The sequence below is a fragment of the Bos taurus genome, chromosome 14, assembly GCF_002263795.3.
Source record: "Bos taurus isolate L1 Dominette 01449 registration number 42190680 breed Hereford chromosome 14, ARS-UCD2.0, whole genome shotgun sequence".
Lineage (NCBI taxonomy): Eukaryota > Metazoa > Chordata > Mammalia > Artiodactyla > Bovidae > Bos > Bos taurus.
Window position 1 is genome coordinate 81,488,986 of NC_037341.1, and position 243,793 is coordinate 81,732,778.

Sequence of the window (243,793 nt, forward strand, 5' to 3'; positions counted from 1 at the left end):
CCCTGCATCGGCGGGTAGGTTCCTACCCACTGCACCATGAGGGAAGTCCCGAACCATCTTTTAATCAAAGAAAACTCCTGGAGAAAGTGTCAACCCAAACGAGGGAATACACTGAGAAAGAGGAAGGTATACTCTCCAGGAAACAGGGACCCAACCTTGGAGAGAGGAAGGAGGAAATCCAAGCTGGGCAGGAAATCAAGACCAGGATGACAACTGGGCGGGTCTGAAGGGAAGCCTGCTGGAGAAGAAGGGACGTTTTAAAGCACTTTTACCTGATGTCCGTGACTTTCAGAACGCTGCATGGAGATGCTATTGGAGGAGGCTGGAAAGAGTTACAGAAAGGAAAAGGCAGATAAAACAAAGGAAAAATCAAGACAATTACTAACTTCAGAGAAAACCTAAATGTAGAAGGGAAAAGGATCGCAATACATTATGATGCTTTTATAAGAATACTCGCATAGTGTAGGAATGAAAACATTGCAAATGGAGTTAACCAAAAGGTGTCATCCAGTCCTCTTGGGAAGATGAGAAGAGGGGATGATGGCAGCCTGAAAAAGCTACATCCTCTTCTACTGTAATAGGAAATATGGAAATAACGGCTAACACTGCTTATTAAACACACAGCGGTGTATGTGCCAGATTGAGAAATCCAGAGATTTGAAAATGTCAGGAAGAAAACTGCTAAAAGAGTCAAAAGTGATTACCTCTGGCGAGCAAGACAATATTTTTTGTAACAAGTTTTTAGTATTATTTAAAATTCCCAGGTGGCTCAATGGAAAAGAATCTGCCTGCCAATGCAGGAGATGCAAGACATTCAATCCCTGGGTGTGGAACATCCCCTGGAGTAGGAAATGGCAACCCATTCCGGTATTCTTGCTTGGAAAATCCCACAGACAGACGAGCCTGGTGGGCTACAGTCCTTGGGGTTGCAAAGAGTAGGACACGAGTAAACACATACACACGCAGATTTTAAAATTGCACATATAAGTTATTTTAGTAAAATTATATTTAAAATATTAAGTGTCCACGTGGGCTTTCTCAATGACTCCACGACTTAGTATCCAAATGACTCTCAGTAAAGCTTCTCCTTCCATGGTGTTATTATTTTAGATAATATTGAATCTAGTAGTATCTGCCCCTGATTCTTTCTGGGGATTTGATTCCCTAGGTCTCCATTTCTTCATGTGTAAAGTGATGTAATTACCGTGTGTGTGTGCGTGCGCGTGTGTATGTGTGTCCGTGTGTGCATGCGTGTGTATGTGCGTGTGCGCGCCCGTGCGTGCGCATGCGTCTATGTGTGTGCGCATGTGTGTGTGTGCATGTGTGTGCGCACGTGTGTCCGTGTGTGTGTGCTTGTGTGTGTGCACGCGCGTGTGTGTGCATGTGTGTGTGCACGTGCGTGTGTGTGCATGCGTATGTGTGCGCGCGCGCGCGTGTGTGTGCGTGAGTGTGTGTGAGTGTGCACGTGCGTGCGTGTGCGCGTATGTGTGTGTCCGTGTGTATGTGCTTGTGTGTGTGCATGCATGTGTGTGTGCGTGTGCGTGTGTGTGCACACGTGTGTGATCTCTCGTGCCTGCTCCAGTCCTGTTATGCTGTGAATTATGAGTAGGACCTACTATACAGCATGCGCACACTGCCAGGTTGTTGTCACACATGAGAAGCTTGGGTGCTTTTAAAGTCCCGACTTTAGAGAGCGAGGAACGTCTCAGTCACTGGTACAAGACCGTGAAGGGTGACTGTGAGAAGGGGCTTACCAGAGCCACGAAGGACACTACGATTTGACCTCTGCGATGAGTCTTACCTTGCAGAGCTGACGTATTTAAAACGGGATGGTGTTGTTGAGCTTCCCTGGTAGCTCAGACGGTAAAATTGTCTGCTTGCAATGTTGGAGACCCGGGTTCAATCCCTGGGTCGGGAAGCTCCGCTGGGGAAGGAAACAGCAACCCCCTCCAGTACTCTTGCCTGGAGAATCCCATGGATGGAGGAATCTTGTAGGCTACAGCCCATGGGGTCACAAAGAGTTGGACACGACTGAGCGACTTCGCTTTTGCTTTCAATGTACTTGAATACCTTTTGTAAAGTGAAAATCCGGTACAAGCACAGGCTGTGTGTCTGGTATTGTTTGGAAAGGGGTCGATGCACTCTAGTGGGAGAAGCTCTGACCTGGGAGTGAAGATGTTTGAATTCCAGGGCCGACTTTGCTAGTAATCCTCTGGGTAAGATAGACAAGCTCTCATGTCTTTTATCTCAGGTTCGAGTTTGGTAAAATGAAGATTGACTTGGAGTTCTTCAGTTAGCAGTTAAAGAAATCAGATTTCGCAAAACTAGGGTAGCTCACAGAACTGAGACAAAAGCTTCAGGAAGGACAGGAGCCAAAGATAGTGTGGAGTTCTGGGCAGGGCTGATCTTCAGATGGTGGAACAACGGAAGACCCAGGCAGAGCCCAACAGGAAGGGGAGCTAACTGCCACCCAGGAACCTAGCCGTGCGTGGGGCCCGACAAGGTGTCTCAACCCGTCCGGGCTACTGGGATGAAATTCCGTAGTCTGAGTAGCTCACAAAGGACAGAACACGTTTCTCACAGTGTTGGAACGTGTTTCTCCAGCACGGAAGAGGGAAGGCTCACCTGAGGTTCCGGTGAGAAGGGTTAGGGATCTCTCCAGGCAAGACCCACAATCCCATTCACGATTCATGATAAACCCTTGTGAGGGAAGCAACCCTCAAGGCCCCACCTCCGAAACTGATCACCACTGGGAGGATTTCAACGTATGGCTTTTAGGGAGACACAGACATTCAGACTATAGAACAAGGGTCACGTCTTCAGCTGCTGAATCAAAGGGAACTCTGGGGCAGTGACCCCAGAGGGGGTGGCGGAGAGAATACACAGGGCTGTGTGTGCTCCGTCACTCAGTCATGTCTCTCTGTGACCCCGTGGACTGCAGCCCGCCAGGATCCTCTGTCCATGGGATTTCCCAGGGAAGAATACTGGAGTGGGTAGCCTTTCCCTCCTCCAGGGGATCTTCCCCACCCAGGGATGAAACCCAGGTCTCTGATGTCTCCTGCCATGCATGCATGCATGCACGCTAAATCGCTTCAGTCGTGTCCGACTCTGTGCGACCCCACAGACAGCAGCCCACCAGGCTCCTCTATCCCTGGGATTCTCCAGGCAAGAATACTGGAGTGGGTTGCCATTTCCTTCTCCACATCCAGTATGGGGGAGGGGGCAAATCGTCCCCTCCTGCTCTGCAGGTGATTCTTTACCACCGAGCCGCCTAGGAAGTCTCACGGTTGTGGGGAGGCCAACGGACAGGAAAGAATTTCAGCATTTTAACAGCCAGTACAGCTGTACTGATGTGTTTCTGCTGATGTCTAGATATAAGGAGCTATTTATTGTTACTTAAGGTCAGTTTTCATTCCAATCCCAAAGAAAGGCAATGCTAAAGAATGCTCAAACTACCGCACAATTGCACTCATCTCACACGCTAGTAAAGTAATGCTCAAAATTCTCCAAGCCAGGCTTCAGTAGTATGTGAACCGTGAACTTCCAGATGTTCAAGCTGGTTTTAGAAAAGGCAGAGGAACCAGAGATCAAATTGCCAACATCCACTGGATCATGGAAAAAGCAAGAGAGTTCCAGAAAAACATCTATTTCTGCTTTATTGACTATGCCAAAGCCTTTGACTGTGTGGAAATAAACTGTGGAAAATTCTGAAAGAGATGGGAATACCAGACCACCTGACCTGCCTCTTGAGAAACCTCTATGCAGGTCAGGAAGCAACAGTTAGAACTGGACATGAAACAACAGACTGGTTCCAAATAGGAAAAGGAGTTCGTCAAGGCTGTGTATTGTCACCCTGCTTATTTAACTTATACGCAGAGTACATCATGAGAAATGCTGGGCTGGAAGAAGCACAAGCTGGAATCAAGATTGCCAGGAGAAATATCAATAACCTCAGATATGCAGATGACACCACCCTTATGGCTGAAAGTGAAGAGGAACTAAAAAGCCTCTTGATGAAAGTGAAAGTGGAGAGTGAAAAAGTTGGCTTAAAACTCAACATTCAGAAAACGAAGATCATGGCGTCTGGTCCCATTACTTCATGGGAAATATAAGGGGAAACAGTGGCTGACTATTTTTCTGGGCTCCAAAATCACTGCAGAGGGTGACTGCAGCCATGAAATTAAAAGACGCTTACTCCTTGGAAGGAAAGTTATGATCAACCTAGATAGCATAATAAAAAGCAGAGGCATTACTTTGCCAACAAAGGTCTGTCTAGTCAAGGCTATGGTTTTTCCAGTGGTCATGTGTGGATGTGAGAGTTGGACTGTGAAGAAAGCTGAGCGCCGAAGAATTGATGCTTTTGAACTGTGGTGTTGGAGAAGTCTCTTGAGAGTCCCTTGGACTGCAAGGAGATCCAACCAGTCCATTCTGAAGGAGATCAGCCCTGGGATTTCTTTGGAAGGAATGATGCTAAAGCTGAATCTCCAGTACTTTGGCCACCTCATGCGAAGAGTTGACTCATTGGAAAAGACTCTGATGCTGGGAGGGATTGGGGGCAAGAGGAGAAGGGGACGACAGAGGATGAGATGGCTGGATGGCATCACTGACTCAATGGACGTGAGTCTGAGTGAACTCCGGGATTTGGTGATGGACAGGGAGGCCTGGCCTGCTGCGATTCATGGGGTCCTGAAGAGTCAGACACAACTGAGTGACTGAACTGAACTGCAGGTCTCATGCTAGAATGCATTGAGAAAAATTTAGCACTTTTGATTTATTTATTTTCTAACTGAAGGCTAACTGCTTTACAGAAGTGTGCTGGTTTCTGCCGAACGTCACCGTGAGTCAGCCGCAGGTACACTGTGTCCCCTCCCTCCTGACCCCCTCCCCCTCCCCTTAGCACTCCTTTCTTTCCTCCTTGTCCCGTCGCTTTGTACTCACGTCTGAGGGGACAGCAGGTGGTTGGCCTGGTTTTCAGGTCTCGCCCACCTCGGCTGGAGGAGAGCAGAGCTCTGAAAGACAGCCCCCCGCAGCTGCGTCCAGTGGAGTGGAGGCAATTTCCTAAAAGACATCAGAGATCCGTTCCTCCGTGGTGAGATGCGAAGTGTTTAACAGCTGGTATTGCAGGGACATGAGGAAGCATGGCAGCCCACTCCCGTGGTCTTGTGTGGACTCCCATGGACAGAGGAGCTTGGCGGGCCACAGTCCACGGGGTCGCAAAGAGTCGGACACGACTGAGCGACTCAGCACAGCACAGCACACTGCAGGGACGTCCATCAGCGAGAGGGTCCATCAGCCCTTGGCCAGGAGGCAGGGTGCTGAAGGCTCTCTGCAGTGCTCTTGCAAGACCAGGGCAAATACTCGGAGTCCCAGGGGTGGGATATCAGCACAGAGGGTGGAGTGCAGGGTGGGGGACACGAGGCCCGGAGCCATGGCTATTGTTTATAGCGTGTTATCTATATTATCAGCTTGTACTTGCTACTGGCTGAGTATGATCCTTCTGTAACCAAAATAAGGGGGAATGGATGGGCTGGGGGAAAAAACCATTACAGAGGGGTTGGAGTAGAACCGCCCGGAGTGAATGGCTTGCGAGTATAGGAGGAGATGCAAGGTGGTCATTTGGGTTTTCACCATGACTCGGCGATGGGAGGATGCTCCTGGAATCTGGTGCTGGAGTTAGGAGTAATAAATGTTCTGCAATCTCTGGGGCAGTCAAGCTGACCTATCCAAAATGTCAAAGCGCCTCTATTGAGAAACACTGCAGGACTCACCCATAGGGGCTGCTGATGAGAGGAGCCCCGAGTGTGCTGGACAGGAGGGAGACAGTGTGAGTTTGAGTGAGACAGTCACCACTTGTCATTTAGGGAATTGGGTTCATAAACGCGCCTGTCATTTAATCTGCATGACTACTGCCTGAGAGATAATTAATGACTCCCTTCTTATACACAAGGAGTTAGGCTCATAGAGGCAAAATAACTTCACCAAAGTGAAACAAGCAAGGGGCAGAGTCTCTTCAATTTAGGTCTGAGTTCAGAGTCTCCCTGCAGGGAGGGTTTCAGGGGACAGGGGAGAAAGGGGTAACAGGGTGTGTGTGGAGTCGTTTCAGAGAAGTCACAGTCACGACACCAGCCCAGGATGAGATTCTAAAAAGAGTTTAGAATCAATGACTGTGGAAGCTGGAATTTTTGGATGTCTTTGAAAAGGTCTCAGCTATTCATGTGTTCTTTCAGAGGCATTTTTGTCTTCTTTAGACTGAGAGAGGAGACACTAGTGGGGTCTTCTGGGCTTATTTCTCTGAGTTTTCAGTATTCTTCCAGGTTCCGAGAAAAGACCTTAAGATAAATGTTGAATAAGCGCTCCTTTGAAAGGGCTGGAAACTCACACACGGCCGCAATTAAGTGGAAAACGGATTAAAACCAGCCATTCTGATTCAAGAGTAACTGAAATTTATGTAGTTACATTGAAGGTGAAATAAATGCAAATCAAAAGGTTAAAAGATGAAAGAAAGACGAGTTAGAATTTTTTAAAATAACCTAATACATCATTACAAAACAAAGTACCTTATATAAGATTTTTATGAAACTATTCTGCTCCTCTGCATGGATTTTTGCACATATATTTTGCCTTTTAAAATCATCAGAGAATTCCTCATTTCCTATAATTTTGAAATTATCTATAATTCCATCATAAGCACCTTTCCTCCCCCTTTGCCTCAGACTTTATGCCAACACCCCACTACCTCCCCCAAGGGAATTACAGGTAAAGGGAAACTCACACCAACGACCTATATCTTGGTAAGAATGAAGGACCCAGAGCAGACGTTATTAGTGAAAAAGGGGGACGGGTATGGAAGCTGCAGGCACTGCTCAGGGCAGGGCGGGGAGAGACGATGTTCTGACTCAGGTGGATTAGGTGCGGGATTGCCGCAGTTCCGGGTCCCGTGCGTTCGTCCGTCTGTCTTTCCAGCCCCGCTCTGTCGCGACCCCCGGCGCAGGCAGCAGGTGGCGCCCGCAGCCCCGCCGCGGAGCGGACCGGACCTAGGGTTCAGACCAGACCTGGTTTCGATAAAAATGTGCGCTGCGATCCGGGTTTAGCCAAGGAGCCAAGCGGCGCGGCGGCCAGGCCCCGCCGGGTTTGCAGAAGGACCGACAGACGCAGGGCGGCCGTGCGGGCTGGGGCCCCTTTGCGCTCCAACCGCAGGGCCGGCGGGGGGCGGGGGGTGGGCGCCGAGGGGGTGCAGATACGGCAGACTCGGGGGGCGCGGGGAGGCGCCGAGGGGGTGCGGATACGGTAGACTAGCGGGGCGCGCGGCGGGGGGCGGGAGAGGGCTGGGAAACCCGCAGGCCCTCCTGGAAGTGAGGTGCGTGGTCGCAGCCCCTTCCCTGTCTCGGGGGCGGGCTCCGGGCATTTCACAGCACCGGCCCCTTGCTGCCTTGGCCGTCACCTGCCTTTCCAGTTTTCCTAGGCGAGAGCGTGCTTTTCTCACCGAAGGGGCGTCTTGATGGATTCCCGGTGTGTAACCCTCTCCCGACATGTGCGCGCACCAGCTGCGGGAGGGGTGTGAGGCTCTTGGTTCGGTTAAAGAATGGGTGATGCTGACGCCTTTCCCGGGGACCCGGCCACGGCCCGGGGTTGGGGTGCGGAGGTGGCCCGGAGACCCGGCGCCTCCAGTGCTTCACGGCCGGGCAGGGCCTCGGGGCGGCCCGGACCAGAACCGCCGCGGGGTTTGGGGGGCTCGGCCCCGGCCTCGGCGCAGACTTCCTCACTCGGGATCTCGGTCAGGGGGGGCCTGCGCCCGGGGGCCCCGCCGACGCCCGTCCCTTCAAACGCACCGAAGCGCCTGGGAGCGCTCCCGGGCGGCGCGCCTGCTCACGTCCGCGCGTCGCTGCCCTAGTTCCTGGAGAGGGAGACGGGGTCCCCTCTTTTGTTTTTTGGGGCCGTGCCGCAGAGCGCGCGCGATCTCAGTTCCCGGGCCAGGGCTGGAACCCGCGTCCCTGGCAGGAGAAGCCTGGAGTCTTAGCACCGGGCGGCCGAGCAGTCCCGGCCGAGGGTCCCCCGGGCGCCCGGACCGGGCTTCTGGGGGCTGAGAAGGCCTGCACGCGGCACCTGCTCACGGACACTGACCTGGCGAGGCCGCCCGCCGGCCTTGGTGCGCGGGGACGGCCCGAGCGGCTCTTCCCTGGCCCCACACTCGCGGCCGCGGCGCTGGGCGGCCCCCGGGCGTGTCCAGGGCGGCGGGAGGAGGGGGGAGTCGTTGGGGACTGGGGGCGCTGCCCGGGGGCCCAGCCTGCCTCCCCCCGCCCCCGTCGCCGCCTCCCGCTTCATAAGCGGCCGCCAGCGCGCCTCCCTCCGCTCTTATCTGATCCCGGGCGCCCCGCAGGAGGGAGCGCCGGAGAGGAGGCGGCTCCCGGCGGGCGAGCGGGGGTGGAGCGGGGGCAGGCCAATTAAAGGGGCGCCGGGCGGGCAGCGCGCGGGAGAACGGACTCGCGGCGGAACTGGGACGGGCCCCGGGCACCGAGAGCCACGCGGCCTGGGCTGGAGTCTCGCGGGCGCAGGTCAGTGCCAACCTCTGCTTCCCTCTCTCGTCGGCCTTGAGAGTCTGTTCCTGAGGGAGGGAAAGCCCAGGCGGCGAGTCCCCTGCGGACGCGGGGCGCCTCCAGGGACCTGCTCTTCGCGCGCCCGCGCTGCCCGCGGCGCTGAGGGACTGGAGGCGCGCCCGCCGCGTCCCGCCCGCTCGCCGGGCAGCGAGGTCTGAGCGCTGCTCGGCGTACGCCGGTGCTGCTCTCTCGAGCCTTCGCCCCGGGGCTGGCGGGCGGCGAGCGATCTGCGGGAAGGAGCGGGTTTGGCTTCCAGACGGTAGATGCCAGCATTTTCAAGCAGAAAGGGCCTCCTAAAGGCTACCGTTATGGTGAGAAAGGGGCTTAGGGATTGCTTTGGAGGACTGTGTGTGTTACAAACAAAAAGCATGGCTCAGCAGGTAGAAAATCCGCCTGCAACGCAGGAGACACGGGCTCGATCCCTGGGCCAGGAAGATCCCTTGGAGAAGGGAATGGCAACCCACTCCAGTATTCTTGCCTGGGAAACCCCATGGACGGAGGAGCCTGGCGGGGCTACAGTCCATGGGGTCGCAGAGTCGGACACGACTGACGGCTAAGCACTCAGCACTCAAGGGTCAGTTGGGAGAACCGTCGATGGAGATCACGGGCTGCAAAACTCACCCAGACACCGGCGGGTGATGAGCTCTGGGCACCAGCTGCTAGTCGAAAAGAGGAGCGAGCCCGCAGCGCCGCAGGGTGTGGGCAGCAGCGGCGGCTCGTCCACGTCTCTGCGTCCGGAAACGCGGCTGCTTCGCGCGCTTTGCTTCGGTGTCCGGACCCAGGAGGTCGCGGCTTTAAGATGCACCGCCAGGCTGCGGCGCTGGAGGGCCTTCTCTTCCCGGGCTTCCCAACCCCTCGCCCCCTTTCACCCCTCGGAGCTGCTCGCTGCCTCAGGCCCTCTAATGCGCGCGGCTGGGGGGAGGCAAACCTCCGCGCCAGCTGGGATTTAGCTGGCCCCGCGCACCGGAGAAGGCAATGGCACCCCACTCCAATACTCTTGCCTGGAAAATCCCATGGACGGAGGAGCCTGGTAGGCTGCAGTCCATGGGGTCGCTAAGAGTCGGACACGACTGAGCGACTTCACTTTCACTTTTCACTTTCCTGCATTGGAGAAGGAAATGGCAACCCACTCCAGTGTTCTTGCCTGGAGAACCCCAGGGACGGGGGAGCCTGGTGGGCTGCCGTCTATGGGGTCACACAGAGTCGGACACGACTGAAGTGACTTAGCAGTAGCAGCAGCGCACCGGCAGCTAAGGATCCCGCCTGCGTTGCGGGAGACCCTGGTTCCATTCCTGGGTGGGGAAGATGCCCTGGAGAAGGGAATAGGCTACCCGCTCCAGTATTCTTGGGCTTCCCCGGTGGCTCAGCTGGTAAAGAATCTGCCCGAAATGCGGGAGACGTGGGTTCGATCCCTGGGTCGGGAAGACGCCCTGGCGGAGGGAACTGCTACCCACTCCAGTATTCCTGCCTGGAGAATCCCATCGACAGAGGAGCTGGCGGGCTACAGTCCACGGGGTCTCACAGGGTCCGACATGACTGAGCGACTAAGCACAGCACAGACAAGACAGGGTTAGCGCCCCGCGGGAGGAGCGGCGTTGTGCCCTGGGGTGACTTCGGTCCTAACAAGGGTCTGAGCGCTGCCTGCCATAATTGCAGCCACGGACACCCTCATCTAGGAGCTGGGGGCTTGCGTCTTGTTCGAGGAGCTCCCGGTGGCGCGGAGCTCGGGGACCCGGAGTCGCCCGTTCTGCTGAGGCTCTGTCCCCAGGGCGGGTGTTCACGGGAGGCTGGCGTGCCGCTCTCGGGAACCTGGACCCCAACCCTCCGCTGACCCCGGAACGCCGTGTGCAGCCGCACTCAGAGCCTCTTTCCCTCTGCGAATTCTGGATTCACTTCTGGAAATTTTGGAGTGTCAGCTGCCTGCAGCAGCAAAAGGGGGTGGTGGAGGGCAAAACCCTAAAAATATGCGGATGTTTGGTGGCTCTGTGGGGGAGCAGAATTGGGAAAGAGTTTCCCTGAAACTCTCCCCCTAAAGACTCCAGAGCTCCTCAGCTACAGAGAGTTAGGGGCCTTCCTGGCTGTCGGGTGTGGTAAGGAGGCCCTAGCACCCAGCACAGAGGCGAAGCTGGATGCATGGTGGGGAGCGAGCTGTGTTTCTGACAAGGGGGTCCGCTCTGCCTGCAGCCATCACTGGGAAGTGTGGTCTGAGAGAGGGAGTCAGTGAATGCGTGGATAACACTTGCACTTTGGGTTGCTTCAAAAGAGCAACTTGCAAGGATTTCCTTTGAACCTGGTCCCAAGGGTGTGGTTACTGTACGACAGACTTCAGGGAAGCATTTTTTAAAAAAGCAACTTAATCGAGTTATAATTCATATACCACACATGTGTGCAATTCAGTGGTTTTTCGTGTATTCATGGAGTTGTACCACTGTCCCCACAACCAATTTTAGAACATTGTATCACTCCAAAAAAAAAAAAATCTGTGCCTATCAGCAGTATAATTCTCATTTTCCCCCAACCAAGCCATAACCGCCCCCCACCCCCCACACCCTTGGCAACTGCTCCTCGACTTTCTGCTGACATTTCATATAAGCGGAAGCAGGCAATGTGTGTGGGCCGGCGTGACTGGCGTCTTTCACCTCCTGAGGTGTTTTCCAGGCTTATCCATTATGCACAGGACGCTCTATCCTAAGCACTGGGTGTCTCTCCCTCTGCCTGAGGGCCCTGAGCCAGGTGAGACCTGGACCTCCACTGCATCCCTGACCTCCTGGGGGTCCCTTTGAAAGGACAGAAGCCTCCCTGGTGGGGCCTCTCAGTGACACCCTGGGAAGGACTCCGTGGAGCCCGTCAGAATTCCTGGAGCAGTTTTGGGCAGGTCCCAAACTTAGGATGGATGGGAGGAGTCCTTTGGCGTGGATCCTGCTGCTAACGGTCCAGCTGTGGATTTCAGAGAGCTCCTGGGGCCTCCTTCCACGCAAATCTTGGGTTTGGGAGTCCACCAAGGCTGGCTTAAAGGATGGAGTGAGCAAATGGGTATGATAGGAAGGGCGCTGGAGCCAGCTTCAGCCCAGCAAAAGTCTCCTTGGGGTACACGCCCTTTGACTCTTAAATCCTTCCTCGAGTCACTTAGTAAAACACAGAGAGCTTTTGCCTGTTTTAAGCTGGGAGTCTGCAGTTCGTGACTCTATGAGCCACATATTTGCTGTCATTTTAATCCAAGCTCAACCAAATGACTGCTGTTTGCCCAGCCTGTGGAGTGTAGCCCAAGGTTCCTTTCAGGGATGAGGGCCTTCCTGTGTGCCTCAGGCTGAGGTGATGGTGTTTGAGCACCTCTGAGCTAACATTATCCGGGATTATGAGATGTGTAGACAGCAAACGGTAAAGGGCCGGGGGAGGGGCGGGGGGCTGGGGGGAGGTGAGAGGAGGAAAACCGAGGGCCAGGCCAGTAATCGGCGTCCTCTTGAGCAGCTTTGCTCCACTGGCGATGGCTGTCAGGGAGGTCTCCGCTTGCGTCTCCTCTCCTGTAACTGAAAAAGCACGCAGTGCGGAGCTCTGCTACTCTTCTCTGTAGAGGGAGCCTTGTGAAGAGCGGGCCTCATCCTGGTCTCCTGGGGACGTGGGTGGGTGTGCGGTGGAGACTGGCGTGTATTTTGAGTTCCTGCCTGGGTCCCTGCCCTGTTCTCGCTCAGAAACACATGCAAGTCTCCGAGTTCCTCGTGGACGAAAATGTTGTCTTTCTTCTAAAGATAAGATCACCGAGATGTAAACTACCAGCCTGGGGTCCCAGAGCCGGCAAGTGGCAGAATCGGGATTAAAGTAATGTCTGCGTGAGACGTGGGCCCTGCCCGTTGCGGGGCGGGGGCGGAGGGGGCGGACAGGGGGCGTGGCCTCCGGGCCCTGTCCCCCCGCGGCGTCTCTGGGCTTCACGGGGTTCTCCTCCAGGAAGCAGGGGGACGGGCCCCTGCAGTGTCGCTTCCAGGCCTGGACTGACCCCGTGCAGACTGCACGGCAGCGCTGGGTTCTCTGCTCTGCTGCTTCCTTCTCTTCACCTTTTCCCCCTTCTTTCTGCTTTCCCTCTTCTCTCTCTCTGCTCTCTGTTTTTTGAGGGGATTCTGACGAGGAAGGCTACAGGAATTTCTGACAACTTTTTAAGTCAGAGCTTAAGAGTCTAGACTTTGCATTTCTTCACGGTAAATTTTTTATTTAATTTTCACCTTATACTTCAAGGTCATTTTTTGAAATCAGTGCTCTTGATGAATTTTTCTGCCAGTGGGCCTTTGTGGGAACTCAAGGCAAGGGTCCCTGACTTCTAATTTTAGGGAGCTGTGTTTGGTTCTCCCTCCCCGCCACACACACACACAGAGGTAAGCTGAGCTATGAAAACTGATTAGAGAGAGGCTAGGCTTTGCTGAGCTTTTCCAAGTGTCACAACTTGTGTCTGTAGCTAGGAGTACTTCTGGGGTGGGGGGTAGGGGTGAGGGGGTCTTCTATTCAATGAAGATTTACTCCTGGATGGCTTTCTGTCTGCTTTTGCAAAGGGGAACATGCTGAACTGATACTAAAAAACCACGTTCTATTGAGGTTTAGAATGGAAAATAAAGATTGCTACTGTAGGAAACCCAGGAGCAGCATCTGGCCAGACTTGGAAGATCAGGGAAGCCTTCCTAAAGGGTGAGATGTCTGTCCTGGATGTGCGGCTAGCCTCTGTGATGCTCGCAGATACAGACTTCAGTTAGAAGCGATTCACATTGCTTTGTCCTTAACAAACAACAACAACAAAAAAAGCCAAGTGATGGAGCATTCCTGAGCCAAGGAACTGTCACTGCAATTTGCCGTGCTCTGGGGATGGCTCTTCTATCATGTAGGATTCACAGCAGTCTAAGTTAAGGCTGGGCAGCTACGTTTCTCAGGATGACCTGCAGTCAGATACCTTGCATTTGGCTTCTCTGGTGGCTCACGGGTGAAGAATCTGCTTGCAATACAGGGACACAGGAGGCGAGGGTTCGATCCCTGGGTCAGGAAGATCCCTTCGAGTAGGAAATGGTAACCCGCTCCATTATTCTTACTGGGAAAATCCCGTGGACAGAGGAGCCTGGCCAGGTTCATGGGGTCACAAAGTATTGGACACATCTGATGCAACTGAGCGTGTGCACACACACACCCACACACACCCACACACCCTTACACACCCACACTCACACACACAGACACCCCCACACACACCTACACCCGTACACACACACCCACACACACGTCCCCCTCACACACCCACACCCCCCCCACACCCACACCCCACACACACACCCACACCCCCCACACACACCCACTCATACCCCCCACATACACACCCACACCAACCCACCCACACACACACCCACACCCACCCGCACACCCACAACCACCCACATACATACACCACACACACACCCACACATACACACCCACACCCCCCCACAGACACCCCCACACCTACACCCCTACACACACACATACCCACACCCACACACACCTCTCCCACACACACCCCACCCACCCACCCACACCCACACACACCCACCCACCCACCCCCACACACACACCCACCCACACACACACACCCACACACACACCCACACACACACACACCCCCACACCCCACACACACCCACACCCCCACATCCCCCCCACACCTCCCCACACACCCACACCCCACACACACACCAACACCCACCCACACACACCCACCCATAGCCCTCACATACACACCCACACCCACCCACCCACACCCACACCCACACTCACCCACACACCCATACCCACCCACATACACACACACCCCACACACACACCCACACACACACCCACCCTCACACCCACACACACCCACACACACACACACCCATACACACACCCACATACACCCACCCCCACACACACACCCCACACACACACACACACACACCCATAGCCCTCACATACACACCCACACCCACACCCACCCACACACCCATACCCACCCACATACACACACACCCAACACACACACACACCCCCACACACACCCATACACACACCCACACACCCCCCCACACACACACCCCATACACACACCCACACACACCCCACACCCCCACACCCCCACATCCCCCCCACCCCCCCCACACACACCCACACACCCCCACACACCCACATACACAAACACACACCCCCCCACACACACACGCCCTCACACCCACACACACACACACCCCCCACACCCTCCCACACACACCCCACACACCCACACCCCCCACACACCCCCACACCCCCCCCACACACCCCCCACACACACACCCACACCCCCCACACACCCACTCATATCCCCCACATACACACCCACCCACACACCCACAACCACCCACATACATACACCACACCCCCACACACACATACACACCCACACACAGACACCCACACACCTACACCCGTACACACACACATACCCACACCCACACACACCTCTCCCACACACACACACGCACCCATCCACACTCACACACACACACCCCACACACCTCCACACCCCCACATCCCCCCACACACACCCACACCCCCCCCACACCAATACCCACCCACCCACACCCACCCATACCCCTCACATACACACCCACACCCACCCACCCACACCCACACCCACACTCACCCACACACCCATACCCACCCACATACACACACACCCCACACACACACCCACCCACACACACACCCTCACACCCACACACACCCACACCCACCCACCCACCCACACACACCCCATGCCCACACACACACACACACACACACACCCCACACCCATACCCACCCACATACACACACACACACACACCCCACACACACACGCCCTCACACCCACACACACACACACACACACCCTGCACCCTCCCACACACACCCCACACACCCCCACACCCCCACACCCCACACACACACCCACATCCCCCCCACACACACCCACACCCCCCCACACACACCCATCCATAGCCCCCACATACACACCCACACCCACCCACATACACACACACACACCCCCCACATACACCCACACACACACACACCCTCACACACACACACACGCTTCCCCCCGACACACACACACACCCCTTTGCATTTGAGCCATTCACTGGGCTGCTCCGATCCTACATAAGGTCTTTCTGGGATTTAGAAGAAAGTCCCTTGGGGGTAGACCTGTTGGGAGGAGAAAGGGTGCTGTTTCTCTGGAGATCACTTTTGCCCAGGAGCTGGAGAGAAGGTCTCTGCCTTTCCAGCGTTCCTCAGCCTCGGCCAGCTGCAGGGCATGCGGTGCGCTGGCTGTGTGCGCCTCAGCCCTGGCCACTCAGTCACTGATCACGCAATCAATATCTATCGATGGGCTGTAATGCGCTCTGAACGTTGTGGAGTATGGGTTGAACTGCCCACCTACATGTCTTCCAGTACCCAAGACTCAGAAAGTAGAGTTACTGGGGCCGTGAAGTTAGCTGGAGAGTCACAATGGGATAAGAAGCAGAGGCCATCTGTTGGAGACTGATCACCCTTCCTAAAGATTTTTCACTTTTATTAATATTTTAAATAAACATTTTAGCCTTGTTAATTTCCACTAATATTTGTTTCAGGTATCTTTGGTTATTATGCTTATCTTTATTAATCCTTTCCTTCAACTTAATTAGGGTTTTATTTGCTCTTCTTTTTCTGTCTCTAAGTGAAAAATTAGATCATTGATTTTTAAATCTTTCTTCTTTCTTATGTGAATATTTATCTCTAATTCTTAGGTTGCATTCCACAGATTTTCATGTGGAAAATCTTATTTTTATTCCCTTTCAACTATTTTTAAAATTTTAAATTTCCATTGTGATTTCTCATTTGACCCATGGATTAATTAGAAGCATGTTGCTTAATTTCCATTTTGAGTTTGTAAAGATATATGATTAATTTCTAATTTAATTCTGTTGTCAGAAAACAAACTCTGCAAACTTTGAGGCTTTTGAAGTTTATGAGCTCTCGTTTTAGGGCCTACTCATTTTACGATGCCTACTTTGTAAGAAAAAAATTTTTTAAAGATGTATCCTGTAGTTATTGGATGCAGTGTTCAATAAATATCAGTTAATAGCTGACAGAGTGGAATTATTATATTAAGTGTATATTCATGTATGATTGCTAAGTTTACTGACTAGTGAAGGTGACAGTCGCTCAGTCGTGTCCGACTCTCTGCAACCCCCTGGACTACACAGCCCATGGAATTCTCCAGGCCAGAACGCTGGGATGGGGAGCCTTTCCCTTCTCCAGGGGATCTTCCAGACCCAGGAATTGAACCAGGGTCTGCTGCACTGCAGGCGGATTCTTTACCAACTGACCTATCAGTTCAGTTCAGTTCAATCTCTCAGTCGTGTCTGACTCTTTGTGACCCCATGGACTGCAGCATGCCAGGCCTCCCTGTCCATCACCAACTCCCGGAGTTTACTCAAACTCGCGTCATCGTCGAGTCGGTGACGCCATCCAGCCATCTCATCCTCTGTCGTCCCCTTCTCCTCCCGCCCTCAGTCTCTCCCAGCATCAGCGTCTTTTCCAATCACTGAGCTCTCAGGGAAGCCCTAATGGACCCTTTACTCTGAATTGTCCAGAACTCGAGGGCGTGGTGGTTGTTTTTGTTTGAGTGTCGTTCACCCTACTTGTGGCTCACTCTTTTCTGAGGCACCCTTTCTCAATTTTAGTCCCTGGCATTCCTGAACTCTTCTGCCCTTTGACACTTTATGCTAATAAGACTGTGGCTTTCCACTTGATTTCTAATCTCAATGCCTGCACAGTGGGGAGTTTGCTCAGAGGAAGAAAGACAGTCACCAAGCTAACAGTAACACAACTAGGGCTTTATTTCTAACTTAGAACTCTTTTCTCCTGTGTCATAAGGCTAACAGAAAAGAGTGATAAACACTGATTTCCTCCAGGGTCTGTTTCTAAGTAGACTTCTTAACCAATCCTGAAAAGCCTTTTGGTTATTCTAGACGTGAGAAGGTGCTCTCTAGTGGTACTTTCACTGGAGAGAAGAAATTAGGAAAACTAGCCACGTCAGCACCCTGAGCTGTAACATCAGCCCTGTTCTTAGTCTTTGCTTTCTTATCTACAAATCTGTAGACCCCGATCATCAGCTGGCTGTAAAGTTCTCCTATGAGATGCATCTGTTGTTATTCAGTGGCTAAGTCGTGGCCAACTCTGCCACCCTGCGAACACAGTGGGCCCGGCTCCTCTGTCCTCTGCTACTCCTGGAGTGCGCTATCTCCAAGAAGTTAAAATGGATATTAGAGTAATAATGTAGAACCCAGAAAAGGGCTTCCCAGGTGGCTCCGTGGTAAAGAATCCACCTGCCAATGCAGGACACAGGGGTTCGATCCCTGGGTCAGGAAATCCCCTGGAGAAGGAAATGGCAGCCCACTCCAGTGTTCTTGCCTGGAGAATCCCACGGACAGAGGAGCCTGGCGGGCTGCAGTCCATGGGGTCACAATGAGCTGGACACGGGTTAGTGACTAAACCACAGAGTCCAGAAAGAGTTCAAACATAAAGGTCATTTTGTTCAGTCCCCTGCCACAAACCCAGGACTCCCTCTACAGCATCTCTCACGGGTGTGACGCAGCCAGCTTCTTTCTCAGACCTGCGAGTAAGTGGGACAAGCGTGTCCTGAGTGCTGGAGAATGTTTCGGTCCAAATCCACGTCTGGGTGGCTCCCTCTGTTGATTCTGGTGCTATTTGCAGAAGCTGCACAAAATAATCTTGGTTTATCTTCCACGTGAAAGCCCTTCAAATATTTGAAGACATCTATTATGTGCTTCTGAGTCTTATTTTTCCTAGGCTTAATTCATGCTTAATCATTCCCATGTCTTTCAAATGTTCTTTGCATGGGCTTGTCAACCAGAACTGCTAAGTCTATGGATTATTCTTAAGTCAAATATTCCAAGTCTTCTTATGGTTGATGATTTTGAACCTGTACAGAGCTGTCATCTGGACAAGGATAAAAAATGGATAGGAATGTTCTTAGAAAAGTTTAAAGTAGTTCAGCCATGCGGATAATGGTGCCTGTGTCCTTATCTGGATCTTCTGTCTTTGTCTAAACCTTTATACCAAGTTCGTCCCACAGCCTTCATGAGATGGGGGAGATAAAGACTTGTTGAGTCTCTTCGTCCTTTAGGATCTACCCAAGCAGTAAATTCATTGATGATTTAACTGCCTTTGCCTTACATTCTTTCAACTTGTTGCTAGCATGCTGCTGGTTAGAACTTTTTGAGAGCCACCTGTGTTTCTAAGTACATGATTTACATCATCACAATCCTATAAGGTAGATGTTTGAGTGCACATTTTACAGATAAAGAAACCAAGTCATGGAGTGGTTACACTACTTAGTCGGGGGCCCCCAGCAAGTCATTGGTGGGTACGTCTTCCTCGTGCCCAGATTTCTACTCACAGCTCCAGTCTGTGTCACCTCTGATGTATTTCGCACTTACTTCATTTAGTTTTGTAAATTTGCTTGTGGTCTTCTTTTTCAATAAAATTATAAGTGAGCTGACACAGGGATCATATAGTAGGAAATTTTGTATCTCCCTTACAGTAGAGTGGCTTGGTGGCTCAGAGGGTAAAGAATCCTCCTGCAATGCAGGAGACCTGGGTTCCATCCCTGGGTCGGGAAGATCCCCTGGAGAAGGGAATGGCAACCCACTCCAGTGCTCTTGCCTGGAGAATGCCGTGGACAGCAGAGCCTGGTGGGCTACAGTCAGGGCTATTACAAAGAGTTGGATGCGACTGAGGGACTAACACGAGCAGAGAGCTTTGGTTATGGTAGGACTCTTGGTAGTGACTGCTGGAGTGAAAATCCTGAAACTACAAACAACAGTCTCTCGCAGGGCCGGGTATCCCAGATGGCTGGCAACCAGTTTATGGTTTTCTTGGATGTCAGCACTGACTGAGTAGAACGTTATCCAGCTTTGCATGTATGTGTGTGTTAAGTCTTTGTGTGTGTGTGCATGTGTGTTTATATGAGTAGTTTACACAAACTTTAGGATAAATATTTTAAGGGATTTTGATAAACTGGCTTGCATAAGGCCTCTGCTCCTTCTTAAACTTAATTGTATAAATGAGATTGGATAAAACAAACATATGAAGTAGAGGACAGGTCAGTTAGTCCTAATGGGGATAGTTTTAAGTTACTGATTGCATAATCGAGTAACAGTGTTTTGAGAAAACTTGTGCTAAACATTATCAACTTTCCCCAAATTGAGTTTATACCTTCTGTAGTAATACAGCTAAATGGCCATTTCTAACATGATGTTGTTAAGCCAAAAAAAATAAATAAATAAAGGCAGCGTTATTTGTTTTGTGCAAGGTTTTAGGCAATGTTTCAGCAAATTAGGCTTTGACATTTTAAAAATATCTCATGGCAGTTTAGCAGAAACTGGAATTTTTTTCTCGCCCCTATTTTACTGTCCAAATGAAAGACTTGGCATAAAACCTTGGGAAAACAAAAATTCCACTTCTCCCAATATGGTATTACTTAATCTCATTTAAAATAAACAATAAGAAAGGAAGAATTTAAAGAAAAGCTATGGCTACAGGTTTTTTCTGTGTAAATAATATGCAAGGAAGGGCTGGTACTGAAGCTGAAACTCCAGTACTTTGGCCACCTGATGAGCTGACTCACTGGACAAGACCCTGATGCTGGGGAACACTGAGGGCAAGAGGAGAGGGGACGACAGAGGATGAGATGGTTGGATGGTGTCACGGACTCAATGAATGTGAATTTGCGCAAACTCTGGGAGATGGTGAAGGACAGGGGAGCCTGGCGTGCTGCAGTCCACGGGGTCGCAGAGAGTCGCACGTGAATTAGTGGCTGAACAACAGCAATAACAAGCAGTTTTCAGAAAGCAGTTGCCAAGACAAGGGCAGCAGCCATTCACTGGTCTGTTACTTGTTCACTGGTTTGTCATTTGTTTGTAGTGTGTGCCACGCAGATCGGCTTCTCACGTGGCATGGTAGGCGCTGCCTCGCATGCCGGGCCTGCACTGGACTGCCGTGCTTCGGTGAGCAGTACTTTGCACTGCAGCTTGGAAAAGGGCCTCCTGTCCTGTGTTAGCGCAGCACTGTGGGATGCCTGAGAAAACCCCCGCTTGGTGCTTACCTCTCGCTTTGCCATGCTCTCGTTGAGCCTTGTGGTTGTAATATTTGGGGAACAAAATCTTAGAATATTTGTTTTGGGTGGAGAGTGATTCCACTGTGCAGTTCTCCTTTGAGGGGCATGGTCTTGGTCCTGATGGAGCTGATGCCTGCTCCTATATGTTCAGACCCCCCATAATCAGGCCTTCTGTCTACAGAAAAGTCACAGCCCTCTGGAGTGTGCGCGTGCCAAGTCGCTTCAGTTGTGTCCAACTCTGTGACCCCGGGGCCTGTAGCCCGCCAGGCTCCTCTGTCCATGGGGTCTCCAGGCAACAATACTGGGTGGGTCGCCACGCCCTCCTCCAGGGGATCTTCCCAACCCAGGGACCTCACCCGGGTCTGCTGCACTGCAGGCAGACTCTTTACCTCTAGCGCTGCCTGGGTAGTCCCACGACCCCTGGGATGACCCACCCAATCTTGTTCTACCTGCCTTGGTAGGGTTAGAGGTCTCCATGACTCGGGGCCTTTCTCCCTGTATTGAGTTTGAATTCTCCATTTGTCCCATTTCTTCTGTGCTCTGACAAATAGCTGGTTCACTAATCTGTAACAAATTAATAATAAACTCATCCAGGCTAAAAAGCCATATATATTATATATAAAATAGCGACTCAATATGTTGCCCATTCCATTAGGAATTTTAAGGGGCTTCCTGTATGTGAATGTCTTAATTTAAAATATTCTTTAGTAATTAGCATTTTGGAAGCCTGGTAGGCTGGTTGGGGGGGATATTTTTTGGACCTCTAAATATAAATGAGTACATTCTTTAATTTTTTTTATTATAGGACCCTAACGTGATTATTTATGTGATTATTAAAGCACGTGTATCTTCCTTTAGTTGCAACATGAAAGAGTTGCATGCTATACTGTCACTGGATATTATAAAAAGTAGTTGCCAAGAAAAATTTTTTATGAATGATTACTTGAAGGAATATAATTATTTCTCTGGATATACTGTGTTACTCTGGAATAAGACCAGATTAAGTTTAAGTGCATGAATCATCTTAAATCATATTGTTTTGAAGGTTCATAGAGTTATCTTTTGCTACAGTCACTGAAATAACTCTTGTGTTAAAAAGGCAATTAAAGCTTGTATGTGGCTGCCCAAGCATATCCAGAGAAAAATTAATGGCCTCAAATAAAGAGTATCGCATTAAGGGCTAAATAAACAAAAAGAACAACAACAACAACAAAAATAAGAGCAAGTACAGAGCTAATATTGCAAGTTAAGAAAAACTATCCTCTAGAAATTGTAATCTGGACAAATATTTAGCTTGTCCGTTTTGGAGAGAAAAGAGAAAGGTAGGAAAACGTCAGTTTGATGCTGAGAGTGGAGCCTTCCCAAGTGGCTCAGCTGTAAAGGATCCGCTTGCAGTGCAGGAAATGTGCTTCAATCCCTGGGTTTGGAAGATCCCTTGGAGAAGGAATTGGCAACCCATTCTAGTATTCTTGCCTAGGAAATCCCATATTCAGAGGAGTTGGTGGGCTACAGTCCGAGGGATCATTAGGAGTCGGACACGACTTAGCCAGTAAACAATAGCAACAGTAAATGGAGCTATAACCAGAAAATACGTTGTCTATTGAGAGATCACACAACTCTGTGCTAATAAATGTGAAAATCAAAATGAAAAGATTAGGGGCAGGATGGGGAGGGAGGTGGGAGGGAGGTTTCAGAGGGAGGGGACATATGTATACTTGTGGCTGATTCGTGTTGATGTTGGCAGAAACCAACACAATGCTGTAAAGCAATTATCCTTCAATTAAAAAATAAATTTAAAATTAAAAAAAATTAGAAGAATAACTTCATGGGAAAATATCCAGACTAGAAAACCAAGAAGTAAATAAGCTAAGTAGATTTATAAATAAGACAAAAGTTGTGTAGGAAATAGCTTCCTAAAGGGAATAGGCTCATATGATTTTTCTCTCTCAAATTATTCTTTGGCTTTTAGAGAGTATGTCATTCTCATGGTACTTAAGCTATTGCAAAACAATGAAAATATAGAAAACTTTCTAACATTTTTAAAAATGAAGCTAGAATGATCTTGACACCAGACCTTTTAAGAAATGAATACTCTCAGTCAATTTTAGTTATTAACATAGATCTAGAAGAAAACAGTTATACAAAATTGACATGATATAAAAGCAATAACACGCAGATAAAAGAAAGATAAGTTAGCTTGGGACGAGGGTTCCCTGAGGGCTCTTTAGACCCTAAAAAGTGTCTGATTAGCAGATGGTAAAGGGACTCTTGGGTAATCCAATGAGTTGCAGAGACAGTCTAGGATTGCAAAAATTCAGGCCTGGGAGCACTGTGAAGGCTTGCTCGCAGACCCAAGACGGACAGAATCTTGGAGGCCCTCGGACACGTCACTGCCCAGGTCTTGCCTCACAGAGACCTGACTCTTCATCTCTAAAGACTTGACTGGTGTCAGTCTTACAGGAACTTTGGAAGAGCAAGCAGCAGCAAAGGGCTGCATTCCACGTGAAGTCGCGGTGCTCCAAGTCCTTCCCATCCCCTAGACCTGCCTCTGTGAGTTATGTGACCCTCCCAGGGGGACCCTGTGTGGGCAACTTACAGCACCTCCTGAGCAGAGCTGGGTTCTGCTGAGAAGCCGCCAAAGAGGTCCCAGTCATCTCCTTCTTCAGTGAGCTGCCGGGTAGAAGGACCACCGACGACCTCACTATGGGAAGGACTCAGGAAGCAGTTGCCTGCCTCAGAGGTGCTGCGCTCTAAGTGTGCAGCTGCCCCCGGCATCCGCGTCAGACCCAGAATCAGTCCGTGTTAGTGAAACAGGGGGGTGACCATGGATTCCCAATCATTCTCTTCATTTACAGCATCTTGTAAAGAATCTTCCTGTTCCTAGTTTATGTTAGAGTGAAATATGCACGCCCTAAGGATCGATTCACGTCCTGACAATACCCACACATGTTGGCTTGTTTGCCTGTCCCAGATGACTACATATGTTTTATGTCCAGCCTTCTCAAAATACCCCTGTGCTCTCTGTTTCTAGGACTGCTGTTACATCCCATGCGGAAAACAAGAAATAAAATGAAGATTTTTCACTGCAAGATGCAGTACTGGGTGTTTCCAGCCTTTTTTGTGATTACTTATCTTTGCACCATTGTCCAGGGTCAAGGTATGGAAAACTTAAATGAGATTCATGGGGCCTGGGAGTCTAGCCATGTTGGTTCTGATGATCATTTTTTATCTTATTTGCCTTACTAGTGCTTCACTGGCTCAGCTGTGCTTTTAGGCAGGTCACGTGTTGGCTTTTTCTCAGTTTTACCAGCTGTTTACGTTGTAGAAATGTGGCACAGCTTTGATGAAGTTACAGGTCACTAGTGGCTGAGCATATTAATTTTGCAGTAGATGGTTAAATAGCTCATTTTTAATATACTTCTGAAATGTCATGCAAACTTAATAACTAAAGTCAAATTTGCAAAATCAGTTCTATTAATAGGGAGCTGTAAGGCATGTGCCTATGTGTCTTGATCATGCCTTGTCTCTTAAAAAGAGTGTCTACAAGATGTTTCTGCCACTTCATACCTGGTCCTTATTTTTGCTCCTTTCTTTAAAACTGAATGCACAATCTAAAGGTTACTAAGGGCCTAACAGACGCTGAATAGATTCTATGCAAGAAAAAAAGAACCCTCTAGCATATCCCATGACAAATTTCCCTCAAATTTTAATTTCTCCTACTTATAGAACAAGTGTTCTCTAAATGCATTTAGTTAAAAAATGAGATAAAAGCTAAGGTCTTTTCTTGTTTGTTTGGGATTTTTGAAGATCACTTGGAAAAATAAGCCAAATAATTTTCTGCTGTTTCAGTATCTTTTGCTGAAGTCGTTTCTTTGAGATAGCTCCTAAACTGTGTTTTGAAAGGGGAAATACTCTTGATGCCCACGTGGCTCCATTTCTATCACTCAGAGATTTCTGGTTGCAAATAAAATAAACTTTCTCTGGCTAATTTAAGCAAAAAGTATATTTACTGGTAGATAATGAAGTGGTTCATACAATAGTTAAATAATCTTTGGAATGTGTAGGAATCCGGGAACATGCTAGATATAGTTTCTAGGAACTAGTGACCATTTCTTTGAGGACATGTTTTTGGAACGAAATGTCAGAGCTGTTTTCCATCCTTCCATGGCTGGACACAAGTTTCAGATTCTTGGGAGAGTCTGCCTGACTGCTTTGAGTTGTGTTCTCCCCCTTGGCCAAGGGAGGATGGCTGACAGATAGCCAAGGCTCCGAGCAGCAGGGAGGGCGAGCTGTTCCTTGGAAGAAAACCAAGGCGCTGTTGGAAATTCAGAAGGGAGGTGACTGTGAGTAGGGAGGAACAGAAGATCTTCACGTTAGCGTTCCTTGGTGAAAGGCAGTGTTTCCATGAGGGACTTCCCTGGTGGTAAAAATTAGTGTTTCAAGAAATTAATGAGACTATTCCATTAGAAATAAACATAGGTTGTCCCTTGTCAAAACAGCAAGATTTCAGTTGAGTTGAGTGGAAGTAAAAGAAAGGAAGGAAGGAAGGGAGGGCAGAAAATCAGTCCTTTAATGAATTGTCATATTCTGAAATGAAATTTCCTAAGTACCTGGTAACAGTGAGGCTTTTTTAGAATGAAATAAACATTCCTTTTCTGCCTTTGAGCTTTGATTTCTATGAGGATGATCGTGGTGAAAATCTTTAAAGAAAAATCTTCCCTCTCAAAAAAAATACAGCACAACAACAACAAATAGCCCTGTACTTTCAGCAACGAGCCTAACCCTGCAGTCAAGCGCTGGGTGCTCCTTAGCCTCCCCTTGCAGCCCCCCTTTGGAATGAAGGTTGTATTTTCACAAATGTTGTACCTGGCCCTGTCTCACACAGAATGCCTGGCGTCAGTGTATGAAAGATGGGTTTGCTGGCTTACTCTGGGTTCTCAGCATGTGCCAGAAATCAAGCTTTACATTTAATTTTTGTCTTTTTTAAGAGGAATAAATTTTAACTGTTGAGTGGAGGTTGGAAGGAGGCTTGGAGGGAGTGGATCTATGTATATATAGCTGACTCACTTTCTTGTATAGCAAAAAGTTTTTCTGTTGTACAGAAACTAGCACAGCATTGCAAACCAATTATACTCCAAGGGAAAAAAAAAAGAGAGAGAGAGAGAAATAACACAGTCCCATCTACAACTGCATCAAAAAGAAAAAAATACCTTGAAATTAAAAAAAAAAAGATTTAACTGACACAGATTGACTTTTGAGTCAAGTTCATGCAAGCATCTATATTTATTACTGGAGTTAAGTACATAAACTTATTGAAGGGGCTCCTGAGTGCTTGCAGAAAGAAAAATCACGGCTCTGGTATTAAATATACTCACGTTTTTGGCCCGTGAGATGAGAACGATGGCTTCTGCACTGCGCTCGCAGTGTTCCCGTCCATCTTTCTGCCCTTGCTTTGGCGGAAGTCCCAGTGCTGTCCAAACGTGGAAGCGGAGCTGTCTTTGAAGCTTGAAGCTGTGACCTCAGGCTGCTTTCTTTCTTTTCTTGCTTTTTTTCCCTAAAGGCAAAAACTTGAAGGAAATGTAAACTTTGTGTCTAACCAAGATTTCCTTTTAATAACTGTGAGACTGTTTATGCATACATAGGCAATAGACGAGTTCTGTTGATAAAAGAAAATGGCAATATTGCTTTTTGCTAGTAGTTGCAATGGGACCGTCATCATATAAACCATTTGTGAATTGTTTCTGAACATTGATGGATTGGGTTGTTGCCTTTGCTTCACTTTTATTTCCTGGGGTGGTTCAATGGCAGATACTGCCATTCTGGGTTCTGGAGCGCCATCCGTGCTCTCTGGGTGTGATCTGGGGTCTGGGTGTGGTCCATGTCACACTCATCACTTCTGGAGGTTCAGAAGGTCTGCTATTGACTAAAAAGATGTTGCAGGCTAGAAGCTCGCCTGGGTAGCACACACTACAAAGATTTCTAAGATTTAACCTAGGAATCCTGAGTGTTCGTTCTTTGCCTTCCTTGAGATGTCAGGCAAGTCGCCTGGGTGCAGACAGATCAGGCGATCCTTCGGGGACTGCCCAGGCGGCAGCCTCCCCTCTGCTTGTGCTTTTCACTCGAGGCTTCCCCGGTGTGCCCGCCCCCTGCCTCCGTGAGTTCATGCCAAACCTCGAAGTAAGCTCGGCCAACCATGTCTACCAACCCACTGGCAAGGTTTGGCTCAGAAACTGCATGTACTGTTTAACATTTTTAAATTCTTATTTTTAATTTTCTTCTGTAAATAATAAGAATCTATCTATATAAAGATTTTTCTCCCCCAGTTCCAGAGGAAGCAAACTAGTATCAGTGTCTCTGTTCATCCAAATTTAGGTTTAGCCAACCTTCTCTTGTAGCTTGGAATAGTAGTTCTTATGATAAATCCATACTTTCCCATAAGCTGGAGAAATGTAGACTCATTCATGTCAAACCGAGAATGGGAAGCTAGTGTGCTTATTGCTCGACTAGCATTCTTTACTGAAATGTAAAGAAAGTGGAAAGAGAACACTGCTGTTGCGATTGTGTTCTTAGGAACTCACTGATTTCAGATGAGTGGAGAGTTGAGGAGTAAATCCCACATTCTTCTAGCTCAGTGAAGGGTGACTTCTTAATATAAATCTTCTCCTGAAGAAAAAGAGCATTTTGTTTGGGGTCAAAGATGGTCACGAGCCAGTATGTGAACCTGGATGAATGTCTTAGTGTCTTCTTGCTCCCCTTATGTATAAAATTGGACAGTAATATATTTTTGTGAGTATTAAATAAGCTTTAGAGATCATCCATTAGATGAAGTGAGGCTGGATGGGAACAAACATTTGTTGTACATATTACAACAGATAATGTCCACTGTTCTCTTTAACAATGTTGCTTATTCTGTGCCACCTTTTCTAAAAACAAGGCTTTGAATGGACAATCACTTGCTCAAGATTATTCATCTAATAAATGACAGAACTGGGAACCAAACCCCACATAATACTACATACCTATTGAAATGAGTATTTCTTTCCTTCCCTGGACTCTGTCGTAAAGTGGGAAAGAAAGACCAGGCATAGAAGTAGGTAATAAGTGCTAACTTTTCTGTCAAGTTAAATTTTCTTTTGTGACAAACTAATTTGTATATTATTCAGTAAAAGTCTTATGAAAGGATTTCTTTTGAAATTCTGGAACACTGATGTAGAGTTCCAAGAACATGTTTTGAAGTTTGAATGACTTACACAAAAAAGCAGTATAGACCTTTTTAGTGAACTATTGGAAAAGATTGATCTTATTATTATAACATGTCTGTAATAGCCTTAAATTATCATATCATAAAAATTACTGAATTAATAAAGTGGAAACCTAAAGGCATAAAACAGATCATAGTCTACCTAGATTACAAAAGTTCATGTGTTCAAAGCAGAAACGTTCATCCTTGTACCATAATAAAATTATTTGCAAGGTCGGCTTCATTAAGTTAGACTAGGATATTACATTCTAACCCTAAGTCAGAGTTGTTTGTCACAAGATCAGTTCAGTTCAGTTCAGTTGCTCAGTCGTGTCCAACTCTTTGCAACCCCATGGACCACAGCACGCCAGACCTCCCTGTCCCTCACCAACTCCCAGAGTCTATCCAAACTCATGTCCATCAAGTCAATGATGCCATCCAGCCATCTCATCCTCTGTCGTCCCCTTCTCCTCCAGCCCTCAATCTTTCCCAGCATCAGGGTCTTTTCCAATGGTCAGCTCTTCGCATCAGGTGGCCAAAGTATTGGAGTTTCAGCTTCAACATCAGTCCTTCCAATGAACACCCAGGACTGATCTCCTTTAGAATGGACTGGTTGGATCTCCTTGCAGTCCAAGGGACTCGCAAGAGTTTTCTCCACCGCCACAGTTCAAAAGCATCAATTCTTTGGTGCTCAGCTTTCTTTATAGTCCAACTCTCACATCCATACATGACCACTGGAAAAAGTACGCAAGATCAGCACTACTTGGCAAATGCTTACCTCTTGAGTCAGAGACAGATGCTCTTGGGTTTGTGTTATTTTGCAAACAGATCAATTCACTAATGGGGTTGTAGAAAGAACGTGAAGTCTTGAGTCTTGAGTATTCTGATTACATTACTTTGGCTTTTCAGTTTAACAATGAAAGCTTAAAAGCTTCAACGTTTAAACAATTTTTGTTTTCCCTTTTCAGTTGCTCCACCCACAAGGTTAAGATACAATGTATTATCTCATGATAGTATCCAGATTTCATGGAAGGCTCCAAGAGGGAAATTTGGTGGATACAAACTTCTTGTGACTCCAGCTTCAGGTAAAAAAATCAACTGTGTTTTCGAGTGTTAGCAACTTCCGGCACACAGGAAACTAAGAAGTATAGTGCCAAGTGTTGCTTTAATCTCATTCAAAAGACTTGTGTTTTATTTAATCTTTTGAGCTTGAGATCTTATCCTCTACTCAAGAAAATAATATTGCCTCAAATCTAAAGCCTAGCTATTGGGCTCACCGTAATTTTCATACCATCAAAAATCCTCCCTACCTCTGTTTCAACGTGGATGAACACTTTTGGTCTATGGACGCTTGAAAGTTACCTCCAATGGCTGTGACCAGCTGAGTAAATTATGATTAATTATGTTGTTCTTTAGTTGCTAAGTTGTGTCCGACTCTTTTGCAACCCCATAGGTTATAGCCTGCCAGTCTCCTCTGTTCATGGAATTTTCCAGGCAAAAATACTGGAGTGGGTTGTCATTTCCTCCTCCAGGGGATCTTCTCCTGCCAGGAATCAAACCTGGGTCTCCTGAGTCTCCTGCATTGGCAGGAAGATTCTTTACCATTGAGCCACCTACAATTAATTAACTTAATAGAATATTATTCAGCAATGATGCATTAAGTTATAAGCTCTAAGTAGACACGGTGGGCATAAATGATGCATTAAAGCAAGAAAAGCAAAAGTTAAACAGACTTACTGATCATGAGGATAAAATAGTTGTGTAAAACTTTTAACAATTACATTTTGGTTGTGTTTTTTCTTTCTCATTTCATGTTTTTGATTTATAATCAACTGAAACAGTACAGGGTGTGTTGGGAATTCCCTGGTGGTTAGGACTTGACGTTCTTGTTGCCAAGGCCAAGGGGTTCAATCCCTGGTCAGGGGACTAAAATCCTGCAAGCCATGCAGTGTGGCCAAAACCCAAAACAAACAGAAATACAGAGCGTGCAGAGGAGCGCTGCTGCTGCTGCACGGGGGTCACGGAGACTTGGTTCAAGCCCTCGTTCCTCCATTCCAGCTGGTCGTTGAGTGTCTCAGCGCCTCAGTTTCCTCCTCCAGGGGACGTGCGACAGTATTGGTGCCCGCCTCATGGGGTTGCCGCGAGGCTTGAAGCTCAGAGCGTGGTCTGGGAACGGCAGCGCCCGTTGCCTGAGAACAAATACAGAACGTGCGGCCCGCAGCCTACCCTTTGCACCGGCGCCTGAGCGTGAGGTTTCCCGCGCACATTCACGGGAAGGACTGGCCGTGCGGACTAAATGAGCCGGTAGACAAAGCACGGCGGTGCCCGGCCGATCCAAGGGCTCAGTAAGCCTTAGCCGTGATTGTAGCAAGAAGCTCCGCAGTGTTCTCTCAGGTCTCCCTTCTTCCCATAAAATCCAATTTCACATAGTCCATACATACTCAGTAATAGCCTGTTTGTGTAACGTGTATGTATTTATATAAATGTAACATTTGCTCCTTCTGTTGGTGATAAAAATGGTCACAGAGAGCTGGACCCCCTTCTGTTGGAGGCCTCATCCCAACTCATTTAAAGAGGAAGACATGCTCTGTTACTTCTAAGTGGGGACATCTTACTCTGTAGTGGATTTAAAATCTCAAAACAGACAGATGACATATTTGGCTTCTTGCTTGGTCACTAAAAAGAAACCTTTCCTTATTAGCACATGTTAGGCACAGACTCCATAGAATGACTCTGGTTCAGAAAACGACACACACTCTCCCCATGTTGACCCTCGGAAGTGACTCAGTCATGGACAGCTTTACTGTATTCTCAAGCCTCCGTTCAGAGTTTTCATTGCAGAACACTGCCCGACTTTTAAATAACTTTGACTTCTAAAATTGCAGTTTGTTTTCTAAAATAAACCATCGTGGGAAATTTAAGAGGCTCTTGAACATTATTGTGATGCTAACGGTCAGTATAAAAGTCCCTTATTTGTCATACCTCTGAGAATTCCCTTTGTCTTGAAAAATAATTAATTTCCCTCCAAGTAATCAGTAGGTTAATTTTTTTTGATTAAGTGCTGGTAACACCAAACTCTTCGGTACTCCAAGCAAGTGTGACTGAAGGATCAGGCCCTTAGAAGTGATGTGGAGGACTTCCCTGGGGGTGCAGTGCGTGGGAATCTGCCTGCCAGCGCAGGGGACACCGGTTCAATCCCTGGGCCAGGAAGATCCCACATGCTGTGGAGCAGCTAAGCCTCTGCACCACGACTGCTGAGCCCGTGTCCTGCAGCTCCTGAAGCCCGCCCGCCCACAGCCTGTGCTCCTCAGCACGATGTGTGCACGCGTGCTAAGTCACTTCAGTCGTGTCTGACTCTTTGTGACCCCATGGACTGTAGCCCACTGGGCTCCTCTGGCCATGGGCTTCTCCAGGCAAGAATACTGGAGTGGGTTGCTATGCCCTCCTTCAGGGGATCTTCCCGACCCAGGGATCAAACTCATGTCTCCCCGAGTTTCTTACGTTTCTTGTGTTGGCAGGCCGGGTTCTTTACCAGTAGTGCCCCCTGGGAAGCCCCCATAACAAGATAAGCCACCGCATCGAGAAGCCTGCTCACCACAGCTAGCTGCTGCTGCTGCTAAGTCGCTTCAGTCGTGTCCGACTCTGTGTGACCCCAGAGACGGCAGCCCACCAGGCTCCTCTGTCCCTGGGATTCTCCAGGCAAGAACACTGGAGTGGGTTCCATTCCTTCTCCAATGCATGAAAGTGAAAAGTGAAAGTGAAGTCGCTCAGTCATGTCCGACTCCTAGCGACCCCATGGACTGCAGCCCACCAGGCTCCTCTGTCCATGGGATTTTCCAGGCAAGAGCACTGGAGTGGGGTGCCAGTGCCTTCTCCCACTACAGCTAGAGGAAGCTGCAAAAGCAGTGAAGACCCAGTGCAGCCAAGAATAAATAAACAAATAAAATTATCTTTTTAAAAAAGAAATGACTTGGGTGGTTTTTCAATCAACTTCAGCCTCACCCCTTGGCCATCTCTGCTGTAGCGTCTCCAAAAGCAGACCTCACTTCCTGCTTAAACACCCCAATGACAAGCAGAAACGGAGGGAGAAAGCAGATAATTTCTGGATGAAAACTGGGTTTATTTTCCGTGGCGACCCAGTGTCCATGCTGCCGTGACCCAAGCCAGGAAGACAGTCTTGACACTCCGGTATCGACTTGATCAAGCCTAAAATAAATAGAGTAAATAAAAGGAGTAATAAGTGAATCTAGACGAAGCATGTCTGTAGCTGTTTCAGCACTAGGAGATGAGCTCTGCATGTTGCTTATACCAGTCTTTCCCAAAGTGCTTTCCAGGATGTTTAGCAGGATGTGATAGCTGTTACATAATCAAATGGTTTAATGGTCAGATAAATTTGAAGAATGCCATTCTAAACAGAGGTAAAGCTTTTTTATTACAGGATTCTCAAAGTCTTTAAACGAGTATACCATATGTCTCTCAGGAATTCTAGAGCACAGAGTTTTTCTAAGGCATTTTTTTCTTTTTCGTGAAACACGTAGTGAAGGATTCATCTGATGCACTTTGTCAAGGATGAGCTTTAAATGATAGGTGTTTCTGAAACCAAGTTTATCCTCTTGGACATAAACGCATGTATAGAGGTGGGTTTGGGCAGGAGACAGGCTCAGCTCTGCCTTACAGTGGTGGGCAGCAGAGGTGACATGATGATCATTTTTCAGACTTAACATAACTAATTTTATTGTATTGAGTGCTAAGTGACTTCAGTCATGTCCGACTCCTTGTGACCCTATGGCCTGTGGCCCGCCAGGCTCCTCTGTCCATGGGATTCTCCAGGCGAGAATACTGGAGGGCGTTGCCACGCTCTCCTCCACGGGATCTTCCCACCCCAGGGACTGAACCCGCGTCTCTTATGTCTCCCGCATTAGCCGACGGGTTCTTTACCACTAGCACCACCTGTGATTAAAATACTGTAGCCTGTGTTATACTTGATTAATTCAGCAAATTTCTGGCCCTTTTGCTGCTACTGCTGGAGGAGCAGTTTTAAGTTAATTTTCCTTTTCTCAGGCAGTAACCACTGCCAGAAATAGAGAAGAATGCATGTCTGGAACTTTGCTGTCAAGTTGATACTGAATCATTAGCGTTTTCAGCAAAACTTAGAGGTCAGTCTGGTTTGATGGAGAGACCATGGGAGTTTGGGATCTTTTCCAGAAAGAAGCTAACTTTTAAGTAGCCAGACGATGAGTGGTTCCTTCAGCATTCTGAGCCAGTGATGCTCAGATTCAGGGTAATTAGATCGCTAATGCTTCAGACATGCTTTGACTCGCTTTAGAGAGGCCGTAGGGAAAGTGACAGTGTTGGAAACTGCGTTCAGCCCGTCCGTATCTTTCCGTTCATTTTCAGGCGGCCTTCTTTCCTTGCAAAGTGTATCTGACACTCAGGGCTGACTGTCTTCTGATCTCAGGCCATGGCTTTCCCTAGTGGATCAAAGCAACAGTGTGTTATGCGAAAGATGTTTGTGAATGTGTTTTCACCTACTTTAGACAACTGTTTAAGCTGTCTAATGCAAAGAGTAAAACTGAAAATGAGGATGGAAATTATACGAAAAATAAGTATTATGCATACTCACCATTATACCCGTTTTTAAATATCTTCACCTTTAAAATCTAGATTTCTGGTTAATGAAATTTCTTAATGGACACAGTTTATGTACTTCTTAGAACTGATTTATCTTTCTGTTTTATTTTAGGTGGAAAAACCAATCAACTGAATCTCCAGAACACTGCAACGAAAGCAATTATTCAAGGTCTTATGCCAGACCAGAATTACACGGTTCAGATTATTGCATACAATAAAGACAAAGAAAGCAAGCCAGCCCAAGGTCAATTCAGAAGTACGTATTTCCAGAATAGAGTGCTGCCATGGGACTCTGTTCCAGGGCTGAGTCTGAGTCTGTTGTAGATATTGTGCCGGGTTAACCCTGGATTGTTCAGATTTGACGAGATCTTAGGAGATCTTCAGTCTAATCTTCCGTGAGTTCCTTCTGTCTCCAATACTCACTGCTGCTTATCCTTTCAGTTTTAGTTTAAAAAATTTTTATTGGAATATAGTTGCTTTATGGTGTTGTGTTAGTTTCTGCTCTGCAGCAAAGTGAATCAGCTGTCTGCATGCATAGACCCCCTCTTTCTTGGAGTTCCTTCCCATCAGGTCACCACAGCACACGGAGTAGAGCTCCCTGTGCTACAGGGTAGGTTCTCACGAGTTATCTATTTTAAATGTGTGTGCGCAATTGCTCAGTTGTGTCCGACTCTTTGCTACCCCATGGACTGTAGCCTGTTAGGCTCCTTGGTCCATGGGATTCTCCAGGCAAGAATACTGGAGTGGGCGGCCATTTCCTGCCCCCGGGGATCTTCCCGATCCAGGGATGGAATCCACATCTCGTGTGTCTCCTGCACTGGCAGGCAGGTTCTTTACCACCGGGCCACCTGGGAAGCCCATTACGTATGTTAATCCCAGTCTCCCAATTCCTCCCACCCTCCTTTCCCCACTTGGTGTCCATATGTTTGTTCTCTGTGTCTCTTCCTGCTTCGCAAATAGGTTCGTTGGTACCATTTTTCTAGATTGCATGCATATGCATTAATACATGGTATTTGTTTTATATTACTTCACTCTGTAACTGTCTCTAGGTCCGTCCACGTCTGTGCAAATGGCACAGTTTCGCTCCTTTGTGGCTGGGTAACACTCCATCCCATGTGTGTGCCACGTCTTCATCCGTTCCTCTGTTGATGGACATTTAGGTTGCTTTCGTGTCCTGGCTACTGTAAATCGTGCTGCAGTGAACAGTGAGGTGATGTATCTTTTGGAGTTACGGTTTTCAGTATGGAAGTGCCTTAAAAAATTAAAAATGGAACTACTGTATGACTTAGCAATCCCACTCCTGGGCAGATATCCGGAGAAAACCATAATTCCTTAAGTGTTGGTTTTTAAATCCTCTCCCTGACACTGTCCCTGAGCCTTATCTAGACATGTCATCTACCCAGTACATAATAGCTACTCAATAAATGCTTTTAGGACTCTGTGAAAGAAGGTGCTGTCTCTGCTGCAGGAGAGGGCTGGAAAGAGAATGGATGGGCGATGTCTTCATATCTGAGTCAGTCTCAGATACTGAGTTGGTCAAAGGAGTTGCATCCGGAGACACTCTAAGCAGAGGGGAACGCTCTGGGGCGGCCCCATCCATGATGGCCCTGTTCCCTTAGGAAACTTGTCCTGATGTTGAATTTAAAAGTTATCCGCAGAGGTCCTGATTCTTTCGCCTTTCAGGAGATGTTCATTCATTCACTAAATTTTTTTTTGTCACTTAAGTGCATGGCCACTAAGTACCAGGCCCTATTCTAGGCACTGGGAACACGACACGTTCCTGCCCCCAGGGACCGTATAGTCTAGGGCCCAGAGATCGCAGTAGCCCCCTCTTCCTGGAGGCATCTTGTCTGATTTGTGGGCAGAGCTTTGTGTATCGTGCACGTGAACAGGAGAGGCTGGTCCTGGTTAACTTCCTGTGTTACTTCACTGTTAAGATCAGTTCAGTTCAGTTCAGTTGCTCAGTTGTGTCCAACGCTTTGCGACCCCGTGAATTGCAGCACGCCAGGCCTCCCTGTCCATCACCAACTCCCGGAGTTTACCCAAACTCATATCCATCGAGTTGGTGATGCCATCCAGCCATCTCATCCTCTGTCGTCCCCTTCTCCTCCTGCCCTCAATCCCTCCCAGCGTAAGAGTCTTTTCCAATGAGTCAACTCTTCTCATGAGGTGGCCAGAGTACTGGAGTTTCAGCTTTAGCATCATTCCTTCCAAAGAAATCCCAGGGCTGATTTCCCCCAGAATGGACTGGTTGGATCTCCTTGCAGTCCAAGGGACTCTCAAGAGTCTTCTCCAACACCACAGTTCAAAAGCATCAATTCTTCGGCGCTCAGCCTTCTTCACAGTCCAACTCTCACATCCATACATGACCACAGGAAAAACCATAGCCTTGACTAGACGAACCTTTGTTGGCAAAGTAATGTTTCTGCTTTAGAATATGCTATCTAGGTTGGTCATAACTTTCCTTCCAAGGAGTAAGCGTCTTTTAATTTCATGGCTGCAGTCACCATCTGCAGTGATTTTGGAGCCCCCCAAAATAGAGTCTGACACTGTTTCCACTGTTTTCCCATCTATTTGCCATGAAGTGATAGGACCAGAGGCCATGATCTTCGTTTTCTGAATGTTGAGCTTTAAGCCAACTTTTTCACTCTCCACTTTCACTTTCTTCAAGAGGCTCTTTAGTTCCTCCTCACTTTCTGCCATAAGGGGGCTGTCATCTGTGTATCTGAGGTTATTGATATTTCTCCTGGCAATCTTAGACTCCTTAAAAAAACCCAACTCAACATTAAGTACAATTTTAAACTTAAAAAATCGACACAATTGTAAAATCATCCCCTGAATGCCCATCAGTGGCTTCAACAATTAACCATTCATGGTCAGTCCTGTCAATCTATACCCCTACAGCCCCCTGTCTCGTATGATTTTGATGTAAATCCCAGACATCGTTTCAGACAACAGCAGCTTACTTTTGAATTTATGTTTTAACTGGAGGATAATCGTTTATGATGCTGTGTTGGTTTCTGCTGTGCAGCGATGTGCATCAGCCGTAAGTACACACACGTCCCCCCGAACCTCCCTCCCATGCCCACCCCGCCCCACCCCTCTGCCTTGTCACGAGCATCAGGTGAAGCTCGCCGGGTCACACACAGCTTCCCCGGCTGTTTTGCGTACGGGGATGCGTATGTTTCGATGCTGTCCCTCAGTCTGTCCTTCCCCTTCTGTGTCCACAAGTCTGCACTCCATGTCTGCAGCACCATGCTTGCTCCTGCAAATAGGTTCAGCAGAAACATTTTCTAGATTCCATATATGTGTTAACGTTCAATATTCTTCTCTTTCTGACTCACTTCACTTTGTACGACAGGTCCTAGGTTCATCCGCCTCACTAAAACTGACTCAAATGTGCTCCTTTTTATGGCTGAGTAAATTCCATCATATATATGTACCGTAACTTCTTTATCCACTCATCTGCCAATGAACATTTAGGTTGCCTGCGTGTCCTAGCTATTGTAAATTGTGCTGCAACGAACACCGGGGTGCACATGTCTTTTTTTTTTTTTCTTCTTTTTTTTTAGATTTTATTTTATTTTTAAACTTTACAATATTGTATTGGTTTTGCCAAATATCAAAATGAATCCGCCACAGGTATACGTGTGCTCCCCATCCTGAACCCTCCTCTCTCCTCCCTCCCCATACCCTCCCTCTGGGTCATCACAGTGCACCAGCCCCAAGCATCCAGTATCCTGCATCGAACCTGGACTGGCGACTCGTTCCATATATGATATTATACGTATTTCAATGCCATTCTCCCAAATCTTCCCACCCTCTCCCTCTCCCACAGAGTCCAAAAGACTGTTCTATACATCAGTGTCTCTTTTGCTGTCTCATATACAGGGTTATTGTTACCATCTTTCTAAATTCCATATATATACGTTAGTATACTGTATTGGTGTTTTTCTTTCTGGCTTACTTCACTCTGTATAATAGACTCCAGTTTCATCCACCTCATTAGAACTGATTCAAATGTATTCTTTTTAATGGCTGAGTAATACTCCATTGTGTATATGTACCACAGCTTTCTTATCCATTCATCTGTTGATGGACATCTAGGTTGCTTCCATGTCCTGGCTATTATAAACAGTGCTTCGATGAACATTGGGGTACACTTGTCTCTTTCAATTCTGGTTTCCTCAGTATGTATACCCAGCAGTGGGATTGCTGGATCATAAGGCAGTTCTATTTCCAGTTTTTAAAGGAATCTCCACACTGTTCTCCATAGTGGCTGTACTAGTTTGCATTCCCACCAACAGTGTAAGAGGGTTCCCTTTTCTCCACACCCTCTCCAGCATTTATTGCTTGTAGACTTTTGGATCGCAGCCATTCTGACTGGCGTGAAATGGAAAAATATGGAACGCTTCACGAATTTGCGTGTCATCCTTGCGCAGGGGCCATGCTAATCTTCTCTGTATCGTTCCAATTTTAGTATATGTGCTGCCGAAGTGAGTACAGCACGTGTCTTTTTGAACTATGGTTTCCTTAGGCTATATGCCCAGTAGTGGGATTGCCAGGTCATATAATAGTTTTATTCCTAGTTTTTTTAAAGAAAGTCTCCATACTGTTCTCCATGGTGGCTGTATCAATTTACATTCCTACCAACCGTGCAAGATGGTCCCCTTTTCTCCACTTCCTCTCCAGCGTTTATTGTTTGTAGACTTTTTGATGAGGGCCATTCTGACCAGTGTGAGGTGATACCTCATTGTAGTTTTGATTTGTGTTTCTCTAATAATGAGCAATGTTCAAATAACAGTAGCTTTTTAAAGGGTTAATCCACAAACCGGGGAGACCGTGGGTTCTAGGACTCTGTGTTCAGCCGTGGATTTTTCTATCCTCCCTTCCTTTTCTTCATTCTCTTCTAAGTAACATTTTATAAGTTGCATTTTGTGATTTTTTTCTTAAAAAAAAACCAAAACTCTATTAACCTGCTACCTCTTGAAACTTCTGAACAAAGACATTCGGCCAATCCACCTGTCAGCAGGACATACAGATGTTTTAAAATGTTACATTCTTTTGAGGTTCACATGTCTGAAAGCTCTGGGAAAGAGTTTCATGTTATTTTCACTATAAAGCAGCCTCTGTCTCATTTTATTGGCACTGTGCTTCAGTCTCTGGCCTCCGACATTCCAACGTGAGTAAGGGAAATAACTTTTCTTAACGTTTGTGAGAAGCAGGAAAAAGGACAAAGAGAAATGATTCATTTCACTTTAGTCTTAAGGTTTAGTGAGATTGATTGCGGCAAATATTCCACTGACTAGCAGCCTAAGAAGCATAAGTAGCCTTAAAAAGCTTTGTTAGCTGCTTCCTCGAACGTTTAAAAGGAAATGCATTTGCTTTCAGCTTGCTTAGCTCTGCTGAAATAATCTTAGTGAAACCATCTACTTGCTTACTTAGATAAATTATATGAAGCATATATATATATATATTTGGGTGGGAGCGTGCTCCCCAGGTGGTGCCGGTGGTAAAGAACCCACCTACCAGTGCAGGAGACATAAGAGTTGCAGGTTTGATCTCTAGGTCGGGAAGATCTCCTGGAGAAGGAAATGGCCACCCACTCCAGTATTCTTACCTGGAAAATCCCATGGACAGAGGAGCCTGACAGGCTGCAGGCCATGGGGTCGCAAAGAGTTGGACACAACTGAAGTGACTTAGCATGCATACAGGCATATATATATTTTTCAGCTCTGTTATTTTTATTGGCAATATAGAGAGCTTAGTTCTTCCCAAATAACATTTTACAGGATGAAATTAAAATAACTTTGTTTGGAAGGCTTCCTTTTCCACTTTGCATTTCAGTTATGTGTTGGCTCCCTGTGAGGGGGAACCAAATGCTGGCCTCCTCCCTGGAATCCTTTCATGCTTGGGTCCAGGAAGGTGAGAGCCCAGAAAAGCCCTGTGGATGTAGGTTTGAAATTAGTGCAGGGATTCAAGTTCTTCATCAGTCAGTCTTCTGATACCCAGGGAAAACAAGTAACAGTCTTTGGATTTTGAAGACAAAGAGGCATGTCTGCACTGTCAGGATTCCCAATCAGGTGCGTGTATTTGGGCCTTTAAGTAGTTAAGCAGTTTAACGACTTCTGCAAATGGGGAGATGATTTGTGCCTGTTACTCTGTGCATTAACTCCATTAGCGCACAGTAGGGGCATGGTGGTGGTGGTGGTGTGAGTAATCCTGCTTCGCTCTCGACAGTCTGTTTTCCAACTCATTTTGCCTCCTCCGTGAGCAGCTTGGTGTGACCCGTGCGTTACATCTTGTGTGTGACCTAAGAACCCAATTCAAAGTGACTTACTGCTGCTTTTTTCCCCTTGTTCATCTGTAGAACGGATTTTGGCCTATTTTGGCAAACGTTTTTTTGGCCACTATTTTTCTCTTTGGAACCAATTTTGCTAATCTCTGCCTGAAAAATCTTGCTCATATTTCAAAGTTTGGCCCAAATGTCACCTTCCTGGTGAAATTTCCCAGTCTCCACTTTTGCAATTATTCTTTCCCAGGCCTATTTCTACTTTAGCACAACTCTCCTCCTATCAGAGTTGCAGACTTCTTTTCTTTTAGGGAATGTAAGCCGTCTGAGGTCATGGCCTATGTGGGGGTGGGGTTGAAGATGTGGATTTGGAAGTCATCCAAGGAGAGGGGAGATAAAATTGTAGGTGGGGTATGCAGAAATATGAGGCAAATGTTGTTTATGATTCTGTTTCAGGAATGGAAGCAGAAAAATGTTCCAAAGAACGAGAATGTAAACGGGGGCTGAGAGGAACATGAAAAAACCCAGGATAAGGCTTTTGTAAAAATTGAGAAAGAAAAGAATTTAAAGGAAGGGGTGTTCCAAAGTGGTTAACCCTTATAAAGAAATCAGAAGATGAGGTCTAAAAAATGGATTTAGAAAATTAGAACATCAGTGGAAATAGAAGGATTAAGGCAACTTGTATTTATTATGATTTTCAATCGCGGAATTTAATCTCAAGTACCAGAAAGCCAAGAAAGGCTTCTAAGGGAAGGAATCATAAAACTAGAGAAACCCGACCTTGGCAGGTAGTAAGTCTGAAGTCTTTTCAGCAGTGGGAAGCCGATAGAAAGAAGAGGAGGAAGAGATGATAAAGGCAGGATTCAAGGGGTAACCCTGGAGAAGGCAGGAAGGATGGTTCAGAGGAAACCACTGTTTACCCCGCAGAGCTCACCTTCCAACAAGTTTGCTGATTCCCATGAAGTGAGTGCAGTAATTAAATGGAATATCTTGCCATGAGGTCACTTCCTCGTTTCACAGGGTATTTTATTTGTGCACATAGAGAGAAGTCAATGGCACCCCACTCCAGTACTCTTGCCTGGAAAATCCCATGGATGGAGGAACCTGGAAGGCTGCAGTCCATGGGGTCGCTGAGGGTCGGACACGACTGAGCGACTTCACTTTCCCTTTTCACTTTCATGCATTGGAGAAGGAAATGGCAACCCACTCCAGTGTTCTTGCCTGGAGAATCCCAGGGATGGGGGAGCCTGGTGGGCTGCTGTCTATGGGGTCACACAGAGTCGGACACGACTGAAGCGACTTAGCAGCAGCATTGCCATTTAGCGGTGACTCAGGGGCTTCCCTGGTGGCTCAGACAATAAAGAATCCGCCTGCAACGTGGGAGAGCTGGGTTCGATCCCTGGGTTGGGAAGATCCCTGGAGACGGGATTCTTGTCTGGAGAATTCCATGGACAGAGGAGCCTGGACTGTAGTCCATAGGGTTGTAAAAAGTCAGACATAGCCAAGCAACTGATACTAACCAACAAATAACTTAAAGCACCAAACCATGGCAGGAAAGCTGCTATGGAGAGAAAAGGAAAGCTGGTGGAGCAGATTGGATCGAATGTATTCAAGGCCCAAGGGTCATCTGGGTCCTGAACTTTTCATAATGGAAGTAATGAACAAGTGCTACTTTTTATTAGTAGGAAATTTTAAGTTTGAAAGAAAATCTTTACTGAGTTCTCCATCTTTTATTGCAGATAGACCAACTTCAAATGAGGATATATGTGGCTAAGACCTTTGTAGAATAGGGGCCACTCACAGGCCTCCCAGAAATCTGAAGACATAACTTAAACCCTATGCCAACACCTTCTGATTTTATAGATATGTTTTAGCTCCTTAGTCTGCTGATCCTTCATTCCCTCATGTCTGAAATGGGGCTAATCTTGAGATTTTATGTTATACACGATTAAATTTGATACATCTGCCCGTAGTGAATACTTGACCGAAGTAAATCTGTAAGTGACTTCTATGCTTTCCCATGACAAGACTGAAAAGAATAGCAGCTGCAATCTTCTAGAATGAGATTCTACCATGTAGCTAATTTCTACTTAAAGCTCTAAATACTTGCAAGGAGTTTAGTAAAAGCTCATTGAATATTTTCTTTTAGGTTTTAACCTAACATGTTGCTGTATTTTTACTTTTCTTCCAGTTAAAGATTTAGAAAAAAGAAAGGAGCCAAAACCCAGAGTCAAAGTTGTGGACAAAGGAGGCGAGAACAAACCATCTGTACCCGAGGAAGGTCAGACCTCACTTCTGTTTGCTTGCTGGGGAGGGTGGGCTGTCCTCAGAGCGCAGGCGCCCTGCGTTCTGGCCCTGCTGCCTCGGAGGAGGCGGATCTCCTGTGAAGCGTCCCTCGGCCTCTCTCCTCCCCTCCCCGCACGGAGCAGCTGTCAGCACTCCCCTCTCCCTTGCGTTCCCGTGTTTAACACACCACTAACTCCTAGTGAAGGCATTTTCTATTGAAATACCGACAGAATCTGTTCATTTCTTTCCATGTCTATTGCCAGTACGCCGCTAAGCTCCCCTTTCTTTGCTGGTGCATAGTATTTAGCAAGATCTCAATTTGCTCTCTGCCCAGAGGTTAGAGCAATCCTCGCAAAACAAACCCAACTCCGTATTTCACCCCCAACCCTGCCGTGGCCCCTCTGCCCCCGCCTCCCCTGCCCACATACCAGGAACCCCTTCCCAGCTTCAGTGGCCTCAGATGCAGGCCAGACCCTAACAGGACCTCCAGGACGCCTCAGTCTCCTGACCTCCTGCCTTCCTCCTTCTTCATCTGACAGCTCACTCTTTAATTTTGAAGCATTTCCACACACTGCAAAAAATACATGCTCCGAAGATTAGTTTCAGGGTTAAAGGATAGGCAAATTTTACATCTTGGATAGAGTCTACCAAACAGACACAGTTTTTTCAATAATTTATTCTTAAAACATACATTCTTTCCAACATTTGAAATTGTTTCAATGTTTTCCTATTTTTCTCCTAATAATTTTTAGATTTATATATATTTTAAGAATAAGTTATTGAAAACATTGTGTCTGTTTGGTGAATCCATCACAAACATACAATTTGCCCATCCGTTAACTCTGCAACTTCATTTTAGAAGTATGTATTTTTTGCAGTGTGTTTGTAAATTTTTAAATATAGCAAGACATATGGGGCTTCCCTGGTGCCTCAGATGGTAAAGAATCTGCCTGCAGTGCAGGAGACCCAGGTTCGATCCCTGGGCTGGGAAGATCCCTGGAGAAGGGAATGCAACCCACTCCAGTACTCTTGCCGGGAGAATCCCATGGACAGAGGAGCCTGGCGGGCTACAGTCCATGGGGTCACAAAGAATCGAATGTGACTGAGAGACTAACCCTTTCACTTTTTTCATGTCAGATATATAAAAAGTATAAAAATAAGTGATAAACAACTTTGTCAAGAAAGCAGGTATAAACAGTAGAGTCGGAGCTCCTTGTACATCCCCGTATGTTCCTTTTCCTCCATTCTAACAGGCTACCAGTGTTTGAATTCAGTGTTTATTATTTCAATATGTGTCTTTATCATTTCATTACATAAATATATGAATCCTGAAACCATCTTTTAATTATGCATTTATATTTTAAATTTTGTATACATGCAATCAAAATATATGTTTGCAGCTTTTTTTCTCCACAGAATATTAGATTTTTTTTGAGTTATCCATGTTGACTTATATACAGGCAATTTATTCATTTTTGTTATATAGAACTCCATTGTATAAATATAACCCAATATATTTAACTCTTATACTCTTGATGTTCCCAATATTTTGCTATTACAAAATTGATGTAAAAATTCTTGTTTATGTCGCCTTTTTCACACGTGATAGAATTTCTCTCGAATACACACCTAGGTCTGGAATTATTCAGTTATGTGCGCATGTCTTCATCTTGTTCATCTTGTCTATGGTGTCTTTATTTTATGTTTTTATAGCTAATATTTGCTTCTTTCCTTATTATATTTTTCTTTTACCACTTCCTGAATTGAATGCTTATCTCATTAATTTTTGATATTTCTCCTTTTTATTGTGTGGATTTTAAAACTACAGATATCCAAGTACTACTTCAGCTGTATCACATAGACTTTGATATGTAGTATTATTTTTATGTAGCTCAGGCTACATAATTTTTGATTTCTACTAGACTTTCTATTTTGACTCAGAGGTTGTTTATAAATATTTAATTTCTAAACATATGGAGTTATTTTAAAAAGATAATGTATTTGCTATTGGTATCTAACAATTGCGTTATGGTAGGAATATTTTTAAAAAGTTTGTTCAGACTTTTTTTTAATTGTTTAAATGTGCTTTTTTTCTTTTCTTTTCTCTCTCTCTGTTTCTTTCTTTTTAACCATTCCCTGTATTCTTGACAATACATTCTCAATGTATTCTTGAGGTGTTTTTTTTTTAAACGTTCCCTATATTCTTCTGAATACATCTGTGTGTTCTTGAGAAAAATTTTAATCTCTGCATCAGAGAGATTTGTCCATTTCTCTTTGTAAATTCTGGCAATTTTGCTCTATATTAGAGGCTAGATTCATGACAAGTTGTTATATTTTCCTAGTGAATCATTCTTTTTTTAAAAGCAGTTTTCTTTATCCTTAGTAATTCAATATTTTATTATAGTGATACCAACTTATTTTGTTTAGTAGTGACATGATTTAGTAATTCTGTATACTTTAACTCTCACCCTATTTGCATCCTAAGGTTCAAAGTGAGTAAATATTTTAAAGAGTATTTAATTGGATTTTAAAAATCATCTCTTACAATCTTTGTATTTTAATTAGTATCCATAGTCCACTTACATTTTGGATTTGCCATTTATTTTATACATTTTGCTACATTTTCCCTTGTATGCCTTACTTAATTAGAATTGATCAACTTAAAGAAAAATATATTTCCCCTTTACTGAACTAGCTGATATTTAATCCTTTTATATTTTTGTATGATTATAGTTAAATTTTTAGCATTCATACAGCCAAAATCTATAACTAAGAAATATATTTACCATTCCCTAACCAGTCCAAGTTTTTATAGTACTTTAATTATCTACCTTCTATATTTTACATAATTATAACAAATATGTTAATTTTGACATTTTTTGCCTTACAAAGGTATTGTATTTATAACAATCATAATTTTAATCGTCTTTATTTGTCCGGCACCCGCGTTTATAAATTTCTTGGCTTGTTACTCCGTCTTGTATCTCAGGTTTTCTCTGCGTGTTCAGTTTCCTTTAGAGAAGATCTGTGGTGGTAAACTTAATTTTATTCACACAAAAATGTCTTCAGCCTGCACCCAATTTTGCAGGCCTAGCTGGGCGCCAGTTTGAGAGTGGTTTCTGATCATTTAGAAGATGTCTCACTGTCTTTTGGCTCTTGTTCACGACAAGTCTATTGACAGTCTAAATGTTCAGGTAATCTCTTTTCTCTACAGACGCTTTTCAGACTTTCTGTTCTTTGTCTTTGGTGTTTGGTTGTTTTATTACAGTAAGTCTAGTTGTAGATTTATTTGTGCTTCCATAATCTGGATTTAAAACTTTCACTAATTCTTTAAATTTTTCAACATTTAGTTCTTCCAATATTCTTTTTCTTAAGTATCTATTTCTTTCTCTTTTCTCTCTTTGTCTCTCTGTATTCAAATTATACTTATCATAGTCTCTTTTGATAATCTATGTCTCTTAACTTTCATATATTCTACCTCTCTCATTTTGTCTATGTCATTTTGGGTAATTTCTTTATCTTTCTAATAGAATACTAATTCTCTTCTTATGTCTTTAAAATCTGTTTTTTAGCTTGTCCTTTTTAATGAGTAATTTTTTTTCTAGAAATTATATTTGATTCTTTAAAAATCTTGCTAGAAATTTATATGGTGATTTGTTTCATTTTAGTGTTTTTTTTTAAGTTATTCTGATGTCCTAATCATGTTTATTTTACATTCTGAACCAAATAATTACATCTAGAGTATTTTAGGAGAAGGCAATGGCACCCCACTCCAGTACTCTTGCCTGGAAAATCCCATGGACGGAGGAGCCTGGTGGGCTGCAGTCCATGCGGTCGCTAAGAGTCGGACACGACTGAGCGGCTTCACTTTCACTTTTCACTTTCATGCATTGGAGAAGGAAATGGCAACCCACTCCAGTGTTCTTGCCTGGAGAATCCCAGGGACGAGGGAGCCTGGTGGGCTGCTGTCTATGGGGTCGCACAGAGTCGGACACCACTGAAGCGACTTAGCAGCAGCAGCAGCAGAGTATTTTAGGGATAAATGTTACTTTTCCTTTCTTTACTGGTTTCCATTCATGGTGCTTTTTTTCTTGTTTGATGTGTCACTTGCTCATTTGTGGGGCTTCTTTGCAGCGTGGTTTAGGAGCGTGCACCTCCAGAGATGTGCTCTTGGTTGCTACCCAATTGGAACCCTTTTCCATTAATTTCTTTGGGGGCGCTCTGGGCTTGTCAGTGGTTACAAGCTCTTCTGGGTAAACCGAGCTTTTTCTTACTTCCGTTTCACCTACTTGTTTTAACGTCCGTTGACGATTCTTGCCTGAGTCGGTGACTGCTGTACCGTTTCTGAAATGACAGTTTTTGTGACTTCATTGTTCAGTCTGCGTTTATTAGGCGGCATTCTACCATAGGGGCGATATTTCCCTTTTTCCATATTTGTTTATTTATGTGATTTTAATGAATGTTTATTGCATGTGGTGAATTGTAATCCATCACTACCATGTGTTTTGATGCTCAGATTATTCCAGAACTGCTTGGTGGGAGCTGTTTCAATTTCCTACGCCCTTTTTCTCTTTCAGCCACACTGCACAGGATGTGGGGTCTTCATTCCCTGAGTAGGGACTGAACCCGTACCCCATGCTAGAAGCCTGGAGTATTAACCACTGCACCTCCCGGGAAGTCCCTTCCCTGCCCTTTTAATATCACCCCTTATTCTCTAAGCTTTTCCTATTTCCTGGCACAAACTTTGCATTCCAGGCTCCTCTTATAGTTTTTCTGCCCTGCCCTGAAATCAACTTCTTTAAGGAGTCCTGGTTTCCTGTTATGGAGAATGGTGTATAGAAACCAAAGTGCGGGTCCTAGGTGTGCTTGGGTTGCCATTGCCTCTGGGTTGTCATTGCTTCTAGACCCTGTTTGCTGAGAGTACACACACACATACACGCACACATACACACATGCACATACACGCGTGCGCACACACACACACACCATTGTCTATCTATCATCTCTTATTGCATCTTGTATCTATCTTATATCCACAACACAGGGTTCATTCTAGCCTTTCCCTTTCCTTATTTATAACTCCTCTTTCAAGAGTGTTGGATAACATGACTCCTAAAATCTTAAATGCATCTACTTATATGCCCAATCATAAAAACAGTTTCAGAATTGCTAATCTATACACACAGCCAAATATTCTATTGACTAGAATTCAATGTTTGCCTTTAGTGTGGGGGATATAATAAAATGCCTGCGTTCAAAAGGGTCTTGTGTTAGTTCTTTCTGTCCCTCTTCACTGTGGTTTTCTATTCATTTTTAATACAGTTAGGTTAATCTGTGAGGACATAAAACATTAACGTGCTCCAAAAGTTTAAAAATGTGCAAAAGCATAACACTCTAAAGAAGTATGACTCCCCCTGTTTCTTTCACCCAGCTTTACTCAGCCCCTTTAAATAACCAAACTCATTAATTTCTAAATTATCTTCCTTGCATTTTTTGGGAAAGGGGATGTTATGTGTAAGTTCTCAGCCGAGTTGTGGCTTAGCATTCTTTGTCAGGCAGTATTTAAAGAATGGCAATCAAAGTGAAATCTGTTTTCCATCTATGGATTAGAGTTTGATCCCAGAATTTAGCTCTAGCTATATATTTGATGTGGAGAAGGCAATGGCAACCCACTCCAGTACTCTTGCCTGGAAAATCCCATGGGCGGAGGAGCCTGGTAGGCTGCAGTCCATGGGATCGCTAAGAGTAGAAAACCACTGACTGACTTCACCTTCACTTTTCACTTTCATGCATTGAAGAAGGAAATGGCAACCCACTCCAGTGTTCTTGCCTGGAGAATCCCAGGGACGGGGGAGCCTGGTGGGCTGCCGTCTATGGGGTCGCCCAGAGTCGGACACGATTGAAGTGACTTAGCAGCAGCAGCAGCAGATACTTGATGAAAGTGAAGAGGAGAGTGAAAAAGTTGGCTTAAAACTCAACATTCAGAAAACGAAGATCATGGCATCTGGTCCCATCACTTCATGGCAAATAGATGGGGAAACAGTGTCGGACTTTATTTTTTGGGGCTCCAAAATCACTGCAGATGGTGATTGCAGCCATGAAATTAAAAGACACTTACTCCTTGGAAGGAAAGTTATGACCAACCTAGATAGCATATTCTAAAGCAGAGGTATTACTTTGCCAGCAAAAGTCTGTCTAGTCAAGGCTAGGGTTTTTCCAGTGGTCATGTATGGATGTGAGAGTTGGACTGTGAAGAAGGTTGAGTGCCGAAGAATTGATGCTTTTGAACTGTGGTATTGGAGAAGACTCTTGAGAGTCCCTTGGACTGCAAGGAGATCCAACCAGTCTGTTGTCAAGGAGATCAGTCCTGGGTGTTCACTGGAAGGACTGATGCTGAAGCTGAAACTCCAGTACTTTGTCTACCTCATGCGAAGAGTTGACTCATTGGAAAAGCCCCTGATGCTGGGAGGGATTGGGGGCAGGAGGAGAAGGGGATGACAGAGGATGAGATGGCTGGATGGCATCACCAACTCGAAGGACATGAGTTTGAGTGAACTTCGGGAGTTGGTGATGGACAGGGAGGCCTGGTGTCCTGTGATTCACAGGGTCGCAAAGAGTCGGACACAACTGAGCGACTGAACTGAACTGCTGCTGCTGCTGCTGCTAAGTCGCTTCAGTCCGACTCTGTGTGACCCCATAGACAGCAGCCCACCAGGCTCCCCCGTCCCTGGGATTCTCCAGGCAAGAACACTGGAGTGGGTTGCCATTTCCTTCTCCAATGCATGAAAGTGAAAAGGGAAAGTGAAATCGCTCAGTCGTGTCCGACTCTTAGTGACCCCATGGACTGCAGCCTACCAGGCTCCTCTGCCCTTGGGATTTTCCAGGCAAGAGTATTGGAGTGGGTTGCCATTGCCTTCTCCCATAGACAAAAGGAGGCTTCCTCTTTTAGTTCCCATGAGGTGTATGCCTGGGCAGTGAGGATTCTGAGGGCACTGATAATTTGAGAAAGCTGTCTTAAGTAAGTTGTACACAATGGTGGGAACCCAGGCCAGAGTCGGGACTCCCAGGAGGTGGTGAGGCTGAGTGTTAATGGAGCCCACTGGAGATTTTAGAAAGGCCTTCCCCTCCCAAGCCTTAATTACATAGAAGTACTCTCATCTGTTGTTCAGTTGTTAAGTCATGTCAGACTCTTTGTGACCCCATGGGCTGGATTGTACCAGGCTCCTCTGTCTTCTACTATCTCCCCAAGTTTACTCAGATTCATGTCCACCAAGTTGGTAATGCTGTCTAACCATCTCATCCTCTGTCGTCCCCTTCTCCTCCCACCTTCAATCTTTCCTAGCATCAGGGTCTTTTCAGATGAGTAAGCTCTTCGCATCAGGTGATCAAAGTACTGGAGTTTCAGCTTCAGCATCAGTCTTCCAATGAATATTCAGGATTGATTTCCTTTAGGATGGACTGGTTTGATCTCCTTGCAGTCCAAGGGACTCTCAAGAGTCTTCTCCAACACCACCATTCAAAAGCATCAATTCTTTGGTGCTTAGCTTTCTTTATGGTCCAACTTTTACTTCCACACATGACTACTGGGAAAACCATAGCTTTAACTATAGGGACTTTTGTCAGCACAGTAATGTCTCTGCTATGACATATATATATGTGTGACTCTCATGTATGTGGTTCCTACTTCTCATAACCTCACATTTGGTCTTTTTCCCTATCTGAACCACGAATGCTCCTAATTAACATTAAATGAGTTAATATGAATAGTATTTCGAACATAGTGCTAATAGTTATTTTCTATTAATGTCAGAATGTATCGTTTCCATAAATTAATACCATCAAAAACCCCCTCTTTTGTGTTAGTGATCTAACAATAAAGGTATGGAAGAGATTTGGTGGCTACCGTCCAGTGCTGAACATTGCGATGAACAGTGGGATTAACTGGCGACCATGGTAGGCAGGACTCTGCCCTCATGAAGCAGCCTGGCCTGGGCTCAGGGTGTGCCTGTGTACCCTCTCCTGGGGACCAGTACACACGCAGTTGCGGCTGAGCATAGCCAGAGCGTGTGATTCCTCTCAACGTGCGTTTTCACTTACTGGAATTGCTTACTTTCTATAATTCGTTTATGATTCTTGGCTTGCAGCTAAGATATCCATTTGAAAGTTTACTAGTTTTTCCAGTAACATCATGGGCCTTAAATCTGCTAAACGTAGCACTTTGAGTTTAGCTTGACCAGGTGGAACTGGTGGAAGTTTAATGTTGGTGATGCAGGAGTCAGAAGACCAGCTAAGGCAGAGGAAGGTGGGTGTGTTTCGTAGGTTAATGCTGGCAGGAGTTTGGCTTTTAAAGAGAAGGGGGAAGGGGTTGAGTTGACTCATAAGCTGGACTTCGGGGCTCGGTCATGGGTTGGGATCCACGCAGGTGAGGGTCTAGCAGGACGCCTGGCCCCTAGAATGTGCTCTGCAATGCTCCTCCTCCTCTCTGTCGTCCTCATTCTCCTCCTTCTCTTCCTCATCATTCTCATATAATTGTTGCCTAGACAGTTGACCAGTGTACCAGAAACTCTAGGGTGAGCTAGAGAGGCTCTGCTCACAAGCACGAGGGGAAGTTTTGGAAGCCCCTATGTCTGGCTTGTGCCCGGAGGGGGCAGATGTTCCCTTGAGAGTTTATAGCCGAGGGTCTGTACCACATGTAGATGAGGTATTCGCATTACACTCTTCACATGTTCTGGGATTCAAGAAGTTAATTTTAAACTTGCTCAAAGCTGGTATGAGTAGAGTGCAAGGAAGCACAGAGTTGCGTTTGAGACGCATATCAGTTCCAGTTCTAACGATTACTGCAGATAAAGCAGTGCCCGAAAGAGTTTATATTCCAAAAGTTAGAAACACTGACGTTAAACCATGAGTATGGGTCAGAAGACAGATGCGGTGGACGCAGAATCCCACGGTTTTCAGTAATGAAATGATTACAGAAACACTGTAAACAACAGTGTTATTGAAGTCATAGAAACGGTCAAGAGAAAGATGAGAGACCATGAAGGCAAGAGGAAGTGAGATTCGAAAAGGGACTGAACAGAACGCGAAGCATTCTGAAAAGCACAGATGACAGGCTGGCCACTCCCGGAATCACGCTGGTGAAACTAAACACCGACGGCAAGATTTCAAAGGGGCTTCCTCAGTGGCCCAGCGGTTAAGAATCTGCCTTACAGTGCAGAGAACACAGGTTTGAGCCCTGATCTGGGATGATTCCACATGCCCCAGAGCAGCTAAGCCCGAGTGCTGCAACAGCTGAACCGGAGTGGACAATCAGAATTTTCTGTAGCACGTGGAAAAAAAGATCCTGCAGGCCGCAACTAAAACCCAATACAGCTACATAAATAAATAGATATTTTTAAAAGGTAAGGTTTAAGAGACAAAAATAGGAAGAAGCTGAAATAAAAAGATTGTTGAAGCCGTTTCTAACTGATGGAGATCTGGTTGTGGGTACTTGTCTGTTCTTCGATTCTTTGGCATATTAAATAAAGCCAGTGTTTTCAATAATTGGACTTCCCTGGTGGCTCAGCAGTAAAGAATCCGCCTTCAATGCAGGAGACCCAAGTTCCATCCTCAGGTGAGGAAGATCCCCTGGAGGAGGAAATGGTTACCCACTCCTGCCTGGAGAATCCCATGGACAGAGGCGCCTAGGGGGCTACAGTCCATGGGGTCGCAGTCGACTGAGTGGCTGACACTTTACTTCAGACAACCTTTGGCTGAGAAACCCCTCTCAGCTCCAGTGTCCTCATTAGAAAAATGATCATGCTAGCTATAACGAGCATACAGACTTGGGAAGGTTAAATGCTATCAGCTTTATAATGTACCTGGAACATAGCAGATACTGGACAAAGGTCAGCTTTTGAACCACCTTGTCCATTAATTTTTTTCTAATATCTTCTTTTCAAAGAGAAAATATTAGCATACAGAATACATCAGAGTGTCTGACATTGTCAATAAGTATTTGTTGAATATTTGGATCTGGCTTGTTTTACAATCAAGGAGAGAGGTTCACAGTCCCTTGGAGAAGATTAAGGAAGACTGTTTTCATGAAAAGAATGTTTTTATCATAAAAAAGCAGAAAGCAGATTTCTTTTTTTTTTTTTGCTTTGCTGTGAAGCATTATAATTCATGTTTTTAGGAACTCAAGAAAGCATGAAATAGAATCAGTCATTCAGAAAATAATCATTGAATACCTGCAAAGTACATTACACCTGTGCATAAAATTATAAGGTTTCCCTGAGGGCAAGGGGCTGAGGTTCTCCTAGCAATAGCGTTCCTGTTTTCCCCAAGTTCCCTTATGCCCAACCAGTCTTTTTCTTCAGATTTATTTTTAATTCAACCACTCTTGACATTTTAAAAGGATTTTTGATACCTTTTCTGTTGTCTTCCAGCAAATTTTATTGTTCTTAACCCATGAATTGTCCAGTGGTAAAATATATATTTTATATATATATAATATATATATATATTATATATATATATGCTGGGAAGACTCTTGAGAGTCCCTTGGACTGCAAGGAGATCCAAGCAGTCCATCCTAAAGTGAATCCATCCTGAATATTCACTGGAAGGACTGAAGCCGAAGCTTCAATACTTTGTGCACCTGATGTGAAGAGCCAACTCACTGAAAAAGACCCTGATGCTGGGAAAGATTGAAGGTGGGAGGAAAAGGGGACGACAGAGGATGAGATGGTTGGGTGGCATCACCGACAAAGAGTCGGACGCGACTTAGCAACTGAACAACAGCAATATACTTTGTAGCTCTTCCTTAAATACACCAGGTTTTCAAATGTCCTCATTTATAAAAGAGCTTGTAGTACATCTTGTGTTAGCTCAGATATTTGACAGCTGTGAGCACTGTTAGAGACTTTGGCAAAGGCTTATCCCGTAGCAGTGCTTGGGCTTGTCTGACTGATACCTTCCTTCTTGTCTGAGAATTTTCTATTAAATATCTCGTTTCTATACCTGCAGGGCTGATGGTGTCAAGTAAAGCAGGTGTTTCAGCCTGAGACATTGTGAAATGTCAGGGTCTGTTTGTTATTGGCGAATTGGAATAACAGGGGTGAATGAGTTATTGCGTGTTCTCAGAAAATCACCTTGAACAACTGAAGTAAACATAAAGCCAAATCACATGATATTATATGCAGAGCTGAAAATGCAGGTGAATGTAATACACCAGTTCCTGAATAGGTTTTGTGTTTAAACAGAGGTGATCAGACAAAATAGCCTCTCTCGGTCAGCATTAAAATTCGAAAGTCAGGAAATAACCAGATCAGTCTTCGTACAAATAAAATTTGAGAACTGATTTTATCTAAAAGTATTTTAAAAGGATCATATATACTTTTGAAGGAAATAAAACCTGTTTTAGGTATCTTGTAGGGAGAGCTTGGAGAGGTTAGATAGGAAGAAATGGCAGAGGGTGCAGAGGATAGTAGTCAGTCAGAGGTCTCAGAGATGAGAATAGTATTGCGGAAAGAAGACTCATTGTATTGGGATGAGGTGAGAAACCAGTATTGACAGGTTGAGCAGAGCTGACACGTGGAGAGCCCGTGAACAGCTCAGGCTTAATTTGGTAGATAGGGAAGGAAAGAAATTAACTTAAAATTTGGAGTTGGAGGGTAACTTTGAGATCCATGTAGTTCAACCCATTGAGAGGACAGGGAAGGCTCTCCAGCCATGCGGTTGAGGGTTGACCAGCATCCACGTCACAGACAGAGCTCTCCCTGTTTCAGAAAGTTCCTTCGTGGGCTTCGCTGGTGGCTCAGTGGTAAAGAATCTGCCTGTCAGTGCAGGAGGCACGGGTTCGATCCCTGGGCCAGGAAGATCCCACATGCCTTGGAGGAGCTAAGCCCGTGCACCGCACCTCCTGGGTCTGTGCCCCGGAGCCCGTGAGCTGCAGCTACTGAAACCGGGCACCTCCAGCCCTTGCTCAGTGACGAGAAGCCCCCCGAGACGAGAAGCCCTGCACCGCAGCTGGAGCCCCGCTCACCGCAACTAGAGAACGGCCTGAGCAGCAGGAAGACCCGGCCACAAATAAAATTTTTAAAAAGGGAAAGTTCTTTCATGAGTTGAAATCTGTCTTCCTGTGGGCATTTAGGACACTCCTAGCCCCCCTCTGTATGGCAGCCCTTCAGATATTTGAAGACAGCCCTTCCAGTTTGTGAGCAGAGGAGAGATGTGATAAGTGTGGTATTTACAGGATTGTCAGTTACTGTTAAGATGCAGAGATCTGAGTGACAGCTGAAGTGTTCACCTGCTGTGGGTCGGGGATGGGGCTTCACACGCCTGCAAACCGTCGTGGCGTGGTTCTCCCCGGGTTGCTCACAGGACCAGCAAGCGTGGCCGTGACCTCGAGCTGTCTCTGCAGGCACAGCCTAGCCACCTTCCCCGCCTCCTCCCATCCTTTCTTCCCTCCTTTCTCTCTTCCTTCCCTTCCTCTCTCCCTCCCTCGTCCCTCTTTGCCCACCCCTCCTCCCTGTTATTTCATTCTTCCTTTGTTTCAAATACTTTTCTTCTGTCATAGTAGTTAAGTAGCACAACAGCTAAATCTCTCAGGCTTTGGAGTCAGTCCTAGATTGAATTCCAGCTTTTTCGTCTGCTCCGCAGGTGATGAAAGGCAAGTTATTTAACCTTTCTAGTTACTTAACCTTTCTTTTTCAATGCAGTGAAAAGAAACACCTGTCTTGTAGGATTAATATCAGGCTTAAATGGAAAAGACATATGCAAATCACCTGAGGAAAGCAGTCACTCAATGGAAGGGCTTTTATTGGAAAAAAAAGGAAGCCATGAAAAGCGTCTGCTGCAATCAGCCAGTCAGTCAATAACTACATGTTCGGGCTCTCCAGAGCAGCAGGGTCAGTGGGATGTGTCTACACACAGAGAATGATTTATCATGAGGAACTGGTTCGCATGCTTGTGGAGTCTGAGGAGTCCTGAGATCTGCGGTCAGCAAGCTGGAGGCCCAGGAGAGCTGGCGGTGTCGGTTCCCATCTGAGACCTTGCAGGCTCGAGACCCAGGAAAGGCTCGTGTCGGTTTTGAGCCTGATGTTCCAATCAAGGCAGTTAGAAGAGGCTCCTTTCTGTTCTATTCAGCTCTCTAGTCAATCGCACAAGGACCGACTACCTTTGGGAAGGCAATCCGCTTTACTCATCTGTGGATTCAAACGTTCATCTCATGCAGAAACACCCTCCCTAACAATCTCCGAATAATATTTGATCCCATATCTGGGCACCCCATGGACCAGTCAAGTTGACACATAAAATTAACCGTCACACTCATGTATTTCTAGGAAATAAGTTCTGCAAAGAGAAATAAAACAGAATAAGGAAAGAGGGTGATGGGGAGTGCTGTTTTAGATAGGGGAGTCGTCTGTCTCAGGTGCTTTGAAAGATGTGTCTCCAGTAAGACTGGCCTAAATGAGCACGTAGCTCACTCTGATTAATGTCAACTCTGAACGCAATTGAAATGAACCCTAGTTCCTCTTCCAGTAGATGGACAACTTATAACATTAATACGACAGGTAACTAGTGACCACTCGTGTTGCATTAAATGAGGACATCTTCCATGGTGCTGGTAGCCTGCTATGATGGAAGAGGCAACCAAACATTGACTATACCCGGGGTCTAGTCCTGGCTTTTCCATTGTAACCACTGAGCTATCCACTTGTCTCTCTGAACTTCAGTTTCATTTTCTGAAAATTAAACACCTTCATGGCTCCCCACTAGAATGTTGTGAGAATCAGAATATGCCAATGTACTGAAAAACTCTCTCTGAGCCACTGAGCTCTTAGTAAATGTGAAATGCTGTTGAGTTCAGTTGCTCAGCCATGTCCAACTCTTTGCAGCCCCATGGAGTGCAGCACACCAGGCTTCCCTGTCCATCACCAACTCCCAGAGCTTACTCAAGCTCACGTCCATCGAGTCGGTGATGCCATCCACTCTGTCGTCCCCTTCTCCTCCCTCCTTCAATCTTTCCCAGCATCAGCTGATTCATTTTCCAATGAGTCAGCTCTTCCCATCAGGTGGCCAAAGTATTGGAGTTTCAGCTTCAACATCAGTCCTTCCAATGAATACCCAGGACTGATTTCCTTTAAGGTGGACTGGTTGGATCTCCTTTAAGGTGGACTGATTGGATCTCCAAGGGACTCTCAAGAGTCTTCTCCAACACCACAGTTCAAAAGCATCAATTCTTCGGCGCTCAGCCTTCTTCACAGTCCAACTCTCACATTCATACATGACCACAGGAAAAACCATAGCCTTGACTAGAAGGACCTTTGTTGACAAAGTAATGTCTCTGCTTTTGAATATGCTGTCTAGGTTGGTCATAACTTTCCTTCCAAGGAGTAAGTGTCTTTTAATTTCATGGCTGTAGTCACTATATGCAGTGATTTTGGAGCCCAAAAAATAAAGTCTGACACTGTTTCCCTATCTATTTGCCATGAAGTGATGGGACCAGACGCCATGATCTTTGTTTTCTGAATGTTGAGCTTTAAACCAACTTTTTCACTCTCCACTTTCACTTTCATCAAGAGGCTTTTTAGTTCCTCTTCACTTTCTGCCATAAGGGTGGTGTCATCTGCATATCTGAGGTTATTGATATTTCTCCCAGCAGTCTTGATTCCAGCTTGTGCTTCATCCAGCCCAGTGTTTCTCATGATGTACTCTGCTGCTGCTGCTGCTAAGTTGCTTCAGTCGTGTCCGACTCTGTGGGACCCCATAGACAGCAGCCCACTAGGCTCCCCCGTCCCTGGGATTCTCCAGGCAAGAACACTGGAGTGGGTTGCCATTTCCTTCTCCAACGCATGAAAGTGAAAAGGGAAAGTGAAGTCGATCAGTCGTGTCCGACTCTTAGTGACCCCATGGACTGCAGCCTATCAGGCTCCTCCATCCATGGGATTTTCCAGGCAAGAGTACTGGAGTGGGGTGCTATCGCCTTCTCTGCATATAAGTTAAATAAGCAGGGTGACAATATACAGCCTTAACATACTCCTTTCCCTATTTGGAACCAGTCTGTTGTTCCATTTCCAGTTCTAACTGTTGCTCCCTAACCTGACTACAGGTTTCTCAGGAGTCAGGTCAGTTGGTCTGGTATTCCCATCTCTTTCAGAATTTTCCACAGTTTATTGTGATCCACACAGTCAAAGGCTTTTGAATAGTCAATAAAGCAGAAGTAGATGTTTTTCTGGAACTGTCTTGCTTTTTCAATGATCCAGTGGATGTTGGCTATTTGATCTCTGGTTCCTCTGCCTTTACTAAATCCAGCTTGAACATCTGGAAGTTCATGGTTCACGTGTTGCTGAAGCCTGGCTTGGAGAATTTTGAACATTACTTGACTAGCGTGTGAGATGAGTGCAGTTGTGCGGTAGTTTGAACATTCTTTGGCCTTGACTTTCATTGGGATTGGAATGAAAACTGACCTTTTCCAGTCCTGTGGCCCCTGCTGAATTTTGCAAATTCACTGGCATATTGAGTGCAGCACTTTCACAGCATCTCAACTGGAATTCCATCACCTCTACTAGCTTTGTTCATAGTGATGCTTCCTGAGGCCCACTTGACTTCACATTCCAGGATGTCTGGCTCTAGGTGAGTGATCACACCATCCTGATTATCTGGGTCATGAAGATCTTTTTTGTGTAGTTCTTCTGTGTATTCTTGCCACCTTTTCTTAATATCTTCTGCTTCTGTTAGGTCCATACCATTTCTGTCCTTTATCGAGCCCATCTTTGCATGAAATCTTCCCTTGGTATCTCTAGTTTTGTTGAAGAGATCCCTAGTCTTTCCCATTCTATTGTTTTCCTCTGTTTCTTTGCATTGATCACTGAGGAAGGCTTTCTTCTCTCTCCTTGCTATTCTTTGGAACTCTGCATTCAGATGCTTATATCTTTCCTTTTCTCCTTTACTTTTCACTTCTCTTCTTTTCACAGCTCTTTGTAAGGCCTCCTCCCTCAGAGAGCAATTTTGCCTTTTTTGCATTTCTTTTTCTTGGGGATGGTCTTGATCCCTGTCTCCTGTACAATGTCATGAACATCCGTCCATAGTTCATCAGGCACTCTATCAGATCTGGTCCCTTAAATCTATTTGTCACTTCCACTTTATAATCGTAAGGGATTTAGGTCATACCTGAATGGTCTAGTGGTTTTTCCTTCTTTCTTCAATTTAAGTTTGAATTTGGCAATAAGGAGTTTATGATCTGAGTCACAGTCAGCTCCCGGTCTTGATTTTGCTGACCATGTAGAGCTTCTCCATCTTTGGCTGCAAAGAATATAATCAATCTGATTTCGGTGTTGACCATCTGGTGATGTCCATGTGTAGAGTCTTCTCTTATGTTGTTGGAAGAGGGTGTTTGCTATGACCAGTGTGTTCTCTTGGCAAAACTCTGTTAAAATGCTATTAACTCTTAAAAAAAAAAAAAAAAAACTAATTTCAAGTCAGTCTTGGAAACAATTCTTGATTTGGAAACTTGAGTTCAACCTTACTGAAGATTTATGTGAAAAATTACTCTGTGACCACAGTTTTCCTTCAGATGTCTTGGTTAATGAATGGCTTAGCCAGATATTTTGCTAATGGCATCAAGAAAAATGATTGAGAGGCACTAAATGAATCAGACCAGTCGTGGTGAAAATGATCATGAGATTTTCTGAGTGCATACTACGATAATGTGAATAAAAATAGCTCCTGCTCCCCTTTCATTTAGCTTTACCTCTGGCATCGGAAAATATTAATATCAAGGAAGACAAGCAAGCATGATACAATCACCCTGATCCCTAAATAACCACAGTCTGGTTTTCCAGTGTGGTAGTTCATCAGAGCAAGAGGAAAGACCACATTTAACTGAGCCATCATGGTCTATTTTTCTAGTGCTCTACTGTATGTTTGAATTGTGTGAACAGAGGAATTCTTTTTAACAAGACCATTCAGCGTGGCTTACATTTATTAGTGTGCTATGTGCCAAGACGTCAGCGAGACAAAGACCATAAAAATATATAGCACAAATCCCTCACTTCTCAAAGAGTTCAGTGTAGTCAGAGAGAGAGAAATGGAAACAAATTACAATAGCCTGGCGTTCTGAATACAACAAACCGTGTGTACTAATGCAGAGGCCGTCAAGAGGAGCAGGTAATGGACCCATCTGAGGACTGCTGCAAGAGCTTCTCGAAGTGGATGAAGTGTAACCTGGGCTTTGAAGGATGAATAGGAGTTTACCTGGCAGGAAAAAGCTGCTTCCGTTAATTCTCCCCTTTCTATTTTGAAGAGTTGGTGAATACCCTTCTCCGTAAAAACATTGTAAATATTTCTATATTAGCCATAACTGGATCTTTAATTTTATGTCATTAGAGCAAAAGGAACACTCTAAAAAGAAATGTTTAAATTTGGTAATTTCATACCATTCTAACTAAAGTGACACTCCCCTCCCTGAGAATTCCACTACTCTTTATATCATTCTGCTTATTTCTATAGATCAGATCAGATCAGTTGCTCAGTCGTGTCCGACTCTTTATGACCCCATGAACCGAAGCACGCCAGGCCTCCCTGTCCATCACCAACTCCTGGAGTTCACTGAGACTCACGTCCATCGAGTCAGTGATGCCATCCAGCCATCTCATCCTCTGTCATCCCTTTCTCCTCTTGCCCCCAATCCCTCCCAGCATCAGAATCTTTTCCAATGAGTCAACTCTTCATATGAGGTGGCCAAAGTACTGGAGTTTCAGCTTTAGCATCAGTCCCTCCAAAGAAATATAAAGCTCTTTTAAAAATATGAAATTATTTTGTTCTGTTAGTCTGTTTTCTCTAACCAAGAATTTAAACTGCTGGAAGGTAGGAATTTAATTGTATTCCTGGTTGCTCAGAATAGGGCTTGGGATATAGTAAAATTTGGGGCTTTCCTGGTGGCTCAGAGGTTAAAGCGTCTGCCTGGAATGCGGGAGACCGGGGTTCGATCCCTGGGTCAGGAAGATCCCCTGGAGAAGGAAATGGCAATCCACTCCAGTACTCTTGCCTGGAGAATCCCATGGAGGGAGGAGCCTGGTAGGCTACAGTCTACAGGGTCACAAAGAGTCGGACACGACTGAGCGACTTCACTCACTCACTCACTCACTCATAGTAAATTTTAAATAAATAAATGTATTTCATAGGGAAATTAGTTAATATGAACTTAATATACATAGGTTTTGTGTAGACTGATTTAATACTAATTCAAACTCCCTGAATTAACTTGTATTCTCAACATAAAATTTTCTTGTGATGTCAGTAACACAGTAAAATCGGTGTACAATTATTGTGAAAGGGACACTTTTTATGTGGGCCTCTTAAGTGCTCATTGGAAAAGACCCTGATGCTGGGAGGGATTGGCGGCAGGAGGAGAAGGGGACGACAGAGGATGAGATGGCTGGATGGCATCACTGACTCGAGGGACGTGAGTCTGAGTGAACTCCGGGAGCTGGTGATGGACAGGGAGGCCTGGCGTGCTGCGATTCATGGGGTTGCAAAGAGTCAGACATGACTGAGCGACTGAACTGAACTAAGTGCTAGTGCATTCATTTGGGAGAGAAGAAAGTTCTGGACAGTGACGCTTGCAAGTGGCACATGCTAGCTGTGGCCGCAGCAGGGGCAGGTGGTGTGGGGACGCAGATTCGTGTTAGAGACTGGCCCCTGCTTTCTAAACTGATGTGACAGGTACGCTACTGAAGTCGGTGTGGTGGTGGTGGCGGTTTAGTAGCCAAGTTGTGTCCAACTCTTGTGACTCCATGGACCACAGCCCGCCTGCCTCCTCTGTCCCTGGGATTCTCCAGGCAAGGGTATTGGAGGGGGTTGCTATTTCCTCCTCCAGGGATCTTCCCAACCCAGGGATTGAACCTGGGTCTCCTGTGTTGCAGGCAGATTCTTTATCATTCGAGCCACTGGGATTCGTGTCTTACCTGGGTTCAGATCAAAGCTTTGCCTCTGCCCTGGGTGGTACTCTGGGCAAATCACACAGCCCATGTATTTCATACTTTCCAGCTGCAAATGGGACTGATAATAATGATGCATGTCTTATAGAGCTCTTGTGGGGACTGAGCAGGTGAGCATCGAGGGCTCACGATGGCCATGACTTCCAGATACAGAATTGTTAGTTTCTTCCGGCCTCATCAGGCACCTCTGCAGGTGTTGAACATAATGGGAATTATTCTTCTGAGTCAAACGATGACATTCAAGGTATTGTTTTTATTTGTGATGTAGCCCTTGAAGCTCAGTCAGTAAAGAATCTGCCGGCAACGCAAGAGACCCAGGTTCGATTCCTGAGTTGGGAAGATCCCCTGGAGGCGGGCATGGCAACCCACTCCAGTATTCTTGCCTGGAGAATCCCATGGACAGAGGAGCCTGGCCGGCTACAGTCCATGGGGTCACAAGAGTCAGACATGATTTAGTGACTAGACCACCAAGCACCGCCACCAGCCCATACATTGGGTGCTTTCCTTCAGTTGTGATCAGCTGTCTACCTTTTTTTTTGGTACTGTCTGTATTTTCAGAATTGCATTTTAGATAAAGTTTACGTTAAGCCAAGAACTGAATTAAAATACAGTTCATTTCCTCTGCTCCTTTGCTTTAATTTTAAATACAATATTGAAGGTAAGAAGAATTTATTTTTATTTAAAATAATAAATTGAACTAATTTCAGTTTGGGGCCATCGTGAATAAAATTGCTGTGAGCATCCGTGTACAGTTTTTTGTGTGTACATTAGTTTTCACTGCTCTGGAATAAGTATCCTTGGGTGTAATTGCTGGGTTGTATGGTAATTTCACGTACTTGTTTCTGTCTTTATTCCTGGCTGCTCTGGGTCGCTCTTGCTCTGCGTGGCTTGCTCTCGCTGCAGGGAGCAGGGGCTCCTCTCCTGGTCCACAGGCCTCCCTTTGCAGGGGCTCTTCTGGTTGCCAAGCGACGACCTCAGGCAGCTGGCTTCAGCAGCTCTGGCACATGAGCTTAGCTGCCCTACAGTGTGTGGAATGGAGAAGGCAATAGCACCCCACTCCAGTACTCTTGCCTGGAGAATACCATGGACGCAGGAGCCTGGTAGGCTGCAGTCCATGGGGTCGCTGAGTGTCGGACGCTACTGGGCAGCTTCACTTTCCCTTTTCACTTTCATGCATTGGAGAAGGAAACGGCAACCCACTCCAGTGTTCTTGCCTGGAGAATCCCAGGGACGGGGGAGCCTGGTGGGCTGCCGTCTATGGGGTCGCACAGAGTCAGACACGACTGAAGCGACTTAGCAGTAGCAGTAGCAGCAGCGTGTGGAATCTTCCCAGACCAGGAATCGAACCCGTGTCTCCTGTAATGGCAGGCATCCTCTTAACCACTGGGCCACCAGGGAGTTTCTAGGTATACTTTTAAAAGAAACTGCCAAACTGTTTTCTGCGTGGTTATACCATTTCACAGTCCTGTGAGCAACGTGTGAGTGGTGCCATTTCTCTACCCACTTGCAGCATTCGTTGTTATCACCGTGTTTTATTTTGGCCGTTTGGATAGGTGTGTATAGCGAAATTTCATGTGATTTTAATCCGTATTTACCTGATAGTTACTGATGCTGAACACATTTTCATGTGCTATTTGCCATCTGAACAAGGTATACAGATGGCATATCTTTGATGAAATATTCGTTCAGATTTTACCCGTTTGCTAATTGGATTGTTTGGTTTTATTTGCTAGTGAGTTTTGAGGTTTCTTTATATAGTCTAGATACTAATCCTTTGTTGAATGTGTGGTTTACAAATATTTCTCCTAGCCTATAGCTTGTCTGTTCATCTTCACATGAGCTTTCACACAGCAAAAGTATTTTATATTGATGGAGTCCAGTTGATCAAATTTTCTTTTTATGTGTTTGTATTTTTGGTATTAATGCTAAGAACTCCTCTTTGAGCCATACATTCCATGACTTTGTCCTAATTTTTTACTAAAAGCTTTATGATTTCACTTTTTTACCTCTAAATTGATGATCTGCTTTGAATTAATTTTGGTATAAAGTATACAGTTTAGGTCAAGTTTTCTTTTTCTTTCTTTTGCATGCATATTAATTGTTCCAACACCATCTGTTGAAGTACTTTTGAACGTTGGTATAAAATCACTATATGATTTTTAAATCACATTTAGATTTAAAATCATATTGTTCAGCATATTGGTATGGGTCTGTTTTTGGCTTTTCTCTTTTTCGCTTATGTATGTGTCTATCTCTCTGAAATACCCACTAGTTAAATATAGCAAGCAGTCTTGATGTCTGGTAAAATGATTCTTTCCACATAATTCTTCATCAAGATTGTCTTAACTATTCTAGGGTCTGTGCCTTCTTATGTAAATTTTAGAATAAGCTTGTCTATGTCTTAAAAAAAGTTTTCTGGAATTTTGATAGGAATGGCATTAAACCTATCGATCAGTTTGGGGTAGCTGGCCTCTCTACCATGTTCAGCCTTCCTGTCCGTGAATATGGTAGACGTCTCCATTGATTTGCATCTTCTTTGGCTTCTTCTATCAATAGCGTAATTTTTACCACACAGGTCTTGCACATGTTGTAAGTATATACCTAAATATTTCATTATCTGTGGAGTAATTATAAATAGTATTAAATTTATCATTTTTGCATCTGAGTGAACACAAATTGTACCTCATTGTGATCTTGATTTTTTTTTATTACCGTGATCACCAGTGTAGTTAAACATTCTCTTTTATCACTTATTAATCTTATGTATATCTCTCCATTCTCTTACATATTTATTCATTTTTTATGTATTCTTCATGTGGATTCTTTTTCAGTTTTTTATATTGCACATATCTTTTCCCACTTGTAGCTTATCTTTTTATATTATTTAAGGTGTTTCTTTGATGAACAGCTTACAAATTTTAATATCACTAGATATGTCAGTCTTCTAATTTCTATTCAACTAATTTTATATCTTATTTTGGAGATATCTACAATTTTTATCTCCAAGTGAAAATAACTAATGAGCTAAATTAACAGAGCATTTTTATTGCAAACAATTTTAAAATGGAAAATACCAGTATTAATATTCCTCTTCCAAATAAGCAGAGAAACTGTTCTCTAAGACCCTATCTACAATGTACCCAAACAATTAAAATTTTTTTTTAGTTAAAAAGGAAAATAATATCTCCAATAGTTTTGGAATAAAAAGAAAACGTTTCATTTCAGGAAAGTTTCCCCATAAAAAGTGAGGGGCATAGATTCTTAAAGCTTATTAAGACTTTAATTTTCCCTGATTATTTGCAAAACACAAACTAATTTCTATCTCATGACTTCTTACATTGTTCAGTTTTAGGATATTTCAGTGTGGTACAGAGGACTGACTCCTAGGTCAGTAGTGATTCTGCATTTGGCTATTAAAGAAGAGAGATTTGGTGCCCAAACTGTAATATATATACCTTGGGTTGAGCTGTATTGTTTGGCTACATAGTCAGCACCTGAGTATTCCTTGGCAAACACATGTTTTCCCCATTTGGTAAAAGGATCTAGGTATTCCACGAAAATGGAAAAATAAACAAACAAACTACAAGCTCCTTTTACTAAATGTGGCCTGTGGATACAGAGCTATATATGAAACTGCTCACCCTAACCATAATAGGTCAACTGTTTGCCCTCCAGGAAAAAACATATCCGATTTATTTATGAAGACTTCTTTATTTTGTTTTTCATTACATATATTATAATTTTTGTCTTATTGTCATTTTAATGTTTCTAAATGTTGACATGGACATACACACACATATACACTCACACAAAATATTCATGATCTGCAGTCCTAATGCGAAAAATCAGCAAAAATAAGAGACATTACTTATATAAGAGCCAACAAATGTCTGTCTAGCCAAGGCTATGGTTTTTCCTGTGGTCATGTATGGATGTGAGAGTTGGACTGTGAAGAAGGCTGAGCGCCAAAGAATTGATGCTTTTGAACTGTAGTGTTGGAGAAGACTCTTGAGAGTCCCTTGGACTGCAAGGAGATCCAATCAGTCCATTCTAGAGGAGATCAGTCCTGGGTGTTCATTGGAAGGACTGATGCTGAAGCTGAAACTCCAATACTTTGGCCACCTGATGCGAAGAGCTGACTCATTGGAAAAGACCCTAATGCTGGGAGGGATTGGGGGCAGGAGGAGAAGGGGACGACAGAGGATGAGATGGCTGGATGGCATCACCAACTCGATGGATATGAGTTTGGGTAAACTCCGGGAGTTGGTGATGGACAGGGAGGCCTGGCATGCTGCAGTCCATGGGGTCACAAGAGTTGGACACGACTGAGTGACTGAACTGAACTGAACTGAAGCCATTCTTTGGGAAACACAAACTATAGTAAGCAAAGCTTCTAAAGATACTGACAGCATTGTGACGTTTTTAAGGATTCTTAAACACATTAAGGTATTCTAGTATTTTCACTTTGTAAGAGGTGGTTTTCACCTCATCCAGTGCAGACTTACCTTATATCAGACAACCGCCATCTTTGTTGCAGACTTCTGTTAGCCCTTTACATCTTGCCCGCAATCTCTGTGGGCATAGACTCACCCTGAGGGCAAAGCTCAGGGTGCTACCAGTCCAGCCACTGGGCATCCTTTTCTCAGTCTGTATTCTGAAGCTTGATTTAAGTAAATGAAGTACTGAAATGAGTTCCAGGGATAAAATCTAATAGTCACATGGACACAATATGCAAAAGGATTTGAATTGGGGAAAGTTCTCGAGCTCTTCCAACTTTCTTCTTGTACAAACCCTTCCTATTTTAGCACAAGCCTGCGTCTTTTTGAGATTACATGGCCCTGACTTTTCCTTGAATCCAGGAAGCCCGTGTTTTTTTCTCTTATCGCTTCCTCTCGCTCAGACTTATCAGAGCAGGAGAGCCGCACTCTGCTTCCTGGCCGCCTTCCCATCCCTGCTGACCCTCCTGCATGGGTGTTGCTGAGATCTTTCCTGGAAAGAATCTGCACACTAAAACCCAAAGCTGGATGCTCTTGCACAGACACTGCTTTTTCAAATATGTAGAAGGCTCGAGTTGCCAGTGTGCTGTGAACCCGCCAGTGTCTGCTAACTATTTCCAGAACATTGGCTCGGTTGCCAGGTATTACCATTTTTTTTTCTCCCCTGGTGAAAATGCATTTAAAAGAAGGGTAATAAAAATATGGTTGCTTTAATAGGAACTTTATTGTATTCTTAGCACCAAGTTACCTGAAAGACATTAAAATAGACTCATTCTTTTAAAAGTTGCAACAGTAACATGGGTGCTTTTTTGGTCTATACTTTGCAGAAGTGAAATTTTTCTGTCAAACACCGGCTATTGCTGATATTGTAATCCTGGTCGATGGCTCATGGAGTATTGGAAGATTCAACTTCAGACTGGTTCGATCTTTTTTGGAAAACCTGGTTACAGCATTTGACGTGGGCTCCGAGAAGACACGAATTGGTGCATCTTTTTTTTTAAATTAACAGCATCGGCTCCTAGTGTGAAACCACCAGGAAGCTTCTTAAGAAATTTCAGATTCTCTACCAAATGTTTTTCAGAATTTTAGGTTTAACTATAGAAATGTTCCCAAAAGGGCAAGTTTGCATCAATAAATATTTATTTCTACTAAATAATGTGACAATGTCACTCAATTAATTATTGAACATATTTCAATTTTTCTGGAAAGCCAAAATCTTCTCTAACAATAATAATTATTTTATTATTAATAATAATTTAAAATAATAATTTAAAAGTTACTATTGGTTTAAGAATTTATCAGGTAAAAGTTTTCTTTTTATTTAAAAAGCAATTGAATCAAGTGAAATGTTTAATCAACAATTGGAAAAAGTTTTATTGTGTGAGATACTTTTGCCAAATTCTTGCTGTGATAAAAAACAACAAAAAAGTTGTAAATCTTTGAGAAATATATCCACTTTATTAGATAAAGTCTCCTAGTTTCACTTCTAAATAGCCCGTAAGGAAACTCTTTTCTTTGGGAATAAAAACAAAATACAAACACTATAGTGTATACAGAAGTCAAAATATAATGTCACACATGAAGCTTGTATGAGGTTGTATAAGCTGGTATCAATATTACCTCAATTAAAAAAATTAAATACATCTAGACCTTTTATCTACAAACATGATCAGACTTTTAAAAAATGCTAAGTTCCTGATTGGGTGCCTACTTCTAGATGTCTGGAAAATGTATACATTCCATCAGCCTCCAGGTATGCTGAAAATTCTTTAAATTGATGTCAGGAACTCACTTTGAAATTTCTCAGGGAGGCAGAGAAAAAAATGTTGCAAAATTTAGCCACCCCACCCCGCCTCAAAAAACACTGGGCCTTCATCATTCTAGTCTCTCGAATGGTCCACTGGGCCTTCGAGTAACCCTTCATTTCTGGGTGGGCTTTCTCGTCCTTCTTTTCCAGGCCTGGCTCAGTACAGTGGTGACCCCAGAATTGAATGGCACTTGAATGCCTTTAACACCAAAGACGAGGTGATCGACGCTGTCCGCAATCTACCATACAAGGGGGGAAATACTCTCACAGGTATGCTTTTGTTTAGTCCACGTTTTTGGCGGCATGTCTTGCCAAAGCAGAGTTGTATTACTTCATTTTGTCACTGTGTATGTCTTAGCATAGTATTTTTAAAGCAAGCTAGCCTTTAAAGTTTTAAATGGCTCTTGTCTCTAACTCACATTAGAAGTCGCATACAGAAACCTCATCCCTTTCGCTCTACAAATGTAACGTCCCAGGAAGGGCTTGGTTGAGCTGGAAGAGTACCCAGCAGTCCTTGACGCTGACAGCCTTAGGAGCCGTCTTAACCCTTTTCAATTCATTTTCCTTTCTTTCTGTACCCGTTTTCTCCTCCAGTCACCCTGTCAATTTAATAAAAACAAAATCCTACCTAAGTTTTAAAGGAAAATAATTTCTTTGTCCTTACTCTGCAGTCAATGGTTATCATGAAAATATTTATGGAGCTTTGGCTCACCAGCTTTTTTGATAAATGAGTCTAGTCAGTCTTTAGCATCTGCAGCTTTGACCAACCAGGGATCAGAAATGTGTGGGGAAAAAATTCCAGAAAGTTCCTAAAAGCAAAGCTTGAATTTATCACATGCTAGTAACTAGTGTTCTTGCCTGGAGAATCCCAGGGATGGGGGAGCCTGGTGGGCTGCCGTCTATGGGGTCAGGCTGAGTCGGACACAACTGAAGCGACTTAGCAGCAGCAGCAGCAGTAACTATTTACATAGCCATTTGTATTGTATTTGTTATTATAAATAATCTAGAGATGGCGCAGAGTATGCATGTAGGTTACATGCAGATACTACGTCATTTTACGTAAGGGACCTGGGCATCTGTGGGTTTGGGTGTTGTGGGGGGTCCTAGAACCAAGCCTTCTGTGGATACCAAGGAACTACTGTAATGTAAGAGCATTTATATTGCAATTATCCATGGCCCAACCCCAAGGGCTTGCCTCGTGTCTCAGCTGGTAAAGAATCTGCCTGCACTGCAGGAGACCTGGGTTCGATACCTGGGTTGGGAAGATCCCCTGGAGGAGGGAAAGGCTACTCACTCCAGTATTCTGGCCTGGAGAATTTGTGGACTGTACAGTCCATGGGGTCACAAAGAGTCAGACACAACTGAGCGACTTTCACTTTCAACCCAAGGCGTTATCACAGGTTTTAACCCTTACATGCTGTTTCCTTCTATAGACCCACAATGTGGATGCTCAGTTTAAACAATAGAGATGCTGTCATTGAATTTTAAATAAACCACTGAAATCCTGATCAGTACTTTGCCAGTTTGAGGCGTAGTCTAACAAGTTTTTTGTTAATACAACAAAACTGTATTAAGCATGAATTGCATAACATTATTCAGCATTTCTTATTTTTGAGGAGTGAAGAATGTCATACTCAAAAGTCAGGAGTTCAATTACCACTTTAGATCTCCCCTTCTACCCCCATAAAGCAGAGAATCTGTGGTTTCTTTAGATTACCATGAACAAAATGAAAAGTGTAGCCATAATATTTGGGACAGTTGCTCCTGTGAGGGTATTCTTGGTTCATTGTAAATTAGAGAGGTTTAGATTTTCTTTTCTTTTTTTTTACTTTTTATTGATTTGTTTTTTTGGCTGTGCCATGTGGCATGTAGGGTCTTAGTTCCCCAACCAGGGATCAAACTCACACCCCCTGCATTGGAAGTCTTAACCAAGGTGTAGATTTCTTGTGTGCAAACCTGTCAGCATTCATTGTCTAGGAATCCATTGTTCTTTATAAATACTAGTTTCTGAAATGATGCAGTATTCATAATTTTTATTACCTGTTTTGGTGGATTTTAGTGTTTCATCAGATTCGTTAAAAAATAGTTCATTGTAAAAATGAAGATAAAAGTTCACATCTAATAAAAGCTCTTCTTTCTCATCTTGTGATTACGTTTTGGAGAATTGAAAGCCTTTTTATTTGAAATGGTTGGCTTGTCTTTATTTTTCCTTGTTTTATCCTAGGTCTTGCTTTGAATTACATTTTTGAAAACAGTTTTAAACCGGAAGCGGGAGCAAGGACTGGAGTGTCCAAAATTGGCATTTTAATCACAGACGGAAAGTCCCAAGATGATATCATTCCACCATCCAGAAACCTTCGTGAATCTGGTGTAGAGCTGTTTGCCATAGGTACGTGTTAATTATGGTCTTGTTTCAACAATGGACATGGACACCCAACCATTAAAGCTGTATATAATGCAGTTCACTGAAAGCCAAGAGACCTGAGCGCTTTCCAGTCTTTTTTTAAACAAATGTATTGCGTTTAGTTGATCTACAAGCTTGTGTTAGTTTCTTGCGTAAAGTGAGTCAGTTACACACGTCATCTATCCACTGTCTTTTAGATTCTTTCCCCATGTAGCTTACTGCAGAGTGTTGAGTAGAGTTCCCTGTATACAGTAGGTCCTTGTTAGTTATCTATTGTATATGTGTATAGACGACTCTCCCGATTTATCCCTTCCCTCTCCACCCCATTGGGTCTACTCATAACCAGTCATGTGATCTGAGTCTGACTCCTCACATTAAAAATGGAAGTGGCGGAACTGAAGGATCTTACTGTGTGAGAATCTCTAGGCTGAGACACCACACATGAAGTGTTGTGAAAAGCATAAAGTGAAAAGGTTAGGTCCATAATTGTTAGCCTTTAATTAGTCAAGACTTTTCTCTTTCGAATCACTTAATAGCTCTCTCTTCTCTGATAGTGCAGAGAGAAAGCAATCAAAGAATTGAGGTCTTGTAGCTAAGAAAGCACAGAGTCGTAGATGTGCAGGATTATTTCTTTGAAAATAACCCTGCGTAGGTGTAGGTATATGGGAAGAATACACATGGCACATGTAGGATAATGCGTAATATTTAGCTGATGCAACTTTGCTCCTGATTAAATTGTTTACATTGTCTTTGGTGATAGGAAGGCCTTCTATTTAGTAGAGACTGAAAAGAAAAAAAAAGAAACAATTCCTCTGACTCATTTCTAGATTTGTCACTCAAAGTGTGGTTCATAGCATGTTTCATTGGAGAAGTATTTGCTTATTTGCTGGATGGCAGGCGTTGTGGTGGGTGATGGAGCATACAGATGAACAAGATAAATCCTTCCAAAACAAATTCCTTCCAAGTCATGATGGCCGTTTCCTCACTTTTCCATGCTCTTTACAACAGTGAAGCTGTTTTGTTTGGAGAGGTGAGAGAGAGAGGCATTTGGGGCTTATTGTCTCTAGAATATTCTTAAATGAATCCAGACTTGGTTTTAACTGAATGCTATGAAAACTATTATTGACATTAAGCTCATTGCTTCAGCATGCATGATGTTATTTTGTTATTGTAGACACAGATCCAACAGTGCATTTTAGAAGCTATTGTAGAAGTCTTTCAGTCAAGGAACATCAGGGAGATTTGATTTAATTTTTATTTTTAATTTTGCTGTACTTTTGTTCAACAACAATCCCTACAGAAGACTTACACTAACAGGGGATTAATTTATGTGTTTACTCTCCATTCTGTGGTCTCGTTAATAACGAATGGATGAGTTAAAGTGAACTCATCCAGTCGTGATTTGGAATTTTTCTCTCTTTTTCTCTGGGAATTACCTGGAAATCAGTAGTGTTCATTTTCTTATAACCTCCTAAAGCAAATCGTTCAGAAACAATTGACTCTTTGTTACTCAGTCTGTTGAAGCTGTCAGATAAATTAAATGGCACACGGCCAGGCATCTAAGAAGTAATTACCGTTGCCTCAGGTAATCTCTCTTCCTTGCTTCCCTCTTACCTCTTTTTAACATCCGTAGATAATTGCAGTGACAAGGATTTTTAAAGAAATGTTCCTTCTCCTGGAGAAGAGAAATCTACATTTACACTCATGAAACCCAACCTTGTGTCTTTTTCATTTTTTTAAAGAATTTTTAAAAATTTATTTTTTATCAATTGACTGTTTTATTTACTTATTTTAAATTTTGGGCAAACCCCGTGGAATATGGGTTCTTATTTCCCCGTCCAGGGATCAAACTCACATCCCTGGCACTGCAAAGCTGGAGGACTGCTGGGGAAGTCTCCCCCTTTTTCTAGATTCAACCGTGATATATGTCGTCTTCTGAGGTGCAGCTTGATAGGGTCATTAAGGGCATACGACTTTGGATCCAGATTGCCTGAGTGGAAGCCTTGCTGTGTATTTACTGGCTGTGTTTCCTCGAGCAAGTGAATTAACCTCTCATCAGCTCACTTATCTGTAAAATGGGAGAAACAGTGATGCCCAACTCACAGGACTGACTGTGAGGATTAAATGTGTCACTATGAGGAAAACACCGCCACGCCTGGGGCATGGGGAGCACACTTTAAGGTTAGCATCCACAGCTGTGACAGACCGAAAATTCCCTGAAGGACAAGGATTTTCTGTCTCGGTTTAAGTAAGCTAATGTTTATAGAAATTTAAGCCTGAGGTTCTGATAGTGTAGAGGACTGGTTTAATTCCTATTGCTTCTGCAACATTTATGAAAGACAGAAGTCAGTTTCATCAATACATCCTCCAAAACTCGGGTCTCCTGCATTGCAGGCAGATTCTTTACTGTCTGAGCCACCGTGGAAGCCCAAGATGGGCTGAAGAAAGTTAAGATTTAGTAATCTGGGGACTTCCTTGGGGGTGCAGTCGATAAGAATCCACCTGCCTGTGCAGGGGACACGGGTTTGATCCCCAGTCGGGGAAGATTCTGCATGCCCCAGAGCACTGAGCCCTGTGCTGCAAATACTGGAGCCCATGTGCCTAGGGCCTGGGCACCAAGTGGAGCCCTACCAGGAGAAGCCCGTGTACCAGATCGGGAGTGGGCTCCTCTGTCCACAACCAGAGAAGCCCGTGTACCAGCTCGAGCGTGGGCTCTGCTCTCCACGGCCAGAGAAAGGCGTGCAGCAACGGAGACCCAGTGCAGCCAAAAATAACTGACTGACTAAATAAGTAGAGCGGTGTGTCCGTGTCCAAATAAAGAAAAAAAGATTTAATCATTTAATCATTTGAAAGGGACTTCGAAGAAACAATCTGCCGGGAGACGTGCCTCTTGCGAGAAAAGGCGCGTTGGTCGGGGTGCGGACTGGCGGGTCGCAGCGTAGAGTACCGTCACTACGAGGCTCCCGGTGACCCTCCGACCCTCCCTGTCGTCCCCAACGCAGGGGTGAAAAACGCGGACGAGAAGGAGCTGCAGGAGATCGCCTCCGAGCCGGACAGCACGCACGTGTACAACGTGGCCGAGTTTGACCTGATGCACACGGTTGTGGAGAGCCTCACGAGGACCGTGTGCTCCAGGGTGGAGGAGCAGGACCGCGAGATCAAAGGTACGCGAGCCTCTGCCCGCCGGGCGTCCCTCGGGGGCGGAGAATGGCCTGTGGTCTCTTCATCCTGGCTTTCCGGCAGCGCTGTGTGCTTCCACGCTCCGGATCGGCAGAGTAGACAGGGGACATACGGGGCGGGGGGCGGCGGGGTTAGGGGGTGGGGGTGAGGTGAGGGGCGGGGGCGGGTACTTAAACCACTGGATAGTTGTTTCCATGCTGCTGCATGTAGGCCATCACGCTTCTTTGTTTTTAATTAAATGTTGGACTTTGAGATAATTAAACATCCACATGAAGTTGTAAGAAACGTATAAAGAGTGTGTGATGTCCTACTGGTTCTCTCAATGGTGACATATTGCAAAGCCGCAGTATGATGTCACAGGCAGGAAATTCACATTGGTCGAGTCAAGATACAGAATGTTCCTGTGGCAGGATCATTTCTACTGTCCTTCTCCAGCTGTATTCCCTCCCTGCCCCAGCCTCTTCCTAACCGCTGGCCAGCATGGGTCTGTTCTCCCTCTCTAAATGCTTGTCATTTTGGAAATGTTAAATAAATGGAATTACATAGTATGTGAACTTTTGGAATTGGTGTTTTTCACTCAGGATGATTTCCTGGAGGCTCATCCAAGCTGCTGCATGTCCATAGCTCTTGTTTTATTGCTGCATCACGTTTCATGTTATGGCTGCACCACAGTTTGCTTAACCATTCACACATCGAAAGACATCTGAATTCTTTCCATTTTTGGCTGTTACAGAAAAAAAAAAAAAAAGCAGCTATGAACATTCCTGTGTAGGTTCTTGTATGAACATAAGTTTTCATTTTTCTGGGATGATGCTCAGGAGTGCAACTGCTTCATCACATTACGTGTTCAGTGTAGTTTAGCCTAAGAGCCTGCCAGACTGTCCTCCGCCGTGGCTGCCGCGTTCAGCGTTCCCGCGAGCACCGCGTAAGTGACCCTGTTTCTATGCTCGTCACTAACGTTGCTGTTACGGTTTTTTATTTTGGCCATTCTGATCGGCATGGAGTGCAATCTCATTGTGGTTTTAATGTTCATTTCCCAAATGGCTAGTGAAGTTGAACATCTTTCCTATGCTTTTTTCCCTATTTTTAAGATTCAAATATTTTTAAAATTTCTTTACCACTTTGTGTTGGTTTCTACCACACAGCAGCGCAAGTCAGCCTCGACTGTGCTCTCACCTCCGCCCTGACCTCCCTCGCCTCCCCACCCTCCAGGCCTCCCAGGGCCCAGATAGGCTTCCGGTGCAGCGGCTCCTCACCTGCCCTGGTCTCCCCCCGGGTGTGTGCCAGGGCTCCAGGTGCTGCAGCTCCTCACCTGACCTGGTCTCACCCCAGGTGTGTGCTGAGGCTCCTGGTGCAGCAGCAGCTCCTCACCTGCCCTGGTCTCCCCCCGAGTGTGTGCTGGGGCCACTGCTCTCTCCAGTCGTCCCAGCCTCTCCCTTGCCCACTGTGTCCACAGATCCGTTCTCCACCTCTGTGTCTCCATTCCATCCCCGCAGATAGGCTCATCAGTATTGTTCTGGATCCTGTGTGCGTGTGTTAACGCATATTTCGTGTGCTATTTTGCCTCTGTATATCCTGAAATGTCTGTTCATATCTTTTGCCCACTTTCTAATTGGACTCATTTTGGGGGTGTGTTTTTTTGTGTTAGCTTTTAACTTTTGAGATTTGAGAATTCTTTATTTTCTAGATAATGATCCGTTGTTAGATATGTGTAGATATGTGGTTTGATAACAATAAGTGTGTTAGTCGCTCATTCATGTCCGACTCTTTGCGACCCTGTGGCCTGTAGCCCTCCAGGCTCCCTGTCCCTGGGGTTCTCCAGGCAGGAATGCTGGAGGGGGCAGCCATTCCCTTCTCCAGGAGATGTTCCTGACTCATGGATCGAACCCAGGTCTCCTGCCTAGCAGGCAGATTCTTTACTGTCTGAGGCACCAGGGAAGCTGATAGTCCATTCTTAGACAGGTGGTTTGTTAATATTTTCTGCCAATTTGTAGCTTACCTTTTCATCTTTTTAACAAGGTCATTTGCTGAACAAAAGCTTTTAATTTTGATGAGGTCCAGTTTATCAATTTTTCATTTTGGGATTAGTGCTTTTGGTGTCAAGTCTAAGAACTCTTTACCTGACCTTAAATCCCAAAGAGTTTCCTTTTTATTATTTTTTCAGAAAGTTTTATATTTCACATTTAAAGTTAATTCTTTGTAAAGGATTTGAAGTTTAGTTTAAGGTTCTAACACTACTTGCTAAAAAGGCTGCATTTCTGCCGCTGAATTAATTACCTTGTGGCTTTGTCAGGTATCGGTTGGGCAGATTCGCATGTGTCTAAATTTGGGTTCTTTATGGTTCCATTTATGTGTCTAACCCTTTTCCAGGATCATACAGTCTTGATTTACTGTGGCTACATAATAAGTCTTGAGATTGAATAGACTGAGTTCTCTCATTTGATTATCCTTTTACAAAATTGTTTTTGCTACTATGCTTCCTTATATTCCATATAAATATTATAGTAATATTTATATAATATACTATATAATTTATACTATAATCTAATATAAATATTAGAATAATTTTTATTCTACAAAATATCTTATTGGGACTTTGATGGAAAGTGCATTAAATCAATTCTCAATTATCAAATACCAACTTGGGAAGAACTGACCTCTTTAATCTGTTGATTCGTTTAGTCCACAAACATGTCAAATCCTTTCACTTGTTTAGATATCCTTTGAGTTCCATCAGCATTTTGTAGTTTTCAGGATATAATTTCTGTACAGATTGTTCCGCTGACTTTTAGTATTTTATTTTGAGAAAGTTTAGTTGTATTTTTAATGTTGGTGGTGTTCACATTTTTATTGCTAGCGTGTGCAGATCTATTTATGTTTTGGTATGCATGTATCCGATAACTTTGTTAGGTCTCTTCTGACACCAGCCTGGAGCGAAAGGGGAGGGTGCCTGGATGCTAGCGCATGGGGTTGGAAGTCCAGCTCTTCTAGTGGTCTCTGTGGATAGCACATGCAGGGTGAGATGGGGGGTTTGTCACTGTCTGTAAGGGACAGTTATCTCCTCCCTCTTTGATCTTTCCCCCATCACCCCGGCTGTGTGATGGGATCAGAGTAAACGTAGGCCCCAGTTACAGTCAGGAAGGGTGGGGTCTTGCTTCCACTTGACCTGGGTTGGCACGGGTGGGATGGGGCCACAGTGGGTGTTTTTCTAGACTAGAGCTGTTGTTGCCTAAAAGCTTTTTGTCTTGGCGGGCTGCTCCTTTCCTGGTCCTTTGCCTAGAGAGAGCAGGCTTCGGTGGATTGTTTTTGTCTGTATTTGTCTGTGTTTCTAGGTGGCTGGATTCCTTAGCTCTGTGTTTGAGATACAGGAGGCGAAAGGCACCTCGGGAAACACCACTGCACCATTCTGTGGGTCCCACGGCCCCTTGCCCATCCACCATCTCCTTCTCAGGAACTTAGGCTTGACTTACAGTTCCCAGAAATGTGAGCTGCACTCGGCGGGGATTGTAGGAAGGAGCCCTGCGCTCTGTCTTCTGGGAGCTCGGCCATCACAGGTCTTGACCCTTGTTCCCTGTGATATCCGTGGGCTGCAGGGTGCATCTGACTCCCAGGGGTGCAATCTGAGCAGGAGACATCCAGACCCTTCTCTGAGAGTCTGGCCCTGCTCCCGCCTGTGCTGTGTCCAGGGCGGGATGACTCAGGCGGCCTGCGCTTCTGTCTCTCTTTCATCATCCCTCTTGCCCTGGACCGGGACTCTTCAGACTAGGCTGAGCAGCCAAGTAGTGGTTCCCTGGGCAAACTTCTCTGAGGCACTTAGCGACACCATTTTTGTCGTTGCTGTTCAGTCACTCAGTCGTGTCCAGCTCTTTTGCGACCCCATGGGCTATAGCCCAGAGGCTCCTCTGTCCATGGGATTCCCCAGACGAGAATACGGGGATGAGTTGCTATTTCCTTCTCCAGCGGATCTTCCTGACCCAGGGATCAAACCTGCATCTCCTGCATTGGCAGAAGGATTCTTTACCACTGAGCAACCAAGGAAGCCCGAGACTGTTTTAGAGCCTAAATTTTCCCACAAAAAATCTCTACATGTGGTTGCTTGTAAGGCGTGCTTAATAAAGTACTTGATCGTAGTTATTGTTTAATAACTATGTTTCTCCCCATTATTATGACTGCTAAAGTCCCTTTAAATAAGTGCCCCTAGCAGATAAGAAATCCTAAATTTCCAGGACTTTGAACTTTACGGGTCCCAAATCTTTTTCAGACCCACTGTTATAACATGTATATAACACTCAAAGTGCTTACAAAATGTGTAGCTCATAGTGGACATTCAGAATATGTTAGTTGCTTTTCCTTCTCTTTTTACTTTAGAATGTTGGCCATTTGTTGAGTTGAAGTCTTCAGTAGAGAGAATAAATCCTCTACTGCTCAAAACACAAGCTCTTGTGTCAAGAAGGTTACATATAAATCTCAGCTCTGATACTTACCAATTGTGAGACTTGGGCAAGTTATCTAACATCATTCTGACTTGGTTTTCTCACCTGAAAAATGGGAACAATAATAGCATTTACTGAGAACTAAATGAGGGAAGACTTCTGAAGATATCAGAAGCGTATCTTTAGATACACAATTCAATGTTGTGTTTTTTTTGTTGTTGTTCTTGTTTTTTGCTATTCGACAGCAGTGTCTTTAAGAAAGTTCCTTAGAGTCAAGGACTATGTCTTATTTAAATTACTTAGAGCCTAGCATAGTGATTGATGCCGAATAGGCGCTTAAATGTTTCAATGAAGAAATGTAGTCCAGGCAGGCCTTGTTTTATTGTGCTTCTCCTTGTTGCACTTTGCAGGTATGTATTAAAAAATACATCCAAAAAATTTCAAAACATTGGAAGTTTGTGGCAACCTTCTGTTGAGCAAGCCTGTTGGTGCCATTTTCCCAAAAGCGGTATTTTTAAATTAAGTGTGTTGTTTTTTAGACGTAATGCTAGCTTCCCAGGGGGCACTAGTGGTAGAGAAGCAGTCTGCCAGTGCAGGAGAGGTCAGAGTCGAGGGTTCGATCCCTGGGTAGGGAAGATCCCCTGGAGGAGGGCGTGGCAACCCACTCTGGTATTCTTGCCTGGAGAATCCCATGGACAGAGGAGCCTGGTGGGCTACAGGTCATCGGATTGCAAAGAGTTGGACACAACTGAAGCAACTTAGCGTGTATGCATACGAAGAGTAAACCTAAGTTTTTTATGTATTGGGAAATAAAAAAATTGTGTGACTTGCTTTCTTACAGTGGCCTGGAACTGAACCCACAGTATCTCTGAGGTATGCCTGTAATGAATTAAAGCCCAAAGCCTAAAGTGAAGTCGCTCAGTCGTGTCCAGCTCTTTGCAACCCCATGGACTGTAGCCTGCCAGGCTCTGCCATCCATGGGATTTCTCAGGCAAAAATACTGGAGTGGGTTGCCGTTTCCTTCTGCAGGGGATCTTCCTGACCCAGGGATTGAACCCGGGTTCCCGGCTTTGCAGGCAGACTCTCTACCAGCTGAGCCCCCAGTACTGAATTAATTTACTAGAGATGAAAATCTTGGAAGCAGCATAAACAATCATTTCTTACTAGTGGAGTTTCTTAGGTTCATAAAATTTAACTTTGGGAAAAAGGTTCATTTTCTGTGTTTTTTGATTTAGCCTCAGCCCTTGCCACCGTGGGGCCGCCTACAGAACTGATGACTTCTGAAGTCACTGCCAGGAGCTTTATGGTTAACTGGACTCATGCCCCCGGAAAAGTGGAAAAATACAGAATCGTGTATTACCCTACCAGGGGTGGCAAACCAGAGGAGGTAAGAAGGAGACAGCATTTTCAAGCCATGTATTCTGAGGCTCTCAGGTTTTGTACAGTAGTCAAGATAAGGCAGAAGTGGATATATAAGCAGATTATTCTGTCACAAGCATTTACAGTTGTTGGACTGAATCCATTTCCATGTGTCCAGGTTTTCTTCTGTCTCAAGCTTATGGTATTTACATCTTCTCCTCTTATTTCCATCAAAGAACCTGCAGAACTGGTCATGTATCCATTTCTAACACAACTTACACTGACTTAGTTTTTTTTGTATTTTAAGAAATGAAGGAGTTCGAAGGCAAAGAGAATCAGTCGTTCATTATCTGGCTAGAGCCCCCTTTGCGATTGATGTTTTCTTTCTACTTTGGGAGTGGTCTGAACTTTCTGCCTTAAGGAAGTCTGTGTGTTCCACATAATGTGGTCACGTAATCCTTCAAGGTTTGGGATTTTCTGGATGTTTGTGGAAATCAGTGCAAATGAGAAGCATCATGAAGTGTCTGTGATGGCCCTTCTCACGAGTTGCCATCACAAGAGAGACCATCTATTGCCAGATGACTGAATGGTTCCCATTTCCTAATCTGTGATATACAAATTCACAGGAAATATGACAAGATGTGATGAAATCTCCCTGTCTCTTTTTTTGACGTTCTCATCTTTTGTTGTTCTAACCTCTGATTGGCCTCAGCGTGTTTCAGTTTTCTTCTGCATTATGGCAGGACTTATGACCTTTAAAGTGTTAGATTCTAGAGATTATGTCATCCAGACTAAGAAAAAAAAACAAACCACAGTGCTTCCAATAGCTCTATCTTTTTCATGACGAATAACCCTCTTATACGCTTCCCAAGACCCCAGGGGAAATATCACATGTCACCTGTTACTAAGTGGGTGTGATTAGGATAGCAGTTAGGTTAGGAATGACACGGTTTTCATTAGGTGTGACCCAGGGAGGGACTCTTGGACATTTTCCATGGAAGGTGAGTCCCATGATGTGAGAATTCAAGGACAACTGACTGCCATGTGGAGAAGGACATGGTGCAGATAAGAACATGTTTAATGAAAAGTTTTTGCTGGAAGTATTTTTGTTTTTTGACTTTCAGTTTGCATTTGAGAAATTCCATTTTCTCATTCCTCGAACTCCTCTTTAAACAGGTGGTGGTGGATGGACGCGTATCTTCCACGGTGCTGAGAAACTTGATGTCTTTAACGGAATATCAGATAGCAGTCTTTGCCATATATGCTCACACGGCTAGTGAAGGCCTCCGGGGAACCGAAACCACACGTGTGTACTGAATTCTGCCCTCTTCTGATTGGCATAGCATTGTTCAGGCGGCCCGGCTGTGCTCGCAGTTTGCAGGTGCCATATGTTGGGAGGGACATTATAGAACTCCGGTGCGTTTAGGAGAGAGAAACCTTAGTGATGAAGGGTGCAAAATACATGTATTCATGTAATAGACAAATATCTAGTGAGTGCCTATTATAAACCAAGCACCGGGCTTCGGTGTATCAGTAGGAGTAGAGAAGAAGCTCTGCAGCTCTCCTGCCCAGCAGAAGACTGGGGAAATATGTTACATCTGTTTTCATTAGGAATATCACTGTAATTAAAACTTATGAATACTAGTCAGTCGTTTCTTACCTGGGAAAGACCATGATCACAGACACATACACACATGCACACACATTCAGAGAATCCTGGGAAAAGATAACCTTGAGAAACTTGATCGCACACTCATTTAGTTATTTCAAACACTGAGTTCCTAGTACATGCCCGTCAGGATGCAGACCTGGTCTGCCTCTGGTAGAACGATAGCAATGTAAACAACTCCAGTAACAAGGTACCAGGCACTGTGACAACCACGTTCCACGTCCAGCACATTATTGGATTTATTCCTGAAAACAATTAGTAAGACAGATTTTAACACTCCTACTTTTTTAAAATTTTTGTATTGGAGTTCAGCCAGTTAACAATGTTGTGATAGCTTCTGGTGGATAGCACAGGGACTCACCACACATACACATGTATCCTGGTTGGTGGTGGTTTTAGTCGCTAAGTTGTGCCCAACTCTTTGCAACCCCATGAACTGTAGCCCGCCGGCTCCTCTGTCCTTGGGGTTTCCCAAGCTAGAACTGGAGTGGGTTGTCATTTCCTTCTCCAGGGGCTCTTCTCAACCCACACATGTATCCATCACCCCCTCAAACTTCCCTCCCATCCAGGCTGCCCTGAGCATTGTAATACTCTTGCTTTGCAGAAATACTTTTGCAGCAATTTCTGCCCTTGAGGAGGTTTTAGTCTAGCAAGGGAGAAAATGCAGACCAAGAACATGCAAACCAACTTGTGCAGTGAAGTGCAGCAGGCATGCCGGTGGGAGCGCGGCAGGGAACTGCGCCTGTGAGCAAAGTCCCGGGTTTGACATTGTGCTGGGAAATCTAGCAGGACCTGCAGTCTAGTTGTAAACAATGTTTCATAGTTATTACTGTCATCTTTTAAGCTGGGAACTTGCAGTTTATCCTTAGTCCCTTTCTCCCTAATTCTCCACTATGGCCAGTCTTATTTCTTGATTCTTCTGTTTGTCTCAAGCCCTGTTGTTCCCGACAATCATGTCTCCTCACTCTCTCTGATTGAGTGAGTGTTGAAGAGTGTTTATTTATTCGTGTATCTGTCCAGCCACCTATTCTGTCCTTTAGGAAGTGACCCAACAGCTAGTGTTGGTGGCTGCTGCAGGTCAGACCCTGTGCTTGGGAATGGGCGTAAAACGGTGGTCAGCAGAGTCTCCCTGCTCTTGACTGGCTCCCAGAGAAATGTGACCATCACTCTAATAAGACATAAGAAACTAAAAAATGTCACTTCTGCTTTTAAACATTCATTGTCTTTACCTTTCCCCAAAGGGCTTATATGGCTATGTGAACAGATTCAAGGATAATGTTGTCATAGTTTCAGGAGGACAGCAAAGGGGCTTGGCGGTGCATACAATGTATCCATTCGCGTAGACTGCCCTCCTGTCCAGGCTCGGATAACACTGAGCGGCTTTCCCTGTGCTGTGCAGGAGGTCCTCATCGGTTATCCTTTTTAAATATAACTGTGTGTACATGTCCATCCCACACTCCCTGACTGCCCTTCCCCTGTCCTTCCCCACTGGTAACCATAAGTTTGTTCTCCAACTCTGTGAACCTTAGAGTCCATATATAAGGGATATCATATGATTAAAAAACCCATCACTTTTACAGCCTGAGCTATAGAGACTTTGAAGTAAGAAAACACACTGATAAACGGCTGACTGTTAACAAATCTCCTCTTGCAGTTTCTTTACCTATAGCTTCCGACCTTGAACTGTACGACGTGACTGAGAACAGTCTGAGGGCGAGATGGAACCCCGTGCCCGGAGCGTCCGGGTACCTGATCCTCTATGCTCCCCTCACGGAGGGCCTGGCCGGGGATGAAAAAGAGGTAACTGCCTGCTGCCTGCTAGAGTCCTAGAATCTTTGGCTTCCTTAGCATTGTTTCTTTTTTTTTAATATAAAAATGTAATGTATACAATTTAGAAAAGTCACGTTAGCCAAAGAAAATAATCACTTGTAAGCCCACCACCTAGAGGTAACCATTGTTAACATTTAGTTAATAGTCTTTTTCAACGCATTTTTAACACAACCAATGGGAATGGTTTTGTAGTTTTCCTTGTAATTTTCCTTTTGCTTGTTTCTGTACCATTAAATCATATTTTATATAGTCAAAGACTCTGATGCTGGGAGGGATTAGGGGCAGGAAGAAAAGGGGACGACAGAGGATGAGATGGCTGGATGGCATCACCGACTCAATGGACGTGAGTTTGAGTGAACTCTGGGAGATGGTGATGGACAGGGAGGCCTGGCATGCTGTGATTCATGGGGTCGCAAAGAGTAGGACACGACTGAGGGACTGAACTGAACTGAAACAACTTCTTACTATCCCATCGTTGGTTTGTACCAGTTCATGTTTAATTAATCTCCTGTTAATTAGGACATTTAGATAATTTGCTATATAAAAGAATTCCCTGGTGGTCCAGTGGTTAGACTTGTGCTTTTACTTCCAGGGTCCAGGTTCAAACCCTGGTTGGGAGATCCTACAAGCCAGGCCAAAAAAAAAAGATAATTTGCTATATAAATATACTTTTGGGACTACTTTTAGCATGTAACTTTGCATGGTCATCTGATTATTTCCCTAGGATAAATTTCTAAAAGTGAAATTTCTTTTTGAGAAGACTATGCAAGTTATTAAGGCTTATAAATTTTATATAATTTGTATTGCTCTATGCAGTTCACAAATGATTGTGATAGCTTTATGTACACTGACTTTGAAAACTTTGTTTTACTAATTTGAGATATTATAGAGAAACATCGGTTTCCCAGTGACTCAGTGATAAAGAATCCGCCTGCCCGTGCAGGAGATGAGGGTTCACTCCCTGGGTGGGGAAGATCCCTTAGAGAAGGACATGACAACCCACGCTGGTGTTCTTGCCTGAAGAATCCCATGGACGGAGGAGCCTGGCAGGCTACAGTCCGTGGGGCGGCGACAGAGTTGGACGTGACTTAGCGACTAAACAATAGAGAAATATATCTCAGGGATGTAGCTTTTTTGCATTTCTTCCATTTTTAACGATGACTCTTTGACCTTTGAATGATAGCTTTTAGTCCTCATTTTTAACTTACAGGGAACAGTCACTACAGTATAGCTATTCAAGGAAGAGAGGGGAGACGGCCGTGAGCTGGAGTGCTGACGGGGCAGGTGGCGTGTATCTGCCAGCGAGTGCAGAACTCGGTTCTCTAACGTCCTCTGAAACCTGCCTCTGGTGACAGAATCCTTTAGGGCCAGGAACATGGTGATTCTAGCATCTAGAACAGAGTATGGGTGACTGTATTCTTCCATTTCTGAGTCTTAGACAGTTTTTGCCCACTTAATTTTTTGATCTGAATTTTTTTGGTGGAAGGGAAACTCAAAAATGGTGCTAAAAAGACACACAACTTCACCAGGAAAGAAAACAATTAAAAAGAGGACTTAGCAGTGCACATTCAGCACACTGCTGTTACTGCCGTGCTTAGTGGCTCAGTCGTGTCCGACTCTTGGCGCCCTCGTGACTGTACCCGCCAGGCTCCTCCGTCCGTGGGGATTTAGCCGAGCTTCTCTTTTCGCTTGTGTTGGGTCTTCACGGCTGCGGGGGCCGCTCTCCGGTGGCGCTGCGCGGGCTCCTCTTGTGGAGGTTCCTGTCGTGGAGCAGGGCTCTCGGCGTTCAGCCTGCCGTCGTTGCGGCGCACCGGCTCCCGAGCCCACGGGCCGTCGTCGTGGCGCGCGGGGTCCCGAGCACGGTTCAGGCGTTGCGGCGCTCAAGCTTAGTCGCCTTGCGGCACGTGCTGTCCTCCTGGATCGGGGCTCTAACTTTCCCTCTGAAGCACCAGCGAGGCCCTCGCCAGTTTTAAGTCTGATAATGCTACTATACGTGAGCGTGTGGGGACACAGAATCACTCGTCTAAACTGGTATGTCAATTGGTACAGCTGCCTTGGAGACTAATCTTAAATATTTCATCAAGCTAGACATACACACTCTTTAAGGTATATACTATAGAGTAACGTCCTTCAAGACTTGTCAAGGCAGGCACTTGGTCAGAACAAAATATTGCAAGCAACTGCCATGTTCATTGACAGCATGGAAAATAACTGCATATTTTTAGAAAAGAATCTCATAAGGGAATTAAATAATGTCAACTCTGTCCCTGTGTTTCAATATGGATAAATCTTGAAACCAAATATTGCCAGAGAAAAAAATTCCAAAAATGTCACGTTGAATGGTCCATTTATGCACATCATTAAACATACAGAAACGTCTATTTTTTTTTTTTATTACTTCTCACCTATGTAGAAGTAAAGAAAAACGTATCAGTGAGATGCACTTCAACATTAGGGCAGAGGTGGTGAACAGAAAGAATGAGAAAGAGTTTGTTTTATGTGACTGTAGTTCTTGTTAAAATAAGATCTGAAGTCAATATGACAAAATGTTGATATTTATTAAATTTGAATGATGGATGCATCAGGGTTTATTATGTTATTTTCTCCACCTTTATGTTATATACACTGAGATATTTTTTAATTAAAGTTTTTAATTTGACCCTACCACTGGCAATTGTGTGAGAGGGGACAGTCTGTGGAGTTATTTTTCTTCTTTCCAAAGCGGAAATAAAACCATCCTTGTCACACAGTTGTCACACAACTGAGAATGTTGGCTTATTTGACTGACCCCCAGAGTTAGACATCTGTGGAGTCGCACAGAGTCGGACACGGCTGAAGCGACGCAGCAGCAGCAGCAGCAGCAGCAGCAGCAGGGTTAGAAATATCATCCCCCAAATCAAAAAGCGAATTGCTGATTTGGGCATCCAGTGGGTTGATCTCTTTGGACTCCTGGGAGGGGCTTGCTGTCCAGGTGGACAGGCCCTCTGAATGGGGGCCTCAGTACTGGTCCAGTTTAATGGGACTTGAAGCAAAAATTGGGCCTCCAGTCAGGACTGGCGAGAATGCAGCCAGCGGTGAAGGATGCCCACTTGGCGTCCAGCTCCCAACAGACCGGCCTGGACCTTACCCTCTTCCTAGAGGACGTTTCTGACTCGTCTCCACCCACGCTCGTCTGGGGACCAAATATCTGACACTGTTATTCTGGCTGCAGCTGCCACTTGTCCAGATGTAAGGAGTTATCCGACAAGAGCACGCACAGTACATGCAGCTTCGTATGGCTTCACAGCATCTGTTTCTAATACAAAATAGCACGAGGCCATGAAAAAAAGGATGACTTGAAACCTGTTTGGTGAAGGGGTTGTGAGGAGATGAAGTCTTGGTCCCTGAGGTCACACCTGTATTCAGTTGTACTCTGATCAGTGTGAAAAAGGCACGTTGGCAAACGATCTGATAATGTGTGTTCTTTACAGGTGAAAATTGGAGAGACCCACACAGATATTGAGCTGAGCGGGTTGTTGCCCAATACGGAATACACAGTCACGGTGTACGCTATGTTTGGAGAAGAAGCCAGTGACCCCGTTACGGGCCAGGAATCGACACGTGAGTGGCCCCGCCATCCGGGTGAAATGCTGTGATAAGAGCCGGAGCCAGCGTGGGGGCCCTGAGCTAGACATGCGGGCTAGGCTGACGCTCCGGGAGCCAACTGTCTGTAACAACTCGTCTAGTTACCTAGGGGAGGAAGGGACGTTCCTTCCCCTTTTGTCATTACTCAGTCACACGGATTCTAGAATTGAACTTGGGCCTCCTCCAGATCAGTGGTCCCCGACCTTTTTGGCACCAGGGATCAGTTTCATGGAAGACAGTTTTTCCGTGGATCAGGAAAAGGGGGTGGTTTCAGGACGGCTGAAGTGTATTACACTTACTGTGTGCTTTATTTCGGATATTACCGCATTGTGATAGCAGCGGGAGAGTCGCACAGCTCCCTGGCGCTCGCCGCTGGCGGCGGGGTTCTGACCGGCCGAGCCTGCAGGCCGTTGACCGGTGAGGTCTCCGTGCGGCCGCCCCGCCGGGCTCACCTGTCCTTGCAGGCGGGCTGGATGCCGTCTCAGCTCCACGTCAGGCCCGCAGGCGTTCGGTTCCCAGAAGGAGAGAAGCTGGACTCCCGCGCGCACGGTCCACGGGAGGGTCTGAGCTCCTCCTGGAGTCGACTGGGCTGCTGGCCTGGCGGAGGCGGGGCACAGGCGGCTGCAGAGAAGGGGACGCCCCGCGGTGGGAGCCCCGCTCTCAGTGACGCCGCAGAGCTGGAGCCGAATGTGGGGGGAAATGTGGGCTTTGGGATCAGAACTTTCAACATGCGAATCCCAGCGAAAGTCACATTGTGGGTGGGTGACAGTGGACAAGTGATGGAGCATTTCTGAGCCTGTAAGGGGAGCAACAGTAATCTCACGGCATGTGGTTGATAGAAGATTAAGTACAGTGATACAGCTGAAAGTAATTAGCGCAGAGTTACTCAATAGTTCTTTCTCCCATATTAAAATTATTATTTTTTTCTAAAAATTTTTGATGTCTTTTGTATCTCAGACTATTATCATTATAATTAGTTTTTTAATTGGGTAAAAATTGTATATAAAAGTGTGAAAGTATTAGTCACTCAGTCATGTGTGACTCTTTGCAATGCCATGGACTGTAGGCCGCCAGGCTCCTCTGTCCATGGGATTCTCTAGGCAAGAATACTGGAGTGGGTTGCCATTTCCTTCTCCGGGGGAATCTTCCCAACCCAGGGATTGAACCTGGGTCTCCTACATTGCAGGTGTATTCTTTAACCATCTGAGCCCCCAGGGAAGCCCCAAAAGTTATACTGGCAAGCCTGATTTCGGTAATATAGTAATAATATTTTTTAGGAATTGTAAATATTTATCTATTTGAAAATATGATAGAGAAAATGCTGCCCTGGCAAGCTCACAATGCTTTGTTGCCTACCATTAAAAATAGGGGTCTCTTTGTGGTGTCTTGAAGAAGACAGGGCAGGGAGATGGGGTGTCTCACATCACTCTGAACCTGGGAGGAAGTGAATAGCATGGAGTCTGCAAGTGCTTCGGTCTTGAAGATTCTACTTGAGAAGCATACAAAGAGATGTGATGATAAGGGAGTTTTCTCCTACAACCGTTTTTTTATTAGCCAAGGCTGTGTTCTCTTCCTCTTCAGAGAAAGACCAATGTAATTAAAACAACAAACAACAAAACTGGCAAAGCCCAAGACAGAAAGAGGAAAAATAAGTCAGAAAGCATCTCATATATCACTTGTGAAAGTCGCTCAGTCGTGTCTGACTCTTTGCGACCCCATGGACTTTATAGTGCATGGAATTCTCCAGGCCAGAATACTGGAGTGGGCAGCCTTTCCCTTCTCCAGGGGGTCTTCACAACTCAGGCATCGAACCTGGGTCTACCTACCACATTGCAGGCAGATTCTTTACCAGCTGAGCCACAAGGGAAGCCCAAGAATGCAGGAGTGAGTAGCCTATCCCTTCTCTAGCGGATCTTCCCGACCCAGGAATCAAACCGGAGTCTCCCTGCACTGCAGGTGGATTCTTTACCCACTGAGCTATCAGGGCAGCCTTAATACATCTCTTGACTTAAGTCCTTTTGAGGACTCTGTTGATTTGGAAGGAAAACTTTCCCAACCACGCATCTCTCTTTTTCACTCAGAATACTTATTTCTTTCTACAGTTTTCCCTCACTATTGAAAAGTAGAGTGTTCCTATGAAACCTTTTGTAAGCTGGAATAACAGAAAGCAAAGAAATAGATTTAGGATACATCTTGCTAATGGATGCACAGAGCAAATCAAGATAAAGCACAGATGCTCAGAAACACAGTTCAAAGCTACGGTTGCCTGATGCTGAGACGCTGAGCATAGTCCCAGGAAGGAGCTTGGCAGGGCCCCTCTTGCTACCTGGGGGCCTGTGGTGCACACTGGCTCGATGATGACTTGCTACAAAGCAAAGGCTGAATGTTGTTTTTGCTTTTTGCATTTTTTTGTAAAAGGAAAAATCCTCCTTAGCTTTCTTTCAGTTAGTGAAGCTTTCGTTTAAGCTTTCATTTAAGGCTACTGAAAGGGCCAAGTGCCTGAAGCAGATTTTCAAAACGCAGATACCTTGTGCTTTTAAAAAGTGTCCATGACTCTTTTCCATTAATAGTTGATTTAAAAAAAGGCCTAAAAAACACTGTCCTGGCTGCCTGAGACTGACGCATCTGCGCATTGCTGCACTGCACTGCCGAGTCTAACTGAACCCTAGACAGTTTAGAGCCAAGTGTGCACGCACGTAGATTCTTACTTGCTTTTGTCTCCTACACGTCCTTTCTGGCTGCTTAGGTAGTGAGAGTCACCAGGTCTCTGGGCTCCTAATTGCCATACAACCAGTCTGCCTTGGATTAATGACAGCGTTGGCCTTTAGGGTGAGGAACCATTGTGCTCTGCGGGACAGCTGACTGTTGTCATGGGTTCTCGCCTTAGGCTAGGCTCTCAAATCTATTGATCGATTGCCTGGGTTATGGATTCCAACTGCTCTCCTGCTTCTACTAACTGTGATCTTGGCCGAGTAACCTCAGATTCATGATCCATGTAATGGGGCTAATTATAACGTTATCCTTGCTGTCTAATGTTAGGATTTAATGTGGTGATGTGTTACATCTCACACCCTTAGAAAGTATGCAGTCAATCTCAACACCTCTGTTTACTATAAACCTGTAAAAGCTCACAAAACTCTCAAAGATTATTGACAAATTCTAACTTGTTGACTCAGAAAGGGATCCTCAAAGAAGTACAAAAAGCCGTGGAATTGGTAGTGAGGATGTACGGAAGTATCAACACCTCTTTATACTGTTAAAGCCACAGTGAAGTGTTTACTTTTATCTAGTCTCACAAAGCCAGTGGGTTTTATCCGGGGCAAGAGTCCTACTCCTTGATTCAAGAGATATTTACTGAAAACTTTACTCTATTGGAGATAAAGATGGGAACAAAGTTAAATCAGATTCTGTAATCCTTTGAGATGACAGTATATTGGAAAAGAGAGAGAACAGACCAATAAATGTGCAGTAAAGACTGAATCAGGGAAGAGACATAGGTAGGACTGAGGCGGAAGGGTTGTTTCATGTAAGGTGATCACGGAAGGCTTCACTGAGAAGGGGAGATACGTTCAGAAAACTGAACCTCAGATGACTCCAGGGTTTTTGACCTGAGCAATGGGAAAAATGGAGTTTTCATTTCCTCAGAAGGACAGGTTGAGAGAGAAGATTGGGAGAGGTGACAGGAATCAGTGATTCAGATTTGGACATGTTGAGTTGGAAATGCTTAATAGACACCCAAGTGGAGAGGACAGATAAGAAACCGTTGCCACATGGAAAATTGTGGATCAGAGGAATAGAGGGACTTCGCCAGGACCAGATAATTTTTGAGTACAATAGCTAAAATTTAATTTCAAGTTTCCTGGTTTTTGATTCATTGGGTTGTTCATTTATATAAGCAGGAAATGATAGCTTTGACTGGAGAAGAAAGACACAGAAAACTCACCTACACTGCGTTTGCTTCTAAGTGTCTGCAATTCATGGCTACTCGTCATTCTCCATCAGGGAAACTTTTTTTCTCTGTTAATTTGTTAATGTTCTCTGTTACAAGTTATTATCTGAGTGAAAATTTTCATATGTCAGTAGTTTAGGAGTCAAAGATGCTGTGTTTTGCGGGTCCTTTTTACATATATGTTATTTAAAATTTCGTTTCTTTTTTATTCCATTTACTGCAAAGTACCCTTAAGCCCACCCAGAAACCTGAGAATCTCCAATATTGGCTCTAACAGTGCTCGGTTAGCCTGGGATGCCACTTCAACAAAGATCAATGGTTATCGAATTATATATAACAACGCTGATGGGACTGAAATCAATGAGGTAAGACTGTGGAATGTGAAGTGTGTTTTTCCAGTGGTTGGGTTTTAGTTTCTTAGGGCTATGAAATCGATCATCCCAAAACACAGTGGCTTGAAACAGTTGCTAGTTATTCATTTTCTCTTGCCATCTTGGTGGGTCAGGAAGTGGATTTGGCTTGAGATAGTAGCCAAACAATGGCTGGAACCAGTGACGTCACAGCGGCTTCCATATCTCTGTCTGGTGCCTGGTCCGGGAAGACTGGACCATCTGGGAGCTGGAACGGCTCTACATTTCAAAGTTGATTGTTTACACGATCCGTTCAGCAAGGGAGCTTTAGGGGAGCCGGACTTTTTAAATGCTGGCTCAGGAGTCCCCAGACATGTCTCCAGAGACACAGAGAGAGTGCTGGATGCCAGCTGTGTCACCTTTGTGAGTTGGCAACAGAAGTCATAGAAATAACACCTCACCTCTGCTAGGAGGAGGATCCACGTCCCTGCATGGTTCAAGGTGGGCGGGAGCACAGAGCCCCCCGAGGGCACGTGGCCTGGGAGACAGATGTTGATGCGGCCATCTTCAGGAAATACAGTCGGCCCCAGGGAGTGCGGGTGAGGAAGTGTGTGCCTTCACAGAAGCAGGAAACTGAAGTGCCAGTGTTTGAAAGACCCTAGTTCAGTTAGCTTGCATTGAAAACCGAATCATTCAAGTTTTGTGTAGGAAGAAACTTTCAACTAATAGAATTTATTGAAACCCATGAAGATACAGTCCTTTGCACTCAGTGACTAATACTCTTCAGAAAGCCTTTCCTTGGAAATACATTTTAGCAGGCTAGATAGCAGTTATTTTTATGTTTTTCCCTTATCTTGGTCCAAGAAGCTAAGACAACAAGGGAAATATGTTGGCTTACATCATTTCTATTTCTTGACCAAGTAAAGCATGTATTTTCATATACAGAGACAAGCTTTTTCCTACAATGAAATCCAAGCAATATTTTGCTGAATGTGCCCTCCTACAGCATATGGAGTAATGAATGGACAAAAACTGCACATTTGCTAACAGTACAGAAATACTGTTCAATATCTTTTATTAAATCCTCATAAATCCTGAGGGCAAATAATTCTGGTGAAGCTGCACTTATTTATGTGCACTTATTATGTGCACTATATTATTATGCACTTATTAAAATGCTTTGCTTTTGAAGATGAGAACCTGGAGTAGTAAAAAGAAAGAAATGAAAAGCGGCGAGCTATCAGTGTCTCTTTGTTATCAGTGACAAGTAAACTGCTTTCCCAAGGGCTGCAAATTCAGCTGTGCAGGAAGCTTACGCGGATCATGTGAATGAGTGCAGAAACTGCTGCGTCTGCAAAGAAATAGTCTCGCCTGTTTTTCCTGAAACACGAGGCTCCCTTAGGTTGTGTATCATGTTCCCATTTGGGGGCCCTGCACGTGGCAGAAATTCTCACCGAGAGACTGATGACCAGTGACAACAGACCGTGGGTGACAGTAACAGGGTGCCTGGTGGGCACCGCGTTGCTGGGGAGTGTGTACATATTCACCAAAACCCCATGGGCAGAGGAGCCTGGTGGGCTGCAGTCCACGGGGTCTCGAAGAGTCGGACACGACTGAGCGATTTTACTTTCCCTCTTCACTTTCATGCATTGGAGAAGGAAATGGCAACCCACTCCAGTGTTCTTGCCTGGAGAATCCCAGGGACGGGGGAGCCTGGTGGGCTGCTGTCTATGGGGTCGCACAGAGTCGGACACGACTGAAGCGACTTAGCAGCAGCAGCAGCAGCATCAAGAGGCAGCCACTGTTAGCTCCTGTAGGGTGTTGCTGCACAGAAATCTGCAGGGGCTGCCAGATCTTGTTCCCCTTGACTATGTGACCAGGGATTTCTTTTTATGTGAAATTTTAAAATGGTGACTCATCAAACAACCAAAATAACATAACCATATTCATTAATATTTGTTCACTTCAAAGCATTCTGATTTGGAAATAATTTTTCATGAACCAAAAATGAACTGTCATATGTGTGAATATATGAACTATATAATTATACATTTTTGTTGAGTGTAATTGACAGGTAATGTTATATTAGCCTCAGGTGTATGACATGATGGCTCAGTATTTGTGAAATGGCCATAAAAGTTCTAGTCAACATACATTTTTCCATTAAAAAATTACAGTTGTGTTCATTGAGAAATACATGTGTTTTTTTTGCAGTGTTTTTCCTTGGGGACTGCCTCTGGTGCTTGCTATTTCTAATTTGTATTGTGCTGGGAAATTAGAAAACTATGTTTGATAGAACTGAATTTAGAATATGAGTAAATAGACCATGCATAAAAATCTGAGAACATCTTTTCTGAATGAAGTGAATAAGTAATGTGTGGCTTTTGTAACATTTCTATGTTGACTGATAGGTTTTTTGGGGTTTTTTTTGGTGTTTGTGTTCTTAATTCTTAGTTTCTATTTATGCATCTGAGACTGAAGGTTGCTGGACAACTGTCTTATATGAGTCAAATACTACTTTACCTAGTTTTGGAATATATGATTTTAAGGGTGAATATCCCCACCATATTTTGCTTTACTGCTATTCATTTAAACTTTTATTTAAAGATAATGCTGCGATTGGATTGTTAGGAAATTCCCAAAATATCTTGGAATGAACTTTAAAACGTCCCAACTAAAACCTGCCTGCTACATGATGTGTGATTGATTGTAGAAGCTTTGTTTTCAACTCAGTCCATATTTTCCTGCTTCACTTCCTCTTCCACCTCCCCTCCTTCGCTTACTTTTCCTTCTCTCTGTCTTTTCTGCATTACCTCTCTCCCTAACTTTCTGGAGTCCAAAGAAGAAAAATAGAACAGAGCATTTAAACAAACGTTGATGGCGATGGTGATGATAATGGTGATGGTGTGGTGATGATGGCAGCTAACACACGTTGAGTGCTTATCCTGAGTCAGGCTCTGAGATTTTTACAGAGAGCACTTTGTGCAATTTTTATAGAAAAAGTGTTGCCAAAGCCTGACCTGTCAAACTGAAGAAGAAGCCGTCTCAGATAGCACGCCCTGCGAACAGCTTTGGGGAAGCGGGCAAGCATGATGGTGCCCTTTCGGTTTTCTAATGAGAGGCCGCAGGCCCTGGACTCTTGGAGACGGGCCCGGTTTCCGACACAGTGACTCAGCAGCAGAGCCCAGAGCAGAGCCCAGTCCCTGGGTCCTCATCAAGGACTCTCTTCATCCCTCCTGGAAAAGGCTGAAGTTTTTAGTTAGACTGAAAAATTATTCTCAGAAATAGTTGTGTAACAATGAGATCATAGTTATTTGTTACCATTTTCCCAAATTCTTCGCCTACATCTTAAAAGTGCTCCAAATAAAAGCAGTTCCAGAACTTAGTCTGAAGCATATTATGAGAACAAGTGGAAATGACTGACACCTCAAAGTTCTCACTTGATGAAATAAAATGATCAACAATCAATGCATGAAGCAGTCTGTTCAGCATCAAATAAAAAGCTTTTAATAAGTAAAACCAGATCTTTTCAATAGATGTATCTGTTGAAAAAAATAGGTAAATGTATATATATATATATATTCAATATATAATGCTGAAATACATATACTTTTACATATATATGTACTTATATAGAAGTATATCAAGACCTAAGTATCCATTCCAGTTAATAGTTTTATGACTCCAGGAAGGTTAATGAAGTCTTTGGGTCTCAGGTTCCTTGTTTGTAAAACAGTCATTATATGCCTAGTGAGAGGGAGGAGGAGGCAAAGTAAAGCAATGAACGTGAGGCCCCCGACATAGTGTGAGTGCCCAGTAAACCTTAGCCAGTATGGTTAAAACAGCAGAAAGCAATAGGTGAGTATAGTTTAGAAGAGCAACTTGAACTCATATTTTAAGTATGGATCTGTCTTTCCTGTGAGTTTAAATAATGGAGCCCAACTGTAACTGGTATTTACAACCAGAGAATTTGGAGTGTGAAGCGCTTATGTTTTAAGTCTTAGGAACTGGCTGACTTTCCCTCGGGCAAGTTCCTTAACTTTTTGGAGTCTCATTTTCCCCATCTTCCGATTAGGAGTGAGATTAGCTACCTTATAAGGCTGTGGTGAGGAGGAAGTACAACCGAGGCACGTACAGCGTGCGGACCAGAGGAAACGCTAAATGCTAAGAATCACCCACAGTATTATCAGGCCTAGATTCAGAAGAGACAATACTTGTTTTCAGTTAACTCTGGCTCTGTAGCCAGTGCCCTGGCTGAAAATGACAGCTCACGATTGTGTAACTTGGGCAGGCTCAGCAGGTCCGCTGGTCTCTGCTCCTTGTGGTGTCAGCTAAGGTAACTCCTGCGTTCATCTGGGAGCCCGGCTGGGCTGGGACTTCCAAGATGACTTCACTCCCATGTCTGGGGTGGCTGAGAAGGTTGGGCTTGGCTGTTCCTCTTTAGCAGCGTGGCGCAGAGTTCCAAAGTCATGAAGAGGGAAGCTCGTTTCCCCAGGGCTGGCAATCTTTCTTTATGATCTGCAGTCAGTTCCTTTGAGATGCCTACAGTCTCTGTGTTAACTGTTTGTTCAGATGAGCCCTTCGTGTAATCTCTTATAAAATGGATTTTTTGTGCCTATGTCTCAATTTCCATTTACTTATTCTATTCACTCAATATATTTATATATAATTATATATATATATATAATTCAATATACAATATTAAAAAAGCTAAACAAGATCCTGCCCTCAAGAGGCTTACACGCTATGTTGGAAATAGTATCTTGTACTTAGGAAATAAAATGATTCCACGCTGGGATTGGCGCCAGGGAGGAAACAAGCATGCTCCCTGTTAGGGAGGCCAGCGGTTAGGACTCTGTGCTGAACTGCAGGGTCCATGCCTGATGCGGAGTGAAGATCCTGCAAGCCACAGAATGTGGTCAAAAACAAGAAAGGAGAAGATATATAAAAAGGATAGTGTTAAAGAATCATCCTACTGAGACCGCTGGAGAGATGAACACCTCCCTACCAGGAGATGAAATATAAGCACAACCCTAATGTTGGTGGCGAAGGGCTTATTTTGAAAACAGCCCAGGAAATAGGGTCCCAGACAGAATGAACTGCATCTGCACAGGTCCTGAGGTGGGAAAACTTGGATAGAAGGTTGTTGTGGCTGATCAGGGATTTCTCTTCTTATGTGAAACTTGCCAATTAAAAAATGTGGGCTCATTGAACAATTTAAATAACACAGCAGCTGTGCTCACCTCCACCTGCATGCTTGTTCATCTGTATAACTCCTGTAGAGGCTATCATACATGACTGGCTCCTCCTCGAAAAGCTGGCTGTAATCATTGTGCACTTTGCATTAGCATTGCAAAACCGTGTGTACTTCACTTACTATAGCTGTAGTGAATGGAAATAATATTGGTTGCAACAACATCTTAAAAATTAACTGATAGGTATTTTACTTAACTGGAAAAGGTCAGTTTTCATTCCAATTCCAAAGAAAGGCAATGCCAAAGAATGTTCAGACTACTGCACAATTGCACTCATCTCACACACTGGCAAAGTAATGCTCAAAATTCTCCAAGCCCAGGCTTCAACAGTACATGAACTGTGAACTTCCAGATGTTCAAGCTGGATTTAGAAAAGGCAGAGGAACCAGAGATCAAACTGCCAACATCCGTTGAATCATTGAAAAAGCAAGAGAGTTCCAGAAAAACATCAACTTCTGCTTTATTGATTACACCAAAGCCTTTGACTGTGTGGATCACAACAAATTGTGGAAAATTCTTCAAGAGATGAGAATATCAGACCACCTTACCTGCCTCCTGAGAAACCTGTATGCAGGTCAAGAAGCAGCAATTAGAACTGGACATGGAACAACAGACTGGTTCTAAATTGGGAAAGGAGTATGTCAAGGCTGTATATTGTCACCCTGCTTATTTAACTTCTATGCAGAGTACATCATGAGAAATGCTGGGCTGTATGAAGCACAAGCTGGAATCAAGATTGCCAGGAGAAATATCAATAACCTCAGATATGCAGTTGGCACTACCCTTATGGCAGAAAGTGAAGAAGAACTAAAGAGCCTCTTGATGAAAGTGAAAGAGGAGAGTGAAAAACTCAACATTCAAAAACCTAAGATTGTGGCATCCAGTGCCATCACTTCATGGGAAATAGATGGGGAAGCAACGGAAACAGTGACAGACTTTATATTTTGGGGCTCCAAAATCACTGCAGATGGTGACCACAGCTATGAATTAAAAGGCACTTGCTTCTTGAAAGAAAAGCTATGACCAATGTAGACAGCATATTAAAAAGCAGAGACATTACTTCTCCAACAAGATCCATCCAGTTAAAGCTATGGTTTTCCAGTGGTCATGTATGGATGTGAGAGTTGGACCACAAAGAAAGCTGAGAACTGAAGAACTGATGCTTTTGAACTGTGGTGTTGGAGAAGACTCTTGAGAGTCCCTTGGACTGCAAGGAGATCCACGCAGTCCATTCTAAAAGAAATCAGTCCTGAATATTCACTGGACGGACTGATGCTGAAGCTGAAACTCCAATACTTTGTCCACCTAATGCGAAGAGCTGACTCATTTGAAAAGACCCTGATGCTGGGAAAGATTGAAGGTGGGAGAAGGGGACGCCAGAAGACGAGATGGCTGGATGGCATCAGCGACGCAATAGACATGGGTTTGAGTAAACTCCAGGAGTTGGTGATGGACAGGGAGGCCTGGTGTGCTGCAGTCTATGGGTCTCAAAGAGTCAGACACAACTGAGCAACTGAACTGAACTGATTTTATTTAAGGATATGAGATCAGAAATGTGAATATATAAATTCACTATCTCTTTTTTTAATGGAAGTAGAGTTGACTTACAGTGTTGTGGCTGCACAGCAAGTTGATTCGGTTACACACGTAGATGGATGGCTTCTTCTTTGTATCTTTTTCCATTGTGGTTTATGATTCAGCATCTCCTTTGTAGCACTTAGACTACTCGTGCCGTCAGCCGGGTGGCCAGCAGCCTGGACCGCATCTGACAGGCTGTTATGACCTCTCTCTTGCAGGTTGAAGTCGACCCTGTTACTACGTTCCCTCTGAAGGGCTTGACGCCCCTCACCGAATACACTGTTACCATTCTCTCCATCTATGACGAGGGCCAGTCCGAACCTCTGACTGGAGTTTTTACCACAGGTCAGTCTTACTATGGTTCGAAAAGTTTCCAGGAGTAGCTGTGTGGAAACCAGAAGCTGGAGAGCTTCTTCAAGGGTGATTTTGAGGAGATTGCGTTTTAGATATTTATGCATTGGCTGCATCAGATCTTGGTTGCGGCATGGGGGTCTTCAGTTGCAGCACACGCAGCCTCAGTTGCTTCCTGTGGGGTCTAGTTCCCTGACCGGGGATGGAACTCTGGCCCCCTGTATGCAGAGCGCAGAGTCTCACTGCGTGGCCGTGAGGGAAGTCCCCCCAAGAGATTGCATTTTAATTTTTATTTAGTTTATACTATTATTACCCAGTGGGTGGTATTAGCCGAGTAGAATGCCTACTGGTTAAGTATTTTCTCTTAAGGCAAAGAGCGACAGACGTCTGAGTTCAAAGGTCTTTGCTAAATAAAAGTCTGCACCGTTTTCTTCCTAATCTCACGCTGTTTCTTTTGTTCTAGTGACATAAAATTTTCACATTTCTTCCACTGATATGTGTGTATATTAATTGAACTTCCAAAATTACAGCTCTTCAACAGGTTTTGTTTGGCCTACAAAAATGACAGGTACATGCCATTTAACCTAATGCATCAGTCTGTAGCCAATTAGGTATTTTCATGCTGCTTGGCAATAGTCATACAAAAATATGGCATATTTTAAATACTAAAATAAAAAATAAAGCACGAATGCACTATTTTTCTTTTCTGTATATACCCTGTAGTCATTCAATAAATGTAACTTTTTTTTTTTGCCTCTTGGTGGAAAAATTCTGTTGTTTGCTTTCCAGGCTTTATTAATTGCACTTGGAAACAAATTTAGTGCTGTACTAAGAGAAGGTAATTTGGAAAGAGATAAGAAATAAAGGGGATTGTGAAATAATGTTCACAGAGAAGAGTTCAGTGATTTTGAAAAATCTCCCAAAGGCTAACTCTAGTTGGAATTCTCATGATATCCTGTCAAAGAGTTTTAAAACCTCTGATTTCAAATAATAAAAATCAATGAGTTACAATTCACTTTGGGTGTAATTAGATGTTATGGTCTTTGTTGCGTATCCCAGAGGCGTGTAAACAGTGTAATAGTGGATGTCTGATAAATGATATTTCAATTTGATGGCAGCCATATGTACAAAATTAGAAGGATGAATGTTCTTCTCTGGATTTAACTTATTACTAAAGAGTGATTCAGGCATGAGAGGTGATAAAGCTAGAAGTGACATTTCTCAGGCTTCTAAGGCATCATTTTATTAATTTCTTCAAAATACTTGGAAAAGTGTAACTTTGTAAAATAACAAATGTGGCACTCTGATTTTTTTATAATTAATGAAAAAAGCCAAATAGAGACTCCAAGAGTTCTGGAAAGTACTAAAAAACTGTAAAAGTCTGCTGTGTCTCCGGTCTCCCTAACTTACACTGTGGGTAAACGCTGGACACAGGAACTCGAGCCCACACTGGACTGATTGGCGCTTGCTTTCCCCGCTTCCACGTGCTTTCCTGAAACAAGGGATTCGCCAGAGCCTTTTCTACCTGGGGCCCCTGGTGGGCTGCTTGAGTTACGGGTCTCTTGCCGTCTCTGTTCCCTAACAGAATCTCCCCGCTTGGCTTACAGAGGAAGTTCCAGCCCAGCAGTACTTGGAAATTGATGAGGTGACGCCAGACAGCTTTCGAGTGAGCTGGCACCCGCTGTCGGCGGACGAGGGGCAGCACAAGCTGATGTGGATCCCAGTCTACGGGGGCAGCACCGAAGAAGTGAGTGGTCTGAGGTCGAAAAGTACTCCAGAGCGTCTTATCTGGCTTCCCTGGTAGCTCAGCGGTAAAGAATCCGCCTGCAGTGCGGGAAACGCGGGGTCGATCCCTGGGTCAGAAATATCCCCCAGAGAAGGAAATGGCAACCCACTCCAGCATTCTTTTCTGGGAAATCCCATGGACCGAGGAGCCTGGTGGCTACAGTCCACAGGGTCACAAAGAGTCGGACACAACTTACTGACTAAATAGCAACAGCAACAATTTTATTAGGAAGCGAATGCCCAGTGCTGGCATTTGAGTTGGTTTTTGTATTAAAATACATTGAGAATCCCAGAAGGACTCAATACTTTGCATGACCTGGAGTTTTATAAATGTCAAATCATATGATTTTTCTAAGATCAAAACGCATTTTTTTTAGGGCTTTAGTTATGAGTGTTACATATTTCCAGTATCTTTGATTTTCATAAATGACACTTAATAAAACTTCTGAAATGCTGCTTTTGCAATATTAATCATTCCTTTGCTGAGAGAATTGAAAGGAAAAAAGGCTCTGGTTTGACTTTAAAATTGAACTCAGTGGCCCTGGAGTTCCTTATGCTTAGTTATTTTTTGCTTACACTTGGGATAGCATCTTTGCTTTTTATTATTTTTTCTTAACTTTCTCTTCTGTTATTCAAGTAAACCTGGTTGCTAAGGACCAAATACCTTTCAGGTTGTCCTTCAAGAAGACCAAGACTCATATGTTATCGAAGGCCTGGAGCCTGGCACTGAGTATGAAGTCTCCCTGCTGGCTGTACTGGACGATGGGAGTGAGAGTGAGGTTGTGACTGCTGTTGGGACCACACGTAAGTCTTAGTCAGGCCACGGTGAACTTCACCAGCTCCCACCATTTATTCTGACACCCTTTTCACCCTCCTGGGTTCCCTGCCCGTCAGCCTTACTCCTGGCTTCAGAAACTTTGTCCCTAGAATCCTTCACACATCTTCACCTTTAATGAAATCAGTGTGCAGAGCACCTTAGACTCTTGGTCTGTCTTCATCTAAAGGCAGGGACCGTATCTGTATTGTGCACCATTACATCCCCAACACTTAACACAATTCGTGGCATATTTTAACTGTGCAATGAATACTTGTTGAATGGAGGAGTGGGTGAATGGATGGAAGAATAAATGGATGGATGGATGGATGAAATAATTTATAACTGAATAAATGAGCAAATCAGATAAATGTAGGGCAGAAGTGTCTAGGAGTTTCTGGAAAATCCCAAGTTGATCTTGGTTCCAAGGATCTTGCACAAAATTCGCTTGCTGATTCATTCATCCCTTCATTTTTTAAATATGAGGTAATAACCACACGTTGTCTTTGATTGGGTTCCCTGGAGCCAGATTCTGAAATAGAAAATTGCATCCAGAAGGTTTGTTGAGAGTGTAGTCGGGAGATGCGTCTGTAAAGAAACAAGGATGAAAGGATAGGGAACAGGGAAAGGCTAAAACCGAGCCCTCAGGATATTGTTAGAAATTCTGCACCTGGCGTGGCCCTTCTGAGTGCTCCCTAATTGAGTCAAAGGGCTGGGTCTTTGTACTCCATGTCATTGGAGGTAGCCCATCCCCTGGCAGAGTCTGCAGTCTCAGACAAGGCAAGTCCCAGGGGTCTGAGCCAGTATTCTAGAAGCTGCTGGATGAGCATGTTGACCTCAATAGCCCTTCTATCCTCTGGTTGCCCAGTGTGGATACAGAAATAGCAGATGCGCTTCTTATTGTCTGCCTTGCTGCTCCTGCTTGGCAGCCCCTTTACAGCTGCTTGATTTCCTTTAATCATCATGATTATGCCCCATTTCAAAGTGGATTTCACATTTTATAGATGTAATTTTCAATATGATGGCAGGTGTCTGTGATTAGAAACTTCTTCAGGTTATAGTTTCCTTGTCTGCCTTTTCTTTGAAAACTCTAAAATGCTATACACAAATATATAGAGTTATCATCATTAGAGAAGTTTAAAGTCATGAATACTTTTTTAGTTGACAGTTTTTGGACAGAACCACCTACGACCGAAGAAGCCCCTACCAGACCTGTGACATCAGGTAAGAGCAAACAGAAGCCCAAGTACCCGTAAGAAGAAGAGTTTGTTCTAAGCAGAAGTTACGTTATCCCAGTTTTATCTGATTTATATTATTGTTAGGAACGGGGCATGCAGGGTCAAATTTCACTCCTGTTAGAACTGTCCACCTCTTATCCTTGAGTGCTGATCGGTCTTCCAGTCTACTCATCGTTCTCTCTGTTTCCTGTCTTCATTTGGATTTCCATCTAATCGTTTAGAGGATGTTAGCGTGAGCAGCCCCAAGCAGTCTCTGCTCTGCTTTTGAGCTCAGTAACTCCTCCTGATGCTGTCTGTTGAGGATTGTTCCCGGGGGTGACTGAGACCTGGCTGTGTACGGTCTTACATCAGTTATTTCCTCTCTCAATCTAACTTCCCCTCCGTCACCATACAGCACCCAACTAGCTGTCGGAGTCAGCTAGATAGAAGCCTGATGAGGTTTATTTCCCGACTTAAAACGTTTCAGTGGATCTCCGTTATCATCCACGTATCCATCGTTCACGGATTCGCTCTTCAATTCACCTTTTTACTGAGCCCTTCCTTACGCTCGCAATCTCTTTCCATAACCCCCGGAATGCTTCCTGGTGAGCGCCTGTTTCTCTTCCTGCCTTCAACCGTAACGGGGTTTTTCGCGCTTTCCCGGTACCCTCCTGTCGTCTAGAGCGCCTCGTCCTGAAGGGGAGGCGCTGCGCTCTGCACCCACACCCCGGTCCCCTCCCGCAGTCTTGCCCAGGAAGGTCCTTCGTCTGCCTCCTCTGGGACGCGTCACTATTTCTGTCGCGTGTTAAGCATTTGTGTCTTAAAGGCCTGACACCGTCTAACATACAGGAAAAGTTCAGTGAGTGAGTGCTGAATGGCAGTAAGTGAATGAAGAGAGGAGTCAGTGGAGGTGGAGAGATTGGAAGGGAGTTAGCACGAGAGGGAGAAGAGGAGATGGGACAAATGAGAGCCGCCGCTGTGGGAGACGAGAGGAGACGGTCAGAGAGCGCAGGTGGAGGCGGAGACCCCAGAGGAGGGTAGCGTCCACGCGGGCTGAGCGCAGATGGAGGCGGAGAGACCCGGAGGAAGGGTAGTGTCCCCACCGGCTGAGCGCAGATGGCGGCGGAGAGACCCCGGAGGAAGGGTAGCGTCCACGCGGGCTGAGCGCAGATGGCGGCGGAGAGACCCCGGAGGAAGGGTAGCGTCCACTCAGGCTGAGCTCAGGTGGAGGCGGACAGACCCCGGAGGAAGGGTAGCGTCCACGCGGACTGAGCGCAGGTGGAGGCGCAGAGACCCAGAGGAAGGGTAGCGTCCACGCGGGCTGAGCGCAGATGGAGGCGCAGAGACCCGGAGGAAGGGTAGTGTCCCCACCGGCTGAGGGCAGATGGCGGCGGAGAGACCCGGAGGAAGGTAGTGTCCACGTGGGCTGAGCGCAGATGGAGGCGGAGAGATCCAGAGGAAGGTAGCATCCCCGCGGGCTGCGTGGATCGAGGCCGCCGCGGTGGGAGACGTGTGCTTTGAGTGACGGGTGTTAACACGAGGAACGGCCCGGGAGCGTTCCTGGGGTCCAGGGTTGAAGACTCTGTCTCCCAGGGCAGGGTGTGGGTTTGAGTCCTGGTTGGAGAACTAAGGCCCACATGCTGCGGCCAACATTGTTTAAGAAATCTAGCAATAAAAAGAGAAACAGGTGAGTGGGTGACAGGTGTGTGTGTCGGATGCTGCCTTGCACACCGAGCTCGGCCATGTGGGACCCTCGCCCTGCTTCTCCCGCGCAGACTGACGAGAGTTCTCACTGTCGTGCCCCGCTCGGGGCTCCCCTTTTCGTTATCGAGACTGAGAGCTGCTCCCCGGTTCCCTTTACCAGTGTACACAAAGCGTGGGGGTTTTGAGGGGTCCACGGACTCACCTTGAAAGCATCTTTTAAACCCATTTTTATTTGCTGTTAATCGGGGTCCTAGCTCCCGGTTAACCACTGAAGCTGAGCAGTTCTTGTTTCGCCTGGGTCTGCATAACAGAGATACAATAAATGATGCTTGTTGCCATGTCCACAGATCACCTCTGTAGCTCATTTTGGAATAAGATGGATAAAAAGTTCTTTAAATCCCTGGTTGTGTCTATTCCAGTTTTCCGCACCGGAATCAGGAACCTGGTGGTAGATGCTGAGACCACTTCTAGCCTGCGGGTAGCCTGGGACATTTCAGACAGCAGTGTACAGCAGTTCAGGGTGACCTACCTGACTGCTCAAGGGGACCCAGCGGAAGAAGTGCTAGGGACGGTGTGTATCAACAGAGCTGATGAGCCCCTCTGCGTCTCCTGACTAACCAGGCCAGCGCGCTGTGAATGCAAGCTTTACGCTCATTTCTTCATCTCTCTGGAAACTAATGTTTTTGTTTGACCCACACTTGATGACTTTTCTCTCTCTGAAACTGACCATCTTTGTAACCTGCTCTAAATAGATAAAGCATCTGAACCTTCTTTACCCCTTTGCTTCTGTTGCCTTGACAACTTGCTAGAGCACAAAAATTGGATCATAAATAGTCCATTATACACTTGTCTCTGTGCATGTGTGTGCATACTTCTGATATATAAACTTTTAATATATAAACATATATATACACACATATATAATTTTTGATGGTGAGAATCTGATTAAAAGGTTCAGCAAAACATAGCTCAAAGGTCTTCTTATGTAGTTGTAGTGTTCCTAATAAAATGCCCTCCATTAACAATTGGTTGTATTTTTCCCTGACACTGACTCTGTTTGAGCAGGTTTATAGTCATTTCTAATGTATTCTTAATCATGAGTGTCTTCATGAGGGATTTAGATTTTTGTGTGTTTTCTTTGTTTCATCTCTGTTTTTTTTTTCTCTGTTGAAAACCTGGGTACCCTCTTTTTTAATTAAGAAATGAAGTGTTTTCGTTTTTAAAATTTAAAAAATCATATAATTTTTAAAGGTTACTTTCCATTTAGTTAGTACACAATATTGGCTACATTCCTGTGTTGTACACTATATCCTTGAGCCTGTCTTAAAAGCATGAGCAACATCATTATCCTTTCTTTCTCTCTTCCTCACTTATAAAGCCTTTGATGGCAAATTATTGTATTTTTATGATACATAAACAATTGTTGGAGCTCCAGATTCTTTCAGGAAAGTCCTTAATTTCGGGCTGATGGATGAATTGCCGTAAAACACAGTGATAACACAGTGGGCAATAAGCAGGTCCACTGTGAATGACCAGAAGGTCCATGGAATTGGTCTGGGGGCAGTTTTGGAAAGTTAATGGACGCTTGAATAAAACAGGTTGAGTTATAAATTCACTCAGATTATAGATTTCAAATGATCCATGATTGGAACATACCAAAAAGCTAAAATTGTGCTTAACCATGGCAACTGAAGACATAATTTGGATGTTTCATTTTTTCCTGTTATTGTCCTCATATTTTAATCTAGTCCCTAAAATGAAGCCCATAAAAACTTCCCAGAGTGAGAGCTTTGTTTTTTGGTTTTTGTTTCTACTCTTTCCAAGAAACACATTAAGCTTCTTGCTAAATATTCCCACTAATTTGGAATGAGTAACAGTTTAATCTTGTGTGTGCACTTGCAAGCCATACAAGGTAAAATAATAATAATATTTACTTTGGATCGTCTCTAGATAATTTTCCCTTTGCTAGTTTCTTTCATTTCACACTGTTTATTTTGAAACACTTGGACACCTAGATGAAGGAAAAAAAGATCAAATGTCTTCAACACATATGTGCCCCAGTTAAACAAACGTGTAATAAAATGAAAAATATTTGATAAAATGTGATGGTAATTATTTACTGTGCAGAAGTGTGTTTGCTATGCAAAAGAAAGTATTTTAGAATTTTTTAACTATCAAGACCCTTTGGTGAATTCCAATGAAATTGAATTTGTGCACTCTTTATTTACAGACATATTTTCTGGGACTCTACTGGGGAGTAATTGAGAATTTATATCTGTGTTTTATGAAACATTACTGCTATATAAATGTAATATATTATTGGAGACAGGAAGTGTGTGCATTTAGATTATAAAACAAAGGTATGTCAGGCACTTGAACTATATTATTAATAGCTCCCACCTACCAAATGAATATCTTAAATATTTTCTTTTTTTAAATTTTTTAAAGTATAATTGATTTACAGTGTTGTGTGGGTTTTTGCTCTGCCGCAGAGTGATTCAGTCACACACACACACACTCTTTTCGTCATGGTTTATCCCCCCTGTGCTGTACAGAGGGACCTTGTTTATCCATCTTGTATGTGACAGCTTACTGTCACATGAGGCTAACTCCAGCCTCAGCTCGACCCCTCCCTCAACCCTGCCCGCTGACAACCACAAGGTCTGTTCTCTGCGTCTGTGAGACTGTTCACGTTAGGTGAGTAAGTCCAGCCAAATGAATGATTAAAATAATGAGGCTGACAGGGAAAGACAGAGGGCTTAAACATGTTACAAATGTGGGAAAGGAAATGTGTCCGGATAGGAGAAACGCCTCTTACCATCTTTCCAAATCTTCTTTAGCTATAAAACCTTATTAAATTTATCCAAGGAAATGCCAAGATAAAGTACCAAAGTTGGAGAATAGTATAGATCTATGGTAAACCAAATTCAAGCTTTAATATATATAAAACAAGGGGAATTAACTTTACTTTTCCAATTGAGGTTAAGTGAAATATTTCTATATTTTCTAAGCATAATCAACTCTACGAAATATTCCCAATAAAAAGCTTTCAAACCCTTAGAAAGTAAAACTCCCTGTCAAATATTTCATAAAGACTGACTTTCAGCTCTGCTAAGAAATGGAGCCATGACAGTGACCTTGCCCTGAGCTTTGTTGGCAGTGGAGGGAGGTCTCACGTGTCTTTATTTGTGAAAGGCTGACCAGGATTCCAGACTTTTCTGGATCCTACCCGAAAAATCTAAAACTGTGCACTGAATTTTAAGTTGCAGGAAATATTCTAGAGCAGGGATAGTCAGAATGTAGATCAGTCTCCTACAAGATAAGCTTGATATTAACATTAAGTTTTTAAAAACATTTATAGCAATTTGACATTGCTGGAATATTCAAGAATATGACCATATGTGTTAGCAATTTTGTTTTATTATATTTTATAAGAATACTGATCTTCAGGGGTTGGAATTAAAACGACAGCACCAACCCCACCTAATCCTTCACCACAGAAAGCATGATAATCACTCTATAGAAACAGAACTTTCTAAGACAGCAGCAAAATGAGACATGGGGAATCCTCTGTCTACAGTGGGAACCTCTTGCTGGATGAGATCCAGTTCTGAAGAGCTTTGAGCAATAATGGAGCTAGACATGGAGTAGCGTATTTGAAAAATTAAAAACGTGACGTTTACTGGTTAGATTTGCATCTCATTTAACCATGAGTGTCTTTTATAGAATTGTTTCATAAACAAAGCCATCATCTGCTATGACCTGTAGCATGTGTTTTTAATGGGTGCCCATCTCTTTAAAATAGTTTTACTGAAGTATAGTTGGTTTACAATGTTGTATTAGTTTCAGCGTACAGCAAAAGGATGTGGTTACACATGTACATATGTCCATTCCTTTTCAGATTCTTTTCCCGTACAGATTGTTACAGAATGCTAAGTAAAGTTCCCTGTGCTATACTGTAGGTCCTTGTGGGTTATCTATTTTATATACAGTAGTGTGTGTATGTTAATCTCAGGTTCCTAATTTGTCTCCCTCACCACGTTTCCCTTTTGGTAACTATAAGTTTGTTTTCAAAATCTGTGAGCCTTTTCGGTTTGTAAATAAGATAATATATATCATTTTTAAAATTAGATTCCACATATGCATGATATCATATGATATTTGTCTTTCTCTGTCTGACTTACTTCACTCAGTGTGATAGATAATCTCTAGGTCCATCCAGACTGTTGCAAATGGGGTCGTTTTCATGGCTGAGTGATGTTCCTTCACGTATACGCACCACGTCTTCTTTATCCATTCCTCCGTCAGTGGCCGTTTAGGCTGCTTCCATGGCCTGGCTGTTGTAAATGGTGCTGCAGTGAGCACTGGGGTACATGTATCTTTTCAAATTGTGGTTTTCTCCGGGTATATGCTCAGGAGTAGGATTGCTGGCAATGGCACCCCACTCCAGTGCTCTTGCCTGGAAAGTCCCATGGACGGAGGAGCCTGGAGAGCTGCAGTCCATGGGGTCGCTAAGAGTCGGGCACGACTGAGCGACTTCACTTTCGCTTTTCGCTTTCATGCATTGGAGAAGGAAATGGCAACCCACTCCAGTGTTCTTGCCTGGAAAATCTCAGGGACAGGGGAGCCTGGTGGGCTGCTGTCTATGGGGTCGCATGGAGTTAGGGTTAGGGCACGACTTAGCAGCGACTTAGCAGCAGCCGCAGCAGCAGGATTGCTGGATCATATGGTAGTTCTATTTTAGTTTGTTAAGGAAGCTCCAGACTGTTCTTCATAGAGAACAAATTTACATCCCATCAACAGTGCAGAAGCGTTCCCTTTGCTCTGCACCCTCTCCAGCATTTATTGTTTATAGATTTATGATGATGTCCATTCTGACCGGCAGTGTGAGGTGATACCTAATTGTCATTTTGATTTGCATTTCTCTAATAATTAGGGATGTTGAGCATCTTTTTATGTGTTTCTTGGCCATCCATATGTCATTTTTGGAGAAATGTCTGTTTAGGTCTTCTGAGTGGGTGCTCATCTTTACCTTGCTTTGCGCAAACAAGCAGAGGCCCAGTAGAAGGGACTTTGCATACCCAAGAGAAGGTTTATGTTTTATTCTTGGGAGTGAGTATCATGAGGACAAAGAGGTTTTCATAGTACAGTCAGCTGGAACAGAGGGCAGTGGTTAAAAAAGGGCTCAGAGCAGATATTCAGGATTTCAATATGGCCTTTTTGTGTGTGGGTGTTCCGTTGCTCAGTTGTGTCCAACTCTTGGCAGTGCTATGGACTGTAGCCTGCCAGGCTCCTCTGTCCATGGGATTCTCCAGGCAAGAATACTGGAATGGGTTGCCATTCCCTTCTCCAGAGGTCTTCCTGACCCAGCGATGGAACTTGCATCTCCTGCATTGCAGGCAGATTCTTTACCACTGAGCCACCTGGGAAGCCCATGGCTTTTTTTTTTTACCCAATAGCTATATGAGTCTCAGTTTCCTCATCTATAAAATGAGAGTAATGATACTTCTTACCTCAAAATGCTGTGGTGAAGAGTGAGTTACTGCAATTGGATACTTAGAGCAGTACTTGGCAGATAATAACAGCTAGCTAAATGAGCACTATTGCTATAAACCCCAGAAACTGCTGCCTGGCAGGTTAAACGAGCCCTGCAGGACGGCCCCACAGCTTCCAGTGCCCTGCAGGCCACATCTGATTGGTCCCAAGTCCGTGTGCTTCTCAGTTTGAGAGGTGACCTTATATAAGGAGCACCAGCATGGGTGGGTAGATAGGCACACAGCTTGGAGTCAAAGCGCAGGCTCTGGGCTCCAGAGGGTTATATAGAAAAGAAATGCCCTAAAGGAAGCTACATGGTGGATGAGACCAGACAGGACAACTGCGATTCTTTTTTAATGTCTTCTTAATGCGGGGTTATCCAACTCCTTCTAGAGTAAAGCAGAGCTCCTTATGTAAAATCTCCCTCCTAGGACTGCATCAGTACCACCCTGGATATTCAATGTCATTCCGTATGAGGAGCAAAATCATATTGCTTTAGTATAAATCACCTAATGCAGACTTCCTCTCTTTATATTAACCCCCTACCCCGGCTGCTTTTAGAGCTTAGCAATGTCTTAGCGACAGCTGCTTGTGAGTTCAACTCGAGGCTTTCTAGGGCTTATTCCATGATGTATAGGTTCCTTCCCTCATCCAGAAGTAGACAGCACGCCCTCTGCCTGCTGGCTTTTTACCCAGTTCTTGAATCCAAAACCAGCTCCAGCTGTCCCAGTCTTGTGACTCCCTGAAACTAGTTTGGGTCAGTTCTTACATCCTAGCATTTTTTTCCAGCCATGATGAAGTCTTTCAAATGGCGAGAAATGTGCCAGCATCTAACTGCTGAAGCCTGGGGAGAATGTTTTGTGGCCTTAGTATTAAGAACATGTGGCTTTTCTGGTCCATATGTTCTTTTAGGGATGGCAGGATTCACTACACGGAACGTGGCACCAGTGTGTGGGTGGTGTCCACCCCACTGCTGGATTTTAGTTTCTGCAGACTTTAGAGTCAGAGGAATGGTGATTTCAGATTGAGGAAGACCTCTCCTTTCAGAAGTAAAAGAAACTGCAACCTTTCTTAGTGTCACTGGTAAATATCTTTTGGCTCGGAAATCTGGGATTTAACGTGTGGTTGTGGTGTTCTTGGCTAGCATCCACCCTGAAATACTGGGATCAGATGATCTCTGAACAGGGAGAAATGGAAGGCTGACTTTTCAAGAGGATATTTAAGTAGAAGCAAATATGCTGTGCAGGCTGTGTTATAGAATGAACACTCCTAAGCCATAAACACCTGCTTTGCAAAGAGGCGATCGTTTTTTCTTCTGGCTGCTTTACAAATGCTGAAAAGATGTTGAGAGAAGGCTGTTCCTGAGTGCTCAAGCTTCACATCTAAGCCTTCTGCTTTAGTGATTAGAAGCTGAGGGCTGCTCTGAGGGGAGCTGCAGAGAGAAGTGCTTTCGCATGGATGTCTTCCTCTTGTCAGCCTCAAGCACATCTCCCTGCTTCTGATTATTTCAAAGTGCCTCAAGTCCTCCTCTTTAGTGGACCAGCCGGAACGAAGTCTGACCAACACCATGGTCCTTTGCTCTTGTCTTCAGATTATGGTGCCTGGAAGCCAGAACACTCTCCTTCTGAAGAATCTGCTCTCTGAGACTGAGTACAAGGTCACAGTGACGCCCATCTATGATGACGGAGAAGGGGTCAGTGTCTCCGCCCCTGGAAAGACCTGTGAGTGAAGCTTCCCCCTGGGGTTGCTCGATGTCCTCTGTAATGCACCCAGCAGCTGCAGCGTAGGGGGTGGAAATGGTCTGGAAGTGTCAGTCGCTCACGTGTGTCCTACTCTTTGCCACCCCATGGACTGTGGCCCACCAGGCTCCTCTGTCCATGGAATTCTCCAGGCGAGAATCCTGGAGTGGGTAGCCTTTCCATTCTCCAGGGGATCTTCCTGACTCAGGGACTTCACCTGGGTCCCCTGCATTGCGGGTGGATTCATTACCATCTGAGCTACCAGGGAAGCCCCAAAACGGGTATAGATCTTATTTAAAAAGCAGAAGTAGAGACACAGACCTCAAGAGGACAAACGCTTGGATTCCAGGGCGAGAAGGCAGGGTGGGATGAGCAGGGAGGCTGGGCGTGACATATGCACACTGCCATGTATACAGCAGGCAACGTGGACCTGCTGCAGAGCTCGGGGCCTCTGCCCAGGCTCCGTGGTGGCCTAAGTGGGGAGGAAATCCAAAGAAAGTGGGGATGTGTGTGTGCTGTGTACACACGGCCGGTCCACTTTGCGTACAGCAGACTGACACAGCAGTGTAAAGCACCTCTCCTCCAATAAAAAAGAAGAGAGAAAGGGATTTGGAGAGAGAAAATCTGCTTGGATTCTGTCTTCACACATTCAAGCTGTGTGACTTCGGGCAAATCGCTTCACTGCTCTTGGGTTCCGTTCTCTTGTCTCTAAAACCTAAGACTTGAATCATAGCTGCATCTCCCTCCTCCAGCGTCTGATCATCCCCAGTGCTGCGAGTCTCTCAGAGGCCCCTCCGGGCCCGTGCACGCCCCTCACCTAACTGCTCACCCAGCACGTCACACCCGCTCACCCGAGCGCACGCCCACGTCTTCCTGCCCTCTTTCCCGGATGCTGTGCTCTCTTCACAGCAGCGGAGAAGCTTTGGAAAATCTAGATGGTCTCATGTCTCCCCTCTGTTCCAAGCCACCTGATGGCTCCCCGTGGTACTCAGCATAAACTCTGAGATCTGTGCAGGGGCCCTTCAGGCCGAGGTGACCTGGACCCTCCTGAGCTCGCCCCCAGCCAGCCCGCCTTCCCTGCCCTTCCTTGGCTTTCTAAAGCTTGGCTCAGCCTTAGAAATTGACGCGAGCCACAGCTGCCAGGCTGAATATCCTTTCCCAGAGGTTTGCATTTCTGACTTCTTGTCATTTTGGTCTCGGCTCGACGCCACCGACTCAGGCTTCTCTGACCACTCGGGCAAAGCACTCCGCGTCTTCTCTCGTGTTATCCTGGGTTTCTGTTTGTCCTGTTTTGGTTTTGGTTCTGTCGCAGCACAGACTTGGGTGTAAAATAGGCTGAAGGATGTCTTGTGCAGCACGAGGAATACAGCCACCGTTTTGTCATAATGTAAATGGAAAATAACCTTTAAAAACTGTATACAATTTGTTTAAATGTTTGATTTGCATAATTTATAAAAGGGTTCCATGATGAACACACATATATACTCAAACAAATAAAAACTTTTAAAGGCTATTACTATGGAAATACCATCTATACAATAAAGTTATTTCAAAGGGTGTTCTTGGAAATAATTTTGAGTGGTCCACTTATTTTAAGCAGTGGTTAACACAACTAAATTCTGTTAGCAACAAAGTAATAATGATAATATCCATCAACATGCATAATAGTTTACAAAGATCCTTCATGCAAATAGCTCTCCTGTTTTGATAAAAAATTGATGAATGATGATTAAAATTTCACAGAATATAGGCAATCTGAAAGTGTGAAAGCGTTAGTCGCTCAGTCGTGTCTGACTCTTTCCGATCCGTGGACTATAGCCTGCCAGGCTCTTCTGTCCATGGGATTCTCCAGGCAAGAATACTGGAGTGTGTTGCCATTACCTACTCCAGGGGAATCTTCCCAACCCAGGAATTGAACCTGGGTCTCCTGTATTGCAGGCAGATTCTCTGCTGTCTGAACCACCAGATATGGTTCAGAACCCCTAATATGAAGATGAAAGCAAAAAAAAAAAGTCTTACCTCTAAGAATTGCTATCACTACTATTAATCTAATCATCCTGGATATGATAGTGTGACAGAGAGACGTGTGACAGAAATGTTTTCATAAACACTTCTCACTTCAATATTGCTTTAAAGTAACTGAAGAAAATGGAGCCAAATTTCATTGAGTGAAGAGCTGCTCTTCAGATAAAAGTGTTTTACCACAAGAGCAATTATCTTCTACTATTTAATACTTAACATTCCCATGGATTCTCTAAGTTTTCTTACTGTTTACTTCAGTGCATTTTCCCTTGTAAGTATTTTTAAGCTGTGGGGAAATCCATTAGACTCTATTAACCAAAAGGTAGGTTGTAAAGATGGAAACCACATTAAACCATTTTTTGCATTTTCCTTCCTGCCCAGTGCCACCCTCTGGTCCCCAAAACTTACGGGTTTCGGAAGAATGGTATAACAGATTGCGCATTGCATGGGACCCCCCGTCTTCCCCAGTTAAGGGCTATAGAATTGTCTACAAACCTGTCAGTGGTAAGTCATGCTTTTTAAAAATATAATCTTCAAAGATAGGTTATTTTTGTTTTTACTTTCCATCACTGGTTTTAAGAAATGGGAAGAGTCTCTTCCCTTTTATGAAAAAAAAAAAAGAAAAATGTGTTGAAGTTACCACCTCACCTAAAAAACAGCTGGTATGTTAATAAGCAGAATATATACTTGGTCTACAATTGACCTTTGCCCACCCCAGACAAGGAGCCAGCCAAAGCAGACTTTGACTCCTTAGCAATAAGAAGCTTCTGTGGCTTGATGGATATATAAGCTCTAAACATTTAGACTCTCCGATTTCTTATTCCTCTTCTACCTCTTACTTCTTGGATTAGTTAGAGAAAGTCCATTTACCAACTTCTCAGTCTCCTCATTCTGGAAACTGTATTAAGGTATTTGTTCTTCAGTCACTAAGTCGTGTCCAACTCTTTGCGACCCCATGGACCGCAGCACGCCAGGCCTCCCTGTTCTTCACTATCTCCTGGAGCTTGCTCAGACTCATGTCCATTGAGTTGATGATGCCATCCAACCATCTCTTCCTCTGTTACCCGCTTCTCCTCCTGCCCTCAGTTTGAAAGCATCAGTTTTTTGGTGCTCAGCCTTCTTTATGGCCCAACTCTCACATCAGTACATGACTACTGGAAAAACCATAACTTTGACTATATGGACCTTTGTCAGCAAAGTGATATCTCTGCCTTTTAATATGGTGTGTAGGTTTGTCATAGCTTTTTAAAAAATATTAATTTATTTATTTTGATTGGAGGCTAATTACAATATTGTAGTGGTTTTTGCCACACACTGACATGAGTCAGCCACGGTACACATAGCATAGCTTTCTGAAAACTGTGGCAAGGTATAAAATTCATCAGGTTGAGGAAAACTTAAAAATCATCCTATGGGTCAATAAAAACCTTTCTGCCCTCGAAAGCACTATGAGTCTCAATTTGTGTAGGACATGCTGCTGCTGCTGCTGCTAAGTCGCTTCAGTCGTGTCCGACTCTGTGCGACCCCAGAGACAGCAGCCCACCAGGCTCCCCGTCCCTGGGATTCTCCAGGCAAGAACACTGGAGTGGGTTGCCATTTCCTTCTCCAATGCATGAAAGTGAAAAGTGAAAGTGAAGTCACTCAGTAAGTGTTCGACTCTTCATGACCCCATGGACTGCAGCCCACCAGGCTCCTGCACCCATGGGATTCTCCAGGCAAGAGTACTGGAGTGGGGTGCCATTGCCTTCTCCTATATATGACATAGCACAGAATATTTTTCCTGATCAATCAAAGATTCCACTGGGTTGGAACAGAGGTGAAAATGTAAAAGCCCAAAGAAGGCAGATGGTCAAGGGCCTGGGAGGAGGAGTGGCATCTGTGTGACCTTAAACAGCAGAAGAGGGGCTATGGAGCCCATACTGATAGCGTATATGGTTGTCCTTATGTGGCGAGGTGTGGCATAGTGTCCATGACAAAGTGGCCGCTAGGGCAACTTAATGCCTTCAGGGGACAAAGCTGGTGTCTGAGGTGGGCTAACCCAAAATGACTCCTGTTTCATCACGCACCCCAAAGCCCGTGACATCCTGGCGGCTCCACTGTGAAGGCCTCACAGTATGGTGGACGGTGAGGTGAACCAGTTTCTTTGGGTAGCTCTAGGGAAAGAACTATGTTTAAGAAAAGGACTAGATGCCTTGAAGGAGCCCGAGCCTGGGAGTCAGGTGGGTGGGTAAGTCTTGGAGCGTAACGGGGCTAGATCCAAGCCGCACTCTGTGAGTGTCTCCTGGGCAATCTGAAGCACAGTGGAGTATGTACAATCAGTTCAGAAGTGTCTCTCCTTTTCCCTATTCTGTGGCAACTGAAATACACTCTTTCTCCTTTAGTTGCTGGCCCAACCCTGGAAACGTTCGTGGGAGCTAACATTAACACCATCCTCATCACAAACCTGCTCAGCGGAATGGACTACAATGTGAAAATATTCGCGTCCCAGGCCTCGGGTTTCAGCGACGCTCTGACCGGCGTGGTGAAAACACGTAAGGCTGGCCGCTGCCGCGCGTGGTTCTGCACTTTGTTTTTCTCTGTAACTTAAGCCCTGCGGCAGCTCAGCAGTCGGTGTCTCTTTTCTCCAGTGTTGCCCTTTCTGGATGGTGCCTCATGGAAAGAAAGGTGTGCTCCCTACTCAGGGCTGTGGTTCAGAGTCCTAGTTGGCAGGCAGGATGTCAGAAGCCGGCGTTCAAACATATTTGATGGTGGCGGATGGGATTTCCTTCTGGAAAGTCTTTGTTGGTATTTTTCAAATTAGGTGAAATTTTCCATCCAACCCATATAACCTGATGTGGTCAAAGCCGGTCCAAGCTGAGCCAGGGGAAACTTGCCTTTGTCAAAGCCTTTGCCCCTCTCCACCCTCTCACTCCATCCGTTAAAGATACTTGCACCACTCGAAAGCCTTCCTTCTCTGTCTTTTAAGGGCTTGCATGCTGTCTGCACAGCATCTGGGACTTCTCCTTGGCACACATCACTCACAGACACCCGTGGCATAATACAGTGTTTTCCAGACTCCGGCACGTATGTGCCATATTCCTGCTGTTTCTTATGCTTCCACACCATCTGTTTAATATATTTCTTTAAATCAACTTGCAGTTTCTTTTTGTTTTTACTTAAATGCTTTCAAAAACCACATAATAACTCTCAACAGAAAACCAGTCTTTTTAATACACGTTGCTTCCCTGGTGGCTCAACTGGTAAAGGATCCGCTTGCAATGCAGGAGACCCCGGTTCGATTCCTGGGTCGGGAAGATCCCCTGGAGGAGGGAAAGGCTGCCCACTGCAGTATTCTGGCCTGGAGAATTCCATGGATCGTATATTCCATGGGGTCGCAACGAGTTGGACACGATCAAGTGACTTTCACTTTCACTTTAATACACATTAAAGGTAATACATAAATGACCAAAATAAAAATGGTTTGGCTGTCGGATGACTGAAATTACCCCTAGTGTTATCAACAGCACATGGCCCACACTCGAGGATGTTAGTCATGGTATAATCAGAAGTGTAAACCGTAAATCTTCTTATTAGCTAAGGCCTTGAGCAAATAACCTCTCACCTCTCTGAGCCCACATTTTCTCAACCCTAAAATGAAGATATAATATTAATAGTAATAACTGTTTATAGACTGTTTGGGAAGACTAAAGATATAACATACAAAGGATCTACTGTATGGCAAGCACTCGACAAATAACCACTTTTATCATTGTGATGACTGCGCTTTGTGAATTTGGGTCATCTCTCACTCTGGTTGCTAATCAAAAAATTATTCCAACGAAAGGAATTTTGTAAGTATGAGGCACATATTGGACCAAACCCCAGGCCACCTGTGTCTGGCCACCTGTGTTTATATAGGGGCTCAGTTCAGTTCAGCTCCTCAGTCGTGTCTGACTCTTTGCAACCCCATGAATCGCAGCACGCCAGGCCTCCCTGTCCATCACCAACTCCCGGAGTTCACTGAGACTCACGTCACCGAGTCGGTGATGCCATCCAGCCATCTCAGCCTCTGTCCCACCAACTCCCGAGGTTCACTGAGACTCACGTCATTGAGTTGGTGATGCCATCCAGCCGTCTCAGCCTCCATCGTCCCCTGCTCTGCCCTTTCATTAGAGGAAGCTTTCTGAATTCTTCTTTATGGAAATCTTTAAAATTAAATATGGGATCCATTTACTCTCAAAAGAAACAGTGTCTCTCTTCAACAGGACTCGGAAGCCTTTGGCATACAGCTCTGATCTCGGACTTGGCAGTTGAAATGATAGTGTTGTAGGTTCTAGGAAGTGAAAGTGTCAGTTGCTCAGTCGTGTCCGACTCTTTGTGACCCCACGGACTGCAGCCTGCCAGGCTCCTCTGTCCATCTCCAGGCCAGAACACTGGAGTGGGGTGCCATTCCCTTCTCCGGGGCATCTTCCCGGCCCAGGGATGGAGCCGCTGCAGGCGGCTTCTTCACCCTCTGAGCCCCCAGGGAAGCCTCCAGGGATTCCGTGAGCTGTGCCCCCTCGCCGCCCAGCAGCCTTGCTCAAGCCCCGTGAGTCCCCTGTGTGTTGCCCACCTTCATCGCCTCCCGCTAGTTCGTCCTCCTCTTCTCTCCAGATGCCTGTCTGAGCCAGTCCTCCTGTCCCTGATTTTCTTGCTCTCTCTTCTTACTCTCTCTCGTCTCTCTGTCCCCTTTTCTCGGCTCCCCTCCTTCTGTTTCATCCGTCTTCTCTTCTTTAATAAATGTGAGTATTCCAAATGTGTTTTAAAATAATGAAAGTATTGAATTGTTTTATCATCTATCCTTAAGGTAAAAATTAGATTGGCTTGCTTTCTCTCTTTCTCCCAAGAATAATAAAACCCTGTAAAATGGAAAATAAATTGATTCACGGTATTTTAAAAATTTAGTGTGGGTATATAAGTCATTATTGGTTTCCTTTTTTTGAGAGGATTGTTTCATTGCCTTAGGAAAAATGGTCTTCCTTTGCTGATCAACAAAAAGGAACAATGTCATGATGCAAATTGTTACTAGTCCAGATTATTTTTACCATCTTAAAAAATAATTTTAAGCTATTTTTAAATTTTATGAAGTGACTGAAAGAGAAGTACAAGAGAATGATGTGGATGAAGGCAGAGGTCATTAGAAAAAGTAAACATTATTAATTTTCTGCTTTTTCTGCTTGGATCTAAGTGGTAAACACTGAATCCTTAGTCCTCAATTGGAGAAACAGTATTTTTACTGCTTCTTCAAATAAACTCCCTGTGAATGACTTTTGTATATAACTGTGTTTATTCTAAGATGAATAAGAATTCGTGTATTTTTAGTCATTTTTTGTTTTCTGTGTTCAATTTTTCCTTTTTAAATTTTCAGAAATTTGCTCACTCTCATTCAGTCGTGTTTTGAGGGCCAGCCGGTGTGAGCTGCTCCTGTTTGAGTAATTTCTCTTTTGTCCTCTTTGCTCCTCCCTTTTGTTTAAACCATGGCTTTCTTTCAGTAGTTGATGAGTATATATTGTGTTTAACATTTTTGTTATGAAAGTATTATATATTAATTGTGGAATATTTTGAAAGCATAAATTAATGAAGAGGGAGGATTTAAAATCACCCATAATTTCACCATCCATCACAACTGGCTTTTTCCAGACATATATTTTCTTTTTTTTTTTTACAGGGAACAGACAAACCCTATCATACATCACATTCTGCAACTGCTTTTTAAAGTCATAAAATCACTATCCTTTGTGTAACTTGGTGGGTTTCCTACTGCTGGCTGTGGAACCTTGAATTCAGATTCTGCCAGAGTTGACTTCGGACTGGGGGGTGACTGTGGCGCTGTCTGCAGCGTGACCGAGTCGTGTTTCTGTTTCACTGCAGTGTTTCTGGGCGTGACCGACCTTCAGGCAGACGAGGTCCAAACGACCAGCTTGTGTGCCCGCTGGCAGGTGCAGCGCCACGCCACCACCTACAGGGTTGTCCTGGAGTCCCGCCAGGGTGAGTGACCGTCACCCAAGCTTCTGTCATGCGCTCGTGTGCTCTGTGCAAGTTACCGTGGACGACACACGACGAACTTAGACACACGCATTCTGCTTGAGGAGGCAACGTTACGTTGCGAATCCTGCAGGACGTAGAGTCAGGAGGGCTGGTTAAGCCAATTATGTGATCTCTCCAAGTCTCCATTTTCCCATTTACGGATAATAGGTAGAACCGTAGTGTGGATCTTGGGGCATTCTGTGGGGATTGAGCTGAGATAATCTGTGTGAAATATTTGCAGCCGTGCTTTGTGCATATTAAACACCCAGGAAATGCGGCTGCTGTGGTGGTGGGAGCTGCTTAAGAAGGCTGATAACACGCCTTAAACTGCACGGAGCTGTTGTTCGGTCTTTATCTGGGTTTACTTCAGTGTTTCTCTCAGTGATTTTTTTTTTACTTTTGGGGAGAACTGATAAGCAGCAAACTCATTCAGGAGATGAAGTGATGTATCTGTGCTATCCATGGGCAGTACATTAGCATCATGGCTCTCAAGTTCATCTACAGTTTGGGATTTGGCTTCAAAGGTGAAACTCTTAAAATGACTGCTTGTTTTTACTAAAAGTATCAAGAACAATAACAAAAGATGGATTCCCCAAGAATGAATTTCCAGGAACTGTTAATCTTGCTTTGTCATTATCAGCATGAATAATATTCAGAAGATGGGATCAAACAATGAAAATTTCTTTGATCAGATTTGCATTGTCAGTAGGAAAGATCGTGTTGTTGTTTGGGGGGCAGGGACAGAGCCAACATTATAGAATTCCAGATGGCATTTTCTAACCTTTCAAATTTGCTGATAAGGTCATTCATTTTAAACTAATTGATTAGCTCATCGCTGCTGGCAGGCTCTCCTCCAGCCACTGCGGGTGGAGGCCGCTCCCCAGTTGTGTGGGCCTCTTGCGGTGGCGTCTCTCGTGAAGCGCAGACTTGGCACTCTGGCTTCGGGACGTGCAGCGTGGGCTCAGTAGTTGTGGTTCATGGGCTTAGAAGCCCCGCTGCATGAGGAATCTTCCCAGACCAGGGATCAAACCCGTGTGCCCGTCACTGGCAGGTGGATTCTTATCCACAGGACCACCAGGGAGTCCTCGTGATTGTTACTGTTTTTTTATGTCTGGATAAATGATAAATGGTTTCCTCACTTAAAAAAGCAGAAAGGGCTAATTTTTCAGGTGTGGATGGGACTTGTCTTTAGTTAGTAGCACACATCCCTGGCTATAACTACATTTAAAATGCAGAAATCTCACTTTTAATCTAATCCAGGAAGTGGAAAGCATAGTTTAGTAAGGTACTGAGAGTTTAGTAGAGTGCTGGAAATGAGCTAAAAATACAAGATAGAATATTAGAAACACAAGAAGAGATTTCTGCCAACACTGACCAAGGCTTTGTCTCCGCAGGCTTGCTAATAAGCCACTAATTCCTTAATTCCCAGCGTGTGATCCTGTAAAGGTCCCTAAGCATATGGGAGTGGCTTTAATCTGCAGTAAACATTGAATAAGGAAAAGTCAGGACAAATCACTTGGATTTTGTGGTGGTTTTGTGGGATGCTTAACCTGGAATGTTAGGTCCAGGAATCAAAGCAAACTGGAAGTGGTCAAACAGGAGATGGCAAGAGTGAACGTCGACATTCTAGGAATCAGCGAACTGAAATGGACTGGAATGGGTGAATTTAACTCAGATGACCATTATATCTACTACTGTGGTCAGGAATCCCTTAGAAGAAATGGAGTAACCCTCATAGTCAACAAAAGGGTCTAAAATGCTGTTCAGTTCAGTTCAGTTGCTCAGTCGTGTCCGACTCTTTGTGACCTCATGGACTGCAGCACGCCAGGCCTCCCTGTCCATCACCAACTCCTGGAGTTTACATGAGTACTTGAATGAAATTTAAAAAATAACAGAATGATCTCTGTTTGTTTCCAAGGCAAACTATTCAATATCACAGTAATTTGTCTATGCTCTGATCAATAACGCTGAAGAAGCTGAAGTTGAATGGTTCTATGAAGACCTATAAGACCTTCTAGAAACCAACACTGAAAAAAGATATCCTCTTCATTATCAGGTACTGGAATGCAAAAGCAAGCAGTCAAGAGCTACCTGGAGTAACAGGCAAATTTGGCCTTGGAGTACAGAATGAAGCAGGCAAAGACTAATAGAGTTTTGCCAAGAGAATGCACTGGTCATAGCAAACACCCTCATCCAACAACACAAGAGAAGACTCTACACATGGACATCACCAGATGGCCAATACTAAAATCAGATTGATTATATTCTTTGTAGCCAAAGATGGAGAAGCTCTATACAGTCAGCAAAAACAAGACTGGGAGTTGACTGTGGCTCAGATCATGAACTCCTTATTGCCAAGTTCAGACTTAAATTGAAGAAAGTAGGGAAAACAACTAGACCATTCACATATGACCTAAATCAAATCCCTTACGATTATACAGTGGAAGTGACAAATAAATTCAAGGGTTTGATCTGATAGACAGAGTGCTTGATGAACTATGGACAGAGATTCGTGACATTGTACAGGAGGCAGGGATCAAGACCATCCCCAAGAAAAAGAGATGCAAAAAGGCAAGATGGCTGTCTGAAGAGGCGTTATAAATAGCTGCGAAAAGAAGAGATGCTAAAGGCAAAGGAGAGAAGGAAAGATACACCCATTTGAATGCAGAATAGCAAGGAGAGATAAGAAAGCCTTCCTCAGCGATCAATGCAAAGAAATAGAGGAAAACAACAGAATGGGAAAGACTAGAGATCTCGTCAAGAAAATTAGAGATACCAACATTTCATACAAAGATGGGCACAATAAAGACAGAAATGGTATGAACCTAACAGAAGCAGAAGATATTAAGAAATGGCAAGAATACACAGAAGAACTGTACAAAAAAGATCTTGATGACCCAGATAACCACGGTGGAGTTATCACTCACCTAGAGCCAGACATCCTGGAATGCGAAGTCAAGTGGGCCTTAGGAAGCATCACTATGAACAAAACTAGTGGAGGTCATGGAATCCCAGTGGAGCTATTTCAGATGCTGAAAGATGATGGTGTGAAAGTGCTGCACTCAATATGCCAGCAAATTTGGAACACTTGGCAGTAGCCACAGGACTGGAAAGGTCAGTTTTCATTCCAGTTCCAAAGAAAAGCAATGCCAAAGAATCCTCAAACTACCGCACAATTGCACTCATCTCACACACTAGCCAAGTAATTCTCCAAGCAAGGGTTCAACAGTACATGAACCATGAACTTCCAGATGTTCAAGCTGGATTTAGAAAAGGCAGAGGAACCAGAGATCAAATTGCCAACATCCGTTGGATCATTGAAAAAGCAAGAGAGTTCCAAAAAAACATCTACTTTTGCTTTATTGACTATGCCAAAGCCTTTGACTGTGTGGATCACAACAAATTGTGGAAAATTCAAGATGTGGGACTACCAAACCACCTTACCTGCCTCCTGAGGAATCTGTATGCAGGTCAGGAAGCAACAGTTAGAACTGGGCATCGAACAACAGACTGGTTCCAAAAAAGGAAAGGAGCACGTCAAGGCTGTATATTGTCACCCTGCTTATTTAACTTATATGCAGAGTACGTCATGAGAAATGCTGGACTGGAGGAAGCACAAGCTGGAATCAAGATTGCCGGGAGAAATATCAATAATCTCAGATATGCAGATGACACCACCCTTATGGTAGAAAGTGAAGAAGAACTAAAGAACCTCTAGATGAAAGTGAAAGAGGAGAGTGAGAAAGTTAGCTTAAAACTCAACATTCAGAAAACGAAGATCATGGCATCTGGTCCCATCACTTCATGGGAAATAGATGGGGAAACAGTGAAAGACTTTATATTTTTGGGCTCCAAAATCACTGCAGATGGTGATTGCAGCCATGAAATTAAAAGACACTTACTCCTTGGAAGGAAAGCGATGACCAACCTAGACAGCATATTGAAAAGCAGAGACATTACTTTGCCAACAAAGGTCCGTATAGTTAAAGCTATAGTTTTTCCAGTAGTCATGTATGGATGTGAGAGTTGGACTATAAAGAAAGCTGAGCACCGAAGAATTGATGGTTTTGAACTGTGGTGTTGGAGAAGACTCTTGAAAGTCCCTTGGACTTCAAGGAGATCCAACCAGTCAATCCTAAAAGAAGTCAGTCCTGAATATTCACTGGAGGGACTGATGCTGAAGCTGAAACTCCAATATTTTGTCCCCCTGATGCGAAGAACTGACTCTGGAAAAGATCCTAATACTGGGAAAGATTGAAGGCAGGAGGAAAAGAGGGCAACAGAGGATGAGATGGCTGGATGGCATCACCGACTCTATGGACATGAGTTTGAGTAAACTCCGGGAGTTGGTGATGGACAGGGAAGCCTGGCGTGCTGCAGTCCATGGGGTCGCAAAGAGTTGGACACAACTGAGTGACTAAACTGAACTGAAGCAGAATTAGATGAAAGATATGCAGCTGCTTGACAATACCTATAAAATCTTGAGGAGTTATGTTTCATATATCTTTTTAAGACTAGCTGAGTCATACTTTAATATACAACAGTTGACATTTATCACATTTGGTGGTACTTGTTAAGCCTTAGCAACATAGTAACTATAAAAATCACACGTCCAAATTATCCCAGAATATTTTTATCTATGATACCATTTAAGAAGTTGACAGAATGGGACAGAGGCTCCTGTAGATATTCATTAGCTTTCATTGAAAATCATGTTTATACAGATTGACAGAAAGATGTCAAAACTGTCTTTATCAAGAAATTAGTGAAATCCATCAGTGTATTTTTTTATTAAATGCTTTTACAAATAGCGTTGGGATTCTTATCAGATACCGTGACCGATGTGTCTGGTAACACTTATCTGGGCGTTTAAAACCTCAGTAAACTCCCAGGTGGCTCAGTTTAAAGAGTCCTCCTGTGAATTCTGGAGATGCGGGAGATGTGGGCTCGATATCTGGCTTGGAAAGATCCCCTGGAGGAGAAAATGGCAGCTCACGCCAGTGTTCTTGCCTGGAGAATCCCGTGGACAGAGGAGCCTGGCAGGTTACAGACCATGTAGCTGCAAAGAGTCAGACACAAGTGAGTGACTGAGCGTGTGCACACACGCACACACACACACACACACAAGCTCTCGCTGAAGCCAAGTATTTTTACTAGAAATAAGAGTCCCCGCTTCCTTCTTATCTTCCAGTTAAATTAATTTGTATTTCGCCAGGATTATTTTCAGGCTGCCAAAACCCTCTTCATCTGAGCCTCAACAGTCTCAATTCAGCAAGAATGAACAAAACTGTTGTTCAGTTTATTTTTCATCAGCAGTTATAGCTGAGCAATTTATGAGCCCAATTAGCCTACATCTTATTCACTCAGGTGTCCAGCTGCATATTATTAACCAACCAGACAGCAAAAGATTCTAATTGATAGGCAGGGGTGGGGAGTCAATGTGGGGAATATGTTTAAATATTTTAACTTACACAATTTAGGGTAGGGAATAGTCTTTCCATTTTGTTTTTTTTTTAATTTAATTTTTATTGTATACAGGAATACAGTTGATTTATAATGTCATGTTTGTGTTGGGTGTACAGCCACCTGATTAAGTTATACATGTGTCTGTTCTTTGGATTCTTTTCCCACGTGGGTTATTACAGAGTGTTGAGTACTCTAGGTAGGTCCTTGTTGATGATCTGTTGCAAGTATATTACTGTGTATATGTTAATCCCTAGCTCCTAATTCATGCCTTGAAGTCTTTCCACTTTGCACTGGGGAAGAATTAGGTTGAGTTTCTTTATCTCACAGAACGATGTGATCATCATTCCTGATCGCTGCTGTTGGACATGTGATCGGATGCACCTTCCTCCCGGGTGCCTGAGTCCCCGGGCTCCACTGTTTTTCACCTCTGTAACACCTCCCGCTGGCTACATGTGTTGCCTCTGCAGAAATGTCAGTCCGTCCGCTTCAACCAGAGGAGAAATTAGAGAGAAACGGGACCCAGTTTCTCCACATGATAGAGAAGAGCCTTACCGCAGGCTGGCTTATTTCTGAATGCCTCTGCCAAACTCCTGGGCTCCCAGGTGGCGCTAGTAGTGAAGAGCCCGCCTGCCAATGCGGAGCCGGAAGAGATGCATTTTCAGTCCCTGGGCAGGAAGATCCCCTGGAGGAGGGCTTGGCAACCCGCTCCAGCGTTCTTGCCTGGAGAGTCCCATGAAGGCAGGAGCTGGCGGGCTGCAGTCCACGGGGCCGCACAGAGTCAGACAGGACAGAAGCGACTCGGCACACGTGTGTGCACTGCCAAACTCCCACTGTGTGACGGGTGGTTCTTTCTCTCTCTGTGTTTTGAATCCCCCGTGTCTGATCTCATGCACGTTTACTCTGAGATGAAGTCAGTAGATTTGCTTCTGCTCTATCCCGACAGTATCTATCAGTGTTCTTCTCTGAGCCTCCGTTTTCCCAAATGACTTCTTTTGAGGACTTTACCTGTGGTCATACCTATAAATCTCCAAGGAGTTTGTGAATAAAGCAGCAAAGCTGTATCATTCAGGTGTGCTTGCTTTGTTTGTAAATGGTAAAAAGCACAAATAACAGGGACTCGGGTGGCAAGGTCACCCACGCCTCGCGCACCGAGACCTCCCCCAGTGTCTGCCTCAGGCGCGTCGAAGCCGCGGGGTTCAGACGCCCTCGCCGAGGGGAAGCCGGACTGCACCCCCCGCCCTCTCCCCTCCGCCTTCCTTCTCAGCCAGATGGAGAGCCGGCCCGGTCAAGTCCAGATGTACGTCCTCCTAGCTTCAGCTTCACTGTCATAGTTAGAAGGAAGCTCTTCTCTCTCAGTAATTCCCACAGAAGTCCAGGACCTTGGGTCATGTTGGCCCTGTTTGGGGTCGCATCCCCCTGAATCTGTCACTGAGTTCATGGAATACATGCATGGACTCAACGGCGAGTAAGACCTGGCTCTTGCCCAGCCTGTGTCTGGGGAGAGGTGGGCGTTCTTACTCAGGCCTTCCCAAGTCAGAAGACCAGGGTCGGGTTCAACGAAAGAAAGATCAGATGTAAAACAGGCAAAAACAACAGCTGTCCTCTACTCCTGTAAATATTATGACAGTTTTTTCATAGCCAAGAAGAAAAAAAAAAAAAGATTACCAGAAGGATCAAGTTCTCTCTAGAGAGTGAAATCCAATCTGCTTTTGAGTCAAGCTTTAGACTTTCCAAATTAAATTGTAGGCTTTTGGTTAATTGTAGGACAGACCAGAGTTTCAGAGGCTTTGGGCTGGTTTTGAGTACCTCGGAACCCCGTGAGAGCCTCCGTTAGTTCTGCAGACGCTGCCGAGTCCCGTCTCTCTGCCAGCTGTTTTTGAATTGACGTGGCACCTGAGGTGGGATGTAGATATGTACCTCACACTGTATTCCCTCCCTAAGCCCATTAACTTGGTAAATTTCTTTTTAGCCTGATTTTTTCCTAAGTTTCAAAGATGCTCACCTTGTCTTCTGTTTTTAGGTACTGAAATGTCTAGTTCTCTGTCGTCTATTAACCAGAATAGAGAATTGCAGCATTGTGGAGAGCCTACCTTATTAGGGACCCGATCCCAAACAAGAGATCATATGAAACGAAGCCCATTCCCAAGATTCACCTTTTTCAAGTGCTGATTCCATGTTTTGGGGTCACATGATTTGAAAGACCCAGAGAGTGGAAAGCATGTATCATCAAATCCCAATTGAGTTTACTGGATCTGGGACCTTTGCTTGTAGATCTCAGTAACCACTCCTGAGACACTTGGGAGTCAAGTTGGTGGCATGACAGTCACCCAAAGAATGTATTTAGCATGACTTCATGAGAATGAATGCTCAATGACAGATTTTCCCCCTTGTTCCAAAATAAAAAAAACAACAAATTTAACTTCTGGCTTTTGGCACAAGGGGGCAGGAAATTAGTCATCATTTGACCAGTTTAAGTGTTTTCTTTAAGGCAAAGCCGTGAATCATACATGCCAAAAGCAACATGGATACACCCCGATTCGTGTAACCCTCTTCATTAGCCTTGGGAGCAACCTGTTACTGCTTCCCATTAATTCCACAGTGCTTGTTCCAGATTTCCAATGATTTGTGGGTTTTGTTGTGTTATGCAGCCGTGAAACCTGCTGTTGTCAAGGCTCTATAAAGTGCATGGGTATTCAGGAGAAATAGAAGAAACGACAGAAAGTACATTTCTAGAATTAATTCCTGGAGAGTCTCACAAGTTTTTGTGGAGATAGCTAAAGATGATCCATGCATAGGATTTGGGAAATGTTTGTATTACAGGTGGCTCACAGAAGCTTCCGGGAGGCTCCGGAGTGGTTAGGGTCAAAATAAAGCCGCTGTTATAGGGTTCTGAGCCCAGGAACCCAAGGCTAAGTTGGATATCAGCCAAGCAGAAGGCAGGGTTTACTAGTATTTTCTTACTCTTAAGTTCCTTTCACAGCAATTTAAATCTCACAAACACTTTAAATAGTTCCAATTTCATCATTTTGTATAATATCTAATAAAGAAAATATTGAGGTAGACCTATATTGTTTCAAAGAAATATATTACTAAACATTATATTATAAAGTTCACTTTTGAAGTTCTTTAAGATTGACAATTATAAAAGTAAATTTCAGATTCCATTCAACAGATGGCATTACTTTAATTACATTTTTAAAAAATCAGGATTTGTCCATAGATAAAACCTACTTCAGTGATCAGTGCAGAGAAATAGAGGAAAACAATAGAATGGGAAAGACTAGAGCTCTCTTCAAGAAAATTAGAGATACCAAGGGAACATTTCATGCAAACATGGGCTCAATAAAGGACAGAAATGGTATAGACCTAACAGAAGCAGAAGATATTAAGAAGAGGTGGCAAGAATACACAGAAGAACTATACAAAGATCTTCTTGGCCCAGATAACCACAATGGTGTGATCACTCACCAGACATCCTGGAATGCAAAGTCAAGTGGACCTCAGGAAGCATTGCTACGAACAAAGCTAATGGAGGTGATGGAATTCCAGTTGAGCTCTTTCAAATCCTAAAAGATGATGCTGTGAAAGTGCTGCACTCAATATGCCAGCAAATATGGAAACCTCAGCAGTGGCCACAGGACTGGAAAAGGTCAGTTTTCATTCCAATCCCAAAGAAAGGCAATGCCAAAGAATGTTCAAACTACCGCACAATTGCACTGATCTCACACGCTAGTAAAGTAATGCTCAAAATTCTTCAAGCCAGGCTTCAACAGTACATGAGCTGTGATCTTCCAGGTGTTCAAACTGAATTTAGAAAAGGCAGAGGAACCAGAGATCAAATTGCCAACATCTGTTGGAAAGCAAGAGAGTTCCAGAAAAACATCTACTTCAGCTTTATTGACTATGCCAAAGCCTTTGACTGTGTGGATCACAACAAACTGTGGAAAATTCTTCAAGAGATGGGAATACCAGACCACCTGACCTGCTTCCTGAGAAATCTGTATTCTGATCAGGAAGCAACAGTTAGAACCAGTTCCAAATTAGGAAAGGAGTATTTCAAGGCTGTATATTGTCAACCTGCTTATTTAACTTATATGCAGGGTACATCATGAAAAATGCCAGGATGGATGAAGCACAAGCTGGAATCAAGATTGCCAGGAGAAATATCAATAACCTCAGATATGTAGATGACACCACCCTTATGGCAGAAAGTGAAGAGGAACTAAAGAGCCTCATGATGAAAGTGAAAGAGGAGAGTGAAAAAGTTGGCTTAAAGCTCAACATTCAGAAAACTAAGATCATAGCATCCAGTCTCATCACTTCACGGCAAATAGATGGGGAAACAATGGAAATAGTGTCAGACTTTATTTTCCTGGGCTCCAAAATCACTGCATATGGTGACTGCAGCCATTAAATTAAAAGACGCTTACTCCTTGGAAGAAAAGCTATGACCAACTTAGACAACATATTAAAAAGCAGAGGCATTACTTTGTTGACAAAGGTCTGTCTAGTCAAAGCTATGGTTTTTCCAGTAGTCATGTATTGATGTGAGAGTTGGACTATAAAGAAAGCTGAGTGCTGAAAGATTGATGCTTTAAAACTGTGGTGTTGGAGAAGACTCTTGAGAGTCCCTTGGATTGCAAGGAGATCCAACCAGTCCATCCTAAAGGAAATCAGTCCTGAATATTCATTGGAAGGACTGATGCTAAACTTCCAATACTTTCGCCACCTGATATGAAGAACTAACTCACTGGAAAAGACCCTGATGCTGGGAAAGATTGAAGGTGGGAGGAGAAGGGGATGGCAGAGGATGAGATGGTTGGATGGCATCACCAACCAATGGATATGAGTTTGAGTAAGCTCCGGGAGTTGGTGATGGACAGGGAGGCCTGGCGTGCTGCAGTCCATGGGGTCGCAAAGAGTCAGACACGACTTAAGTGACTTAGCACTGCACATGGTACATTAATGGAAATTAAAGCGACATCCTCTGAGACTGGACTTCTGAGTTTGGAATTTACATTTTAGTTCAGCTTCTTAGTGTATGGACTTGGGTAAACTACTAATTTTTCTAGTCTTCAGTTTCTTGTCTTTAAATTGGGGATGGTTATAAGGATCAAATGAATCAATAGTGTAAAGTCCTTGGAGTCGTGCCTGGTGCCCGGTGAGCGCTGAGCAAGCGGTGGCCATTGTTACCTTTGCTATGCTTTCATCATTCAACACCAAGCACAGAGCCTGGTGGTCTTCCCTCGTGGCGCTCGAGGTAAAGAATCTGCCTGTCAGTGCAGGAGACAGCGTAAGAGACACAGGTTCGATCCCTGGCCTGGGAGGGTCCCCTGGAGGAGGTCATGGCAACCCACTCCAGTACTCATGCCTGGAGAATCTCGTGGACAGAGGAGCCTGGTGGGGTCGCAAAGCATCGGCCATGACGAAAATGCTTAGCCCGCACACACAGAGCCTGGTACTAAACTAAGCTCTCAATCATATTGGGAATCCTAAGTTTTAAAAAATAATATATTCACCTCCACACCTGCTCAAAAGATCAGTGCGGATGTGTGCATATAATTATAAACAGGAACAATTCTCTGTTTGTTAAGTCCTCAACAGCCTTTTACTAGTTAATCTCATTTCTGAACATATAAAATTCAATTTTCAATTATTAAAGAAAAACAGTGGATATATGAATTCTTTAAAAAAAGATACAATCACTCAAACAGGTTTAATTCATTCTGGAGCTATCTGAGTAGGCCTTACGTACTGAGTATTTTAGAAGCAAATCATCTGTTGGTGGCTATTTAAAAAAATTCCTGTATGTACGTTTTGTTCATGTATGTTTTGTTTTGATTATAGATACACAAAAGCAAGAATCCACTTTGGGTGGCGGGACAAACAGGCATTGCTTCTATGGACTTCAGCCTGATTCAGAATATAAAATCAGCGTTTACACAAAGCTGCAGGAGATGGAGGGACCCAGCGTGAGTGTAACAGCAAAAACACGTAAGTCAAAGGCCTTCTCTCTTGATCTCTGTGTCTGTGAACAAACAGTATTTTAGGAATACGGTTTTGGTTCAGAAACCTTATTCCATCTATAGAAACGTTAGCCAGTGGCCCTGGATTGTCTGTGATACAGACGCCGCCCTTTGTACGCAGCCCCGGCGTTCCCTGCCTGTGGCCCGCTGACGGCTGGGTGTGGATTTCCATCTCCGCCGTCTGTCACAGGGGACTGTAGGGCCGGCGAAGTGCGGAAGCAACGGCCCTGTTGTGACGCTTCCATTAGGAGCACCTGCGGTGGTGGAGTGTGAGGCGGAGTGTGAGGCCTGGGTCCTGACGCCGAGACAATGCCGCAGCGCCCCAGCCTCGAGGGTGGGGTGGAGCCAGAGCGCGCCAGCTGGCCGCCCGGCCCTGCCTCCTCAAGAGGCTCTGATGCTTTTTCCAAGTTGGCAGGAAATCTGACGCACGCAACGCACGCAAGGGAAAGGCAGAGTATAAAAGGGAAACAAAGCACGTCTACATATTCTGAATGGCAAGGAAGGGGACAACTGCCTAGTACCCTTTTAATCAAGATTCCTGACCTAGAGGCCGTAAGTACTGAAGTGGTTTGAATGGTACTGAATTCTGGGCCATACCTGTGTGTCTCCAACTCAGGGTCTTGAACTTAAACTTGAAATCCTCAAGGACCGGTGTCCGAATAGGTGGCGGAAGATGGGCTTTCTTGATAGCCCCTCTCACATGCGTCTGACATTTAGAAAGTTCTACTACTCAGCTGTGTATGTCTTTCAGTGTCTCTGTACATACAAAAAGATACAGAAGGTGAAAGTGTAGCTAACGGAATCATCTACTTTTCAACACGGGGACTTTATTTCCTAACACTGAAGTAGTCAGCATTTTACATCACGTGTGTATTTTTGAGGTGTAATTTGCATTCCTTAAAATTCACCCCCTGAGTGTACAGCTCAGTGATTTCTGTACATTCCGGGAGTTGTGCAGCCGTCTCTGCAACTCCGCGTTAGGACACTCCCACAGCCTGGAGGTCATTCAGGCCCATTCGCAGTGAGGCCCCCTTCCTGCAGTCAGCTCTAGGCAGCCGACTTTCTCCTCTCCGACGTCTGTGTCTTCTAGACGCTCCGTGCAAATGGAAGTATGCAACAGGCAGTCTCTTGTGTCCGGTGTCCTCCACTTAGCCTGTGTTTCTGAGGTTTATCCGTCTTGGAGAATGGAGCAGTTGTGTCTTGCGTTTTATTGCTCATTAGAATTTGGTTTTTGGGGTAGAGGATTATATAATTTTGAAATTATTAGGGCCTGTTAGGGCTTGAGATTTAAAGTCTAAAAAGCTTGTTTGGGGTCCTTTTTTCCATTGTTGCCTTGGGCAGTTTAACGTCTCTGAGCTGCTGTTTGCTTACAATAAGATTAAACACCTTCTCTCTTCGCTTAGTTTGGTGGTGGTAAAGATCCACTGGAAAGACCCCACTGAGGACTTTGCAACTGCGTTTTATTTCATTGAACAAATATTTTTGGTATCGCTCTTACTTCTTCCCTTTAAATAAAAAATCTTTTGGCCACACCGTGTGGTGTGCAGGGCCTGAGCTGCCCACCAAGGGGTGAGCTTGTGCCCTGCAGTGGCGTTGGGGTCCTAACTCTGGGCCATCAGGGAGGTCCCTCTTGCTGTCTTCCTGAAAGTCAGAAACTACGGCCACGGGGTTAGAGCTACCATCAGACATGTTTTCTCTGGGCCATTTTTTTTTTTTTAAGTTGTAAAGTATTCTCGAAAATTCGAAAGCTCTGACAACGTGGGGCGCACGTATCCTCGTGCAGCTGAACGTATGGAAAGCTAGTAACTTCCGCGTCTTTGGACAGCGTACACACTCTGAAGTTTGTTATTCCTGAATGTTTAGGCAGAGTTCTTTGCTCCCATTCATTACGTGCCTGACCTCTAAAAATATTTGAGTTTGGGGCCCCTGGTCTAGTTCAGCTTCCCTTAACCTTACCCTCACCACTCTTCACGACCAGCCCAGGATTCATTTGGAAAGCTCTGCTTGATGAAATGTTTTCCTTCTGTGGGGACATCTGTCATCACAGAGCTTCTACCCACTGGCTCCAGTTCAACCTCCCGGAGCAAATGCAGATCAAGACTGTTCCCTCTTCTGTGACAGCTTCTCGCAGACTTGAGGACAGGGACCATCTGTGTGCCCGTAGAGGACACAAACGCTCTCACCAGCTCATTGTGGTTCTTCTTACTCGAGACGTTCTTGGGCCAGATGTCCTGACCAAACATGTTAATCTGGCTGCCACAGGCACTCGTTGATTTGGTTCTCAAATTTATTGACTGAACTTGCGATATATCTCAGCTTTTCACATTGAAGAAAATGCACAATTATAAAGACGACCAGCTGCTTCCACAGATTTTAGGCTTTAGAAATATTTTATAGTGCTTTCAAAAATGTTTTGCAATCCTAGTTTTAATACTAAAATGTCTCAAATGTTTTCACTTGTGAAAATTTTTAGCTGCCAAAAATTTGCCTTTAAAATATCAAAGTGATTTCCTCTGCCTATGCTAACGCAACAGAAGGTACAGAGAGCACTGTTGCCTTCCTTCTTTCGCCATCCCATGTTGTTTTGTTTTCTTTTGTATTTTGGCCGTGCTGTGTGGCACATGATATGGTTTCCCGACGAGGGATCAAACCTGGGCCTCTTCAGTGAGAGCGTCGAATCCTAACCACGAGGCCACCAGAGAATGCCACCCTTTTCTTGTTTTCTCTTCCCCCCAAACTCATTTATACCAGCTTGATCTCCTTCAAGAAATTCTGCCTGTTGGACGTAGTTATGTGTGTGTGTATCAGATATATTACTGCATAGGTATATAAAGATCAGATCATATCAGTCACTCAGTCGTGTCCGACTCTTTGCGACCCCATGAATCGCAGCACGCCAGGCCTCCCTGTCCATCACCAACTCCCGGAGTTCACTCAGACTCATGTCCATCGAGTCAGTGATGCCATCCAGCCATCTCATCCTCTGTCGTCCCCTTCTCCTCCTGCCCCCAATCCCTCCCAGCATCAGAGTCTTTTCCAATGAGTCAACTCTTTGCATGAGGTGGCCAAAGTACTGGAGTTTCAGCTTTAGCATCATTTCTTCCAAAGAAATCCCAGGGCTGATCTCCTTCAGAATGGACTGGTTGCATCTCCTTGCAGTCCAAGGGACTCTCAAGAGTCTTCTCCAATACCACATTTCAAAAGCATCAATTCTTCGGCGCTCAGCCTTCTTCACAGTCTAACTCTCACGTCCATACATGACCACAGGAAAAACCATAGCCTTGACTAGACGAACCTTTGTTGGCAAAGTAATGTCTCTGCTTTTGAATATGCTATCTAAAGCATATTTGAACATGCTATATAAAGATAAACCTGTATTAATCAGTTAAATAGAATTTTTTGTTTCACAAATGGGATCATACCATCGTATTCTGCTTCATTTCATATAATAACTAATCTCAAACATTTTTCTGTATCAGTAATACACAGTTACCTCATCCCTTTAAATCTTGAATTGCTTTACTCAAATAATGTTAATTTCTTGGTTCCTGGAATTGGAAGAGACCTTAAAATTCATCTCCTCCAACCTTCCTGCCAGAGAAGGCAATGGCACCCCACTCAGTACTCTTGCCTGGAAAATCCCATGGACGGAGGAGCCTGGTAGGCTGCAGTCCATGGGGTTGCAAAGAGTCGGACATGACTGAGCAACTTCACTTTCACTTTTCACTTGCATGCATTGGAGAAGGAAATGGAAACCCACTTGAGTGTTCTTGCCTGGAGAATCCCAGGGACGGGGGAGCCTGGTGGGCTGCCGTCTATGGGGTTCCACAGAGTCGGACACGAAGCAACTTAGCAGCAGCAGCAGCAGCAGCAGCAACCTTCCTGCCAGAGAAGGCGTTCCCTTTACAACATTCACAGCAAACAGTCTGCCTGAGCTCAAATCCTTCCAACTATTTGGCACTTACTGTCTCCAGAGACTAAACATCCCCCTGATTAGTTGAGAGTTTTCCCTTGTATTATACTGGGATAAGAAAAATAATATTCTCAAGTTTTCTTTAGTGTCAAATAAGAATTAAAAAAAAGAATATGCAAAAAAATAATATTAGGATGTTTAATCCACGTACTGATGCCGTAACGTCCCGGTGCTCTGCCACGTGAATTGGTAGGAAAGTCACAGCTCTTACGTGACTACATCCATGGCCTTTAACCAAACCGCACTTCTGCATTTGACGCAGTTCTCACCCCTCCTCACCCAGGTTAAGTTGATCAGGACACAGCCTCCCAGTGTCCTGCTGCGTGGTTCTCAGAGCTGAGTTTCCCAGGCACAGTCTGACCATGGCCGAGGGCGAACCAGGCTCTCCTGGGGACTACGTCCTGAGAATGCAGGGTAAAAAGGGAGGGAGTGCTATTGAACGTGGATTGATGGTCCATCCTTAGGCAGAATGGAGTAACGTTATGGGTGAAAGCAGCCAGAGACTGATCTGAAATAGGTTGGCAGGGCTCCTGCCTTAAATCAGCGTTGAAACCACTTTGAAGTTGATGCTTTGAGTGCATTGACTCCCGCTGGGAAAACTGAACTGTGGCAAAATGGCATTTCAAGCCTTCGGTCTGAGGCTGAGGAGATGGTTGGAACCAGCTTTCATGGGCTTTGGCTGATTTACAGTGGGCCCTAAATTCACTGCGTTCTCAAAGAAGACAGCTGTCAGAATCATTGACTCCCCTGAAGAGTTATGACTCCATGACCTCCCTCTCTTCACAGATGAGACGGTTAACTGATGTTCTTTCTCTGCTTTTCAGAATCGCTTCCCACTCAACCACCGACATTCCCTCCAACCATCCCGCCAGCAAAAGAAGGTAAAGAAACACAATGTAATCATGATGTGATTTTAGGTTTTGGATTTCTGTTGGATTTGTTTGTTTCTTCATTTAAAAACCAAGATATTAATAAAAGATAGTTTCGCCTTAATACAAGTGCTTGTATCAGACCCTTAGGGGGTACAGATTTGCAATGAGTAGTAAGACAGAGAGATCTAATGTGCAGTGTAATGAATGTAGGCAACAGTATTGTACTATAATTATGTGCTGAGATAGAGGTGCTAAATATTACTACATCAATCAAAGTACAATATATAAATGTAAATTAATATACATTATATACAATGTAAATTATGTATCAGTTCAGTCACTTCAGCCACTCAGTTGTATCTGACTCCTTGCGACCCCATGAATTGCAGCAAGCCAGGCCTCCCTGTCCATCACCAACTCCCGGAGTTCACTCAGACTCATATCCATCGAGTCAATGATGCCATCCAGCCATCTCATCCTCTGTCGTCCCCTTCTCCTCCTGCCCCCAATCCCTCCCAGCATCAGAGTCTTTTCCAATGAGTCAACTCTTCGCATGAGGTGGCCAAAGTACTGGAGTTTCAGCTTTAGCATCATTCCTTCCAAAGAACACCCAGGGCTGATCTCCTTTAGAATGGACTGGTTGGATCTCCTTGTAGTCCAAGGGACTCTCAAGAGTCTTCTCTAAAACCACAATTCAAAAGCATCAGTTCTTCGGCACTCAGCTTTCTTCACAGTCCAACTCTCACATCCATACATGACCACTGGAAAAACCATAGCCTTGACTAGACAGACCTTTGTTGGCAAAGTAATGTCTCTGCTTTTGAATATGCTATCTAGGTTGGTCATAACTCCTTCCAAGGAGTAAGCGTCTTTTAATTTCATGGCTGCAATTGCCATCTGCAGTGATTTGGAGCCCAGAAAAATAAAGTCTGACACTGTTTCTGCTGTTTCCCCATTTATTTCCCATGAATTGATGGGACCAGATTATATAAACAAACGTAAATTATAAATATAAATCAAATTAATATATTGTGCACTTTAAATTTTTGCAGTGTCATTTGTCAAATATACTCAATAAAAAGCCATCTAAAAGTAGAATCCGCACACACAGAGTAGATTTTCAAACAGAATTCTTTCATATTTATTTCATTGAAAATATCAGAATGGTACATGTTTGCCAAGGAAGAGTAGTCCTGTAGCCTGGGGGTGTAGGTTATAATTGTGTAGTTTGTAGGTTATAATTGTGTAGTTGTGTGGGTTATGATTGTGTAGCTGTGTAGGTTGTGATTCTGTAGACCAGGGTTGCAGTGTAAGCTCACCGCAGAAATGCTGCTCCCGGGTGTGTTTTTCTGTCATCACAAAAGTTTGTCTTCACCTCTTACTTGAGCTGTTAAGGTAACTTTCTAAAAAACTTCGAAACATAGTAGTGATGGTTATTTTTTTATCCCATTAGTTCAGTTCAGTTCAGTCACTCAGTCGTGTCTGATTCTTCGAGACCCCATGAATCGCAGCACGCCAGGCCTCCCTGTCCATCACCAACTCCCGGAGTTCACTGAGACTCATGTCCATCGAGTCAGTGATGCCATCCAGCCATCTCATCCTCTGTCGTCCCCTTCTCCTCCTGCCCCCAATCCCTCCCAGCATCAGAGTCTTTTCCAATGAGTCAACTCTTTGCATGAGGTGGCCAAAGTACTGGAGTTTCAGCTTTAGCATCATTCCCTCCAAAGAAATCCCAGGGCTGATCTCCTTCAGAATGGACTGGTTGCATCTCCTTGCAGTCCAAGGGACTCTCAAGAGTCTTCTCCAACACCACAGTTCAAAAGCATCAATTCTTTGGCACTCAGCCTTCTTCACAGTCTAACTCTCACATCCATACATGACCACAGGAAAAACCATAGCCTTGACTAGACAGACCTTTGTTGGCAAAGTAATATCTCTGCTTTTGAATATGCTATCTAGGTTGGTCATAACTTTCCTTCCAAGGAGTAAGCGTCTTTTAATTTCATGGCTGCAGTCACCATCTGCAATGATTTTGGAGCCCAGAAAAATGAAGTCTGACACTGTTTCCACTGTTTCCCCATCTATTTCCCATGAAGTGGTGGGACCGGATGCCATGATCTTCGTTTTCTGAATGTTGAGCTTTAAGCCAACTTCTTCACTCTCCACTTTCACTTTCATCAAGAGGCTTTTTAGTTCCTCCTCACTTTCTGCCATAAGGGTGGTGTCATCTGCATATCTGAGGTTATTGATATTTCTCCCGGCAATCTTGATTCCAGCTTGTGTTTCTTCCAGTCCTGCGTTTCTCATGATGTACTCTGCATATAAGCATACAGTCAACAAAACAAGACCAGGAGCTGACTGTGGCTCAGATCATGAACTCCTTATTACCAAATTCAGACTTAAATTGAAGAAAGTAGGGAAAACCACTAGACCATTCAGGTATGACCTAAATCAAATCCCTTATGATTTATCCCATTAATGAACATTAATTAACCCTACTATTCATTCTCAAAGTGCTTACGCCAAGTACTTGGGATACCGTAACAATCTATGATTGCTGCTCTCTGCTTATTTTCAGTATTGCAAGAGAAATAGGTGTTTACCTAGGTGACTACCAGCCAAGGAAATGAGTTAGTGTAGATTATACTGTAGTAGCCCAGAACTGAGAACAGTTAACACTGCTGCAATTTAATTACTTGTGAAGGAGGAGGAATTTGATTTACATTTTCCTGTAGTTGAATTCTAATCCCTGGGTTGGGGAGACCCCCTGGAGAAGGAAATAGCAACCCACTCCAGTATTCTTTCCCGGAAAATCCCATGGTCAGAGGACACTGGCAGGGTATAGTCCACGGGGTTGCAAGAGTCGGACATGACTTAGCGACTAAACCACCACCACCCATAGTATTGTGGTCAGAAAAGGTGCTTGATACGATTTCAATGTTCTTAAATTTACCAAGGCTTGATTTATGACCCAAGACATGATCTGTTCTGAAGGATGCTCCTCATGCACAGGGAAGGAGACTGTTCTGCTGCTTTTGGATGGTCTGTCCTGTAAACATCAGCTGAGTCCGTCTGGACGAATGCTTCCTTACCAACTTTCTGTCTGGACGATCTGCCCACTGGTGTCAGTGCAGTGTTAAAGTCCCCGTGATTCCTGTGCTACTGTTGATTCCCCTTTTATGGCTGCTAGCATTTGCCTTGTACACTGAGCTGCTCCTGTGCTGGGTGCATGGATGTCTGCAACTGTCATGTCCTCATCTTGGGTAGATTCCTTGAGAATCACCTAGTGCTCTTCCTCATCTCTTGTAACAGTCTTTAAAGTCTATTTTGTCTGATATGAGTATTGCTACTCCAGCTTCCTTTTGGTTTTCATTTGCATGGATTGATTTACATTTTGAAGAGTGAGTTTTACAGGTAAATAATGGAGAGGTGAGTACGTAACGTCATGGGGTGATCTAAGCTCATAATGTGTTTGGGAGCCATAAGTGCTTCAGCGTGAGCCACAGAAAAGAGTGAAGGTAGTGTTACGAGATGGTGAGTGTGCCTGAGCGAGGAGGCTGGGCGTTATCCTATGGGACATGGCTATGAAGGGAGGGTGACCTGCAGAAATCTGTTTGAGAAAGATAACCTTGGTGAAATGGGGAGGAGGGAGAAGAAAGGTGGATCACATAATTGGAATGTTGTTTTAGAAGACTTCTTCCATTTGCCGTGCATTTAATACTTTTATTCATTTGGCTATGCTGGGACTTCACTGCTGGGCGGGCTTTTCTCCAGCTGTGGGAAGTGGGTTCTACTCTCTGGTTGCAGTGTGGGGGTTTCTCTTGTTGTGGAGCACAGGCTCTAGGCACTTGGGCTTCTGCGGTTGTGGCTCCTGGGGTCTAGAACACAGGCTCAATTGTGGTGCATGGGCTTAGTTGCTCCCTGGCAAGTGGGCTCTTCCCGGTCCAGGGATTGAACTCATGCTTCCTGCATTAGCAGATGGATTCTTTACCACTGAGTCACCAGGGACGCCCTGCCCCACATTTTAGAATAGCTATTACATACCAGAGTTACAATGAAAAATAATTGTCCTCACCTTACAAAGGTTTAGCAGACGTTTGGTTCATGTCAAAAGATCCATGATGTTTGGTCCTGTCCAAAGTCATTTGGCATGGACCGAATATGCTCATGGACATTTTGGATAGGACCAAATTTCAAGAACCTGTTGGTGTAGACTGAATGTCTTATTGATGTTCTGGACAAGACCAAATATCCTGCAAAGGACAGGAGCGTAGTCAGAGGTGTCTGATGCTGGAGAGTGTAAGGGTCAAGGAAACAAAGGGGTAATAAGAAACTTTACAAAAATAAAACTCAACATCCTTCCTAGCACACCACGCAAACTCTTCAATGATCAACTGCCGGGGTCCAGCCCCGGTGGATCCAGGGAATTCGAAGCGGGGACGGCGTCGGCGAGGATCAGGAAACAATTGCTTAATTAAACGTTAATTATGGATATAAAGAGTAATAGAATGAGGATAACTCAGTGAGGAAATTCAGTGGAGAAAAGAGGCTGAATAATTCAGCCAGAAGGTAAGAGAAAGAACAACATGGTGAGACCAAGTTTCGGTGAACAAGGCCCGCACTTTATTTTCCAAAGTAGTTTTTATACCTTAAGTTATGCATAGAGGATAATGGGGGAAGGGGTAGAGTCATGCAGCAAGCCAGGCTTTCTTCCTGCAAACTTATCATATGCAAAAGCTTAGGTGATTTGCATCATCTTCTGGCCCGGAGGCCTGTTAACATTTTAAGACCCTTTCTTTAGAAAACTTCTTTTTCTCTAAAGGTGATTGCTCAGGAGCCACCCTCCAAAAGCATTAGATAAAGTTGCATTCCTACAGAGCAAAGGTGTGGTGGGCTATAACAAGAAAAAGAATTAACTCAAGGGTCCCAGGTTACAAACATTAAAGCTACTATTTACACCAATTATATTAATCAATACACTGCCAGGGACACAGCAGGTAAGGGATATGGAAACTTAGCAGCAAACATTGGCCCAACAAGTGAAAATCCCTTCACCAATACAATTTCTAATCAATCTTTTAACTGCTCAAAGGAATCTGTATTTAGACAGTTTAGAACATCTCATGCCTCTCACAGTTGGGAGGCTCTGAGCAATCACATGTGGCCGGAAAAACCTATTCAGGCAGGCTAGAGGATTTCCAAAGGAGTTTGTAGGTTGAAACACTGTCACGCCCAGGAATTATTAACTGGAGCTGTAAGCTAACTCTTTTTTCAGAGAGAGGTAGTGGGGGACAGCCCCCTGTAAAGTCAGAGGTGTAGGTGAAGGCACAAAGCAGAAAGTAGGCAGAGATGCTCGAGAATTTCCAGGGGGACTCCTGAGGCTCGATCCTGCCTTTGCGTATGCCGAGCCTCCTCCCTCATGACCTTTGTCTTGGGTGGAGCTCCTCACGCTGGCTCCCGGCAGTGATAGAATTCCAGTTGAGCTATTCCAGATCCTGAAAGATGATGCTGTGGAAGGTGCTGCACTCAATATGCAATATGCACTCAGTATGCAATATGCCGGCTCCTGGCAATCAACCTACACTGTGGCATCGTTTCCCAGACTGTGTTAGTTAACAGCAAAACTGCATAACTTCAGGTTCCCCATACGTGCCTTATGCAGTCCTGCATCTTCTCATGCTATTTGCTCTACTTGGGATAGTCAAAGCTATGGTTTTTCCAGTGGTCATGTATGGCTGTGAGAGCTGGACTCTAAAGAAAGCTGAGTACTGAAGAATTGATGCTTTTGAACTGTGGTGTTGGAGAAGACTCTTGAGAGTCCCTTGGACTGCAAGGAGATCCAACCAGTCCATCCTAAAGGAAATCAGTCCTGAATATTCATTGGAAGGACTGATGCTAAAGCTGAAACTCCAATACTTTGGCCACCTGATGCAAAAAGCTGACTCATTGGAAAAAGACCCTGATGCTGGGAAAGATGGAAGGCAGGAGGAGAAGGGGGTGACAGAGGATGAGATGGCTGGATGGCATCACCGACTCGATGGATATGAGTTTGGGTAGACGCCGGGAGTTGGTGATGGACAGGGAGGCCTGGCGGGCTGCAGGTCATGGGGTCGCAAAGACTGAGTGACTGAACTGACTGACTGACTGCTTGGGATGCCAGACTCTTCCTTCTTCCATCTTCATATCTAGCTTTTTCGAGTTTAACTGTCTATGTTGATTTTCACTATTGGAGCTAACTGATAAGTTTATTAGACAGTTCTGATACAGACATTACAGGATTCCCTGGGGTCAGAATATTTTTATTTATAGCAGAATATGAGTATCCCTTGGTCAGTATTCGTGAATGCTCATGGGAAACATGATTTGGAAGGGCCATGAGAGTGAGGATTGCTAATGTAGCAACACTGATCTTGGATTAGTAGTTTTCATCATGATGGTTTTAGACAATGGGACTTTTGCAACTTGAACATGTTATTCATTTTAAGTTCTATTTGCCCTGAGTGTATTTAATTAAAAAGCCTATACATGTTTATTATTCAGGTGATACTATTTATAAAACATCCATTTTAAGAAATAGAAAAGAGTACGAAGAAGAAAATTAAAAGCACAATTTCATATCCCAGAGATAGTTCCTTCATGCATTTTGATGCATTTTCTTTTTCTTTTGTTTTATTAAGCACAGTTTTCAATTTGAGTATATTTTCAAATAGATTTTGCTCTCATTTGGAAGGTAAAACCTAATCTGGGTTTCATCTTTCCTAGCAAACATCACCAGGTTTTCTTTTATACGCTTATAATGAGCAGATCTTGTGATCCCTTTCGGCTTTAAATTCAAACCATAAATATGTAAAATTTTGTAAATCGTGGAGCTCAGGAGAACAGCCTCACCAAATCCTTACTGTCCCTGGAGTATTAACTCACTTGGAGATGGTTTATTTTACCATTTAAGTTGTAGTTACCTTTAAGGGACTGTAGTTGTAGTTAATAAAATAAAAATCAAGCCATTTTTTTCTAAAGAAAAGCAAAAGTTTCATTATCTTGCAGAACATTTGTGTGCCAATGGCCCAAGATTAAAAGATTCAGATTATTAAAGATTAAATTGTTTGTTTCATCGTAAAACAGAGTCAACCACCATGATCTCTATTAATCAAGGGGAAAAGAAGCATAGATAATCTGAAACAGGATGCGATACAAGACTTGTAAAATGCTTTCAGTGGAATAGGTTTTTGCTAATCCGTTTTTCGCTTGCTTGTTAGGATTGATGTCAGTATTACTATTGACGAAAGTTTCCCCGAGCTAGCAGTAGTATACATTTCTTGACATCAGGGGGTGTCCAAAGGGCACAGAATTTTTAAGCAAGGCTGAAATTGAAGTTTGCTTATGGCCACAGTCCAAATGGATATCAAGTTTTAGATTAATCTGCTTTCATTGTGAGGCATGCCTTCCTCTTGGAAGCTATATCCTTCTCAGGCTATTAACTTGATAAGCAGAGGGCAGGGTGCAGACTGAGAGCTTGGGTTACCCTTGAATCAGCAGGCACGAGGGTGTTTGCTGATGCCTCTGTCACTGAATCAGTGTAGTTTCACATTTTTCCATCCTCTCGTTTCTATTCTTTGAGGCTGAAATTGATGTTTTTCTTTTTGTCTTTAATTCTGCGTGTTTGATAGAAGCTTTCTTAGTCATGAGCAGGATACTTGAGTATAGGAGAACAATGATGGTCAGAAAACCTAGTGAGCAAGAGTTTGGAATAGGCTGTATACCTTTCTTTCTGGAAGGCACTCTAGTTACCAGAGGGAAGCCATTGTCTGCTTTGTTGGTTTGATGACGACTGTTTTCCCCTTTTCTCTGATTCATTATTCATTCTTGGTCTCCAGTGTGTAGAGCTGCCAAAGCTGACCTGGTGTTTATGGTGGATGGATCCTGGAGTATTGGTGATGAAAATTTCAATAAGATCATTAACTTCCTGTACAGCACTGTCGGAGCTCTGGACAAGATCGGTGCAGATGGAACCCAAGTAAGGCTGACAGATCAGTCGTTAATTCATTCGATGCATTAAATAATTACTCCAGGCTGTTATTATGGCTACTTGTTGGGGAATATGGGTAAAGAACTATACTGATTTGATCCAAGTCTGAATGAGCGACTGGGCAGGTCTGAGTTTAAAATCAGCTCACTGGTGCCCGACGGAGCTGTGCACGGTGCTCATCCTTAAAAGCGAGAGAGCTCAGCAAACCGAGACCTGTCAGAACGGCCGTGTCAGCGTGTGTGTCTCCTGTATACTGGGAGAGAGTAGATACGAGTCTCTGTTCAGGAACATCCAGTATTCTCCTTCTCCTTGCCCTTGAGGACTTTAAAATCTTGAAGGACAGAGGTCATGGCCACAAATGACTGCAGAACAAGCAGGACAGAGAAGACCAATTTATTCATTTGACGAACATTTGTTGAGGGCTTGTTTGGTTAGCACTGTCATCACGGGTACGACAGACTGTCCCTGATTTCATGGAGCTCACATCCTTAACGGCGGGAAGTGGAGGAGGGTGAGAGCCAGACACAAATCAGCAAACACACACATTCACAAGATCAGGACCCGCGCTTGTGAACTGAGGTTTACATTTACTGGTTGATTTTAAACGGAGAGATTGACAAAGGCTTCTTTGAGGACGTGGTTTCCGAACTGAGGTGTGAGCATCTGATCCCGTTTCCCGACGCAGGGGTCGAACCCGGGTCTCCCCCACTGCAGGCAGATTCTTTATCGTCTGAGCCATCAGGGAAGCCCAAGAACACTGGGGTGGGTTGCCATGCCCTCCTCCAGGGGATCTTCCCAGCCCAGGGATGGAACCCGCGTCTCTTACCTCTCCTGCATCCACAGGGAGGTTCCTTATCACTAGCGCCACCTGGGAAGTGTTTATATCATAGTGATTAAGAACAGATTCTGAAGTCGAATTACCCGACTTCAACTGTTGGTTCTGCCAGTGGCCACTCGAGTAATCTTGGATGAGTTACTTGACTTTTCCTCAGTTTCTCAATCTGTAAAATGGTAGAATAGTAGCAATTATTTCATAAGCTTGTTTCATAAAGAAATCCTCGTAAAGAATCCAGCTTCGATTCTCTGAGCTTTGTCAAGGGAGAAGACCTCGGCTGCCGTTTCTCCACCTGTCAGATGAGACGGCAGAAGGCCTTCATGCTTCGGGAAAGATTTTTAACCTACTTCCTGAAAGCACTTAGAGAAAAAAATGCTCGTTAAGGTATCGTCAGATTTGGTATGTAGCTTGTGTGAAATTTTAAACCAAGAAATTGTGGACTGGGTTAAAGAAGAAGTGAAAACTATAATTATAATCCTGTTATAGTGTATGCTGCCTGGCCCAGGGGAAGGCTGGATATGCATAAAAGTAAACACACCTTTTCTCTTCAGGTTGCCATGGTTCAGTTCACTGATGACCCCAGGACAGAATTTAAACTAAACTCTTACAAAACCAAAGAGACTCTTCTTGATGCAATTAAGCATATCTCATACAAAGGGGGAAATACAAAAACAGGTAAGACCCCCAAAAGCCCAGCTAAAACCCAAAGTAATTGTTACTAATTATATAAATGATTTTTTGAAGCATACTAATATAGATTTTTTTTAAAAAAAGACTTTTCATTGATGAAAGAACTTCGTTGCTTCTCTTCCATCTCCAGCAACACAAAAGTGGAAGGAATCAAACCGAACTGTTGCCTTGCTTTGTTTCAGGAAAAGCGATCAAGCATGTCCGAGATAGCTTGTTTACCGCAGAGTCAGGGACCAGAAGAGGCATCCCCAGGGTCATCGTGGTTATAACTGACGGAAGGTCGCAAGATGACGTGAACAAGATCTCCAGAGAGATGCAGTCAGACGGTAAGCTCTGCACAGATAAGTAATAGTAGCTACCAAGGTTTCCTCGGTGGCCGAGTGGTAGAGAATCCGCGTGCCCATCCAAAGATCTGGGTTCAATCCCTGGGTTGGGAAGTTCCCCTGGAGAAGGAAGTGCAAACCACGTCAGTATTCCTTGCCTGGGAAACCTCCTGGACTGAGGAGCCTGGCGGGCTGCAGTCCACGGGGTCGCAAAAGGGTTGACACAACCCAGGACTCAGCAGCAGCAGCAGCGGCACGATGACACTGTTGGCCTTGCGGTGTTCTGAATGTGCATTTATAGGCTGCATCAGCATGGCTACGTGTTTCTAAGTCTGCACAATGTGATTTTAAAAGTACTTTCCAGGTTGCAAATCTCTTATCTCGCTGTGTTTTCTCTAATGCTTGTTACATACAGGATGCTCTATTATGAGAAACTCCATCAATTAAGTGCAGTACAGGGCTTTACTGGCGGTCGAGGGGTTAAGGCTCTCTGCTTCCAATGCAGGGAACACAGGTTCCATTCCGGCCGCAGAGCATGGCCGAGAAAAGAAGGAAAACTAAGTGCCATACTATGAAAAGAACCAGGGGAGGGAACCCGGGCACAGAAACCGTTCAGCCTCAGCTTTCTCGTCTGTCAAATGGAGAACACAAAATGAAGATTACACCCTGTAAGACCGACACGGCACAGACTAGCCTAATAGGAATTTGTCGAACATTGGACTGTGACCCACCTCGGGCTTCTAAGCCTGTTAATGTCTCAGTTTCTACTTCTGAAAAAAAAATAATTGAGATAAAGTTTCTGTTTCAACTGCACTTTATCCCGTAAATACAAAACTCATTATTAATAATATGCAAACATAGCGATGTTACTCAAATCGTAACTATTTTGTCTCAAGCACTAGCTCTCCTAAGCCTCTCTAAAATGGAAACTCTCTCTGAGGAATGATGGGTTAATTACTGTATGGTGAATTATGTGCATGCACATTTCTGATGAACTGTGAAGGGTGAATTATCCACCCCCACTGGGCCTCCTAAATAAACATATTTTAAACATGCAGATATGTCTTGCATTGCATTATTTGTTTTGGTGCAGTTTAAACTCATCAGAAATCTGTTTCCCTTTCCCCACAGGCTACAGCATTTTTGCGGTCGGCGTGGCTGATGCGGATTACTCGGAGCTGGTTAGCATCGGCAGCAAGCCCAGTGCCCGGCACGTCTTCTTTGTGGATGACTTCGACGCCTTTAAGAAAATTGAAGATGAGTTGATTACTTTTGTCTGCGAAACCGCATCAGCAAGTTAGTTCTTTGGAATTTGCCCTTACATTGCTTGAAGGCTGAGATATTTATCCTGGTTAAACGATGAGTCCCATCCTGATCTGAAGGGAAAAAACGACTTGGAGAGCTGTTTGTTTTGTAGACATAGTTCTGTGATTTAGAGTGTGTGGAAGTGAACCTCCACTCTCCCAGGTCCAGAGTTTAGGTTGATAAAGACTTTCTCGGAAAAGATGAGAATCTGCATTTGAAAGAAACTCTCTTAAACATCTGTGGCAGACAGTTTTAAAAAATGTGTTAGGTCTGCTCATCAGGGTAACACACTTGGAGAGAAACTCTTCCCAGTACATGCTCTCAAGTGACCACCATCCATCTTAACAGACCCAGGAGATGAGAAGGAAGCTGGGACTTTGGTTTTAACAGAAGTGAGAGTGTTTCAGTCTTTACTGCTGCTGCTGCTAAGTTGCTTCAGTTGTGTCCGACTCTGTGCAACCCCATAGACGGCAGCCCACCAGGCTCCCCCTTCCCTGGGATTCTCCAGGCAAGAACACTGGAGTGGGTTGCCATTTCCTTAGGAATCCACAAAAAGCCATAGCCACATCTGGTTTGGATTCCTTCTACACTTGACTTCCATAAAGATTATGTTAGCTTCCTGTTTTCAGGACAACGGAAGAATATGTTTGGAAAATATCTAAATTAGGGTTTTATCTTCTTTGTTTTGTCTTCCAGCCTGCCCACTGGTGCATAAGGATGGCATTGACCTTGCAGGTATGCAGAATCAGGAATTTTCCAATACAAAGTATATTAATTAACTCCTTTTTGGGGTCCAGATTTTTTAAATCCTTAATAGACTAATTTTGAAATTTAAAATCCTAATGTGCCTATTTATACTCTCTCTCTCTTTTTAAGGATTTAAGATGATGGAAATGTTTGGTTTGGTTGAAAAGGAGTTTTCTTCGGTGGAAGGGGTCTCCATGGAGCCTGGAACCTTCAATGTGTATCCTTGTTATCAACTTCATAAAGATGCCCTGGTTTCCCAGCCAACCAAGTATGTTTCCACTGCAAGATACTAAAGCCAATTATTGTTTATTATATCTCAGTGCGTAAATGAAATCAACTTGTTAAAATCATAATTTCAGTGATAATTCCCAGCAGAATTTCCCACGGTGCATAGAGCAGATGATATTTAGATTTCTTTAAAAACATCAGACTCACGTATAAGGCTGGTTGAACTTTCCTATCTGTTGATCTGAGAAAAATATAAAGATAGTTAATGCTTGCACATCACTGCCGTGTACCAGTGAGAGTGGTAGTCACACAGTCGTGTCTGACTCTTTTGACCCCACGGACTGAGGCCCGCCAGGCTCCTCTGTCCTTGGGATTCTCCAGGCAAGAACACTGCAGTGGGTTGCCCTGCCTTCTCCGGGGCTATGTACCAGGCATCGTTCTAAATGCTTATATATAGTGGCTCACTCACACCCCCCAAGAACTGTATGAGGTAGAGTCATTCGTTATCTCGATTTTACAAATAGTGAAAGTAAAGCACAGAGGAGCTAAATGACCTGAGTGAGATCGTGCAGTTTGTTGAGGATCATGCCAGGATTTGTACCTGGCAATCAGGCCCTGGAACCCACACCCTGAACCACTTTACTTACTAGAGGCATGAATTCAGGGGGTTTTTATCCTTGAGAAGTCACAAAAGCAACTCCATATAGTTGATGTAAAAATCATATTATCTAGTCACTGCACAGTCTGTGACGTGTGGAGGGGTTCCTAGGACCATTTTCAGCAGTTCTGCAAACTCCAGACGTACTTGAGTTTCAATTCAGGTCAGTCGCTCAGTCGTGTCTGACTCTTTGCGACCCCTTGGACTGCAGCATGACAGGCCTCCCTGTCCATCACCAACTCCCAGAGCTTGCTCAAACTCATGTCCATTGAGTTGGTGATGCCATCCAACCATCTCAACCTCTGTCGTCCCCTTCTCCTGCCTTCAATCTTTCCCAGCATCAGGGTCTTTTCCAATGAGTCAGCTCTTCGCATCAGGTGGCCCAAGTATTGGAGCTTAAGCAACAGTCCTTCCAATGAATATTCAGGGTTGATTTCCTTTAGGATTGACTGATTGGATCTCCTTGCAGTCCAAGGGACTCTCAAGAGTCTTCTCCAATACCACAGTTCAAAAGCATCAATTCTTCAGCGCTCAGCTTTCTTTATAGTCCAACTCTCATGTCAAAAGTAGGAATTCCTGGTTTAAGGGGTCATCTCTCAAGACATCATCTGCTTCTTTACATTCCAAATCAATATTTGTTTTTGTCTCAAAATGCCTTCAGTATTTTAATATGAAACATTTTTCATGTACATACTTTGATATTTTGATACAGTGTGCATATGTGCATGTAAAAGTGGGGGGAGATGATATTCAAGAAGTAAATTCATCTGTCCAGTGTATAGACCAGTTGCTTTTCTGGCATCTTCCAGAATATTCTTTGTTGGATCTGAGCCTATGGCAGTACTGTGTGTGGTTTTAGATAAATCCAACGTCTGACATTACCTTTCCGCATATTCTCTTTTTTCACATTGTCTAGGGGTGAATAGTAAATAGATATTTGAAAGTCATTCCTGGAGGCCTGGCCAAAAGTGAGAACTGCCGTTTCTACAGTCGTCCGCTGCTCCCCTGGACTGGTCATGCTGTCAGCAGTGTCCTTGTCCTCCACCTGGCTAACTCCAGTCCTTGGTTCCCAGCCCCCATCTCTCCCCGTCTGTCTCCAGCCTTCGGCAGAGCTGAGCGCAGCCTCCTCTTGACTTCCCGCCCTCCTTGAGTCTCTGTTTGCCTTGCAGACTGTGCGTCTGCGGCGCTGGCTCCTCTTCCCTTGCAGACTGTGCGTCTGCGGCGCTGGCTCCTCTTCCCTCTACCTCTTGGTGCTGGCGGACCAGCACTTGTGTGCGGCCTCCTTGTTTTTTCTGTCTATTCTTATTTCCTGGCGATCTTTTCAGTATCACGGTGTTGAACGCCGACTATATGCCAAGGACTCCTGAATTTGTATTTATATATTGCCCCTAAGTTTTTTTGGCAACACTGTGCAGCATGTGGGATCTTAGTTCCCTGACCAGGTATTGAACCCACACCCGCTGCAGTGGAAGCTTGGGATCTTAACCGCCAGACCACCAGGGAAGTCCCTACTTCCCCAAATCTAGACCTACCTATTCAATTGCTTCCCAGGTGGCGCTAGTGGTAAAGAACCTGCCTGCCAGTGCAGGAGACGGAAGAGACGTGGGTTCAGTCCCTGGGTTGGGAAGACCCCCTGGAGGAGGGCATGGCAGCCCACTCCAGTGTCCTTGCCTGGAGAGTCCCATGGACAGAGGAGCCTGGCGGGCTACAGTCCATAGGGTGGTAAAGTCCGACACGACTGAAGCGAGTTAGCACGCTTGCAGTTGCTTACTAGACAACATCCCTGCTCCTCTCTTTAGAGCCAGCCTCACCTACAACCTTTTATGTCTCAATGACGACTACATCTGACAAGTTTCTTAGGCAAAGAAGCCAGACTCCTCCCATTCTCTCAGGCCTCACATCCGTCTGCCACGGAGTCCTCTCGTGTGGCTTCTCACCACCCTCGCTGTCGCCGCCCTGATACGAGCCACCAGCACCCGCCTCTTTCCGCCATCACCGCTGCAGCCTCCTGTCCGCCATCACCGCTGCAGCCTCCTGTCTTCCTCCTGCTGCCCCACCTTCCTAGGGTCTCTTCTCTAACAGCAGTCGGGGTGATGGTTTATAAATGTTCACATCAGATCGTGTCACTCCAAAATCTGCCAGCGATTCCCATTCCCCTTGGAGTAAAAGTCAGAGCTCTTGAGTGGCCAAAGGGCCCTACATTTTCTGGATAGCTGTTGCCTCTTTGACTTCACCTCTTGTCTCTTAGTCTATGCTCAAAAAGAATCTTTGCACTGGCTGGATGTCTTCATCTCCTATGAGTTTTTCTTCAAATGTCACCTTCTCAATGAAATGTTGTTTAATCACTGTGTCCAACTCTTTGCAGCCCTGTGGACTGTAGCCCACCGGGCTCCTCTGTCCATGGAATCCTCCAGGCAAAAATACTGGAGTGGATCTTTTTTCCTTCTCCAACCTTCTCAATGAACCTTTGCTCAAATAGTAATCCTCTCAATGAATCTTCTAAGTAAACCCAATGCTGAAAACTTTAATTAAAATTCCAAAATAATGCACTTTAGCATTTCTAATCCCCATTGTGCTACTCTTGTTGTTTTTGATGGCACTTATTACCTTCTAATATACTGTGTAATTCACCCTGCTCAGGTTTAAGTGCTTATACAAGGGTTCCTTGCAAGTTCAATTCACTGATGTATCTTTAATGTGTATTACCATGTCTGGTAATTTGTAAGCACTCAACAAATGTTGAATGAATGAATACATACATACATACATATTTAATGTATGCAAATCAAATTTTCACTTTTTAAATTTTTTTAATTGAAGGATAATCCTTCACAGAATTTTGTTGTTTTCTGTCAAACATCAACATGAATCAGCCATTGGTGTACATATGTTCCCTCCCTCTTGACCTCCCTAAACTTTCACTTTTAAATTCACACTAAATTCCCACCTAACTCATCACATATTTGTTAATTTAATTAATACATATTATGGGTCTCATATATAGCTAAAAGGCTACATTGCTGCTTGAGGGGAGATCTTTAAAGTATGTAAGCGACCCACCTGATTGTTAGAAAGTTGCGGCGGTGTTGCAGGCCGGGCCCCTCCGTCCATGGGTTCTCCAGGCAAGGATACTGGAGAGGGCTGCCATGCCCTCCTGCAGGGGATCTTCCCCACCCAGGAATGGAGCCCAAGTCTCCTGCATTGCAGGTGGACACCGGGAAAGCCCCCCAATCCCCCCCGCAAAAGACTGTAGATAAACATGATTTATAGTACTAAAACTCGAAACTACTTAATTGTTTAATAAGAAGTGACTGGTCAGATAAATTATGGAATAGCCAAACCAGCAAAGGTTGTACAAATATTAAATATCATGCGCTTTAAAATATTTAAGGAAATATGAACTATATAGTAAACGATGCTAAGAAAAGAAAGGGGCAAAATTATATAAATTGGACAAATACTTACAGACATTCTTTAAAGACTGGAGGGAAATGCATGACCCCAAAAGAAGGATCACTTCCAAATGGGGTTAATGGTGATGTTTATTTTCTTCTCTGTTTCTTCACGTGTTGATAAAGAAAAAGATATTTTTTCATTTCAAATAGTGAAAGTGTATTTGCCTTTATAATCAGATAAATGGCTTCTTGAAGAGGGATACAATAAAATATGCTATTTTCTTTCCATTTTTCAGATACTTACATCCAGAAGGATTGCCCTCTGACTATACAATCAGTATTCTATTCCGGATTCTTCCTGATACTCCAGAGGAGCCCTTTGCTCTTTGGGAGATTTTAAATAAAAATTCTGACCCGCTGGTTGGAGTCATTTTAGACAGTGAGTACATTTACTTACAGACATTCGCACACACAGGCATGGGCTGTGTGCGTGGTGTCGTCTTGCCTGTCTTGTGTGTGTTAGTGTGTACAAGTAACTCACTTGTTTAAGCCATCGGTCCATACTAGTAATGGACTGTGTTGACAGTGAGTCATTCATTCCTCTATTCAGGCTTTCAACAAATATTCCCTGAGGCCCTACTGTGTGCTGACGCCAGGTTCTGGAATTCAATAGGGAGCGAGGCGAAAAGAGATCCGTCCTGCGATGGGGAGATTGTAGGGAGGCCAGGGTTGGTGCCAGGAGGGTCAGTGGGAGGGCTGGGGTCAGAGGTCACTTCTGTGAGGAAATGGTAAATGTTGCATGCTTCTTCCGGGTTCCTGGACCCAATTCCAACATACGAGCTGGGTCTGGGGAGTGTCGGGGCGCTTCTCACACTACCCCAGGCCGTTCTCGGGCAGCAGCCGGTATCTGAGAAATCTGAGAATTCGGCTTCGGTCGGACACTGTGTACCCGCAGGTGTTCTTGGACCCCCAGGCTGAGGATGGCTCCTACAAGACGGCCTTCCTGCCCCAGTTCCGCCGGCAGTGGCAGGATCAGTCTGTTAGTGCAGGTTGGAGGTGCCAGCAGCCACCTCCAGCCCAGGAGGCCACTTGCTCGTCCAGATTGTCTCCTGTGCTTGTGACCCACAGTCTATAAATCAGAGGGTGCCACAGATTCCTCCTCAGGTTTTAATAATTTGCTAGAGTGGCTCACAGAACTCAGAGAAACATTGTACCTACAGCACTGGGTTACCAAAAAAGGGAAAAGAAAGTGAAAGCGAAGTTGCTCAGTCGTGTCCGACTCTCTGTGACCCGAGGTTCCTCCATCCATGGAATCTTCCAGGCAGAGGTACTGGAGTGGGTTGCCGTTTCCTTCTCCATTTCACCTGCAGCGCTAGGTTACCAACGGTTACCAGCGCATTATAAAATGCTCTAACTCAGAAACAATGGGCTGGACAAGGCCTGGGGAGGGGAGGGGGCTTCCAGGTCCACCCTGCACCACCTCCCAGCAGCTCCGTGTGGTCACCAGCCCAGAGTCTCTCTGGACCCCATCCTTCTGGGTTTTTGTGGAGGCTTCATTACACAGGAAAGATTAGTCAAGTCACTGGCCATTGGCAATTGAACTCAGTCTCCAATGCCTCTCCCCTCCGTAGAAGTTGAGTTGGGAGCCTGGGTTCTAACTCTCTCAGCACAGGATTGCTTTTCCAGGCAACCAGCCCGCATCCTTAGGTGACCCGAGGGCTTTCCGAAAGCTGCCTTATTAACATAACAAAGGCACATGTATTGCTCTCTCCACAGGAAATTCCGAGGGTTTCAGGAACTGTGAGCGGACCGTAGACAAAGACCTAGTATACATGGGAAATATGTTTTGGTCGTCTGAATGGGAAACGTCTCTTTCTTTTAAGTCACAATGTCACAGTACCTCTCTCCTATCAAAGGAAAAAGGCCAGGTTGGCAAGCAGTATGTTTGGGGAAGAATCCTGGGATGGAAATATACATTTGAAAATGGTATTGATGGGTGTGTGAAGTTTAAGTCCCAATAATGGGTCAGAGCATCGTAAGAGGAGTCTAGAAAGGAGAGAGAGCAGTTGTGAAGAATGAGAAATTCCGTTGTTGGGAGGTTGGAAAGTTGAGGAGGAAACAATGAAGGAAACTTCTTAACATTTGTTCTTGGAAGTCACAAATGAGGATCACTTAAGAGAATTCTCAAGTTTTGGGTTAACGTCCCTGAGTTTTCTACATATATTTTTAGTGTAAAATTTCCAGTCAAGCTGGGATCCAAAATTTGGTGACTGTTATTAGGTACTGACTCAAACATTTGGATAAGGAAAGTATTTTAAGCTTATTTCCAAGTAGTGTTTGTTAAAAGACCTTTTAGTACATGGAAATAAATCAGCAGCTAAACATTGAAAGCATTTTGCTTTGATACTGAAACTAAGGCAAAGCTGTAGATTAAAAAGGAGTAAGCTGCTAACTATACACGACCAGGACTTGAAAACAAAGACGTCTATTGAGACGATCAGTACTTGCTCCTTTTGAAAACCAAATGAAAAATTAAATTGTAACCTGGGGCTGAATTAGTGAGAAAAATATTCTTTTTTTTTTTTGTAATAAAATGTTCCTTGTAACATGAAGTACTCAAGAGTAGAAGGTCTTTGTTTATTTGTTTGTTCATAATGTTCACAATAAAAGACACATTGGATTATGACTATTTCAGAGAGGTGTAAGTTACATGTCCTGAGAGAACTGGTTGCTTCAGTGGTTAAATAAGGCAGAGTCTGGTTTTTATTTCTTAACATTTTATTACTGAATTAGGTCCTGTGAACCCTGCTCGGGCCCTAGCCCATTCCAGACTCTCTGCCCCAGATCCGGGAGGGTTCCTTTTCCATTCAGGCTTAAGTAGGCAAATGGGAAACCTGAGCTTTATTCAGTGACCAAGAATGGAGAAGCAGGGACCAAGTTCACAGATCAGTTTCTCACCCCCCTGGGCAGAGAGATTTAGAAAGTAAAGACAAAGACAAGAGGAGAGGCATCTGCCTGAGTCCACAGGGAAGTGCTGTGCTTAGTCGCGCAGTCGTGTCCGACTCTGCGACCCCATGGACTGTAGCCCATCAGGCTCCTCTGTCCATGGGACTCTCCAGGCAAGAGTACTGGAGTGAGTTGCCGTGCCCTCCTCCAGCCCCCCTCCGCCCTTGGCAAAAGGGGCAGGGCTTTTGCCAAGGGCATGGTCCTTAATGGCTGCCAGTTAGCAAGTGTGTCATTTCCTATGCTAATATAGTACAATATCCATTTTCTTGGAGAAGGAAATGGCAGCCCACTCCACTATTCTTGCCTGGAGAATCCCATCGACAGAGGAGCCTGGTAGGCTACAGTCCATGGGGTCGCAAAGAGTCAAACACTACTGAGCAACTTCACTTTCTTTTTTCAAAGTAAAATCAAACTGTAATGAGACTCACAGTCTGTTGGAGGTCAGATTTATCGCCATTTTGGTCCCAGCTGGTTCTTTTTTCTTTTTCTATAGCTTCCTTTCTTATCTCTGGACCCTTTCACTTAAAGATTTATGTTCACTCCTGCTCAAGGTGGGGAGTTGGCAGGTTTTGAGCAAGGATATTCCTGCTAAAGGTGGGGCTAGAGGGTTGATGAGTTTTGAGCAAAGATCAGGAACATCTCTGGTAACAATTTGATTAGCTTCTTTCTTCCTTTTGGTCTGCCTCCACTTCCAACTTCAGACCGTGCTTTCCCAAAATGGTGATGGCAATGCATACAGGCAGGGAGGTACGGAGGAAGCACGAATGTCGGGCCCCGCCTCTCCGTCACTGCGTGGTTCACTCAGTTAGTTTGGCCAATTGAAAGCCTAGGGCCTTCCAAGGCCGTTTCGTTACCCACTCGCCACTTTAAAACACAGCTTCAAAGCAATGGTCATATTGTTTTGAGTTGACTTTTTAAAAAATTACCCATTTTAATACTTTCTAGAATATTTTTAATCTTTTATTTTGTTTGATTAGATGGTGGGAAAACCCTAACGTATTTCAACTATGACTACAGTGGGGATTTTCAGACTGTTACTTTTGAAGGACCTGAAATTAGGAAAATTTTCTATGGAAGCTTTCACAAGGTGAGTAATGCCTTGTATGTGTGTATATATATATATATATTCTTTATTCTATTTACTGCAGGCCAAGCAACAGAGAAGTGCAAAAAAAAAACCAAAATCAAAAACATCGTGCTTTGGATCTCCTATAGTAAGAATTACCTGTGGGGCTTGTGAACTGCCCAGATATTCTGATATGGTAGTTCTGGGATGGGATCCTAAAACATATGTTTTTATCCAGCACCCCAGGAGATTTGATAGTGTCAGGAGGAAGACATTTTCCACTGTTCTTCTAGGTTCTTCTGGCTGGTCTAAGAATCAAATTAATGGGAGAAACTCAAAAGTTTAATAACATATATACTTGGGGGAGACCCAGGAAGACTGAGTAACTCACCAAAATAGCCAAAACCTTACTTAGGTACCATCTTCAGCTAAAGACAAAAGAGGATTATGCAAGCAGTGGTTTGGGTTTGGACTTCAAAAGGAAGGAAGACAATTCACATGGAGATGGAAAGCAAATGTTTAGTAACTAAATGAGTCAATGGGACACAGATTCCCCTCCACACACACACCTAGCCATATTCTTTGCAGATATTGCTGTAATAGCCCTGTTCTGGGAGCAGACCTTCCGTCTAAATTCTTTTAGGCAGTTAACATGAAGCTCAAAGTTTCTTTCTGAGTCTTTTGGACCTTGGTTATTTTCAGCTTGAAATAATCTGCTTTCTAAAGAGACATTTTGGACCGGCAAATTTTGGTCTCCTATCATAGAAGTGGTCCAGGTTCATACTTTGAGGAACCATGTAGCAGAGGGTAATGTATTACTAAGTAGATAGTTGTAAATTCCCTACAGTATGTGTTATGTAGAAAGGATTGCTGGTCTACCTGGCCACCAATAGTGTTAAAGTACCAGCAGCCAAATCATGTTAAAATATGTAGACAGATTGCACTGAGACAGCCCGTCACTGCCACTGTATGGTAAGTCGCCCTGAGGAAGAATTTTGTAAGCCTGACATTCCTCCTCCTCCTAAGTCACTTCAGTCGTGTCCGACTCTGTGCGACCCCATAGACGGCAGCCCACCAGGCTCCCCCGTCCCTGGGGTTCTCCAGGCAAGAACACTGGAGTGGGTTGCCATTTCCTTCTCCAATGCATGAAAGCAAAAAGTGAAAGTGAAGTCGCTCAGTTGTGTCCGACCCTCAGCGACCCCATGGACTGCAGCCTTCCAGGCTCCTCCATCCATGGGATTTTCCAGGCAAGAGTACTGGAGTGGGGTGCCATTGCCTTCTCCATGCCTGACATTAGTTGCTCTTATTCTAACCTGGCACATGTGATAGAGCTCTGCTCCTTCGTGTTTCACATCTGTGAAACATTTTGTTTTGGTGATCACTGCAGTAGACAGCCTTCCTTCCAAAATTTACTGTTTCCTTTGCAGTGAATAATCCCACTGATATCTGGGCTGTTAAAAAATGCAACACCAAGAGTGCCCGAGAGCAGAGCATTTACTCAGTGGTGTTGCAAAAACCTTGCATCTTGGCCATACCCCTCTTGTCCTGTCGGAGGCAGGGAAGGGGTGTCACACAGCAGTCTTCATCTTGGCTTCTGTTTCCTGATAGGATGTGGTCAGATCTGTCTATTCTATACAACTTTGCTACCTTCTGGGGTTTTGAATACCATCACTATATAAGAACAATTGCATAACAAAATTCTCTCATTTTTGCATAAGAAACGTTGCATAAAAATATTTTTTTCTTGTTACTAGGACTGTAAACCACAGTGTCTTAAATAAGGATCTCAGAAACACGTGAGATGCACGTGATTTATTAGTGTATGCTTCCAAATAGTCCCATTAGCATTTCTTTGGAATTATTGTCATGTATATATCAACTTCCTCTAGAGATGATTTTTTCTTGGTGAGACAGTCACAGAGTAGTCAAAAATATTACAGAGGAAATGAAAAGCATTGAGATTCCATTAGTGTTTACAAAAAAACCCATAGAGATGGCATCTGAATGTGGGATAGTCATGGAAGTGGTTTAGAGTAGAACCTTTCTTCTCAAGCAAAGTGCTTAAGGAGACAGAATTCCTTTTCTTCCCTTGCATATTTTTTGGTGATGAGTCATGCAATTATGTAAATGTGTTTGGTATTTTCTCCTGCTTCTTACCTTTTAAAACATTTTTACTTTTATCAGCTACATATTGTTGTCAGCAAGACTTTGGCCAAAGTGGTTATTGACTGCAAGCAAGTGGGTGAGAAGGCAATAAACGCATCATCTAATATCACGCTGGATGGTGTTGAAGTCCTGGGGAGAATGGTTCGATCAAGAGGACCAAACGGAAACTCTGCACCAGTAAGTGGATAAACAAATGAATCTGTGTTAAGGGAAAAAATTCTCCTAAAATATGATTATGTATTTTCCAGGGGAAGAGCTTGGTAAAGGCATAGATGGAGAGCGTGATGGTGAATGATAGTTGATGAATGATAAGTAAATAGATAACGAATGAATGAATGAAGTGCAAATGAATGAAATGAATTCGTTTAAATGGATTAAAACGCGAACATTCGAAGCTCTTGCAATACGCTTCTGCTGTATTATATGGAGAGTGCTCCAGAAATAGACTAGTTTGTTTTCTAAATGAAAATTTTAACAGTAAGATATTTTTAAAATTCAAATAAAATACCGTGGCATAAATGGTTGGTTCATTAGAATCAAAACTGTGGATGAACCTCATTTATATGACCAGATCCAAATCCATATAAAACATGTTATTATTATACATGGGAAATTGACATAAACCTCTCACATGGGTTAGATTTGGGCATTTTATAACTAGGTCCTTGCTATTGCTAATGTCAAGTTAACCCTTTTTATCATTAATAATAAGGGATAATAATATTTTATCATTAATATTTAAATAACATCATTTTAAGATATATTTTTTATCATAGTTTTTTAATCATGGATTTTAAGATCAAGAGACTTCAAATTGGCAAAGAAATCACATTCTTTTCAGTTAATGCCTACAAAAAAGAGCAGTGAGCACAAACTTTTGTTTTAAGACCACACATTCACAGCTAATTAGCAGCATTCTCTAATTTGAGTCATTCTATAATTAGAACCAATTAACCTGGAGGGAATTTTATTCTTGTAAGCAATTCCAAATATTCACATCTACACTTCTCTTCTGTGTAACAGAATAATCAAGTTAATTAAGATTTACTCTTATTGTGCTTTTAGAGACCTGCAGAACTAGCCAGCTGTATGGAATTTTAGAAAGACCTGATGATTCTCAAAGTCTTTTAAAGCTGAAATCATTTAATATTAATACAAATGAAATCTTCTAGTATATCAAATAAATGAAAATGACTTGCAGTATGCTTCAGACCCCATGGACTGTAGCCTGCCAGACTTCTCTGTCCATGGGATTCTCCAGAAGACTACTGGAGTGGGTAGCCACTCCCTTCTCCAGGGCATCTTCCTGACCCAGGGATCTACCCAGGTCTCCTGCGCTCCAGGCAGTTTCTTTACTGAACAGAAACCATGTCACAGTCTTCATTTGCAATCACCTTTGACCTTACATCACAGTATCTGATAAAGTTGTATGAAGAGTACTTTCTCAAGAAACACTTGTTAGAAATTAAATAGAAAGCCATCTATCTGAATTTTTCTTAATAGTTTGCATATATCATGTTCCACCTGTGGTATTGACAACAGTCCACTGATAGATATCATGCTGTCTCCTAATTATAGCTCATACTTAGCAATTACAGTGTTAAAATTACAGTTACAAATTAATTGTACTTCAAATTACACTCTACATAGTAATTTTACTCCAAAATATATGACCAATTAAATATTATGGAATTTAGTTCGGAAAGCAAAAACAACCATAGGTTTAGGGTCTACCAGTAATAAATCTTTACTTTTGTCCATGAAAGAAGAGCAATTAAAACAGCAATTAAACCCTCTGTGGTTAACGCCACCCAGCAGTAGACAAAAGGGAATTTATGGAAGTCAGTCATTAAAGAGTTCTTTGTAGGGCTGGTAGGAAAAAGTTGTGGCTTTTGTTAGAATCTGGAAGTCTACAACGGATTACTAGATTTTCGGTCTACCCACTTATTGAGGAATTTGATTATGTTGAAATGGATGATATTAGGTTAGATCTCAAGAATGTGATTGAAGACTTGCTTGGTTTTTTTGTTATTATCAGTACTTGTTTCAGTGTAAGACAAGAGAGAAGCTTCAGTCTTCAGTTCTCAATTAGAAATCACAGATTGCTAACATAATCTTGAAATATATGTGAACTCTAATACCCTGCAAAAGGGAATGTGCAATGCACAAGTTTTGGGTTGTTCCAGAAGGAGTAATTATCATCTAAGAGAGATTAGTAGTTTATAGATCGATATTCCCTGGCAAATTTGTCAATGATTCAAAAAATGCCAGATGATGGAATGATTCTAAATTTTCAGTTTTTAAAGAATATAATCTTTCCATTATTTTAAAGTTTTTATTTTTTATTCGAGTATAGACAATTAACAATGTTGTGATCGTTTCGGGTGGACAGCAAAGGGACCCAGCCACGCCTGTGCACGTATCCCTCTCGCTCAAACCCCCTCCCATCCCGGCTGCCACGTAACATTGAGCAGGGCTCCCTGTGCTTCCAGTGGGTCCTTATTGGTCGTCCATGTTAAATACAGCAGTGTGCACACGACCACCCCAATCTCCCTAACTATCCCTTACCCCATCTTCCCCCTCTGGCAACTGTAAATTCGTTCTGTAAGTCTGTGAGTCTGTGTCTCAGGCTATAGTCTTTTTAAACCAAAGCTGAGTGGAGAAGAGATGAATGGATTTAGGGATACAGTAACTACTGTATGGATATTACTCATATTTGAAATAAAAACTTGTGGCCAGCAATGCAAGACTTTACCGGCAGCAAAAATTCTCTAGTGAGACTAAACTAATAAGCGGGCTGAGTCTAGCTGTCAGAGCACACGGGAGGAGACAGACAGCTGGGCCTCTCCTTTGCAGTCTTCTTTGCCCTGAGAGGTTTCTTCTTTTCTGATACCTAATGAAATTATCATGCTTCCAGTCAGAGATGATTCAAGAAAATGTTTGAGCTTCTGGCATTGAACATGTTTTCTTTTTCCCACCTTTCAAATCTAACACCTAGATAATTATACAGTTATTTGTTTAGTTCTCTGATGTGTAAATAAAAATAAATATAAGTTATGTTATAGAATTTTTAGTAATTTTATTTTCTGAGTTAACGTTTTTATGTAGGAATCAATAGAAGACAAATCAATGATCCTATAGAAACAAGTGTTTTCCAATTGTAAGGAAATGGTTGTGTTTTCACTCAATTGTATCTTTTAATTCTTCAAATGATAATAGTGACTAATATGTATTGCCTAATATGGATTAGGTCCCTAGAGAAGGGGATGGCAACCCACTCCAGTTTTCTTGCCTGGAGGATTCCATGGACAGAGGAGGCTGGCAGGAAGGCTGCAGTCCACGGGGTCACAAAGAGTCAGACACGACTGGCGGATAACACACACGCGGACGAGGCAGTGTGAGCGTTTCTAAGATGTTCCCGTTTAATCCTCCAGTAACCCAGGAAAATATATCGTCCCCATTTTATAGATGCAGAAACTGAGACCTGAATAAGTTAGGGAGAGATCCCCTTTCAAACACGAGGACAGTGAGATGTGAGATTGTATTTGAGTTGCATATGGTTACTGCTCTTCATTCTGAGCTCTCTTCCATTAGGCCAGCCTGATTATGAGAGAACTTAAGGCAGAGGAAGGAATCTGGTCTGTGACAGTGACCATATGCCCTGTCTATTCACTGGCAAGTTCAAAAACTCACCATTATTTGAATTATAGCCTTGAAATAAATGTGATCAGAATGCGCCCCCTCCCCAGCATCTCTGCCCCTTAACATTCTGATTGCTACCAACGATTGCGGATGTTCACTTTCATCTCCTGATTGAGTAGAGCCATTGTGGTTCCCCTTAAATTCAGTAAGTTGATTGAGAGCAAGTAAAAACACCCTGTTAAGTAGCTGACAAGTGGTAAGTGCTTAATAAATCATAGTTTGAAGGTGGAGTCAGTAAAAGTTACACACCAAATTGAAAGCAGAAGGCGGCGTGGGTCCCCAGGACTCCTTCTCCTGTGTCTCAGGGAATGTAAAGCTCTCTAAATATTTGCATAAGATGAGGTACAGCTTGACTTCAAATTATAAGCTTAAAAATGATATGCTGGAAAAAAAAATCAGAAGATGAAATACGGTACTGAGTGGGAAGTCCCTTTTAATTTCCATTCACAGATCACAGTGCCTCAACTGCCAAAAAATATTTCAGTCTTGTTTTCATGCTAACATTTGACCCCAAATGACTTGCCTTTTGTGCTATGCCCAGACAGAAATGTCCAATAATGAAAAATGAGCATTTGTGATTGTCTAAGTATTCCCTTGAAAGAGATTATTACCAGTGAAAGTGGGACGGTCTTTTTCTTGTGCAGATTTTTTTTCATAATGCTGTTAGTTACAAAGGAAAAAAGTTGCTAAAGTCAAAAGGGGCTGCCTCTTCGACGCTTAAAGTATGGTTTATTTTGATCCTCGCTGTCTTGAATTTTTAGGTACTGAAATCTGAGATCTTTGACATATTATCTCTGTAATGTTTCCTCCATAATTTGTGTAAGTGTGTGTTTAATTACTTCTGGAATAAAAGCCAGATTTTAAAAAATCAGTCCCCAGAAATGTGACTTGGAAAAGAAGTCTCTAAATAAAGGCCGAGGAATCTGAACTATTACGAATGCAAAACAATTATGAATAAATTTGTTGTACTCACACAAAAAAAGGCTTCTGACTTCATCTGACTTGAAAAAGAAAAGACAGCCCACAAGCATTCTTCAAATGATAGTATTGGCCTCATTCAGCACTTAGTAGGTATTCAACCTCTCGAATAAATAAAATGAACTCATAAGAATCTCAATAACTCAAGAGGGCAAAAGAAGTTTAGCCAAAGGTTTGTATGGAGACATTGTACAGTCATAGGTGATCGGGTGGTGACTGTTTATTTGAAAAACTTCAAGAAAGCCTGGTATACCCCAAGACTAGTGAAAGGCCTTGGCTTTAAATAAATCTTTTCATTCACTAAAATGTTTTCACACTGAGGGCCCTATTCAGAAATGGAAAATTTCTTAATGGATGAATGACTTACAGAATTAACTGACTAATGCTGTCATAATGGGACTCATTTAATAAAAGTAATTATAAAGTCAAATGGCATTGTAAAGTCAGGCTGGGGTATCTGCATTTTAAACATTAGACTAATGATCTGTTCACAAAATAAACTGCAAGAAAATGAGGTGTGCTGTTCAGCTCTCAACAGGAATTCAGCTTTCAACATGTGCTTAAATTACTCAGGCCTTTTCATCCCAAGCCCTAATTTATAGAATGGGGTAGACATTGCTATTATCAGACCTCACAGTGGTGATGGGAAGAGTGAATGATACAGGTGAAGTCCTTGGGATGGTGCCTGGCACACAGCCAGGTTTTCAACAAATGTTTGCTGGTATTGTTGTTATTTGCTAAGATTTTTCTCAAACAAAATATTAAACAGATACAATGACTGTGGACACAAACTGCTGTTATATTTCTGCTCTCAGCATCACATCACTTTCATCCTTTTGACTTAACCATTTGGCGTCTGTGTTATATACTCCTGCAGCTTATAGGTCAACTATAAAAGGGCTTCTCTACATGTTGCTTTAAAATAATGTTTATTTTGCATAACTGTATTTCAGGAAGTGTTCTAAATATTTTCCTTTAGTGGGTTCATTTTGTTGTTATGGCCGCTATTATTACTCTAATGAATAGCTACTACTGCATAGCTACTATTATTCTACTATTTTAACAGATAAGGAAAGCTGAGGCTCCACCACGTGAAGCAGTTGGCTTAAAATGGCTTAGCTTGTGAGTGGGTCACACCCAGGCAGTCTGGCTCCATTGCCTCTGAATCCCTGTGCTCCCTTGAAATACCTTTGCTGCTACTGTTGCTTATGAAAATCAGCAGCCACGTTCTTTAAAAATGCTTTCATTTTGAAAACCAAGTTTTTTTAATTGGACTTTTTATTTTGTAGAGGAGTATAGCCAATTAACAATGTTGTGATAGTTTCAGGTGGGCAGCAAAGGGCCTCAGCCACACATAGACATGCATCCCTTCTCCCCCAGGCTCCCCTCCCATCAGGCTGCCACACAGCATTGAGCAGAGTTCCCTGTGCTCTTCAGTGGGCCGTGTTGGGTTACATTTTAAACACAGCAGTGTGCACCTGTCCACACTCCCTCACTGTCCCTTCCCCTGTCCTTTCCCCCGGCAGCCATAGCTTTCTTCTCTGTGAGTCCATTTCTGTTTCGTAAGCTCGTTTGGATCATGTCTCTTTAGATTCCGCATCTAAGAGACATCATGCAATGTTTCTGCTTCTCTGTTTACTTCACTTAGTATGACCATCCCTAGGTCCATCCATTACAAACTTAATTTTTCAATGATCATAATTTAGTTGTGTGGTTGCCCTGAACAGACTGAAATGTCATGCCCTTTGAAAAAAAACATTTTTAATATGGAAAAGAAAGAGTGTACTGAGCCATGCACTTATTGCTTCAAATAATGCAGTGGTTTTATATTGAAAACAGAAAGCATGATGTCTTGATTTATGGATCTGCTTTCAACATTTGTGTTATTAATCTTGCAAAACCCACTTGGGAAAAGATGTTTGCAGCAAGGCGCAGTTCTTCCTGGGTGTGGCGAGAGAAGCCCTGACTTCATTCTCTTTGCTGTTGGATGGGACGCTGCAGGCAGTAGCCCGTTCACAGTCACACCACCCGCTGGAGTGTTCCTACCTGCGTCCAGGGGACTCTTGACAGGGATGGGTGAAAATAAGGCTCCAAGAGTTTTCCAGTTTTTGCTGAAAATACCGCTTTCTGAGGGCATCTTACAGATTATGTGAACCTAGGGATTGTCACAGTAAGTGCAGTCAGAGACGCAGAAACATTGTGTGACGTCTCTTAGATGCCGAGTCTAAAAAGACGTGAAGCAAATGAACCGACACGACAGAAACGGGCTCGAGACCAGGGAGGAAATGAAGAGGATTTCGTCCTCTGCCAGCTCTGTAATTGATGACACTTTCATTTTTAGATGGCAGTGTAGTCGATTTACAGTGCTGTGTCCTGATGCTGGGAGGGACTGGGGGCAGGAGGAGAAGGGGACTCGAAGGATAAGATGGCTGGATGGCATCACCGACTCGGTGGACGTGAGTCTGAGTGAACTCCGGGAGCTGGTGATGGACAGGGAGGCCTGGCCTGCTGCGATTCCTGGGGTCGCAGAGTCGGACGCGACGGAGCGACTGATCTGTTAGTTTCAGGTGTGCAGCAAAGTGGTTCAGTCGTAGATGGAGAGATGTGTGCTACTTGCTAAGTCGCTCAGTCATGTCTGACTCTTAGTGACCCCGTGGACTGTAGCCCGCCAGGCTCCTCTGACCATGGGACTCTCCAGGCAAGAAGACTGGAGTGGGTTGCCGTGCCTTCCTCCAAGGGATCTTCCCCAGCCAGGGATCGAAACTGCCGCTCTTATGTCTCCTATTGTTTTTCAGATTCTTTCTACTATAGGATATTATAAGATACTGAATACAGTTCCCTGTGTCCTTCTTATTTATCTTTTATAATATATCCTAGTGTGTATCTGTTAACCCCAGACTCCTGAGTGCTGCTACATTTTTAGCCCCTCATTTGTGTCCAACTCTTTGTGACCCTGTGGACTGTAGCTTGCCAAGCTCCTCTGTCCATGGGATTTTTCAGGGAAGAATACTGGAGTGGGTTGCCATTTTCCTCCTCCAGGGGATCTCCAAACTCCTGATGACATGCAATATTCGAAAACAATATAGGAAGAAATATAGTGTTAGAAATGGTTAGGTCATGAAGCTAGTGTGAGCCCTTAATGATATTATAATGATGTTTCTAAATGTTTCAAAATATACTTTAAATTGTTGCCAACAAACATGAGTTGCACAAGACTGTCTAAATATTTATGGCATGATCGATGGCCTGAATGAAAATGCACAGCACGGATCTCACAGTGCCACATGTGAGTCTGTCATGACACTCAGCACGTCGTAAACAGTGTTTATGTGTCAGTCTCTTACTCCCTGTAAATGCTTTGTGGGCAAAAAGCTGGTTTTGCTCATTTTTATATCCTAAAGGTCTATATGGTATCTGGCTTGCATTATACACTAAAGAAAAAGTGGTCAAATGTATGCTTGAATGATGGAAGTCAGAAATAATTCAACAAGCCTCCATGAATATCTACTACATGCCCCCCCCCCTTTTTTTTTTGCCATGCCACAAGGCATATGACTTAGTTCCGCAACCACGGATTGAACCTCTGGCCCCTGAAGTGAAGTTCCACGTCCCAAGCCTGGGCCTCCAGGGAAGTCCCTGCATGTCACTCATTACGATGGGGGCACGAAGGTGCTATGGCTTTGATGAGTGCCCACTCTGAGGGGAAATATAAATAAGTGTACTGGATGGCGGGCGATGGGCTGTAAGAGATGTCTAGAGCCTGGTGGGGTCACGGAGGCACTTGGACTAACTGTGGTGGGCCACAGGGAGGATTTCACCAGAGGCTCTAAGTGTTTTTACGTAGAGATGGGAGGAAGAATTGTGATGAGTAAGGCAGTTTGGATGGTGGAAGGAGTAACCACTGACAGAAGTCTTAAATCACTGTGTGTTTGAGGAATGACTTTTCACATTTATTCACTGTAATATTATGTTATAAATGTGTTGGTGTTTTATTATGTAAGGTGGCTCAGATGGTAAAGGATCTGCTTGCAGTGCAGGAGAGTCAGGATTGATCCCTGGGTGGGGAAGACCCCCTGGAGAAGGGCATGGCATCCCACTCCAGTGCTCTCGCCTGGAGAATCCCATGGACAGAGGAGCCTGATGGGCTGCAGTCCATGGGTCACAAAGACAGACAGGACTGAGCGACTAACAGCACCATGTAATGTGTACTGTGAAATCATTATAAATTATACACACAATGTATCTTTTATTGAACATTGTATATATTGTATATATCTTTTATTGAATGACAATTTTCTTTTTAAATTGCAGTTCCAGTTACAGATGTTTGATATTGTTTGTTCCACATCCTGGGCCAATAAAGACAAATGCTGTGAACTTCCTGCCCTGGTAAGAATTCTTCTTTCACTAATTCTGTTCTTTGCTGAAACTTTCTAAAGTTATATTTAATTGCAGTGCTGAAAATGAAATGCTATTTCACAAAATTCATGTCACAGATAACTCATTATGATGCTGCTGATGAAAATTAAAAAGCAGTTAAGAAGGAGGCATATCTGGAATCAGCAGACACACGGACACACGCAGTGGGAACTGCCCAGCTACACGGGGTGCCACTTATGTAGGGTCCAGATGTTCCCAAATTCCGTGGTTCATGAATCCTTTGGTGTTGCAGTAATTTTTTTTCATGGTACCCCAGAGCCAAAAGAAATATCTAGTAATTCCATATATGAGGTCATTAGGTCCAATCGTCTTCATAAGTGTTCGTATCTTAAAAACTCTGCTGTATGAACCAACAATATATTAATATATAAATCAGAATTGTAAGATGATACACGTACTTTTGAAAAACCAGAACTACTCACTACTGGGATGTGTGTGCCTGCTGAGAACGCACTTCTCAGGTCTCAGAGTCTGATTGGACATCACCACCCTGGCTTCTTCCTTTTTTAACTAAAGCATTTATTTATGTGTTTGTGCCAGGTCTTATCTGCAGCACGGGGGCCCTTTAGTTGCAGGGGGGACCCCGCTCCCTGGTGAGGGTCCGACTGGCCCCTGCACTGGGGTCTCAGAATCTCAGCCTCTGGGCCAGCAGGGAAGGCCCCACCTTCCCTTCCTTTCCACGGTGATTTTCCCCGTGGTATTTGCTTTCCTTCATAGCAAGTGCTGATAAAACAAATTTACCAAGTTGTTCTTTTTTTTGTCTTTGGGATCTCAGTTTCCCGACCTGGGCCATGGCCCCCTGCTGTGGAAACGTGGAGTCTTAACCACTGGACTTCAGGGAAGTCCCTTCTAGTGTTGAAATTGTGACCTATTATACCTTGAGCTGGTTGTGTATACAAAGTCCAGTGGGTACTGAATTTTGCTGTGTCTCTTGACTTTTTAAAAAAAAACTCAGAATGCCCCTGTGAATTTCCTGTAATGCCCCAGGCCTTCTTTCCACACAATCTGGGAACCATAGTCATAATCTATTTAACTTAGGCAAAGCTGCTAGAAAAATAAACCTTTTCACATTATAAATACCAAATGTAACTCACCAGGGTGGATGACTGTGTATTTAAAAATGGATTGTTCGTACCTAAGGATCTTTAGGACCAGTGAGCTGAAATGTTGACCCTGTTATGTTTGGACAGAAGTCATGTCTTAAGAATTCAACCTGGTCATGGTCACGGGGAAGACTTCCTCAAGTCTAAAAAATTTCTTTTTTTAAGACCTTACATCAGCTCATGTCATCTGCTGCAGGCCATGTATGCGTGGTGACTTTGTTTGAGAAGGGAGTGACTCTTTTTTTCACCAAAATAAGTTTCCATTAAACTATGGTGAGGAATTAAAGCAGAGACACTATGATGCTGTGCATAAGGGCAGGTAGAGTGGGGATTGTAAGGAAGCACCCAGAAATACCCTGCATCAAGCAGAGTGTAATCACCATGTCGCCTAGGCAGATCCCTGCCCTCTCCGAGCTGTTCTTTTTCTTTCTGTCACTGAAGGTGTGCAAGTCCTGTGGTAGAAAGACTCAGATGGAGATACAGCCAGCAGCAGTGGCAAAACCATTAGGCAGTCTCTGGTCACAGGAGGCCTGCTGTCAGCCTGCTTGGAGGATCTTTCAGGATTCTTAAGTCTATCTCATTCAAGCTGCCCAAGGTATCAAGCCAGATACGTTTAGCAGGGTTTTCCTTTCCTGCAATGAGCTGAAACTTTTGGATATTGTCCAACATTTGGAGAAAAGCATATAAAGGCTCTTTGCTCAGACTCTTTTGGATTTCTGTTGTGAATATTTCAGAGCCTGAAAGTATTTTCAACTTGACAATTTAATTACCATCTGTCCTCTGTTCAGCCCTAACAGTACCTTTCCCCAAGATCTTAGAAGACGAAGCTCACTTTCTCTATCCAAAGGGACCGTTGAACCTTTCTAGTTTTTCATCCTAGGGCAGACTTTTTTGGCTGTTGCTCCAAATGGGATATTCACGAATCATTCAGTAGTGCTTACCAGGTGCCCTGTCTTCCTTTAAACGCCGGTAACTCATTCAGGCATATTCAGTCTGACCTAAATCATCTATCTTGTGGTGTCACCTGGCATCAGAATTCTCCAAGAGGAGATGAGCTCTTATCACAAAGCTTTAGGTTGGTGCTGTGGTGTTATTCTCACATTCAGCCACAGAATGTGAGCAGCAGTTAACATTGCTGCAGGTGTGTGTCAGCCACAGAGTGTGAGCAGCAGCTAACATTGCTGCAGGCGTGTGTCAGCCACAGAGTGTGAGCAGCAGCTAACATTGCTGCAGGCGTGTGTCAGCCACAGAGTGTGAGCAGCAGCTAACATTGCTGCAGGCGTGTGTCAGCCACAGAGTGTGAGCAGCAGCTAACATTGCTGCAGGTGTGCATCATGTGTTTAACCACTGTTTTCTTTTCTTCTGGCTCTTGGTTTTAGTGTGGAAGCGGGTGTTTTGATGGACTGTTGCTACAAGTTTTCTTTTATCCTTTGAAATGGAAAAAAGTGTTGTAACACTAAGGAAGTTTTCAGGACCTTTAGTTCACGGAGTACCACTTACCCAGCTGAATTAAATGGCAACCAGAATCTTTGGTTTTGCACCTCCACTTCTGCCTTTCTTGCTTCACCTGGATTCCCAAGCTGGTTTTGTCAACATCCTTTGATAACGGCGTTGATTAACGCCTTGCTAGACACCCATTCATTGCTTCTTTAAAGAAAAGATTTTGTGGTCAGAAGGGAATATTCTCTGCTTTTCTAGACTAATGCTCACTGCAGGATTTTTTTTGAAGTGTCTCCAAATGTTTCCTTTGAGTCATAAAGTCGTTTGTATAGACCATCTTGTTAATAGTCATACTATTTGTTTTTCTCTGCAGAGGGATGAGGAGGCCTGCCCAGAGCTCCCGCATGCCTGCTCCTGTTCAGAAATCAATAAAGCGGCTCTGGGACCAGCGGGCCCACCAGTAAGTCTTGCCTCATTTGACCTTAAGTGTTATTTGATAGTTGTTACAAAGGTTACTCATTTCCCCTGAATCATTGCTACTGCTTCTCTTTTAATAGAAGATACTCCCCTGCGTACATGGCCGGCTTCATGGCCATTCAGCTTGAGACTTGATTTCTTAGCAATTATGCAAATAAAGATGACCTTGTGACTAAGTTCTGGCCAGGGAGAGAGAAGGTGTATGCACGCAGCCTGGGCGTTGCTCTTAAATGGAAACCGAATGCCCTCCTTTGAGCGTGAGGTCGTGGGTTCACGGTGGCAGCAATGCCGCTGGGCACAGCACAGCAGGAAGAGGGAGGCACCAACGGCTTCACGCTGCCTTGGGCGATAAAGCCACTCGACTGCGCCGCAACAGCTCGGGTTTTAATATGAGAGAATAATAAATCTCCTACCTTGCTTAAGTGTTACCATTGACCTCCATGAAAACAGTCAGACAGCTTTCCAAACTAAGAAACTGGGAGTGCGGTGCTAGACTACCAGTTATTTCCTCTGAGCGCTTTGTAGATGCTGTTACAATGTCATCGCTTCCATTGTTGTTACAGAGAAGTCAGCTGCCAGTTGAATTAACTGTCATTTTTCTGTGAGAAATATTTTCTCCATTAGTTTCTTTTAGGATCCTTTTGTCATTAATGATCAGAAGTTTCACCACAGTACATTTTGATGCTATTGTTTTGTAGTCTTGGAACGTTGAGGGCTTTATGAATTTGAATACCAATGTTTCTTATACATTTTGGAGTTTTCTCAGTCATTTTCTCTTTAAACATTCCCTCTCTCTGATCATCTCTTTTTCTGAAACGCCAGCTAGATGTGCATTATACTTTCTGATTTTACTCTCATGTCCTTTTAACCTCTTTCTACTCTCTTTTTAACCTCTAATTTATTTCCTGTTTGTGTTGCCAGGCTTTCCTCTGTGTAATATCCTCAACATTACTTTCTGATGTACTGTGTGTTTAGCTCTGTTTAATACGCTGCTTAACCTAGGCATGGTGTTTTGGATTGTGATTATCATATTTAGTTTCTCTAGAAGTTATGTTTGGTTCCATTTCAAACCTTCTGGTCATTTGTATAACCTCTTCTTCTTTTGTAACATTTTCAAAACTTTTTTCTTTAAATATTTTAGTATGATTTACATTCTTTATCTGATCATCTCAGCATCTGTAGTATATGTGGTCTTGATTCTTCCATTTGCTTTGTTGGTAGTTTTATTCATGCTGTGTTGTTTCCACATGTCTTTTTTATTTTGGGGGTTGTATATTTGAGTTTGCATTACTTGAAACTTTCTGGGAATATTTTGACCCCATGTTTGAGCTGTATTTTTTGAGAGAGCGTATGTGTCTGCTTCTGTTAATATCCTGGCCGTACAAACCTGCTGAAACCCAGTAAATTCTGGTCCCTCAATTGTATGAGAATCAGTTTCTGGGTAGTATTTCTTAGTGGAGACATTTACTCCTCCTATAGCTAAAGTGGAAAAAAGTCTTGCTTTTCCACCTGCTGGTGAGACTTTTTGTGGCTGTTCTAGCTCACTCACATTGCTGCCTTTCGAGCTCCTCCGCTTTCAGTCACACCCATGTTCTGCCACGCCTGCTCCTCACGGAGCCCAGCACCCTCTCACTGCCTTGCGTGGGCTGTGTGACGCCGCTTTCCAGAAACCTCAGCCATCCCCCTGCCCTCCCTCAGGGCAGCCTCAGAGATGCCTTCGCTCTGGTGCTTTGTTTCCTTTTCATTATGGTGCTTAAGGGTTCAATTCTTAATTAGAACAGCCTTTATTTTATTTTAAACAGCATTAATAAGCTTTTCTAGCTGGAGGCTTTTCAAGTTTTCTTCATCGGCAATGCTGCTGGAACAAGTTATAAAATATTTATGTGTGACCTAAGAGTGAGGAAAGCAGCAGCCGAGAAGCAGGAAAGCAGGGCTGAGCTCTGACTTGCGGGGAAGGAAGAGCCAAACGAGAAAAGCCATTGGCGTTTTCAAGCATAATAAACTATTGAAGAAACAGTGACCGAAACAGTATGGCTTCCAAGGTAGCTCGGTGATAAAGAATCTGCCTGAATGAAGGAGACATGGGTTCAATCCCTCGGTCAGGAAGATCCCCTGGAGAAGGAAAGGGCAACCCACTCCAGTGTTCTTGCCTGAGAAATCCCATGGACAGAGGAGCCTGGCAAGCTTCTTCCATGGGGTCGAAAAGAGTTGGACATGACTTAGCGACTAAGCAATAAAAGCAACAAATCCCCCAGTGTATGCAATAAGCCTGTCTGATGATTTAACATAGTTGCAACTGTTTCCTTATTCAAGAATTTACCCAGTGATAGGTGCCAGTAAAACTCCAGAAAAGCCACAGGACACCATGGATGAAAGAGCCATATTCCTTTTGCCTCACCTCACCCTTTCTTACTAAAAGGATGAAAGTTCACATCCACAAACATTTGCTGAATTCTTGTCACCCACTCCATGATGAAGGTTAGGTATCAGGTGGAAAATAAGTTAGAAGTATAAAAAGTTTCCTGGATTTTGTAGACCTAGTACCTCAGGTATCTGTGAGCCAAATTGTCACATTTGGACAAAACCTTCAACTAAAAGACAATTATTTAAGATGAACAAACACAATTAAAGAGGTGTCCCAGAATGAGTATGTTAATTGGAACACACTAGGCTTCTTGCAAGGAACAGAAAACTTGATGAATGCATTGATGTAGATCATTGGGATGCTTGAACATTCATAATTTGCTCAGCAAAAGACCTAGAGGTAGATGGTCCCAAGCAAATATGGCTGCTCAACAACTTTATCAAGACCCAAGCTTGTTCCAGCTTCCAAATTTGCTTTCTTTAGACTTACAGCTTCTTGATCATATTGGCTCAAACCAGTTAGTATACCCATTCCTTGGAGGCTGGGCAAGCAAATCTCTGTCTTTATAGCAGGAAAAGTGAAATGGAGAAGGAAGTCAGAAAAGAAGCTTTGGTAATCAACCAACAGTGTCTGCCACAGTTGGGGAAAACATTTGCATCATCTGTAACAGTTAAGGATGTGGTATCCAAATATATGAAGAGTTTCTGCACATTAAAGAGAAGACGACATGTAACCCAATAGGAAACTGGGTGAAGAATGTGAATTGGTAGTTGTATTGAGATAAAATGCAAATGGACAAGCGTTATGAAAAGATGCTCAATCATAGGAGTCTTAAGGGAAATAAAAATTAAAATAGGAGCAAGATATTATTTTTACCAGCTTCATAAAAATGTAAAGCTTGAAAATATCAAGTGCTGACTAAAATCTAGAGAAACAGAGACTCCCTTCATCAGCTCCTAACAGATGAATAAAGTGGTGCCGTGTTTTCACAGCAGTTTGACAATGTATCTGCCTCTCTGTTACATTTCACTTAAAATTCTCCTCGTTGAGATCTTAAATATTAAAATTTGTACTTGAATATTAAAATTTGTACTTAGGGCATGTATAACGATGGTGATTGTAGTATTGTTTAGACAGTAACAAATTGTAGGGGAAATGCCCTACATTTCCAATAATGAAAGAATGGTTAAACAAATTATCTCATTGTTCAGACAACTATGCAACTCATTTACAGTAAGTTAGATCTATATGTCATGTTATGGAAAAACATATTAAGTTAACTCAGAAATATATGAAAAGTGGTGTGTCATATATGTAATCTATATATGTCAAATAATACCGGAGACACTACAGGTAATATTTCCTGTAGAGACGTGTGCACTTACATAAAGTATGATTTGATTCAGTTCAGTTCAGTTCAGTCAATCAGTCGTGTCCGACTCTTTGTGACCCCATGAACTGCAGCACCCTGTGCATCACCAACTCCTGGAGTTTATTCAAACTCACCTCCATTGAGTTGGTGATGCCATCCAACCATCTCATCCTCTGTCATCCCCTTGTTCTCCCACCTTCAGTCTTTCCCAGCATCAGGGTATTTTCCAATGAGTCAGTTCTTCCCATCAGGTGGCCCAAGTATTGGAGTTTCAGCTTCAGCATCAGTCCTTCCAATGAACACCCAGGACTGATCTCCTTGAGGATGGACTGGTTGTATCCCTTTGGAGTTCAAGGGACTCTCAAGAGTCTTCTCCAACACCACAGTTCAAAAGCATCAGTTCTTCGGCACTCAGCTTTCTTTATAGTCCAACTCTCACATCCATACATGACTACTAGAAAAACCATAGCCTTGACTAGATGGACCTTTGTTGGCAAAGTAATGTCTCTGCTTTCAATATCCTGTCTAGGTTGGTCATAGCTTTCCTTCCAAGGAGTAAGTGTCTTTTAATTTCATGGCTGCAGTCACCATCTGTGGTGATTTTGGAGCCCAGAAAAATAAAATCAGCCACTGTTTCCCCTGTTTCCCCATTTCCCATGAAGTGATGGGACTGGATGCCATGATCTTCGTTTTCTGAATGTTGAGCTTTAAGCCAACTTTTTCACTCTCCTCTTTCACTTTCATCAAGAGGCTCCTTAGTTCTCTTCACTTTCTGCCGTAAGGGTGGTGTCATCTGCATATCTGAGGTTATTGATATTTCTCTTGGCAATCTTGATTCCAGCTTGTGCTTCATCCAGCCCAGCATTTCTCATGATGTACTCTGCATATAAGTTAAATAATGATTTGATTACTGTATGCTAAAAATCTGGAAGATAAGCAGCTGACTGGTGCTGGCAGTGAGTGTAAGTGCTTCAGACGAACTGGAGGAGGCCTTGACTGTCGCCTGATCCAGTCTTTTCCCAAGGGAGGCAAGGGCTGATGGTAACAGAAGGATCATCAGTGGTCACGGACACAGCCGGAGGTCAAATGGACTCATCCAGTGAGAAAGCCACTCCATTTTCAATGATCTTGTCATCCTTCTACTCAAGTGAAAGCATATTCTTAGACCGGTACCCATGTGACCCTCCTAACCCTTACTCACGCCCTCTTTTAATAGAGCAAAGGCTTTGCTCACAGTCGGCACCAGGGACAAAATCTGGCCAAGTTTAGTGACGTTATTTATAGTGTATTTTCAGGTCTGCCTCACATTCTTAGTAAGTAATATGTTTTTCCATCTGCTATAGTATATAATATTTGCTTTTGAAGCAGATTTAAGTGAAGTAAGAGCCAAGTAAAAAATATTCAGAGTATATTTACGTATATGTTATGCACACATATACAAAGAATATGTTTGCAAAGACTGTATACACACATATACACATATTTACTGTGTTATGTATTATGTGCATATATGTACAAAGAAAATACTACTAAATGATAGTACAGGGAGTGCATTAATGCGACAGAAGTTTTAAGAGGAAAATGCAAATAACTGACATTTCAGAGGCACTGAATAGCTTTTTATGATATAAATAAAAAGAACTAAATTGTTACTATTTTATATGCTTTTTACAATGTAATATAATACAGTCTAATTAAATAATTTAATCTCAAAGTCATGGTATAAGACATGCGTATAATTTTAGGTTAACAGTATATTTTTTATTATTTGCAGTATTAATAGCAGTGATCTTACACACGCAATCAAAAGATTCTGTAGCTTTTTGTTTTTTTTTTTAATTTAAAGGGATTTAGCATAGAAAGTTTGCTCAAGCTCTGAAACCATTAACAAGAAGAGGTGAATCTGGGGGACAGACCTCAGTTGAGGAACATAGTGAACATATCATTACACAACGTGTTGGCCTTTGTACCAAATAAGAATTACATAATCCATATTATTAAGGGAAACGAATACGCTATATTGCTTTCATATTTGTCTTTGTGCTAACACTTAATGTCTTTCTGCCAGGGGGGCCCAGGACTCCGAGGACCGAAAGGCCAGAGAGGTGACCCGGGCCTAAAGGTAAGACTCTCTCTCTCATCCCCAGGCATGGTATACTTTTGGAGTTAAGCAATAGTTACCCTTGGCAATCTAAAGCTCCTTATATATTTTTAAATTTTTAAAAATTTTATATTGGAGTATAGCCGATTAGTAACGCTGTGATAGTTTCGGGTGGACAGCAAAGGGACTCAGCCATACATATCCATATATCCATTCTCCCCGAAACTCCCTTCCCATCCAGGCTGCCACGTAACGTTGTAAAGCTTCTTGTATTTTAATGGAAGTTGTGTTGAAGCCTTTCCCCTTATTCTTAAAAGCTTGTGTGTTTTCATCAGAAGAAACGCCCTAACTCAGTGACAAGGTTTCTGGGTCTGAGACGGAGTGTCAGTGCTCCGGGCGCTTTGGTTGCTTATGCGGCTCTTGCTCTTGCTCTCCTCTTTCCTGTCTGCAACAAAGATGCGTCTTAGGGGGAGCGCTGAATCACAGCCAGGCTGCGGTCCTCCAGGGCATTGTTCAGGTTTTAGACTCCTCTCCTTCCCTCCCACCACGCGCCGTCAGACACACAGCCCTGTCTTCCCTTCTCACTGCCCAAGGCCACCAAGCGGGGTGGTTCAGTCTGTACCCCGTACAGAGGCCGCGACTCAAAGGAGCACGCCCTGCCGATCCCCGTCCAGGAACACGTTTCCCTGCTTCGCACAAAGGCACCTAAGGGGTGGCAGGCGCCCAGCCTAAGCGAGTTCAGGCCCCACCCCTCGTCTCTATTTCTGGCTCCAGGGGCCTGATGTTTTGGATTGAGTCTTCATATCTGCCCCGGATTCGTTTCTTTAGAGTTACACTGGAGCACATCACACCCTTAAGCCCTGCAGTCGTGCGCGACTGCCTTGAGAGTCAGCCCCAGCTCCTTGGCTTCAGGCCTCTGATCGCTCTTCCGCCTGTCTCACCTTCACCGTGACGCTCTTCCGCCTGTCTCACCTTCACCGTGACGCTCTTCCGCCTGTCTCACCTTCACCGTGACGCTCTTCCGCCTGTCTCACCTTCACCGTGATGCTCTGCGTCGTCCCCAGCCATCTTGCTTGACTTACTGCTTCAACATGATCACTTATTAAATCCGCACAGCATTTATTCATGGAGGAGAGAACACTGCAGCTTTTTTTTAGTAGAAAATTGGAGACAAGTGGAACAAGCTAAGAGAGAATGGGAAGAGGCCGAGGGGGAGTCAGTGAAAGAAGGCTGGAGAGAATGGATCGGGTACCACCCAGCTCCACACTCAGACCACACGAGGTCTTCTTTGTTGTTCTGTTTTACTTTTTGCGATTGTGGCACGTTTTCTCCGGCAGAGGCGATGGATCTTACTTGCTCCACGTATGAGAGTACGTTCCACAATATCTTCGATAAATGCAGAGCAGCGCCCCAGAGATGACAGTTCACAGTAACGAAGGAAGGGAATGTCGTTTGGCTGGATGGTGGGAACCTTCGAAGGCCAAGAGGGTGGTCTTGTACCGCTTACATCTTTCAGATTTGTGATGCAGTGTGGGGGGTCTAATTCCTCACATTGTTGGCACAGCGTTCTTATTTATGGAAACCACTATAAATACAGTTGCAGCAGCTACTGTGTTTTCTCTCCTGGCTCGCTGATGACTCTAGGCCTGGGAGGCGAGTCCTCTGAGGCTTCGTGTCTCGTTGTCCTGTGAGTGTTTTATGTCTGAGGAAAGTTAATGAAGTAGAAGATAAACGCGCTCAGCAGGAACATCGGGTAGTAGATATTTCTGGGTTCCAGGGGGTCTGACTTACCTTTGGCGTGATCTTCTTGCCTTCCAGGGACCAGATGGCCCTCGGGGTGAAACGGGCCCTCCTGGACCTCAGGGCCCCCCGGGGCCCCAGGGACCAAGCGGTCTCTCCATTCAAGGGATGCCTGTGAGTTGTGTGTCAGCGTTGGGGCGGGTTTTGTTGTTCTCACTTCCCCATGAGTTATAGAGAATGAGCTTTTGTCTTCCACCCCTAGTAATGATCCACAGCCTCTTCCAGCCCCTGAAAGTAAGGACTGGGAAATGAGCATGATGATCGAGAGCTCATTCATAAGCCAGCTTTGCACTCAGTAAACGGGGCCTGTACGTTTATGTACGTGCCCAGGGAGTAGGTACAGCCACAGGTGATTTGTCTGGAAAAGAAAGCAAGGCTTGACACATACGGCTCCTTTTTCTTATTTGACCAAGTCCTTAGTGGGTATGATAAACCTGGAAAGGGACAGATGTTATATGACTTAAGTTTTTCATTTGGTATTTGTAGTAATCGTGGAGCTACAACCACAAAGCCATTTATTTAGGTCTTTATCTCGACAGGCCATCAAAGTGGGCTGCGATGAGTTTAACATTATAGACGATATGCTCTTTACAGCCACATGAGCTGTTTGTACCATTGAAAGCAAATTCAGTTCCATTCACTGATTTTCATTTAACTTAGTAGAGGAATCTAGATTTAAGGAATAAAACCAGTCTCTGTAATTAGTATTTGCGCCATTATATACATTTTTAAGTACAGTTTTAGTATAAATGATTGAAATACAGTTTTAGCAAATCTTCCTGTGCATATGATTGTGTGTCCCTAGCTCAGATGTCTTCATTTCCAGAGTCATTTACACATGAATGAATTATTCTTATTTAACATGCCAGTTTGTATAATTACAATTAACACTAAGAATTCGTTGAGGTCTTGCTACAGGTCAGGTACTGTGCTTGCTTTTGCCTTTTTATAAGTTTCTAGCCAAACAAAACAAAAGTATATATAGATGTAAGTTTTAACATCTAAGCTATAAATAATACTGAAATATTCAAGACTCTGCTCATGTATTTACAATATAAGCTTAACTAAATCAGATTGTATGCACTGTGTTTAAACTATTCTGAAATATAAACATTCTACTCTGTAAGCATGCTTACCTAAGTTGTGTAGCTTATGTGAAAAGTGAAATATGCTGTATTTGGATGTTAGTGTAGAAACAATTTAATGTTGAAAATGTTAAGAGTCAGCCAGCAGAGGAAAAGAAGAGACTAAGGACTTACCAGTTTCCTTTTGTGAACTTAACCCCCGTGTCCTTTCGGATGTCCAGGGAATGCCAGGTGAAAAAGGAGAGAAAGGAGAGATCGGATTGCCTGGCCCACAGGTACTATTTTTATTTTTTTACTCCATTGCTCTCAGTCTAGAGCTTTACCAAGAAAAAAGACCGTAGCTTCTGAAGTCCGCTGTGATCTTGGCAGTGAACGGTTTCCATGCTGAGGACCAGCAGCCTGTATTCATTGACCTTTGGCCCCCACCCGAGGGTCCTCCTGACGCTGCCCCGGGTGAACCCCGGTGGGTGAACTCCGGTGGGGGACATTTGCTTTCCTTCCGGTGAATAAGCTCTGGGCTTCACCCGTAGGGTTTCAGGTTTGTTTGGAGGCCTTGACTTATTCCGGGGCAGCTGGCTGAGAGGGTGATTGGTTTCCGCGATTCTGACACCGTCCTGTCTTTGCTCTGTCTAGGGTGTCCCGGGCAGTGTTGGTTCACCAGGACGCGACGGCTCCCCGGGCCAGAGGGTAAGACGAGCCCAAGATTGCCCGTTAGCACAGTACACTTCTCACCAGGTCTCTCTCTGCTGCTGGCAGGCTCTGTGCAGGGAAGTCAAACCACGTGTTTTGTTTTGTTTTTCCTTATTTTTTCTCCCATCTATCTACGTTCTACCAATCCTGCATCTGTTTACCTTAACTGGTGTTCTTCCATATCCATAACTTTCCTCAAAACCTAGAAACTTTCAGCAGACCTCCTCAAATCGGCCACACCTCTTGCTGAATGTTCCCAGAAGCTGAATGCAATTTGCACTGAATTGTGGGCGTTGGTCTAACAGATTTTCCGGTTGTTTCAAATTCTTAAGGTACAAACCTAAAGGAAATCAAGAACCGTAAGAACTGGAATTTAATGATGGTGACTATCTGTAATAGTCTCCATTTCTTTAGCACACATCAGTAGTCACTTCCTGGAATTGTTCAAGTGCACGGCAATAAAAGAATGTATAGGGTGGTTGAGGGCTGACTTAACATCCAGAGTGTGTTTGGTCAACATGTCTTCACTGAGCCAGGTTTGAGGGTTTTTGTCCTCAAAGAGTTTAGAGCTTAATGGGGGAAACAGAACCAAATAAGAAACATGCTATCATGGGAGAATTTACAGAGCCCCATAGGGCACAGGAATAGATAACCAAGCCAGACCTGGAGGGTTGGGGAAGGAAGGCTTCCCGGAGGCAGCACCACATAGACTGGTTTTCAACTGAGGGAGAGAAATCAGCCAGGAAGGACGGGGAAGCCATTGCAAGCAGAGAGAACAGCATGCGTGGCGTGTGGAGGGGTGGAGTGGACGAGAAGGTGGGCATCTCCGTTCCTGCGCGTGGTTCAATGTGGCTGGAGATGACAGTGCTCTGTCTGTATGTGTGTCTGTGTGTGCACACAAGTGTACACGTGTGTGCACATGCCTTGGTGTGGGGAGCTTGCCAAGAGATGGCACCGAAGATGTAAACACAAATTCACTGACGTCATCGCTTCTTTTTTTCGGACCAAGGATTTTGAGCTTTTACAGGAAGGCAATAGAAAGTTATTACATTTTCAGCGACAGAGAGAGACTGATCTTCCTCAAAAGGTCACTGGCAGCTGCACAGTTTTTCTTAAGACTGGATTATATACAGTGGCCTCCACTTAGATCCAGTCCAGTAAAGGACAGCACGTTCAGCGACATTCGCTGATATCGTAGGGGACAGCTAACCCACTAGGGTAGCAAATGATTAGCTGGAGGACGTAGTTCTCTATTCAGACCAGGTTGCCTTTAGCTATGCTGCTCAAGGATAAGGAAATAAATGTTTTCTATAGGGGTGCAGGTGTGGGAATTTAAACTCCTTCCATGTTAGGTTTTTTTTTTTGGTTTCACATTCAACTTTCATTTGCTTAAAATCTCAGTTCAATCTCCATCCATCAAATGGGATTAGTCGGTAAAGCACGTCCAGGTGAATGTATCTAAAAAGAGGCTTTCTCTAGAAGTGAGATTTATGTAGGTGTCTTGGACATGTGGAAGGAGTGTCTAAAAGTATTTATATGTTTTGGCAAAGGGCTTAGACTAAGATCCTGTGTGGTTACACACCTAGGTTCCTTCATGATTCCTGAAAACTCTGAAGCTCTGAAAACAGCAGTTCTAAAGGTTTGGTTCAGTGAGTTTCCTTGATTTATCTATGCAGAGTCTAGTCTTGGAAAAGTTCTTCCAGAGCAAACATATTGGGTTAGTGTCCAGATCATTTGAGTCTGGGATTCTTTTAAAAGCACTACGCCAACACAGATTTTTTGATAAATATGTTGCCATTCTTCCAAACATGTTTCATTCTATAGGATAAAAAGTCTTAAGGCCTAATAAAGTGTTAATATATCTGTACATAGATTTTATTTCCCTCTCTCCCTCAATTTTAAGGTAAAACTTTCAGCTCAGTTCAGTCGCTCAGTTGTGTCTGACTCTTTGCAACCCCATGAATAGCAGCACGCCAGGCCTCCCTGTCCATCACCAACTCCCGGAGTTCACTCAAACTCATGTCTATTGAGTCGGTGACGCCATCCAACCATCTCAGCCTCTGGTGTCCCCTTCTCCTCCTGCTCTCAATCTGCCTCTAATGCCTATTTTGAAAAATTTGTGGATGGGAAGGGAATTGTGTTTTTAAAATGGTTTCCAGAGGACACTCATTCTTTAAACGAGTTAAAGAAAAATTTAACTCATTAAAAATTTAATGTTAAAAAAATTGTGCCAACCCTATCCCAGTTGCTTTAGGAAAGATATTTGAAGGTAATACTATTCCAGTGTACAGCTCTCGGGGCATCATTAACACATAATAATATGTAGTAGTATCTCCTGGAATGCCTACTCAGCTTGAGGGAGGGACTGCATATACATATTTTCATTATCTTAATATCTTGTTTAATAAGATATTAGTTGAACTCATAGCTTAATTTAGTACCTGCTGTGTGTCATGTGGGCTTCCCTGGTGGCTCACTGGTTCAGAATCTGCCTGCAACACAGGGGAAACAGAAGACATGGTTCTGCCAGGAAGATCCCCTGGAGCGGGAACTGGTGACCCCCAGTGTTCCTGCCTGGAGAATCCCATGGACCGAGGAGCCTGGTGGGCTGCAGGCCACGGGGTCGCACAGAGTCGGAGGCGACTGAGTGACTTCACTTTCATCCCTGTTGTGCCTGAGGCACAGTTGCACTCAGAAGGAAAGCAATAATGATGACTATGGTAATAATGGCAGTGGCAACCGTGGCACAGAGCTGTCTGAGAGCAGACACACGGGGTGAAGAGACTTCCTGCCGAGACGCCCGAGGAGCCTCTCCTGGAAAGCGTTTTCCAGGAAATCGGGAAGGCGGTTGTTTTGTCGTTACGCCAAGCACTGAAATCACTCGTCGGGCTTCTCTGGTGGCTCAGTGGTGAAAAAGTCTATGTGCCAGTGCAGGCAACACGGGTTTGATCCCTGGGTTGGGACGATCCCCTGAAGAAAGAAATGACAACCCACTCTAGTATTCTTGCCTGGGAATATTCTTGCCTGGGAAATCCCATGGAGAGAGGGGCTTGGCAGGCTACAGTCCATGGGGTCTCAAAGAGTCGGGCATGATTTAACGACGAAACAGCACCACCAAACACTGAAGTCACTCATTTATTCCTTGTTGTTCCGTCACTCAGTCGTGTTCGACTCTACAACCCCGTGAAGTGCAGCACGCCAGGCTTCCCTGTCCTTCAGCATCTCCTGAGTTTGCTCAGTCTCATGTCCGTTCATCCTCTGTCGCCAGCTTCTCCTCTCGCCTTCAATCTTTCCCAGCCTCAGGCCCTTTTCTAGTGAGTCAGCTCTTCGCATCATTACCATGCCCCATTTCTTCTGATAGTCAAGTGATGGGCTGTCCCTTACTGGTCATCCTTCTTTTAAAAAATCCTTGTCTTACTGAGAGTTAAGAATTCACAGCCCCAAACTGTGATCAGTGCCCTGCTTATTAGCTTAGGGAAAGGCCAGCGTCCCTCACCTGGAGCCAGGGCCAATGTTACCCTTCCATTTAGTCTGCAAGGAGGGGAGTTTAGCAGAAAACAAAGAGAGGATTAAACATCTCTTTAAACAGGAAACATGTTTTCTTTCTAAAATTTCTAGCTCATTCTGGCTTTTCCCAAGGGGAATCATGGACTCGTAGAGGCAGCTCATATTCAACCCTGGGCCTCAGGCCATAAGCAAGGCCAGCAGAAGCTGGACTTGTTCCCTGAAGCAGCCTCAGCCTCTGGCTCAGTGCAAGACCCCGCCGTGTAAAGCAGCAGTGCGCAAGCAGGCTGAGCAGCCGGGTGGGCGCGGGCGTCGGTTTTTATCCTGCATCATTGCAGCCGACAGCACCCTCATCCTTTCTTCTTTTCCCTGTTCGTCTTGCCCTCTCCCTTCTGCCTCGTTCCTCCTCTCTGCTTGATGTCTGTGACCCCAGGGCCCACCCCGCGGTCTTTAGGCTCCTCTGATGTAGGCTGGACATCTCTGCCCCCACCCTGGTCATCCAAGCGGTCCTAAGAGGAACCAGGAAAAACAGGAAAGACGTGGATGATAAGTATATGAACTGAAAAGGAAAGAAAGGAAAAACTACCTTTTTTCTAGTTCTGAGGCTCACTTATATCCAAGACCACCAGCTGTCTGTCAGCCACTCCAAATAGAAACTTTAAAAAAATATTTTTTTTCCCAATTCTTACTATGGTTTTATAAAAAGGCCGAGAGACAAGAAATACAAATGACCGGGAGATACATATTTTATGGCACCTGGAAGATAGTAGTAATTCCTCCCTGGTATTCCTCCAAGGGTATTCGTCTTAGAATTCCAAGTAAAACTAAACTTGGAATGCTTCCCTTACTCCAGGTTACCACTCCCTGCACCTCCTGTTTTCACGCCATAACCACAGGCTTCCCGTTCCATCTGTGAAAGAGGAAATACTGTTTTAAAGTTCTGCATATGAATTCTGCTGAACTTGTGGTTAGGAGAAGCAGGATGGCCCCGTGGTAAATATCAGAGACTTGGACACTTAGCCAGACCTGAGTTTGAACTCTAACCATGGGACACGGAGCCAGTCACTCAAAGTGTTCAAGGCTCCCTTTCCTCATCTGAGTGGGAAAAATAATATTCGAGTCCACAGAGCTATTGTGGAAATTGATTCAAATAAGGACATGCTAAGTCGCTTCAGTTGTATCTGACTCTTTGTGACCCCATGGACTGTAGCTCGCCAGGCTCCTCTGTCCATGGGATTCTCTACACAAGAATATTGGAGTGGTTTGCCGTGCCCTCCTCCAGGGGATCTTCCCGTCCCAGGAATCGAACCCACAACTCAGGTGTCCTGCATTGGCAGGCAGGTTCTTTACCACTAGCGCCACCTGGGAAGCCCTTCATATAAGGGATTTCTATGTAAAAATTCAACTCTAGCTGGTATGAGTATTCACTAGTTTCAGTGTAGAGCCAATGAGTCAGGACAGTACAGTATTTTATAATGCCTGTCCTTGACATTATCAAGGTAACTGAGAAGATTTTAATGAACTGCCAAAAAAAAAAAAAAGAAAGTCTAAAGAAAAAGCAAGTTCTTATTGTTTAATTTTCTTGGAGTCTATGTTGAAAGGATCCTTGGACCGTGTTTCCTTTTTATGTGGATTGGATGTGTGCAAGGACTTCCCTGTTGGTTCAGACGGTAAAGAATCTGCCTGCAATGCAGGAGACCTGGGTTCCATCCCTGGACTGGGAAGACTCCTTGGAGAAGGGAATGGCTACCCACTCCAGTATTCTCTTGCCTGGAGAATTCCATGGACAGAGGAGCCTGGCCGACTATAGTCCCCATGGGGTTGCAAAGAGTCGGACCCGACTCAGCGACTCCACAAAGGCCGTATTTGTGATGAATGTCCCATTTCATCAAAGCAAGTTGTGCTTGCTTAAAATATCCTTGAAGAACTGAACTGGAGTCAGCAATCTGGATTTAATTTCTATCATAAATGTCAAGCTCTGATGAGAGATTCATCTAAGGGATATTTTGTTAAATACTAAGATTCATGATAATTACCCCCTTGAGTATCTTCCTCCTCCAGAAAAGGAAATACAAAAAACTAGCACAAAGCTAGTGGAGAGAATGATTTGATTTTCTTTTCCATGGGTCTAGACAGGTTTTTATAAAATCCCAAAAAAACATTCTCCCAGTCAACCACAGTGATGACAGTCTATGCAATTGGGACTTGGCAGATTATTTTAATAAAAAGAGCAGCAGTCGCTATTATTGATGATCGACTAAGTGCAGTGCTCTACAGATGTTGTGTTCTCCAGTCCTCAGAGTAACCACAAATGCTGGGCACTGTCACCCCATTACAGACACAGAGAATCTGAAGCTCGGAAACTTGAAGTAACACAAACTTAAAGTAACGCACACAGCTAGCAAGCATTGCAGCAGGATTCTAATCCACTCTCAGGCCCCAACACTGCACTCTTTCTTTCCACAGAATTATATTAAAGGTTAAGGTGGACTTCGCTAATATGGGCAACTCTTCCAGTGAAGATATTAATAAGCAGGACTCCATCACCGAAGACACCTCACCCGGTGTTTTGGGGGCAGAAGGAGCCCAGTTTGGGTTACTTTCTTGATGAAGTAGAAGCTGCTAGTTCACACATGAAGACTATGTTTCTTTGATTACATTTCACTTTTACTTGGATAATGGCCCATTTGAGGAGAGAACCATTACTTAGTGAATTAGTTTCTTGTTATTACTGGCTTTAAAGATGCTTCTACTACGAGACAGCCTACAAATGATATCTATCTTGCACTCTGATGCCAACACTGTCCTTTGGGGCCAAGGCAGACATGTTTATATTTGAAAACTAGCGGTTCCACAACATAAGTGATCAAGCTGCTGTTTTGTGTTTTCTTTGTTTTTTGAATATACACATTCCTGAGCTTTAGCCTCAGAGATTCAGATACTAATGGTCTTGGGTGTGACTTAGGAATGTATAGTTTAAAAATGATTACTGATTCTAATAAACAGCTAGGTTTTAGAACCACTGGACAATACATTATGTTAAACCTTTTGCAAGTCAAAGCAATTTCTTGGGTTGAATATTGCTTTTGTTTTCATTCACTGGAATCACCACTGCAGGTTACTAAAGCTATACCCGTTTATATATCTATATATACATTTAAATTATACATGTAATACATATATAAATTTGTACATTTTAAAAATAGCGTATTGTGCACCTATATAAAATGCAAATGTGTATGTTTGTATCTGCATGTGTGTGACTGAAAATTCCCCAGCGTGACTCCACATGGAAGCACGCTCAGGGCTGATCTCCGTCTCTAACCTGGCCAGTGTTTCGGGGTCTGAGGCTTTTTGCTCCGTGGCCCCTTAATCTGGTGGCTGGTCTGAAGCCTCTGCTGCTGGTAGCAGCCTGTTCCGTGTGGCCGACTGCCTCCTGGCCCCTTGCCGGTGCTCTCAGGGTTGAAACTGTGCAGCGAGAGTCTCAGTGTTTCTTCAGTCCTCTTGGCTCAAGTTCGTTCTGGTTCAGCAAACGCGTCAGATGCCAGGGGCTCACAGGCCCCACGGTACCCGAGGGAGTGGTGTTTGTCAAAGGACCTGCTCGGCCCTGTTTTAGTCAATCACAGTTCGTGTCAGTGGCCCACCATCCTGGCTGCAAAGAGGGTGTGGAGAGTGACCGTCGCGCCCGAGCCACTGTCCTCAGGGCTGTTTCTGATGGCTGCTGCTGCTGCTGTGCGGTCGCTGTTGTGTCTGAGTCTTCTGCGAACCCATGACCTGTAGCCCACCAGGCTCCCCTGTCCGTGGGATTTCCCAGGCAGGAACACTGTAGTGGGTTGCCATTTCCTTCTCTGGGGACTCTTCCCAGACCAGAGATCGAACCCGAGTTTCCTGCTTGGCAGGCAGATTCTTTAGTACTGAACCACGAGGGAAGCCCGTCTCTGATAACTACATAAGCATAAATATTCTAGCCTCTGACTTTAACTTTAGTTACAACATGCTCTGTGGGCACATCCATTTCATCTTTTAGATGCTGTAGACAGAGTACCTTGAAAGTGCAAACTTTTTCAGTTCAGTTCAGTTCAGTCACTCAGTCGTGTCCGACTCTTTGCCACCCCACAAATCGCAACGCTCCAGGCCTCCCTGTCCATCACCAACTCCCGGAGTTTGCTCAAACTCTCATCCTCTGTCGTCCCCTTCTCCTCCTGCCCCCAATCTCTCCCAGCATCAGAGTCTTTTCCAATGAGTCAACTCTTCACATGAGGTGGCCAAAGTACTGGAGTTTCAGCTTTAGCATCATTCTTTCCAAAGAAATCCCAGGGCTGGTCTCCTTCAGAATGGACTGGTTGGATCTCCTTGCAGTCCAAGGGACTCTCAAGAGTCTTCTCCAACACCACAGTTCAAAAGCATCAATTCTTCAGTGCTCAGCTTTCTTCACAGTCCAACTCTCACATCCATGTGTGACCACTGGAAAACCATAGCCTTGACTAGATGGACCTTTGTTGGCAAAGTAATGTCTCTGCTTTTGAATATGCTATCTAGGTTGGTCATAACTTTCCTTCCAAGGAGTAAGCGTCTTTTAATTTCATGGCTGCAGTCATCATATGCAGTGATTTCGGAGCCCAGAAAAATAAAGTCTGACACTGTTTCCACTGTTTCTCCATCTATTTGCCATGAAGTACTGGGACCAGATGCCATGATCTTAGTTTTCTGAATGTTGAGCTTTAAGCCAACTTTTTCACTCTCCTCTTTTACTTTCATCAAGAACTTTTTAAGAGCCTACAAAAAAATTGTTGCCACCTGAAAAAAAGCATATGTGTTTGCTCTAGACTGTAGAAAAGAAAACTGAAAAAATCAAAATTAGTTAAATGTGTATAAAACATTACACTTGCTAATTTCAGCCATAGTTAAATTTGGTGTTTATTCAAATATCAGTGATTTTGAAAACATATTTTGCAATAGATTTCCTTTTGCTGATAAATCATGGCCAACCATAACTTAATAAGCTGCTCAGAGCCAAATGTTTTCAAAAACAAACTAAAAAAACTTTCAAGTTTTTATAGCAAAAAATATTTTTAATGTGCATTGTGGTTGCATATTAATATTGAGGTGGGACTCTCAAAAAGGAGACGTGCTGGGAGCTGCTCAGCTTATAAAGCACCCCTGTTAGTAGGTGGCTGATTTTATGTACTTAAAAAGAGCATGTGTCGGTTTAAGTGAACTCTCACATTATGCTTCTCCTTTAATCTTCTGTCCCTGTTAGTCATTCTTCATCACTTAATTAAAGGTGTCTGCTTTTCATGAGCAGAGAAGGCAATGGCACCCTACTCCAGTACTCTTGCCTGGAAAATCCCATGGACAGAGGAGTCTGGTAGGCTGCAGTCCATGGGGTCACTAAGAGTCAGACATGACTGTGCAACTTCACTTTCCCTTTTCACTTTCATGCATTGGAGAAGGAATTGGCAACCCACTCCAGTGTTCTTGCCTGGAGAATCCCAGGGACAGGGGAGCCTGGTGGGCTGCTGTCTATGGGGTCGCACAGAGTCGGACACGACTGAAGCGACTTAGCAGCAGCAGCAACGGCTTTTCATGAGGGTGCTTCATGAACAAATGCACAGGTGCTGAGATTGGCTCCCTGGTGTGAAAGGAAACGTCTACAGATCTGGAGATGTTTGCAAAGCGCAGACAGCTCACGTGGTTTTCCTTTTCACCAACTTTATTGCTTCGATATGAAGAGTCGCTGCTGTCACTCCTCACCCTGGATGAAGGGCGAGGAGAGGTCCCGGAGCCGGCCTGAGCTGAGCGGCCTCTGGGCGGGGAGGGTGGACCAGCCTCCTGGGGCCCTTGACCTGAACCCCTCTTCTGGGAACCCCTGCCCAGACCCCCACGCCACGACTGGACACCCTTTTGCGTGTTCCCGTGGAACCCTCTAGTCCCCGCATTGAGGCTTATTGCTGTTTACTTTCAATTGTTGACTTTTCTCAAAACCATCACCTCCTTGAAAACAAACTGTCTTGTTCATTGTTGACTATCCGAAAGCTAGCAGAAACCCAGCACATAGTAGTTCCACAACTATAATTTAATATGACAAACGTGAGGCTTACAAGTGAAAAAAATCTTTCAGAGGTGAATTTAAAATGTGATTGTTAAAACATAAAGCTATGTGATGAAAACATGAACTTTTTTGCAGTTAGAAAGAAACCTGGGGGGAGGGAAATGGCTTTGCTTATGTTTCTAAAATAATATAGAACCTAACATCTTTTATTTTTGAATATTTATTTACTTGGCTGTGCCAGGTCTCCGTCGCAGCAGGTAGGACCTAGCTCCCTGACCAGGGACTGAACCCAGGCCCCTCTGCACTGGGAGCTCAGCATCTTAGCCACTGGACCGCCAGGGATGTCCCCCTAATATATTTTAAATTATAACCAGGTATAGCAAGTACATTTTAATTTGGAATGAGGGAAACAGGAAACTCATAGTACCCTTAAGAATGCCTTTACTGTTAAAATGTTATTTCTAAAAATGTGCATTTGTTCATGAAAATCCATGAATGAAAGTGCTAGAGTGAACTATAGATACTGTGTATAAACAGATAGCTAATGAAAACCTACTATATAGCACAGGGAATTCCACTCAGTGGCCTGTGGTGACCTAAGTGGGAAGGAAATCAAAGAGAGGCTACACACACACACACCCACACTCACACACACACGCATACTCACACACACACGCATACTCACACGCACACGCACACTCATGCACACTCACACACACACGCACACTCACACACACACACACGCATACTCACACACACACACTCACACACACACGCATACTCACACACACGCACACACACTCACACACACACACACGCACACACACACACGCACACACGCATACTCATACACGCACACTCACACACACACGCACACTCACACACACACGCACACTCACACATGCATACTCACACGCACACGCACACTCACACACGCACACTCACACGCACACACACACGCACACTCACACGCACACTCACACACACGCACACTCACACGCACACACACACGCACACTCACACGCACACTCACACACACGCACACTCACACACACGCTCCCACACACACGCACACTCCCACACACACGCACACTCACACACGCACACATACACACATGCACACTCATACACACACACACACACACACGCACACTCCCACACACACGCACACTCCCACACGCACACTCACACACACACACACGCACACTCACACACACACGCACACTCACACACACACGCAGCTGATTCGTTTTGCTGCACAGCAGAAACTAACACCATTGTAAAGCAACTATACTCCAATAACAAAAGAAGGTGCTAGAGTGAAATGCGTGGAACGGATGCTCCTTGACCCTGGCCCGTGCCCTCCATGCCCTGGCTGCTAACAGCTCAGTTACCTCTACTGTAGAGAACTACCCTTGGAAATGCCACCTTGGCTCCGTGCATGTGTGCATGCTAAGTCCCTCAGTCATGTCTGACTGTTTGCAAGCCCATGGACTACAGCCCACCAGGCTCCTCTGTCCATGGGATTCTCCAAGCAAGAATATTGGAGTGGGTTGCCATTCCCTTCTCCAGGCGATCTTTCTGCCCAGGGATCGAACCCACGGCTCTTGTGTCTCCTGCATTGGCAGGCGGGTTCCTTATTACTGGAGCCACCCGGAAACCCAGCCGATGACTGACTGGCTAACCCTGAGGCGCCACCCACCGTGCAGAGCTCCCCGACGAGAGCAGACCTCAGCGAAACCCAGTCCTGACCTAACCCCTGTGCCTGCCCTCTCCTGCCTCCCTCACTACCTGAAAGGTTTCTCCTAGAACACTCCCTCTGTAAAGCATATTAAACTGCGCCTTCATCTCTGTCTGGCTGCACGGGGACCTCGTGGCCGTGGGGCTGGCTCCAGGTGTGGCAAGCGGGCTGCCCTCGTTGCAGTGCACAGGCTCCAGAGCACAGGCTCCGTCGTGGTGGCACTCGGAATCGAACCCGTGTCCCCTGCATTGGCAGGTGACTGGACCACCGGGGAAGCCCCCTCCCTCTATAAATCAAAGGCACAAAAGCCCGGTCTGCTTCTAGGAAACCCCCCCTCAGGTAGTCACTGAAATGCAGTTTCAGCTTCTGGGGCTGGAGAACTCCCGACCCCTTTCCTCCAGGCTCGTGAGGGTTCAAGGGCAAAGCCGGAAAAGATCGGCATGTCTCCCCACCCCCATGCATTTCTGGGCTAATTATACCTGCAATTAATATTTATTTACTCAACTTGATTATCAGAGCACTTCTTCTAGGAGTATCATTTTTATTCCACTTTAATTTTTTTTTTAGTATGTATTTGGTGCCAACCATGTGCTAGGGAGGTATTAGGAATAGAACAGTGAATAAGACATAATTTCTTCCCTCAAAGAAGAAAAAAAAGAAATCTCAGTTTCCGATGAGATGGCTGGATGGCATCACTGACTCAATGGACATGAGTTTGGGTGAACTCCGGGAGTTGGTGATGGACAGGGAGGCCTGGCGTGCTGCAGTCCATGGGGTGGCAAAGAATCGGACACGACTGAGGGACTGGACACCAACAGCTTCCGAGGGGCCCTTTAGGAAGAGCAGTGGTCCCCCACCTTTTTGGCACCAGGGATCAGCTTCGTGGAAGACAGTTTTTCCACGAACCAGCGGTGGGGGATGGTTTGGGGATGATTCAAGCTCCTGACATTCATCGTTCAGTGTATTTCTGTTACTACATCAGCTCCACCTCAGAGCAGCAGGCTCCTGGGGGGTGGGCACCCCGAGAACGCAGAGTGAACCAACATGCAGTCTCCTCTTTGGATGCGACCACACGGGAGCAACAGCCTCTTGCCAAATTTAGTTCTGCCTAACGACATTCCATCCTCTCTCCTCCCACATGATAGGCACCAGCTGTCTGTAAATCGAGCACATTGAACACTGTTCTCGGTAGCGTCCTTCGGGTGATCCAGTGGAGGAGAGTCCTGACGGAGCGCTGCTTCGTGAGCCCCTTCCCCGTGATTGAGAGGGAGGAGCTGATGCGCTTTTTCCTGCAGATCCTCCCTGGAATAGTGCACTGTCTTTTCAGAAAATACGCCTTGGCTTGCTCCCTCTGCATAACATCGCCCTTGCTTGTTTTTGAGAATTTTGCCTCTGGACACAGCCTGGAAGAGAGTCCGGGAAGCCAGGCTGAACTCCTGCCTGCTGGGCAGTGGCGTTGGCCGCGTATCACGTGTGGCCTCACACACGGGAGTGTGCTCGCTTCCCCTCCAGCACTGGGAGAGTTTTAAGGCAGGAAGCAAACGAAGTTCTTTTCAAATGCCTTCTTAAATTATTGAGTATGTCCTCAGAGTCCCTGGTTTTGTTATGTGAACTTCATACAGGAAATACTAGTAGATATAAAAAAATTTTTTTAATGGTAAAGGCTCCTAATCTCTTTTGATCCCAAATTTTCTCACTTATAATATGAAGCAGTTGGGCTGAAGGAGTTATAAGGTTCTGGTTTTCTCTTACATGTTCTGATTTTTTATACCCTCTTCCTGGACATGCTATATTTAAACTCCACGTAAAATAATATCTTTCAACCTATGTCAGTATTAATATTTGTTGTTTAGCTAGCAAATCCAAGGAAGGATGTGTGTGCATGTTTGTGTAATCTAATCTATATCAGGGCCTACCCCTGCAGCTTTCTGACTTAATAATATTTTTGAGTGAATAACTGAAGTGACTGAATAGAGGTAGCAGTGAAAAAACCCACTAGGTCGAATGTTATGAACAAAAGTCCTAAAATCTCAGTGGTTTAAAACAATGAAAACATAATAAATGAAATGAAGCCTATTGTTGGTCGCAGCCCAGCACTGTCCACAGAATGGGTAGAGGAGCTGGGTAGTTAGTCTCTGATCTGTAGAGTCATTTAGGAACTCAAGGTCTTGCCACCTTGAGACACTGATCCTCAACACGTGGGCCCTGAAGCTGTTACAGAAGGGACAAGAAGGTGGAGGATTACCCCCCAGAAATTCTTATGGGCCAGAGCTGGAACTGGCCCCTCTCCGCTGGCCAGAGCTCAGCCCCTGGCTTCGCACGGAATTGCTGAACAAGAGGCTGGAAGATGGAAGCGCACAGCGTGCTCAGGCGGGAAAGGCAAACCACAAGGCCCGGTGGGGTCTGCAGCCTCTGCCTCATCTGGCTCTGAGACTTGCTGATATTTGAACCTGGGGACAGGATGGCCCGCAGACCATCGCTCTTCCTACACACACCCTTCCCATTTTGTGTCTTTCTCCCAACTCACACCATTTCCTTTCGTCCAGCCTCGTTTTTACCCTCTTTTATTTGATTCCTGGAGACAAGGAGAGAGAGTGAAAGGGGGCCACCAAGGAGAAGGGCTTTCACACGCAGGAAGAATGGGGAAGGCTCACTGGGAAAGTGGTGCGCTTCAGAAAGGGAGTTGGGAGAGGCAGCACGGACGCTGGTGGATGTTGGTTTCAACTGATCTGAGAATGGATCCCAGGTGGTGCTAGAGATGAAGAGCCTGCCCGCCCAATGCAGGAGACTAAGAGACCCAGGTTCGATCCCTGGGTCAGGAAGATCCCCTGGAGAATGGCATGGCAACTTGCTCCAGTGTTCTTGCCTGGAGGATCCTCTGGACAGAGGAGCCTGGTGGGCTACAGTCCATAAGATCGTAAAGAGCTGGACAGGACTGAAGCGACTTAGCACAAGAATGGGTTATTCTAGGAGGGGACAAATCCCAAGAGGAGAAGTCCATTTCTCCATGTAGTAGAAGATAATGTCTTGAACAAACTTTGTGAATTTATCATAAAGTTGAGATCAAAGATCCTCTCTCATGTTTTTAATTACACTGGAAAGACCCACACCCGCAGCTAAGAACCACAGCCATCTGACAGTAGGTCACTCCAGATGTGCTTTTTTTTTTAACATTCACATAAAAATAACACACACACATTCAGTGACTGGAGAAGATAAGTTTTAAAGAGCGTCATTTGCTTTCTGTCTTTAACTGTTCCGTCATGTAATGAGCAGCAGATGTGTGTTCACGTGGACTTGCGTTCAGCAAACTTGCCCGGCAGTCGAAACTGTATCACTGCAGGAAGACCCCTGATCCACCCCCAGGCAGTCCTTGAAGAGCTCCAGAGTCACAGATATTGTAGTGTGTATGCGGGTGTGTGTGTGTGTGTGTGTGCATGTGTGTGTTAGTTGCTCAGTTGTGTCCCACTCTTTGCGACCCCATGGACTATAACCTGCAAGGTGCTCTGTTCATGGATTCTCTAGGCAAGAGTGATGGAGTGGGTTGCATTCCCTTCTCCAGAGGATCTTCCTGACCCAGGGATGGAACCTGGGTCTCCAGCATTGCAGGCAGATTCTTTACTGTCTGAGCTAAAAGCGAGCCCGATACTGCAGTACTCCTAATCTGTAATACACTACTAGATTCCTGAGATAGGGGTTCCCTGTCCCCAAACTCTTAGGTCCTGAAAGACACTAATTTGTCTTTGTGTCTGGTCGTTAATGACCAGAATTGATCCCCCTTCTCACTAGTTATGTTTAATTTAATAATAATAATAAAAAAACACTTTCTGAAAATAAGTTCCTGTGGCATTTCTTACACCTAACATTCTTCCATTGGGCGATTTCATAGAGCCAACAGACACAAAAGTCTTTGCCAAGAACAGTTCCCATGAAGGGTTTAAAAGCAGTGAATCCTTGGAAGTTTGGAGCAAATGACAGGACTTGCTGCCCCAAATATGAAACGGGATTAAATGCAGCTTTTCTGAAAGCCATATAAAGCAGCTGCAGAGCTGACACGCCATGTTTTTCTTCCCCCAGGGCTTTCCTGGAAAGGACGGATCCTCCGGCCCTCCGGGCCCACCAGGGCCAATTGTAAGTATTTCCAGGAACTCCTGGGGCGCGACACTGCTTCAACGCCACTCGCTTCTCGTGAGAGCTTTCCTGCTGCCAGGCCTTCGCTTTGCAGCCGTCTTTGCTGCAGTGTGGTGGCTCAGCCTCTGGGTCAGCACCCTTCCTAAGCACCCTCTAAAGGAATGTGTCCGGGGGGCTTGATTACTGCACCTCTGAGCCGCTTTGCCATAAGATCACCTGCACTGGTTTCTTTTTTTACTAGACACAGGTAAGGCTTGAATTCGAAAGAACTACATCTAACCAACACAGTGGAGACTTTTCCAAAAAGAGTCTTCCTTAATTCTGTGGTAGTTGGAAACAGGAATAAGCAGTGAGTCCTGAAGCTGGCTTCAGGAAGGTGGCGGGGCGGCAGGGGTGGGAGGCGGTGTTTGCTGCCCCTTCTGGACAGCTGTTTTGTTGGGAACGCCCGTCTTTACCTTTGCTCCATTTTCCTGTCCACTAGGGCATTCCCGGAGCCCCTGGAGTCCCCGGGGTCACAGGAAGCATGGGACCCCAAGGTGCCCTCGGACCGCCTGTGAGTATGTGGCCGCAGCCGGTCAGGACGGCTGCCCAGGCATCCTTCTGGCTTATTTTTGTGTTTAAATTGACAGCGTCTCTTGTGTCAAAATGTGTTTCCGGTATTGGACTCTCGGGGAATCTGTGAGGAAAACAGAGACTCTCCTAGGATAAAGATTAAGATGAGACTGTGTGTATATCAGGGCTAAAGACAAATGGTCCCAACAGGGAATGATCTGCAGCTACACTTCCGCTTATATATATTTACATTGTTTGTTATTCTGTATTTGGCTAAGTTAACTCAATGCATCTTTTCAAAGGTTAGGTACAATGATGTCTATTAATTAGGCCTGTCTTCTGAGCAAAAAATTTAAGTCTGGACAAAGTCAAGGATTAATAATGATGGGAATAGGTTTTTCTTCCCTAAGTTGTATGAGAAAGGCAGAATTTTGCCTTAAAACACACACTAACACATAAGATGGACAGGGAGGCCTGGCGTGCTGCGATTCGTGGGGTCACGGACAGTCGGACACGACTGAGCAACAGACCTGCACACGTAAGTGAACAGCGGTGTAAATGAAAGCTCAGGGAATGAAACAAATTATTTAATTACTAGTTGTAATAATAACTATTATAATTATTAACTATAAAAAACTAATAATTATAAAATAAGTAATACAATCAATTATATAATAAAATATCATTAAACAATATGTTAATTAAATGATTGATATTAATTTTAAATATCAATTGTTTTATTAATATCAATTATATTTTATCATATATCTATACAATGTATTTATAATATAATTATATTATACACAAATTCTAATTAAATTAATTATATAGTATTCTTGCCTTGAGAACCCCATGAACAGTATGAAAAGGCAAAAAAATAGGACACTGAAAGATGAACTCCCCAGGTCGGTAGGTGCCCAACATGCTACTGTAGATCAGTGAAGAAATAACCCCAGAAAGAATGAAGGGATGGAGCCAAAGCAAAAACAACACCAAGCTGTGGATGTGACTGGTGATAGAAGCAAGGTCCGATGCTGGAAAGAGCAATATTGCATAGGAACCTGGAATGTCAGGTCCATGAATCAAGGCAAATTGGAAGTGGTCAAACAAGAGATGGCAAGAGTGAATGTTGACATTCTAGGAATCAGCAAACTAAAACGGGCTGGAATGGGTGAATTTAACTCAGATGACCATTATATCTACTACTGTGGACAAGAATCCCTTAGAAGAAGTGGAGTAGTCCTCATAGTCAACAAGAGTCTGAAATGCAGTACTTGGATGCAATCTCAAAAATGACAGAATGATCTCTGTTCGTTTCCAAGGCAAACCATTCAATATCACAGTAATCCAAGTCTATGCCCTGACCAGTAATGCTGAAGAAGCTGAAGTTGAATGGTTCTATGAAGACCTACAAGACCTTTTAGAACTAACACCCAAAAAAGATGTCCTTTTCACTATAGGGGACTGGAATGCAAAAGTAGGAAGTTAAGAAACACCTGGAATAACAGGCAAATTTGGCCTTGGAGCACAGAATGAAGCAGGGCAAAGGCTAACAGAGTTTTGCTAAGATAACACACTGGTCATACCAAACACCCTCTTCCAACAACACAAGAGAAGATTTTATACATGGACACCACCAGATGGTCAGTACTGAAATCAGATTGATTGTATTCTTTGCAGCCAAAGATGGAGAAGCTCTATACAGTCAGCCAAAACAAGACCAGGAGCTGACTGTGGCTCAGATCATGAACTCCTTATTGCCAAATTCAGACTTAGATTGAAGAAAGTAGGGAAAACCACTAAACCATTCAGGTATGACCTAAATCAAATCCCTTACGGTTATACAGTGGAAGTGAGAAATTGATTTAAGGGACTAGATCTGATAAATAGAGTTCCTGATGAACTATGGACGGAGGTTCATGACATTGTACAGGAGACAGGAATCAAGACCATCCCCAAGAAAAAGAAATGCAAAAAGGCAAAATGGCTGTCTGGAGAGACTTTACAAATAGCTGTGAAAGAAGAGAAGCAAAAAGCAAAGAGGAAAAGGAAAGATATACCCATTTGAATACAGAGTTCCAAAAAATAGCAAAGAGAGATAAGAAAGCCTTCCTTAGTGATCAATGCAAAGAAGTAGAGGAAAATAATAGAATGGGGAAGACTAGAGATCTAGTCAAGAAAATTCAAGATACCAGGGGAACATTTCATGCAAAGATGGGCTTGATAAAGGACAGGAATGGTATGGACCTAATAGAAGCAGAAGATATTAAGAAGAGGTGGCAAGAATACACAGAAGAACTGTACAAAAAGGTCTTCATGACCCAGATAATCACAATGGTGTGATCACTCACCTAGAGCCAGACATCCTGGAATGCAAAGTCAAGTGGGCCTTAGGAAGCATCACTACAAATGAAGCTAGTGGAGGTGATGGAATTCCAGTTGAGCTATTTCAAATCTAAAAGATGATGCTGTGAAAGTGCTATACTCAATATGCCAGCAAATATGGAAACATCAGCAGTGGCCACAGAAGTGGAAAAAGTCAGTTTTCATTCCATTCCCAAAGAAAGGCAATGCCAAAGAATGCTCAAACTACTGCACAATTTGCACTCATCTCACACACTAGTAAAAGAATGCTCAAAATTCTCCAAGCCAGGCTTTAGCAGTATGTGAACTGTGAACTTCCAGATGTTCAAGCTGGTTTTAGAAAAGGCAGAGGAACCAGAGATCAAATTGCCAACATCCGCTGGATCACTGAAAAGCAAGAGAGTTCCAGAAAAACATCTATTTCTGCTTTATCGACGATGCCAACACCTTTGACTGTATGTATCACAACAAACTGTGGAAAATTCTGAACGAGATGGAAATACCAGACTACCTGACCTGCCTCTTGAGAAACCTGTATGCAGGTCAGGAAGCAACAGTTAGAACTGGACATGGAACAACAGACTGATTCCAAATAGGAAAAGGAGTATGTCAAAGCTGTATATTGTCACCCTGCTTATTTAACTTATATGCAGAATATATCATGAGAAACTCTGGGCTTGAGGTAGCACAAGCTGGAATCAAGATTGCAGGGAGAAATATCAATAACCTCAGATATATAGATTACACCACCCTTATGGCAGAAAGCGAAGAGGAACTAAAGAGCCTCTTGATGAAAGTGAAAGAAGAGAGTGAAAAAGTTGGCTTAAAGCTCAACATTCAGAAAACTAAGATCATGGCATCTGGTCCCATCACTTCATGGGAAATAGTTGGGGAAACAGTGGAATCAGTGGCTGACTTTATTTTTGGGGGCTCCAAAATCACTGCATATGGTGACTACAGCCATGAAATTAAAAGACACTTACTCCTTGGAAGGAGAGTTATGACCAACCTAGATAGCCTATTCAAAAGCAAAGACATTACTTTGCCAACAAGGGTCCATCTCGTCAAGGCTATGGTTTTTCCAGTGGTCGTGTATGGATGTGAGTTGGACTATAAAGAAAGCTGAGAACTGAAGAATTGATGGTTTTGAACTGTGGTGTTGGAGAAGACTCTTGAGAGTCCCTTGGACTGCAAGGAGATCCAACCAGTCCATCCTAAAGGAAATCAATCCTGAGTGTTCATTGGAAGAACTGACCTGAAACTCCAATACTTTGGCCACCTCATGCGAAGAGCTGACTCATTTGAAAAGACCCTGATGCTGGGAAAGATTGAGGGCAGGAGGAAAAGGGGACGACAAAGGATGAAGTGGTTGGATGCCATCACTGACTCGATGGACGTGAGTTTCAGTAAACTCCAGGAGTTGGTGATGGACAGGGAGGCCTGGAGTGCTGCAGTCCATGGGATGGCAAAGAGTCAGACACGACTGAACGACTGAACTGAACTGAATTGAATACTTATTAATGGAACTAATTATTTTCCCATAACATCTTATGGAAAAACCTGAATGAGCTCTTTGGGCAACCCAATACCTCCCATTTTTGTGCTTCTGATCTCAGGTTGGATGGATGGAGAGGTCGGGGTAGGCTGGGGGAGAAGCAGACGAGCTTCGTGGGCCTGTCTCCTCGTCTGTAATATAAGGTGGCTGCACCACAGCCTCCAAAGCCACGCTTGGCACCTTCTGCGACCTGAAGTTGTTGCTTCTGGCGCAGGTGTTAGCCTTCCTATATGATGTGTGAGGCACTGAACCTGTATCCATAGACTAAAACAACTGAGACATGTCCATGTATGTACATTGCAGACGTGCTAAGAATTCATGGAACAGTGAAATCTGGAGGGTGAGGGTAGAAGTTGATGAATTAGATTTCTGCCTCCTGCTATACCAATTACCACAACCTCAAAACGACAGAAATCTCTTGTCTTACAGTTCTGTAGGTCAGAAGCCTGACGTCGTCTCAGTGGGTTTTAAAATCAAGGTGTCAGCGTTTCCTGTCTGGAGGTTCTAGGGGAGGATCTATTTCCTTGCCTTTTGTTGCTTCTAAAGACTTCCCGCTGTCCTTGGTTTGTGGCCACTTTGAAGTCAGCAATGTCGTCTCTCTGTTTACCTGTGACCACATCTGCTCTGAACACAGCCTGGAAGCTTTCTTCGCTTTGAATGACCTGTGTGATTCTGTTTGGGCCACCAGGGTAATCCTCGGTAATCTCCCCAGATTACTTCAAGGTTACTACGTCACACTTCATAATCTTTTTGCCACATAAAGTAATATGGGAAGAACCCCCTGGAGACAGGAATGGCTGCCCACTCCAGTGTTCTTGCCTGGGAAATCCCATGGACGGGGAGGCTGGCGGGCCCCAGTCCTTGAGGGTCACAGAGAGCTGGACAGGACTGAGCGACTGACAACATGTTCATAGACCCCAGGGATTGGAAATAGATGCTTCAGGGGCCTTTTTCTGCCTTCCTCATTGAGCGAGACCTAACAGAAACACTGGTTTTCATTCGGAAGGAAACCCTCTCTCTCTAGCCACCCAGGTAGTCACTCTGTATTCTTAAAAGCTCATTTCCATAAAGTTGTTTTGTCCTCGGGGTCCTGTTCTAGGCTGTCAGTCACACGGTACACGTGCAGGTACCCAACATACACCAGACAGAAGCACAGAAAATGCCTCCAGAGTTTAGCTAATACACCCTTTAACAGTCATCCTAAAAAGCCGTATACTTATTCCAACTGGAATGTAGTTACGTTGTCATTGTTCAAAACCTTTTTAGACCTTCTCTTTTCAAGTCAAGCTAGTGATGGGACACAGAAGAAGACTGGAGTGCTTTCTCCTTACATATCCTTTTTCGTTATCTCCGCTTTAGTCCACTTCCCTTAATGTGCTTGGGGAACAAGAGTTCCAGAAGACGTCTGCAGGGCTCAGAGAGCAAAGGGTTCTGGGTAAGAAAGTGTCAGAGACAGCGTATTAAATCTGTTTCTCAGAAAGTCATGAGAAATTTTAGGGTGTCAAAGGCTTTGAGACATCTTGAGGTGCAACAGAAACAAACAAACAAAAAAAACCCCTAACTGGTTTAAATTTGGTTGGAGAATAAACAAATGCATTTGTGCAGTGTCCCTTAATCCAAGTTGACTTGATCCTAATCCTAGGGGGATGGATAGGAAAGAAGAACAGGCCCTAGAGGGTGCTTGGCAGAGGATGGTGGGTGTGTGTGAGGGGACAGAATGACCCTGAAATGTAGAAAGTAAGGAAGGCCCCACCCTGCTAACCACCTGGCCTTTTGTAGCTCTGGAGCAGACTTTAAATATGGGCTTTAAATAAATTCAAAAACAGCAGTAATTTTTTCCTGGAAATAGAACACTTCTTGATATTCCCTTCAGTTGTTGTAAATCAGCAGAAAAGGGCCCTTGATGGTGGCATTTGTATCAGAGGCAGCACTGGTGTCTTCTCAAAGCCAGGGGCTCCCTGAAGCATCCAGCCCAGAGTTTCCTTGGGACGCTGTGTGGGGGAAGCCACGCACCTGCCTCCTGCCAGATGAGCTGCGCCTCACGGAGTGAAGCCTTGATTGATTTCCCGTGGATGGCTGTCTAGGAAGGCAGGAGGGAGAGACCAGGAGAGACACACTGCCCACTGAAAATAATTTGTTTCCTATAGTCAGTGCCAGGAAAAGGCTGGCTTTTACTCATGCTGCCTTCAGCTGCGGACTTCCCAGGGCAGAACATGCATTGCTGCTGGTGCTGTTGTAATTCCTACCCAAGGCCTAAGCTCAAGGTGCCACCCCTGCAGGAGAGCAGACAGTGAACAGCCTGTGCAAGAAGGGGCCCTGAATTTAGCTGGAAGTGAATACCGGCGGGTGGGCCAGCGTCACACTGTACCATGAGCTCTGCATCAGAAGTCAGGAGACCTGGGTTCTAGACGCCACCCTCACATGACCTTACCTGGCTGTGCGAGCCACACTGCATAAGCTTCTTTACCTACCTTCTCAGGATGTCAGTTTCCCAATTAATTCATTCAAAAATTTTTATTGAGTAGCTATGCTGGATCATTGAAAATGAAAGAGAGTTCCAGAAAAACATCTATTTCTGCTTTATTGATGATGCCAAAGCCTTTGACTGTGTGGATCACAGTAAACTGTGGAAAATTCTGAATGAGATGGGAATACAAGACCACCTGACCTGCCTCTTGAGAAACCTGTATACAGGTCAGGAAACAACAGTTAGAACTGGACATGGAACAACAGCCTGGTTCCAAATAAGAAAAAGAGTACGTCAAGGCTGTATATTGTCACCCTACTTATTTAACTCATATGCAGAGTACATCATGAGAAATGCTGGGCTGGAAGAAGCACAAGCTGGAATCAAGATTGCCAGGAGAAATATCAAGAACCTCAGATATGCGGATGACACCACCCTTATGGCAGAAAGCGAAGAAGAACTAAAGAGCTTCTTGATGAAAGTGAAAGAAGAGAGTGAAAAAGTTGGCTTAAAGCTCAACATTCAGAAAACTAAGATCATGGCATCCGGTCCCATCACTTCATGGCAAATAGATGGGGAAACAGTGAAAACAGTGGCTGACTTCAAAAATCACTGCAGATGGTGATTGCAACCATGAAATTACAAGACGCTTACTCCTTGGAAGGAAAGTTATGACCAACCTAGATAGCATATTCAAAAGCAGAGACATTACTTTGTCAACAAAGGTCCATCTAGTCAAGGCTATAGTTTTTTCAGTAGTCATGTATGGATGTCAGAGTTGGACTGTGAAGAAAGCTGAGTGCCGAAGAATTGATGCTTTTGAACTGTGGTGTTGAAGCCTCTTGAGAGTCCCTTGGACTGCAAGGAGATCCAACCAGTCCATCCTAAAGGAAATCAGTCCTGGGTGTTCATTGGAAGGACTGATGTCAAAGCTGAAACTCCAATACTCTGGCCACCTGATGCGAAGAGCTGATTTCATTTGAAAAGACCCTGATGCTGGAAAAGATTGAGGGCAGGAGGAGAAGAGAGCGACAGAGGATGAAGTGGCTGGATGGCATCACCGACTCGATATGAGTTTGAGTAAGCTCCAGGAGTTGGTTATTGACAGGGAGGCCTGGCGTGCTGTGGTTCATGGGGTCACAAGGAGTCGGACACCACTGAGCAACTGAACTGAACGATGTGGACAAGAGATGTGAAGGACAGGTAGGTGTCCATGAGGGACACAAAAGAGGACCAAGATACTTTTTTACATTCATGGACAATCTAGAGAGGATGATAATTTTGTTCAGTATATAAGAGGATATAACAAAAGGCAGAAAGTGGGAAATGCCTTACAGGAAAGGCCAGAAAGTTGTTATGAATTTCCGCTGAGGGAGACAGACAGGCAGGGATACAGAATCTACCCTGTCCCTGGAGTGGCGGGGTGGGGAGAACAGCTCCTGAGGAGGCAGCGTTTCAGTGGATCTTGAAAGATGGATGTGCTCTGCCCCCACTTAGACAGGAGGGTGGCCTCCTTCAGAGGGGGATTGTAATGAAACTAAGACGAGCTCAGGCGAGCCCCGTGCTGTCCGTTTTCGTATTGTTTAGCTCTCTCTCGCTTCATCACTGCTGCCACCACTTCACAGTCACCATCAGCTCTGAGAACTCTAATCTCAAGCCCTCTTCGTTTCTCTCAAAGATAGTCCCCAGACGCCCTAACGGGTCCCCTGACTCTGCCGCTGGGCTGATCCTTCCTCCAGTTGCCGAGAGAACTTCGTCGCGCAGCTCTTCCTGTTGCGTCACTTCCTGTCTTGAGTCTCCTCACTGGACCCCTGGCAGCGGTGGGTGGGGCCCCTGTGTTCCGCCGGGTGCAGGTGGTCCTTCGTTTGAATCCTTGCTTTCCCTCCAACGCGGCTCCCCAGACGCCCAGCTCGGAGCTGAGTCACCGCTTTACTGAAAGCTCTCCCAGTGTTCCTCATACCGTTTGGCACCGTGCGTGCCTTGCGGGGAGCGCTTCCATTTGTCTGGGTCGCTGCTTCTCCTTTCTCCCCCTGGGGAGCTCCTGATGGTTTCTCTCTAAAACTGTGCTCTTCCGGTATGAGGTCCCCCTCCCAGCCTTACCTCCTCGGGTGGGAGACTGCATTTCAACTGTCAACGTCCATCTCTCCACAAAAGGGAGAGTTTCTTGAGGGCAGATTTTTTTTTAAACCATACTCATGTTCTTTGTGACTCCTAGATCCCAGTTCAGCATCGCCAAGGGTACAGTAAGTCCATTCCGTACAAAGGAGTTCCATTCTGAGAGTGCCTCCATAAATCCAGTTTGTTCATGAGTCCAGCAAAGTCAGCCTAGGTACCCACCTGGCACAGTCAGCAGGATTACTGCACTGTGACAGCTTTACAGTACTTCTCACACAAACAGTACCGAAAAACACGATAAGTAAAGAAAACATGTTTAATCTTGCAGTACAGTTCCTGGCAAAGTGCAGTCATCCAGGACGACAGCTGGCACACGGGGCAGGCGTCAAGTGAGCAGGAGGGGGTACTGACCGGAGGGTGGGATACGGGCGAGCTGAGGGCATCAGCGTGGGTGGGGGCCATGTGCCCCACCCACACCTGCCACTGATGGAGCGCGGGTCTGCATCTTTGCAAGTTCACAGCTTGAAGGTTCGTGCGTAGGGGACTTATCCTGCTTAATAAGCGTTTGTTAAAACAAAGAGCAAAAGTGTGATTACATTCTAGTTAGGCTGGTACTCAGGTGAGTATGAGGAGATTAGTTTTACAGACTAAGGGTCAGGCATGGAAGCTCAGATATGCAGATGACACCACCCTTAAGGCAGAAAGTGAAGAGGAGCCAAAAAGCCTCTTGATGAAGGTGAAAGAGGAGAGTGAAAAAGTTGGCTTAAAGCTCAGCATTCAGAAAATGAAGATCATGGCATCTGGTCCCATCACTTCATGGGAAACAGATGGGGAAACAGTGTCAGAATTTATTTTTTTGGACTCCAAAATCACTGCAGATGGTGACTGCAGCCATGAAATTAAAAGACGCTTACTCCATGGAAGAAAAGTTATGACCAACCTAGATAGCATATTGAAAAGCAGAGACATTACTTTGCCAACAAAGGTCCATCTAGTCAAGGCTATGGTTTTTCCTGTGGTTATGTATGGATGTGAGAGTTGGACTGTGAAGAAGGCTGAGCACTGAAGAATTGATGCTTTTGAACTGTGGTGTTGGAGAAGACTCTTGAGAATCCCTTGGACTGCAAGGAGATCCAACCAGTCCATTCTGAAAGAGATCAGCCCTGGGATTTCTTTGGAAGGAATGATGCTAAAGCTGAAACTCCAGTACTTTGGCCACCTCATGCAAAGAGTTGACTCATTGGAAAAGACTCTGATGCTGGGAGGGATTGGGGGCAGGAGGAGAAGGGGATGACAGAGGATGAGATGGCTGGATGGCATCACTGACTCGTTGGATGTGAGTCTGAGTGAACTCCGGGAGTTGGTGATGGACAGGGAGGCCTGGCGTGCTGCGTTTCATGGGATCACAAAGAGTCGGACATGACTGAGCGACTGAACTGAGCTGAACTGATGGAAGCTCAACTCTTAGAGCTGAGCTAGGGGTGTTTTGATTTTAGTTAGCAAACACCTAATATTTGGGACTTGGACCATGAGATATTTCTTCTTTCCTTCAGCACTAAAATTCTATAAATCTATGAATGTAGCTACTGTATTTTCTTTTCTTTGCATTTCAAGTGTTCCTGAAATCAAAGGAAAATATGCCACTTTTTCTTGCCGACATCTACAGGGACTGTGTGTTTTCCATCAAAGCTTGTTTTGGTGGAGTTACGGACCTTCGTTCACTCAGGAATTTTGAGTTTGTTTTTCTTTTATTTTGCAAAACGAAAGATCAAAGGAAAGACATCAGAGAAGTTGGAATAAGAAAATAATTTCTTGTCGTTCAGATATGTTCACTAAGTGTACATATGTGGTTTCCTGGAGACCACCTTGCTGTGCCCTGCAGCTACTTAGTCACAAGCATTGGGAGGCTGAGTGTGAGGAATTTCGGGCCTCTTTAAACGCATCAGTCTCTGCACACCAGAGGCGCCGACACCTGATGCCATCCGTTTACCTTATCACTCAGGCTTGCACTGCCGTTTCTCTGTCCAAGTTTCAAATAGGAAGAGTTAACACATGATCGCTAGCAATGGAAACATTAAGAATATGTTGGTTCAGAAACAAAAAATATTCAAGATGAAATAGATTTTAAGAAATGACTCAAAGACTAATTCTGAATGACTGGAGTGAGATTTGGGAGATGTTTGTTTGCTTTTTAAATTACTGCATTAAGAAAAATATTACCTACACTGAAGTAGAAGATTCAGGCTAGCAAATGTGTTGAGCAGTGCTCTCTTTCCTGGCAGCAGTAGAGTGTACTGTGGAGGGCAAGGGTTCTGGAGCCCAGCTGAATGGATTCTGGTCCCAGATTTTCCATTTCTTATTGTGTGACCTTGGGCAATTTATTTATCCTCTCAATGCATCACTCTCCTTATATGTAAAAAGCAGAGACGTTACTTTGCCAATAAAGTCCGTCTAGTCAAGGCTATGGTTTTTCCAGTGGTCATGTATGCATGTGAGAGTTGGACTCTAAAGAAAGTTGAGTGCTGAAGAATTGATGTTTTGAAACTGTGGTGTTGGAGAAGACTCTTGAGAGTTCCTTGGACTACAAGGAGATCCAACCAGTCCATCCTAAAGGAGGTCAGTCCTGGGTGTTCACTGGAAGGATTGATGTTGAAGCTGAAACTCTAATACTTTGGCCACCTGATGCAAAGACCTGACTCATTGGAAAAGACCCCGATGCTGGGAGGGATTGAAGGCAGGAGGAGAAGGGGATGACAGAGGATGAGATGGTTGGATGGCACCACAGACTCAATGGACAGGAGTTTGAGTAAGCTCCAGGAGCTGGTGATGGACAGGGAGGCCTGGCGTGCTGCAGTCCATGGGGCGGCAAAGAGTCGGACACGACTGAGTGAGCAACAAGAAAATGGAAGTAGCATCTCACAGGGTTGTAAAGAGTAAATGAGCTTATCTTACAGGAGTCTTGCAGGGATTAAATGAGTTCACCTTACCAGGTGTTAGATGGCTTAAATGAATTAATGTGCTGAGATGTTTACCTGGCACATGGTAAAAGCAGCTTGAGTTTTAAACCACTAGTATCTACAAACAATTTCTTGGTTTATTAAAGATGAGGAACACATGCTAATTTTTGTTTGCTGATTTTTGGTTTTGTATTGCATCAAATGCTTGAAAATGAAGTAGGCAGCAGTCCTAGATGTATAATAAATATTTTAATTTAATATTGCACTTAGCTGAATATTCAAGTGACTCTTTTATGGAAAAAATGGGCTAGGTGGTTTTGGAAATATAAAGTAATATAAGTTATGGTCCCCAGCATTAGCGATCTTACCATCTACATAAAGAGAAGAGAAATCTTTGTGTTAACATTGTTAAATGGGGGCTTCCCAGGTGGCAGTATGGTAAAGAACCCATCTGCCAAACAGGAGAGATAGGAGACTTCACTAGGTTTGGAAGAGCCCTTGGAGGAGGAAATGGCAACCCACTCCAGTATTCTTGCCTGGAGAAGTCCATGGACAGAGGAGCCTGGCAGGCTACAGTCCACAGGGTCACAAAGAGTCTGACATGACTGAGCAACTGAGCATACACATGGTTAAATATATACAATAATAAAGATTTAGTATGAAATAGGTGGTCTTTGAATTGAGTATTGCATTAGAATATTGCTGATACTTGGTATATAAGATATTCTCTTAATACCTTTCTCACAAGTGTTCTGATATACTGACTAGACCAGGTCTGCGGGAATGAGAAGTTTTACTTTTGATAAGCAGACGATAGTGGAAGTTGAGGCCACGGATCAGTAACATGTCTTTGAAAGCGAGGACTCTGACTTTGTCACATGGATATCTAAGAGTCACCGGGTGACTCTGAATACAGGAAGAGCTGCTGTCGGTCCGAAGTCACTCAGCTTCCTGAACTGCATCCTGAACTGCATCAGGAGGACGAGACTCGTGGTTGTGCAGAGGATGAACTGAAGAGGAGGGTCTTTCGTTAGGGAAGCTGGCTTGAAGGAAGGTGCGAATGCCCTGGCGTGAGATGGTTGGGGCTGCAGCTGGGTAGTGGAACAGAGGGGTGGGTATGAGAGGAGCTGCGATGCTGAAGTGTGGGGGGCATTCCTCGGTGGGCCAGTGATGAAGACCCCGAGCTCCCACTGCAGGGGCTCGGATCCAGCCCCTGGTCAGGGAAGTAAGCTCTCAGGTGTCACAGGGGACGGCCAAGAGCAACACGAAACAAAACGTGTGAGTGTGTGAGAGACAGGCGTGCGGGAAGCAGGGGAAGGAAGGGGGACAGGGCGGGGGCGGGGCCTGGCTGCCGGCTCAGGGAGTGGGCGTGGCGCTCCTCGTCCTTCCGGAACTCCACCCTCGGAGACAGAGACGCGCGTTTGTCGCCTGAATCAGCCCCAGTACAAGTATTTACACCTCTGACAGCCGCAGACAGTACAGGTGAGGGCGTTTCATTTTTCCAGAAAGCCAGTTTACCTGCACACACTGGAATGAACACGGAATTCTCATTTTGGATGACTAACTGAATAGAGATTTTTGGAAAAGAGACTGATTTGAGACCTCTGAGATTATAGTAACAACTGGGGACAGCCTGACAGCGTGACAAATTCCATCTGTAAATGGCACTTACTATCCTTCTGGTAGAGGTTATAAAAAGTGTTGTTCAGTAAATCTATTACCCTGCCTTGGAGTTGAAACAAGAAGAAGAAAGTCTTCTGAAGACACGTGTTTTGCATTATACATGTAATTTCATTGCAGAAACACTTAAAAAAAAAAAAAAGGCCATTGTTTTTCAGCAAAAGTTTTTACAGATACGGTAAGGTTTCCTATGGGTCAAAGAGTAGCTAAGCCACAAAACAAAACAATAGTTCAGCTGGGACATTCACGTTAATACAGGCTCACATTACCAGGGAGAATCGGGGAGAAGGCCTCACGTGCTGTTAATCCCGAATGGAGTAGCAGGGTGAAGAGCTAGCATTTCACAGATTCCACCTTTCACTTGAGCTCTGAGGTTGGAAGATGTTTTCCTTTCTGTGAGAGATATGCTTTCAAAAATGAAAACCATGTCTCTTCGCAGCAGAGACGTGTGACATCGATTGCACAGCATCAGGAGAGAGAGGCGTTTCGTGTGAAAAGAGTGGATGATTTATCCAGTGACACTGTATTACAAGGCGGTATTGCTGCAGGACCCCAATTTTGTGTTCACGCGTACTGTGACTTTGCATGCAGAGACTGGGCGAGTAAAATGTTTAAAGTGTCTGTGGGACCACAGTGGAGGCCTGGACGCAGAGAAGAGACTGATGGACACGAGGGGCGGGAAGGGAGGAGAGAGCGGGGCAGACGGAGAGAGTCACACGGACGCTTACACTAGCATGTGTTAAACAGATCGCAGTGGGAAGTTGCTGTGTGACCCAGGGAACTCAAACCCGGTTCCGTAAATCCTGGAGGGCTGGGATGGGGAGGGAGGTGGGAGGCGCTTCAGGAGGGAGGGGACACATGTCTACCTTCGCCGCTTCATGTTGATGTATGGCAGAGACCAGCACAATATTATAAAGCAGTTATCCTTCAATTACAAATAAATAAATTTAAATAAATGGATAACCAACAAGGAAACACAACACAACACAGAGACGTTGCTGCTTGGCGGGATGACAGGCTGCTATTTGTTTATTCCTGTGGCTGCGTGTCTACTCTCGCTGCAGAATGATGAGCGCTAAGGAAAACCTCGTCGCACAATCAGAAAAGACGCGCCATCATTATGCTTGGCTGAGTGCAGCATCCTAACTCGACAATTTACTATTTTGCAGGGTGTCCCTGGAGCAAAGGGAGAGAGGGGAGAGAGGGTGAGTATCTCTTGGCTGCGTAGCTTTGTCCGGGAGCCTGGCGAGGGAGGGCGGTTCTCTGTCCGGGTCAGTCATCGCTTCACTACCCGCCCCCACCACCCCAGCTCACCCGACTGTGAGCACCTGACAAGCGGATCCACCCCACGGGCTGGAGGTCAGGCCAGCTGGCTTCTCGTTGCAGCTCTGCTAGTCCAGCTAGGTGATCTGAAGCATTTGTTTAGGGATGAAACAGAGAGGGTCACTCATTTAACTCACAGAGAGGGTTTAATGAAGACATTATACAGAGGATGGGAAAGGTTTCAGAGAAGTAAACGCTCTGCTCAAAACGCCAAGCGGTAGATCGCGGCTTGCGTGTTTCCGATATCTGCACCCAGGAAAACAATGACGTGCGGGGTCAGAGCACTGGCTGTGAGACCTAAAACAGGTTATTTCAGGGGCCTTTTCTCTCCTTTGAGAAACTGTGCCGCTGCTCAGATAATCGTGCAGTCTCTTCTGATAGACGCAGTGGTGACCTTGGGCTCACCCGATGACCTCGGTGAAAACTTGGTTTGTAAGTTTTTAACTCTATAAATGGATTTAGCATCTTTCCTCTGGTTGCTATTAGTATTCAATAAGCCACCGCTTGAGAAAGTGCCATATTTTATAAGCTCTAAAGAGTGATAAAGAAGGCATTAAATAATATATAGTTAATGGGTTTGTTTCAAACACTTAAATTTTTTAAGAATCTGGGACCGGAAGTGCGTACTTGAGCGTCTTCGTCTAACGCGGGCTCTCAGGAGCCTCGCACGGCGCGTGTGGGGTGCTCCCACCTTCCCCGTGTGCGCGGTGGGCCATCCTGCCTGTTGCTCGGCAGCGAAGGGCCCGGTTGCAACAGTGGGTCAAGTCCCAGCTCCCTCCTGGAGGTCCTGCCACGGGCTGGGCCGTGGTCGGTAGTCAGGGGTCTGCTTTTTCTCTCCTCCAGGGCGACCTTCAGTCTCAAGCCATGGTGAGAGCGGTGGCACGCCAGGTGTGCGAGCAGCTCATCCAGAGTAAGTGCGCTGTAGTCACCAATGTTCGCTGTTTCTCGGCCAAATGGAAATTCGCCTTTTGCACAAGTATAAACTCAGCGTTGTCTTGGTGCATACCCACTAGCTTTACAACTGGCCATCACTGACCCACCTGAGGTCACTGCCTCTTTAGATGTAATCTCATTACGGATTACCCTGGCCTTCTACAGCGATGATGCAGACGCAGATCCCTCTCTGCTGTTTGTCTGGAAGCTCCTGTTCGCTTGTATAGGTTTAACTTGACTTCCCAGATCAAATCTTCTATTCCTTCTTCATCTCTCCAAATAAATGAATCTTTTTCATCAAGTGCTAAGGACTTGAAAGCTGCCAAACTGAGGCAGCAGACCTGCCTCCCAATCTCCAGACTTAAATCAATCTCTCTTTCTTATCCTTTTCTTTGGTTAGCCCAAGGCCCTTCTCTGTAAGACTTATGCCATAAAAGACAAACACAGAAGCACACGCACACGCGGGTACAGGCCTCACGTGGCATTTGACGGGATCCTCGGGTCCACGCCGAAAACTGCACCGGAGCACACGTTACGTCACGCCTGTCCCATTTCCTCACCTTAAACCTGAACTTTCCCTCTATTTTAAATGCTCCCTCTATTTTAACTTTAGTGCGTTTTATGTTATATAGTACACTAGTGTGTGTGAGATATTTACAAGTAAAACTACTTAAATTTAATACCAAAATAAGAATCTCTGAAACCACAATTAATTACAGAAGGGAAACTGAACATTAAGTAGAATGCGTCTGCAGCTAACCTGTGTCTTGGATTATTTGTAGGTTTCTCATTGCAAGTATACAGTGTAAATGGGTACTGAATTGTTTTAAGGAAACCTAAGGGTTAAATCCTAATATGACTCATTGACCATAACATAAGGACTATATCACAATAGTTACTGTCTTATTCCACTTTGGAATAGAAATGTTATGCAGATATGTGATTGTTTGAAACGTGGCCTAACAATTGAGATTTCAAAATCCAGTTTTTCCCCTCAGGAATTGTCAGATTCCTGTGAATAATTTCTCGGAAACCAGCGGGGTTATACCAGAGCTGAAACAGGCCTGTAAAATGGGGAGGGCCTGCCTGTCAACGTCCTTGTCGGAGAAGAATACGGCAGAGACTGCATGTGGCCCCATGAGCACAGCTCAGCCTCCCCAGAGCCGTGTCTCTGTCATCCGAGCTTTATCTTTCCTCCCTTCAGCTCTGCCTCAGAGCTTGGTTACCACGTGGCTTATAATTCCTCACTTGCTCGGTTGTCTGGTTTTTCGTCCAGAGCTAATCAGAAGAATTATGCTAGGAAAGGTTGAACTGTGTGAGGCTCCAGTGATCACCTCTGGAGAAGTAGTGGAGGACGGCCCCTTTATCAGAGCAGGAAGCTGAAACAGCAGAGGCGGACACGTCTGCTCCTACGCTGACTTTCACGAATGTGCCTCCTGGCGGGCCCGCGTCAGCAGCCACCCAGTCCTAATGACAGTCCTGCTCCTAGGCTTAAGAAGGCATTGACTGTATCTTAGAAATCATCCCTCTAGAAATTGTTGCCATTCCTTATTAGGGTTGGATATTTAAAAAGGAATAAATAATAGTCATTTGGAAAATTCACTTCTGTAGGGAAATGTTGTCTACTGATGATTCTGGGAAAATGGGGAATTATGATATCAAATATTTTCTCAGTTTTTACTTGTAATTATTAACATCCATTCTTACAGGCTCAACTGAGTTAAGGGATAATGAGAGAAAGCCAAATTTAAAAAAATAATAAAGCTAGTGAGAGTTTCTGCAGCTGGGACTCAAGTAAAGGTTTCTGCAAAAAGGCTTGGCAATGAAGAGATGAGTTGAAACACAGCACTTGTCTGGGGATTTGTGAGCAAGAGGGTGGGGCAGGCTTTGTGGGTTAGGAAAGAAGACAAATCATTTGGGTGGAAATTGCTGGAGAAAAGGGGCTGCTGGGTGAGGGTTTAGGGGTCAGATAAATGTTGGGGGTAAAGGTAAAATTTATGACTTCTGCTCAGTGATACTTACTGAGATGCTGACGTGAGCTGTGGAATTCCAAATGCATGAGATGGAATTTGAACACAGTCCAGCTGCTAATATCATCCAAAGGGAAATGCAGGATCTTTTCATTTGGAAATAAACTTATTTCAGAGGGATGTGCCTCATGCCTTGGTGGGTGTCTAACAGAATTGTTCGGAGCCTTGACAAATAGTACATCCAGTTCTTCCATTGCATGTATGACCGTTCATCGGATGCTGTCTTTGTCCTTCCCGTCTCAGGTCACATGTCCAGGTACACGGCCATCCTTAACCAGATTCCCAGCCACTCGTCATCAGTGCGGACCATCCAGGGGCCTCCTGGAGAGCCTGGGAGGCCGGGCTCCCCGGGAACCCCTGGTGAGCAAGGACCCCCAGGTGCCCCGGGCTTCCCAGGAAATGCAGGTGTGCCCGGCTCACCAGGAGAGCGAGGTAAGAGGGCCGTGCCTCTTGCTGGGTGCGCTGACACGGGGGTAGCAGGGGAGCTCATGCAGGGACAGCATTCCGAAGAATGGACTAAATTAATTCTGCCCCATCTATTCTCCAGCTTCTTGTTTGTTTATCCCCAATATTGAGAAAGTTGAGTAAGCTACAACGTGTTTATTAATAAAGCTTGCATGCAGGAGGACCAGAACTCCCAATTAACCTCTAAGAAGCTTTTGAGCTAATGAGAGAAAGGTTTCCTCTCTGGATGGATGAATTAAAAAAACTATGCCCCAGCCAGGTAGAATTAGAAAATGCTTCATCTGGACAGATGTAGCGTCACACATATGTGTCAACTGAAACAATGAAAGAAGCACAACCTCACAGGGAGAGCTGTTTATCTGGCAGATCTGCTGAGGACTTAAGCCCCGGGCACAGCCCCTCAGGTTCATCTAGGGACGGCTCCAAACAGGGGAGGGAGGAGCCAGTTATACACACCAGGTTTGTTTTGGCAACGAAAGCCGGGTAGTGGGAGCATCAAAAGATGACTGTTAATTAAAGAAAAACAGGCATCTCAAACGAATGAATTTAGCACTTTTCTATGAATGTGAAGATGCAAGAGTCTGAGCTCACTGAAACCACTGCTTTGATGTGAACCTTGTCTCTCTTTGGCTCGTATTCTATCCTATCCCATCCCGCATTGCCCCAGCGTGCACTGTTGCGGCGGCTGTGGTAGCTGCTGGCCTGATGAGCGCAGCAGTGTTTGTTGATGTTGCCGGCGGCATTCTCTGTCCTCCTGTGTCATGGCAAGTAGAGAGCCCGCTTTCCAGGGCTGGTGCTTTTTTTGTGCAGTGCCCATACTAGGCAACAGTCAATAGCAGCCTCGAGGTAAGACGTGAGTCATATCAACTCAATGATTCAGATGTGCCTACAGAGACCATGCTGATTCTAAGCTTCAAATGAAATAGACATTTAATCTGTTTGTGGCTCATCTTCCTATAACATGAGGCGGTATTTTATTAATAGTTCTGTGGGTCAATGTTTAATTTTTTCTACTTAAGTTTCTTTCTAATAGAGATCCTCCTTAGCCTTTTCTTCCACCCTTTCCAGGTCTCAGCAGTATTGTGCAATATAGTAATGGACTCTTTTGATCGAATTTCACCCAGTTCTGTAATTGACCAAGATCTCTCACTCCAGAAGCAGATCAGATCAAAGAGATGTGGGAGAATGGGGTTCCCGATTAACCAAAAAGCGGCGATAGGAAGAGTTTCACACTTCCTAGGACACGGTTTTATAGAATGCAGATCCGGAGAAAAGCTGCCTAGTGAGACCTGCTGTATGAGTCATGTTGCTTTAATGAGATGGGGCGGATATACTCCTTTGCTCAAATGTGGGATGCAAGATGCAGATCACAGAGATAACATCTCATGTTGACTCTGGATCCATGCCGACAGGCCAGGTGCGTTTCTGCCTCCGCACTTTTGGACACTTCGTTCTTCCCACTTCTGGAAATGACCTTCCTTTTCCCTGTCTTATGTGTTTCTTACTCTTAGTTCGAGATTCAGCTTAACCCCTGTCACATGCATGAAGTTTCTGTTGATGGTTCTAGACCCACAGATATCGCCGCCCCCTGAATGCCATGCCCGTTTCAGCTGTCGTCACATGTTAGTGAACAGCGTGATTGCAGAAAGCAGGGGTCAGGTCTGAACTGCTCTGCAATAACAGGTCCTGGCTAGATCATCGTTGCTGTGATCGCAACCCAGTTCTGCTTTTCCTTTCCGAAAAGTTTCCCCGTGCCAGGGCACTAAATCAGTAGATGCAGAGAAGGACATAATTTCCTCACGGAATGCCAGCGATCTGGCAGCCGGGACGGTGGCCGTCTCTGTCAGCAGGATGCCCTCCAGGGTGTGGGTGATGGACCGGCTGTGACTCAGGGAGCACAGGGCCGGCACTGAGTCACTCGGCAAGGCACAGGTTGTCTTTCTTCTGTTTGGAAGTCCTGTCCTCGTTCTTGCCAGACTGTCTTTCCTGCTCTGCAAGAACCTGAGTGCTGGAAAGAGAGGAAACCTCGGCCGGGGTCCTCAAATAGCAGCCCAGACAACCCTTGAAATGTGAGTTTCTGCAATGGAATTTTCTGACACGTACGCGTATGTTCCTAAAGAGTGTGGTAAACACAGAGTCCTGAGTTTCACAAGCACACGTGGGTGCGGGTGGGCAGTCAGACAGCGAGCGGTGCTCTTTGAGACGAGGGAGGCGGCTCATCCTTTTATTTACTTCTCTGTTGCTTCTGGCTGAGCTGGGTCTTCGCTCCCACGGGGCCCGCTCTCTGGTTGGGGTGCGTGGGCTTCTCCTTGCGGCTCTCTTATCGTGGAGCGTGGGCTCCAGACTCACGGACTTCGGTTGTTGTGGCTCACGGCTCTAGAGCGCAGACTCTTCAGTTTGGGTCACTTCTCCGTGGCATGTGGGATCTTCCCTGATCAGGGACTGAGAGGCACGTTCTTCACCACTGGACCTCCAGGGAAGCCCGGGAAGCTGATGTTGGTTGATCACCAGCTGGGGGTGTGTGCTTTGGGGTGTAAGATTGGGGTTTATAGGCCAACATCCAGAGAACTCTTCATTCCCAGCAAAGTATTTCAATCCCATTGCAACTGGGATTTGTGGTTGCAAGGAGAACAATAATTTAAAAAAGGAATTTATTGAAGTTTTGTTGACTTAGCATATTTTGTTAGTTTCAGGTGTACTGCAAAGTGATTCATATTTTGATCTTAGCCTTGTGGTCCAAGTACTCGGGAAAGATTGGTACAGAAAAATGTCTGCCTTTCCACTAAATCAAAACAGTCACACTTCAAAACCAAAGCAATTTCAGCAATCTTTTCACCTTTGCGTTTTATATAAAAAAGAAGCATAAGAAGATATTGAGGTCCCAAGAGGCTGGAAGTCAGCCAGTGTTAGGGAAATGAAAAACAGGGATCATGTTTGAGATTTTTTTCTGTGTAAAATATGATTATCTCTATACACTAGAGTACTATTTTAAAGGACACTATATTATAAAGGGTAAAAATAAGTGTCATTTGTAGGCAGTTTACTTAGGCAAGTAATAAGCTACAAAAGGAAGACTAAAAGAAATGTGGATGTTGAAACTGGCACAGCATTGCATGGAACCTCTTTCTGCTGAGTCTTCATTAAAAAAAAAACACGACTCTTGTACATGCTGCTGCTGCTAAGTCGCTTCAGTCGTGTCCAACTCTGTGTGACCCTATGGACACCTACTATATTCAAAATGGATAAGCAGCAAGGACCTGTTGTAGAGCACATAGAACTCTACTTAATGTTGTGTTGCAGTCTGGATGGAAGAGGGTTGGGGAGAATGGATACATGTATATCCATGGCTGAGTCCCTTCTCTGTTCACCTAAATCTTCCACGACACTGTTAATTGGCTATACCCTAATACAAAATAAAAAGTTTAAAGTTTGAAAAAAAAATCATGACTCCATTGACTTTGGTTAGCTTTTCATCAGCAGTGCTCCATTCGATTTCTCTACTCTAATTTTTTGAAAAGTTTTCAAACTTTAAAGAATAATGCGCAAGAAGAAGTGCATTTTACGTCATGACACGGTGTGCATGTGCACATGCGGCATTCAGACTTCCATGACTGAGGCAAGCAGAAACACAACTTGCCCTTACTATTGTTTCCCGCTTTTTGTTTGTTAAAAGGCTGAAGGGCATCGTGGAGAACTCTCTTCAACACTCTAATAACCTATATGGGAAACGAATCTGAAAAAGAACGATACGTGTATACGTGTAACTAAGTCACTTTGCTGTGCACCTGAACCTCACACAGCATTGCAAGTCAGCGATGGGGCTTCCCTGGTGGCTCAGACGGTAAAGCGTCTGTCTGCAGTGCAGGAGACCCAGGTTCGATCCCTGGGTTGGGAAGATCCCCTGGAGAAGGAAATGGCAGCCCACTCCAGTAATCTTGCCTGGAAAATCCCATGGACCGCAGAGCCTGGTAGGCTACAGTCCATGGGGTCACAAAGAGTTGGACACGACTGAGCGACTTCACTTTCACGCAAGTCAACTATACTCCAATATAAATTTTTTTAAAAGGTTAAAGGGTACCTTTGGATTTTATGAGCTCAGCTTGAAACATATTGTGCTGGTTCAAGATCTTTGATTAACTCTCTTTTTATAATTGATGTATTATAGACACAGAATATGGAGAAGGCAATGGCAACCCACTCCAGTACTCTTGCCTGAAAAATCCCATGGGTGGAGGAGCCTGGTGGGCTGCAACCCATGGGGTTGCAAAGAGTCGGACACGACTGAGCAACTTCACTTTCACTTTTCACTTTCATGCATTGGAGAAGGAAGTGGCAACCCACTCCAGTGTTCTTGCCTGGAGAATCCCAGGGAGGGGGGAGCCTGGTGGGCTGCCGCCTATGGGGTCGCACAGAGTCGGACACGTCTGAAGTGACTTAGCAGCAGCAGCAGCAGTAGACAAAGAATATGCATTTTTAGAGAACAGAAATTACAAAATATTCCTTCTATATTAGCTAGATGAAGTGATGACCATTCATGACTTTGCTTATTACCTAATAGAAGACTGTACTTTCACTCCATCTAATTGTCTTCCTCGATCTTGTTAACTCTTTATCTCCTTTACCTTAAACAAAGTATTGTTGCTATTCAGTCACTCAGTTATGTCCAACTCTTTGCAACCCTATGGACTGCAGCACGCCAGGCCTCCCTGTCCATCACCAACTCCTGGAGTTCACCCAAACCCATGTCCATCGAGTTGGTGATGCCATCCAACCATCTCATCCTCTGTCGTCCCCTTCTCCTCCCGCCTTCAATCTTTCTCAGCATCAGGGTCTTTTCAAATGAGTCAGTTCTTTGCATCAGGTGGACAAAGTATTGGAGCTTCAACTTCAGGATCAGTTGTTCCAATGAGTATTCAGGACTGATTTCCTTTAGGATGGATTGGTTGGATCTCCTTGCAGTCCAAGGGACTCTCAAGAGTCTTCAACACCACAGTTCAAAGGCATCAATTCTTTGGCTCTCAGCCTTCTTTATGGTCTAACTCTCCCATCCATACATGACTACTGGAAAAACCACAGCTTTGACTAGACAGAACTTTGTCGGCAAGGAAATGTCTCTGCCTTTTTAATATGCTATCTAGGTTTGTCATAGTTTTTCTTCCAAGGAGCAAGCGTCTTTTAATTTCTTGGCTGCGGTCACCTTCTGCTGTGATTTTGGAGCCCAAGAAAATAAAGTCTGTCACTGTTTCCATTGTTTTCCCATCTATTTGCCATGAAGTGATGGGACCAGACGCCAAGAATTGGGTTGGCCAAAACGTTGGTTCGTGTGTTTCCTGTAAGCTGGCTCTAGGGCCACTTTTGTTGTCATTTTAGTCACTCAGTCGTGTCCGACTCTTTGCGACCCCATGGGATGCAGCCTGCCAGCCTCCTCTGTCCATGGGATTTTCCAGGCAAGAATACTGAAGGGCTGCCATCTCCTTCTCCAGGGGATCTTCCCAACCAGGGACTGAACCTGTCTCCTGCATTGGCAGGTGGGTTTTTACCACTGAGCCGCCAGGGAAGCCCCTAACTTCATTAGAAACAATTAGATTGTATTGTGATAGCTGTCATATCAGTGTGCATTTAAAAAGTTATCAAAATTGGTGAATTTTTGTGTAGCCATTTTAATATTGAACATGGAAGAAAAAGGCTACATTTTTGGCATATTCAGTTCAGTTCAGTTCAGTTTCTCGGTTGTGTCCGACTCTTTGCGACCCCATGGACAGCAGCACGCCAGGCCTCCCTGTCTATCACCAACTCCCGGAGCCCACCCAAACCCATGTCCATTGACTCGGTGATGACATCCAACCATCTCATCTGCTGTCGTCCCCTCTCCTCCTGCCCTCAATCTTTCCCAGCATCAGGGTCTTTTCAAATCACTCACTTCTTTGCATCAGGTGGCCAAAGTACTGGAGTTTCAGCTTCAGCATCAGTCCTTCCAATGAACACCCAGGACTGATCTCCTTTAGAATGGACTGGTTGGATCTCCTTGCAGTCCAAGGGACTCTCAAGAGTCTTCTCCAACACCACAGTTCAAAAGCATCAATTCTTCAGCGCTCAGCTTTCTTTATAGTCCAACCCTCACATCCATATGTGACCAGTGGAAAAACCATAGCCTTGACTAGATGGACTTTTGTTGACAAAGTAATGTCTTTGCTTTTGAATGTGCTATCTAGGTTGGTCATAACTTTCCTTCCAAGGAGTAAGCATCTTTAAATTTCATGGCTGCAGTCACCATCTGCAGTGATTTGGGAGCCCAAAAAAACAAAGTCTGACACTGTTTCCCCATCTATTTCCCATGAAGTGATGGGACTGGATGCCATGATCTTCGTTTTCTGAATGTTGAGCTTTAAGCCAACTGTTTCACTCTCCACTTTCAGCTTCATCAAGAGGCTTTTTAGTTCCTCTTCACTTTCTGCCATAAGGGTGGTGTCATCTGCATATCTGAGATTATTGATATTTCTCTTGGCAATCTTGATTCCAGCTTGTGCTTCTTCCAGCCCAATGTTTCTCGTGATGTACTCAGTATAAGTTAAATTTGGCATATTATGCTTTATTATTTCAAGAAAGGTAAAAATGCAACTGAAATACAAAATGAGATTTATGCAGCATATGGAGAAGGTGCTGTGACTGACTGAGCTGCTGAAAGGGGCTGGCGGAGTTTCAGGCTGAAGATGTGTCTCTGGGTCGGCTTCAGGGGGGGTCGACCAGTTGAACTGACAATGATCAAATCAAGACATTCACTGAGAACAATCAGCTTTATCCTGGGGCTGCCCAGGTGGTTCAGTGGTAAAAACCTGCCTGCCAGGGCAGGAACACAACAGACGCGGTTCAGTCCCTGGGTCAGGAAGATCCCCTGGAGAAGGACACGGCAACCCACTCCAGTGTTGCTTCCTGGAGAATCCCATGGACAGAGGAGCCTGGCAGGCTACAGTCCATGAGGTTGAAAAGAGTCAGACACAACACAGCACAGATAAAATATTATATCACTAGAGAGATAGCCGACAAAATCAAAATATCCAAATCAAGCGTTGAAAATCATTTGCATCAGCTTGGTTATGTTAATCACTTTGACGGTTGGGTTCCACATAAGTAAGAAAAAAGCCTTCTTGAACCTATTTCTGTATGTGATTATCTACTGAGACATAGTGAAAATGTTACATTTGTAAAACAAATCATGACGGGTGATAAAAAATGAATACTGTACAATAATGTGAGACAGAAGAAATTGTGGGGCAAGTGAAACTAACCAGCACCAACCACACCAAAGGCTGGTTTTCATCCAAAAAAGTTGCTGTTTTGTATATGGTGGGATTGGAAAGGAGTCTACCACGAGCTCCTTCTGAAAAAGCAGAGGATTAATTCCAACAAGCACTGTTCGCAATTAGACCAACTGAAAGCAGCACTCAACGAAAGCCCCCAGAGTCGGTCAGGAATGCCCGTCAGGACAGCACAGTACTTCACGCCTCTTGGACGACCAGGCCGAAACTCTCATAGCTTGGCTGGGAGTTCTGACTCCTCCGCTGTGCTCACCAGACGTTGCACTTTTGGATTTCCACTTATTTCAGTCTTTACAAATTCTGTTAATGGAAAACTTTCAATTCCCTGGAAGACTCTAAAAGGCACCTGGAGCAATTCTTTGCTCAAAAAGATAAAAAACAGTTTTGGGAAGATGGAATTATGAAGTTGCCTGAAACATGGCAGAAGGTAGTGGAACAAAATGGTGAATACATTCAATAAAGTTCCTGGTGAAGAGAAAAATATGTCTTTTATTTCTATTGGTACTTGAACACCAAAGGAACTTTTTGGACAACCCACTAATGTTCATAAGATTGTGTGGAACAGTCTCTAGCTGTCTTCTTGCATGGACTCTAACAGACAGAGGGTCTGCGGGGGTTAAGGATTCACAGGGACCTGCAGCTCATGTTGTGCACCCAAAGCTTAAGCTGCAGGAGTGGTTGTTGTTCAGTCACTCAGCCGCGTCCCCTGTACGACCCCATGGACTGCAGCCCGCCAGGCTCTTGTGTCCATGGGATTTCCCAGGCAAGAATACTGGAGTGGGTTGCCATTTCCTTCTCCAGGGGATCTTCCTGACCCAGGGATCGAACCCACATCTCTTGCATTGGCAGGCAGATTCTGTAGCGCTGAGCCACCAGGGAAATCCAAAACACTCCCACTGAGACTTGCCTAGCTGCTGCCTCCAGAGTTGGAGGGGCTGCGTTTGCATCGCAGAAGCAACCGTGAGGCAGCCGCGCTGCTCGCCTGCTTTCTCGCCTCGCTCACACTGTGTTGTTACCTTATGTCAAAGAAAAGCGCTTCCTCCACTTCCCCATTAAACCGTGCACCATCTCCAGGTAAAGGGCTCTGTATCCTGGCTTCCAGAATTCAGCAAGTGGAGCGGATCAGCTCTGAGTTTCCTCTGTTGGTTCCTGAACTGTGGCAGTTGAGTCCTGGCTATTCTGACTACCTCACTCTCCAATCACAGCCTTGTGTGATCCTAACTAGATCCTCCTGACCAATGTCTAATTCCGATCTCTGGATGTCATGCCCAGGTGACCGTTGTGTTTACTTCCTTATTCCATGTGCTCAGGTGTTCACTATCTGCACTAGGATCTTGAACCATCTAGAAACCCAGACAACAATTAAATTCAGTGGTCTAGAGTCCACAAAGTTTAGCTTCTTTCTTTCCCTGCAAAGGACGGGGGGATTTCCTGAATTCTGTCTCATGCAGTTACTTCAGTTTCCATGGCTCTCCAAAACGTATCAGAGTAGAGGAATCTTCCAGCTAAAGATTTTCATTTTTAGATTGTGTATCCATAACAGCTGGAATTCATAGCTGGTTTACTTTGTATGATAAATCAACAAATATTTATGAAATGCAAGGTTTACGTAAGACTCTTGGCGGGGCAGGGTGTGAGATAATATGATTATTTATGGCTTTTGCTTGTTAGGCATCAAGTGCGTCTGCCGATATTGTGCTGTGTCCCGTATACACAGGCTCCTTTGGATAAAACAAGCTATAAACTTTGATAAGAAGCAATGCTACGCTTCTTCCTGTGTGGCAGCCTGGATGGGCGGGCAGTCTGGGGGGAATGGATACATGTGTAAAAAGAGAAGGAAGAAGCAGTGCTGCCATCGATTCATCAGTTCAGTCAGTTCAGTTGCTCAGTCATGTCCGACTCTTTGTGACCCCATGAATCGCAGCACACCAGCCCTCCCTGTCCATCACCAACTCCCAGGGTTCACTCAGACTCACGTCCAACTCCCAGGGTTCACTCAGACTCACGTCCATCGAGTCAGTGATGCCATCCAGCCATCTCATCCTCTGCCGTCCCCTTCTCCTCCTGCCCCCAATCCCTCCCAGCATCAGAGTCATTTCCAGTGAGTCAACTCTTCACTTGAGGTGGCCAAAGGACTGGATTTTCAGCATCAGTCCTTCCAATGAACACCCAGGGCTGATCTCCTTCAGAATGGACTGGTTGGACCTCCTTGCAGTCCAAGGGACTCTCAAGAGTCTTTGGCAAGTACTTAATAAACTGTCAGTTGCTTAGTACGATATTAATGCTCATAAAGATTTTATGAAATCAGTACTGGCCTGTTTTCGGTGAGGAAACTGAGGCTCAATGAGATGGTCAGTTGTCACAAAAGCCACCTGCTGGACAGCAGGGGACCAGAATTCAGAACCAACTGCCTGAGCCTGTGCCCCCTGCCCTGTCGTCGCTGTGAATTCACTGTGTAGTGGGGTTTTCCCAGCGGAGGCCAGAGCTGTGCAGGGTTTGGTGCACCCGGTTTCATTATTGCCCCTAATGTCCGTAACTCACAGCACGTCAGCTGCCAGGTGACCGGGTGTTTCAGCGGACTGTGGCTGTACGATTCGCAAGCATCTTACGCGTGTTGTTCTGCTATGTCTGGGTGGTCTTGGGGCCTCCTCGACCTGGTAGACGACCAGCTTTGAAAGGTGAACTGCTTTAGGTGCATATGAACGTGGTAAAGACTTTTTTATGGTTATATATTTTGGCACTTGACATGTCTTCTAGATTTTAGCATAGGCTCAGTAGGGGAGTAACCTATAGGGAAATCGGTCACAGATCTGGTGATCTGAGATGCATGGATGGAGGTAGACCTCTATTGCAGTATCTCACCCTGGGGACAAATAGGAGAAACCTGGCTCAAAGTAATTTGATCTTGTTCTGCTTCCAATATTTTAGAATAGAACTGTTTTCACCTCACTGTGTGTGACGCCTCTGTAGCTGGAAACAGAATAAGGTGATGGAAGTAATGTCTCAATCCCATATAGGTTAGGGTCTGAACTTTGCCACATGCTAGCTGTGTAATCTTGGGTGCTTAATCTTACAGTTTAGCCTTTCTGATTATTCATTCATCCAACCAGCACTTACTGAGCACCAACTGCATGTCAGCTTTTTCTATTCAAGTGCCTTGCGTGGAGACAGACATTAAACAAAAAATACATGAATAGCTCAGTTTCACTTGTTATATATTATGAAAAAGTATAGGCTGCTCTATTAGCATGGAAGAGGGGACTCTGACTTAGTCTATTGAATCAGTGATGTTTTAGCCAAGATGTGAAAATGTAGGGTTGGCCATAACAATACGAAAAGAGTCAGAAGACAGTATTCCAGGCAGAGATAGCAATAGCATGTCCATCGGTCCTGAGGTGAAAAAGGGTTTGAAACTGGTAAAGCCCTGATTCTTAAGCCTAGCAAACATAATGTCTCCTAATTTATAACAAATAATTTGTAGCATTTCTGTTACTGTTCTAAACTGAAAGTTATAGATAACAAATATAACCTACCTTCACACATAATTAAAAAAATAAACCCGAGTGCCCTAGTGGGTACTATAAAGAAGTAAAAGGAGAGTGAATGATTGTCAGGAGATTTATCCCTACATGCAAATTTCCAGCATAACTACACTGGCAACATAATGAAGAGTCAAAATGTGCTTGTATTTAAGAATTATTAACGTGCGACAGCTCCAAGTTCAAGATGATGTAGTTGAGCTCTACCCATGACTGGGCCTCTGCATTTGTCTCTGCTGTGCTCACAGTGAGGGTCTGCTAGGATCGCGAACACATCCCTGGCATTATGCAAATAACGTAAATCACCTTCGCCTACTTTTTCAGGCACCTTTTGATTTTTCGTCATGTCTTTTTTCCCACTTCTTGGGGTCAGTGTCTTTCCCCATGCCAGCCCCTGAAAAAAAGTTTATGGGAAACGACCGGGAGGTATCCACTGCAAAGCCCTGCCCTGCTGGACGTGATTGGTTTCTATAAATTTCACTAGCACTTTACATCTGCTTGGCTGGATCAAATCTTTTGGATGGAAGTGCTCTAGTCATTCCAATATTATTATTGAGGACTAAAAATATCAATATTAGAATCTTACCCTTAACACGTTTGTCTAAAGGCTAATATGAGGGTGGTTTCTACCGTAAAAGCTTGATGCTAGGGTGGTTTCTTCTGTGGCTCAGCAGTAAAAAATCTGCTGCCAGTGCAGGAGACACAGGAGATGTGGGTTAGGTCCCTGGGTCAGGAAGATCCCCTGGAGGAGGCATGCAAGCCCCTCCAGTGTTCTTGCCCGGAGACTCCATGGACAGAGGTGCCTGGGGGCTGCAGTCCATGGTGTCACAGAGTCGGACACCACTGAAGGGACTGAGCGTGTGTGCCGAGTGGTTTCTACCCTCTGTTGGCTCCCTAGGTTAATTTGTTATTGTTCTTTGAGGATAAAATCCCTGAGTGACTTTTGAAGTCTAGAAATGACTCTCTTGGAGCTTTCTCTGCCATAGAAGATCAAATTTCTAATGACTGAATGTAAAGAAAGACAAGAGTTAAATAAAGATCAGTTTTCATCAGTCAGATTCTGTGGTTAACTTGGAAAAAAGATGGACTTTGTTTCAGAAAATGAGAGGAGGGAGCTGGGAGAAGAAAATGAAACACAGCCGAGCTCCGCCAGCAGACAAGGGCAGAGAAGGTACCAGCATCCATGGCTGCCATGAGTCAGGGCCACCGCCTTTCAGAGACACAGAAGTGGCTTTCAGGGCGAGAGCTGACGCACCCCTGCTAAAGCTGACGCCGAGTGCCTCGCCTGTGCCAGCTTCCTGTGCATTCACGGTGCTGAGAGGTCTACAGGAAAAAGAGTCCCCGATGGGTTCGAAGCTGGGAGAGAGAAGCAGGGTTCCTGCCTTCAGTATTCCTGTTGTTGAAAAGAGCCGTTGGCACAGAAGATGCCTTTGGCAGAAACCTCTGGTCACAGACTCAGAAGTGAAGCATAGCAGTTGTGAGCCAGGAAGGCTGCAATGGTAAGCGTCTGTGAAACTTCTTAATGTCCCTTGTATCCTGGTTTATTCCTGGAAAAACTTTCTTTATGGGACAGACCAACTTGATGAAAGATAGAGGGCCGGTAGAGCTCTCATAATAATGTGCTGGTTAATGCCTAAATATTTACACGTCTTCCCTGTGATGTAGCACATGGTTGACACTCAGCTGCGTGAGACATCATCTTTTCATTGCTGGTAAAGATCTGCAGAAATCCGTGCTTGCCTTCTTCCTCTCTGGCGTTCTCCATCCTCCACCTCTCATTTCCTGAGATGAATTCCGGAGAAACAGAACTTTCTCTTTTCTCACCCAGTAATTATCTGGTAAAGTCCAATTTGAATGTCCTTGGGAACAAGATCTTTCTCTGAAAGTTTGATGGATTGTGTTTTCCTAATGTTTAGTGACCTTAAGGCTTGGCAATGAATGCTGCTTCTTTTTATCTTTGTACCACGTTTTATTTGTAGGGTTCCCCCCCGCCCCGGTTACAAAGTAACCCCTTGCATTATCATGGCTGCAGAGAGAAGCTCTAGGTACTGATCTGTTACCGTGAACAAACAAGCTGTGAACAATTACGACTTAGCTTCAAACAAGGAAGCATGTGTAATCATGGAGTCTATGGGCTGGGGTTCAGGACTGGTTTAGCTGGGTGCTTCGGGCTCAGGGTCTCTGGTGCGTGCTTAGTCGCTCAGTCGTGTCTGACTTTGCAACCCCATGGACTGTAGCCCACCGGGCTCCCCTGTCCATGGGATTCTCCAGGCAAGAACACTGGAGTGGGCTGCCATGCCCTCCTCCATGGGATCTTCCCGATCCAAGGATCGAAGCCACGTCTCCTACGTCTCCTGCATTGGCACGTGGGTTCTGTACCCCTAGTGCCACCTGGGGAGGCCAGGTCTCTCATGGGGCTGCAGGTAAGATGCCAGTCTGGGCACAGTCATCTGAAGGCTCCACTGGGGCAGGCTGACCTGCTGCCAACGTGGCTGGCTCACCCCACCCAGGACGATGGTGGTCTCAGGCGCTCCCTGGCCACTCTGCTTACATTTGCCTGAGAAGGATGCGTCTCCACAGGGACACTTGGGTGTTTGCTCAGCTGCTTTCCTCAGAACCAGTGCTCCCAGAGAGAGCAGGGGCAGCCACAGTGCCTGTTATGGACTCAGAAGTCCCAACGTTGCTTTCCGAATATCCTCTTGTTAGCAGAGAGTCACTAAGACATGCCCCCGCTCAAATAGAAGGGGACTAAGCTGCATCTTTTGAAGGGAGAAATAGCACAGAATTGGGGAATATGCATTTAGTCACACTCCTCTGAATTGAACCAAGGTTTTCTGTCCTTGCAGTATAACCAGGGTGATGCGTTCATCTGTAAGAGTGATTTCCAAGCAGTCTGACTTCTAGGGCTCTTGTGAAGGGTTGGCTCATGCTCTGTCTGCCTGTTTTCACCATTTAAATGGGTGTCTTTCTCTCCTACCTCTTTTACATTATTCAAATTCCAGATGTGGCTTTTTAAAGGGAAATGCAAGATGTAGATTTAAACACCTTGAAAGAATAGCACCTACTGGAAAATTCTTTTTGTAGACTAACACTTTTTTGGGTATCTGTTTCTGAAATTAATTGTAGTTAGGATAAAATCAATTTCCAGTCAAACACAAAGAAGTAATTTAAGAAGTCACTGACAAGTTACAATTATCATTAAATTGTGTCCCTAGCTTTGTACTATTGTAATACGACTATTACAATAACAAAACCTGTGACTGCTGTTTTGTCTTCTTTTTGCCCTGAGAGCTGATACACTTGTTTCTGTGGCTTTAGTTTGCTTTGAAATCCTAATTGGAAGGTCTGTGTAATAAGTGGCAGATTCTTGCACTGGATCTCAGCCCTTGTCTGGGGTAGTGGGCATTATGCTGGAATGCTGGATACTGCACAATGTCTGGGGTATGGGCATTATGCTGGAATGCTGGATACTGCACATTGTCTGGGGTATGGGCATTATGCTGGAATGCTGGATACTGCACATTGTCTGGGGTATGGGCATTATGCTGGAATGCTGGAGTACTGCACAGTGGTGATGGCCTCTCAGCAGGATATTTTTGTGTGGCCCTGTGTCGTGTTTCCCCATCAGCTGCTCTTCAAGTTGGTACCCTTTGTTCTAGCCAAAAGGAGCTGCTCAGGGCTCTCAGTATCAGTCAGCTTTCGCTGCATAACGAACCACAAAAATCTCAGTAACACACAATAGATATTATCTGCCACCACATGTCCGTGGGAGACAGGGCAGCTCTGCTCTGCTGGGGTCCCGGCTGGCGGGGCAGTGACTCCAGAGTATATTCTTCTTACGGCAGTCACGGACATAAATAGGCTGACTCACCCGCCTATCATATTTCAAGCCTTTGTTCACATCACGGCCACTGATACTCCTCTGAGAGAAGCAAGTCACACGGCCGAGCCCAAATCCCAGGAGCGGGGAAATGCGTGAATCCTCTGTGGGAGATGGACGTGCAGTTCTGCTGCTGGGTCGGGGGAATCCAGACCGCCGCCGCTGCCCGCCGCGGTCTCATCCGCGCCCCTTCCTTTCTGTCCTCGTGCTGACTCCTGTGCAGCCCCGTCCTTACACCTTTCGTGGTTTTCCACTGTTCTTCCAACTCCCCAGAACTCTCTTCCTTGCTCTGGTTTATTCAGACTCAAACTTTGAAACTCGTCTCGACAGCCAGCTCTGGCAGACCGCTCCTCCTCCCCAGGGCTGGCTGCCCCGTGTGTCGGCCACACCTGCGTTACTCCCACTGAACCGGACCAAGGCCTCGGCTTTGTGCCCCCGGCCCCCAGCTGCGTGCCTGCCTCCCAGCTGTCTCACTTACTACTGTGATTGTTGACGTTCTTGTCTGTCTTCCCACCGGACACTGGTTTCCTTGAACAGGACTATGCTTTTGCTCTATACACCTTCCCCAAGGAGCCTGAACAAATATTTGATACATGAAGCAACAGCTGATCCCTACCTCATTACCATGTGAAATTATATCTTGTAGCACCCAAGTTGAATATGTTTTCTTGAATTGTCTCTTATTGGTTTTGCTTCTGTTATTTCACCAATGAGACTACATGCTCCCCACAGATCAAATTCCGTGTCTGTTTTCCGTTTATGCCTCATAATACCTGACATCCAGCAGTTATGTCGTGACTCATAAGTGATTTATGGTACTAATTACCACTTGCTTAGCTTTTTGGCTGCCATTCCTCATCCAACCCAAGAGTCATGATACAAGCAGAAGCCCATGGTGTGCTGGTTCATCCGTCAGAAGACGTCCTATTAATAGCCAGTCACTGCCAAGTGACAATGTCAGCATTCTCTCGAGTCATCATCACATAATTTCAGCCAGAACAGCAGGGTAAAATTTTTAAGTAGAAATTTTGGTTATACTGGATATATCTAATATGCATTTCCTATTGCATATGAAATAGAAAATGCATTGGATATTTCAGTGCCCAAATGTGAGTGTCTAATTTAGATGTCTGTGGTCAAAAGTCAAAAGACCTTCTGGTTGTATTGCCTACATGTGTACACAGATAATTTAGAGAGAGAGGAGAGAGACTTTATTTTCTCTTCTTTCTTTTTAATTGAGGGATAATTACAATGCTGTGTGGGTTTCTGCCAAGCATCAACATGGATCAGCCGTAGGTACATGTCCCCCCCACCTCCCGCCCCACCCCACTGCTCTAGGTTGTCACAGAGCCCAGCTGGAGTTCCTTGAGTCATACAGCAGATTCCCACAGGCTATCTATTTTATCTTTCCTTCATTTTTTTTTTATCATTGTTTTCCTTTTTTTCTTCCAATTTTATTGAGATTTAACTAGCATACAGCACTATGTAAGTTTAGCACAATGGTTTGGCTCACCTACATCAGGAAATAGTGCCATGATAAGCTTAGTGACAGATACAAAATTAAAGAAATAGGAAAAAATGGTTTTTTTCTTGTGAAAATACTTCGAAGATTTACTGTCTTGATAATTTTCATGCATATTGCACAGCGGTGTTAATTTTTATCACGTTGTGCATTCCTTCCCTAGCACTTATTTATCTTATAACTCTAAGTTTGTACATCTTGACTGCCTTCACCCGATTGCCTTCCCCCCACCCCCTTTCTTTTAAATGCAGGAAGGTACTCTGGCATTTTCTAAATTTCTGGCCCTGAGCATAAGCAAGTGAAATGAAAGAATGACAAGTTTTAGTTTATATGATACAACTAAAGCTGTTTATGTTAGCTATGATAAACCATCTTCAGAGAATTCTTTGACACGGCTTTTAAAGCAATGAATACACTGTAATAAATAAGTGTAACAGAATGCATTTACAGAGCTAGGTGAAAACATACACAGAGGAGATGTCTTCATTAACCCTCTCCATTTTCATTGGCTCTAAATTCAACTTTGACATTAAATTGCTATGTGTATGTGTGTTGGTGGCTCAGTTGTGGCCAATTCTTTGTGACCCCGTGGACTGTAGCTCTCCAGGCTCCTCTGTCCATGACGACCGTCCAGGCAAAAATCCTAGAGTGGGTTGTCATTTCCTTCTCCAGGGGATCTTCCCTACCCAGGGACCGAAGCTGGGTCTCCTGCATTGCAGGTGGATTCTTTACCAGCTGAGCCACCAAGGAAGCCCTTTTGTGTGTGTGTGTGTGTGTGTGTGTGTGTGTGTGTGTAGCAGAGTAATTTGACTTTTCTGAACTTTTTGCTAGCTTGGAAAAATATGATGCGGATCACAGACATACGATGTGCTCATCTTAACAGTGACTCGTCCTGCTTATTAGTGAGGGCTGTTGGCCGTAACACATTTTGTTTTAAACTCTGTGAGACCTGGGCCTTGTCCCACCGCCCTGACACAACTCCCTTCCTTCCCGAGAGTGGAGAGCATCACGTCGCTTTTTGGTTCTGTGAGGGTGAAGACCAGACCAAGCTCTAACTTAAATATCTGTTTAAATAACACCAGCTTGCTGAATATTCATGCTGAACCTATAATACCCATTTTTAAAACTGCAGCAATTGGCTCATTTTTCTGCTAAGTTTGAATCATTTATACTTTTTCCAACCGTCAACGCTGGACATGATATGATGGCTTTGAAGAAGAGCAATGCAAACCCTGGAGCTGAAAGTGATAGAGCGGCATTTGGTCTGACGTTCCTGTTAGGACCCGTGAGGCCGTAACCCAGTGGCCCCAGGCTTCCTGCTGTGTGGCCCCTGCCCCTCTCTGCCCTGCGGCTGCGGACCCCGAGGTGCAGTGGGGTCGCTGATGAGCTGGGGGCTCATCGTCCTCTGTCCCAGACTCCTCTTCCCTCCTGTAGCTGCGCGTCTTTCTGTTCCCAGGCTGCCTTGGGCTCTGCTCCTGGGCAGGTTCAACCAGTGGGAGCCATGGACGAGGGCTGAGGGTCTGACGAGGAGAGAAGTCAGGCTGTTCCTCCCTCACCCCACCCAGCCTCCTCGGCCATCCCAGCTGTGGCCAGGCCCCCGTGTGGCTCCTGCGTCCACTGGACCCCTGTCTCTCTTTCCAGACCCTTCTAGAAGGCCCAGGCCCTGGGCTCCGGGCACACCCTTCCTTCTTGTCCCTGCGTGCCTGGCAGTCATGGTTGCTTCCTGCTGCTGTTGGGGTGTGGGTTGCCTCATCATCTCTATTTGGCTTCTCAGCCCTTCTCTCTCCCATGTAACCAAATCTCTGCACCAAATTCCCTCTTCCTGAAAGATCTACAATGGTCCCTGGCTGGACCCTGAATTATAGAGGCGTACTACATGGCCAGTTGTTTAAGGGAAAAGGCTGTAGAGAGATAGACTCTTAGCAACGGTTTGCAAAAATTGTTTACATTTAAAACCAATTTGAGGACTTGCCTGGAGGTCTAGCAGTTAAGAGTCTGTGCTTCTGCTGCATGGGGCACAGGTTCAATCCCTGGTCAGGGAACGAAGATCCCACAAACCTTGCCTTGCAGCTCAAAAACAAGAAAAACAAAAATATTTATTTTCTAGTCTTGGCCAGTGAAGCACAAAGCTTGGAGCTGTACATGCTGGTACAGCCCAAACATGTAAAAAGAGCAGAGCCTGGAGGAGGACATAAAACGCTTGTTGGATTGAGTCCAATTAATCTGCCATCTTGTAATGAGTTATTTGTTCCAGGACCTTGTACCTAGCAGGCATTCAAGCATACATTGAATGAAAAATGAACTCTACTTGGAATGTATTGCCAGCCATTTCCCAGGCAACAGACAATATAATAACACAGCTGAAGCCCTGTCTCACATTTTCTGTGGCTTCTTGGTAGAATTACAATGAAAGCATTACCCAGGCCTTGCATATCTGCCTGGGCATAAATTCGGAGAGTTGCTCCAAATAGCCGGGATAAAGAGGGAATGAATGACTGCTCCATGGAGTGCCTTGAGACTCTAGCCTGAGTGCTTGCTGTGCTCAGGGCACCAGAGAAATGAGTAAACTCTCCCCACCCGGAGGTCAACGGGCCAAAGAAAATAGGAAACTGATAACCAAAGGCCAGACCCTGGGCCAGTCATCAGTGTGAATAAGAGAAATCTTCTGAAAATCAACCCCAAGTCTTGCTCAGGGCAGAAGGCAAGTGTGCAAACCAGGGGAAATGAGCTGAGGAGATGTGATAACCCCAGGACTGATTTCTGAGTGTGGAGCCGGAGAAAATGTGCAGCTTGATTGGACAGGCAGCCCAGGGAGCCGTGACGGCAGCGAGCAAGACAGGTGCGGCCTCGAAACCCAGCTTAGGGTAGAGCGGTGGGGAATGCTGTAGTCAGTTCTGTGTATAGGCTTCGGCATCAACCTGCCTGTGTTAAATTGCGGCTCTTACTAGCTAAAGGCAAGTCACTTAACCTGTCTGAATCACAGCCCGCTTTTTGGGTTAAGAGTACTACCCACCATTGTGGTTCTTGGGAAGACGAAGTGAGTTTATACGTGTAAAGCATTTAGATTCAAAACCTGGGGAGGCGCGTATGGGCACAGGTGGCGAGCCACATTTCAGGCTTGTCAGAGCCCACAGTCAGACTCTGTGCTTCCTTCATCCCTCCCTTTGTTTCACAGATATTTCCTGGTGCCTGATCTGTGTCTGATACTAGGGATACAAGGATGAACTAAAACAAGCAGGTCTCTGCCTTCGTACATCCATAAAAGAAAACACTGGAGGGACCTTCCCGGTGCTCCAGTGGCTAAGACTCTGCGCTCCCAGAGCAGGGGGCCCACGTTCCCTCCCTGGTCAGGGAACGGACTGCACATGCCACAGCTGAGGCCCGCTGCAGGCAAACGAATGCGTATTCTTTAGCAAAGAAAATATGGAGGGTTGGTCTTCGGTTAGTGGTGAGGCAGGCTCAGGGAGCCCTGATGTGGTTTTTAGTGAGACTTTTAAAGAATATTATCTAGTTTCTTTGGCTGTATCGGGTCTGAGATCCAGCTTGTGGGATCTAGTTCCCTGATATCGAACCAGATATCGAACTCTGGCCTCCTGCATTGGGAGCATGGAGTCTTAGCCACTGGACCGCCAGGGAGATCCCCCAATGAGACTTTTAAAGAAAGAATATGACAAGTGGGCCACTCCAGGGAGGGATGTTGATGGTGAGGGAAGCCAGGCAAGAGTAGGGGAGGGGGGTGTGGGAAGCCTTTCTCTACTTTCTATTCAGTATTGCTTGTGAACCTGACTGCTCTAAAAGAGTAAAGTCTGTTTTTAAGTTTTTAAGTTTTTTTTAAGTTTTAAAGATTTTCTTTTAAAAAGAAAGAAATACGAGAATAAGATCTTAAATTTTTTAATGAGAGCAAGATCTAAGAGAGTAGATCGTAACAATTCTCATTAAAAAAAGGAAAAAAGGAAGAATGAATAAATAATAGAAAACTCTATTCTAAATATTTTTGGTAACTCCACAGAAAACTAAGGCTATTTTAATCTTAGCTTAAATCATATTTTTGGAAAGTTAGGTCTTCATTTCTATCAGCTAGGCTCATTTTTTAAAAAAATGACAGAAACTCCAGTTTAATTGGACTCCGTGATATTCATCTCTACACAACGCCAGTAGTTGGTATGGCCACATAAGGAACTTGTTAGGAAAAAGCAGTTTTCACAAAAGCCACGCATGTGACAGTAAAAGCAGGCTTCCAGCCTAAGAAGTTCTGTTTGTTGATCCTTCAAAGGTCATGGCTGCTTTTAACCATCAGCTGCGTGATGGTGTAGACATGCAGTCATCCCGTTATTCTTCCAGTGTTTACTGGACCACCTACTATGTGAGAGCTTGGATCTGACGCTGGAGCAATAAATAAGGCACGATCCCTGCAGTCAGCAGGCTCCTGGTTCCAGGCCGGATGAACGTGCAGTTCGATGGGATCAGTGCCAAGGGAAGCGCAGATACTATGGAAGCAAATCATTCGTTCACTTGTTCATTCAGTAAATATCTGTCAGTTATAAAATACTTGGAAGGCACCATAAATTCGTGAAGTATTCCATATTTACAGGGCTTCCCTGGTGACTCAGTTAGTAAAGAATCTGCCTGCAATGCAGGAGACCCCGGTTCGATCTCTGGGTTGCGAAAATCCCCTGGAGAAGGAAATGGCAACCCGCCCCAGTATTCTTGCCTGGGAAATCCCATGGACAGCAAAGAGATACGACTTGGCAATAAAGCACCACCACCTGGGCATGTTGGGGACATGGCCACGAATGGAACAGATAATCCTTGCCTTCGGACTTGTTGTGCTTCTGCCCATTACGGCCGTAGAGAAGGTATGAGTTGAGTCTCGAAGAATGAGAAGTATTTGTGGAGACGGCCGAGGTAGGAAGGGTATTTCAGGAGGAAGTAAGCTGTGGCCTCAAGAGTCCCTGTGTCTTCGTGGACAGGGTGCTGGCACTTAGCTCTGGAGACCCCCTCTTTGTACCAAGCTACCCTACCTTGGACCCTCACCAGAGAGATGCATGAGGGAGTCCTTATTATGGGTGGTGGCTGCAGGCAGTCACTCAGTCTATAAACTTCAGTGCTGTCTCAGGAACAATTGCTGGTTGACATTTTTGAAACACTTGACTTCCTTTATTTTGATTACAGCCTCCAAGGCTTATCAAAGACACCCAGGGACTCCCTGTGGTCAGTGGTTGAGACTGTACATCCTAAGGCAGGGGGTGCACATTCGACCCCTGCTTGGGGAGCTGAGATCCTGCATGCCTCGTGGCCAAAAAGACAGAACATAAAACAGAAATGATACTGTAACACATTTGATAAAGACTTTAAAAATGATCCACATCAAAAAACTCCTTTCAAAAAAAGTATTTCCTGTTCTCTTTTTAGAGATCTGAGGTCTCTGAACTTAGCCTTCAATCTCAGTCCTCACTTAGCTACTTAAATAATGATGTTTAACATGGTTTTTTATTCCCCCGGAGAAAGATTTATAACCAAGGTCAGCTTCATGAGTATTCCATCAGTCTGAGAAACACGAGTGAAGACATAGGCAAATATTAACATATAATGTGTTAGCCTATATGTAGTTGGAATATTTCATAACTTCAAGGATGATGCAATCTAAAATTCTCTGTTAATATGTAACTATATCCTTACAGTTTTCTTCCTTTTTTTTTTTTTTCTTTTAAGGCATCTGGTGGTTTAGTTACTGAGTCGTGTCCGACTCTTGTGAGTCCGTGGACTGTAGCTCTCCAGGCCCCTCTGTCCATGGGACTTCTCAGGCAAGAATACTGGAGTGGGTTGCCATTTCCTCCTCCAGGGGATCTTCCTGACCCAGGGATCAAACCCAGGTCTCCTGCCTCGCAGGCAGATTCTTTCCCAGCAGAGCCACCAGGGAGGCCCTGAGGCATCTTGGGGGGCTGGAACATTCTTGTGAGTACCTTCTTCTACTTTGAGTTGCATTGCGGATAGTATCAAATGCCACTTGTTCTTCTCTACGTAAGTAGAAAATTAAAAGAGCCAGACTCTCTGCTCCACAGTGGTCCCCGCCTTCTGCTTTCTTTGTGAGTAGGGGCAGGGCCCGTCCGGAAGCTGCTGTCGGGGGTTTCTGCGCAGGGACTCTCTCCTGAGTGTCCTCTTCCGCCGACTCTCCTACGTCTCCCTCTTACTCCGTGTCCCTGAGGAGCTCTCCTTAGCGTTGATCCGTGGGTACCGTAAGGTCACGGGAGGCCTGAGTCACCGTGCTGTTAGTCATGCAGGCTGCCGTTAGTCATCGGGGTTCTTTCTGCAGTTCTAATTCTTTAAAAGTGAGTGGGTCCCTGTGGGGAAAGCGGCTCCAGTTCTCACAGAAGAGGCGGTTTCTTCTGAATTCCCTGATGCGTGTTAGGGCACAGCTGTCAAGCGAGGAAGCATCTCCCTCTAATTAAAAATAGTACCCACTCCAACTATTACCCAATTAGCCAAGCTAGTAGCTACAAATAACCAGTAGACTCAGGATGGTTTTCTGAACAACTGGATTTAACAGTGGAGCGTTAAGTGTCGATGCATGCAAGTTACGTGCTTTTTCAACTCAGATGCGACTGCAGTTTTACTTTTGAGAAATCTCTCTCCTCCTGTCCGCTCCTAGAAGAGCTGGGCCGGAGCAGGAGGTCGGAGCTCAGCGGTCAGCGCCCCGCCCTCTCCCTGCAGCGCCCGTCTCCGGTGAGCTCAGAAAGTGCCACCGAGGCCGCGCAGCGCGCACGCCTGTTGGGGCAGCCTCCCTGCGGGTGGAGCCGCCCCGAGGACCGATAACAAGGAGGAAGGACTTTTCCAAAAGGTGACACGTATACCTTGACTCCAGAAAGAGGTCACTAGGAACACAGCAGACATCAGAGGACAATCTTTATCCCTGCAGTGTAGAAAAGCTGCTATCCCCAGAGCAAACACTGCATCAATACCTTTCTTTCTGGAAGTTACAGGCCAAGATGTCAAAAGTGATTATTTTCTAGGATTGGAGTCATTGCTTTTTGGGTCTTCTAATTTGTCTACAGTAAATATGCCTTGCACTTAGAAGGGAAAAATAAGTTATTTGTGATTTTAAATACTTTAGACCAGTCGCATGCTGCTGCCTATCAACTTGATTGTTTTCTTTTATGTATGTTCCCTCCTCGGCTTTCCCAACTCACACATAATTTCTTTGCAATTGCAAAGAGGTGTAGTTCCGCATCCTATTAACTCAAAGTATTGTTGTACATGTGAAAACAGACACTAAAGGCTTCTGTGCTTCGAGCCACGCAACCCGGACCCGGGTCTGCCACAGCCGCGCGTGCTGGGCTGGGCCTCGCTGCAGCCTTGTCGTCTGTCCAGCGGTCTTGTGTTAGGACCTGTTGGGATGATGAGGTGTCAGCGTGTATGTTTCTTTGTTTTTCTGCCTGTGAAAATGTATAGTTTGTTAATAGCACCGTAAATTACTTGGAAGAAGAGGTTTGTTCAGTGGAAAAGAACCACGAATAGGTTTAGATTTTTATGGAGCTGAATCAGCCAAATCAAACACAGGCTTTCCCCGAACCTTCCAAGTTTTTAATGGAAACTCACGCTCTTTAGAGCTTTGCTGCCTAATTATAATTCATGCCTTTTGCAGATACATTACAGGGTGGACCCAAAGGAAAATGTTAGACGTGTCCGCTGGTTATTTCTATTGTGCTCCTTGTGGAGTGCCAGCCGCCTCCATCCGATGGCCGTGTGTGCAAAACACCGGCCAGATCCTAGCGGGCTGGGCCACCTCAGCGGAGGGAAGACGGTAAACTTGCAGTGTTACAAACACAGACGACACACTCAGACACAGAGCCAGCCTTCTGTATGTGGTTGTGCAAAAGGCACCAGTGTCAGGATTCAATTTAAAAAGTCCTGTGGTAGCATAACCCCAAATCAACCCTCATCGTTGTCCTCATCAGAGAGATCCTTGCGAAACCCAGGAAAAACAGAACTACCCAGATTTCATTTAAGGAGAATTTTCTTTTCTTTTCCTTTTTTTTTTTTTTTAAAAACTAGGTTTAACTGGTGTGAAGGGAGAGAAAGGAAATCCAGGCATTGGAACTCAAGGTCCCAGAGGCCCCCCAGGGCCAGCAGGTACGTCTTCCTACCAACGGCAAACTGCAGCACGGAGACTCCAAGTCTTCATTTTCCCTTGACATTGCAGGCGAGGCAGATGACCATGTTAACATCCGTGTGGCCGACTGGAACAGCCATGTTTCCATATTACATCCATGTGGCCGACTGGAACAGCCATGTTTCCATATTATATCCGTGTGGCCGACTGGAGCAGCCACGTTTCCATATTACATCCATGTGGCCGACTGGAGTGGCCATGTCTCCCATGCCTTTCACGGGAGGGCCAGTGTGTTAGTAACGAGTCTCCCGTACACCAGACCCAGAGGTACAGCATGTGCGGGGATCTTATTGTTTGCAGGGTCAGGCTGGGGCTAGGCTGTGCTTCACTAATGAATCAATCCCCAAATGCTTCGTGGACTGACACGTACCCAAAGTTTGATGTGGGTAGGCTGACTTTCCCCTCATTTTAGAGCAAAGGGCCTTGAGGAGAAAGATCAGCTTCCTGAATGGAGGATGACAGATGTCCTTTCCGGTTATATTCCACTGGCTGGGACTAGTCACAAGCCCCAGCCGAGCTGCATGGGAGGCTCAAAATCTGGGGGGACACATGGCTGTGTGTTGAGCACTCACAGTTTCTGCCACCATGGCCATCTCACTTCATGGGGCTTGTGCAAGCTTGGAGTTTTGTGAATTTTACTATATGCTTTTAGGATGGTCTCCAGATGGCCATATTTGTTTATTAGAATTATAAATTTTCAGTCCTACTGGTATTTACAATCCCAGTCTTAAGCATATTGAATCTAATGACTTACCGGTTTTTCTTGCCAACCTGTTGATGATTTGGGGAAATACTTTCTGTAGGAGAGATTCCTAGTGCAATAGGTCTGCTCTGAGTATCAATACCCCTGTTATTAGAGACTGCATGAGGAACTGTCCCAGAGCATGCCGTATGCAGAGTGAATGCTTGGGGAATGTTAACTCATGGAGCTGAGTTCTCCAGAGATTTGCAACACTTTTAAAATACAGAGTGATACGTGTTCCTGAGTTTCATTTTGGTTCTATTCAAAGAGATTCATTTGTAGTTGAAAAAGGCCTTGAAACACTGTTGAAATCCAGGTCTAGAGCAAAACAAACACATGAGCCAGAGCAAGTCCAGGCTGACGCGCTGCTTAAATCCACAGAAATTTCAGCACCCTCTCACCTTCATCCAGTGTTAAGTTCTCAGTTGACACAAGCTAGCCTAAAGGATCCCAGGGACGGGGGAGCCTGGTGGGTTGCCGTCTATGGGGTCGCACAGAGTCGGACATGACTGAAGCGACTTAGCAGCAGTAGCAGCAGCAGCCTAGAGGAATTTTGGATTCATCTGTTGGGTCCAATTTCAGAATTTTCATTTTTCTCCTGCAGTATAATTTCTTTCAAATGTAGAATAATTTATTTCAACCATCTGGGGCCATAACCCAGTAGGGGTTGCCAGGCTGAGGTCAGATGTGTTCCTGTGTGTGTAAATGTGTGTGTGCGTGCCCTCACACTGGATCTGTAGGAGCCTGCATTGGGAGATAGAGGCTGGTGGCAGTCTGCTCCTTTCCCTTAATATTCAAGAGGTGAGGGACAAGAATGCATTTTGCTTTCCAGTTTCCTGAGCTGGTTGAAAGCATTGACCTCCAGGAGAACGTGTGATTGCAGTGTGATCCTCTGTCCAGGAAATCCAGTTCAGGAATAGAACTCATTGAGTAGAAACAGGCAGACCACCCTAGTTGTCAAAACGTGTAAGATGGCTTCTTGTAAGAGTTAGTTTGTTTCTTGGTGGTCTGAAACCTCACCCTGTGATGGTAAGAGACCAACTCTTTTCATTGGTGGGCACTCCTTAGGGCCTTCTGGGGAGAGTCGACCAGGAAGCCCGGGCCCCCCTGGCTCTCCTGGACCAAGGGGCCCACCAGGTCACCTGGGGGTCCCTGGACCCCAGGGTCCGTCTGGCCAGCCTGGATACTGCGACCCTTCTTCGTGTTCTGCCTACGGCGTGGGAGGTAAGTGTCAGCCCTTCGTGGACTTTGAGCAAATCTTACTGTCTTAGTACCATAATGGTGGGGGGGACCTCTGAAAAGTAGACCTATTTTGAGCAGGAAGCAGAGCTGGAATTGCTCACTACCTTTGAAATTATCCAGAGGTCTCTTCTGTGAAGTGCAAATTAATGTAGAGGTTACCTCTTGAGGGGAAATTTAAATTAATGCCACATCTATGTCTTCCTTGCTTCCAGATGGCCTCTGACCTCATATATGATCATTGAGGGACATATCTGACAATTCTCTGGGGCCTCTCTGTGTTACTTCTGTGGTATGGCCATAATGTCCTATTAAATTTTACTCTTGTTTTGGGGACACCTCAAACTTAGAACTTTCCCCGTAATTAGGAGAGACCTGGAGATTCTGTTGGGTGACATCCTTCCCACCACATGCATTTTAAATGACCAGGGATTATTTTAAGAAGCAAAAGTGGCCGGCCACACTGTCCTTGCCTCTTATTAACTACTGGACTGAGATCCTGAAAAAATTGTGCTTCCTAAAAACATCTGTGGTCTCCATGCTAGAGGGTTGTATAACGGGACATTTTCCAACACAGTCACTCTTGGAAGTATCAAGAGAGAGGTTCAGAAATTGCTTTGGGGCAATAAACCTATTAGCCCATGAATTGAAGTTTTCTGTTTTAGAAGAAACTTAACCTTATTTCCCAGAGGGACTGATCAGAGTTTTGCTGATGTGTTTTTCTCTGTTCGTCTCTTCCCTCCCCGTTCTCTCAAACTTTCCTGTCTCTCATTAAGATCTGGTCCCTTACAATGATTACCAGCACTGACATGGAACTCTTCCACTCTGATTCCATTGGCCTGGGCAATTGGCTGCAGACACAGAACTGTCCTGCTGACCACGACCACCCAGCCCTGCCCCTGCCCACGGGCACTCCTCTCCCCTGCCCACCTGCTTCCCCACCTGCCCACCCTCTCATCTCCTGCCCTCCCTGCTCCAAACACTTAACCACGATAAGACTGGAATTTAACCAAGTCATTTGTCAGTTGTCATAAAAACCGACTGCTCCGTACCAGCCTGGGTGAGGGTGTAAGTGTGGCTGCCGAGAGTTACCCCAGACCTCCCCAGGTGGAGCCCAGGAGTAGCCACTGCCGGGTGCCTTCTCCTCGTCCCGTCTCACGCACATCGCTGGGCGTCTTTCTTCCTGACCCCCTGCTGTCCGCTCCTCCTCTGATCGCCCACCTCTGCCTCCGCCTCCTGTCCCCGGTGTTGGACTTCTAACATGAGACTGATTTTTAAAATTTATTTTTCTTTCGTCACTCTGCTGATATTCGGGTTTTCTTTTGTAAATAAAACATGTCATATTTAAGCAGTTTGGCTAACCATTTCTGCGGTGTACCTTCTTTTACTAACCATCTGAAACCTCCTGGAAAAGGTGCGCACAGCCCGGTGGATGCAGGGTGCTCTCACTTTCTACCCAAGCAGGATATCTCTGTACTTTAGAGACCAAACCTATGCCTCTGCGGATCCAAAGGAGGGGAGGACATCAATTTGTGGCTCCTGGGTTCTGTCAAGCCCCCACCCCACTCTCCCCCTCTAGCTCCCCATCCTGACCAGCCAGAGTTCACCCCTGTCCAGGATGAGCTGGAGGCCATGGAGCTGTGGGGCTCTGGGATCTGACAGTCTCAGCGGAGCTCGGAGGCCCGACCGCGAAGGCGCGTGAGGCGACTGACCATGTGGTTTGTATGCTTCCTCTGGGGGCTTGTTGCATCAGCCTGCGTCTCCTGTTTGGACACCGTTAATGTTATTGTTATATTAACAGAAAAGCGTGTTAAAAAGAAGCTCCTTAATTCGTACACCACAGGACTGATTTCTGCTTGTTGCTTTAATGGTGTCCTCAGAGAAAGATTGGCTCTAATGTTGAATTCTGGAATCCTTTTTGCGTTGGGTGATCGCGAGTCCTAAAGTGCAACAAGACAGAAATGTCTGTATTTGAGGGAAATGGGGCCCCAGAACAGGAGTTCAAAGGGATTCAAAGATGATGTCATGTATCCTTATCCCCTCTAGGAATGACCTTGATGAAAAGAGAAAAAGGGACATGATTGGAGAAACTACCTCTTGCTTAATTAATTGATCTAACTCTGAGATCACTTGGTGACCAGCTTCACTGGTATCCAAGAATATGTGTTAGAATCTGGCCTTTCTGAATCTGGCAACTGTGACACTAGATTCGGTTCTTTTCAGTGGCTTTTGGCATGTAACCTAATGACTTCCCACCGACTCTGATACAAAGAGTTCCAATTTTGATGAACAGTTGATCCAGCAGTATGTTCCAGAGCTTGCCCTCCGTAACCACATGGATTACTTTGTACATACAGATGTGTTTTTGCAAACCTATTTCCAATCTTTTTTAAATAAGCAAATAAAATTTTGAAACAATGTACATATGTTGATTCTTTTTATTTTATTCCGTTTCTGTATGTCACCTTAAGCTCGTGTAGTCTGGGCTGAGGTTTAACCAGAAAAGCGACAGCAGCCTTCCTTTGGATGCGCATTCACGCTTTCATTCATTCAGAGTGTGAATGAACGGAAAAAACGCTTTAACAGAAAAAAAGCAATTGTCTTGAGCCTAAGCGACTGGCAGAATTCTGTTATTCATTTATAACCCACCAGACAGCAATGACTGTGAAAATGTAAGACTGATGCTAAATAAATGTTTGCCTGAAGAACTTGTCTTTTGGGCTTAAGAAAAACCTTTAAAACTCTAGGAAACAAAGAGGAAATGAGGTTGAATCTCATGGATTCTCATTCTAAACTATAATTTGCCTTTTGCTCATAAAGGAAAACACGTGTTATTGTTTAGTCACTAACTCTTTGGGACCCCATGGACTGAAGCCTGCCAGGCTCCTCTGTCCGTGGGATTTCCAGGCAAGAATCCTGGAGTGGGTTGCCATTTCCTTTTCCAGGGGATCTTCCCAGCCCAGGGATCGAATCCAGGTCTCCCGCATTAGCAGGTGGATTCTTCACCACGAGTCACCAGGGAGACCCATGCTTGAAGAAGATCTGGGTTCTATTAATTGTTGTTGAAAATAGAAATTTGAAAGAGAACCATAAACTGAATGTATGTTCCTTTTTCTCTGTGGCATCTAGTAACAGGTAATTGCCAAAAGTCGGGACAGGGTCTTTTATCAGCAGAAGCTGTATTCTTCCTGGATCAGCAGTGTCTCTTGAACTTCTTTGAAGTTCACACAGCTTGGTTTAAGACCTTTTCATCTAAAATATTCAAACAAAAAGGTCTACATGTTGCCTTTGGGGATCCAACTAATATATATATGTATTTTGGTGCCTGTGCGGGAGATGAAAGCAGACAGTGAGCAGGTGACGAACAGCGGTTCCCTGTTGGTTACGACATGCGTCCACACACACAAAGCAGGGCCGATGAGAAGGAGAGTTTGCACAAGATTAGATGACCTGACCCAGAATCACCTGAGAGAACTCCCAAGTGAGTGGGCTGTGTCATCAGTCACTTCATTCCTTTTATCTCAGATTTCTTGGCCTTAAGCAAGTGAGGAGAGAGAGGATATTCTGTATGCCTTGCTGTTTGGCCCTTGGAAATGCAGACTACTGTGTCACTCAGGAGACACTCAAAGTTTGATACAAACGGTGGAGGATCGAGCACTGGAGGTTCTGGTCCATTCACGTCGTTCTTGGATTGTGCGAATAAACCTGGCTTTGACTTTACTTGGTGACCTACATTTGTTTACTTGAGTTATGGGAACATTTCATTAGTTTGGAATTTGTCATCAGTTGGACCCTGTTCATGAGATTTTTATTGAGTGAAATGTTCATAATAAAAGGTGTAATTCAAGGTCAAGATTTTTATGTTTACAACACTTTGCCTTATAATAAAAGCTGATTCTGAAGTGCATTTTTATTGACTTACCTATTTTGGCAGAAATATACTGATATATTAACTTATACTTTATATAATTTCTGAAAGTAACCATTTCATAAAAGGACATAAAACTCTTCAGAGTTTTAATCACTTTGGTTAGAAACTCCTGATTTCTAGAATTACAGACTTGGGACAGAGTGATCGAAGAGTTCAGTTTAGGAGATAATTCAGTGTGAGTTGAAGCTAGGGAGAGCAATCTGTGTGTGTGTGTATGTGTGTATGAGCGCTCAGCTGTGTCTGACTCTTTGTGACCCTATAAATTGTAGCCCACCAGGCTCCTCTGTCCATGGAATTTTCCAGGCAAGAATCCTGGATTGAGTCGCCGTGTCCCCCTCCAGGGGAACTCCCCAAACCAGGGATTGATTGAACCACTGTCTCCTGCATTGCAGGTGGGTTCTTTTGTGCGGAACCACCTGGGAAGCTCCCAGTTATTCCGTAAAAACATTTAATTTCCAACTTCTCTCAACTGTCTCAAAGAAGTGCTTGTAGTCATACTCACTCTTTGAAATCAGACCAGGCTCCTCCTCCTGTGTGAAGCCTTCCCTGAGCCCCCCCACCACCAGCTGGATAACCTCCATAGCTGTGCTCCTGCCGTCCCTGCTGTTTGGTTTGCTCTTTAAGCTCCGTGCTCCCCGGGTACTTGTGTGCACTCCTTAGGGGCTGTCAGAGTGCCCACAGTGCGCTTAGCACTTGACCCCTGTGCGGAGGATCTCTGTAGAGTCACCCCACGCTAGCGCATGCGGTTTGTAATCCGAGTCAAACCCTGCGCTGCGTCTACAGTGGGAGGAGTGGCTTTGCTCTCACTATGAGCCGGAACATTTGGGAGACAGCAGTGATGCCCAGGAATGACTAATCAGCTCCTTAGAAGCTTGCAAATCAAATCTGGTAAGTTTTTGG

General features: G+C 44.7%; 1 protein-coding gene and 1 non-coding gene across 11 annotated transcripts; one reads left to right on the forward strand and one right to left on the reverse strand.

Annotated features, from left to right (window-relative positions):
• The first annotated feature begins 8,469 nt into the window (after nucleotides 1-8,469).
• Nucleotides 8,470-241,384, forward strand: COL14A1 (collagen type XIV alpha 1 chain). Of its 10 annotated transcripts, none has more exons than XR_003038138.2 (50): nucleotides 8,470-8,552; nucleotides 23,807-23,932; nucleotides 28,984-29,100; nucleotides 33,759-33,902; nucleotides 42,130-42,219; nucleotides 66,528-66,683; nucleotides 67,658-67,777; nucleotides 69,732-69,896; nucleotides 72,914-73,075; nucleotides 78,760-78,911; nucleotides 80,060-80,189; nucleotides 82,207-82,352; nucleotides 85,853-85,982; nucleotides 90,181-90,320; nucleotides 97,357-97,483; nucleotides 99,097-99,236; nucleotides 99,946-100,078; nucleotides 101,250-101,312; nucleotides 103,429-103,580; nucleotides 110,136-110,265; nucleotides 112,687-112,809; nucleotides 114,687-114,836; nucleotides 118,195-118,311; nucleotides 129,664-129,810; nucleotides 134,640-134,696; nucleotides 142,562-142,701; nucleotides 144,100-144,223; nucleotides 144,421-144,564; nucleotides 145,693-145,857; nucleotides 146,563-146,601; nucleotides 146,743-146,881; nucleotides 151,191-151,333; nucleotides 154,878-154,987; nucleotides 157,151-157,309; nucleotides 166,124-166,201; nucleotides 169,169-169,255; nucleotides 175,078-175,131; nucleotides 176,929-177,024; nucleotides 178,217-178,270; nucleotides 178,629-178,682; nucleotides 194,060-194,113; nucleotides 194,595-194,666; nucleotides 208,973-209,008; nucleotides 209,970-210,036; nucleotides 212,333-212,521; nucleotides 236,864-236,941; nucleotides 237,012-237,248; nucleotides 238,792-238,947; nucleotides 240,542-240,680; nucleotides 241,009-241,384. XR_003038138.2 is itself a non-coding variant. In XM_059874511.1 (49 exons), exons 2-49 carry the CDS (start codon nucleotides 23,824-23,826, stop codon nucleotides 240,619-240,621), a joined length of 5,655 nt encoding a protein of 1,884 aa, XP_059730494.1. In that variant the 5' UTR covers nucleotides 8,470-8,905; nucleotides 23,807-23,823; the 3' UTR covers nucleotides 240,622-241,384. The 10 variants fall into 10 exon arrangements, 6 of the variants coding, with proteins under 6 accessions (XP_059730494.1, XP_015330047.1, XP_015330046.1 ...); XR_001501879.2 differs by having other exon boundaries at nucleotides 241,186-241,384; XR_003038139.2 differs by lacking the exon at nucleotides 237,012-237,248.
• LOC112449642 (U6 spliceosomal RNA) lies at nucleotides 38,044-38,150 on the reverse strand. The gene has a single exon (XR_003038240.1). It is a non-coding gene; the product is annotated as a U6 spliceosomal RNA (small nuclear RNA).
• Nucleotides 241,385-243,793: the final 2,409 nt, after the last annotated feature.

Bases quoted from the DNA above. Each gene is read 5' to 3' on its own strand.
- COL14A1 (XM_059874511.1), top strand. From the start codon at position 23,824: ATGCGGAAAACAAGAAATAAAATGAAGATTTTTCACTGCAAGATGCAG. The intron at 23,933-28,983 runs GTATGGAAAACT...TTCCCTTTTCAG, and splicing joins CACCATTGTCCAGGGTCAAG to TTGCTCCACCCACAAGGTTA. The intron at 134,697-142,561 runs GTAAAGAAACAC...CTTGGTCTCCAG, and splicing joins CATCCCGCCAGCAAAAGAAG to TGTGTAGAGCTGCCAAAGCT.